General features: G+C 38.1%; 2 protein-coding genes and 1 pseudogene across 8 annotated transcripts; 1 reads left to right on the plus strand and 2 right to left on the minus strand.

The window, feature by feature from the left end:
- The first annotated feature begins 13545 nt into the window (after window positions 1–13545).
- LYPD6 (LY6/PLAUR domain containing 6) lies at window positions 13546–147744 on the plus strand. Its single transcript, XM_081261218.1, has 5 exons — window positions 13546–13655; window positions 119647–119834; window positions 126582–126680; window positions 144384–144514; window positions 146748–147744. The coding sequence occupies exons 2-5, from the start codon at window positions 119696–119698 to the stop codon at window positions 146913–146915; spliced, it is 537 nt and encodes a 178-aa protein (XP_081117344.1). The 5' UTR covers window positions 13546–13655; window positions 119647–119695; the 3' UTR covers window positions 146916–147744.
- On the minus strand, window positions 131271–228788 carry MMADHC (metabolism of cobalamin associated D). Of its 6 annotated transcripts, XR_014018007.1 has the most exons (14): window positions 228632–228788; window positions 228197–228253; window positions 224903–225047; window positions 222509–222726; window positions 219669–219774; window positions 218985–219115; window positions 214316–214402; window positions 162961–163025; window positions 162376–162516; window positions 153075–153186; window positions 146930–147054; window positions 141827–142050; window positions 132485–132643; window positions 131271–131410 (listed from the first exon to the last, which is right to left on the minus strand). XR_014018007.1 is itself a non-coding variant. In XM_081261213.1 (10 exons), the coding sequence occupies exons 2-10, from the start codon at window positions 228203–228205 to the stop codon at window positions 153087–153089; spliced, it is 1002 nt and encodes a 333-aa protein (XP_081117339.1). In that variant the 5' UTR covers window positions 228206–228253; window positions 228632–228788; the 3' UTR covers window positions 153034–153086. The 6 variants fall into 6 exon arrangements, 5 of the variants coding, with proteins under 5 accessions (XP_081117339.1, XP_081117343.1, XP_081117340.1 ...); XM_081261213.1 differs by lacking the exons at window positions 131271–131410; window positions 132485–132643; window positions 141827–142050; window positions 146930–147054 and having other exon boundaries at window positions 153034–153186; XM_081261214.1 differs by lacking the exons at window positions 131271–131410; window positions 132485–132643; window positions 141827–142050; window positions 146930–147054; window positions 228632–228788 and adding an exon at window positions 228464–228622.
- Window positions 228789–278866: 50078 nt separating this feature from the next.
- LOC308630724 (zinc finger protein 740-like) lies at window positions 278867–279446 on the minus strand (annotated as a pseudogene). The gene has a single exon. The product of its transcript is annotated as a zinc finger protein 740-like (transcript).
- Between the last annotated feature and the right edge of the window lie 8912 nt (window positions 279447–288358).

Raw genomic sequence — 288358 nt, forward strand, 5'->3', positions numbered from 1 at the left:
GCATTCTGAATTTTTAAGATATAAAGCTAAATGTGTAAATATCTTTAGAGAAATGAGAATCATTGTATTCATGCAACAAGAACAGACTGTTAGAAAATCAGAGGACTCCAAAGAGCTCTTGGGAATGAAAAATAGGTTGGCAGTAATTTTTTAAATCCTTGTAATGATTAGAAGATTGAGTGTCCGGGCTGGGGATGTGGCTCAAGCAGTAGCGCTCTCGCCGCGCATGCGTGCGGCCTGGGTTCGATCCTCAGCACCACATACCAACAAAGATGTTGTGTCCGCCAAGAACTAAAAAAAAAATAAATAAATATTAAAAATTCTCTCTCTCTCTCTCTCTCTCTCTCTCTCTCTCTCTCTCTCTCTCTCCTCTCTCACTCTCTCCTTAAAAAAAAAAAAGAAGATTGAGTGGAAGGAGTTTCCTGGAAATTAATATGAAGAGAGAAGTTCCAGCTTCTCTAGTGGACACAATCAAATCAATATGAGAGAAGCCATTGAGATTGGTGACTAAAGGAGGGTGCTGAAGGAAAAGAGGGATGAAAGAAGACAGGACAGAAAAGATAAGAAAATTAGTTTCAAAAGTTCAGTTGGCAAACCATAAAGGAAGAATGTAGATGATAGGAAAAATTTAAATCAACAACCAAATTAAAGAAAATGGATTTCCACACTGAGAACTTCCCCATTGCCATAAGACAGAGTTCAATGAATGGAAAACGATGAATAACAAAGCATCATTATGATGATGGTTTTAAAATATGTTCTTGATTCTTTGACAATTCCATCAAAAGGAGGAATCTCATAATTTCCCTTGACTGTGTAAGTTTTAGCAAAAATGATAATACATGACTCCTAAAGCTAGGTCACAAAACGTAATATGTCACAGATGTCTTCTACTTTGCGTGTTTTTCTCTGCTCACCTTGGTAGCCATCCATTATGCTGAGGAAGCTATAAGAGAGGAAGGAGGTGATTTCTTCTCTTACCCATTCTAAGGGTCATTTCTAACAAATCCTACAATAAAGGGAGGTCAACCAAGAAATAATCATAACAAATTTATCTTGTCACAGTTTTATGTGACATGACCCAAATACCTAGGGCAAGCTGTCTGTTTTATGCTTAGATTCAAATTAAGAATGAACAGCTCCTCCATCAATAAATGGGCAAAGGAACTGAACAAACACTTCGCAGAAGAAGAAACATAAATGGTCAACAAATATATGAAAAAAATGTTCAACATCTCTAGCAATTAGAGAAATGCAAATCAAAACTACACTATGATTTCATCTCATTCCAGTTAGAATGACAATCATCAAGAATACAAGCAACAGTAAATGCTGGCAAGAATGTGGGTAAAAGGGTACACTCATACATTGCTGGTGGGATTGCAAATTGGTACAACCACTCTGGAAAGCAGTATGGAGATTCCTAAGAAAACTTGGAATGGAACCTCCATTTGACCCAGTCATTTCACTCCTAGGTTTATATCCAAAGGATTTAAAATTGGCATACTACAGTGACACAGGCATATCAATATTTATAGCAGCTCAATTCACAATAGTTAAACTATGGAACCAACCTAGGTGCCCTTTAACAAATGAATGGATAAACAAAATGGGATATTACTCAGCCTTAAAGAAGAATGGCATTTGCTAGTAAATGGATGGAACTGGAGAATATTATGCTAAGCAAAATAAACCAATCCCAAAGAACCAAAGGTCAAATATTTTCTCTGATACACAGATGCTAATTCATAATAAAGTGGGGGCAGGAGAGGATAGAGGTATTTTGGACTAAACAGAGGGAAGTGAATGGAGGGGAGGGGGCATGGAATGATAGTAGAATGAATTGGACATTATTACCCTATTTGCATACATGATCATATGACCCGTGTAACTCTATATCATGTACAACCAGCCGAATGAGAGGTTATACTACATTTATGTATAATGTACCAAAATGCATTCTACTGTCATGTATACATAATTAGAACAAATAAAAAATATATTTAAAAAGAAAAGAATTGATAGCTATGGGGAACTGATTGAACAAAAAGGGTAGGCTGAGGGGGGGAAACACAGATTCTTCTTGGCTTTTCTATGTATTATTCCTTCCTCCTGGTAATGGAGTCAGAACCTTTCTGGAATGAGGGTCTTATTGTTATGGAGCCAGGGCCTTTCAAGAAACTGAAGTAGCCTGAAGACCCCCCCCCCATTCAAACCCTGAGTCTTTTGGTCAAGTCAGAAAGATTTCAGACATGTACTCAGAGTAACAGGAATGAGTTTATTGAAAAGATAGGAACGGGAGTGAGGATACTCTCAAGGGAGAGAGTGGGTCCTCTCAGAGAGGAGAGGGACAATGTGCCTCTCCTGCCCTCCAGTTTTATTGGGGATCCCAGAGAAATTTCTAGAGAGTCCTGTCCAGGTCCACATCTTAACTTTTGACTGACAGCAGGGTGACATCAGACTTTCAAGTCTCCCTTGTCTTGGCAATTCTAGGTTACCTTGGCCCATGCTGGTTCCAATTGGATTCTTAACCATATATTCTTATAGATTTTATGGTTAGAAGGAACTTTCCTTACCTTTCAGAGTTTCAGGATCTGGTCATAAAAGTCTCTGGGTTCCTCCCCTCCACATCATTTAGGCCTACATTTCTCCTGCAGTTAACAGGTAATTTCCTGAGGAATGTGACGTGACGAATCCTGTCCACTGAGGCCAGGGAGTGTTGCAGGTAAATTGCTTCTTGGAAAAGAAAGTATGTGGGGGTCAGCAGAGTGGGCCTATTTTACAGAATTTTTTTCTTTTTTTTTAATTAATTTTTTAAATTTATATATGACAGCAGAATATTATACATATAGAGCACAATTTTTCCTATCTCTGGTTGTATGCAAAGTATATTTGCACCAATTCATGTCTTCATACATGTACTTTGGATAATGATGTCCATCTCATTCCACCATCATTTCTAACCCCATGCCCCCTCCCTTCCCCTCCCACCCCTCTGCCCTATCTAGAGTTCGTCTATTCCTCCTATGCTCCCCCTCCCTACCCCACTATGAATCAGCCTCCTTATATCCGAGAAAACATCCGGCATTATTTTCTTAGCCTTATGTTCCTGCTATCCTCATCTGTCTATTCCCTAACATTTGACCTATTACGTGAGGTAGGACAGAGAATATCTTAATGGCCAGCCATTGCACAGAGAGGCAGGGGAAAGATATAGTAATTATTTTAGGCTTTATGGCTTGCTTTGGGGAAAAGAGATTCTAGTTTCTATGATCTGCTTTGGGAAGAGGAATTATGGATTCTAAGACTCAGTTTGGAGGAAAATGAGGGGTGAAAGACAGGAGGGCAGAAGGAGGGCAGAGAGATCTTCATTCTGAGGCTGACTCTGAGGCTTTCCTATGTCATTTAGAGCCACATAGTCACATGGAAAGAGCAGGTGAGGTGTTCTGGCTGTATTCCCCACTGAGGTGGCAGCAGACATCCAGCACCGTTGAGTGAATGGGAACAAGCAGGCCTTCAGAAGATTCCAGCCCCTAGCCCTCTTTCCAGATGCCCCAACTAATGCCAAGAGGAGCAATGTTAGCCTTGCTCTGGTATCAGATTATTTTTGCATAGATTCCAATGGAAAAAAGTGCAAAATTGGGGAAAAGAGACACCCTGAAAGGTTTCTACCTGTTCCAAAAAAATAGAATGAATAGGTCCTATAGAAAGCCCAGCAGTATCTGCTACTTTGTCCCTTTAGCCTTTGTACTTAATATTGGGTCCCTGTATGGAGACTTATTTGAAGAACTTTGAGGATAATGGTCAACTTGTAATTTTTCTAAGAACTGATGTTTAAATTTCTGAATTTTTCTAGGTCTTGTTTTTAAAAATCCATCTGCCATTTTAGTATTTTTTATATCTCCCCAGAAAGTGAACTATTATTTTTTTCTCCTTATATTGCTTTATTTCAAAACCACTGGGGATTTCCTTTGGTTTGTAAAAATATTTGCTTTGTACTTTGTGACTTAAGCAAACTGATGAAATAAGTACTTTGCCTGTTTCTATATTCTTCCCAAATTATGATTTTTAAAACATGTTCAACCACAGATTTCTTGGCTCCTATCTGCCTCTCAGATTAAGTAAAGTTTTGTCTAAACTTGAGTTTTAAGAATGTGCCCTTTCTGAGAGAAGCTGACTGCTCCTGAGGAAGCCTAGCGATTCTGTGGTGGGAAGAATAGATGGTGTCAAAATACCCCCTTTCTCATGGGATTGGAACGCATCTCCTTCCCCCAGAAGTATCACAAATATTATCTAAAACCTGTCAATAAGGGAAAAAACTGGACAACATATCATTGTAGTGCCATACAGGAGCAAAACCACAGGAGGGTTATCCCAGGAATTGTACTTGGTTTCATTTAGTATTATTGATTAAAGTCCCTATGTTAACCAGTAGATTCTCATCAGGTAGAGCTGGGAATAACTTATGTTCATTAGAAATGATAACTCTTAACTATATGGTTTATAATTTATGAATCAGTTTTGTACCCAGCACTCTTATCTTGGTATTTCTTCATTAAATTGTATATATACACACTCCCACTACTCTTGGGGTTATTTTTGTTTTATTTTTAAAATTTTAAATGTATTTTTATATTGTTTTCTTATGTGGTAATGAATTAAATAAGATCTTTGACACAATTTTATTTTAAATTTGCATAGGGGTCATAATTTTTAGCCCTTTGAGAATTATACTTTAGCAAGAACCTGCAATAATCAAGTCCAAGAAAGATCAATGAACTATCATTGGAAGGCCGAACCCACAAGTTTGCTGGGTACAGCAAGTATTTGATAAAATAAACATTTTCCTTCTAAGGGAACTTCAGGGGAAGAGTAGCTTTAAGAAGAGAGATGAAGAAGACATCCATAGAGGTTATCATTATCATTTTAAGAGCTCCGTCTTAAAGTACCTCCGTATGTGGACCAGGGATTGAATTTATGTTGACACCTCAAATTCCAATTGATTCACTCGGAGTCTGATCCCCTCTTCCCTCTTTTTCATATCTGTAACTCCCTTCTCCCCAGATGAAAAATCTAGCCAATAAGTTAGCATATGTTGTTTAATGTTTCCTGTCTCTCAGGATTGTGTCTTTTGTAGTCCGACGTTGTATCTGTCTTATACAGATATTGTCCAGTTTGTGGATGCTTCAATATAGAGGGTAAATTCAGTCTCAGCTACTCCATCTTAGCTGGAGGCAGAAATCTACTAATGCTATTTTGATGAATTATTTAATGTGTTGTTATGAGTATATTTTACATGAGCATATTATGTAATAAAGTAATTTTAATGTTTACTCCCTCAAGCATACCTTCTGAAACCTCTCAAATTCCCCTGTTAACACTTTTCTATTGCATATTTATTTGTTAGATTATTTGATTAATGATTTTTTTCTCTCACTGAACTGATATCTCAGTGAGAGATGGCATCGACTATGTTTTTGCTTTCCTCACCATTGTCTTTCCAGCTTGTAGTATGTACTATGTGTTCAATAGATAGTATATAAAAAATGAATTTGTGCTGTTGGCAAAACTCACTGCTATTCTGTTAACATAGAATTCCTGGGAACTTCAACACTTCCAGATTTGATTATTCTATGTACTTTCCCAGTATTAGTCCAGGGCTGTCCTACATTTGCCTGATCTACCAGTTAGGCGAAATGTTAGCAAAGAGGCACTTTTGTATTGGATTGGCCAGACTATGCCTTATGCCCTCTGACCAGAGAAAGGATTGACTGCTGGGATCCTGGAAGCTGGACCCTAGAGGCCTGTGATATTCATGGACTTCTCAAGATAGGGAAGCCAGACTCTGCAGAGAAGGCACCAAGAAGAGATGTATTGCTAGATAACTGTACAATCTTAAGAGAAATCAGGGTGTTTTTTTTTCTTTGACATAATCTCTCATTGAGAAAAATGGGAAGGAGCATGTAGTTATGATTAAACCCAGTGTGTGGTATAAGGTAAGGATTATTTAAGTCCTTAAAAGACCACCAGAGACACCAATGGATCAAGCAAAGCTAAATCTGTTAGGCCTACTGCAATATGAAAACCAGCATAGTCTCACCATCTCAAAATTGAAAAATTAAGGAAGGATACAGAGACTGAACATACAACAAACACTGGCCAGATCATAGGTGACCTAATATGACCCACAACTTCCTTAGCAAGCAGACTCTGAGGCCAAGCCACAATTTCTATAGCAATTGATCCAAAATATCCAGGACTTAGCCAATGGCTGCTAACTCCCCCATTTCCCCCACTTCTAACACAGAACCAAACAAAGAAAATCAAATAAGTTCCCCAACTCAATCACATAGACGTCTTCCTTCTAGTTAGTCCAGTCCTTTTAGTTAGTCTAGTTGGTTACTTTCACTCCCCATGCCAACAACTTCCAACCAGAACATATTTAAAGTCCCCCAGCCTCACTTAAAACAAAAACAAAATCAAAAACAAAACACTGTCCATCTTTACCACTCCCTGCCAGCCTTTTAGTTTCTGCCAAATGTCAATGATGGTGGCTGACATCCTTATCCTGAATTGAAAGCCGTGAATGAACAACCTCTTTTTGTCTGGGTTGTTTACATTTATTTCCATAAGTATTTATAATAAAGTTTTTAGGTCCAGGACAGGTGATTTCAGGCAGGTGTTACAAAGAAGGGGCTGTTTGGGCAGTTGATGACCTACTACTTTTAGATTGGAAGGCACTGCAAGACAAGAACCTTGAAGTCTCACTTGAGGAGTTACAAGCCTTAAATGCAAGGAGTTAATAGGTGCACAGTTTTATTTTCAAGAGCAGGTATTTCATGGAGCAAAAGAAACCCTAGTCTCTTGGTTTCAGTCTTATTTAACGTAAGAAGAGGAAAAAGTATGCCTAGTCCCAAAATTGATAATACAAGGACAGGGAATTATGTTGGTTTTAACTCATCAGATTGGAGTGGATATCAGTAAGATGGTTGGTAGGATAGGATTCTCCAAAGCTCATTCCCCACTCAGAAACATTAATTTAAATATACAGAATTACCTTTACAGAAACTAAGGGAACTAGGTGAGAGATTATAGCACCTAGATGTCACAAATCTTGGAACTGATAAGAAGAAAAAAGTTCATTTCTAATTTTATCTTGATTTTTTTTTCTTTTTTAAATCTAACCTAGACAACATGATCAGTCATTTGACTAATGCTCTCGTTATCACAAACAACTTTACTAACTACCATCTTTTTGTACTAACTCAAAGTGCTAAGCCTGAATTTATTGTATGATTTGTGATGAAATTCATTTTTTGTTTCTTGTCTCAACTATTGTTGTTGATGGTTATGAAGATCAGTCATTGAGGGGGGTGGTAGTCAAGTTAGGTTCAAAAGAAACAAGCCCATGATCACATGATTGGTTTACAGTGTTTATTATGGACACAGCAGACAACAGTGAGAATTTAAATTTTATACTTAAATTTAAATTTTATATGAGACACAAAAATTTGTATTTCTGTGGCACTTTGGACCTGTATAACCAACTATAGCCTGAGTAATCTTGCCTGGACACCCAACAGCTTCAATCTGCACTTGTCTAAAATTGAAATTACAATTACCCTGCTTCACCAAAGATTAATTAAACGATTATTCAGATTGGCCTCATGTTCCTTGTCAGCACAGTGTCCCAGGCAATCCTTTCCATGATTCAGAATCAACCCTATGTCTTAGTCTGTTTCTGGTGCTATAACAGAACACCTGAGACTGAGTAATTTACAAAACAGAAATTTCTTACTGTTCAAGAAACCAGGAAGTTTCAGATCAAGGGACTGACATTTGGTGAGGGCCTTCATGTTATGTCATCCCATGGCAAGAGGCAGAAGGGAAAGAGAGAGAGAGGGGTGGGGGGAGAGAGAGAGAGAGAGAGAGAACGAGGAAGGGAGCTAGACTCCCCCATTATAACAAACCATCTTCCAACAGAATGGCATTAATCTGTTCATGTGGGCAGTGTCCACACTGCCTCTTTACCTCTTAAAGATATTGATTCTTTGAATTTTGCTACACTAAGGATGACATTTTCAACGCAAGCTTTTGGGGACACATTCCAACCATAGCACCTCCTTTGCCATCTGACTGAGGAAATTTATTCTGATGGTGGAATTATCAGCATCAGCAGTGGGGACGAAGACAGAAATGATGAAATGATGGAAATCCAGGGTCTTGTAATGGACTTCCATCCCAACTTTCTTGGCCCTGAGTACAGAAATAAAATTATAGGGAAAATCCATCCAGCACTTGATTATTTTAGATACAGTGACAGAAACTGGGAAAAATAAAGACAGTAAGACTCTAGGACCTCCTGGGAGCCATTCTTTATGTCCTATTTAGTTTACATATTTCTGCCCATCTTCTTCAATTTTCTTCTCCTTAAGCCCCAATATTTTTATTGTCAGTGATCATTAGGAGACAAACTCATTTATTGGAAGAGTTACTATGACAAACTCATGGTATCTGTGTTTATGCAAAGCGTGCTCCCCATTAGAAACAAGGTATAAAACTGACATCTTAAGGCAACTGAGGGGTCTTTGCTGGCAGTCGGGGATACTGTTTTCTAGCAGAAAAACTGGTAGAGAAAATTGAGTTCTTATAATAAATTCCATAACAGCAGCTTGGCCGTAAATGATTTTTTAAAAGTCACTTGACTGTGCAAACTGGTTAGAGCAGAAATATTTTAATGATATTTCAAGAGCTTAATGTCAACCATCAGTGTCCAATAAATGAAAATTACTTTAAGTGATACATCTGGAAATATGATGTTTTTTGAGCCTAAATCTCTCAAGCTTTGCATAAAATCTGGATTTTTATTTTTACTCTGTGTATGTTATATAAACTTCTTGTATTTATTAGAGATAAAGAAGATAAATTAGATGCTACTTAGAATATTGAAAAATGAGTAAAATGTTAAGATATGTTAAATTTATTGTTTGATCATTGAGGGAGAGCAAGCAAGCAAATAATTTATTTAAAAGAAGAAATTTTACCTAAAGAAAGGATAATATTTTAATAAGCAGAAGGGGGAGAGGGAATACATTATGAGATGGAAGCAATGTTATTGGAATGAAAAATGTAATGTGCCAAAGTCACTACATTGAAGGGGAACACACTGATCTGAATATAAAATTTTGTTACATTCCTGCAAAATCCTAACTTTATCTTCATTCTTATCTGTTCATGCATTTAACTGATATTTATTGAGTATCCACTCTGTGTATCAGCCTCATAGGAGGAGCATTGGTGATATTTCAGTGAATATGACAAGCCTACACTGAGTGGAATTTTCATTAATTAACTTATGCATTCATATGCTAGGTAAAATGAGGTTTAGCCCTGTGTGCCAGAAAACTTGAAATAACAAGGTTTAACAATTGTCTCATGGAAATAGAGATCTTTCAGACCTGAAAGAGTGACTCGATTATCATGAAAAACTTCAAGTTCTTTGTCTTTTTGCTCTGCCATTCTTAATCTTTGTATATATTTAGGCTTTTGAATCTCTTTCTTTCACTTGTTATAATGTGTTGAGATGTAGACTGTTGTTTGGATCAACAGTGTACCCTTTTTATTATTGAGCAGTATTCCATTCTATGGATGCACTACACTTTGTTTATTCCCCAGCTAAGGAAGTTTCAGGTTGTTTCAAGACTTTGGTAAAATTGCTATAAGAATTTGTTTATAGCTTTCTGTGTGAACATAAGCTTTTCATTTAACTTGGGTAAATATCTAGGAGTGAGATTAATATATTATATGATTAGGTGTATATTGAACTTTATAAAAGCTACAAAACAATTTTTATCATGGCCATACCATTTTGTGTCCCTACCAGCAATGTACAAAAATTTTAGTTGCTATTTATCCTCAATAGCACTTGATATCACTGTTGTTTTATTATTATTTTTTCCTATAGTAACAATTATAAAAAAAAAGTAATTATAAAAAAAAGTAAAAATATATAGTAGTGTCTCATAGTAGTTTTAATTAGCGTTTCACTAATGACTAAAGATACTGAGCATCATCATTTTGTGTACTATTTATCATCTCTGTATCTTTTATGGAGAAGTGTCTGTTCAATTATTTTGCTGACTTAAAAATTTTTGTTGTTTTCTTATTGTCTTAACAATAAGAGAGTTATTTGAATATATTAGCTACAAGTTGTATGCCAGATATATGATTTACAAATATTTTCTCCCAGTCTGTGCCTGTCTTTTAATTTTCTTACCACTGTTATTTGCAGAGAAAATAGTTTAATTTTGACGAAGCCTAATTTTATTTATTTTTTCTTGCAGGTTGTGATTTTACTTTGTGTATTAAAATTATCAGTCCTGGAATTTTAAATGTTAAAAGTTGCTTTAAAAAAACAATAAATTCCTCCTACCAATAACAGATTATCTACACATAACACATTAGCTTTATCTCCTAAATGTGAAATCAAGTAGAAAGATATTAGATAATTTTTGCAGGAAGAACCAAAATAGAGTTAAGAACAATGAAACAAGTATGTAATGATGATAACTTTCACAACAGAGAAATAATTTTTTTTTGGATCTTGTTCAATAGAAACATGTAAACACATGAAACCCTAATGCTTTGTGGGGGTTTGAAATACTCATTCATTTATTCACCCATGTATTATTTACTATAATATTTTTACAGAGTGCCTACTATGAGCCTGGTACTATGTTCTATATGAGAATACATAGATGAATATCATGGGAGACAAAACTTTCAATAAATAAATCAAAAGATCATAACAATTCAGTAAGAATTATGATTGACATATGTTCAAAGTAAACTCTGCTTCTTTTTGTACATATAATGGTTCTATGACACTTATCTCAGTTTGAATTTTTTTTCTTTGATTTAATGTCTGTCTCAGGGTGCACTCCAGGAGAACAAATACAATGTATGTTTTCATCATTGTGCCTGGCACATAGAAGAAGCTGGATTAACAGTCATTGAATAGATATAGTGCCTGCTATTGAAGTACAGCCCTGAGGAACTGATAATTCCACCCCTGGCAGTTTTGAAGACTTCATTATAATGGTGACATTTGAAGTGAATCTTGAAGCTGAAGTAGGAACTTGCCATTGAGGGGAGGGGAGAGTTGAGGGGGAAGAGAAGACAACATTCCAGCACTGGGAGGTCTTAGACACAGACTGTGAAGGTCCACTTCCCTGGCAAAAGTTGCCTATGAGGATAGGGGCAGGATGAGGCCCACAGGGAAGGCTGAACTCAGACCAGGAAGTAAAGGCCTTCAGTTTCAACTTCATTATTTGGGGGACTGACAGATTTTAATGATGTGATCACATTAGCAATTCTCAAATAGAGATGGCAGTATGGAGAGAAGAATGTAGCTGTTGCTACAGCTCTGATAACACAGGATAAGGCAACAGAGATGTTGAGGGTTAGACCTGAAAGCTATTCCAGAAGATAGAATTAGTGATTAATAAGATATGAAGGGTGAAGTAGAAGGAAGACTTAACACCTTAGCTTTACTGATGATGCCTGAGGAATACTCTATGGTAGTTAACATTGTTTATGATATTACATGTTCTTTAGAAAATTCAACAAAATATAAAGAAGAAAACAGGATGCTATTTATTATCCCAACACACAGAGTAACCACTGTTGATATTTTATATGCACATCATTCTATCTTTTTAAAATACATTTTTGGAGAGAGAGAGTGAGGGAGAGAGAGGAGAGAGAGAGAGAGAGAGAGAGAGAGAGAGAGAGAGAGAGAAGAAAGAGTCTAAGGATTCCATTTCTACCCAGCACTATGGTCTTATGAACTGCCTTAATATGCTGAACTTCATTTTGAATTCAAATATTAAGTTTTAACTAAACTATGCACGAAATCATTCTTTTTAAAAAAAATCAAATGAAGTAGGTTCGTGGTGGAGAACTGAAGAAGGCAATTTCTTCCCTGGAAAGGAAGCTAAATGAGTGGCAGCCATGACACCCTGGACATGCCCTCATTAGTAACAGATACTAACCTGCAGAGGTTATCTACCCAGATACTGGGGGGGACACAGCCAGGGTCAGTTTGATTAATTCATATTTAATCTATTAAAAGTGCCGAGCCTTGTAGGAAGACAAACACTGGAGCATCTCCATCTTGTTTGTCCAAAGGTCTAAAGGAGTGCTAATTATTTTTGTTCACTTGAACCCTGAGCTTGTGTAAATTTGTGCGCATAAACTAATTGGGAGGAAGGTTAAGGAGCTGTTGATTCAAAATACCTTATCCTAACCCCTTCCAAATAAAAGGATGCTTGGGAGGGGGGGGGGAAATAAAGGATGTTTTGATGTTGAAATAGATTATAATAGATTGAAGAGGAGAGGCAGGGAGATTCAAAGAGGCCCGGAGAAGAGGGGTGGGGGTTGGGGGGAGACCTCTAAGACCCATGTAGCCATTGTGGCGGGCATAGCTAAGGTAGCCTAGCAAGGCAGTTTCCAGGCTAAGGGTTGTGGGGCGGCTAGTCCCGAGCTCCCCCGTGGAGTCCTTCCTTCAGATTTCCTGGGAGACCCTCCCTTGTCACCCCAGCTCCCCATCAGCTTCTGGCTTAGCTCAGATGGACGAAGACAGAGATGAATTCTGCTTGCACTTCAAGGCTCCCAACTGAAAACTCCAAGAGCATCAAACATGATTTACAAGGAAGAGAAAAATCAGTATCCTGAGAAGGGTGGGCTGGGTTGGGGGCGTTACTTGGGAAAAGGGTTTGGCAGAACGCAGGAGAATTATTCCCTGGGCGATTCCCACCAAAAACCATAATTACATTCCCATTTCCAAACAAACATCTGCCTCCCCATCCCTGTATCCACTGTCCCTCAGTCTGGGTCCTCAATTGTAAATGTCAAGCAGCTTCTGCACGCCCTGGCGTTTGGAACTCCACTTGCTCTTCAGTTCCAGCTCAAGTTCAGCGGGTGTCTCGAAGGGGAAGGGTAGAGCGTGAGATTTGGCTTGGTCCCTTCGGTTTTACCTGGCAGCTGCTGGGCAGGATGAGTTGGGCTGCTCAGGGAGAGGCACCGGGGAGCGGGTGTCGCGCACAGGAAGGAATCTGCAACCTGAGCAAACACTGCTTGCTCTGGACGCTCACTGTGAACAGGCTTCCCGGGCAGGTCCCAAATCCCCCACCTTTTCCGTTCACCCAGTCTGCCAGAGAGCGGCGCCGGGGCGCCCCACCTGCGCGGGGCGGACGTCTCCTGCTGGCGGGGAGTTTACAGACTTGGCGTTTAGTCTGACTCTCTCGGAGTTGGGTCGCGCGCGCCAGACCAATGAGCGCGCACCGCGGAGGGCTCGGCTCCTCCTGCGCGCACTGATTGGCTCCCACGACCCGAGAGGCCGGGCTGGCCGGCCGCAGCAGCGGGCGCCCGCGAGTGCGGGGCGCGAGTGGGAGTGGCGCGCGCGCCCCCCGTCGGCCCCCGCCCCCTGTCCCTCCCCGCCGCGATCTCTCCTCCCTCCCTCGCTCCCTCCCTGCGCTCCCGGGCTCCGGCCGCGCGCTGGCGGGGCTCCGCATTGCACACTCTGGGGGCGCCGCAGTGTTCGTGGGATGGGGCAGCTGGCTGCCGCTGGCGCCCGGAATCCGCGCGCAGCCCGGGTGAGTAGAGACGGGCTTCCCCGAGGAGCACAAAAGGAGACGCGTTTGGTGGTAGCGGGCCCCCAGCTGATGCCTGGCCTGGGCCAAGCCTGAGAGTGGGCTGAGTCGCTGGAACTACCTAGCGCTAGGACAGCCTTCACCCCCGCCCCAAGGCCAGCGGAGCTGTGGTGACGGCCTCTACACCCAGCTTTCATGCTTTCCTTCAGAGTGGGCAGAAAGCGCTGCGCGTGTGTCTAGAGGGGCGTGTGTGTGCCTGTGTTTTGTGCTGGAGCGCGGTGGGGTGGGATGGAAACGTCAGGAGCTGCCAAGTTCAAGGCTGGAGGAATCTTCTCCAGGAGTAATTCAGTACCTTCTCAGGGCCAAGCGTGCATTCACCAGGAACTCCAGAGAGTTCCCGGTCAGCTAGCGGAGTGGCAGCACCCCACATGTTGCTGCGGGGGTGGTGTTAGTGGGTTGGAGAGAAGCCGGCTGCTAGGAGGTGCACTGTGCTGGGCCACCTCCCAGTTGCTGTGAAAGGGTGCTAGGCCCTTGGACAACCCACTCCTAGGATCCTGGGCGGAGACTGTCCACCTAGAGTAGGGACTTCCTCTGGGCTTCACTTGGTGACCGTTTTTCTCTTTGGTAACAGCAGTTCGGTTGATTCATATTTGACCAAGCCATCAATTTCAACATAAAACTCTATTTTCCATCTAACTCATTCTGACCCCCCACTGCAGTCTCACCACTTCTGCCAGCAACCCCTCCAGACCCTTAACCCCCATGGAACCTACTATTTACTGTGTGATTCAAACTTGATATTTGGACATGATTGTGTCTTGCGTGGTCCCAGGTATCTTTAAGTGTCACAATCACTTGCCATCCTAATGTACTCCGGAGACTTGTTTTAATTTCGGAGCATTGGGGAGGTGGAAATAGATCTTTGATAGCGACTTGTTGGTGGAACAGCATTGACCTCCCAGAGCACATGACAAAAACAATGTTAAGCTTCTCCCTTCGGTAACCTACCCAAGGTGTGACCTCCAAAATTCAATTTTCTTTGTGGGAGGCAAGGGAGTTTAGATTCTCTAGGGGGAAGCTTATTTCTTGTTAAATTGACTTGCGGTGACATACACTCTGTTCTGCTCTGCTCTGGCCAGCCATTGCAGATGCCATGGTATTATTAGAGCAATTCCCTTAAAGCCATTACATTTTCTTTCCAGTGAAAGGAACTCCAAGTAGCTGTTTAAAATTTCACATCTGCACCTTATTTCTCTGGAAGACATGAATGGTTACTGTATATGTGCTCACGTGTACCAAGTTTGCAAAAGATATTTGTGCAATCGTCCATGAAATGGCTTAATGCACATTTATGTTAAACCCATTTAAATGTAAAACATCTATCTGTTTTCAATTTTAGTTTCCACCTCAACCAAAGCCACCAGAATGAAACAAGACTTAAAAGAGGCTTCCTTGTTGAAACAGAGGTTTACTGCACTCTAGTCTTGAGAGCAAACAGTAGGCTTTTTGAGCTCATAGATACGTAAAACATGCTGAAAATTGAACATTGGTTTCTTGGGTTAAAAATATCAGAAATGCTTCCAGACCAAAAAAGGTAGACACAGTTCATGGGGCTATTTTTTGAATTTGTCGATTGTCTTTGTAAGGTGAATGTTTATAGCAGAGAATGTATAAATTGGACTGATTCTAGGCAAGTAATGCCAAGTAAAACACCATACCATGTATTGTATTATACTGTACAGTTTACAATCACCCCAGTTTTACAGATGGAACAACTGAGGTTCTCAGAGGTTGAGTTTTCCAAGGTGAATGGCAGAGTTCAAATCCAAGTTGCCCCTAAATCCTTCCCTCCCTTCTTCCTTATTCCCTCTCCCCTTCCCTACTTTTCTTCCTTCATGCTGGGTGACATCTTTGATGTTTGCCTACTTCTAATTCTGCATCTCATTTTACTATTCAATCCACAGCTTCAGGGACCATAATGTACCACCATTGAAAGGCTCTGCTGTCTGCTAAATATCACTTAGCTCCCACCAAGGTGTGGGCTAATAAAGATTTAAAGAGAGAGCTAATAATGATTTTAAGGAACCACCCTTTTCATTTTATTATTTTTAGTAGTAAGTTGTTAAAGATACAAATCATCATAACTCTGAAGAAGGATGTCCTAGTGGTAGTGTTTCAAGAAAATCAAGTGACCAATAGCGGCAAGAATTTTCCAGAAATATGTAAATTTTCTACTTTGTAAGCAGAAATTCCTCATAAATTCTGTAGACAATTGACAATGAAGTCTTAAATGATTATTTCATTAGTGCTATTTTTATTTGAAAAAGAATTGACAAAACAGATGACTTAAACCTCTAAAGAAAAAGTCCTGAAATCCTTATTAACTAGTGTACAAATGTAGGAGAAGACATTGGTTAAAGATAAATCATATTTTCACTTGCATAGGTAGCAATAAGAAACTTAGAGATGTCTGCCTATCTGATTATTTATAAAAGCCCAGAAATTGCGAATCTTTTCTTGGAAAATTATTGCTCACATTATTTATTTGTGGCATTGCATAATATTTATTAAGATGAATGGTGTTAATTTTGTTTGCATTAATGTGGGTAGGTGTTGAATTTACTAGTAATATCTTGGTTAAATATTTGGGCTTTGGTTTCAAGTTATGGCTTAAAACATGCTATGGAACTTCAGAAAATGAACCTCTGTGTTTCAGTTTTTTATGTTTAGCACATGAATAATGCACCTACCTTATGCAATTGTTAATTTACTTATGCAACAAATATTTAGTGATTTCCTAGTTTGTACTGCTCTGTTCTATATGCCGGGGATACACGAGTTTACAAGTCTACCACTCGAGATCTGATGACATAATGCATGCTTAGCATGGGACATGACATCTTATAAGTGGACCATGATTTTTATTTGTTGATATCACACATTCATTCATGAAGTGTTCACTGAGTACATAACAGATATAACACAGATTGGAGCATATAGTGATGAATGATATACATTTCAATTTAATTTAGCTCAGTGTTCTAATGGATAGAGAGGACTCCAAAGAAAGACATCAAGTGTATAATCATTCCCTAAAAGGGAATTCAGTGCTGACACTTGGAGCAGGGAAGAGGGCTGGAAAGAAATACTTAAAAAGCCGAATTGCTCATTAGAAAGTGGGAATATATAAATTCTCTTATGGGAAACCACCTATGATAAGAAAAATGAAGGCCTTGTACTCAAGTTCTTTAAAACATTAAATAGGGGGAAAAATTCAGGAATGAAAAATATTTGAAGGGTTATGTTACTAAATTGAGTCCATAAAGGGTGATAGATCCTGTGCACACTAGACATGAAGTAGCCAAAGATGAATCTTTACAATATATTTCTAAAACAATAGTGAAAGACAAATACTGGGAAATCAGGATTGTGGAAGCAGTTGGCTTTCATCACACCTAACATACACTCAGAGATAAGACGTGATAAAATAGAGTATAAATGAATCCTTTGCTTCTATTTTTGCTGAGTAATATTCCTGTAGTAAGGCTTTCTCAAGCAGTACACACACTGGAGATAATATATCAAGAAGTGCTTAGGGTACTCCAGACCTAATCAGCACACTAGATACAAATAAATCACCAAGACTGTATGGCCTTTGTCCAAGTATGTTGAGGAAGCTTGGTGTGTGACAGTTTGGGGGGGCATTTATGGAACATTGGCTGGTGTCCCTATGGGGTGCCTGTCAACGAAAGGGTTTCAGGAAAGACCCTGGGACCATCGAACCAGATCCACATGATTGGGAGATTAGTATTCAGAGCAAATGAATAGTAACAAATAATGATTTATATTAGAGAAAGGAAGAATAATGTATTAGAGCTAATGGAGGAACATGCATTTGTTGTTAAGTGTTGTAGAACATGCAATTTTTTAATCTTTCAGGAAGCCTAATGAAGTAACTGAGTCCCAGTTCCCCCTGTATTCACAGTCTTTTGTTATGAATGGGAAGCTGGCCAAGGAACCAAAGTGTAGATCAATAGGTGCTTCTGAGTGGACAAATAGGCTCTTCCAGGAGGTAGTTTGGAGATCATCTTATTTAACACTTGTACAAATGTTTATAGATAATAGGTGTTATGGGGAGCTGCCTCAGAAACACTCTAAATCTGAATTCAAACAAAAGAGAGCTTTATTTACCTGGCCAGGGGCTGTCTCCCCCTGTAGAGACTGATGCTCTGTGGGAGAACAGCCCTTTCCTAGCCTGTGTCTTGACAACATCAACTCAGGGACTTTTCTCAGCATCATGCAAGCAAGCAAGTTACAGAGGCTAAAAAAAGCAGTTAGCTTAATTACGTCTAGGTCCGAACAAGTGTTAGACAGCCATATCCTGAGTTTCAGCTGAGCAGGGAAGATAATCTATTTGAAAGTCATGTAGACCCATATATGTACTCAGACCCGGGATGTAGCTCACTAGGACCACCACTATATCCTGAGTTGGGTACATTCTGTGGGATACAAAGTACAGAAAAACAATTTTTAAAAAGAAGACAGCTTTCGTTTCTCTTTCTCAGAAATGGGTCATGCAGTTCCCTCTTCACAGGAGCAGTAGCAGAAAAACTGGGATAGAGTCTAAAACAGTAAGATGGAGTCCCTACGGCCACACTCGTATAGCCACAGTGACTCTGTTCCTGCTGTCCTAGTACTAGGGACTTATTTGATGCTTGCAGTTATCTCATTTACTTATCATTTTACTACTGATCAAGCTATACAATTGTTCACAACTATATTTGATTTAACCTTGTCTATATCTATATTGACCTATCAGCCTATATTTATCTATAACTATATTGGCCTACTGACTTATCACCTTTCACTGTTCCATAGCCTATGTCTCACAGTTACATGATTTTATTACTATTACTTAGGATCATTCCTCACGAACTTATCTATGAACTTATGTCTTACTGTTGCTTATCCTTGTTATCTTACCTTATTCCTATAATCTATAACCTATGTATGACTTATTGATTATATCGACCCGTTCACACAACAATAGGCAGCTCTTATGGTAAGTAAAAACCAAGCTGCTAATGTTGAACTATGGGAATAACTTGAAAGACCACTTAAATGGAAAGAAAAATAATAGAAGATTAAAGTCAAAGTGGAAGATTGAAGATAAGTGGACTTGGAAAAAGCAATCCCCAAGCACACTTTCAGGAGATGGTTTAAAATTCTATTCCCATCAGTGGCTAACATAACTGGCTAGTATTTCAGTTCTTTAAAAAAAATTGTCAATGTTAAGAGTAGGATATACAACTCTGTATTTGTGTGATACATAAAAATATATAGTTAAGTCTATATAAATCCACTGTTTCTGTTCATCTGTCTATATGGAGAGAAATACATCAAGATACTAACAGTGAATATCTCTGGCTATTATGTATTGCAAGTGATTTTTGTTGTCTTTTTTTTTACTTCAGTATTATCCAGATTTTCTAATACATTGCATATGTATTGCTTTTATGATAAAAATGTTATGAAATATAGGTTTATTATTCTAACTCAAGATGTAGTGTGATCTTACCATAAAGAAAAGCTTATTTGATGATGATCATTTCTGTCTCCTGAAAATCTGTAGTTAAAATTTTTGCCTGTTATTTTCCCCCTTGAATTTTCTTTCTCTAGAAGGCAGTATATTGAAGTGTTTTTTTAAAGAAACATTTGGAATTATGGAAAAGTATGAACACCATTGCTTTTGTAGATAGTGAGAACTGGGAAATCTAAAGGTATTCCATTTTTTTTGCCATAACTGTTAGGCTGTGAAGAACAGAGTTAAGGAAGCATTGCTGATTCCCATCTAGAGCTGAGGCGTCTTGAGGACAAGGCACTGTCAATAGTACCTTGGTGCCTGTACCTTGGTGCCTAGTACAGAGAAGTCTATCAGTAAACACTGTTGAATTTTCTGAATTAAATGAAAGGAATGAAAACTCTCATAGATGCACAAATATTCGGAATAAGAAGAGTGCTTCTGGCTCATTGTACCCTCTGAGGTCCTAAGATTCAGTCATCTTAGTTTATCCTTGTTCCTGTAGGTCATCCTGAAATTCCTGTGTCATATAATCCTGGGCCATGAAAGTGGCTTATGGTGGTCATCTAGGATCTACCAGCTTATTCCCAACTTTTGTTCCAGTTCCCATCACTTGCATCCCTCTCTTATACTTCATTTTGTTTCTGTGTTTTGATGCTATTTTTTTCTTGACTCTGCATTTTACCTCTGAGTCTTTGGCTTTGGTTCATCTTTTTTCCCTCACTGTGGATGATCCCAGTTAGCTTTGGTGAACTGGAGTCTTTGCAAGGGATTATTTTATATCCAAAACTATTAAAAATTAATAATTAAACATTTCTACAATCTGAATATTGGTACCCTCCCATTCATATGTTAGAACTTAATGCCTAATGTGATAGTGTAGAGAGATGTGACCTTTGGGGCACAGCCCTCATGAGTGGAGTTAGTGCCCTTATAAAGGAGGTTGAAGGAAGCTTCATGTCCTCTCTGCCATTTGAGGATGAAGCAACAAGGCCCCATCTAAGAGGCAGAGAGTAAGAGCCCCCACCAGACACAAATCTGTTGGCACCGTGTTCTTGGACTTCCTGGCCTCCAAAACTGTAAGCAATAAATTTCTGTTGTTTGTGAATGACCCAGTCTAAAGTATTTTGTAGGGTAGCCTGAACAGATTAAGACAGATATTAACACTTGATCCCCACAAGGGATCTAGGATCCTTGTATATTTTTTAGTAACACCAAATTGATAAGGTATTGTGATCAAAATATTCAATTATTTACCTGGTCTTACTGGAAATTATCTTAGCAGAAGAACAAAATACTTATCTTGTTCTTATATAATATCTGGTGTATATGCTATATCATTAAACTCTTGTGTCATTTCTCCAGAAAGGCAGACATGGAGGAATCAGATAAGAGCACTCCAATGATCAAGTTAGTGTCAAGGTTGTGAGTGAGGACCTGGGGGAAGTAGTTGTTATCTGATGACAGAATGTAAAGACAAGAACTCTAGCTTGGAAACGCAAAGGCTGAAGGGACGGGATCCTACTACCTAGAAAGGATCTCCTTAAGTTCAATTAACCTGATTCTAAGACTACATTGGACCATCCCCAAAGGCTAACTAAACCAAAAGGTTATGGGGCAGTTGTTCTTCTTGGAGAGAGGCCTTGAATGGTTCACATAGCACAGTTCAGGAGTGAGGAATAGATCCACACTGGACAGAGGTGGGGGCATCTAGCTTAGAAGACTCATGCCAGCAGGTGCCAAAGTATCTTATAACAACTTCATAGGTAAAGCTTCCAGGGCTCACCCAAGGGAGTTGCCCAGTTTCGAGAATCATTCCTCAGAGAAGCACCAAACATGGTGTCCCATCAGGTAATTTTAGTTTTTCTCTTAGTCTGCCAATTAGGGGTCATAGTAGTAACTGGTTTCTAGGACATTTAATCTCCATCACGTTGACATTTTACCCTTTTCAGGTTGCTACAACAAAAGAGTTAGACAGATACCAGAAGTCAAATTCTAATGTACACAATTACAAATAGAGTGAATTTGGGCTGTTTATCATGGAAATTAAAAAAAACAACAATAACTAGAACTAGAATAAAATTATTGTTATTTGAAAACAAGGGATATTAGTTAGAAAGTGCTTAGCTCAGGGACTATGTAATTTCACCATCTTGTGTCCTGCAGTCCCACCTGCTCATCCTGGCTTTCTTTTGCTAAGAGGACGCAGAGTGAAATTTAAGAGCTTGAAAAAAGTTTAGTTGTATGTATGGATAATTACAGCGTGGTGGGTTGTTAGGAAAAATGGATATTGGGTGTAAAATCTTTATCTTTGATAGAACTTTTAGAAGCTATGGATGTAAGAATTCTTTTTTGGTACTGGGGAATGAACCCAGGGATGCTTAACCACTGAGCCACATCCCTGGCCCTTTTATCTTTTTATTTTGAGACAAGGTCTCACTAGTTTGCTTAGGGCCTTGCTAAATTGTTGAGACTGGCTTTGAACTTAAGAACCTCCTGCCTCAGCCTCCTGAGCTGCTGGGATTACAGATGTGCACCAGCATACCTGTCAAGAATTCTTATATCTAAGACTGTTCAACTATTTCTGCCCCCCTGCTTTGAAGTCATGATTGCTACTTATCAAAAGAAGTATCTTTAATTATTCCAAATTATTGAATAACAATGCAATTAATGTGTTTGAGTAGTGAGTTTGAGGTGAATATTTTAAAAAATATACTGGATATTTTAATGCCCTGAAAAAGCAAGAGAAATGAAGACTGCATTTTTCTCATTTCATTTTTTTGTCTTTTTCTGTAGCAAATAATATAATAAATTAGCAAGTGTGCACATTATTTAGATTTCCACCCTAGTCGTTTAGAAATACTTGTTCCTTTATGCCATTGAAGCAATTTAGGCAATATATATACTTATTTACACTTATAATCATAGCATTTATTTTCCTCCACTTTTAATTTGCATGGCTTTTCATCTATAGCATTCTACCTGCTTATGGGAGATTGTGTTAATTTTCCATGGCAGGTAGGCAGTAAAGGTGAGGGGGTCTAGGCTCTCCTCTGTTGTAATTCTGACTCTACCAATTGCAACCTGTGTGATCTTGGGCAAGTTATTCAGTTTCCTCCAGTTTAAGTGGTCGGCTGACCTTTAGCCAGTTGCTTACCCACTGGTTGGGCATCATTTGCCTCTACTATAAAATCAAGGGGCTGCACTAATTAAACTTTCAATCCCCAGATGAGTAGGAACCAACATATATTTTTTGACATTTAAAATTGCCATTACTGCTGATCTAATAAAATGGTTTTGATTAACTGAAAGTGTAGCATAATTTGGATATATAGACCAAACAAAGTTAAACATACAAGAATTCTTGGCTTCTAAGGAGCATAAGATCTGTACTGAATAATTTTAAAGATCTAGCATTTCCCTGGAATTTGTTCTTTTCTCATTATATTGAGACATTCACTGTTCTTTGACTTGATTATTCATGTGGAATTTACTTAATTTCTTAGAATTTTTCTATCTTGGAGAGAAAAAAAAATCTACTTTCAAGTGTTCTAAAAATGTTGCAACTTAAAAATACTGACTTTAATAGAAGTAATATTTTGCATTTATGTAGTAGCTTTCCAAAGAAGATCAAAGGAATGGTATTAGAAATACATGGGTTTTCTTTTATGTATAACTTCATAGAAAATTTTTCTTTTATCAAATTCTTTTAATTCAGATTCCCAGTCACCCAACTGAGTGAGTTCACAGAAACTTCTGCAGCAGTCCTGACTCTCTCACAATCAGCTGTGTCCTCAGTCAGTAGTGGCCTTCCATCCATTATTTCCCAAGTTACAAACCTTTTTGTCCTTCAAGGCATCATTCAATGCAATCTCCTCAAAGAAGACTTTTCTTTTCTCCCAATTTCCCCATCAGAGTAAATTTTACTCTTTTACTTATACATGCATTTTGTACTGACATATTCTTTTTATACATTCTTGCTTCTTATTTATATAATGACTTATTTCTCTGGGATGTTTGGCATGAGCTTGTTATTTTACACAGTGTGAACTCTCAATAAATACATTGCATAGCATGACAGTGTTCATAGAGAAAGGCTTTAAAGATCCAGGGGCAATCACAAAGGACTGGTTTAGATGGAAAGGGTAGGTTTTGTACTATGTGACCATTGACACCTAATTTTGGTCTCTGGATATCTTTGAAGAATAAATAAACACCACAAGTTGTGAAGGTCCTTCTTGGGACCTTCTCTGCTTTTGTGTCCTAGGAATTCCTCCTAGGTATGGAGGGTGGTATGAAGCAGATACTAAGTCCTGAGTGGCCAATGACATAGACATCTTCACAGGTAGAAATAAAAATCTGGAAGCCTCACATCTTTATACTAAGCAGGACAGTGCTTCTCTAAGTGATAGGCAATTTCTATTAAAAGTTCAAGGAAGAAAATAATCATTCCCCTTCCCATCATTTAGACTTAATTATTCCTGTGTCATTTCTTTACAACTTTCTTACTGCTGTACTTTCCCTAGGTCACATGATGGCTGCTGAGTTATGCATATAGAATGTATTAAGTGTGTTGGATCCTTATTTTAATAGAATAAAATAGAGGGAAATATATTAAACTTGCTATATATAGATAAAGATGCACATGGTCCTTCTATGCTATTGCAAAACTTTTCATGAACCATCTCCCATATGGCTTCCTATTCATAGACGGGAAAAATGCCCAAAGGGCTGGTACTTATAAACAGAGGACCAGACTAGGTTAGATTTGTTTAATCTCTAATGACCGATGTTCTTCCTGTTCATTGCCATGGGTTGGAATCCCATCCAACTGACTCAGAGTGTTGTTTCAGGGAGCACTAGGTGAGATGTGGTTAGATGGCTATCAACTCCACCGAGTTCTGAGGAATGATACAAGGTTCAACTCCTCCTATTGCCAGTGTTGTTATTTTATCATTATTGTTGTTGTTGTTGTTATGATTTTGGTATAAGTAAACCAGGCAAATGAAAACCAACATAGTATGACAGATTATAGCACAAAGGCTATTCAGAGGCTCAAATTTTAAGTGAAGTGCATTGCATTTAATAGGATGGAATGACATTTTAAAGAAATGTACTGTCTGTAATGGTACTTTCTTCTTAATTTGGGAGTGACATAGGAGAGACCCTAGCTAGAAGGGGCAGTTTTCAGCTAGGCCATGTAAATGAAAGGAATGTATCGTGCTAGAACATCTACAAGACATTGCAGGCAAGCATGCAAACTTATTTTCTCTAACTCCTGGGCAGTGCAGACATTTTCTTGTGGACTTGAGAACATGGAAAAATGGAAGGGGAAAGAGTGTGGAGAAGAAGGAGCACAGCCACGTCAATGTTTATAGTGACACAATTCACAATAGCTAAACTATGGAACCAACCTAGATTCCCTTCAGTGGATGAATGGATAAAAAAAAATGTGGCATATATACACAATGGAATTTTACTCAGCATTAAAAGAGAACAAAATCATGGCATTTGCAGGTAAACAGATAGCGTTGGAGAAGATAATGCTAAGTGAAGTTAGCCAATCCCCAAAAAGCAAATGCCGGATGGATGTTTTCTCTGATATAAGGAGGTTGACTCATATTGGGATAGGGAGGGGGAGCATGGGAGGAAGAGATGAATTCCAGATAGGGCAGAGGGGTGAGAGGGAATGGGAGGGGGCAGGGGATTAGCAAAGATGGTGGAATGTGATAAACATCATTATCCAAAGTACATATATGAAGACAAGAATTGGTGTCAATTGTATTTTATATACAACCAGAGAATGAAAAAATTGTGCTGTATATGTGTAATAAGAATTGTAATGCATTCCACTATCATTTATTTTTTTTAAAAATCAATAATAAAAAAAAAGCCTCACTGCAGATGAGTAGCAGAAAGGCACCATGTGTAAGGGGCAAGGAGCCAGTGGCCCTGCCTGGTGGCACTGATAAAAAAATAGAAAATAAAAAATAAATAAATAAATAAAAAGAAGGAGCTGAAGGACTTAGAATAGGGAAGGCATCATCTACTTTATAATCAATTTAAGAAAACTTCCTCCTCTTGACTGATTCCACTCCTATCAAGGGAATCCAGTTCCTGCTACTTCCACATTAAAGCCATTCTCCTGGCAAGTCATTGTCTCAACTCCAGTGGAGGAGATTAGTGTCAAGTCTTCCCGGAGGAAAGAGCATGCTCATTAATAAATGAATTCAAGCTGAATAATATACGGATTAAGTAAGCAAGAAAAAGTTGAGGGAATGTGAGTCCAAGCAAAAGCACTGAGACGGAGACACAGAGAAAACAACTTCTACCTGGTGAGATGTGGGGGGAAAGGAAAGATTCTGGTATTTTTGCTTATTTCTCACTTTTATCTAAACTCATATAACCCTATTTGCCAATTAGTTGTAGAATTTTTGGCTAAGCCAGTTAATTTCTTTGAACTTCATTTTTCTCATTTGCAAAATGACTGTACAAGTTCAGCACTGCCTGAGAGGATTTGAAGGAGAGATCCAGTTGCTGGTGCCAGGGAGGGGAAATGTACAATGGTAGGTATGGAGTTTCTGTTTGGGGTGGTAAAAATGTTCCAAAATTAGATTGTGGTACTTCTCTGTGAGTATACTAAAAACCATTGAATTGTATACTTTAAAAGTGTGATTTTTTATTGAGTGTGAATTATCTTTCAACAAATCTCATTTAAAACAAACAAACAAAAAGATAAGTATGCTTGGGAAGCAATGGGTTAAATAGTGTTTGCATTTTTTAAACTGCAGGACTTTCCAGAACTTTTAGTAAATTAATGTCCACTCCATATGTCTGAAAGAAATATAATTAGTGAATTCCAAACCTATCCTACACTGATGCTCATTATGAGGGCTCGACATAACACCCTGGACTTGCTGATGTCTGAGGTCCTTCTGCTTTTAATATTTTTTTAGATGTTGATGGACCTTTATTTTATTCATTTTTTTATATGTGGTGCTGAGAATCAAATCCAGTGCCTCACACATGCTAGGCAAGCACTCTACCACTGAGCCACAACCTCAGCCCCTTGGTCCTTCTGGTTTTAAAGTCCATGAATCTACAATTACAGAGTTTGTCCCTCTTTCTGTATTTTTTCCTAACTAGCTTCTTAGCCTCTTACTTAGAAGAGTTTGTGTTGTGTGTAAACCTTTTGATCAAAAATGTACTGTCGGAAAACCCCTACTTCTATTTTAAGAGAAATGTAGGATGACAGTGCAAAGCTTCAAACTATGTATTTCCTGTATACTTTTACATTTTAGACTAGATTAAGTCATGGGCAGTCAAAATACAAGTAATGAATTTCCCAAGTGCAGGTGTGCACACACATGTACACACATGCACATACACAAATATCCTAAACTAAAATACTGAAATATTTATATTAATAGAGGAGATAATATTCTAGAAAATAACAATTTATAAAAGATGCAAATTTTAATCTGACAGAGGCTTTTCTGAGGAAAGTAGTGCAATTAATCACAGAGCTGCAACCTAAAGATGAATACTGAATATATACAAATGTGTGTCACACCAATGCAAATCTTAGACATTTCATTTGACTTGTTCTAGATCCACCCATGCCTTGGTGAGCAGCAGGTGAAAGCTGGGGTGTTTTGCAGGTATGGATGGGAGAAGGGAGGCAGATATGGATGTCTAAGGCAGAGTGGGGCTAGTTCTAGATGGTGCCTCCATCAACTGAAATAGCTCGTCTTTCAGGAGTGTTGGGGCAGGTGACTGTGGGTGGTTCATCTGTAATCCACTGGGCAGAAGGATTCACACTGACTCTTTCATATTTTAGCATTACATTTTGTGAATTCTCTGGAATAAGAGTGATCTAAATCTCAACAGTTAATCTACAGGTAACCTAGAGCAGGTGTATTCTAATAGGTATGTAGGCTGTGAGGTTTCCTTTAAATGCTTTTAAAGGAATAATTTGTTAGATAATGTTAGCACACAAAAGCTAAAATCTGTTATTGATTTCCTTTTTATAATTAAGTTTACATGTTGCATTTTCTCAAATATTGGTTATCTATCCTCTTCCCTTATTTAAAATTTTTAAGGATCTTTGTTGCAATTTGAATATGAATCAGTCTTATCTTTGATGAGTGTTAATATTCCTGTTTGTTTTTTCTGACCTTATTTTTAAAAAAATAAAAATGGATCTTCCATATGGTCTAGTTATCCCACTTCTAGGTATATGTTCAAAGAAAATGAAACCAAAGCGAGACCTGCACACCCATGTGTAATGTAGCACTATTCACAATATCTAAGACATGGAATCAGCCTAGGTGTCTGTCAACAGATGAATGGATATAAATAATGTGTTATATAAACAAATGGAGTATTATTCAGTCATAAAGGAGAAGGAAATCCGGTCCTTTGCAACTGAATGGATGGAACATTGGGTTAAGTTACATAAGTCCCCTACAGACAGACAAATACCACATATTCTCTCATGTAGAAGCTAAAACAGCTGATCTGAAAGGAGAATAATGATGACTGGAGATTGGGAAGGGTGTGTGTGTGTAAGGAGTGGGTTGGAGAAAGGGAGATTGAATTGGATCACTGTATACTGTGTGCATGTATGGAAAAATCACACCAAATCCCATGTATAATTAATAAATGCTAATAAAAAACAAATTCTATAAAAACAAAGCTAAATTAATATACTATTTAAAGCAGTCAAAAAACTGGGAATTGGTTTTTATCCATTTAATTAAATATACTTTAAAATTCCAAGTTGCATTGTGAAATTTGATGAATAATTGATAACTATGTTTTTCTCAAGTGATAAAAGATGTTATAATATTGACTTGATTCTGAGACCTCATGGTTCCTTGGCTTCCTTGGGTTGTCTTGGAGAAGATTCCATGTTGCACTGTGTGCCAGTTTTTGAATTTATGCCTCCATTTTCAGAAGCCACTTTTTCTATTCCTTAAACATATAAATGATACTTTATTTGAACACCCATCACAGGCTCTGGAACAGGGGAGATGCTTGGTAGATATTTGATGAGCAGGCTCTTCCTATTCAATCAGTGTTTGATGAGTAAAAGAAGAAATTAGTTAATGAGCAGTGCTTTTTATAATTATCCTCACTTTCATGCCAATAATGTGACCATTACCTGACTACGTTAAAAGTAAAATTCTTGTTAACTCACAAGCTAATGCTAATTAGCATCTAATGTTTATTTTCTTATTTTTTTTACATTTTTTATTGGTTGTTCAAAACATTACAAAGCTCTTGACATATCATATTTCATACATTAGATTCAAGTGGGTTATGAACTCCCATTTTTACCCCAAATACAGATTGCAGAATCACATCGGTTACACATCCACATTTTTACATAATGCCATATTAGTGACTGTTGTATTCTGCTGCCTTTCCTATCCTCTACTATCCCCCCTCCCCTCCCCTCCCATCTTCTCTCTCTACCCCATCTACTGTAATTCATTTCTCTCCTTGTTTATTTTCCCATTCCCCTCACAACCTCTTATATGTAATTTTGTATAACAATGAGGGTTAAAGGAATTATACATGGAAACTTTGGTATAGATTTTACAACCTCATACAGATGCATGTGATCGATTTTTGAACAGCAGCAGCTCCATGAGCTTTGGAAGAGACCTGAGGCCTCTCACATGGGACTAAGATGCTCTTTATGGGAAGGAACATAAGTGCTGCACCATAAGTACATGGCCCTTTGCAAACCCACTTGGTAGGGTTTGTTTCCGCATGTTACAGCATTTGCACTCTGGAATGTTCAATCATTTCATGGATGAAAGATTTCCGTAAGGCCTTCTACATAACCTTCAAGCCATCTTATGTGGAAAAGAATTTAGTTTGTGTTTGGTTGTACTTAATCACTGATGTTTTATAGGCAACACTCAGGATGTGTAGAAAGATTGAGGTTTCCCCAGCCATTTGTCAAGCTTAGTGACCAGTAAGCCTCTGTTGTTGAAGACTAGTTGTTTAGGCGATGACAGGGTGTCTTAGTTAGTTTAGGCTGGTATATAACAAATCACCGTAGACAGGTGCCTCAAATAATGACATTTATTGCTCATAGTTCTGGAGGCTGGAGAGTCTGAGATGAAGGTGCTGGCACGTCTGGTGTCAGCAAGGGCCTCTTTTGGGTTGCAAAGGGTCATGTACTTATGGTATCCTCACATGGCAGAGAAAAAGAGAGAAGCAAGTTTTTTTTTTTTTTTTAGGTCTCTTCTTCTAAGGGCACTAATTCCATTCATGAGGACCCCACCCTCAGGCCCTAATTACTTACCTAAGGCCCCATCTCCAAATACTGTCACATTGGGATTTAGAGTTTGAATATATGAATGGTGGGGGGATGACATTCGGTCAATAGCACACCTTTCTCCTTTGGGATAGGGGAAAGGACATGTTCCTTGTCTCTCTGTTGCATTCCCCTGATTTCCCCAGTTTCCTTACCATTTAACTAAGTCGTCATTATCATCAATTCTTGGCAAAGTGGAGTTGATTTGTAAAATCACCTGCCTGTTTTAATAATCTAATGGCAAAAGAATTTAAATTTCTTGTTTTGGAACTTGACATTGAAATTCACCTCATTTGCTTTAATTTTATTTTAAAATTAACAATACTGAGATATTCCTTCCCATATTTCTTTTGAGCAGGTATTTGTGTTATTTTTCTGGCAGCATTTAAGAAACTGACTCATAGGTGATTTTGAGATTCTTCACACATGAACCCAGATTATAAGTTTGAGTAGCTTTAAAATTAAAAAAATCTACATCTTTTAATATTGCATCAACACAGTCTGTATTTAACCTTTCCATCAATGTAAATGACCACTGTTTTGTATTCTGCAATGCAAATAGCAATAATCAGGCAACAAGCACTTTTTTCTGGGCCTTACCCAGGGATACAAAGAGGATGTGTAGGACATGCTTTGCATCCATCAAGAAACATGGAATTGACTTCTCTCCTTTTATCTCTAAGTATTTGAGGGCCAACTTGTGCCAATCATCATTCCAGGTAGAAATAAAATAGTGAATGAAAGAAGCAAAAATCCATGGGGAGAAATCAGAGGACGGACTTACAAAATACCTTGTCTTCATAAAGAGGATGGGAAATGACAGAATGTCATCTAGAAGGGTAGAAAATAAACAAATTGAAAATATACACCATGTCAAATGGTGATAGGTGCTATGGAGACACTAAAATGATAAGCAGGAGAGGAAGTATTAGGGATGGGTAGGAGTCAGCTGGTACCTTTAAATAGGTGACGATGGAAAACTGCCCTGTGAAGGTGACACAGGATGAATACCTGAACCCAGTGAGGGAGAGAGTTCTGGGTATTTCTGTGGGAAGAAACTTCTGGGCAGATATGCAAAGGTGCTATGGTAGCATCATGCCAAGGAGACCACTGGCAGGAGCAGAGTAAACCAGAGGGAGAGCAGTGGAAGGTCTGTCCATCTGCAGTGCTTAAGAGCTTACTCAGCTTTTCTCTCTCTCTCTCTCTTTCTCTCTCTCTCTCTCTCTCTCTCTCTCTCTCTCTTTGAGTGAGTTCAGGGGCTTTGGAAGACTTAGCACTGAGGAATGCCCTGATTAAATGCATGATTTAAAAGATCACTAGCTAGTATGAAAATAAATATTAGGTGGGTAAGGTTGGAAGTAGGGAGGCTACTGTTGCAACAATTTAGATGATGTTGGCTTAAGTCTAGGTGGCTGCAATCAAGTTGGTGTAAAGGATATTCTTTGAATGTTTGGACAGTGTAGAGAAGATACAGTTTTCTGAAGTACAGGATGTAGGATGAATAAGACAATAGTGTCAACCATGATTCCAAGGTTTAGGGGTCTGATCACTCAAGGTGAAGCTGCTATTTATTTACTGAGATGCATTTACTAAAGAGGAGCAGATTTGGAGGAGGATCAGACAACCTTTGGATATCATAACTTTGGGGTGCCTGTTAGGTTTTCAGATGGAGATATGGATTAGGCAGTTGGGAACAATGAATATGAATTTAGGAGACAGAGCTGGGCTGAAGGTGCAGTTTTGGGAGCTCAGTTAATCTCTGTAAAAGCCATGCAATGGGTAAATCAATAAGAGTGAGGTCAGATATTTATGTCAGAAAGAGATGAGAACAATTGAATTGAATGGTCCCTCATTAGAGCGCAGAAGGAAGTAGGAATTTGTAGACTAGAAGAGATGAAGACCTTCATGGAAAATGGGGGACTAGAACTGGTCCTTGCAGATGGTTAGGATTTGGAGGGACAGACAGAAGGAGAAGACATTGTGGTGATGAGATACTAGAATGAAACACACTGCAGCCCTTTGGTAGTAAGGTAGGAAGGGAAAACATACCAATGTCATGGTAGACTTTTATCACGAGTGGAAGGGGTATGAAATGGAGTCTCTGCTGGGCCAACTTCCTAGGCTCCTGATATGCAAATAGTAAAGAAACTTGGATCCTATTAAAATCCTTAACATTTCCCGACACTTTGCTAACAGCCTTTCCTTCTTATTTTTGCAGCTGGTTCTGCCTTATATTTTGTAGAAACTTGAAACTGACATGTGGGGAATTTTAAGTACATGTGTTATCAAAACAGATGTTTCACAGGCTTTATAGACTATCAGGAGGTCATCTCATCTTTCAGAAAGCAGCCTGGAATTTGAATGTAGTTCCTCTCATAATTTCATGTTCTCCAAAGCAACTATGTGGAAAATTTTAAATTTATTAGCAACTTTCCCTTGTTAGATTTTAGAGAGATGGCAATTTTAGTAAACCTGAAAAAAAAAACTATATGGTATGTTACCTAGAGGTAGATTATTGAATAACTCTACTTTTCTGGTGACAAATATAAGGCACATAAATATTTTAACACTTTGCTTGAAATTTTGGAGTTAAATTTTTAAAAACAGAAAAAAAATTTCTACATTCTTTTTTTTGGATGCAGAGTGATAATTAAAGAAAAAAATTAGTGTCATAAAATAATACAAAGGATACTGACTTCAGAACAAATAGAGAAACTTTGCTTCTTGTTTTCTCTTTTTCCTCTACATTTTACTAAATCTACATGAGAACCAAGTCTTTTTCTGTGCTATGTAACAATTTCTCAGAAAGCAAAAGCTAAGGACTTTGGTGAACCTCCCTGGGGGGTAAGGGCAATTTAGGTGTTTCTTTGCTCACTTTCCTTAAGGAACTCAAACAAAACAAAGCAAAAATAAATAAATAAATAAATAAAGCAATGTGTAGGGTTATTGTTTGCAATGACCAGATATAAGATTCCACATCCCCATATTTCCTTAGGGTTTCAAGAAGGTACAGAGTAAACTCTAGCAGGATTTGACAGTTGATCTCCTATTAGTTGACTCTTATAGGTGCTGGTCAGAGAGCTACAATCAGTGAATGGTACAGGGATAGAGAAAGAACCTGTGGACCCTCTTGCACCATCCTGTAGAACTTTCTATTCTATTCTTTGGGACAGATATAGTCTATATATTGCAATGACCAATATAGTAAGCACTAGCCACCTTTGCTACTGAGTACTTGAAATGTAGCTATTGCAGTTGAGGAACTGGATTTAAAACTTCATTTTAATTTAAATTTAATTAATTAGAAACAGCACAACCTAAAATGACAGCTCACCTTTGATGGTCCTATGTACCAGATTAGCAGATACCCACACTGCCCCCGCTGCTTCCTCTCTGCTACCCTGAGCACCCATAAGCAGATCTTTCCTGTCAGGATGTGGTGCCCTTAGTTATTTCCAGTAACTAGATATCATATAGGGTTTGGTAAAATCCCTCATCAGCACCTGTTGAGTCCCATAGGTGTTACCTGGGTTGGAGAAATTGGTGTGTAGTTGGAATGTGGGGAGAAGGAATATAAAAAGGTAGCCTGATGTTAAAAGAGATGAGGTTATTGTTATGGTCTTAAAAACTCCTTTCTCACAGAGATATTAAAAACCAGTCTGTTTTTTTTTAATATACTGACTTAGAAAGGGAATAATTCTGGGGAGTAAATTTTAGAGGTAACATTGAGAGATACTCATTTTACTTGTTTCTTGACAAAGGACCTTATTTCGTTCCTTGAGGAGGATTGCCTGTTCACAAGGCACACTTATTATTTCAGTTGTTTATTGTTTTTTAAAACTTAAGGATGGGGGCTGGGGATGTGGCTCAAGTGGTAGCGCGCTCGCCTGGCATGCGTGCGGCCCGGGTTCGATCCTCAGCACCACATACAAAGATGTTGTGCCCGCCGAAAACTAAAAAATAAAGATTAAAAAATTCTCTCTCTCTCTCTCTCTCTCTCTCTCTCTCTCTCTGTCTCTCACTCTCTCTTTAAAAAAAAAAAACAACTTAAGGATGGATGACTGACAGCTGACCAGGTGCCTTCACAGAGATACAGAAGGTGTAGCCTTGCTGTGGGATGGGGATTGTTAAAGAGAGCGATAAATAGCACAGGATGTTAACATGACTAGATAGGGTCACTGTGAGCCAGTGAAGGGTTGGGCATGTGACCAGGACACACAGTGGACCCCATCTCAGAATGCCCAAATAGAACAATGAATGTACCAACAAAACTATATACTCCAGGGTCATGGTGGATGGAAGAAGATAGAGAAAGGAGGTCTCTGCCTCTTAATCAGGTATAGGTCTGAGGGGGCAGTCATGCCACTACTGTGATGAGCTGTCTACCTCCTGCATCCAGCCATCCCAATAGCATTCCTTGAGGAAGGTGTTTAAAAAGAAGTGTTGATTGATATTTCTGTGGTCATTCTGCCACTCTTACTCATCAAACTAAATGAAGCTTATGTGCCAGGGACCATGCTTCACTTGCCATCCCAATGAGGAGGAAAAAAGTGTGTACAATGAAGAAGAAAACCAACAGTAAGACACGCGACGAGATGGATCCCCAATGAACACAGCAGACAGTAAATGCCATATCTGGTAGTTGTCTTCAGATGCATAAAAGGCTTTCAAGTGGAATAGGTGGAAGACTTCTCTCCGGGGCTCCCAAAGACAAAACTGGAAGTATTTTTCTTTAATTAAAGAAGTTGTTTTTGATGACCTATTTATGCAGAATACTCTAGGGAGGGAGAATGATTTAGGAGAGGACAGAGTGTAGGATATGAAGATGTGACTCGCTGCATATTAGAGGAGGTTCCTTTCAGTTGATAGAAGGGAAAGCTTCAGAAAATAGGCTGCTGTGAGGAGGTATTCAAAGAGACTCTGCATACTGACTGAGAGAGAAGGGGACACATGCTTGGAGAGCAGGGGTCTTCCCAAATCTGCTTGCCACCTACTTTTGTGAATAAAATTTTATTAGGACACAGTCATGCTCATTTGTTTAAATATTGTACACTGCTGCTTTGGCCCCACGATGGTGCAGGTGAGTGTTTGTGATGGACATTGCATGAACCATAAAGCTCAAAATATTATTATCTAGTATTTCTAGAAAAAGTTTGTCAGGTCCTAAGGGAACTGGATACAGTGACATGTAAAGTCCTTTCTGATTCTCTGATTGTAAGGGATTCAGAAAGAAAATAAGACTAAAGCCTTGTGGGAAGTCTGGAGAAGGCTTCTTGTAGGAGATGGGACTTTTGGCTGGAGCTTGAAGGAAATACGTGCTAGTCTGGCCGAGGAGGCCATTCCACAGGAGACCACTTGGGCAATCCTAATTCTCAGGAGGATTGTCACTGTTCCTGGAATGCAGTTCACAGGCTCATCCCACACTCATTCGTTCATTCGGTGTGCCTCCAGCATATTGTTGGCTAATGTAGACATTAATCCAGAATGTTTCTTTGCCTGCTCTTGGTAAAGTAAGCCCCAATTCTGGCATGAGCTGTTGGCATTTCAATAATAACTTTGCTAGTGTGGAAATGCTCATTAAGTCCAACGTTTATAATTGAGTTTTATGGAGTTATTTTATTTTAAGTATAATCGTCTCACCTAGACACAACTTAGAATTTATTCACGTGTTCGCCTTAATTGTAGGATGTAAGAAATGATTGTTCCAAAATGGAAACCTCGCTGTACTTGGAGGAGACGTCACTTGCAGTGCTGAGGGTAGGAGACACATTACTATTCATGCCTTTTTAATTGATTAGCCTTTAAGGCTTCTGAAAGCCTTTAAAAGTTGTTTTGTCAACATTAGACCAGCTGCTGTGTAATTATGGTAGCTCTTCTTGCAGTTAAATTCTTTTAATAATGTGTTCAATCTGCCGATGCCAAAGTGCTTTGAACCTGTGATATATACTATGGAGAGCTTTTGTTTTTACTTACAGATGGTCGGTGCCATTTTCTGGGCAACTCCGTAGAATTTTCACAGAAACTTTCAAGATGAATTACTTCAAAATGAGAAGCAAATTAATTCGAACATCAGTTTACTCCTCCCCCCTGAAAAAATCGTTCATATGTGACTTGAATTTTGAACTTGGCTCATAACAACCTAAATATGTTCATTAAAAATTTTGTTTCCACCTTGAAACCTTTTTAAGGCTCTTGTCTCTGGCTCTTCTGCTTGTAAATTATAATTTTGCAGCACTCCACAGATGATGATGAAAGTGGAGGGGCTTGTGATGAAGATTGTTGCTTTATGAGGAGCCTCATAGGGGGGTTTGGCCTTCTGAGCTGAGGGCTTAAATTCCCCTTAGAAAACCACATTTGAATTTTGTGGAGTATTTTGCTGTATTTTAAGAGAGTTCTGTGCTGAAGTGTGATGTGAATGATGTAACTAGAGATGAGGGCTCTGTTAGAAAGATGCAAACAAAAGGTCCTGCCTGTCTCTTCTCCCAGATACACCTTTGCTTGCATCTTGCACAGAATTCTGTGGCAGAATTCTGGTGGACAAGGAGGGTAAGAGATGGCACGATGAGCAAAGTGGCTGTAGAGGTTGTCCCTGGTAGCTCAGGTCACTTTCGTAGGCCATTTTCTTAGCATTGTAAGAGAGAAAGGCAAAAGCATTTAAGACAGAGGCCCAGAGCATCAACATCTGGTGGAACAAGCCACGAGGCAGGGCTACAGCAGCTTTTTATGGAAGCTTTATCCACTTTGTGTTACAGAATGCACCTGTTATTGGAAAACCACAAGGTGAATCCCTCAGCTCCCTGGGCTCACCTTTTCTCGATACTTTGTGGTATAAGGGGTTTGGGAGTACAGTTGACCTTTTACTTTTTGAAAATGCCAATTAGCTTTAAGCTTGAATAGAAGTTCAAGAATATTAATGACCCAGAAAATCCTGAGAAGAAGCTAACCTTGACAGTATTGGATTATATAATGGCAGGGCTAGCTGAAAATTCTGTGGGCACTCATGATGGGCACATGTGCTTGCCTTGGCAGTTCTTGAGCCCTGAAAATTAGGGCACATAGGAGATTTGAGGAACCAAGGACTCAGAAGTCTAGGATACTTGGGGTGTTATGGCATAGCCACTGAACCACAGTTATCAAGAAAACTAGAATTTATTTAATTAAAACATACATAATTAACTTAATTTCTGTGTAACAAAACTTGTTTCTGTTAAATGGCTTAATCTTTTCAAAGTTATATTGAATGCTTCAGAGCATTTCTAATATGGCTGGCTCCTATTAGAATATTCTCATCTACAAAGATATGACCAAGGAAACTCTCATGATCACAGCAATCTCTCTCTAAACACTTAGACTTGTTAGTAACATCATCCATTGTTTGGTGACATTACCTTTCACTAAAGTAGATAGTTATACTGATATGATAGGAATTAAATCTGTCTTCAAGTGTTAATTCTAATTGCTTTCACAAGATCTGGTCTTCTGACTATTCTTGTCACATAAACATTAGTATTTTATATGCCTTATCAAAATATTTTATATAGATTTAGAAAATTATAAGCTTTTAAACTATCTCTGAGCTTGTTACTCTCAATAATCTCATTATCCCTAGACTACATTGACCCTCTGGTATTAAGATGAAAGTCTACATGTGTGCAGACATATGTATGTCATACATATGATTAATCAGTTCTGAAAGAACCCTACCACCAGCAAGACAAAGGGCTTGCATTTACTCAGATGGCCAAATATCACCAAGGTCACTCCTTCTCAAACCAGTTGTCCCTCTAAGTCTCTGATTACATTTGAAGGTACCAAGACATAAACTTTATTTTTCTTATCAAGTATTTAGATTCTTGTTTATAAGCATCAAACATCCAACTCAAATTAGCTTAGGAAAATTTATTTAAAGAATTATTTCATGCATGGGGTAGAATGTGTCTTTCTTGCCCTTACCTTACTCTCCATGGACTCTAAGGATTGATCTTTGCATTCTGGGTGATTAGCAAAGGGGAACTTTTTGAGATGAGAGACTGTGCCACCTCTGCCTTAGGTTATTAGCTGTAGAATAATTGAAGGGAGAGACTGATAAATAGGACTAAGGCTGAACAGCAGATACCAACATTAAATTACCCATCTCTTTTTTTGCCTCTCAGCTTGCTGGTTTTATTCTTGCTTAGTGAAGATCAGGTGCAAATGAGGTGGGACTGGTGGACTCCAATGCTCCTAGCCTGTCTACATCTCATAGTTTAGGCCACTACTAAGGACTGATTTGTGCTTTCTCCAGTCCCAGATTCAATAGTCCTGGGGGAGAGAGCTCATTGGTCCAGCTGGGCACAGATATCAACCTTGTTCAATCTGTGGCTGGTGGTAGGACCACATTGTATGAGCCTGTCTTTGATGGCCCCTTTTCTTATGTAGTACAGAAGAAGAACCATTGTGGGCTGGAGCAATATGAAACATGAGATGTTTTCCTTCCTTAAACGGGGGCATATCCCTTCTCTCTTCCCAAGCATGACTAGTCTCTTCCAGATTATCTTCTTTTTCCCCATTACCTCTACCTTGGGTGATATATATAACATTGTATATATATGTATATACATAAATATATGTATGTGTGTATATGTATATGTGTGTGTGTGTGTGTGTGTGTGTGTGTATATATATATATATATATATATATATATATATATATACACATTTCTCTCCTTGTTTGGAAAAAAGTTGGGGGCAAGACATATTGTAGATAGGAGGAGAATTCCTGACTTGGTGAATGAGAGCGGATCTCTGATCTTTCCCCCTTTTTGTAATGCAGAGGGAAGTGGTGGCTCAGAAGAAGGCAGATGAAAAGGTCAAATGGTAAAGCTCACCATCTGCTTTTGGCCCAGGAGATGATGCCCTTAACTAAAGGCTAAATGTTTTCTCAGGATGAATGGATCAGTCATGAGTCCAAAATTTCATGACTTGTGTAGGAGATATTTGATCATTTTTGTGTGTGTGACTTGTAATCGTTGGAGAAAATGCGCTTCTGATTATTCTGCTTCCTGATTTGTTTTCATTATCCAAATTCATTTGCATGTACTTTTAGACTGGGAAAGTTTTCCAAAACCCATTTAACATGCAACTCTTACAAATTTTTGTGGTATTCTATATGTGTTCACTTAAATAGGATTCATTCTCCTCACCTCTGAGTTAACGGTGCTAAGTTGCTTATATTCTGCTTCTGACAGCCCTTCAGTAGTAATGCACCCCTGAAGGAGTTGCAGTAGATTTCTAAACAAATTGTACTTTCAGCTCCTGCCTACTTTTCTCATCCTGATTGGCATTTAACCATTGAATTAGATTTTTTCCTATTAAAGAGAGCTTTATGATCTTGAACTTCAAGTGCTTGTGTCTGTGTCTGATGTGCTTACTTTATGATTGACGCTGAGTAAGCACTTTTCTTGCAGGAAAAGGTATTGCATGTTAGGATGGAAGGAGGATTTCGACATGCAGTTACCTGACATTCTTTTCCAGGTTTCCATTTAATAGACCGGGCATATCAGTAACAATCTCACCTGGCATATGTTAACATGCTTACTTTATTTTTCCCATCAGTAGGGATCATATTCCCTGGGAGCTGTTTCTCTAGGCTTGTTGACTGATATGGCCATAAATATATCCCTGAAGGCTAAAACTGTACCTATTTCAGCACAGATGGAATAAAATAAATGTCCTACTGTTGTAGTATTACAAATTGAAATCACACTACTGTATGAAATTTAAGGTAGCAATAATTCAATTTCTACTCTTTTTTTCTAATTTGAAGAATAAAACAAAAAAATTTAATCAATTTTTACTGACCGTATTTTCACATGGTTTATTTTTTGCCCTCTAAATCATGTAATGTGTTACATTTCAAAAACTATGCCACCTTTAGAAGTTCTTAACTTTAGTCCTTCATAGCAAATATATAAAATAGGGTTTCTGGACCTATAAATGGATTTTGATAATATCCTTGCATGAGAGAAACCATATATTATACTTCCTGTCTCCTCCTGCCATATTATAATATTCATTCATTCAACCAACAAACATCAATTATTCTGTCTGTGGAAATTTAAGACTTAGGAGATACACACATGTTACAAAGCAATAATATAGAGTTATAGGCATCATGACAAGGTACAGTGGGACATGGAACTGAGGCCTGGCCAATTTGGTTCAGGGATGGCTTTAACTACGTGGTAGTTGAAGTGGGCCATATTTACTGAATGCATGTGTGCAGAGAAGACAAGAGGGCAGAGGAAGGCTGTGGACCAAGACAAAAGGAGACCTAAGGCTGCATGGTTAGTGGGTCATTTGAATGAAATTAGGGCTCAGGCTGTCAGGACATGGGAGGCATAAAAGAGCTAAGACCAAACCTAATCAGAGAGGAATTGATGTATTGGGCTAGACTATGCATTTTATCCTAGATCTTTAGTATTTTCCTTTGTTGTGGTGGTTGTTTTGCCATTTTGTTATGTGTCCTCAAATTTCAGAGGGCCCTGAGTACTCCCATGATTGTTAACATGGGGAAGTATCAGAATCTTGTAGGGGGAGGAAAAGGCTATATTAACAATTTAAAATTCTCAAAGTGGTTAAGTCCCTACCTCTACTGCACTGAGAATTACTTCTTCTAGGCTGTAGAAGCCACTGAAGAGTTTTTTAAAAGTGGGAGCTGATATTATCTTTAATATCAGTGACCTCATTAGAGTACTATCCTGATTCATTATTCTTTAAGTGCAGTAATTTAAAAACTTTGTTACTTGCCTCCTCTATCTCTAGGCTCCCATGATCCTCATATAAATTTTTCAGTATTAAGTAAGAAAATCCATTTGTTACACTGTTGGTAAGAATGCATTTTAACCACTAATAGGAAAGAAGTATTTGAGGAAATAAAACAGAAAACAGAATAGAAAGTTGAAGCTATTATTTGTAGTTTCACATCTTCATTGCATGACTTAGATTTTTTTTTTCTGGGGCTGTTGTGGGCATTTCCAGGCCAAGTCAGAGAAGCAATTGTATGAAAATATGTCAGGTATAGTACCTGACACATAATATGAACATATGATTGTTGTTATCTGTATTAGTTAGTTTTTTATTACTATAACGAAATACCCCAAGACTGGATCCTTTATATAGAAAAGAGGCCTTTTTTAGCTCACAATTCTGGAGGGTCAAGGATATAGAGCTGCCATCAGCTCATCTCTGGTAAGGACCTCGTGGCAGATGCATCACATGGCAGGGGTATGTGCAAGAAGGAATTGAATGGTGAAATAGGAAGCCAGAACCCCATTGAGCTCTCATGAAAACTACATTAATCCATTCTAGATGCCCCCATTGACCTAATGACTTCCCACTAGGCCCTACTTCTTTTTTCTCTTTAACGTTTTTATGAGTGCATTGTAGTTTTACTTAATAGTGGGGTTCATTTTGACATAATCATACATACGTGGAATCTAATTTTCTTTATTTTGGTCCCATGTTTCTTCTTTCCCATTCTCCTCCCTCCCCCAACCCCTTTCCTAGTGGTCTACCATTTATTTATTTCTTTTTAAATTGGTGCTTTACACACACACACACACACACACACACACACACACGTATGGAATTCACCATAGTATATTCATATATATATATATATATATATATATATATATACACATAGCATAATTTTATCAATTTCATTCTGCAGTTCTTCCCTTTTCTTGTCTCTCCTCCCTCTCCTACAATTCCCTTCCTGTGCTCCACTGATTTCCCTCTATTTTCATTGGTTTCACCCTCGACCCCTTTTCCCTTATTTTATTCTAGCTCTGTATATGACAGAAAACATTTGACCCTTGACTTTCTGAGTTTGGCTTATTTTACTTTGCATGATGTTCGCCAGTTGTATCCATTTTACATCAAATGCCATAGTTTAATCTTCTTTCTGGTGCATGCATGTGTGTGTGTGCGTGTGTGTGTGTGTGTGTGTGTGTGTGTGTATGTATGAGTATGTGTAGTCTCACATTTTCTTTATCCATTAATTTGTTGACTGACAGGTACCTGGGTTAGTTCCATAACTTGACTATTGTGAATTGTACTACTATTAACATTGGTATGCCTGAATCACTATAGGTTGCTGATTTTTAGTTCTTTTGGATAAATACCAAGGAGTGGGATGGCTGAGTCATATAGTGGTTCCATTCCTAGTCTTTTGAGAAATCTCCATACTGCTTTCCAAAGTGGTTGTGCTAATTTACAGTCCCACCCAAAATTCATGAATGTACCTCTTCCCCTACATTCTCTAGGCTCCACATCTTAAGTTTCCACCCCTCCTTAACATCACCACACTGGGGACTATGCTTCCAATGCATGGGTTTTCAGGGGCACATGCTTATATCATATGCGAACATGGCAGTGCCCTGTCCTTCCCCTTTAAACTGTAGCTTTGTTATTGAAATCAGAACCCATCAGATTTTCTGCCAGTGGCTAATGTAAAAAAATAGTGAAAACCCCAAGAAAGTAATTATTCAGATGTTAGACCCATTTAATGTTAAAATGAGATGGGAATTTAATGGTTACCTAATGCCCCAGATCTCCCACTTCACGGATAGGGAGACAGGCCCTGAGAGGATAAGGGACTTGAAATCACAAACGTAATGTCAGAAAAGAACCAAACTCAGATCCTTTAACATTCTAGTCTTGCAGACATGTAGATGATGTTTTTGCAGTTTTTTTCTTTTTCCTATAGTTAGTACCAAAATTTCTAATAAGCACATTTGAAAATATGCCTCCATAAACTGTCTCCTCTGTCTGATTTTTGAATTAACTAGTGATATCAGCATCCACTGATTCCTGAGCAAGTCATTTCAATGTTGCTTTTGTTTCTCTCTTAAATTCAATTTACTCTTTGGTATTGTCGATTTTACTTTGAAAGTGTCTTTGCTTTTATTTTCATTCTTAATTTAATCTTTCCTCCTTTTTATTTTTTTAAAACAATTTTAATTGAAGTAGTTTTTAAATTGAGGCCTCCCATCTGCAATCCATTCTTAGCAGCACTACTGGAATTTTCTTTGTAGCACATAAATCTATATGATAGGTCCAAGAGCCTTCAATGGCTTTTAATTCTGTTAAACCCTCTCCTTTGCTTGGCCCTTCACAATATGTTCTTACTGTCCCTCTTTTACATTTTACTTATATATTTTATCTCCCCCCCCCTTTTTTAACCAGTCTTAATCCCAGCAGCCCATTCAACATTTCTATCTATCTTTTTCATGCGGTTTCCTGGGATGCCCTACATCATTAAGCACATATCAATGCCCAGGACTATGCATGTTGTGGGGAAGGAAGAGATAAGTTTGCATCTATCCTTCATGATTCTTAATTGGGATGGACCCCTGTAACAAAAGAGATTAATAAGTGAAAAGCAAACAGGTGTTTGTTAAAGAGTGTACCTCATATCTCCATGATGCTATGGTCTGGATCTGTAATGACCCCAAAAGCTTAAGTGTTGTTAGTGTGGTCCTCAATGCAGCAAGGTTCAGAGGTGGAACTTCAGGCAATGATTGGGTCATGAGAGCTTTGACTTCATTATTGGATTCATCCATCGATAGATGGAGGGACTAGTGGGAGGTGGGGCTTAATTGGAGGAAATAGGTCACTGGGGCTGTGCCCTGGGAGGATTCTTCTTCTTCCCAGCCCCTTCCTGCCCCCACACCAGGTTCTCTCTTTACTTCCTAGCTGCTAGAAGCTGAGCAGCTTTCCTCTGCCATACTCTTCCACCATGACATTCCGTCTCTGCTCAGGCTTAAAGTAATGGAGCCAGACACCCATGGACTGAATCCTCTGAAAGGCCACAGTAAATTCTTTCTCCTCTAAGATGTTCTTGTCGGGGATTTTGATTTAGTGATGAAAAGCTAACACACATGGTAAATAACCACAGAAATGAGCAAATCCTGTCAAATAATATCTGCAACTGAAGCACAAGAAGAAGGGCCTTCGGGGTGCCACATGTGGGGGTGGGGTGCCCGATACCCAGGGTAAGATTGGTTAGGCAGGTGTGTAAGTCAGCACCTTCTCCTTTCATAAGCTCTAGTGTTTTAGGGACATGTTTTTCTTCCTGGTTCCAGGAGGAATAAAAGATGGAACAGAGAATGGAAGCTGTTATTTATGGTTTCACATCTTTGATTTCTGCTCCTTGTGTCTTTTCTGAGATCCCTTTGAGAGACTTCTTTAATAGATGTAAATTTCTCTTACAAAAGGTAACTTCTGCTATTTTTGGAGCTTCTGTATCTGCAGTTTTTCAAAATAACCTTTATGCCCAAGAGGCAAGCTTTGGGATGAAGTACTCTGGTCTCCCCACTCCTGTTATTGGGTGGCGAATTCTGGCACGTTAGACATGCACCGCTGTCTTCCCGAGGATTCTCTTCCTTTCTTGGTCGAGATAAACAACCACCCTCTGTTACCCTCATAGCACTTGGTGTGTACTTCTCCTTAGCCTTCAGTGATGTAGTCTGATGTGCATTACAATTGCTTAGGTTTAAAACCTGACTGTCTTATTAAAAAAAAAAAATTCTCATTTGTAGAATTTGAATATTTTTTGAATTTTCAATTGACATAATAATGCTACATGTGGATGGGGTGCAGTGTGATTTTGACACATATACATGGTACAGTGAGTAAGCCAGGGTAATCAGCATATCTGTCACCTCAAGTGCTCATCATTTCACTTTGTTAACTCCTTGAGTTGCATCTGTTTGATTTTGGGGTCCTTGGAACCTATGATAAACTGAATAACAATCTCCCAAAGGTGTCCATGTCTCAATCCTGGAACCTCTAATTATGTTACTGACACAAAGGAGTTTCAGGGCTGGAGTTGTAGCTTAATGGTAGAGCACTTGCCTCTCAAGTGTGAGGCAGTGGGTTCCATCCTAGCATCACATAAAAACAAATAAAGGCATGGAGTCTATACACAACTAAAAAAAAAAATTTTTTTTTAAATAGAGTTTCATAGATGTGTTGAAGTTAAGGATCCTGAGATGAGGCCATTTTCCTGATTATCCTGATGGGCCCATTGTAGTCACTCAGGTGTTTATAAGAGAGCCAGGAGAGTCGCGGGCAGAGAATGTGACGTGAGGAGAGAAGCAGGGGAAGAAGGAGGTACTGAGCAGAGGTAGAGGTTGGCATGCTATGCTCCAAAGATGGCAGAAGGAGCCATGAGCCAAGAAGTACAGAGAGAAGCTAGAAAAAGCCAGGAAATGGCCTCTTCCTTGAGCCCCCAGAAGGAGCACAGCCTGCCGACTTCCCCACTTCAGACTTCCCATCTCCAGAATAATGGAAGGATAAATTTGTGTCATTTTAAGCCACTGAATTGTAGTAATTTTGCTACAGCAGGAGCAGGAAACTGATATAATGTAGGAGAAGAAAAACATCCTTTCTCCTGCCCATCTCTGGTTCGTCATGGCCGAGCCCTCGTCACAAAAGATGGATTAGTTAGAGAAAACGTACAAGCTTATTTGATAAATTTCACATGACATGGGGGGGGATCTTCTTAATGAAATAAAGACTCAAAGAAATGACTACGCTTGAGTATTTTCATGCTAAGCTTGATGAAGAGTGGATGGCCATGGAGAAATATGATTGGACAAAAGGTGTGATCCAATGGCAATCTACTGGGGAAACAAGGGTGGCCTGTAGGTCTGGATTCTTCTCCGTGTGTCCCTGTGTCTGCAGAGAGAAGGATGTTCCTTTCTTCTCAATACAGGAAGGCAGCTGTCACATGAGGTCTTATGGCTTACTTCAGGGGAAGGTTGGAAAATCCTTCCTGGGTCTTATGTCCTGCTTCAGAGAAGGATGAGGGATGGTCAGAGACACTGTTTTGCTTTCGTCATTTTCTCAGATTCCTTTGGTTTAAAACATTTGATGTGCTAAGGTGCCATATTTTGGAGTAGTATGTTCTGAGCCTCGCTAGTTGCTTCTAGCCCACACTGGACTCAGTATATTTGCATCTTATATGGAATACTCAGAGAATTGTCCTGATCATAGCTTACCTTAATTGAACCTCTTGCTTTGGGTCAGTCACTGTGGTCAGCACTTTATATGATCCTTGGAATCACGCCATGGCTAGGACTACTTGGCAGATGAGGAAACTGATGCACAGAGTGATTTAATAATTCACCTCAAATCACACCACCCAGGAGGCGATGGTGATGCCCTGGGACTTGGAAGCGAGCAGCCTGGCTCCCGGGTCTGTGCTAACAGCACTCCATCCTGACTCATTGTGGGTGCACATCACACATATAGAACTGGTGCGCGCCATCCCAGCGTGATAAGGCATGCAGAAAATGGCAAGAGCTGGATTTGAATATTGATGCTTTCCATAGTGAATTAGCTCTGTAAATGTGGGCAGTCAACTGGCCTAGAGCTCTGTGCCTGTCTTTGTTAAATCTTTCTTTTTTCTGCTTACTGAATGGGGTTAGAATGAGGATCCAATGATAAATCATATGTGAATATTTTTGAGAAATGTCAGGCACTATATGTGTGCTGTTTATTATTAGATACTAGTTGCTTGTATGTCTTCCACAGATTCTCCAGACTTGGCTGAATAGCTATGATGTCTGACTCAATTGGTGAGTAGAGGCTTAGTAGTACTTGATACATGCATTTAATAGACATGTTCTTTAGTCCTCTTGTTTATTATTCTTACACTTTGGATCATTGATACGAAAACCCAGAGAGTCTACAATTTAGCTTTTTGCATGGAACTTCATCTCTCTTCCTTTAAAATGAGCCCCTTTTCCTGCATCTTATAGCCCACAGGAGGTAGGACATATAGAAGACTTGCAATGACTTCAGCACATTTTCAGTGAACAATTAATCTCTTGTAAATGCTAGTTATTGATGGTGGAAAATCTTAGGTCAGTGATGAGTTGCAATCCCAGAGATTTCTGACTCAAGACAGCAGGGATTTTAAAAAGAAAACCTCAGTGAAGTCAATACTGTTGTCTTTCTGCCTGTCCTGCATCAGTCTGTAATGTCACTTGTTCCTTTAAGAAGCTTTGATGGCTAATTCTCTGGCCTTTGATTTTGAGACTAATTGAAGTCACCAGAATGATGGAGGGCTGAGGCCTGACCTGGCCTGACCCAAATCACTTGGTGAGTTCTCAACTTTTTGAAAATTAATGAGTCTTGGTTGAGATGACACCTGACTTTTTATAGCATCTTATTTTGATTTATCATTTCTTTTCTTTAGCTGCCAGAGATTCTGGCCCCTAACAGGGGTCCACAGAGCCCAAGGGTCTCATGTGTGTCCAGAGTGAGCCACACTATCCCAAATGGTGCGACATCCAGAAGTAAAACTGTCATAGGTATCCCTGTGTACCCTTTTTTGTTCCTCTCTCTGTTTCCTTGGGATGGGTTCATAGACATAGAATTCCTGAACAAAAAGCATGTACCTGGAAGTTTTAAACAGAATGAAACAAGAAAACACTTGGTTGATATTAATGGATGGTTTTCTCTAAAGCAGAACTAATTTTCACTCCCACCAGTATCATATCAGGATGCAGGTATTGCTGCAGCTCTGTCAATGCTCACGTGTTCTGTAAGCATTTGTGGAATTCCCACAGTCTTCCAGGTTCAGTCCATACATTTTTCAAAAGGTTTCAAAAACACCCCAGATACTTCTAAGTGTAGGCTTAAATTAATAGGAGAAAGAAAAAGATAACAAAGTTTTTTTTTCCTTTTTCTCAGTCCATCTCTATGATCTGAATATGTCTGGTGAGCCCCTTAAAATAGATGAGTCTTATTGGGTCATGCCTATTTTTTTCTTTATGGGACCTGTTATTCTTAATGAGCAGCCCCTTCACACACCATCTTGAAGACTGAAGACTTAGCCCCAGTAGTTCACAGTGGTGCCAACCCTGGGCTTGGTGCTGCCCAGTATCCTCCCAGTTCTGCAGGTGCTTTGGCCTTCCAGCTGGACAGCATTTTCTTATTGTCAAAGGCCTCAGTAATATTATCTTATTTAACTATTGCAATGACCTAATTCTCTTTTTATAAAGAATGGGAAAGAAATTCAAATAACAAGTAGCTTTTCTCTAGGGTTGCACAGCTAATAGTATGTGTTAAGAGCTGTCTCTAGTCTCTGCCTTCAAGTTCTGAGTTTCTAATGCTGTGTCATAACCTACCTTTGGGATCACTCTAGTACTTCTCTTATTTTAATGCACAAATGGATCCAGTTATTAGATTGTTATTAGGGTTATTTTTTTAGTGTCTATGGGGTTTCACTGCACCCTTCTGGTGCTCATTTTCTTCTCTATGTACTCATCCAGAATTCTAAACTTCTAGAAGGGTATTTCTCAACTTTTAAATTTTTTTTTTTGCCCTTCTCTACCAGAAGAAAGATTGAATTTACATTCTTCCTAATGTAATACTAAGAAATAAGATCTTTTGGGGAAGGATTGAGATTTAGAAGACCACAAACTATTGTATTGTGTAAGTATTTTTTCTTGGTCCTCTATATTAGTCAGTTTCTATTACTGTAACAAAATACCTGAGGTTTAGTGACTTTATTAAGAAAAAAGTTTGATTTAGCTCATAGTTCTAGTAACTCAAGAGCACAGCATTAGCATTGGCTCTGGTCTGCTCTGGTAAAATTCTCATGACAGATGACACCACAGTGGCAGGAATGTTGGCAAGAGGAAGAGATCACATCACCAGACAGTTTGCTTTTTGTTTTTTTTTTTCTATTACAACCCTCTCACAAAAGCTAAGGATCCCATGGTGACTACCTTAATTTCTTTTGAGGATAACAGTTACTTTACACTAGGCCCCTTCTCTTAAAGATCTCACTACTTCTCACATCATTACATTGAGGACCAAATCTGCAGCACATGAGCCCTTGGGATATGAACCCTGTTAAAACCATAACACCCCTAACAACAGCCAATTTTAAACTTCTTGGGGACTCAAACATGCTGTTAGTGGACACACCAATGTAGATGACCCTTATTCTGGCTATCAAGGTAGAAGAGAGATTTCTGATTAATAGAACTGGTGTGTGTATATATATATATATATATATAGAGAGAGAGAGAGAGAGAGAGAGAGACAGAGAGAGAGAGAGAGAGAGAGAGGGAGGGGGGGGAGATATGAAACTGGCATTATTCTTTAGCTGAATGCTGTTAGCTACAAACTACTTCCAAAGGAGCTATGTTTTAGTGTGAATTCCTAATTATTTAAATATGCATTCGGATAAGCCAGTCTCCCCAAAACCCAAATGTCGAATGCTGTCTCTGAAACGAGGATACTAACTCATAATGTGGGAGAGTTGGGAGGTGAAGTATAGAAGGTCACTGGATTAGACAAAGGAGAACAAAAGGAAGGGAGATTGGATGGGAATAGGAAAGACAATAGAATTAATTGGACATAACTTTCCTATGTTCATATATGAATACACGACCAGTGTAACTCCATATCATGTTCACTGTAAGAATGAGGTCAAATTGTAAAGGGTTGCACCCCATGTATGTATAATATGTAGAAATACACCCTACTGCCATGAGTATTTAAAAACAACAATTTTTTTTTTAAAAGAAAATAAATAAATATGCATTCTGCATGACTGAACCACATGGAATATCAAATTTGCCTTTATTCTACGAGATGATAACTTCGGATGATCCACTGCCTGCCTCTCTGTGAGCTTGTATGGGCTCATGTCTATTTGTGCTCCCAGCTCTGGACTGAACTTTTTGATTTATTAGTTTCAGATTTGTGGCAGTTACATATGTTTCCATGTATAATTTTAGAGAAATAAATGCTGGCATGCTCAGAGGCAGGAAGCCACTGCATTGGTAGATAAGGGCCATCCTATGCTGGACTTGACAGTCTGCCACCAACTCTGACATCCCCTGACCCTTGGCAAGGAAAGAATGTAAATGAGCGAGAATAAAGAGCCCCAGGTAGCTTCTGTTTGTTTTTACAAGGGAGCCAGATCTAAGTGATTTGAGAGAATGCCAGACTTTAAAAACTCAGAACCAAAGAGAAAGATGGCAGGGAGGGGCACAGGCACTGGGGGTGGTGCTGGGGAAGGACCGGCTGGCCTGGCGCAACACAGGGGTTTCACTCTTTTCTATGGAGAGAATTTTCAAGAATAACAGTAATTTCTGTATTGAAGTCAAGCAGGATTTTAAGTCATTTATCAGGACTCATATAGTGCTTATTTATAGAAAGTCAGAATAAAAGTAAATGAACCATGAATGCTAACATGCATCTAGCAAATTTAATAAGATTTAAAAGTTAAATAAACCAATGGAGACTGCAGATTTTCTCCAGGGGCCCTTATAAGTTTAACTTTGTTTCCTTTTTTCCTCTTTGTTTTATACAATGTGTTGTGTGGATTCTTTTAGCCTTAGCTTTTAGAATTCTAAAATGATTTAAAAGCTTGGCTCTTAACAGAATATTTGATTTTTAAACATTCAGTGAATGGTGGCTTTTTGTCTACCCTACTGAAGAAGGAAAGTTTCTAATTTTTTTTTTTTCCTCCCCAGGTACTAGACTTTCAATAGGAAGAAAGTAAATCCTATTAGTTATTGTTGCAAAACAAATTGCTACAAATAAAACAAATGTTTATTTTCTCATTTTCTGTGTCCTGTGGCTTAGATGGGTCCTCTGCTTCAGGATCTCTTAGAGCTATAATCAGTTTTTACCAGGGCTGGGATCTTTACAGAAGGTTTAACTGGGGAAAGATCTGCTTACAAGCTCTCATGATGCATGATCACTTGTTACACGGGCAGTATCTTGAGGTTTTGGGATTGAAGTTCCCAGTTCCTACCTCAGATCCTTGTTACGTGGGCTTCACCAGTCTGGCAATTTGCTTGGTCAAAACCAGCAGGAGATATGGTCTGAAGAATTTTCTATTGGTTAGAAAGTCACAGAGTCACCTTTGTAAGTGGACAGGAGGTTATAAGAAGTGTTAAGACCAGATTGGGAAGCACTTTAGAAATTTATGCCAAAGATATGTCTGACCCATGCTACCAAGCCTTTAGAATCTTAGATTCTCTGAGAGAAGAAACCTTGTTTTGTTTTGTTCTGAGTTAGAATAATTTCAGGTGGTGGCCAGCATTTTCTGCTAACCCAGATTCTGCAGTCCTGGGTCAGCATTGTGCAGGGGAAGACCACTCTGTAAATAAATGCATGCAGAGAACAACTTCTTCGAAGAATCTTATGCAAGAGAAAGAAAATACCCCAGAGCTCTTGCAAATCAATGGGAAAAAAAAAAAAAAAACAACAACAACCAAAACCAAAAAACACCGTCATCTTTCTCTTCTCATTTTCAAAGCTGTATCAGAAGAAAAGAAATACATTCTGATTCTGTAGATTTTCAGGGTTTTTTTTTCCTGTCATTAATTCCCTGCTGGGCACTTCAGTACAAGATATCCAAAAAGCCTTTTTTTTCTTTTTTTTTTTTTTTGAATAGCAGGCATTCTGAATACAAATACAGCCCTGACTGCATAACGACATTTCAGTCAATGACAGATGGCATACATGGCAGTGTGGTCCCATAAAGTGATATTGCCTAGTGACACTGTAACTGTCTTAGTTTGTGTAAATGCACACAATGATGTTCTCACAACAACAAATCACCTAATGATGCATTTCTCAGAATGCATCCGTGTCATTAAGTTGTGTTTGTATAAGAAAGACACCATCTCTTTTTTCAGGGAACTTATGGTCTTGTGGAAAAGATACAAGATAGAATTACCAAGTGTAGCAAAAGACCTGGGAAATAGTTTCACAGAAGATATTTGGGGTTGTGGTAGGATATGTTTGCAGCACTGTGGTAGAGCTCTTGCCTGCATGTAAAAGGCCCTGGGTTCAATCCCCAGCATTACCAAAACACACGCCTACACACAGAGACATACACACCAGCACACACACATGAACACAGAGGCTATAATTCAGAGCCCAGATTTCAGGTTGGTGAGTATTAGATGACATTCAAGGAGGGTTTCCTGGAAGAGGGGAGGCTGGGCTCAATTAGTGGGAGTTAGCATTGGAAGAAACAGAGCGACTTTGCAGGGAGTGGTGAGTCATCTGATGTGAAGGCTCAGAGGTGGGGAAAAGTTTGGGACCTCAGGAAACTGCAAGGTGTTGGTATGGATAGAGTTTAAGGGCCCTTTGGGGAAGTGGTAAAAGACGAGGCTAGCAAGATAGGGAGGAGAGAAATCATGATCAGGTGATTGTTATTTCAAGAAGTTTGAACTTTATATTGAAAGAAATAGGGATAATCCATCCAGACTTGTGTTTTAGAAGTAAAGGATTGAAGCGTTGGGAGATAAGAAGGCCAGAAAGCATGCAGAGGAAGGGGTGGGAAGTCTCAAACACGGCAAAGCCAGGTGGAGACTTGTTGAGATGCAGTGATTGCACTGCTGTGGAGGGGGACACAGAGGGAGGAGTGGGGCTCCACCCAAATTTTTGACGTAGGTGGCTGGATGGGTAGTGGGGTGATTATCAACATGCAAACCACTGGTGAACTCATAGCTTTGAGTTCAGTTTTGGAATCATTCCTTGTCAGGGCCTTGGAGGACATCTCAGTAAAGGTGAGCAGCATTCCAGGGTACACAGGCTGGGAGCCTGGAAGAGAGGTCTGGCCTGGTGACTTATGGTGTTGTCCACCCTCAGGTGGTGGTTAAAGTTGTGCACATGGTGGAGGTCGCCAAGGGAAAGTATGCAGACCCTGAAGAGAAAAAGAGTCTAGGAGAGGTTCTCATGATCCTTGTAATTACAGAAAGAGGGTATCATAGGAGATCAGGTGAAGGAATGATTGGGTCATCAAGGGTCCTGGGGTTGCAGGCCACGGAGGCCAAAACAACTTAGTGCAAGCTAAAAGATACTTTGAAAGATGTCCCAAACCAAGATACCCAGCATCTTGTAACTAGGAACCTGGAAGTCTCTAGAAGTCCTCAGACTTCTGCAGAGCTGCTTTGTCTATCTAAACTTCATCTTCCACTGCCACTGTGTGCAGTGACCAACTCTCAGGTCCTGAGCTTACACCTCCCCTATGGAAGAAGTCAGCAGTCTGACTGGCTGCTCCTCAACCCAATTTAAGTTTTCTGGGAGAGTTAGTCTAGTTTTTTTTTCATCTTGGGAAGGTGCCCCTGGGGCCATACTGTATCAAAATTGCTGAAAAGGAGCCACTCTGACGGGAGCCAGCACTTGGAGGAAGAGGGGTGTAGTGAGATCATGTCTACTGCGAGCTGCCAAAAAGACAGGAAGGCAGCTGGGGGTGGGGGATGCCAGAAAGCCAGACAGGGAGAGTTTCAAAGAGGAGGAAGTGGGCCACAATGTCAGATGCTACCGACCCCACAGAAGGGTCGACTTGTAAGAGGAGGAGGACTGTGAATCCATGACTTTGAATAGCTAAGTCTATGAGAACAAAGAGGGAAATTGTCTGTTGCTTCTACTTAGATGGGTAAGGCGTAACTATGCACTGTGTGTGTGTGTGTGTGTGCGTGTGTGTGTGTGTGTGTGTGTGTGTGTGTGTGTGTAGGAAGAGGGGGGAAAGCCATTAAACTGGAATTGTAGAAAATGTAGCAAAAAGACCGTAACTGATGGGTGAGATTCTTGAGGAAGTGGAGAGGTCTTTGGCAGATAGGAAGGTGGCCATTGCTGTCACTGAGACTGGAGGGAAACGGCATAGATGGTTCTAATTTGGGCATTGAGGGAAGAGGGTGGATTGCCGAGAAATGAAGTCCAGGTTCTGGTACCAGGAATTATCACTATTTACAAAACCCCAGATTCTTCTCTTGCTCTTTAAATATATTGAATAAGTGCTTAGAGGAGCAAGTTGAGTATCTTTTTAAACAAAAGTCGTGGAATTGGCAAGGAGACCGTCAGTTGGGTTTCAGTCATTTGGGTCTCCAGAGTCCTTGTCCAATGTAAATGTATTTTCAATGTGGTCTCATGTGTCCTTCCTAAATTTGTACGTTGGAGCTTGATGTGATAGTATTCTGGACCGGGGCCTTTAGGAGGTGATGAGGTTGAGAAAATCAGTGACCTTACAAAAGCAGTGCAACGGAGGCTTGCCCTTTTTGCCTTTGTCTCTTGCTCTTCCCTGCCTCCCGCCATGTGAGAATGCAGTGGAGTGCCATCTTGGAAGCAGAGAGCAGCCCTCACTAGTGGTGCCTTGATCTTGAACTTTCTAGGCCCTGAAATGTGAGCAATAAAATCCTGTTGTTTATAAATAACCAATGTGTGTGCGTAGGGAGAACTGTGGTATTGTGGGACAGCAGCACTAAGACCCTTTCTAAGTAAGCCCTGAGCATCCTGTGAGGAGCCAACATGAACATGGGAGTGCACCTGATGAAAATGTGGGTGGGGGCAGGCCTGGTGGCAATTAGAAGACTTGGTTTGTCTTTCTCCTGTCTCCTCACCATGGTTTTTACGGAGGCTGACTCTTGGTAACATAAGAACAGTGCAGGGCTGGTGACCTGTCTTAAATGGTCACTGGTAAAGAAGCATAGGTGAGGATGTCCAGCCTTAGGTAGACTTACCCTCTCACCCATCAGAGAATCTACCTTTCATCTTCAGCCAGGCTAACTGAGATTTACCAGGATGGGGTTCAAGGGAAATTCAGGTATAGTAAGGAAGAGAAAATAGACTTAAATTGCATTAAATATTCTTAAAAAAATCTTTCCAGGAAATCTCCTGGTTTAGTTCATCAAAAAGAGGTTGGAATGATATTAAGTTTACTGAAATTAAATTTTTATGCTCTGCTTTCCCCCATCTTCCTCACACTTCAAACTAAACAATAAACAGTTATTCTTCATTTTTATGTTTAGGAAGCAAAAACTATGATGTGTGGGAATTTCTTCATGGTAACATTCACCAGTGTTTTTGAGTGCCTTATATGTGTCAAGAATCATGCATTCAAAACCCATGCCTGGCACTTAGAAGGTGTCAGGAGGCACGGGTCAGCTGATCCAATTAGCCGATGTCTAACTGTGTTGCCACAGGGTGCCAAAGGCAAGACCTTCTTGTAGCAGAGGGCTCTGTGAGAGTAGTTTTGTCTGCTCTGCCAGAATTTGCTGTAGTGTTCAAAATACTAGTGGATCCTAATTTTAGGTTTAGAATTTCTCTTCTCAATCCCAAAGAGGAATGTTAGATCATCTAGGGTGCTGAAACAAGTTCCTGCCCCTCCACAGAGGCTTCAAGGATTCCACATCCTGGAGAGAAGTGTCCTTGGACTTCATGAGACAGAATAAGCTCTCAGAGGGGCTGAGCATTTCAAGGACTTGGCTTTTTTGTTGTTGTTGTTTATTGAAGTAGGCTCTTGTTCTAGGTAGGGGGACAAATTCCGGGGCTGTGCCTTGAAAATGGATTTGATCGCCTCCCCCCAAGGTAAAGTATCCATGTTGAGGCTTTAGCAGGCTTGAGTTGCCCACTACAGCCTGTCTTCGTTAATTCCAAATACGTTAATGCTTCTTTCCTGATAAGACATTAAACCTGATAAAGTCCCTTTTCTCTGTTGAGTCTGTGATCATATAGTTTGTTCATGCTGTCACATTTTTGTCACTTTGAAGTCTCTGTTTGAATCATTCTCTTTCACTAAATTTCCCTAGAAGATTAATTATCCAGATTGATTCAAAACCCATGAGTTGAAGTAATAGTTCCTGTGTCGTCTTAAACACTGAGGGGACAATTCATGGGGACAGCTTAATCGGGAGTGCTTTGTGTACTTCATTCTCACTTGTTAATTAACACACTCTCTTGGGAATTGAGACACTAGAATTGGACTCCTGACTGCAGGTGACTCTAGGATATCCTTAATTATTAGAAACTGGTCTAATAATTAACTTGTGGGAACATTTGAAGGATTTGGTTTAGTTAAGAATATTATCCGTCTCTATGAGCCAATGAGTGTGGTGTTAAGAACAGATAAGATTAATTCATTGTAATGAACCACAGAAGTAGTTTCCTCTGAAGAAGGTAGAGAAGGGGCAATGGAATGAACTTTCTGGAATGCTGGAGATGTAGATGGATCACTCTGGGTGGGTATTATACTGGGGGGCAGGGGGAGGTCTCTTCATCCATTTTGTGCTTCTATAACAGAATATTATAGCCTGGTCAATATAGAAGGAACAGAAACTTATTGGTTCATAGTTCTGGAGCCTGGGAAATTCAAGGTCAAGGGATTGGCATCTGGTGAGAGCCTCTTCTTGTGTCCTCTCATGGTGGATGGGCAAAGAGAGTAGGAGGGAGAGACAAAGGGGGCTTGACTTTTCCTTTTATAAGGAACCCACTCAGGTGACAGTGAACCTTCTCCCACAATAACTACATTAATCCATTGACGAGGGCTGCACTGTCATGGCCAAATCATCTCTTAAAGGTCTCAACTTTTAATGCTGTTATGATGGCAGTTAAATTTCAACATGAATTTGGGTGGGGTCAAATGTGCAAACTATAGCAAGGAACATACAAATGTAAAATGGAGTCTTACATTAAAGAAAAACAGCAACATCACAATCTAGGAGTTTATACCATCGTTTTCAAAGATTATGGGCTTTGTTATGGATCCTCGGTGTAAAGCTTTGGAGAGTTTTAAGGTCACGGATGAAGGTTATTGTCATTAGGATGGAATTTTATTTTCAGCATAGTGATAATTACAAAATATTATATTGTAATAGACTAATAGGAAAAATAATGTTTTAAAATTTTTATTATTATTATTATTTTTAATGTAAGGAAATATGCTCGGATGACCAGGAGAGAAAGTAGTTTAGGGAAATATCTCATTCCCATGGTTTGCCATTTACATGGTCTTGGCAGTAAGTCAGGGTTTCAAGGGAGACGGGATGTCCAGTTTGGTCCAGGTGAACTCTAAGAGACTTGGGGGAGTGTCGGTGACCTATCAGACCTCATGTTTTACTCTGGGTTAGAATCACAGGGATTTTGCACATCTTCCTTAGATTGGGGGTGGGAGTCTTGACTGGATTTATGTTGGAAGTGGTCAAATCAGGAATTACCTTGGTTTCTTGAGGATTTTTCATCAGCCTGAAAAGAACCTTTCAAGTAAGTGCCATTGTATGTGCCCACATGGATGGCCCTGTGACTTTTGACATACAGATGGTATCAAACCACATTGATCCGGGTCTCGGGGAGGCTAAGTCCTAGAGCTGTTAGAGGTAGATGTGGGGAGAAACAGGAGCATGAGATTTCTTTTCCTCCAAAGATTAGTTGATGATAATAACGGTACCTACTGTTTATTGATTAATTGTGCAGAAGATGTGGTTCTGCTCTCTGTGTTGGCGTGATAAAAATAAAGCTCAGAAAATTCATGTGTTCTTTGACCCTGGGATTCCCAATGGCTTAAAACAAAATTTAGAAAGTATCTTTTTGAAAATAGAATGAGGAAAATTCTTGGAGTTCTTCTGCCATGTTGTATACTCTGGTTTCCAGGCTGTTGGCTCTGTGCTTTCTTGTGGGCCATGGCTATAATTGATCCCAAGACATTTGGAATTCCCTTCCAAGAGGTATGAAGGGACTGTGTTGCGATTGTTATGGCTGTCTGTCTGTTGTTATTGTTGTTATTATTATTGATATCACTGTAGAGAGACAAGGAACCCAGTTTGAGAAGAGAAGTGGAAGGGGGCCCTCCAACAAGAGAGTATGGCTGGATTGAAGGGAAACTTAGGGCCTGAGATACAGGGAGAGTTACATAGGATGTGACTAATAAGAACAGTGTCATAAATACACAAAGCACTCAGAATTGGAAGTCTAGTTCCCAAAAAAAGCGCTACCATTGCAAAATTCCAAGAGCAGCATTTTTTTTCTTAGTACTTCAGCCAAGTGTTATTTTAGCCTGAGAGGAGGCAGCTGAACTAGAGATAGTGAACACACCTAAACAAACGGGCCAACTGCAAAAATACAAAAGGGCTGCATGCTGGCATGGAAACTGCTCAGAGCTGAAACAACAGAAGCTGAAGCTGAGCAGAGTCAGCCTGGGGTGTGTGGTTTGCCCCGGGGTCTGTTTTGGAGGACTTGGGAAAACAGCCGACAATACATGACAATACATTCTCCACATTTGCAATCTAAAACCGGCACAAAAGAAACAACTCTAATGTGGCAATATTGAATCACACAGCACATTCTATCTCTATGCCCTGTATTTCTTCCAAATACTATTAAAATAAATAGACAGCGGTCCCTCACTCTACCCGGGCCCAGCCCTTTTTGCACCATGGCCTACTGAGTTCTTCTCAGCAGGTGAGGCTTTTCTGGTCTGGAAAAACCACACTGTTGGGTGTTCTAGAGGAGGGATTCAAGATCAAAGGTGTGAGTCAGATAATCTTAAACCCTCACCTGTAAGATGCTACTAATAATAACTCCTTTGTACTGTTGTTATAAGAATTAAATGCAATTAATTGTATTAATGTAATGTAAAATGCATTATTATTATTAGATGTTATACCTGTGTAAACAGTCTAATAATATATTACTGGATGCTCACGATGTCCTACCCACTGCTGGCTTTATAAGCAGCATCTCATTTGGGATAAGCAACTTAATCCAAGATCACCCAGCATATAATCAGTGGAACTGAGATTTGAGATCCTTAGAACTGACAGTAGGGTTCATGTGTAACCATTGCTCCTGGCTCTTATTTTAGAATTTGATATTTGGCAGTAGCAGTACTGACTAAATTCATTTAATTAAATACAGAGCAGTCTAAGCATGTGTGCGCTCTCTTGGTTTCATACAACTGTCCACAGTGCCATCCCCAAACACTGTGCCTTCCCGTCTCCGTTTTTCTCCCTGGTTCTAGGAGACAGCATTAAATCAGACTTTCCTGAACATGGTTATGCATATATGAGCATCTCACTACAGGATTCCACTGTCTTGACAGAGTTTTAGACCACTGCTGCTGAGAAAATTGATGACTGCTGGTTTAGAACTTCGTCTAACAAGAAAGATGAAGAGTCCATTCTACTTTGAATTAGGCAAGCGTTTTTTTCTGTGGTGAAATAGATTCTCTGCTCCTTCTCTTTCCTTACCTTTTTTTCCCCTTGCCCTTTTGTCCTTTTTTTTTTTTTTTTTTTTTTAAGCAAATGTGCTGAATACTGTGCTTTCTCAGGCCCTTTGGCAGGTTTTGGTGCAAGGAGACTATTCAGGAACCTGCCTGCTATGCTTAATGACTTGAGAAAAATCACAATTGCTGAGTGAATTGTGAAGTTGAAGTGGGCACCATGCACAAGAGATGCTTATCAGGCCTGAAGTGGCACTGTAGGACACAAGAGTACTTCTCCCAGAAGTGGGCTCTAATCTGGAAGGCACAGGCCCAGGAAAAATTAGAGTAGAAAAGCAGAGCAAAGAAGCTGTGCTAGGGCTCTTGGATCCCTCCAATCTGCATACTGTCATTGCTTTTTACTGGCTTTGCTTTGATTCTTGTTCTTGAGCCCCTTTGGCCTCATTTATTTATCATATACACACACATTAAAGGTGTCCCATGTACCAGGCATGGGATGGAATCATGAGACAAACACAGTTCACATCCACATTTTTGTTGCTTCTTTTTCCTATGCATCCCCTAAAGGTGGAAATGCCCAGTTTCCAGCCTTAGAAATGACTCTCCTAGCTCTCATTCATATTAAGGATCAAGGAAGCATATACGATCAAATTTTTAACAGTAGAGCTTGTCCCACCATTTCACTTTGAGTCTCTTGTTTTTAAGTGGTTAATTCAGCAGCGCTATTTTATCTTATTCTAATATTCCTTAATTTATTAATAAATGCATTTGGAATGCCTGTTATCAGCAAGGCCTGATGTAATCCACATTCTTGATGAGAGATTATTTTCATTTGCATGGATCTTTTCAGTGAGAGTTTGCAGAAGTTGAAAGGGGAGTCTGTGCTCAGCAACTCTCCTGGTAGTGAATGAACCAACTGCCTTGTATATGCTCCTCCTGTGATACAGGTCCTCTGCTCACCCACCTATAGTTGTCACACAAGACCACCTTTGACTAGCCCTGCAGGGTCTGCATCCTTCAAGCCTTTTCTTCCTCAATTTCCAGGTACTTTCACCCACCTTTGCATTGTTTGTTTGTCTTGTCATGTCTTACTGCCCCATCCCAGGAATTGTCTGTCCATAATTCTGTTTTCTCTACAGTGTTTAGACAAGTGTCTTGACCAGAATATAGATACACAACAGGTACTGGTTATGTGATTAACTGATATTTGACTGGGAGTGATTCTGTTTGAGGATGCCAAGAATTAGCAAGCATTTAATGATCATCTGGGCTATTTAAAGATGCTCATTCTCTGAATGGACTAAAACCATTCTCTAAGGGATTCTTAGGTGCTTTATAAACCAAAGTTTGTGTTGGCCCAAGCAGACAGGAGGGCATTACGTCTGGCATATAAGGTCTCCCTCAACTCCAGAGCAGAAGAAATGTCATTCAGAATACGGCTAGTTTTTTATTCATAAGAGCAGATATAAATTGAGGGCATGGAGGATTCAGACCAGAGAGAATGGGAAGGTGGATGAAGCTGAGATGTTCACAGCACACAAAGACTCTACATCAGCCCCTGCCTCCTTAGGACTTTCGTTTTAAAATTGATATTTGAAAAAAAAATCCCCCTGGATTAGCTTGCTTTAAATTCAACCTAAATCAGCAGCAGGAGAATTTATTTTCATGATCATAATTGAACTTATTTGTTCTTTCCATCTGTGACTGTTTCATGAGAGGCCTTGGGCTGGAAGGAACCTTGCTCTGGGGTCAGCTCTGTTCCATGTCACCTGTGCTCTTTCAGATGTGCTGTAGCCTCTTGGGATTTGTTATTTCTTTTAGAAAAGCTGCCTTTTTACCTATCTCAAGGTAAGGCAATTGATAAACAAAGTCCTTAATAGCTAGTAGCTGTGATTATGATTTATTTATTTGTTCCACAAATATTTATCCAGTATGACCTACTAAGTGCCAGGTGTTGTTCTAAGCACTAGTTATAGAACAGTGAACAAACGGACTCTGCCCTTGAGAGGCTCACAACTGCCTGGTGGTGTGCGTGGGGTGCATAGGACCCCAGTAAGCAAAATAAACTGGTAAGTGATATTGGATTTGAGAGAGTGAGAAGTGCTGTGGAGAACTCCATAGACCTAGAGCAGGCGAGGCGGAGACTCACACTTTGACATCAGGAGTTCAGAGGAGGCTTCACTGAGAGGGTGACTCTGAGTGAACACATGATGGAGGTGAGGATGCAAACCCCCACAGATCTCTGGGGAGAGAGCATTCCTGGCAGAGGAAAGAGCAAGTAAGTGCAAATGCCCCCAGAAAGGAGCTTAGTGGCACATTTCAGAAATAGCAAGCAGTGGAGTCATCCTGTGAGGGTAAGAGATGTGGTCAGAAAGGTAATGGGGCCTTGATGAGGTAGTGTCTTGCAGGCCTTTGTAGTACCTCTTGATTTTACTCTGAGAAAGAGAGACTCAGGAGGGTTCTACGTGAAGGGAGGACATGTCATGATATGTTTTTTAAGAAGAATTACTCTACTTGAAATGCTGAGAAGAGATTGTAGAAAGGCAAAGGATGGGAATGGGAGCCCAGGTGGGAGACTGTTGCAATGTTCCACATAAGAATTGCTGCTGGCAGAAAAGTGGTGGAAAGTGCTCAGATTCTGGATGTAGTTTTAAAATTTGCAGATGGAGAAGGTGTGTGTATGAGACAGAGTGGAATAAAGAATACTCCCAATGTTTTGGTCTGAACAACTGGAGGGATGGAGTTGCTGTTAACTCAGGAAGGATACCCTGCGAATATGACAGACACTTAGAGATGGATCAGTCCTTTCATGTTGGGCATTTTACATTTCCATGTGCATCAGATCTCCAGGAAGAAATGTTGAGTAGCAGTTGGATACAGAAATATGCAACTTAATGAAGAGATCTGGGAGGAAAATATACAATGTACTTGAGAGTCATGAGCATATAGATAGTATTTAAAGACAATAGCCTAGATGATATCACCCAGGTATGAGTGAGAAAGAAGGTATAATAGTCAGTTTTCCATGCTAAAACAAAATACACGAGGCTGGTAATTTATACAAAAAAAAAAAAAAGAGGTTTATTTAGCTCACAGTTTTGGAGACTGAAAGTCCAAATAGCATGAAGCTAGTTTTGTTGCACACCTCCTTGACTGTATCACATCATGGGGGATGGCATTATGGCAGAAGCACATTAAGAAAGAGGTATCACATGGCCAGGCAGGAAGCCCAAGATTGTGGGGGGACAGTCTTGCTCTTTGATAACAACTCACTCTGGCGAAAACTATTTCAGGGTCCCACAAGAACTATCTTAGTCTCTTCTGAGGGCAGTGTCTCCAGGGCCTCCACTAGGCTCCACTTCATAAAAATACCTCCACTTCTCACATCTCCCAATGCACTCAAACCACATTCAAACCATAGCAGAAGGTATAAAAGAAGTTCAATAACTCATCTTTTTGGGTCCTCAATATTATAGTCTGGGATAGAAGGAGGAAATAACAAAAGAAAAAAACCCAGCAAATCTTAAAAAAGGACAGTCAGTATAAAGAGGTATCCCAGAAGCCAAGTAAGAAAAACATAGTAAGAAGTAAGATGTGATTGGTTGTATCAGATGCTGTGAATGGATCAAGTGAGATAACAAGGGAGAACTGGCCTTGACTCAGCATCCTGGAGAACATTAGTGGTCTAGATAAGCACTGTTTGGGTGCAGTGGTAGGACAAGTGTTTTTTTGAAGGGAGTTTAAATTGTAATGAAAGGAAAGGAACTGAAGATATGAAAAAAATTTTGAAAAGGTTTTCTGCAAAAGGAAGAAAAAACAGAATGGTACATGTAGGGGAATTTTAGCAAGAAGCCTGATTTATTGTTGTTGCTTTTTTTGTTTGTTTGTTTGTAGGATTAGGGATTGAATTCAGGGCCTCCTGCATGCCAGACAAATGCTCTACCTCCGAACCACATCCCCAGCCCTAGTTTTTGCTTTTTATATGGGCAAAACAACAGTATTTTGGTCTGCTGCTGGTAGTGATCTAGTAAAGAATTAATGATGTTAAGAGGAGAATTGCTAGAGTGCTCTGTTACACAGGTGAGAAGGAATGGGACCTGATTTTAGGAAATGGAGTTTCATCCTCCGTAGCAGAAAGGAGGTTGCGTGTGTGGGCTAGGTTCTGGCAGCTAAGCAGAGATGTGGTGGTGAGAGGGAATGGAAGTTCTTTTCTATTTCTTCATATTTCTCAGTGAAATCAGAGCTGACTTGAGAGAGTGGTGTTTGAATAGAGTAGTAGTTTGGGGGAAAAAGAAAAGAAAGATGTAGCATCCCTATTCAGAAATAGGAGTGTGAATGGACTACTGTCTGACTCTGCAGACATTCCTATTCCTAAGGGTGGGCTTGTATTAACATTTGTCAATGCTTTTCCCTTTACCAAGTGCCTTCTCTTGTGTTGATAGCCCCAATAGCTCTATGAGGTCACAGAGAGAGTAGGACATTCTAAAAGCACATTGCTTGAAATCCCAGGGTTGGTCTCAAAACCTGTTCTTCGGAGTTGCAGTATCAAAGTCTTTCCTTCTATTAATAATCTCTTTCTAAATGACTCCTAATTACTGATGATTTTCAGGTATGACAGTACTCACAGATTTCTATTTCCCTTCTGTGTTTTATTGCTCTGAATAGTCCTAGAGAGAAAAGATCAGATTAAGTATTCTTTTTTCATAACTATTAAGTGTTCAGTTTCATCATTTTTAGTTATAGGGCAGTATATAGCAAATTTAATGGTGAGAAAATCCTTGCAGAGCTTAAAAATGAAACCTGCTTAATAGGAAAAACATAGCCTTATTAATGGAACTTCTGGTTGCTTTCCAGACCATAAATACATTTTTAGAAACACTTTAGTTAACATGAGAAGTTATAATTTTCTTAAGTGCAAAGTATTATTATAAATAGGAATGAGGTATATGGAATTTTTCTTCTTACTTTGCAGTACATCTCATACTATGCTAATTGTGAATATGCATAAAATATGGGGTTAAAATATCTCTCATTTTCCCTTAGGTATGATTAGAATTTCTGAGGTAGGATTGATTATTTCCCTATTGTATTAGAAGTGGTTTAATCAATTTCAGCTGCTACATCTCCTCCTCAAAATGCTAATTCTTAAAATGAACTCTTTGACAAATTCTACCCTCAGAATATTTGCTCATTTTTATTCACCCTCTTTGAGACCTGATTTTGTGTCTTAAATCATGCTGTGAAGCTCGAATTGACAGCAGTCAGCATCCAGTTTGGTATTACTGTCTATACAGTAAATCACTGGAGTTTCTAAATCTTTCAACAGCTTGATTCAAATCTTGTGTAAGATTTAGTTAGATTTAGTGCTGCAACAACCGAGCACAGATTTCACTCATGCATGAAAAACTATAGGCATTGCAATAACTTTAGAATGTCTATAAAAGGAGTGAATATTCAAATTGATAGCTAGCCTATTCTGATTATGTTAGCTCATTAATTTAACAGAAATTTATGAAGATATTGTGGACAGCCCTCCTCTAGAATTCTTTAAGATAGACTAGGTTTTCTTATAGTGTTATTACATAGGATGTAAGGGAAGAGATTTGAACTAGGATCTTTGATGATCCTTTTAATAGTCTACAAGAAGAATGGTAAGAATAACAACTTTGAATGTTACTATCTGGCTTTTAAGAAAATATTCCAATAAGGTATTTTTATGGTAAAATATATATAACATAAAACTTACCATTTTAACCATTTTAAAGTATGTATTTCAGCGGCATTAATTAAGTTCATGATGTTGTTAGCTATCACCTCTATTTTCAAAACCAGTCACTATCCCAAGCCCAACAAGTGCTTTTTAAATGATATGAAAATATTAAAAGTTTACTGTACCAGTTGACTCAACTTGACTAATGCATTGGGTTTTAATAGGTCAGTAAATGGGTTTCAGGTCACAAGTGATCCAAAATAAGGGTTCAATTTGCAATATTCTCATTTCTTACTAGGCTGACCTCAACCACATCTTTTGACTCATTGATTATTATTAAAATCTGTTTTCTCAGGTAAGGTGATTGCTTTCACGAGCCTTCTTGTAATCCATTTATCAAAGTACCACAAAATTAAACTGGACATTTGTTAGTTTCAGATCAAAGAGAGTTGATGATCATGTGTGTTGCCACATGTACGGTCCAAAGATTAAAGTCGGCTCAGTTGAAAGAGACTCCAAATAACAGTGACTAAAGGAAACAGCACATGAACTAGAATGAGAGGAACTTTCTCTTACCAAGTCATTATGGGTCAAAGCCTTCCATGAACTATGTAAGAACCATAGAGAGGAACCAGTTTGGTAAAGTCCAATGAACTGAGTATACTTCCAGTAAATGAATAGCTTTTCAGTTTAAAGAATTGGCACATTTGCTTTTAGATAACCATGGTGATGATTCCTAGTAACTGATGATATATCAGTAAATAATACAATGGAGTTTCCCCAGATGTGAGGTGCAAATGATGAACTACACCTCTTTTTCTTCTATAAAATTCATATTCATCCCTAAGGATCTAGATTAGATGTAGTTTCTTTTATGAATCCTTCCCCAACTCCCATAGATGGTCATTGAATGTTCCTTTATGGTCAAATAATACTTTACAAAAATTCCAGATTATAGTAATTGTCACATTAAATTCTCCTTTTTTCCTACACTTATAAGCCTTTCAAAGGGTAAGGGCTATGTCTTATTGCTGCTTGTATTTCCAGTGTAGTTCCTAACACATGAAAGCCCATTTAATATTTGAATGAATGAATGAATGGACAAATGAATGAATTCATACATCTAAGCACTCACACTGGAGTTTCCATTTTTCAACAGTGTCTCAATTATAAGATGTTCATATCTTATTTACTAAGGCAATCAGCAAAGGCCCATGGAGTCTGAGTTTATGTGTTGAGGTAGCAGACGCTTCCATTTGTGACATTATCTGAAGGCAAAGTATTCTGATCATGAACTCCTAGGCATTTGCCAGTGACCTAATGAAACTCAAGGTGGCACTCCCAATAGAAATTCCTGGATGTCTGTGTTTGTTTGTCTTAGGAATTGAGGACACACTACTAGGGGACATGTCTCCTCCAAATCCTCTGTATTAGACTGTGGAATGTCCTCCACCTGCTTTGTTCCTTTGCAGAGATCCCCTGTTGTCTAGACATGGGCATTGTCTAGGGAAACATCCCACTTGAGTTGGTTTTTGTCCACTGGTGCTGGTCTTGGCACTGTAGCTGGCACCACAGAGGAGATAGCACAGAGATCAGCTTGTCTCAAGGTGTCACTATGGATCTCTGGACTAGCCAATATGGGATCTCCATCGCTCCTCACCAGGCTGTGTTCATGTGAAAACATAATATCCTTCTACTTTCAGGAGGTTTCATGAGACCCATTCTTTCATTTTCTCTCTTTTGATTTCACCTTCACCCTGAAGGAAAAATCCATGAAGTTCTAGGTGGTGGAGTTCAAATGATTAAGGATGGAGCATTCAGAAGTGCCTGATTTGATTACTGTGCACAAACCCAGCCTATCTCACAGACCTTCTTCTCCTAGTCCCTCCATGTAGCATGCAGTATACAGAAAAGCATTCAAAAGGCATATTATTTCCACTAGGCCCTAAGAGGACAAACACAGCATGGGCATACTAAATTTATCTGAATTTAACACTATTAGTCAGAAACAAGTCATGGTATGCTGAAGAAATCAGCAATTTGGAAAAGTAGCAACCAACTCCTAATATTAATCTTGTCTGCATAAGGCTACCTTGGTGACTTTTTTGTTAAGAATTCAGGGATTTAACTGGTCTCCTAAGGCAGGCAGTTGGGAAGATTTACTTTCTTGAACTGAAATGACCAGTGAATTCACTGAAAGCAATTAGACTGGTTTTGTACAGATCCTGAAATTTTCCTTTCCCATGATTAGCAGAGAAATCAAGACTTGCTTGTTTGTGCCCTTTTGAGAACAGAACCTCTGTTCTGTTGACTTTTCTCTGGCTCTGGGGAAACACACACACACACACACACACACACACACACACACACACACACTTGTCTGCTTGTTTTGAAGAATGGGGTGGGGCTGGGGCATCCTTTCCAGGAGTTGACAGTTAAGAAGTGCTTGGATCTATAAGGTGGCCACTATTCTTCATAGGTGCATCTTGGCAAAAGATCAGCAATTCTGCCCTCCCCCCCCCAACAAACCTATAGATACCAATATAATTGCCTATATTTTCCAAAATGAATATGTGTTTAAATTTAAGTCATATACTTTAACTTTTTGAACCATCTGTAAAAAAAATGAATAGTAGGAGGACAAGATACCCCTTCTTTCAGAAGGAAGACTGACCTGAACTTAGTTATAAGGAAAGGAGAATCTGGAGAAGTAATGGTAGGATATAAGTTTTCGCCTTCTATAGCACTTCAACTGAGAGTATTTCTGTTTCCGCTACACACAGCTGCCTGAGCATTTTCCTGTCTTTGTGAGATGATTTTCAAAGTTCTCATCCACTGCATGCTTTAAATTTTAATACTGTTATCGACACGGAAGGTCCTGGTTTTTTGCTTCTTACTGATCTTGTCCTCTTGCCTTCTGCTGCTGGAAACTTACTGAAAGAAGCCTGATTGCAATGCACAGCTTTCAGCAGTGGGGGGAAATGGGTCCTGGATTATCAGGCTCAGAAATGTGGACCTGTTACCTGCTTCCCAGATGGAGATGTGAGAGCACTGCTTATAGACACATCCCAGCTGCTGGAAGCAGCAGTGAGCAAGGGTGATATTGGCAGTGAAGAACTACGCCCTCTTCTTTAGCAAAGAGCGACGACTTAGAAAATAGACATATTAGAACAAACATGAAGGTTAATGGGATTTTTGAAAAGGGAGAGAATTGATATAAGGTATATTGTAGTCAACACTGAATAGGAGGCTCTGAAGACCCCAAAGAATGCCCTCTTTCTAGGTGTCAGCCTGTAGCCAAGCAGCAAATGGCTGCATGCAATCCTCATATATACTATTTGTTGAGTATAAACAATAAAATAAATTGAGAACATGGGAAGATGGGTTTCATCAAGACTTGGAGTGTCCTCCAATCACCTTTGCAGGGAGTGCATAAGTCAGGGCTCACCCTCCAGCCTTTCTGCTTCCTAGTAATGAAAACATAATGTTCTACCCTCATCCCATCCTCACGGCAGGACTGCATTTCACCTGGAAAGGCCAGGGGCTGTGGTTCTGTGTATGAGACCAGGTGCAGGCTCTCCACCAACATGGTGGTATGCTTTTCCAAAACCCCTTCCTTAGACTGAGGTTCTCAATTTTGTATTAATTCTTGGTTCCCATATAAACATCTGAATAAAATATTTCAAGTGAATAGCATAAGGGTGGAGGGGATATTGGGATTGCATATGGATAGTTGGATGGTGAAGATAATTCCAGTTTTTTGAATTTAGTCCTCTTGATGCTTCTGTGTCAGGCCAGATCATTTTGAATAACAGAGGTCCTTGGCTGGGTTCCAGGTAGAAGGAAGCAAGCTGGCATTTAATTCCATTCCCTTTCTCACCCTGCCCTTTATTAAAGTAGCATGGACTAGTATGAGGTAGTTTCACTGATTCATTCTTTTATTTATGTAGTAAATATGCACATAAGGTTTACTGCATTGGCACTGGCTTAGGTGCTGGAGATGTGAAGGCAAATAGGACAGTTTGCCAGTTGCCTGACTGGTCAGGTGGTGAGCAGTGGGTGAACAATTTTGAGGGAGTGAAGGGGCTCTGAGAGAGGTGTTAATGAAGCCAAGAAGTGAGCAGACTCAGTGGGAAAGAACTGGGGAAGAGTTCTAAATGGGGGATCATTTGCACTGAGACTGAAGAATGAATGTCCACTAGGCAGACAATGCACTTGAGACACTCCTAGCAAGGGGAACAACAGGTCATACAATAGTGAGTATGTGAGAAATTGTACAGGGAGCTAGAACTGTGAATGGTGAAATAAAGTGAGAAAAATGGCAAGATGTGCTTTACCAAGACTTGGAGCATCTTCCCAATGGCCTTTGCAAGTAATGCCCCAAACCAAGGTTCAGTAGGCAGTCACTTTAGACCCATGGAAGGTTTATGAATTACCTTGATGGTACACTAAGCAGTTTGGATTCCTTCTAAATAGTTGATAGGAAGCATTGAATGACTTGAACTTGAGAATCACATATGCCCCTATTTTCATTTTGGAAAGTATATTGTGATTCTGTTGTAAATGACTGACTCTATCTTAGATCATCTAATGTCAAAAGAGGACTTTTTTCCCCCCTCACATAAATGGAAACATTTAGAGGTGTTCTGGCTCAGGTAGAGTAGAATCTAGGGTTAAAATGGTGTCATCAGAATTTGATTTCCATGTGTCTGTCTAGGCCTTTCTTTCCACAAGTCTCTAAGTCTTTCTTCCCCTCTGATTCTCCCTCAGCACCTATTTTCTGTGAATTGGCCTAATTCTTAGGTGTGCTTCCTCAGTGATAAAGATGGCCACTGACTTCCTCAGTTATTTCCTATACGGTAACAATAGAAGGAAAGAGGATCTTGCTCACCATCTCCAGGACAGAAATGCTAGGGGAATTCTCTGGCTGGCTTTGGTTGACCACATGCTCATTCCTGAACCAATTTTTGTATCTAAGGAGCTGGAGGTTCCATCTAGGTCTGGGCCAGACGCCACCCACTTGGCACAGTGTTCTAACAGCTGCAAAGAAAGGCACTGGGAAAACTCAAAAATTGTGGTTAACATATTCCACTGCAGTGGGTGGGATTGAGGGGAGGGAGGAGTAAAAGTGAAATATTCTCTTTCTTCTAAAATTTCTAAATAATGTCTTACCTTTCATTTAAATAGTTACATATGTTTAGCTACCTTTCCTTTGCTATTTTTTTGTTGTTGTCTAAAGCTAATCTTCAAGGACAGAGAGCGTTAAGTGAATTTCTACAGAAATAGAAGATAATGTAGATTGATACTTGCAGTGTACCACAGATACACAAGGGCACAGCATTCTGAACCATTCACTTGAATTAAAAAACATACTGTTTTTGTATGAAGACAGATGGATATGTTATGGAATAGAATTCAATTAACACATTTTAAAAGCAAACACACAAACAGAAGGCGTCAAGGAAACTTCCGCATCAAGGAAACTTCTGCTTTTACTTTGGGCTGACTCTCTGGCCCTCTTGGGTAGGCGTTTACCCTCCTCTGCATTTGTGGATAGTTAGGAGAAGAAGAGGAAGACAACCTGGGAGCACTGGAATCCATCATTAAGCAAAGCCTCACAGTGATGTCTTTATGCAGAAATTTGTGCCAGGAGGAGATTATCTAGGAATTAGTTAATGCTGTGAAACTTTCACACCTCAATAGTGAGGCTGGGGGTGGGTAGGTGGAGAGTGCTGGGAGCCTGGAGGGGGGTCATATAATTCTGTTTAAGTGCTTGGATTCTTTTTACAAGATGATCAGCTACTTTACAAACCTGTTCTTTACATACCCTAAGCTTCACTGGAGTTGAATACCTTTCCTCAGCTTTCTGTTGGTATTTTATGAGCTGGTCAAGTAAGCCTGATTTTAGTTACATTCAAGTTAATGGTACTGTGATTTACATTACAAGAAAGATTAGAAATTCTCAACATTCTGGTCAAATTCACCTTTTTTAATGCTGGGCACATTATCTCATTCCTTCCCTGGGAGGATAAGGAAAGTTCTTGCCCAACCGTATGAGTTAGTTAGTACTGTACTGCACACTTTGTTGAATTTTACAGTGGGCATTTTCAGATAAAGTTATAATGCAGGATTTACAGATCAATTATGTCATGGTTTTAGGGGAAGGGAGGGTGACTAGGAGGTTAAAAAAAAAAAAGAGAAGAAAAACCTAAACCTTTTAAAGACTTATGAAATTGAAGTCCCTTTGTGACTTTTGAGGAAGCACTTTTCTTAATTTCCACTTGGATAACAATCTCCCTAACCTTTTCTTGGGAAGCTCATTCATGGCAGAAATACCTTCCTGAATTTTCCTGAGAAGGTCAGGCCAGTCATACAGGGTGAGGAGGTTTGGAGGGTACCCTGTTTCATCCAGTTGATGTGATAATGCTTCTCCAAGTTTACTGAAATCAAAACACCTGAAGAAACTAAATTTGTTGTGACATAAAAATGCAATAGTTGTAGCTAGGCCTGGAACTGGCTTTAGGGAGAATGGCCTACTTAAGCATTTAGAGGATGAGTACTAAATTAGAAAAATATGAAGATGATAAACAGAAGCCAAAATGACCCCATTCCTTAATGAAGGGCCTGAGGGAACAACTGTGATTGTCTGCTTCTTGGCTTACAGACTGAAACCACAGACATTTTCATGATAATGGCTATATTTGAATAGAAGCAAAGGTCACCTGGATTAAGAGTTTTGACCTGTCACTGAAATGGCACTTAGGTTTGGTCTCTTTATCTTATTTTTGTTCTGCAAGGTCCTTTGTGCAGCTTGGCCAGCCCTTGAGTGGAGGTGGATGGCTTCATGTTTCTAATGGGTACTGCCCAGACAAGCAGCCCAAGACCTCTCTGTCTTGGAGCTGCAGTACAGGGGATTCCCTCAGATGTGACTATAATGATTTTGCATCCAATTACCTGCCAGCAGACATTCTTTCCAGGTATTTCACTCACAATTTGGATCCTGAGTGATTTCAAAGTGTGTCTATTGACCTTGAAAGAATCCTTAGCCAGTGTTGAAACTCTTTGGCTTTCTAGTGGTTGATCCTTCAGCCCTGCCTTTCAGTTTGGCTCTCTTGCCTCTTATCCTCCATATTTTACCTCTTCTCTGCTTTGAATGATCTCTCATCCATTTGTTGGAAAAGGAGTAGTGGGTTGCTCTTGTTCCCCAGGAGAGACCTGCAACACATGCCGCAGCTGGGACACTGAGGGCTTGCAGGTTCTCCTGCTTTGGGGAGTTCAGGAGCCCTGGCTTGCACTGTTTCCCTACCTCCCACTTTTCCAGGGCTCCCTGTGATTTCATTTCACTGCAGGTTTGCATGTGGGTGATTCTAACTTTGGTTAGGGGTGCTACTTATAGATAGTTGACTTTCTGACTTTCTGAAAAATACCATGGGACCATGCCACTTGGTATTGCTGCAGCAGGGCCCACTCCTTCAGTCATACAGGCTGTGTCCCTATTGCTTGTCCCAAGACATCCCAGCTTACATTTTATCTTTTTGTAATTGTTATGTATGCTTTGTTTTTTAATTGGTTCTTATAGATATATATGACAGTAGAGGATATTTTGACATATTATACATACATGGAGCATAACTTCTAATTGGGATCCCATTTTTCCTCGCTTACCTTTGAAACCTAAGGATATGAAGTTTTAGGCTAGCGAAATCTATTTTCTTAATATTACAATCTATTAAGTCACAGAATAGTGTAGACAGTTAATTGAATGGAAATGTTGCTAGATATAATTTATGGATGATGAACAGGTTAAAACATGCTCAGTGGGTATGACTGGTCTCATGTGTAGATTTTTCTTTGAAGAACGTAAATAATGAAAAAACCTTATTGAGCTCCTACTCTACAATGGATAATGTTCTAAGTGCTTTTTATGTATCTCCTCTAACATTCCTGACAAACCTGGATGGTGAGAATTAGTATCCCATTTACAGAGGAAGGAACAGAAACACTTGCCAGAGGCAGAATCACTGTCATTAGAGAGGTACATCTGACTTCAAAGCCAAAGCTATGCTACGCAGCTGTGGATTCTCAGAGAAGAATCTTGGAGGTTATAATTATTAACCTACCATCATCAGGAGAAAACACAGCATTCTCTTGAATGCAGATCATCTTTGTTCATGGAATGATGGAGTCTTGCTCTTTGCCAGGTGCCGAGATGGAGCCTGGAGTTGCAAAGGTAGGACTTGGTGCTTACCCAGAGCATCTCACAGTTGAATGAGGGAACCACTGGTTCAATAGCACTGTCTGTCCTGGTGTAGAAAGTTCATAAAACCACACTTGAGCTTTGTCTCATTCCAATCCGTCACCATTTTTTTCCCTGCTTATGGAGAAAACTTCTTGTCCCAAAGTAACTCACTTTAGAGGATGGCATAGACCATTATAGACTTTTTTTTTTTTTTTTTAATGTTAGCAGGGCTTAATTTGGTTATTTGGTTCCGGGAGCTGTGTGCTTTTTGTATCCAGGTCAGATTCCACAAAAGGAGATAAATAGCATAATTATATTTCATACTTTCATGGCTCCTTACAACCTATAAAATGCTTTCCATGTACATTATTTGGAAGATAGTCGATCCCTATATTATAGCAGTGACTCTGAAGCCACTCAAGAGTGTGTGGCTGGCCGAGTGAAGCTTTCTGAAAGCAGAGAGGTGTGTTGAATAGAAGAAACTGTGTTTATATGTATCCCAAGTAGAGAACAAGCAAGGTGCCCTCAGCTGACCATGTTTGGCTGACCATGACCAAGAAGTGAAGTAACCGGAAGCTGGGGAAGGCAGATGTCTTGATCAGCTCAGGCTGCCATGACAGAATGCAGCAGAGTGGTCAGCTTGAATAACAGACATTTTCTCATAGTTCTAGAGGCAGTAGCAAGGTGCCAGTCAATTTGGATCCTGCTCTGTTTGCAGATGTCTATCCTCTTGCTGTATCCTCATGTGGTCGGGGAAGGTGGTGGGGAGGAAGATCATTCTCTGATGTCTCTTCTACAAAGACACTAATCCAATTCTGAGGGTCCTACCTTCCTGAGGGCATCTAAACCTAATGCCTCCTCTTGTCATGCTGGGGGTTAGGGCTTCAACATTGTGAAGAAATAATTGAGTCTACACTAGCAGGTGTGATGATGAGGATATTGATGTTAGAAGGAGATCTCATGCTAGAGCGGTTGAGTATGGACATATGAACGTGGTGATGAGAGGCACAGTTATTGTGGTTGTAGAAAACCCTCTCTGGGTGGTCGTGTGAACTGTGAGTAAGAGGATGGTGGAATTTGTGAGTGCTTGGCATACCTTCGATTTTCTCTCAGCTCTATGGCAATTCATGTACGCTCCCCGAGGCAAAGAAGTGGCAATCACCTTATATTGGATGTTATTGCCATTCCCATAAGCAGGATGCTCCAGTATGGAGGTGTCATGTTATTTTATGTCATTTATTTATTTTTGAGGCTATTGGAAGGTACCAGTTATCTATTCTTTTGAAATTCCTTTGTTCAAATTTTGATTCCCCTGGGAAAGTTACTTGTTGGTTGAGAGGACATTGCTTTCTGTGTGACCCCACTGGAAAATAATAGTGCTCATACCTTGGCTCAGGTGCCTGCTGAAAAGTGCACAATGGGGGTCTTGTGTTGTTTCAAAATGCCCACCTGAATGTGGAGAGTCCCACCGAAGCCCTTCTTTACTTCTGAAGACAAAATTATTCAGTGGCAACTATAAAAGCCTGTTTTCGTGGTAATTATAATCAGACATCTGAATACATTTAGGCATCTATAGCTTTTCAGTTTCCCACATAAATAGATGCCATCAGAAGTATTTTGAGGGCTGATTTAGCTTGTAGAGCTTCCATTTAAAACCCATTCTTGTGTTTCCAGCATTTTCAGCAGCAAGGCTCAGGAAGTCAGTCTGGTCGAAAATGACGATGGGTGAGCGTGTTCATTCAGAGCTCTTTACTGTGTGAAGATTACAGTGTTATTTTCATCTCACAACTACAGAAGCATACATTTTGAAAATAAATAGCCTCAGTGTTGCTCTTTATAGGTATTAGAAGGGACTAAATAGCCAATTTATCAAGTCTTAAGGCCCACTGAGTTCGTGGACAGAAGGAATGGAGGGAGAGTGGATGGGTAGAGAAGCCATGTGGTCCTGCCCGCTGCAGACGGTGGCAGGCTGCAGGCGTGGCTGAGCTCAAGAGCTGCCTTTTTGGACATGACATTACTTGAACTTCAAAGGGTATTATGCACAACTCTGAGGAAGATTAAGAGATCTGGGTTGCTCTGTACTGTGAGAGAAGATGAGATTAGCTTTCCCCAGCTAAGCAAGTATGGATACATTTTAAAAAAGCATTTTAACCAGTTCTGCTGGAATCTATTACAGCTGTTAGCTCCTGAGGTTTAACACATTGACGAGTAAGGGTATGGGTGTAACATGTTCTCTCCTTTCTGGTGGACTTTGAAAACCCTGGTTCCAAGTTAGACTGGCAGGGCTGCTCCAGACCTGATGGAGGGAGGGAGGGAAACGCTACACAAAGCTGGCTTGCAAATTGGATGGCTTGACAGTGTAAAATAGAAATGCTTCCACTGTCAGGTTTCTAGCACTGAACACCTTCTGTTTGCAAAGTGGGAAGCAAATGTTTTCTCTCCAGCTTCTAACTCACAGCGATGTCATCTTCTCTCACTGTCCAGTTTGTGGAGGAAATCAGCCAACATTCTTGTTTTCTATGGATGGAGGTGACTTCAGAGCCTTTGGTTTCTTTTTAAAATTATTTATGCATTTATTTTTAAAATACACGACAATAGTGGAATGCATTACACTCCTTATTACACATATACAGCACAATTTTTCGTAACTCTGCATATAAAGTATGTTCACACCAAATTATGCCATTATACATGTACTCTTTTTTTGCATTACAATTCTTAATACACATATATACCACAATTTTTCATATCTCTGTTTACATATAAGGTATACTGACACCCAACTCAAATCTTTATACATGTATCTTGTATGATGATGACCATCACATTCCACCAACCTTGCCAATCCCCTTCTCCCTCCCTTTCCCTCCCACCCCTCCTCCCCATCTAGAAATAATATTCCTCCCATGCTCTTCCTTCCTACCCCATTTTGAGTCACCCCCCTTCTATCAGAGAAAATACTTGGCATTTTTTTTGGGGGGGGGATTGGCTAACTTCACTTGGCATTATCTTCTCTAACGCCATTCATTTCCCTGCAAATGCCATGATTTTGTTCTTTTTTAGTGCTGAGTAAAATTCCATTGTGTATAAATGCCACATTTTTTAATCCATTCATCCACTGAAGGACATCTAGGTTGAGAGCCCTTGGTTTCTTTATTTTTTTTTTTTTTTAGAGAGGGAGAGAGAGAGAATTTTTTTTATTATTTATTTTTTAATTATTGGCGGACACAACATCTTTGTTTGTATGTGGTGCTGAGGATCGAACCTGGGCCGCATGCATGCCAGGCGAGCGCGCTACCGCTTGAGCCACATCCCCAGCCCCAAGCCCTTGGTTTCTTATGCTCAGTTTTAGTAAATTGACACTAGTTGTCAACAGATGACCACTAAAATTCTGTAGAGATTAGTAACATAGCAGTCATTTGTCTGTGTCAGGCACCTGTGTTATGGGTTTTCATTCTCTGTTTTAATTAAACCTCACACAAAACAATAGGAAGGACCCTTCCCTTAACATATATTCTAAATATATTTTAAAACTAATTTTTATATTTCATAATTTTGAATACTCTCTTGGTAATAAAATTTGTTTTTTTGATTATGTAAAATAAAATGATCTGATTTCCATTTGTCTGTGATGATTTTGAATAACATTTGAAGGACATCCTTTTCTATATTTTTTCTCAGGTGTATGTTATATAAAGAATTGTTTTACTACTTAGTCATATTGTACATTTTTATATTTGTCATAGATATCTTTTAAAAATCACATTGTTGCTGGGCACAATGGTGAACACCTGTCATCTCATCAGCTAGGAGGCTGAGGCAGGAGGATCCCAAGTTTGAGGACAGCTTTGGAAACTTAGTGAGATCCTAAGCAATTTAGTGAGATCCTGTCTCAAAGTAAAAAAGGGCTTGGATGTAGCTCAATGGTAAAGTGCCTCTGGGTTCTATCTCCAATACCTAAAACAAAACAAAACAGATTATTTCTTCCCTTGACATCTTTCCCCACTCCCTATCACCACTAACCAGTATTGAACAACCTAGTTTAAATACTCTATACTTCTCCCATGTTTAGGTGACCATCTACACATGTGTATATTTGTTTTGTATAAAAAGGCACCATTCAAAACAGTCTTGGCAGTGTGCTTAGGATCCATGATCGACTGAATGGGGGACAAGACATCCTAAAGATAGTGGGATTATTCCTTGTGCATTACTTTTCTTATTCAGCACTACCTTATGGACTTCCCTTCTTGGGATGGTATAGGGCCAATTTACTCTAGTGGCCTTAAAACAGGTTGTGAGTAGAACAGCTCTATTTTGTTTTTCTATGTATAGTCAGCAGTACGTGAGCCATAGTGGATCACAATACTCACTTTGTCATATTGAAGCTCTGTATTTGTGTTAGTTCTAGAAACTGTAACAAAATACTATAGACTAAGTAACTTATAAACAGCGGCAGCTAATTTTTTATAGTTCTGAAAGCTGCAAAATCCAAAGTCAAGGTGGTAGCAGCTTGAGTGTCTGGTAAGGGCCCACCTCCTGAGATATAGTGCCTGCTAGCCATGCCTTCACGTGAAGAAGGTCTGAGGGTGTCTCTGAGGTTTCTTTTATGAGTCATAACTCTGTTCATGAGAGTGGAGCCCTTACGTACTAACTGCTTTCCAAAAGCTCATTTTCTAATATCAGCATATTGAGGATTGGTCTCCAACATATGAATATTTTTTTTTGGGGGGGGGGATGACAACATTCAGACCATAGTGCTTCTATTGGCACTGGAATTTATTTCTGGGATCATCAATCTGTTCTGTTATTTATTACCATGCCATATTTTGATTCTAATGAATTTAAATCTGGAATTCTTCTTTTTCTTAATGTAAAGAAAATTTTGTAAAAAAAATTCTTGCGATTTTTTTTTTGGCATTTAAATTTACCTAAAAATATGTTATCCTCACTTTTTAAAGTGTTCTAATTAAATACACATCAATTTTGACTTTTTCTAATTAAATATACATGAATTTTGAATTTATATACTTGTCTCTTTTTATTTTATTTTTAATGTTATTATAATGGTATTATTTTTTCCAATGTTTGTTATAGAGAAAAGCTCTTAACTTTTCCAGTCACTCGATCAAATTCATTCATAGACTCTAGTATTTATTTTAAAACAAGCTGGGATTTTTGGCAGTATAAACATATCATTAGAAAGTATGGAAAAGGTTGTCTTCTCAGTTACTTTATTTATGTTGACTACTTCTTTTCCTGTTGAATTGTGATAATAGCAATTATCCCATCTTATTCCTGACGTTTGTATGGAGAGATGCTTTGCAATTGATCTTCTGTGGTTAGGTATTTTCACATTTCAAGAGGTTGATTTTTTTCATAATTTAACTTTTATTAAGATGGCTGTTACCTTTCACCAAATGCTTTCTAGAACCTATTGATACAACCAACTGCTTTTATTTTTTTGCCTTCATGAATGATGCTCATTCATTTGCTGACGTGGAAACTCCATGTGTTTTTTGACAATGCTCATTTAATATACTTTGGGGTTTTATTTGGAAGGGTTTTATTTAGAATTTTTGCAAATATTTGTAAGTAAGATAGCTTGGTAGTTTTTCTGTATTGTAATACTTTTATCAGTTTTGATTTTAGAGTTAAACCATTTTCATAGAATGGACTTAGGGGTTTTCCCCTATGATTCTATGGTATTGCATAATTAAAATAATATATTTCTATTGTTTATAAGTTATATGCAACTCATGAAACTATCTATTTCTGTCTTCTTTTTTAATGGCCGAAACTTACTCATTTTCCCCATCACTCCTATACTAATCAGTCTGTTCAGTTTCCCACTTGTTGAGTCATTTATGCTAATATGTATCTGTACAAATTCATACTAAGGATTTCAGAGTAATTTTGCTTCTCTCCCCCCCTCCCCTCCTGCTTTCAGCCCTGATTTCATGCAACACCTACATTTTCTTTGACTGACGGTACACCCTGGCAGTTTATCTCTTTCTTTAGGAATCTTTAACATTTAATTCACATGTTCTCAGTCACAGTATCATTATCCATTTAGATTTCATAATATATTTGGAAGGTTCACTTCTCATGACTGTCTTTGTTCTCCTTTCCCCTCTTTCTCTTTGACTCTCTTGAGTTGGAGGAGTGGCAGGAGGGGAGACGACGGGGAGAGGGAATCAGTGGTTGCTTCCTTTGTAGACAAACTGTCATAATAAATGAAGTGCTAAGAATAGAACCTGACACTGAAAAAAAAATGTTATCTAAGTAGTAACTCAGTTATATTACTGGAGATGTTAAGTTACCTTCAATATTTCCTTTTACTCTGAGAATTGAATGATATCTTGGATGGGGGCAGGAATCTGGGAATGCAGTTCCTTTCTCTCAGCCGTGTGCAAACGAAGTGGATGCTAGTCTGATTTCTCTTCCATTGTAGGTAACTTATCGTTTTTATAAACTAGCAGTATTCCAGATTTTTCATTAAAATCAGAACTAAGATGATTGCTGTTAACACTTATTAACAGACTTTTGGAGGTTTTATAAAATATAAGAAAAGAAAATTAAAAAGTCAGTATTGAAAAAGTAGAAAAAATTTTGTCTTTGTGCTGATCCAAAGACTCCACTAAGAAAGAAAGAAAAAAGTAACTTGAATTAAAGAGGGAATATAGTAAGATGATAAACATATAAAGACAATAGCTTTTCTTTTTTTTTTTTTTTTTTACCAAGTGCCATAACTACTACCCATTTTGGGGGGGTGGATGGGGTTGGCTATCTTACCCAGGCTGGCCTCAAATTTGCAATCCTCCCGCCTCATCCTCCCATGTAGCTGGGATCACAGGTATATGCTGCCACCACACCCAGATTTATATTCCATCTTAGCCTGCTTCTAGGAGAGCTATTTTGTTTTCATTCTTGCAAAGTAGAGACATTTTCTTCTCTTATTTCTTTAGTCATTGTCTCTTTCATCTACTTTCTTATTCTCTATAATTTCCATGTTTCTTTTATTTGTACAACAATAACATAGCCATTGTCTTTTCTTGGGAAAATTTGCCCTTTTATTATGAAGTTTAATATTTACTTGTTTAATCTTGGAAGGTCACTCTTATGCAGTATGATGGGGCACAGAGGATGGCTCTGTGTGTCTTGTTTTCTTTTCTTTTCTTCTTTCTTTCTTTTCTTTTCTTTTTTTCCCCCTGTGGCTGCCTTAAAAGTGCTCCAGGTGGATATTCAGGGGGTGCTGCTCTCCTTTTGTCAGAAGTCACCTTTGCTGCTGAGGAGGCTTAGGTCAGAAGAGCTTTCCCAGGAACCTTGATGGAAGACAGATAGCAGGCTTTGTCCACCTCAGCCCCAGCCTGCTCTAGTGGAGTTGTTCCAATGGCTTGTCCTGATTCTGAGGGTGAAGAAGGTAGTGAGTGGGCCACACCAACAGGAGGGACTCAGGTACCAGAGAGTAACAGGCAGAAGACAAGTGGTGCTAGTTAAACTGAATGGAGAGAGAACATGATAATGAGAGAGAGGGGGGAGGGGAGGGAGGAGTATAGAGTAAACATATTGCAATCAAAAAGCTTTTCTGGAATTTAAACAAAGAACTTAAAAAAAAAACCTTTTAGTATATGAAAACAACACCCCCAAAATTGCTAACTGTGACTGCTTCCAGAGAGGGACAGTGGTGTGGCTGGGGGACCAGGGTGAGAAGATGACTCCATACATATAGTTGTAGATGGACACAATACCTCTATTTTATTTATTTATTTTTATGTGGTGCTGAGGATTGAACCCAGTGCCTCATACATGCAGGCAGTGCTGTAGGACTGAGTCACAATCCCAGCCCTAATGACTTCCTTTTGACTGACATTTGCACTGTCAAAGTGGCTATCCCATATGTATGCAGTTATGAGTTTGAGTGGAGAGTTGAATAGGGCATTTAAAAATCAAGAAGTGGCAATTTTGATGGATGGAAATTTTCTCTTTATGAAGTATTCCTTTATTTTTCTTATCATCTAATGAAACCAAAATAATGTTAGTAGTAACTGTGATTTTGTCATAAGATAAAAAAGAACAAATAAAAATAAAAAGCATTTTCATGTAATATTATAGTGTTGCATACATCTGGGATACTGTTGAAGATCTGTCACTGCTTGTAATTATCATTGTTCTGAGAACCACTCCTAGAGCCTGATACTTAATGTTATAACAAAGAAACATAGGTGTTATTATGTTACAGTTTGTGTATTATAATATATCAACACTGATATTTAAACATAATTGATTTTCCTGGTAATTCTATGAACTATGAATTTTACTTTATGCACTTAAAAAATGCTGTATTGGGAAAGGGTCCATAGCTTTCTTCAAACTGTCAAAGGGATCCATGCCCCGCAAATGGTCAAACACCTATGGGATGTAGGGAGTGTGAGGTGAACTGCCAGCCCAGAAGATCAAGTGAGAAAAACATTTCAAAATACAAGCAAGGCGGACACCTCTAATTCCAGTGGCTCTGGAGGCTGAGGCAGGAGGATCACAGTTCAAAGCCAGCCTCAACAAAAGTGAGGCACTAAACAACTCAGTGAGGCCCTGTCTCTAAATAAAGTACAAAATGGGGCTGGGGATATAGCTCAATAGTTAAGTGTCCCTGAGTTCAATTCCCAGTACCAAAAATAAAATACAGAGGAAAAAAAATATATGTATATGATATATGTATATCATATATATAAACAACTAAAAACAGAACAAAAATTGTACAATGCTAATTATAAATCATAAACTATAAATACAAAATTATGAATATTTATGTATTATAATAAATATAAATAAATAATTCATTAGAGGGTTGTTAAGAGATGTGAAGGACAGTCCAAAATTTCCAAATGGAAAGATTAGACTTCTTCATACTGAAAGTGTAATGAACAGCTGGAGATATTATTTGGCTTTTGCCTTTTATTTTATTTTTTTTCTTTATTTGTGCATTCTTTAGAGAAAAAACACTACATGGGCAAAGCTTTGCTGGATCACTGTTTGTCTTCAAGTTTAGTCTACAGGTGCAGGGACACACAGTCTAGGCACCTTGGACTCCAGGCAAGCCCTTACGATACAGGTGGAGAGGCCAGTGGGTCTGTCATGGGGGAAGCTGGCTGGGCAGGTGTCCTGCAAGTGTCCAGGCCCTCCAGGCACAGCCTAGCTGAAGACTCCCTGTGGTGGAGGTGTGGGAAGTCCCAGCATAAGGCCTGCTGTGTCCTTGGTGCTGCGTGGGGGACAGGGGCGATGGCAGACTGGTAACAGCAGTAGCATGTCCTCTGAGCACTTCTTGCTCCTGCCTCCACCCTCGCCTGGCTCTTCACATTCTTACTGGGGATAAGAAAGAAATGGATTTGAAAACCCGAGTGATTGATAGGTCTGACTCTCGGATGCCTGTTTATGTAGCAAACAGAGAGAGCAACATCAGTGTTTGAGACTCGTGATTAAATCATAAAATATAAATATAAAATTATAGTTTATGATTTAATCACAAGAGGAGGGGGTCGGGGTGTGTGTGTGTGCACCCGTGACCATGCACAGGCACACACGTTGGTGTGTACATTGCTCAGTTTCTTTCAGGAGGATAAGAGAGGAGCAAATGTGTAAACAAATCTTTAAGTTCTGGGATTATGTATTCATGTGAGCTTTTTTTTGGGAGAAAACTACAAATGGTACTATTGTAATCGTGTTATTTTTTTTTTTTAGTAATGGTGTTATTCTGTTAGTAATTGTGTTATATTTATGATTGAATATATTCAAACTCTCTGGTAACGGAATTGTCTATGGTGTTCGCTACTTGATTTTGGTAGCATTTTACAAAAGGGTCAGGGCAGGTTTTCATGTTTTGGAAAGAGTGAAGAATGCAGATAGTTTGCTTTTGGATGTTAGTGTTTGCGCTAAAATCTGGGACCTTCACAGCACATGAAAATAAAATAAGTGATAATTCTGAAATCGCACTGGATGTTCATGAGATGGGTCTCTGTTTACATCCTCACTCTAGGGACTTAACACTAATAAGGAAAGTGGGTCCCAGGTAGATGTGAGAGCTCTGAGAAACCAGTCTCATTCCATCTTTACATACTCTATGCTCCTCAAAATGACAGCCACACATTTTGGCTTCTTGTCTGTGTTGTAGACCATAGGAAGAGTATAAAGGCTAAGAAGGGAATACCTAGGCCAAATCTGATGATTTCTTAGCAGCCCAATCAGTAAGTAGCTCCCACCAATCTCATTGGGTAGGAGACTGTCAGAATTGCCTCTTAGGGCAATTCTGGGAAGTATATGTTAGGTCTGGCAGGTTGCCACCTTAAGTTAAATGGTTCTGCTTGTAGTGAAGGAGGGTTGGTTGGATTGGGGATAGGCAACCAGTGATGCCTGGCACAGGATCTCCACCATGCCCCTGTTGTTCCAGCTGACTTTGGCTCACCTGTAAGGCATTTGTCTAGTCGTGTCTTCCACAAAGCCCCTGGGAGCCCCAGGAGGAGATGATTTCCAGTTCTTGAGAATCAATGATGTTCTTTAGCTATTCATCCAATATCCCATCTAACTTACTTGTGTCATATGGAAATCTCTGCTTAGTATAAGTGCTACTACATTACATTGGTAAACGTCTTAGAGTAGGGTCTATGTAAAGTATTCTGAGCTCCTAACACATGCTTGGCCCATAGTAGATGCTTAGTTAAAGTTTGTTAAACTGAATTGAAACCCAGTTAAACTTACTAAAACACAAAGATCTGAGAGCACTTTTAGTTTAAAATTTTAACCTTTTTCTTGAGTTATAACCTATACATTGACAAGTGCCTCTGTTGGATATAATTTTAGATATTTTTAATCTTCTGAAAAATGCTGTTGTTGGCACCAGCACATGTGAATATTTGTGTGAGTGCGCATGTGTATATGTGTACTTGCTTTCTGTGATTTGTATCTGGGTGCATTCGTTAAATGTATTAGTTATTTTCTGTGGCACAAAGTGCTTTTGACAACCATGAATTAAGTAGGAATTAAACATGGTGGTCTCAGACACAGTGTTCTAGTGCTGCGACTAAGGTGCAGCTTAACACCCAGGGGTGTTGGATGATAAATGAGATTGTTTACTTGAAAAGTAACTCTTTCTTCTCCAGAGAAGGGCCCTATATTAATTCCTGGTGCAGTAAATTCTCCATTCCCCAAGTCAACAGATAAGGGGGGGGGAGTGCAGATTGTCTAAAGGTCATTGATTCTTGATGTTGGAATTGAATTATACTGTATTTTGGATGTTGGCAGGAAACCAGGTTTTGGTGTGGGTAAAGCAAGGCCATTGTTTAAGGCAAGTCAGTATTTCATGAATTTGCATTATCAGGTCCCATCTACACCCTATCAGGGCAGATGATGTGTAATACATTTGTGTTAAGAAGGGCCAAGTCTTTGCAAAACATTTGTATATCTATGGCCATCCTCAAGTTTTATCTTTATTTTCAGATTAGGTCATAAGAAAGGTGTGTATTTGGCCTCATTAGCTTTAGAAATGCTTTTACTGGGGCTGGGGATGTGGCTCAAGCGGTAGCGCGCTCGCCTCGCATGCATGCGGCCTGGGTTCGATCCTCAGCACCACATACCAACAAAGATGTTGTGTCTGCCGAGAACTAAAACAAATAAATATTAAAAAATTCTCTCTCTCTCTCTCTCTCTCTCCTCTCTCACTCTCTCTTTAAAAAAAAAAAAAAAAGAAATGCTTTTACTGGTTTATGTTTATATGAGGCACATCTTCAGGTCTTCAGCAGAACCACTGATGAATAGAGGGGAATGATTGTTCTGAAGGCCTTGCGGCTCACAGTGTGGTCCCGTCACAGTGTGGTAGCGTCAGCATTACCAGGAAACTGTAAGAAATGCAAAGTCTCTGGGGATCCAAGATGGTGGGCCAGAGGGAGGCAGCATCCTGTGTCGCTCCGTGACCTGGGACTCAAGTAGTGAGAATACTGCTTCTCTGCGAGTGATATTCTTGCTCCCATGCAAGAATCATGACCACCATGCCCATACAGGGCTCCAGGCCTTAGCGGTCAGAGTAGGTCTCCCAACTATTTGCCCACACAGGACTATCGAGTGCCCAAGCAAGACCATCCATGGCAGCAGCACCTGCACAGAACTTTCAGCCACCCATCCGACAGAAATCACAGACACTGCCCCCCATGCAGGACACCCGACAGCTTCATATGAACAGGAACTCTGGCCGCCACTTCCAGGTGGACCCCTGGTCACCTCCACCTTGGAACTCTGAAGTAGCAGAGATAGTTCCCTATGCACAGTAGCCTGCCTGCATTCACACACACTCTGAACTCTTCATCCAACACCATCACCCAGCTCCCCGACCCGACCCAACACCCCACTACTGAAAGCAACCACCACCCTCTTGGGTCACCTTCCTCATCATCCTTAGTGGGGGCAACTCCCAGTTTGGAACTCCAGCTGGTCAGGTACCCAGTTTCTAACTGCACCCTCTCCCCAGCAGCCGTTAACCCAGCATAGTGAGTGCTCAACACAAAACAGCTCTCAGGGGGCAAGTGCAGTGTGCCAAAAGCCCCATGCTCAAGAGCCCTGGAGAGAAATGTCCCTCATTAGGAAGTAGTAAGGGAGAGGGTGAGTGTGACACAGTTTAGAGACAAACACAGAGACCAGAAACTGGGAGGTCTTCAGGCAAGATAAGGAGAAAGACCAGGTGCTCACATCACATGAGTGGGCCCAGAAAGAGATCCTTGAGATGTAGTCTTCCTTCAGGGATCAGCGGGTCCCACACCCCACTTCTGGGTGCCCACCAACCAGGACCAACCCTCCCACCCTGGTAACCTTCACCATCCTGAGGGCAGAGATTCCAGCTAACAACAGATGACCCGGTCCACCTATTGGATGAGAAGGGAAGCAGGAAAGATGCTCATCTCCAACCAAAACAATTTCTTCAAGGTTTTTTTTTCTCTTCTCCCTTTCTATTCTCCTGCCCTCACACCCGCAACATATGTGAAAATAAGTACTTTTCATGAATTAGGATCTTGAGGACTGGGATGTCTGAATAGTGCAGTACAGTTGTGTTGTATATTCTTTTTTCCCACCAATTTTTACTATTTTAACATTTTTTATTTTTCTTAATATCTAGGGGTGTTTGTTTTATGTACTCGACTGTCTTCCCACTTACTTGTCTACAAAAAATTACTTCCTCTCTCTTCCCTGCTTCTAATCTTCCTCTTTGGATTTCTCTTTCACACTTCCTAAGATATAATAACTCTGTATCCTCACCTCCAAACTCTTCAGCATATCATCCTACTCCTCACCCTTGGTTCTTTGTCCACCACAGAAACTGTAAACCCTTTTACAAACCTACAGAATATATTGTACATCATAATTAAATTCACCATTTCTGTACATTGTGACCAAACTGTAAATGTCTTAATAGCAAATATTTGTTTTTAGGTGGTATATTGTTTATATTGGGATGTGTTTATATTGCTCTTCACCTCAAAGGAGAGGTATTGGAACCATACAGGGGCACTATAAGCCTATAGAGTAAAAATGGCAATGCCTAGGATCCACAGTGCTAGAAGGGAAGACACACAAGCAATATGAAAAGACAAGGGAAGAAAGTGCCTCAAAACAAATCAAGATACCACATTATTAGAATCCAAGGCCAGCACAGCAGAAGAAATTACAGAGAAGAAGTTCAGGATGTACATAATTAAAATGTTCTGTGAATTACGGGATGATATAAGAGAGCAAATACAGGCAGCAAAAGATCATTTTAACAAAGAGCTACATAAACAAATATAGGAAGCTAAAGATTACATCAGTGGGGAGATAGAGATTCTTAAAATAAATAAATAAATAAATAATACAAAAACCAGAAATCCTTGAAATGAAAGAAACAATAAACCAAATTTAGTTCAATTGAAAGCATCACCAAAAGATGAGACCACTTAGAAAACAGGACCTCAGAAAATGAAGAAAAAATATATAATTCTGAAAAGAATGTAGACCACACAGTGAAAATTGTAAAAAACCATGAACAGAACATTCAATAAATATGGGATAGCATAAAAAGACCAAATTTAAGAGTTATTGGGATAGAGGAAGGCATAGAGTTCCAAACCAAAGGTCAATGAAATGATTTCAAAAAATTTTCCAAACATGAAGAATAAATTGGAAAACCACATTCAAGAAGCTTGCAGGACACCAAATGTACAAAATCACAACAGATTCACACCAAGGCACATTATAATGAAAATGCCTAACATATAAAATAGGGACAGAATATTAAAAGCCAAAAGAGAAAGAAATCAGATTATATATCAGGGGAACCCAATTAGATTATGTGCAGATTTTTCAACCCAGACCCTGAAAGTTAGAATATCCTGGAACAACACCTCTGAAAGAAAATGGATGCCAACCAAGAATCTTATATCCATCAAATTAACCTATAGATTTGATGATGAAATTAAAACCTTCCATGATAAACAAAAGTTAAAAGAATATATAACTGGAAAGCCTGCACTATAGAATATCCTCAGCAAAATATTCCCTGAAGAGGAATTGAAAAACAACAATGAAAATTAGCAAACAGAGGTATTAAACTAAAGGAAAAACCAATCAAAGGAGAAACCAAGTCAAGTTAAATACCCAAAATAAACAAAAATACCTGGGAATACAAACCATGTCTCAATAGTAACCCTTAATGTTAATGGCCTAAATTCACCAATCATAAGACATAGACTGGCTGATTGGATTTAAAAAAAAAAGACCCAACAATATGCTGCCTCCAAGAGACTCATCTCATAGGAAAAGACATCCACAGACTGAAGGTGAAGGGTTGGGAAAAATCATACCACTTATATGGGCTGCCGAAGCAAGCAGGGGTTTCCATATTCATATCAAATAAATTAGACTTCAAGCCAAAGTTAATCAAAAGGGATAAAGAAGGATATTTCATACTGCTTAAGGGAATCATTCATCAATAAGACATAAGAATAATAAATTTATATCCCCAAACAATGGAGCATCTACGTTCATCAAACAAACTCTTCTCAAGTTCCAGAGTCAAGTAGAACACCAAACAATAATTCTGGGTGAATTTAAAAAACCTCTTTCACCACTGGATAGATCTCGCAAACAAAAGCTGAACAATATAGATTGTACTCAATAGTACAATCAATAAGTTAGACTTAACTGAAATATATAAAATGTTTCATCCTTCAACAAGTGAATACACTTTCTCCTCAACAACGTGGATCCTTCTTTAAAATAGACCATATATTATGCCACAAGAAAGTCTTGGCAAATATAAAAAAATAGAGATATTACCCTGCATTCTATCATATCGTAATGGAATGAAATTAGAGACCAATGATAATATAAAAAAATAAAAACTACTTCAATATCTGGAGACTAAATAATACGCTATTGAATGAACAATGGGTTGCAAAAGACATCAAGGAGGAGATTAAAAAATTCTTAGAGGTGAATGAGAACAAATACAATATATTGAAATCTCTGGGACACTATGAAGGCAGTACTTAGAGGAAAGTTCATTGCATGGAGTTCATTCCTTAAAAGAAGAAAAAGTCAGCAAATAAATGACTTAACATAACACCTCAAAGTCCTAGGAAAAGAAGAACAAATCAACACCAAAATCGAGGGAAATAATTAAAATCAGAGCTGAAATCAATGAAATTGAAACAAAAGAAACAACTGAAGAAATTGACAAAACAAAAAGTTTATTTTTTGAAAAAATAAATAAAATTGACAAACCCTTAGCCATGCTAATGAAGAGAAGGAGAGAGAAAACCCAAATCACTAACATACATGATAAAAAAGGAAATATCATAACAGACAGTACAGAAATATAGAAGATAATTAGAAATTATTTTGAAAACTTGTACTCCAATAAAATAAAAAATATTGAAGACATTGACAAATTTCTAGAGTCATATGATTTGCCCAAATTGAATCAGGATGATATACACAAGTTAAACACATCAATTTCAAGTGATAAAATAAAAGATGTCATAAGAAGCCTACCAACCAAGAAAAGCCTAGGATTGGATGGATATATATGTAAGTTCTACAAGACCTTTAAAGAAGAACTGATACTAATACTCTTTAACTTATTTCAAGAAATAGAAAAAGAGGGAGCACTTCCAAACTCACTCTATAAGGCCAATATCACCCTGATTCCAAAACCAGACAAAGACACATCAAAGAAAGAAAACTTCAGATCAATATCTCTAATGAACATAGATGCAAAAATTCTCAATAAAATTCTGGCAAATCAAATACAAAAACATATCAAAAAGATAGTGTACCATGATCAAGTGGGATTCATCCCAGGAATGCAAGATTAGTTCAACATATGGAAATCAATAAATGTAATTCATCATATCAATAGACTTAAAGATAAGAACCATATGATCATCTCAATAGATGCAGAAAAAGCATTTGACAAAATGCACCCCTTCATGTTCAAAACACTAGAAAAACCAGGTATAATAGGAACATATCTCAACATTATAAAAGATATTCATACTAAGTCCCAGGCCAACATCATTCTAAATGGAGAAAAATTGAAAGCATTCTCTCTAAAAACTGGTACAAGATAGGGATGCCCTCCTTCACCACTTCTGTTTAACAGTTTAGAAACACTGGCAAGAGCAATTAGAGAGATGAAAGAAATCAAAGGGATACAGATAGGAAAAAAAGAACTCAAATCAGCATTATTTGCCAATGATATGATTTTATACCTAGAAGACCCAAAAAATTCCACCAGAAAACTTCTAGAACTAGCAAGTGAATTCAGCAAAGAAGCAGGATACAAAATCAACACCCATAAATCAAAGGCATTTCTGTATATCAATGACAAATCCTCAGAAAGGGAAATAAGGAAAACTACCCCATTTACAATAGCCTCAAAAAAAATAAAATACTTGGGAAACAACCTAACAAAAAAGGTGAAAGACCTCTACAGTTAAAACTACAGAATGCTAAAGAAATAAATCCTTAGAAGATGGAAAGGTCTACCATTCTCTTGGATAGGCAGAATTAATATTGTCAAAATGACCATACTACTGAAAGCACTATACAAATTCAATGCAATTCCAATCAAAATCCCAGTGATGTTCCTCACAGAAATAGAAAAAACAGTCATGAAATTCATCTGTAAAAATAAGAGACACAGAATAACTAAAGCAATCCTTAGCAAGAAGAGTGAAACAGGTGGAATCACTATACTAGATTTTAAACTATACTAGAGAACAAAAATAACAAAAACAGCATGGTATTGGCACCAAAACAGACTGGTAGACCAATAGTACAGAATACAGGACACAGAGACTAACCCATGTATTTAAAATTATATTAAATAAAGGCACCAAAAACATACACTGGATAAAAGATAGCTTCTTCAACAAATGGTGCTGGGAAAAGTGGAAATCTATATGCAACAAAATGAAATTAAACCCCTCTCTCTCACCATGAACAAAACTCAACTCAAAGTGGATTAAGGACCTAGGAATTAAACCAGAGACTCTGCATCTAATAGAAGAAAAAGTAGGCCCAAATTTCCATCATAATCAAATTAGGCCCCTACTTTCTTAATAAGATTCCTATAGCATAAGAATTAATAAATGGGATCGATTCAAACTAAAAAGCTTCTTCTTATCAAAAGAAACAATCAGTGAGGTGAATAGAGAGCCTGCATCTTGGGAGCAAATTTTTACCACTTGCACATCAGATAGAGCACTAATCTCTAGTGTATATAAAGAACTCAAAAAGCTGAACAACAACAACAAAATAACCCAATCAATAAATGGGCCATGGAACTGAACAGAGACTGCTCGGAAGGTGCTACATAAACAAATATATGAAAAAATATTCAACATCTCTAGCATTTAGAGAAATGCAAATCAAAACTACTCTAAGATATCATCTCACTCCAGTTGGAATGGCAGCTATTATGAAGACAAACAACAATAAGTGTTGTCGAGGATGTGAGGAAAAAGGCAGACTCATACATTGCTGGTGGGACTGCAAATTGGTGCAGCCAATAAGGAAAGCAGCATGGAGATTCCTTGGAAAACTGGGATGGAACCACCTTTTGGCCCAGCTATCCCATTCCTTAGTCTATACCCAAAGGACTTAAAAACAGCATACTACAGGGACACAGCCACATCAATGTTTATTGCAATACAATTCACAATAGCTAAACTGTGGAACCAACCTAGATGCCCTTCAGTAGATGAATGGATAAAGAAAATGTGGTATATGCACACAATGGAATATTACTCAGCAATAAAAGAGAATGAAATCATGGCAATCGCAGGTAAATGGATGGAGATAGAGAAGATAATGCTAAGTGAAGTTAGCCAATCCCCAAAAGACAAATGCTGAATGTTTTCTCTGATATAAGGAGGCTGATTCATAATGGGGTTGGGATGGGGAGCGTGGGAGGATTAGAGGAACTCTAGATAGGACAAAGGGGTAGGAGGGAAGGGAGGGGGCATGGGGGTAGAAAAAGTTGGTAGAATGAGATGGACCTCATCACCCTAAGTACATGTATGTATACTTTGTGTACAACCAGAGATATGAAAATTGTGCTCTATATGTATAATATGAATTGTAATGCATTCTGCTGTCATAATAACAAATTAGAATAAAAAATATTAAAAATAAAAAAGAAATGTAAAGTCTCAGGCCCCACCGCAGATCAACTGAATCATAGACTCTGAGAGTGAGCCCAGGCAATCTGTGTCTTAAGGTCTATTATGCAGGGTCAAATCCGAGAACCAGTGGCAGGGTTTATGGCTGTAAAGTGAAGGTTTTCTCAAAGTGTCTTGCATAAGGGCTCTTAGACTTCAGCACCTAGTATAAATGTCTACTCTGATAAGCAAGCATGAAATCTTTTTCCACGTAACAAGAATGACATCACCCATTATGTTTCCATTTCTGCCTTTTCCTTCAGGAAACTTGGAGCTGTGCTTATTGCTCAATCACAGTCAATACATTTGCCTTGGTTTTTTATTTCCCCTTTCTTTCCATGAATTTTATTTGCTTGTTTTATTTAACAGCCTTACTATGAATCTTTTATTATAGGCTTTCTCAAATCCATTTTGCTAGTAAGTGGATTGGCAGTGTAGGGTGGGATATAATTTGAAATAAATTGACTCACTCAGGAAGTGATTGACAGTAGAAGTGTTTGACTAAGAAATGTGCTAGATAGTAGGAGAAAGTAGCCTGGAATTAAACATATCCTGCAGAAAACACTACACTTGCCCTTGAGTACTTGTACATTATAAGAAGATGCAAATAGCATGGAAAGATTTGAAATGTACTCATAAACTCAACCTCCTCTTTCCAGTTACCTCAGTACTGGGCACATCTGTATGCTCTGATTTAGCACAATATTATACAGGAAAATAAATGAACAGAATAAATCAGCCTAAATTTTCTCATGAGCGGGGAAAAAAAAAAGAAAACTGGTGTGTGTGTGTGGGGCGGGGGTGCAATGCAGGGATGGTGGGGGGAGAAAAGGAATTAGGAAAAGAATTTCATCTTTCTACTGTTATTGATTTATCACACCAGTTTTTATGGCTCTAATTCTTTCAGTTGCTCATCTCCCACCTCATTTCTCTGAGATTTGCACTTTCCATTTGTTCTTGAAATCAGTTAACAGTTAATCTATTCCCTGGCATTAGCACTTCCCTTGGGGATTTACCAATTGATTGGCCTTTTAATCCAGTTGTTAAAATTCTCCCAGTACTCCCTGACACAAAGCAGTTTCAATTTGTGTGTTTTAAAGTGTTAGCCAGGGTCATTAGGAAGGTGAAGTTCACATCTACTTTGTGGAACCAGGACGGTACCTGGCCATGGATTTGCTGTGTGACTGCTGGTTTGGGAGAGATTTGGAACATTGCCAAGTCCGCTCTCATTTCGGGTCCCATCTACCTGCTGCATTCCACAGCTTGCTGAGAACACACTGTGCAACCTCTGCCGGTTCCTGCAGAAGTGCATAAGTTAGGATGGGGCCAAGAAATGGCCAGTTGCATCTTTACAACATATACGTGGGTCTTCTGCAATACCACACTCTATGGCCAAGTCTCCCTAGAACCTAATTGCTGTTGTATTTGTGCATCTTTATAAATTTATATCAGTAAAAATATGTATAAGTAAGTAATGGAATTTTGATAAGGCAGATGTTCAGTTAGGAAAATTGCAATGTACTTTTGGTTTTCTTCCCTCAAGTTAATTTGTGTTTTATGCCACTATTCAGAAAAAGAAATTTCAAACTATGGGAATAATCTACAATTTTGAAGTGATTTATTGAAGCATTTGCTGAAACATTTATTAAAAGTTTATTAATATTTTAAAAATTCTCATTATTCACATTTCTTGCATTCTTATTTACTTTCTATAATTTTGTGATGATAACAATACTCATCCATTAAAATCCTTCTTTGGAAATAGCCCAATTATAGTTTAAAAGTATTTTTAATAATAGTAGTTTTTGTTTATTTGTGTTATATTTTTGTTTGTTTTAAAGATGTTACTATTTTTTTTTTGAGAAATCAATGTTTGCCTTTGGTAGAGAATAAATGTATTAATGAAACCTTACTCCTCACATCATGCAATCATACTTTTTACATTTCTGTCTTTCTTATTAAATTCTGATTTCTGTGGAGATTAAGGGCTGATTCTTATTCAAATATGAACTTCCATAATATGGCACAGGGCTTGGGCCATGTTGGATTCTCAGAAAATATTTGTTGAATAAGACAGTGAATTTGTTGCCTCCTTGGTGGGGCTAATGCAGTCTGCAGGAGCACGGGGTTATGAAATACCCAATGAACTGAAAGGACAAAATCAGAACTGTGATGACTTGACATGCACAGCCCAGCCTGTTGGAGTGCATGCCACAGGGGTCCCCATGAGGCTATGGAAGCCCATCAGTGTGGTGGACCCCAGCAAGTAGGCATGAGCCAAACAGTGAGTGTACTTTGCTTGCCTTCCTGTTGGGTTTCCTTTTCATTTTGAATTGGTTTATAGCACTTAAAACACAACAATCCCATAATGAAAAAATCTAAACACAATAATCTCACAATTAAAAAAGAAATCTAAATTTCTGAGGTTTGTTAAAAACTCAACAGACCCACCTACCTAGCCCTCCTGGCAGTGTTCATGCCACAGAGCACGGCACCACTGCTGAGTAGTGACTGCCACCTGTATCTGGACGCACATTCTAGATTGGATCTCATCGCTGTCTTGTGGACATCGACCTTGTGGGATGCAAGCTGGGTGGGACAAATGTATAGAAGCCCATAGTTTTGTGTAAGATGTGGAGGAATCTATACTCTGTAGCCAAGCAGATCCCTTGAACTAGCCGTGTGAAAACAGAAATAGAGGAAAACAGGGCCAGTCCAGACCTCGGTCCCAGGAGAGAAAGCAGATGGGGGATGAACCTTCTCGACACAGGTGCTTACAGCACAGGAGTGTGGTATCTGCAAGTGAACCGTCAGCAGTGGGGTGCTAGGAGGAAATGGGGAGAGGCAGATGAGATGGAGGTGCAGCAGATACAGATGGAATAGCTGCATATTTGACCTATTAGGGGAAACATTTTGGAGGGATAAGAGCTGGAGCTGGGGGAGCAAGGGGAGCTGTCAGACTGTAGTGTAGGCCTTGGCGGTGTGAAGGAGGGAAGGAAGGGAGAGAGAAGGGAGATGGCTGGGTAGAAAGGTCTACCCTGAAAATTCAAAGACACAGCTAACCTTAAACCAAAGTTGCCTGTCAAAAGAGCCCGGTGTCATCCCCAAATAAACCTGCTTTAGTATCCCTGCCATACTCAGTCATTGTCTTGGAGCAGTCTTCTGGTAGTGTGGCATCAGTGTGAATGTAGTGATGGATTTTAGAGCTCAGTAGCTAGGCCCATGGGCTAATCATGCTCCCCGCAGTTGGAATTCTGAAAAGCTTATTCAGGCTGCTGCAACTTATCCCTTGTGCCTCAGGGGCACTTGATCACTGAGGCACATCCCCAGTTTTATTTTGTATTTTATTTAGAGACAGGGTCTCACTGAGTTGCTTAGCACCTTGCTTTTGCTAAGGCTGGCTTTGAACTTGTGATCCTCCTGCCTCAGCCTCCAGAGCCGCTGGGATAACAGGCGTGCATCACCACTCTCGGCACCTTCATAAGTCTTGATGACCTTTCCAGTAGTGTGACCCAAATACTTTTCCCCAGGGGCGTAAACCTTGTGGCCATGCCCTTCTCAGGCTAGAATTTGGTGTATATCTGTTGGCAGTTGTAGTGGAGGCGCCTGAGTTAATTGCCCAGGATTCTTATGTCTTCCCATCTTTGTCTCCAGTGTGTAAAAGCATTCCCAACTTATCATACTAATTGGGTCAGTAATTCCTGCAATATTTCATTCTGTTGTTCCCTGGGCATAAAGAGTCCATGGTACCCTGGTGGCAGCTATAGTTTGAAGCTCAATAAGACCCTTGCAGTGAACTTTGGCAGGAGTAGAGCCCCTGGGGACCAGGCCTTTCCACTTTACAGAACCCAAAGTTTTATATACAGAAAGTACACAATCCCCTGGTGGGCCATCAGAAGTGACAGGAGAATCCATTCTTGCTTATATGCTTTGGACTTGGGGCTCACATATTCTTCCTGGGTGGGACACAGCATCATAGGAGGATTCGGATATTGTGCACACATAGCTTCCTGAAGGGTAGCACCTCATTCTTTCAGAAGATTGCTCCTGAACAAGAGTTTTGGCTGACATTTAGAAGGCTGTTCTAGCATTCGGTGAGGCCATCTGCTTCTGGGTGGCACAGTTTTTGATACAACACTGGATCCCACAGTGTTGGGCCTAATCCTGCTCCTCTTTTTAGTGAAGTGGGTCCTAGGCAGATGCTTGGTATGGTGAACAGGATTCCATGATTATGATTCAGGCATTCCAGAAAGCCCCAGATGGTGCTGGCTGAGGCCCTACTGCATATGAATGCCTTGCCATGTCACTGAGCCCTGCTAAAGTCAGAATGCTTGCTCATGTGATAGCAAGTAACATGCCCAGGCTTAATAACATGTCAAGCCATTGTTACCACATGAACATTCTCTCTTTTGCAGGACTCAGTAATATGCCAAGAGCTGCTTTTCAAATGGGGATTCTTCTCTACTGCAATTGGCACGACCTTGCTCCAGAATCCTAGGAGCCTACTTTGGGATTCTCCCATTGCACTGTAGTAGTAATGGTAATGGTAAAGAATTTAAGCTATTTCCTGTGGGCAGTAGGAACCATTGGAGATTTCTAACTGTAGAGCTACATTATTAGATCTCTATTTTCAAAAACTATAATACAGAAAAATTCTAAAGAAAAGAAACTGTAGGTAGTGAGGACAGTTGAGAATCAATTGCAATAGTCCAAGCAAAAATTAAGGATGGGAACTGAAGTTCTGGCCACATGATGAAAAATAAAGGACTGATTTAAAAAGTATTTAGAAGGTAAGATCAGTAGAACAGGAGCACTTATATGTTAGCTGGGAGAAGCTGTCCAGTTCTGGGACTTGGGGATCTGCTGGGTTTGGAAAGGAACTTACTTGTTATGTTTTTGCAGTTGCATTTTATAGTAAAGAGTTCCCAAGGATCATACCACTAAAAGAAATTTGAAATGTGCTGAGTCAAAAATATTAATAAGCTATATTTAATCAACTGGATCTTGAACTGAGCCCTAATATTAATTTATATTGAATCAATTTTTCTTCCAAAATTACTGAGCTAGGATAAACCAGAAATATATTGAACCACAATATCAAATATTGTTCTCATCTATAAACCTAGAAACTAGAGCAGAACCCAATACCTAATAGACATAGTAAATATTTATTTAATGAATGAAATCTCCCGACTAAACCTACAATTAATCTTGAGTTTGTGATGTATTTTGGCCATGAGCATCGAGTTACCACTGGGAGATGTCGAACCTGCGGAGTAATAAACATTGGAGGAGAAGTTCCTTCTTTACAAGCCTTAGGGTAAGTGGAGACTGGCTGGCTGTATTCAGTTTACAGGCAACTTGGGTGTTTCTTGAGGTCCTCTTCCTTACCTCTTGATTACAAGCAGGAAGAAACAAAATACTCTCATCACTCTGTGACACAATTCCAAGGAAGGGAAACCCTCAGCATTCTTACTTGTCTAGCCAGTACAAAGCAAGATCCTATTGTTACTCCCCATTCTGCCATTTTAGGAGTTTTTTTTCCCCTAAGAAAACAATGGGGAATAGACTCCATGGTGTAGTAACAAGGATGCTTCTCGCCACATTATCTACAACACAAAAAGTTGGAGCCATCTGAAATGGATGATAACCTGGTTTGGAATAAGGAGGCATGGACTTTAGAACTAGCTGCATCTTGTAGTCAAGACAAACTGGATTAGACAGAGGACAGCTTCCCACATGTAAACAGAATTGCATCTCTCAAGGCTCACACCCTGTCTCACATCCCTGTGCACCATCTTCCCCTTGACTTCAGTGACCTGGGAAGGGACTGAAAGATCATGAAAGGCCTGGGTAGGGGCAGGGAGCCAGGTGTCCTCCTCCAAGAGGCAGCTCTTTTATTCACCCTGGTTTCTAAATGACCTAAGACTTGACGGCATAGTGTATAAATCTGATTACTTCAATTCAGGTTTCCACTCCATCCGCCACACCACCTGCATGTCAACTGACCTGCCCTTCCTCTTCCTTGGTTTGCTCATCTGTAAAACTCGAGATTAAAAATAATAAACTTTCTCCTAGGAAATTGATAGAATCAAATGTAAAATGTTTAGAATGATTCTTTTTATATAATAACATTTTCAGTCATCAACTAAAGCTAAAGGTGAGGCTAGAGTGGGTCTCGGTGGTGGCGGTCCTTAAACTCTGACACCTAGCTCCTTCCTTTTCAGATCTTTTGACCCAGCAGCACTGATCAAGCCTGGAGCATTTCCCATAGAAGTAGTCCTGTCATATTTTCTGATTTAATTAACACGACATGTTGGTATTCCCCTGGGTAATGACCAATCTACTTCACTCTAGTCCTAATTGATTCTGAAGTCACAACTCTTAAGTGGCTTCCTTATTCATTTATCATTTATTCAGGACTGCACTATGCGATACTGTAGCCACTGGCCACATGTGACTGTTCAACTTAAATTACAATTAAGTACAATTAAATTTAGTTCTTCAGTCACGCATTTCAGTTGCTCTTCAGCCATGTGTGCTGATGTGGAGACTGCTGACATAGAATGTGTGTGTCTCTGCAGGAAGTCCTATTGGGCAGTGCTGACTTAGACCCTGGATTCTGCTGCCCTTGTGGACACAACTCAATGGAACACTTATCATCCATCCCTACTATGCACCTGCAGAGACAGACTGGCTGGAAACTTCTGGGCCCTGTAAGCATAAAAGCAGGCATTTTAGCAACCAGTCATCTCATATCAAATCCCAGTCTTTCAAAACCTTTGATCCAGGTCCTTTTGCCTCTTGTAAAGGACAATTCTCTACCACATGCATTCAGGAGCAGGAGAAAAACTTAGCAGCATACAGTGTAAGTGCATAAACTGTGTGATGCTGGTATGAGAACCAATTTATCCTGACTTTACAGAGAGAAATCAAGATGAATGTATCATTACCTTTCCTTTGTATTCCTGACTATATTACTTGTATTTTGTTCTCTTTGCCTTACTCTTAGTCTTTTTCCCTTCTGTGAATAACATCAGAGCAAGTGACTCGAAAGAAAGACAAGATGGAAAATTTGCCACCATTAAAGAGGGGCATTAGGGGAGTCACAATCAAGGCTTAGGTTTCTCACCGTGGAGTCAGTGTGGGGTCCATGTGAGTGGAAGGCATCTTGGTGTCCCTGCACATGAGGGGACTGAACTCCAGGGAAGTTGAGTTCCTCAAGTAACTGTGGCTGTTTATAGCAGAGCTTGAGTTCAGGCTCAAGTCTGCAGTCTGCAAAGGCGGTCTCTTTCCCACACTCTCAAAGCACTGGCCTGCATCCTTTCTCAAAAATTCACCTATCCCTCTGAGAAATGGCTTTGAGTGTGCATTGCCCCCAAAGAGGCCTCTAGGCATTTTCTCTTTTGTTGTCATAAAAATAAGTGTGTTAGGTGGGAAAGGTGGAGTGTACTTCACCCTGGAGCATTTCAAGAGCAATATGGGACCAGGGCTTCATCCAGAGGGTGAGAACCACTTTAGGGAACTGATTATCAAAGAAGAGAGGAGAATCCTGACACATATAGGGCCTGAGCTTGTAGAAAGCAGGAAGGCTGTGGTGGTAGTTTTGCAGATAAGGGCCTGCCTACTCCTCTCCCCAGTGACTGGAGAGAGTCAGAGGAAGGAGAGATGGAGGAAACTCAGAGGCATAAATGACTCTGTGTTGGACTGCTCAGTAGTCCCTTAATGGAGCAGAAAGGGGTTGCATTTTGGGTTCTTTCTTTCCACCAACAACTTGAAAAAATGTTATAAAGTTTCCTAAGCTTTGCTGCAAATTTAGAATCACCTGGAAGTGTTTTAAAATCCTGGTACCAGGGTCAACCCCATACCAATAAAATTGTGAAGGGTGAAAGCAAACATCAGTGTTTTAGAGATCCCCAGTCGAGTCCAACAGTCCAACATGCAGCAAGTTTGGAAACCTCTCTGTTTTATTTTTGGATACCCTTCTCTTCCTTGTCTCCCCCTCTCTCTTCCTCATCCTTTGCCCTGGCTCTCCCCCTAGGCAGCTTTCACACACTTAACTCTTGTTCCCCACTTTCTTTCTAGGAAGTGCCAGCAAAGCCCCCTTTCTGCCCAGCTCTAACAAGAACAATAGGAAATCAGGTCAAGGTGAAGTTCAATGGTCCCCTCCTTCCAGTAGGAGGCAGTGCCCAGGTCTCTGTGTTCTTCTGGTACCTACTGACTGCCGTGAACTCTTACCTGGGTCTGGCCCTTCCTGTACGTCCCCATCCCTGAGACATATTCCTTCTAGATCAAAGTTTCCCAAAGCCATGACACTCACTCTCAGCCAAGTGAGTCCTCTGGCATTTGCCAGTTCTGTAGGATGTTTGAAAATGTGTGTTTTTATTTCTTGGTGTTTCCTCATCTGTAAAGTGGGATGATAATTACCCTACTGATCAGAATGTAGTGGAGATTGAAGACTGACCTCCTTTTGTACTTACTGGGTTGAGCCAAATGAAATTACCATATGTATAAGTCAAAAACAATGAAATAGTGGCTATTTCATGTCATCAATTCTATAGTAAGTACTCAATAAATGTTAGTGTCATTGCTGCAATTTTCCTCTTTATTTAATTAATGTATAAGATTTTAATGTAATATATTTATATTTGGCAATTCTTATTGAATTTGAAAACTATATATCAGCTTTATGCATAAGGACTCTTCTGGCATCTTTCTGTGCATATGTAAGTACTTTCTTAATTGGTATTAATCGTTAATGCTGAGGATGGGAGAGTTTCTGTCTGCAAGATTTTATTTTTCCCCCTTTTAGGGAGAAAACATTTTTTCAAATGTGAGAAATTCTCCCTAGATCCTCCCTAAACTTCCTCACTTAATACACCCACTGTGTTTTTATCCTAAGCCCAGGATGCAGATCATAGCTTGGGATCAGCTAGAAAACCTGACAGAAATACATCTCCAGCTTTTGATTTCTCTTCATAGATCTTGGTATTTTGTGGCACTTTTTAAAAGACCTTTATGGACTGGGAAGCAAGAGGTTCCCAGGCAGTGTCTTGACCCACGTGAATAACCAGATGTTTTGCTAGACCACCTCCAGCCAACTTGGAGAATTATATTACCTCTCAAGTATGTGGTAGGCATTTTCCCCGGTGATTTATATGGCTGTCTCCATTAATCCTCATAAGAGCAGTATGAGCTAGTAATGATTTCCCCATTTTGAAGATGAGCATATCAAGGCACAGAGAGGTTAAGAAAGCTAGTATCAAGGTCAAGATTGTAGCCTGGCATGTTAACTGTAGAGCCCATACTCTCAGACCTGCACCATACCACTGTCCATGCACTGTCCCTTGTGTCCTCACAATAATGCCAGGAGGTGAGTCATGGGGTCTGTATGCTCTGGAGCCCTGTGGGGCTCCTCATTGTTCCTGGTCAGTCCTGTTCTGGCTGTGGGGTGTGACTGCATTATTGCCCTTAGAGGGCTTCCTGGTCTTCCTGGGCTCTGCATGGCAAAGGTGATAAGATGAAGCTGTTTCTCTGAGCTTTCTCAGAATAGCTGGAAAACATGTTATCTAAATCTAAGCTCTCTCTCTTGACCTTGCTTGACCCAGGGCCCCTCACTCTTCTCCTCTGGGTGGTTCTGGTGATTTGCCCACAGCTGTGCTGGAGGAGGTTGGGGAGGAAGGTGCTTGCTTTCTCCAGCTCCAATTCCACACCCTACCTTAGGTAGTATGCCATCTTTCTCTCTTTTTTTTTCTTTCTATGAAAGTAGAGTGGCAACTTGTGTTTTTGTTTACTAACCTAACTCTTCTCAGAGAAAAGCAAGTATATTATTACTAATCATAAAAATTGCTCTTGCATTATTCTGGCCAGGGTTGACTGACTGATCCAGGTTTTTAGAGTACAGCCCTCCTCAAGGAAAAGACTAGAAAACTGCAATCAAATAATTAGGAGCAGGGCTTGTGCAGTCAGGTACTCTGAGGGTTATGCTTCACTAACAGTGATACATGCACCTCTGGCAAATGCACTTTTGAGTTTTCCCCTATTGTTTGTATATTTAATATTTATTCATTTATTTTAAAATTTCATGTGCTTATAGTGTACAATCCCAGGTATATATACATTGTGAAGTTATTTGATCAAGCTAAGGACCATATTTATTACCTCACATAATTATCATTTGGGGGGTTGAGAATATTTAAACTCTGTTATCAGAGCATTATATTAAATATTGTCCTTAATGGTAGATGGACACAATACCTCAATGTTTTTTATTTAATAATTTTTTGTGGTGCTGAGGATTGAACCCAGTGCCTCACACATGCTAGGTGAGTGCTCTACCACTTAGCCACAACCTCAGCCCTATCTGAGCAGTTTTTAAGTATACAATATAGTAGTGTTAACCAGAGTTACCATGCTAAACAACAGATCTGCAGAACATACTCTTCCTTTCTGATTTTACTTTGTACCCCTTGACCAGCATCTCTCCATCCACCCCTTCCTCATCTGCCAAGAGCTCAGCATCTACCATTCTCCTCTCTGCTGTAGAGTTCAGATGTTTTAGATTCCACATAGAACGAGACCATGTGGTATTGGCGTTTCTGTGCCTGGCTTATTTCTCTTCCCACAAGGTCCTCCAGGTTCACCCATGTTGTCACAACCGAATTTTAACATCTCATTTCCAGCGTGGGCTTATTCAATCACTGAAAGGAACCTAGAAGCTTATCGGGATCTACAGGATGTAAGGGATCCTAGGTTGTTTTGAGAGTGGAGAGGAATGGCAGCACAGATAACCAACTGTCTCCAAGGGGAAACCAGGTAAAGGGTATGTCACAAGCAGCTAAAGGAGCAGCTGGATGGTCCCACCAGTTCCCAGCCTCTCTCCCTCCTCTCTTCAGCATCATGGGCAGCTGCATCTCTGTGGGATGTGGAGGTCAGGGAATCACGTTGACCCAAACCTTCCACAGAAGGAGTGATCTTCAACAACCTTCCAGGGGTAATCCTTCTTCGTTACTTACAGAGGATGCATTCTGAGACTCCCTGCAGGTCCCTGAAACCGTGATAGTACCGAAGCCTATAATCTAATGCTTTTTTCCATCTTCAGTAAGCATTTATCACCCACTGTGGCCACAGCATTTATAGTTTGAGGTGCAACAGCAAAATGAGCACTGATTTCCTTGCCTTCTTCACAATTTCACTGATTGAAGATTTGTTTTTACTGTAGATCTTAGCAACCTCAGCATGTCATTTTTTTCTTTCCCTATTAAGTTGAGAACTTTTCACTTAAAGAAAGTACTTTATAACTTCTCTTTGGTTTATCTGAATTACCAGCATCACTATCTGGCACTTTGGGTCTATCATTAAGTAAAATAAGGGTTACTTGAACATAAACACTGTGATACCTGGAGAATCAATCTGATAACTGAGCTGGCTACTGTGATGGTCAATCTTGGTTGTCAATTTGAACTGGATTGAAAGACTCCTAGAAGGTTGGTAAAGCATGTTTCCAGGTATGTCTGTGAGGGTGTTTCCAGAGATGACTGGCATGTCAGTCAGCAGGCTAAATGGGGAAGGTCCAACTTGGATGTGATCAGCATTATCCAATGGGCTAGGGGCCCAGATGGAACAAAAAGTGGCAAGTGGGAGAGTAGGAAACTCACAGGCACAGGAAGCTCAACTCTTCTTGAGCACTTGTTTGTTTAGGTGGGTAACATATACAGTGTGGATATACTGGACAAAAGGATGGTTCATGTTCCACATGGGAAGGAGCAGGGTGGTACCAGAGATTTTATCACACTACTGAGAACAATGTGAAATTGAAAATTGTGAATTGTTTCCAGAATTTTCCATTTAATATTTTTGGACTGTTGTTAACTATAGAAAACCAAAAGTGTAGGAAGTAAAACTGTGGACAAGGAGGTGCTAATATATTATGATTTTAAAAGAAAACAGGTATGAACCTGAATACATTTCTACTTGGTGATGATATTACTCTAGGTGGGGAGAACTTTGATAGATGGGATGTAGATTTGGGGTAGTTTTTGTTGTTATTGTTGTTTGTTTGTTTGTTTGTTTTATCATCCTTTATATCACAAACTGAGAGTACTGCCTACCTCTTTATTGAACTTAAGCAAGGCTTAGAACTGAGAATATTTCCTCTGTGGCATAGCAGGCCAGGGTAGAAAATATCCTAGATGGGGTGGTTGGGACACAAGGCCACATTTGAGACTCTATTGGTTTGCCAACATTTTGGCTGGGGACAGATACCATAAGTACTCTGTGCCTCAATTTATTCATGCATAAAATGGCATGATTTGAATTGATACTGAGTTTCCCAATGATCTATTTTTCCCAAGAAAAGTAAACTAGTTAATTGATTTTTTTTAAAAAAAACAAAGTTCTTTGGGAAGGGTGTATACCCACCCAAGTAAGTGAAAAGTGCTGGGTTAAGCAAAACCACAGAGGTTGCTTCACTGCAGTACTTTTCAGAGTTTTGAATGTGCTGGTGTGCATTGTTATTCACCAAAAGATGACTCTGAATACTCAGCATTTCCCATGGATGCCTCTGAATAAGCTTGATTTGGGAAACATAGACCACAACCATTTGCTGATCCGGGCCAGCCCTAAGAGTCTATTACTTGAAGACACAAGAAGATTAGCCACTTATTTTTGCCTGCTCTCTATAGGGACATGGAGATGCTTCACTGTACTCTGGATTGATCTATCCTTTTGTTAGACTGTGCTATGATCTACCAAAGATTCCTGGGAAAAGTCATAAAACCAGTTTTTCTTTCTTTCTTTTTTTTTGGGGGGGTGGTGGGGGTACTAGGGATTGAACTCAGGGGCACTCAACCACTGAGTCACATCCCAATTCTATATTTGTATTTTATTTAGAGAAGAGTCTCACTGAGTTGCATAGCACCTTGTTTTTGCTGAGGCTGGCTTTGAACTCATGATTCTCCTGCCTTAGCCTCCCGAGTCACTGGGATTACAGCCATGTACCACTGTGCCGGGCTAACGTCAGTTTTTCTGTGAGAAAAAGATCACACAGCTACCGCTTCAGTGTCTGCTTAGTTCCTAAAGACTTTTCTTAATTGTTGCCTTGGATTCTCGGAATTCAAGTTAAAATAACTCAGTTCCCTGAGGCTAGACACCAAGAATCTTTAAGATGTCACCCTTTCAAGATAACTTCTTATATTCCCCTCAATAACCCCCTAATTCTTCCTTTGTCTGAATCCCTGTAGCAAGCATACATATGTGTGTCAGTGATATAAAATACAAAAATATCTCTATTTTAGAAAACAATTATTACATTGTGATTATTTCTATTTACAATTAGTTTATTTAGCACACCTGCTATCACATGCCTCCTGTGTACTAGGTGCTGAGAACCTAAACATAAATTAATGATGTCTATAAAATTCATGCCTTTAAGGAGCTCATAATCTAGTTGGAGAAACAGTCACCTTAATAATCTAGTGCAAGTTACTAATAATAGTAATTAATGAAAATTGCATATGCTATATTAATTTATATCACATAGGATAAATATTAAAAGTCCCATTTTGAGATGTATGCAAGATCACAGTCCTAACAAGTGGCAGAGCTAGGACTTGAACTCAAATCTATCAAAATATAAAGCTATAAAATAAGACCTCTCAATACCACAGATAGGATACAGCAGGAACAGAGAAAGTGGGTTGTAATTGATCTTGTGGGAAGGTAGAAGATGGGGGGCAAGGCTTTCAAAAGGATGTGGCTTGCAAATTGAGCGTTAAGTAGAGTGGAAGTTCACCAAGGGGAACATCAGCAGCCAACGCATGGAGTGAGAAGCATGTGGTGCCTTAGAAACCCAAGCCTTGTGGTTCTATCATTTGAGCATGTCATGTTAAGGGAGGAGAGGCTGGGGGCAGGTCACGGGAAGCCTTGAAGATTCCCTCTTTCCTCAGCTCTGACGCCTCTCATTGCCATTGGAGCACGTACCTTCCCCTCCTCCCCAAGGTCCATACTCAAAGACAATATTGGAGTCTTAGGATTTTCCTGAAGCCAGAATTGGGTTTCAGTTATCAATCTGGTAAGCACCAATGGATCATTTTGAATCAGAAGCAATCTACAACTAGCACTCGTCCCCTACGTTGTGTGCCATCCCTGTCTCATTTCTTCCTTTCCTTCTTCTTCTAGACATGCTGCCCTGGTTGAATGTGAAAAGACTATGCATGTCTTGTTGGGTTTCATTTTCTGTTTTCTTCAATCCCAGAGGGCCCATATAGGGTTCATGAGGTTGTGTTACCTGGTTTCTCTTCCTGGTAACTTATAGTTTACCCATCCTCACAACCAACCTCAAACATGTCCACTCTTGACTAAATAGCTCAAACTCATCTCTTCCCTGTATACTCGCAAGTCAACATTTCCTTCTGTGTGCTCAGCACCCTTCGTGGGGACTTTTAAGAACAACATTAATGATTTTCCCTATAGCACTTAAGAATTTGTGTATTAAGCTGGAAATATTAACAATAACAGGTAACAGATAACATTACCTATGCCTGCCTCATGGAGAATGATGGATGGATGGATGGATGGATGGATGAATGAATGAATGAATGAATTGAAATTACCAAATGAGGAAGACAACAGAAGAATCAGAATAGGAATATCACTTGGCTCTTTCAGTACTGGCAAGCAAGGGGCAGAGTCAGTTTAGATGCTTCATTCTCTTATTCATAAGAGGCTACTCAGTTTTCCCCCGCTGCTTCTATAAAGTGAATTGGTCTAGATGCAAAACCAAAATTTTTCTATTATCAAGTATAACCCTCTTATTAATAACTCCTATAGCCTTTTCTGCCTGAGTGAATACTATGTAAAATCTTATTGTATTCTATTTTGCTACAATAATAGGCTCCTTAATAATGATTATTTATGAAGACTTGTAAATGAAGATAGTGTGTTATCAAGGTAGAATGCTCACCTCAGTGATAGAGCTGGGATTCATTGGGTGCATTCCATTGTCTTCAAACTCAGGATGAAGAAATCCTTCCTAACTCTAAATAATTGTGAAAAATAGTTAAGCATGCCTGAAAAGTCAAGTTATAATTTAGAGTGTTTTAGCCAATCCTAATCCTAGCTCCCTTTCTGAAACGCTGTTGGTCTTTGAGCCCTTAGGAGACATATTTTCTATAGCTCAAGGAATCGGAGATTTGGAGGACAAGTACATGGACAGATTTGCTATGAAAACATATTCTTTATCAAAGGAGAAACAATTTTTAAAATTTAGAAATTAGCTCCCAAGGAACTCAGTAATTTGAAAATAAGGTTTGGCCACAGAGTTTTTCTGTAAGCTCTTGTTTTGATCTTGGCTGTTTGATTAAAAAAAACAAATCCTACAAGAAGAGAGCACAGACTGACTCTGTTACCTTGTAAGCTGGAAATGTTAACAGTAACATATAATAGATATTATCTATGCCTGCCTCATGGAGGGTGATGAGTGGGTGTGTGAATGAAAAAGCATAGAAGCAAAAAGGAACATGGAACCATGGGCAACAACCCTGCTCCATGCAAGACAGGACCAAAGACTCAGCATGAGTTGCTGCTTCTCCATCCTAGGTGACAGTTGAGACCAGGTTATGTGATTTTAGTGTTTGAAGGTGAGGCATGATCTGCATGTTCTCTATCCCCTCTTTGATAGCTAGCTGAAAGTACAAATGATTTGGCTTTTGAGATGAGGAGAAGAAACAGGCTGAAGAGAAAGAGACATAATTTGTAAGCTGGAGTGAGAAGGAAAAGAATTCTGGGCTCCTCTTATGCGCTGGAGCCATGGGGCTTGGGAGTATGAGCTCTCTCCATTGCAGATAGCCCCCAAAGAAGCTGGATGTTCACTGTGAACTGAACTACAACACAAAGTGATGGGAAGAATATTTCATTAAGAGGTTAAAGAAAGTAGGGGTTGCTTATTTACATATAGCTTTTGGACAACACGGTAAGGATATCAGGAGGGGCAGGAGCACTGAACACCAGTGAGCATAGCAGGAACAGCAGTGTGGGTGATGTGTAGGAATAAACAGGCCTCAAGCCTTGAACAGAACCCAGGAGCCAGCTCCCTGAAACCAAAACAGAGTAGCCCAGAACACTATGCAGTGGTCCCTGCCAATAAAACTTGGTTGCAATTGTGTAGACTATCTCCATAGACTGATAGCAGGCAGTGTCTGCTTTGTAATTATTACTAACATTTTTTTTCGTGTTTCTAAAGTTTTGGAAACACTTAAAATCAGTGGAAGAAAGATGAATGCCACACTCAAAATAAAGAGAAGATTCCCTCTGTATAATGCTATGGTAACCATTCTTTGATCAAGAGACAGAAGGCATATGGCCTCATAATCAAAATGCTGGATTTAGAACTGGGTTATTTTGAACATAAGAGCAAATCTGGTTTTGATTTAAATCTACTTATAAGTCTCATATTGTTTCTGTGTATATTTTATACTTCTACATTTTGGGAAGGTCTCTAGAATAAAAATTCCTAGAAAAAAGTAAAATGAAAATATGGCATTCTTAAACAGAGAAGTTAAATAAAAGATGCCAAAACAAGGATTTCTTCAAACTGTCACCCTTATCCTGAGTAAATGAAAACTGGCAGGCTATAGCAAACAAGGTTGATTCCCGCGTGGGGTGCTCCTTGGCTCCATTCTCTTCCTGTTATTTGAACTTGAAAAATGCCTTTACTTTGGTTCTCAAGAACCTTCGAGTTGAAGAGACCAACGAGCAGAAGCTCCTGGAGTAAATACAGCATCCTTTGAAATGTGAATGTATTGCTGGGCATCCTTGTCCAGACATTGTTTATCCTTGGGGAATTGAAGCTTTTTTTGATGCAATTGACTGTTCAATCAGATTGGGACAAGACAGAAAGGCAGCTTTTCCCTCTAAGTCTAGCCTTGCCGATGGGTTCCAGAAAAAGAAATGAACATATTTTTAAAGCATTGCTTTTTATGAAAGTAAATCTTCAATTGAGACGAGAAATGTCTGAACATCTGTCTCCCTGCAGATGTGAAAATAAAGCATTAAGTATTTAAGAAATCCAAAAGGAGTTCTCTCTGGTCAGTTCACCATTACTGACATTGTGAAAGCCAACTCTAACTTTTTAGCTGATAAGTCTGAAGGACTTATGTAGGGAAATTTAAGCCGGTGGCTGGACCTTTTTGAAAATCTTTCAAATTGGTCGAAACTCCTATGTGCAAAAGATAGTACTAACTTGGACTAGTTTGGGCAAAAGCAGTATTTGTTGTATGAATACTGAGGCTACTATAATAATTAGGGGAAGACTTAAAAATTAACCACAATGCAAGGATTGAACATAGTTGGGGCTCTTCTATATCTCAGGCAGTAAACTTCTTTTTCTTATTCTTTTATACATGGGAAAGGAATATGGCATACACATATACCTAAGCTTCCTATTTTGATTCTTGCACCAGAGAGGGCTTATTGTCTTTGTTTGATTGCAGTTGGAAAAATATCCAGGAAAAACTCTGATTTCCCTGGTTGTATCAGATATCCAACCCTGGACCAAACAATAGTGATCAGTCACAGAGCTCCCCTATAGCAATGTGTGATGGGGATCAGGGGAGGACCTGATCCCATTTCCATAAGAAAGGGAGAGTGGAGGACAGAACTGATTCCAAACACACACTATAACTGGATTTTCATTATTCAACCTTGTGTTTTGATTTGAAAAGTTGTAATGGAGTGATATTCCATTTTTAAGAGAAGAAAATCATGTTGCTAGGTAACATTCCCATCTTCTGGCATTTGCAGAAACATTCATTTGAGCTACCTTTAACTTTATTTTGCACTTTCAGGCTAATGAGTTATTTCAAATACTATATTGTTTATAGCAGTGGACATCTGTGTGATTTTCCTGTTCCATTATCCAGGCTGCTTTCTTCAAATGACAGCACCTGGATTTTCCTTTGGAAACCAGTACCTCCCCACTCTCAAACTATGTAATTCCAATGAAGTTGACAATAAACCCTTGTCCAGTAACAGAAGTCACTTGGCCAATTGGAATGTCAAATGATCTTGGCCAGTGATAGATCCAAGATCCCCATCTGAGAAACAGCTGAGAAAGAGACTCCTTTGAATGCTTCTGGTGCTGCTGGTAGCCATAGTTTGGGAGAACCCGAGGTAGAATAAGGGCAAAGGGGGGGGGGCAAAGTGAAGTTGAGGTATGAATTCTGCAAACAGGGTTAAAAGTCTGGCTGTGTCTGGATAGTTAAGGAGACATTATAAATTGTCTCTTCTTTTTCTCCCAGTCCCAGCTTTGGTTACAGCCTGTTTGATCTAGATTTCCGAACTTTATAACCAATGTGCCCTGAAAAATGCAATTATCTTTATGAGCTGAATTAAAGTTCCTATTTTGCTTTTTGGCTGTATTTCCTTATGTTCCAGGATTGCTGCTTAACAAATCACTTCAAAACTTAGTGGCTGGAGGCAGTAACTAGCATTTTATTATTGCTCATGTTTTTGTGAGTCAGGAATGTGGAAAGGGCTTGTGTAGCCTATTCTGAGAGTCTCTGTTTAGTTGCAATCAGGCTGGGGTTAGAATTGGAATAGTAGGGTGGAGAGAAGACAGGAGAAGCTAGGGTCTGGCTGGGTATCTCCCTGTCTTTAGGTAACCTCTGTTGCTCTGTGTGGACTACTTGAGCTTCCTTATATCATGGCAGCCTCAAGGTTCTGAGACTGATTATATAGCATCTAGGGCTTCAGCATGAGTGATTGCTCCAGAGCACTCAGTTTAAGTTTCATCATCTTCTATGACCTGACCTTCGAGGTTACATAGTGTAATTTCTACAACACTTTGGTCAACTGATTAATAAAGTTTGTGCAGACTTGAGGAGAGGATGTAGTCTCCATTTCTCAATGGAAGTATGTCAAATAATTTTTTAGATGTTTTTAAACTATCACATATTCTGAGCAATTCTCAAATTGTAAGAGGTGTACCAGTGGTCAGATTTAAGTAGATTTAACTTTGTGAAGACATGACTTTAGTTTATACTTTGAGGAGTTGAATTAACTCTTTGGGTCATTAGATCACCACCAATTTATCTATACATAGTCAAAATTAAATCAAGATTTGCCATGATCTCTTAAACCTTAGAATTCCACTATGCTTTCATATTAGCCATTTCAAATTTCAATTTGAATAGCATTAGAACATATTTATATTTTCATTATCTTCAAATACTTCATAATTGTTTTTACATTGACTGAGCACAGAGGTTTTGTTTTATAGTACAATGTTCTTAAGTCATTGAGGCTTTCATAAGTGCTTAATTTTCTTCTGGTGACCAGTTTAAGGAGTGGAAGTGTTTACTTTAAGGACTCTACATGGGTGTTAATTACCTTTTTGTCACTGTGTCAGAATAATCTGAGAAAATCAATTTAAAGGAGCAAAGATTTATTTTAGCTCATTATTTCAGAGGTTTCAGAGGTCTGAGTTCATGGTCCTCTGGCTCCACAGTTATGGGCCTGATTTGAGGCAGAGCATCATGATTGAGAGGGTGTGGCAAAGCAGAACTGTTCACCTCATGGCAGCCAGGAAACAGAAAGAGAGTGCAAGAGAGGAAGGGATCAGGGACAACGTATACCATTCAGAGCCATGCCCATAGTGACCTACTTCTTCTATCTGGGCCCCACCTGCTACAGCCAGTCAACCCCATCATAATCCAATCACAACCCAAAAGCCCCGCCTCTGAACATTGTTGCAATGGAGACCAAGCCTTCAACACATGAGTCTTTGGGGGGGGGCATTTCATATCTAAACTATAACAATATAAAATAGTGTATAGATTATAAAACTTGACCTAGGTTACAGTTCTATCACTTTACCTCTAGAGCTAGTGTAGAAATTCTTCTTTATATTATCCACTACCATTCCCAGAGTAAAAATTCAGAATGCAGCTCTTCTCAACTTTCTCTCCAGTGAAGAAGTCCAATAGATCTCAAAATAATTTTTTTTCTATTTCTGAATGTAGCAAATAATCCATTGGAATAAAATCAGCAGTTGAGTAACTCATGCAAAGGTAATTTAGAGCACAAATTAAATCTGTCAGAGTGGTATTAGATTTGCAAAAAGCTCATAAATAACAAATGAAAGGTCACAGAGCTGTGAAAATGAGAGTGTACTTCTTCATAAAGAGAGCTGTGTTCAGGGATGGGATCCACAGTGCATATTCAAACAGCAGCATCATAAAATGGAAACACAGCATATTTTCTAAATGTCTAGAACAGTCCAAAGGCACAGTGGACTGCAGGTAAAAAAAAATCACTGAAATCCAAGAAAAGACCCTTTGTGTCATCAGCACATGTCCAGCATCATATTTGTGAAGCTTGAGGATTAAAGCTCCATCTGCTCCCAAGAATCTGTAGAGAAGGCTGCATCCCCCTCAGCAGAGCCCATATTTCAGTCACTGTTAGACTAATTGTGAATGCATGCTATTCACCTTTGATTTTTCAGTTCCTGGAAAATATTAATAGAGTGAATGGTGCTTTGTGATTGACTGTCAGAATGTAAGCTTTGGTGATACTAATAAACGGTCCTGCCCATCCTATTTCTCTCATGGAAAAAAAAAAGATGGAAAATATAGCCTTGGCCACTACAAAGTAGATAAGTTATTTTACTGTGCACTGTATGCAGGTGTTTATTTTTAGTGCTATGTTGAACTTGACTTTTGCAAGGGAGCAAAACTTATATTTATAAAAAGCAATGTGTAGACTTCCTCAATATTAAATCTTCTGTGTGTCAAAGGACATCATTGGAAATGTGAAAAGACAACAGAGAATGGGAGAAAATATTTGCGAATCATATATTTTATCTGAATGTGCTAGAGTCCAGAATATAGAAAGAATTCAACAATAAAAAGACAATGACCCAATTAACAGATGGGCAAAGAATTAAGCACATATTACTCCAATGAAGTGGGCACACAAGCATATGAAAGGCTGTTCGACCTCATTAGTCACGTGAACAATGCATATCAAACTATAGTGAGGTACACTTCACATTCTATAGATGGGCTATAATTTTTTTTTTTAAAGAAAGTGTTGGTGGGGATATTGGAACACTTGTACTTTGCTGATGGAAAGCTGCAGTGGAACCCTGTCTAGCAGTTCCTCAAAAGTTAACCACACAGGAAATAAACAATTACCCTCCTGGGTGTATACCCAAGAAAACAGAAACATATGGTCACTCCCCCAAAAGGGTACAGGAATGTTAATAATAGCACTATTCACAATAGCCAAGAAGTAGAAACTACTCCAATGTCCATCATCTGATAATTAAGCAAATATATAGTATATTCATGCAATATTATACTGATTAATTTCAATATGGATGAACCTTGAAAACATGCTAAGCTAAAGAAACCAGACCAAAAAAGTCCATGTATTGTATGAATCCAGTAGTGGTCATTAGGGCATGGGAGAGGAAGGATTAGGAGTGACTGTTAATGGGTACAGGATTCCTTTATAGGGTGATAGAAAAGTTCTAGACTAGATAATGCTGATGGTTGTGCAATAATAGGAATATAGCAAATATCACTTATTATAAAATGGTGACTTTTATATTATGTGAATTTTACCTCAGTAAAAAAAATAACAGTTTGTGCATAAAAAGTAAAATTCTGTCAAATTTATTTTTTAATTTTTTAAAAAATATTTATTTTTTAGTTGTAGTTGGACACAGTATCTTTATTTTATTTTTGTGTGGTGCTGAGGATCGAAACCAGGGCCTCACACGTGCTAGGTGAGCTCTCTACCGCTAAACCACAATCCCAGCCCTCAACTTTATTTTTTAAAATTCCTCTATATAAAAAAATGCATGTTCATTAAAAATTTTTGAGCATGCAAATTTATATTAAAAGTTTCTAAAACTATACATCATTTTGATATCTATCCTTTGAGCCCTTTTACTAATCATATCTAAGCCCAGAAAAGACCTAGTTTTCCTTCTTTCCAAAGAAGGAAAGATTTTTATGGGTAAACTTTTGGGAGAATTGAGATTCAACTACTTTAAGAATTTAGAAATTCCCCCCATTAAATGCATAATATTCATGGTTAAAAAAATTAAGGCCTCCAAATTTGGAAACCCATGCTAACCTAATCAGGGATAAAGAATTCAGCTTGTAGCTGGATCCTAGTATAGTTTGGAAATGTGTTCCCAAAGGCTCCTAGGTTAAAGGGCTGGTTGCCAGCCTGTGGTGCTATTGGGAGATGGTGGAACCATTAGAAGGTAGGACCTAGTCGAAGGAGTAGGACATTGGGTGTTATGTGCCCCTGAAGGAGAATTGAGGACCTGGCCTCTCCTCTTTTTCCTTGCTTCCTGGGCACCATGAGGTAAGAAACTTCACTTCACCATGTGCCTCCTGCCATAGGCTCTGCCTCACTATAGGCCCCAAAGCATAAGATCCAGCCAACCATAGACTCAAATCTCTGGAAGTTGTGAGCCAAAACAAACTTTTCTTCCTTAGGGTCGTTTATTTCAGATATTTTGTTATAATAATGGCAAGCTGACTAACACTCATCTCTTGTAATGAATGAAATAGTTGGTTTAACTTTACCCATGATAATCCATCATCAGGAGGGCTGTGTGTGCATGTACACACAGGATGTGTACCTTGAAAGGGATATAAGGTGAGAGCTCCTGACCTTCATCAATACCTTTTATATAAGTAGAATCTAGTTAAAGTACATGTGAAAGGATGGGGGTGTAACCTGCCTTGTAGTCTAGCCTACAGCAATATAAGGGGGTGTGTGTGGTGTGGTGTCTAAGGGCAGCACCCTCCCATTCGTCTCATTGATGAGGGCTGATGGGAAGTCACCTGGTTCTACAATGAGCTTCAGGCACATTAAATGTTGGTTGGCAGGCAGGAGGGACCTCCCTCTCCATCCCCCACTCCTCCACCCCCTCACCTCCCCACCCCCGCTGCTGGATTGGTCCTTGCCTTGGTGACTCTGGGGCAGAGGTCAAGGTGGAAGAGACATATAGATCCTGACTCATCATACTTAGTAGTTTAGAGGAATTTTTACATTTTTTCAACCTAAGGAAAGTGAATTGTACATTGAACAAAATTGATTTTACCATGTTTACTTGGAAGCTACACTGATTTTAGACAAAACAATAGTAAACATATTAGGAACTACCACCTGTCATTAACTGTGGGTCAGACACTGTTCTGAGGGCTTTACATATATTATCTCATTTAATCTTCAAAATAAACTTTTGAGGTAGGTAGTATCCTTATTTTGCAGATAAAGAACCTGAGGAACAGAGTGATTAAGTAACTTGGTTCAAGGCTGCATAGTAAGTAGGTATTGGTTCTTGGTTTCAAACCCAGTCAGTCTAACGTTTAATCTCTGCATGTTAGTCACACATATTCAATACAGGCTGTAAAATGAAGATCTGAGGTTGGGTGGTCATGCTATAGTGGTTGCAATAGAGTTAAATGCAGATGACATTCAGATGCATAATGTTTGATGCAAGTACTATGCAGAGAGACCTTTAAATCATTAACTGGAAGGAATATTGTGGGTGAGAAATGCTTTAATAAGAACATGTCACTTGCAGAGCTTGATATATGTGAAGCACTGATGTTGACTTTGAGTTACACATTAGAGAAAAGAACTTAGGTTGGCAACTGGTTGATATTTAATGTGAAATTATATCAAAATAAAACCAGACAGCTTTCCTCACCATCCAGCACATGAAAGAAATCAATGTCAAAGTTTTGATCAGTGTGTGTTTAGCTACAGATGCTGAAGGAACTAGCTTCAGATCTCCAATTAGGGACCTTTTGTGATCTTGAGCAAGTCATTCCCTTATCTGAGCTCAGCTTTCTCATCTGTAAGACAGGAATGATAACCCACAGTGTGTATGTGTATCACACACACATATACACTGCTAGACATAAAACCTGTACTTAATACCTGGTGGCAATGGTGGAGAATTTGCAGTCTGTTCTGAGAAGTTACTGAGCTTGCTAAATGGGGAGTGAGAATTTGTGAGTCCCACAGTGGCATTCAGTGCTTGTGAAGAGCAAGGTAGGTCTGTGTATGCAGAAACCAAATCAGAGTTTGATCCATCCTGTAGATGATATTGAGGCTCCAAATGGACTTTTGTATAGATCGAATGCATAAACAAGCAAATGGAATTAACTGTGTGTAGATATTTATGTTTTCACATAGTAATATGTCTACTGCTCCAATGGCAGTTGAGCTTTAAATTATTATTATCATTTTTTTTGCTATAGTCAGTATCATTAGTTAGTGAAAGTTGTAGATTGATCCATATGAAGCTGTGAATAAGTAACCAGATACTTTTATGAGTGACTCAAAATCCAGAAAGAAAATTTTAAAGAACTCTATAAAAATGCAAATGTAGTTTTATTTTCTATTCATAAATATACTGTGGTACAAAATGTGATTTTATAATGGTGTATTCATTTCCTGGAGCTGATGTAATAAATTACTAAAAAATTTAGTGGCTTAAAACAGCACAAATTGATTACCTTTCAGTTCTGGAAGTTAGATGTCTAAACTCAATCTTGTTGGACTAGTTAAGGTATGGGCAAGGCTGGTTTCTTCGGGGGTTCTGAAGGGGCTCCCCTTCCTCTCTGTTTCTAGACTCTGCAGCATTCCTTGGCTTGTGGCCCCTCCCTCATATCATTCCAACCTTATGCTTGTACCTCTTCCTGCTGACTCTGACCCTCTTGCCCGACTCACGGCACTTCTGTAATGATACTGAGCCCACCTAGACACCAGCCTGATCTGCCCATCTCAGGATCCTAACTTATTCACATCTATATCTTCCCTTTTCCCCTCCCAGTGTGCTGGGGATTTCGATCTCTATGTCCCAGAGGGTGTATCATTCAGTCAACCACAATGATCACCTTCCTATTCTGTTTATTTTCAAAACTCAGATAATTCCCTACTAAAATTCTTCTACCTACATTTTTAGTGCAGAAGAGACTAGAAAAATTTCAAGTGGATGTGCATTTTTGAAGTATTCTGGGGAGAAGCAAGTCTTAGCAGGTAGGCAGAGAATACCAAAAGAAACTTCTAGGAGGAGCTGAACCTCAGTTGTATGACTGAACTCTTTAGCTCCACTATTTTTGAGATAAGTATTCAACACCTTCAAACTCAGGCTGTTTGTCCCACCACAGGTGAGGCGCTATCGAGTACCATGCTGTCTCTCAGTTCTGCACTTAAATATTTATAAACACTGATTAGATGATAGATAAGTGATGTGATGGGGAGGGGAGGCATATCAGACAATTTCAATACAATATTTTTTTATGAAGTGAAAATGGAAAATTCTTCAAAAGATTAGAGTGAAATAGTAAATTAAAAGTTAAAGTGATACCATATCATTATTCAAGTTCTTCCCCTTCCCCCCAAGTAATTGGAACAAAAATTTCACCATACTTAATCCTCATCCATTTAACTTTAAATTCTACCAGGAGCTTACATTACTATTTAATTTACCTTGCTATAAAGATAAACTTCCATCTTCTTGATATTGCGGATTTTAAAATGTTACCTCATGATATTTTCCACACCTAACAGATCATATTTTGGATCATAAATAGATATAGGATATATATGACTTCAAATGAAGTATTATTCTGCAGGATGGATCTGGATCTTATTTTTCTTTTTAGCAGATTTGATGATGTTTTTATCCTTCATCTCTTATGGAAAAACACAGGATGAGCTGGCAGAGGCAATAAGCAGAGGGCAGGAGACCATCCTTGGGATGTTAGAAGAGTCTGAGGCAAAGACTCCACATTTTACAGGGAAAGTAAAGATAGTCATCGCAAGCTCTAGCCTGTGGGTGCTGATGGCCCCACCACCTGGGCAGCAGACTACACCTCTTGTGATACCTCAGTTCATTTACACCACTGTAAAATTATTAACAATCTCTCTGGGACATACCGTGTCACAGAAAATGTTTGGAAAAAAAAAATCCTGTGCTGTGGAATGAAATGTGGTCACCCCAAATTTATATGTTGAAGCCCTAATCTCTAGCAGCTCTGAATATGACTATTATTGGAGAAAGGTCCATTACAAACATGAATAAAATTCAATGACATCATAAAAGTGGGGCCTTAATTCAGTACGGACTGGTATCTTTTAAAGAAGAGGAAGAGACATCTAGAAAAAGGCCATGAGAGGACAGAGCTAGAAGGTGGCCATCTCCAAGCCAAGGAGAAAGTCATATTTATCAAGTGACCAAGAGCCAATGAATGCAAGTTTTCTGAGAGAATCAAATCATAACTGGAAGATGGTAGAGTGAGCATGGGATTGGTCAGGCTGGCATTGTTCTGCGGTGATGGGGTAATAAGGGCTTGTTGTGGTTTGGTTGTGAAGTATCCCCCAAAATCTCATGTGTGAGACAATGTAGGAAGGCTCAGGGGTAAAATGGTTGGGTTATGAGAGCCTTAACCCAATCAGTGAGTTAACCCCCTGGTAGGGATGAGCTGAGTGGTAACTGACGGCTAGTAGGGTGTAGTTGGAGGAGGTGGGTCATTGGGGGTGTAACTTTGGGATATATATTTTATATTTGATGAGTTTCTCTCTGCTTCTTGATCATCACATGAGTCACTTCCCTCCACCACATTCTTTTCTCATGATATTTGCCTCACCTAGGTTCCTGAGGAATGGACCTGGCTGTCTATGGACAGAGACCTCTGAAACCATGAGCCTCCAAATTAACTTTTCGTCTTCTAAAATTGTTCTGAATAGGTCTTTTAGTCACAGTAGGGAAAAAAGCTGACTAAAGCAGGACTCTGCTATATTTTCTAATGACTTACCAGTATTTTAAAAAAAAATAATGAACACACTAATGCATCTGGAGACAATTTTAGTGTATTGTGCATTGTTTGGTTTTAGTTAATTTTTATTTTACAATTTTAATCAAGTTGTTATAATACAATTCATTTTATATTTCCCTGTTCTGTAACTTTGTAAAATTTCTTGCAGGATATAGAGTTGGGGTCATTTATGGGCTCCTTGAAGTTCTCCATTTTCCAAACTTATTGTCACACTTTTTATCATTCTGTTTTGATTAATATTGCTTTGTAGTACCTTTTGATATCACATTAGGTCACATGGATTTTCTGTGCTGAGTGTCTGTTTCATAATATTTTTAGTCACTATTTGTTTTTACAAAGTAATTTAAAAGTTTATGACTATTTAAAAAATCTTATTAAACATTTGTATTAAATTTGTAAACAGAATGTCTACATTATGGTTTTTAAACCAGGTGGAAATAAAATGAATATCGAAACCTTGACCCTTGCATGAGAAAGAGAGATGACAGTCCTTGGACAATAGTAGAACATGAGGGGCAAGCTGTGTGGGAAGCTAAGAAGGTAGCAGGCAAATAGCAAACAGGTGCAAATTAGGACATAGCTCTGCAATTGGAGTAAGCTGGATGGTTTGACCCTATTACAAATTTTTACTGCCCTCAATTTGAGTGAAAATCATAAAATCAGAATAAAGGACAAGCAGTAGATGATTACTTAGTGTTAAACAATAACTTGATCTTATGTCATCCGTTTTGTTTATATACCTTGAGTCAGTTTTAGGAAGCACACAATGTGGCCTAGAGTTAAAAACTCAGGCTTGAAATCCATATTGCCTGGATTTCATGCAACTCCTCTACTTATTTGCTGGATTTCAGTTGACTTAAAATGGGATAATCATAGATAATGAGAATGCCTTCCTTATAGGGCTATTAGGAAAATCAATTGATATTTGTAAAGGACTTCAGTGGTATCTGACTAACAAACATTAGTTATATTGAGAAGATTTGTGTTCTTGAGACACCTTTTGGCTTGGCAGAAGTCAGCTTACATTTCTTTTCTTTTCTGAATCTGAAAGTGTACCCTGTACAGTTCTGCATGGCCATGACCCAGGAAGGCTGCACCCTCCTGCCTGGTCCACAACGTTATCAAGGAAATGCTTCTGAGCTTTTGTACCTGACTTATTTATTGTTGCTCTCTGGCAGCCATCCCTTGGCCTCCTGGCAAAAATAGCTGGATTTCATTAAAATTCGTTCTCTCTTGATACCATCTCTGCTGGATATTAGAAGGGATTGCTACCAGTGGAGCTTTAGCAACCTGATTAAGAATAGATTTGGACTGGAATGTTTCAAGTGCTCTACAATTACCATTTAGAACGTTTCTCCCCATAGCTCCTCACTTTCCTGTGCACTGGGCTCCCAGTCCCTCCCCAGCCTGTCTCAGCCAGGTGGGAGCCCAGCCAAGGCTCCTGTGGCATTCTCCAGCTGGACACTGAGATGCGTCTTTCTTCATATTTCAGGTGCAAGTTCTCTCCCATCGTCTGGAGTCCCCACTCTGGGGCCCTCTGTATGAGTGACACGTGGCCTGCCATGGAACCTGGCCCTGCTCTGGCCTGGCTCCTGCTCCTGAGCCTGCTGGCTGATTGTCTGAAAGCTGCTCAGTCCCGAGACTTCACAGTGAAAGACATTATCTACCTCCACCCTTCAAGTAAGACTGTTTGTTCTCTTTGCTGCAGAAATGTCACTATTTCAAATAAGAAGTGGCCAGAAAAGTGGCCAGGGGAAGGCAGCCTTTAATGCAAGGGAAACAATCCAGTGATTTAATTGAGAGGTGCATTTAGTTAACAAAAGATGCTTTATGTTTTACCCCCACCTTCTCACAGGATGTTTGGTTTTTAAGTCAAATTACTAGACTTGTTTCCTCTGTTCCCTGCACAATCACTCAGATTCTAAATGCCCTTCCCTTTTACTATACCAGTCCTCAATCAGTTATCAAAGTGAACCGCTGTGTCCCAGGAGTCAGATTGTTTGTAAAAGATCAGTCCTCTCTAGGTAAGATAATAGCAGGTCTTCCTTTCTGGGCATCTAATTCTCAGTTTCAGCACCAGTGACTCCAACTTCCTATTCCCTCTGCCTTTTTGTTTTCCTGTGTTTAAGGATTCTCTGAAGAGTGCATAAAAGTGTAGCTGCCCAGATCCCTGCCCTGATTTGCATATATCTGGTATTGTACTTGTGGATTCATGCTTTCAGCAAAAATTTCAGATCCTCCTGTTGCAGGTATCCTGAGGATCTTACTTTGGGAAGCACAACAGTTCTACTTTCTCCTTTGGTCTCCATCTCTGTATTTATCTTGTCTCCTTTGGTCCTCTTCTGAATTCCCCATGTGATTGTGAGAACTGGCTATATTGTGTGGTTTTTTTTTTTTTGTGGGGGGGGGGCTTTACCTTTGGCCTCAAGGTACACTGTTCTTTTAAAATTTTCTGCTCAACAAATATTGTTCCCATATCCACTGTGTGGTGGAGCATTGTGATGGGCATGAAAGGTACACAGGCAAACAAGACATCGCCCTTACTTTTGAAGACTGTACAGACCCAAAGCAGAGGCAGCCACCTGGACTCCTTCTACCCCACGGGGCTAGAATGTTCCATGTCTGCATGTTTTGGGTTAGCTAAGAGGTGGTAGGTGGAATGCACAGAGGCTTGGAGGTACTGGACCTTGGATCTGTCAGCTGCTTCCTTAGCTCCTGACTTGGAACAAATCCCCTAACTTTGTGAAGATTAAATGGCATAATGCATATGAAGAACTTAGCACAGAATAAAAGCTGTAGTAGATGCTCAGTCAATGTTGGAAAACGTTTAAGTGTTTATCTCTTCATTTCTAAAACACTACATACCCTGTATGGATCAGAAATAGTATCTGTACCACACTAGGCCCATACATAATAGGCAATTGAATGATGGTTGTTTATGTTGTTATCATTGCCTTAGACAACCAACGAAGGGTGCTGAGAATTCACCACTCTTATTTTGTATAGCTTCAAATATACTTTAGCTAGGCAGCAAGAGATTTCTTCAGACTTTACTCTATACTCTCAGCAGGACAGTCTGGTGCCTACTGCTTAATTGCGTGAAAAACTTTTCTGGCTGCTTATTTTGGTGGGACTTTTACTTCATTTTAATAATAGCCATGAAAAGAAGATATATTGATACTTGCTCTGTTTCTAGAATTAGTTTTATTCTTTTCTTCAAGCAGCTGTACTTTTTAATTTAATTACACATTTTGAGGCAGAAACCCAGACGTCAGTCTCTTTTGGTTGACTACCAGGGTTTGCGGCTCCTATGAAGTTCTCTGTCAGCTCTAGTGACAAACTCAATAGTAAGTGGGATGCAGAACTGGCTTCTAGCCTCTTCTGAGCCTGTGATTGTAAATGAAGGATAAAAGGGAAAATCAAAGTGAATGGGTTTAAGCAAATAAGAACAAAGCAAACATACCATTTCCACTTTAACAGGTTGTGGGCCAATGCCCAGAACAACTGCACCCCTATTTGGAAAGTCGAGTTCAGAATGCTTTTTGAAGGATGAGCTCTGCCAGGGCACAGGGGGGAATCACTTCTGCTCTTTAGAAGTTAATGGAAAAGTTCTGCTATCTGACCTATGTTAATTAAAGCTATGACCTGATTAGAAGGAACTTACTACATATAATGAATTGATGGTGTTTTCTGATATGATTTTGAATTATGGAAGAAAAAAGTGACTCCTACCCTAGATTATAAGTAGATGGTTTACCAGCAAGTCTGGATGTGAGTTTTTTTATATAAGAGAGTCTCCATAAGGGGTCACTGGCAACAGAATCCTTATTGGATTGAAGTTACCATGAATAGCTTCCACTCTGTTGGAACTTTATTCTGCCCACTTCAAATCAGAGTTAACTTGACATTTCTCCAAATTATTTCAGGAGTTTGTGGTGTGCATTTGTTTTCAGTTTTGATTTTTTTAAACAGCTATGGTCCCCTGCCCTTGAGCCCTAGATCGAGTTTATATGGAGTGATCTCTCTGCCAATAAGCAGGTTTCTGTTGTAATTTAGGCCATAAAAAATATATGAGGGAAGTGTGAGATTAGTGTGATTTTGCATAATTTATATAATCGCCTCGCTTTGTGGATGGAGGCACCAAGAGCTTTCTGTAGGTCACTGAGTGAGCCAGATTCCACTTGTTAGGTAGAAAAGCTAGGCACCTGCCACAGGAGAAATGCAGTGATGCAGGAGGTGTGGGAAGACACAGAAACTCAGAGGCCTGGGTCAGCCATCCTGATGATACCTGCATGAGGCTGGAACCCAGGCAGAGAAAATTCAGCCTCCCCTAGCTAATTTCCTTTGCTTTCTGTGTTCCCTAATCTTTGAAGTTTCTAAGCCTTTAAAAGAAAGAAATTTTATATAAGGCTCTCAATGTTGAGGCACTGTCCTCAATAACATTCTGTTCTATACTTTCTACGTCCTTTTCTTCGCTTTTTATATGAATAATGATGCTTTCTTCTCCATCTATGATTAAAACACCAACATTTAATTAAAAACTTTCAAAACAAGAGTTAATATTAAGAGCAATGGAGATATTTGGTTGTCACACCCCACATGGTAGCAGAATGTAGTGTACTAAATGACTGCAACCTGTTCTTGGCCTCCATTTATTCTCATAGAATAGAGACCTTTTCTAAAAATATCCAGCTTTCCTCTGGATGCATGTTTTGAACCTTTCCTTAGTCTTGTGAGTCGAAGAATGGTATTCCTGAAGGCGGTTTGTTTATGCCCAGGTCGGGAGCCAACCAAATTTATTCACAATCCTGTGCTACCCAGGTAAGAGCGAGGAGACTTTCTAGATCGGTACCAGGAAATGCATTTCTATCACAAATCTGTTCCTATCAAAATCATACTGACAATATTTTGTTGACAAGTGGACTGGAGAAGGAAGATGCATTTATTAGATTTCTAGAACTTTAAAAGTGATATCCAGTTTCTAAAGACAATGGAAATTAATTTGGCGAGAATAGAAGTCTGGATGCATTTCACATCAGCATACATTTCAAAACATCTGTTCTCACCACACTTTGGGTAACTGAAAGCCTTTGTCCAGGCAAAAGTTCCAAGAGATGGAAACAAAGACTAAATCTTTTCCGATGCCTTACAAATGAATTATGGTAGGTTGAACTAGGACTGACCATGAGAGTTAATGGACAGATTATTTTACAGGAAGTAACTGGGCACTTTGGTGTTTCTTTTTTTCTTTACAATCACCTTTTCTTGAGGGACCAAGGACTTATGCCCTGAAATACAGAGTACTAAGCTTATTAACTCTGTGATCAAGAGCCAAATTAGATTCATTCACAGCTGGGGCCACAACAATCCGAAACTCTGCTTGCTCTGTAATGCTTTGAAGTAACAGAGAAGAAAATAGCACATCTCTTAGGAACCTCTTTCTATCCTTTAAAAGAAAAGAAAATCTCTTTATCAGATGCAGTATCAATTAGCAAGTTAGTGGAGTTAGTTACTTATCTGTGGATCTTATTTTGGGCTAAATATTTCCAGAGGGAAAAATTCATCCATTTTATTGGGATTGTACCATAATTAGCCACTTAAAGCTGAGTATGTTTACAGAGATTTGTCACAAATCAGCAGTTATTCACCGAACGGTATTACCTTCCAAGATGTCAATAAAAGTTTCCATGAGCAAATATTATGCTGCAGTTATGGAGAATGGACACAGACAGAAGTTGTAGATTTTAAAATAAAACTAGCCCAAAAAGAGCTCATTTGGTTAATTGCCAGTGATAGATGCTGATAAAGTCATTCAGGGCAAAGCTTCATTTTGCTGCTGATGTACTTTAGCTTGTACTCCTGTTTAAATTTCTGTATCCTCTGGGTCAGTTTCAGAGTTGAGACTGACTTATGTAAGAAATGACAAGATTTAATTTGTCACTACTCTTGTATCTTTTTGAAAAGTCTTTTAAGGAATCCAAATTTGGAAACACTACCACTTATTAGTGTTTGGTTCTCAATAACTTTGTTCTCGGAGCAGTTGGATCATCAATCTTCATTCAAACTTCTTAATTTTTCTCTTTGATGGGAAAGTTTCCAGGAATAACTAATCCAACATTTCAGCCAAAAAATTTTTGGCTGCAGTGACATACAGATAAAACTGGATGCTCTAGAAAATTAATCATGAAACTGATGTGGTACGGCTAGCTTTGAGTCACAAACCTCAGAGAATATGATGATTTTTTTTTTTTTGAGAAATACTGTTTTCTGTCAAACCCTTTCAATGATTTTTTTTGGTGTGAAATCCTACTTTGATCATTCTGCTTCAGATTTTATAAGCTGTATTTTAAAGTTTTATTTTTCAAAGTTATATGTAGATTCATTCTTTAAGTTAATAGTGAAACTATTTTTTAGAGTGTCCAATCAAGAGGATTTCCCAAAATATTATATACGGTTTTTCTCATAATGGTTTTTTATTAAAAAAAGATAATCAAAATTCTTATAAGATTATTGAATGGCTTGGGAATTTGAAATATAATTTGTTTGAAATTCTTTAGGCATGTGCTTACCAAAACAGAATCTGAATTCAAATGTAACTCATTTTGCTAGGTGGGTAGAACATGGATATATAAAAAACATGTGTGTGTAGTTTCACAAAATACTTTCTTGTGCTTTGTCATAATTATGGGCTGCAAGAGCATTTTCCTCCTGGTGAAACTGCCTCACAGGAGTGAGGTGGGAGACGGCTGCCTCCAACCTGCTTTCCCTCACCTTGTGAGATGATCCATACCCCTGCTGTCATTCTGGTTTTGAATTGAGTCACTAACTACTTGGAGGAACATAAAACTCGAATGTGCCATAGAAAGGTCCAGTTACTTGTCTTTTTAGACTAAGTTTATGACTTTTGACCATGTTAGGATATTGGATATTGTCACAGTCAGCTCTGTGAAATATTGCAGGCGAGAACATGGATGGGCAGCTATTCTAGGCAAGGTGAAAATCAAAGTTATATCTAGCCCATAATTCTGGCCTTAAGCTGCTGCCTCCTCCTTCATTTATTTTTGATAACATACTTAATTGGTTCCATGTGGGCAAAGCAATTTACCCTGAGATGATTATTTCCGCCAGTGGGATACGCAGGCTCAGCCATCTGCGAGGGAGAACAGTTGGCTCCTGCAGATGAAGTGTTTGAGTGTCTGCAGCTTTCAAATAGGCCAGGTAATTTTACACATTAAAAAGAAATGCACAAGTTTTGTTTATGAAAGGCAGGACTTTAAATAGCAAAGCAAGCAAATGATTACAATTAAGAAGTAATTGAAAGCACATTGAGGAAAAGGACAGATATTCCTTGTTGATCCTCATCCTTTTGCTGATGAAAGCACTGGTGTGCTGGGCATTCTCCAGAGTATGACTTTCCATGTGAGACCTCCCACCTGAGCTAAAAGGTGGGGCAAAGAACATAGATACTTGGAGGATAATCTCTTGAGAACACAGGGACAGGTCAGAATTGATGGGAGGGGCTTGTTGGAATTGAATATGTCGTATCTCTTTCCGAATATAGCACATGCTACCATCCCCAAACCTGGTACTAACTTACCTATACTTCATTTTCAAAACTTTATCTATTTTAAAATGTCACATGAATGAAACCAAATGTAACCTTTTGGGTTGTTTTTTTCGCCCCCATTAAGAAAGATTCTCTGGAAATTTATCCAAATTGTTAGCCATATTAATAGTTCATTTCTTTTATGCTGTCTAGTATTCCATAGTATGAATGTACCACATTTTTGTTTAACTGAAAGACATGGGGATTGTTTCCAGTTTGGGGTTATTGCAGATTGAATATCTTATATTTGAAATGCTTGAGACCAGAAAGTGTTCAGATTTGGGATTTTTTTTAATATTTGCATATATAATGAGTTACCTTAGGGATGGGACCCATGTCTAATCATAAAATTTATATGTTTTATACATACCTTATATATTATACATTATATATATACATACACATATCTTATGTATATGACCTACAGATTATTTTATACAATAATTTTGGTGCTCCTACAATTTGATTATGACCTGTCACATGTGGCCAGGTGTGGAATTTGGGGAGTATCATGAGAGTGCTCAAAATCTTCATATTTTGGAGCATGTTAGATTTCAGATTCTTAGATTAAGAATGTGGAACCTGTACAAATGCTGTCGACATTTATTTACATATTTTTTTGTGTGTGGACATAAATGTATTTCTCAGGAATATATTTTTAGCAGTGAAATTGTTGGGTCATATTTTAGTTAAATGTTTGGTTTTTTAAGACACTGCCAATATGTCTAGAGAAACTTTTTTTTAAAAAAATGAATATGTCTAACTTCACCGGATTCTGTGCTCAGTCTAAAAATCAATCTTTTCTTTTGATTTTTTTGTAGCCACACCATATCCTGGTGGATTTAAATGTTTCACCTGTGAAAAGGCAGCAGACAATTATGAATGCAACCGATGGGCTCCAGACATCTACTGTCCTCGAGGTAAACTGTCAATAGACAGATTGGGGTCCCCGAAGCTGTTCATGAGTGAGTAGCCTTATAGACCTGGTGCATGCTTGCAATCTCAATGGTTCCTCTAGTCTTAGGTTTAGTATATCTTTTAAGCTGCACCAATAACTTTTCCTCAAAGACTCTCAGAAATATAAAGGGATCCATAATATTGCCCCCTTTCTCGTGAAGCATCTGTGGAGCTCCAGAGGACTTAAAAAGAGACTTCCCCAGACAGGTCAGCCAAATGAAGAATAGGAAGATAACTGCCAGTTTGTCTGACCCTCTTTGAAGCATTAGTCATTGCATAGTAATTTCTTTCATGTAAAGTAGGCATTGATGTTCATATAAAGATTCCATTTATTACATATCTTACAAGAGACTCGACTTCTTTACTGAGACTGCATGAAAGCTAGAATTCTAAATGTCATCATTGCCAAAAATAAAAAATCCTGAGCTCTTTTAAATATTAAACTTAATGTTTAAATGGTGTCCATTTGAAGATTGAAATTTTAACCCAAATCCCCATTTCATAATGAAGGCAAGTCATAGTCAGATCTCTTTTATCCTGTCAAGTAAACAAGATTTTTCTTTGTGGCTCTGGAATCATTTTTGGTTGGCTGCTATATTTTGCAGGAGAGTGGATTCGTTTAGTGTGAGGAGGATGATGAGGGAGAGGTATTTTATTGGCAAATGTTTGAGTGAGTAGTTAATCCAATTCAGTTATTAAAGTGACTGGACACACCAAATGCATTATTTTTCAACATAATGCAGGAGCTCTCATGCTCAATTCAATGAATGGCCCTCTCTGCTTCTCAAGGTAGAGTGGAAACTGCAAGACCCCAGAAAATGCCATTAAAAGACAGATGTCAGCTACCTGAGCCAGTGCTGTTGAACCCAGGAGCCTCTACCTAGGCTGTACAGTAGAAATACCTGTATGACCTTACAGATATCCCTAAAGCCTGTGACCTGCCTAGAGCAATGGCTCCAACTTCAGTGCAATCACTCATGGAGAGCATATTAAAACACAGACTTCTGCTATCACCCGCTCACCCTCTCCACCTGAATATTTGCTTCATTGCTTCATTACGTCTGAGATGGCTTCAAATTTTGCATGTCTAAAGAACCCCTCCTCCCCCAATGATGCAGATGCTTCTGGTCTGAAGACCACTTCTTAAGAACCACAACTTTATACAAATTAAATTAGCATCTCTGAGATTAGAGTCCTGCACTAGTACTTTCAAATATCCCAGGTGATTTTAATGAGCAGTCAAGGGCAAGAACCACTGGGGCCTCATCTACCTGCTGATCAGGAAATGTGTTGTGATTTCTAGATTCTTCTGTTTATTGTTAGGTAGAGATGTCAGTGGGGTCCCAAAAGATTACAGGGAAGAGAAAAAAAATGGAGACACTAAAGACTGCCTTAATCACAAATTAGATGTCCAGTCACCTGGGTAACCAATGGTAAGTCCTCTCCCTAGTGTCTTCTGCTGCCACTGCTCATTTCTCCATGAGCCAGTATTTTCTGACTTTAACCTTGCAGGATAAACAACTGGGCAAGGTACTAATGGACCTAATTGAACCACTGCTTCTCGAACGTGGCTGTACATTGAAACCACCTAGTAAAGCTTTGAAAACACTGATGTCTGGGTCCATTCCCAGAATTCCTAATTAACTGGCACATGGGGTATGGCTGGGAATAAGGATTTTCAGAAGTTCCCTAGGTTACTAATACGCAGCAAAATTTGACAATTGTAAACAGCGACTCTGGACAAAAACAGGATGATTTGCTGTGTATCCAGTAACTTCTGGGTTGGTTCCTGCTGGGACAAAGCTAGCCAATTGTCTTCTGAAACCGTGGCTACTGGTCAGAGATAGTACACAGGAAGTGTATCTTATTCTGTGCTGCTCTAACATAATATCTCAGACACAGTAATTTATAAACAACAGACATTTATTTCTCATAGTTTTGGGTGCTGAGAGTCTAAGATGGAGGTGTCATGTTAGCAGGTCCAGTGTCTAGTGAGGGCCTCGTTCCCATGCCTGCAAGATAGCATCTTGTTGCTTCCTCTGGAGGCGAAGAGTGTTGTGTCCTCATATATCAAAAGGCAGAAGGGGTGGAAGGGAACACACCGAATCCCTGGAACCTCTTGTAAGGATCCCAATCTCCCCATGAGGGATCTATTCTCATGACTTAACCACCTCTTAAAGACTTCACCTTTCAATATCATCACATTGACAATTAAGTTTCAACATGAATTGTGGGGGACACATATAGGCCACGGCAAAGTGTGGCTGTGCTTTTCTTAGGATTGACTCAGCTCTGAGGTACCTTAGCAGATGTTATGCAGAGGAAAAGGAAGGTATGTGTGCTGATCTTCTCTGCAGACTTGATTATATACAAGTACATCCCTGTCTCAGAGAAAAACAAACAAACAAAAAGAGCAGGTGACCGGAATCACTGTGGGAGTGCTTCTCAGGGAAAGAGAAAGCTCCATCTGGATGTTTTCTTCTAAGATTAGAATCTATCCTTTCAAAGGACAGATACCTAAAAGTACCACAGAGTGATCTTTATACAATTTATCCTTTTCTCTTTTCTCCCCTACACATTTTTATCTTTTTTTTTTAAATTTTAATATTTATTTTTTAGTTCTCGGCGGACACAACATCATTGTTGGTATGTGGTGCTGAGGATCGAACCCGGGCCGCACGCATGCCAGGCGAGCGCGCTACCGCTTGAGCCACATCCCCAGCCCTCTTTTTTTTTTTTTTTTTTTGTCTTTAAATTTATAGGGATAAATGGAAAGTCTTGCACTGAGGTTCATGGCAGAAAATGACCAGCCAAGCCCCTGGGGCGATTAAGCAGTGAGAGATTGGAATCTGGTTTCTTCTTTCCAGGAGCAGGCAGTTTAGCCTGGGAGATAAGATCTGAATATATCAAATGTCAAAAACAGCAGGGCAAAATTAAGTGCCAAATGAAACATGGCATTGAGTGCCGTGGGAGTTTAAGGGAAGAGGAGCATCTGGGGGCTGAGTTTGCCAGTGAAAGCATCATGTGCTGGGAACCCTGCAACAGGCCGTTCGGCACCTGGGAAATGGGTTCAGAACCCTGGAGAAGGCAAGTCTTCCTGGAAGTCCTTCAGAACCATGGAGACAGGATTTTCCAAGTGTGCTCCGTGGATGAGGAGAGACCTCATCTGGGAGTAGCAACCAGTTAGTATGAAAGAATAATAGGAGCAAAATAGTGGAGCCAGGTTGTTTGTGTGGAGCCTTGAGCATCAGGTAAAGGAGTGGGCACTCAAGCTCTAACCTGGGAAAAGGTGTAACCCTAACCCTAACCCTCATCTTGTTGCACAGTCAGCCTCCAGCTTGATCAGCCTTCTTCCCATGGGTCTGCTGCTGTTTAATCCATGTTTTCTCCATATTTTTTAATCAAGTAAAAACAGCACAATTTTATTATTAGATTAAAATGTAAAACGTCTTTACTAACCAACCCTGTGGTTGTTTTCTGGCTTATCATGCCTGGAGCAGGTATAAGAATATCAACAGTAGAGCTCAGAAGCTGCCATGGAAAGGCGTTCTGGCTTTCTGAGACATTTCTGGGGTTTTGTTGGTTGTTTTGTGACATATTTAACTAGGTTTTAATTATTGGAGGTGAAAAAACCCATTTTACATATGCATTTAATTTTATCTATATGGAATTAGCACCCACACCTAATTGTTTGGGAAACGACTTTATTCTGAGAATTTTTGAAAACTTAATTCAGTTAGTGGTTGAACATGGAGACCCAGTGTGTCGTAATGGCTCATGCTTCTGGAGTTGATAGGTTTGTTGTGAATCATCATTGGGTCCAACATGCTTGGAGAAAGTCTAGCCCTGACTAGAGTCACTCCTCCAGCTGTGGTGGAGTCAGCCAGCCACACTTGTAGCTGACACAGGTTCCCTGTCACTCTTACTTTGGGAATGTGCATTGTGTATGTATTTCCTCCTCCATTCCATTGCTTTTACTTCTGTGCTTCCAGATTCCTGGTACCATACTCACTCCCTAGCAATGAGAATTGAAGATGTCCTCCATAAATGGCTCCTATTGCCATACGTGTAATTTCAGGAACTGCACCTGACAAATCTGTTCAACTTTCTTGGTTTTGTGAACCAGAATGAGAAAAGATCTTAAAACCGTGTTATAAGGGACCAATTGAAGGAACTGATGTGGTGAAATAAAAGCTGAGTGTCACGTACTCGGATCCATGTCATTTCGCCTATGACTTTTCTCTGTGCTGCAAGATTAAAAGTTCCTTGAGAGAGGAACTGTATAAATGTTTAGTAAGTGTCTGTGGAATTAAATGTCAAGTCAAAAACATTACAGTTTTTAAAAAAGACCTGCTCTGCAGCGGACACCTAAGCCAAGGATAGTATGTTCCTTCTTAATTAGGAAGTACAGTTGCCTCCCTCTAAGGCATGATCTGCATGTGAATTTATTGCTGATAGGAAATCAGAAGAAAATTTTTGAGATAGTGGACACATATTCTTTTGACTCCAACCTCTGTGCTGCTCACTGGTTTTCTCTGAAAATGAATGAACGAAGATGTTCCTTGATACCTCTTTCTGGACCAGTTGTCTCATGGTTCCTGGTACAAGCAGGAAATAGAAATGGGATTCCCAGCTCAACTGAAGGTTACAAATGTCCAGGGAAAGACTTCTTCATTGACAGACAGAGGCATGGCTGAAATAGATAACCTTTTATTTTAACACATAACTGAAGGGTGGGTTTTTTTCTTTCTTCTACTCAATTTTACACTTAGAATCTGGCCCTTCAGGGTTTCTATTCTTTTTACCTAGGTGTTTCTAAATCCCGTCAAGACCCAACACAATTTCTTACTGATTATCTTTAATATGGCCTCTTCTCCGAGATAGTGAAATCAATACCTCATTCAGGGCTGGCCCATGGAATGTGTCTCTCTGGAGAGTGCATTTGTGCATCTATAAATATGTTGGTTATATTTTATCCACCACTTCTGACTGCTAAGTAATGAGATGTTTTCAAGATTCTCTTTTATTATTATTAATTGCTAAATAGAAGTCTTAGACTTCCTCCTTTTTAAAGAAAAACTTTTAATTAAATGTTAGAATACATACTGGAAAGGGAACGGATCATAGTGCATAACTTGTGAATTTTTACAAGGTTAGCATTCAGGGTCTACCACCCATGTAAAGCAGTAGACCCCAGAGTCTCTTAGTCATTATGCCCCACTCCATAAAGGGAACATTACTGTGAGTACTGCCTTTGAGCTTCCTATTAGTGGAGCTGTAGGGAATGTATATTCTCCTTGCTTTCACACATTGTAAGTATGAAATTTATCCATGTTTTATAAGCAATGAAGTCATTGTTTCTCAAAGATGTATAGTCGATCATTATATGAATATACCAAAATTCATCTATTCTACTGTTGATGGACTTTTGCATTGTGTCCAATATTTCAAAACCATGAACATTCTTACACATGTCCTTTGGTACACATATGCATGGATTTCTGCCCAGTCTATCCCAGACACATTATTGCCAGGCATGGGGCAGGTGAGTGTTGTCTTTATCAAAGATCACCTAATAGTTTTTTAAAACTGCCTGTACCAATTACACTCTCACTAGCCATGAACACAAGTGCCAGTTGCTACACAACCTTGCCAACACTTAGTATTGACAGAGACAATAGAAGCCAGCAGTTAATGACATTTTTTTAAAGTGCTAAAAGTGAATAACTGCCAACCTTGAATTTTAGCCCAAGCCTGTCAATCTCACCTCTCTCTTGGCTTTGCTGCCAGCTCTGAACTCATGTTTGTGCATCCCAGGCCCCTGGAGAACAACAAAGGCTCTGCCCTACTTCTCTGCCCCTTGGCAGGGCTTTCTGCTTGGCTTCTCAGCCTCTCCAACCTGTGCAGTTTTTGCATCAGCAAATGCCTGGAGGGGAAAACAGGTACAGAATGTCAGGGTGAACTTAAAAAAACCACTTTTCTTTCCTCTGTTACCTTGCTCTTCAAATCCTACCCATCCTGGTAGAGCTCCTGCATTTTCATACAGATTTTTGTTATTTTAGTTTTATCCTGCTACTTTAACTTTATTGTGTTTCTCGGTAAGATGATATAAGCTGGCATCTCAGCCTATTTCTCAAACTTATTTAATTAGAATTTTTCCAGCAACTTTGAAGCCCAAGTTGCCACCATTCTATTTTCAGAAAGTTTTATTTTTTTTCTCCACACTGAGAGCATCTAACCTGCTTCATTCACAGTGTTTCTATTCAGATATTTTCTGTTCTTTCTTTATTTTATTTTATTTTATTTTCAGTGCTGGGATTGAACTCAGGGCCTCACACATCAGGCAAGTGCTCAACCCTGAGCCACATCCCTGGCCCTGTCCAGATATTTTCTGTTACCACAGTAGCCTCCGATGGAATCATCCCCTGGATGCTTTTGTCCTCTTTTGTTTTCCCATTGTCACTGTCGAGTCCGGCCTAGCCCCTCTACCTTATCCTACCTTTCCAACTGCATCTTTTTTTTTTTTTTTGAGAGAGAGAGAGAGAGAGAGAGAGAGAGAGAGAGAGAGAATTTTTAATATTTATTTTTTAGTTCTCGGCGGACACAACATCTTTGTTGGTATGTGGTGCTGAGGATCGAACCCAGGCTGCATGCATGACAGGCGAGCGCGCTACCGCTTGAGCCACATCCCCAGCCCCCAACTGCATCTTTGAACCTTCACCTGGTAACAAGCACATTGCTTCCTGAATTTCAGCAATTTTTTTTTTTTAAAAGAAAGTTTCCTCAAGTGAGTGTGTCACCTATCCTTAAGAAGTGTGGATGATGTTTTTGCAAAGATGGGGAGGTGTCTGTCTGTCTGGCAGTTTCTGCAAAAGGTACTGACCGCAGGAAAAGGACCTCGATCATGACTCAGTTTGATTGATGAGCAATTATTTAGATTAAATTTCCACCTGGAGGAATTTCTTACGTGAGACAAGAGAAGGAAACACATCTTTTTCAGGGATCTGTGGAGAGTCATTGATACAAGCAGGAAAACCAAGAGAATAATCTGGTGCCTGGGTGCCAGAGGCTGTGTAATAATTCCTAATTAGGGCAAGCTTTAAATAATTCAGCCTCTCTGTGCTCAGTTTGCAGTTCTTCCTCTTCATAACGCTATTTTCTTTCATCTTGAGTTCTTTCTTCTTTCACTTTCAATTTCACTGAACTTTGAATTAAGGTATAGCATACACATGGAATATTGAACAGTGTCGTGGTTTTATTTTTCACATATTGAACTCACCATGAAAGAAGCACCCAGATGATGAAATCACTATTTCCAGGAGCTCAAAAGTTCCCTTCCTTCCTTCCTTCCTTCCTTCCTTCCTTCCTTCCTTCCCTCCCTCCCTCCCTCCCTCCCTCCCTCTACCAAATGTCTCTGTTGTGGACTGAGTTGTGTCGTGCCCCTAAATTTATATACTGTGGTCCTGATCCCTAGTACCTTAGGATATGACTGTGTTTGGAGATAGGGTCTATGAAGTGGTAATTAAAATTAGATGAAGTCACTGGGCAGATCCTTAATCCTATACAACTGGTATCCTCATAAGAAGAGATTAGAACACAGACACACAGGCATGATGATGTGAAGACACAGGGAGAAGATAGCCATCTGCAAGCCAGTACCTTGACTTCAAACTTCTCCAAAACTGTGAGAAAACTTTTGTCAAAGTCAATTACTCTGTGGTAGTTTTCTTATGTCAGCCCTAGAAAACAAATATAGCTCCTGGAAGCCATATGCAGTAGTGTAGGACTGTAATCCTGGAGATTTGGGAGGCTGAGGCAGGAGGATCAAAAGTTTGAGGCCTGCCTCAGCTTTTTAGCAAGACCCTCTGTCAGAATAAAAAATTAAAAGAACTAGGGATGTAGCTCAGTGGTAAAGCAACTCTAGATTCAATCTGACAATAAACTAGTATTGAGTTCTTTTCAGAAATAGAATACCTTTTTGTATCTAACTTCTTTCACTCAAAATTCATTTTGTTAGCTAGCTGTCATTATTATATGAATATGTACCATAATTTATTCTACCACTAATGGCATTTTTATAGTTTCTAGTTTTCATTTGTATAGGTAGTTCTTCTATAAACAGCCTAGGGGCAGAATTTCTGGTTCGTATAATATGAATGTTTATTCTTTTGTGATCCAAGCAAATAATTTTCCAAAGTATTTCTACTACAAGAAAATTATATTTCCAGTAAAAGTATATTATTTGGGCTAGAGCTATTGCTCAGTGGCAGAGCACTTGCCTACCATGTGTGAGGCACTGGGTTCTATCCTAAGCACCATGTAAAAATAAACAAATAAAATAAAGGCATTCTGTCCATCTACAACTACAAAAAAAAATTAAGTATATTATTTTATTTTCAAATTGGATGAGACCATTCAAAATACAGATATAGAAGAGATGATAAGGTACCATAGAGCTAAATGATTTTAATTTGGTTCAACTTTGATTAGAAGAGCTAGGCTGGCTGTTTCCTTAGTGCCATTCTATCTGTGTTCATTGTGAGTGGAGAGTGCAGACTCAATAAGAATGGACCTTCTTCTCAAGGTTATGATTATAATATAGAGGTGTTGATCTCCACCAGGAATGATTCCCCTGACTCTGGGAGAAATCAGTTGATATTTGAAGACATTTGGTGATATTGGCATCCAGTTAGAGGAAGTTATGGATTTTTCTAAATACCCCAGGATGCACAGAACCTTCCCCCATGTGGAACTGTCTAGCCTAAAGTGTCAGAGGACTGATGACTTCCACTTCTGGAAATATGAAGCAGATGTACGTTCCCATTCCTTCTGCCAACTACAACGAAAATTCTGATCATTGTAGATAAACAAACATGAAAACCCATAAACCCAAAACAGCAAAAGACTCTGAAAGGTGGAAAGAGAGAAAATGACAGACTAGCTATTGACTTCAGGACCCAAAGAACAACACAATGGTGAGGGCAGCAGGTGTCCTTTCTGCCTCATGAATTCTAGACCTGGAGCTGAAGAAGTCAACACCCTGAGAATGTCACATGCATCAACAAAACGAGCCCTAACAGAAATGTGCTCTCTCTAGCCAAAGGACAAGAAAAATATCACCTAAAAAGACAGAAAACTTAGATAGTGACTACTCTATTCTAGCCAAACACCCACAGGAAAAAAAAATTGTAGCCCCACCCACACTAGCAAAGGCTGATAAATGAAGAGCCTTGACTTCTATCCACAACAGGACATGTCAGCTGAGCTGAGGCACCCTGACCTCCCTGCTGGGATGGTATGAGAGAACAATTAAGGGGAATCTCATCCCCCTCTGGGAAGTCATGAGGTCTCCTCAGTGTCAGTGGAGACTACATGGGCTGATCTCCAAGTCTACCAGCATGAATTCTAGACCCGGAGCTGAGATACCTCTACATCTCCCTGGGGTTGAGTCAGAAGAGACTTAGTGGAGAGACAGGAAATAACCACCACCATTTGTAATAAGGCCACCCTCTCTCAGAGCATTAATAGAAGCCAGTTTGAAGCATTAATGAGGCATTCCTGCCACTCTCAAGAAGAGAAGAGTCAAAAGATCCAGAGTATCATAATGCCAATATGTTCCTATTTCAATAAAAATAAAAAAAAACCTTGTGTCACAAGAAATATTTCAAATTGAATGAAAAATGACAATAGTATATTAGTCTACTTTCTATTATAGCAAATACCTAAGGTAATTAACTTGAAAACAAGAACACTCTATTTTGGCTTTCAGTTTTTGAAGGTTCAGTTCATGGCCAGCTGGCCCCACTGTTTTGGGGTCTGTGGCAAGGCAGTTCATCATGGGTAGAGCACATGGGAGAAGCAATCTGCTCACCTTATGATGGTTAAGAAGCAAAAAGAGAGAGAGGGAGAGAACAGCATTCCTCAATCCCCTTAAAGGCCATGCCCCCAGTGATCTAACTTCCTATGCTGGCCCCACCTCTTTTTTTTTAATTAGTTGTTCATGACAGTACAATGATCTTGACATATCATACATTTGAATCAAATGGGGTATAATCTCTCATTTTTCCAAGTGTACAGGTTGCAGAATCACATTGGTCATGCAGTCACGTATATATATACAGCAATACTAGTGTCTATTTTATTCTGCTGCCCTTCCTATCCCCCTTTCCCCTCCCCTCCCGTTCCATCACTTCTCTCTACCCAATCTAATGTGACACATTTCTTTTTTTCCCCCTCACTTCATCATACATGTATTCTGTATCATGATGAGGGTCTCCTTTCATCTCCCATGCAATTCTCCTTCTCCCTCCCATCCCCTCCCACCTCTCTTCCCTATTTAGTGGTAATCTTCTTCTCATGCTCTTCCTCCCTACCCCATTTTGAGTCACCCCCCCTTAAATCAGAGAAGACATTTGGCATTTGTTTTTTAGGGATTGGCTAACTTCACTTAGCATCATCTATTCTAATGCCATCCATTTCCCTGCAAATTGGCCCCACCTCTTAAAGATTCCTCCACCTCCAAATAGTGCCATCAATTGGAAAACATGTCTTTTAACACATGGGCCTCTAGAAAATACTTAAGATGCTTGCAAACTAGCAAATTCTTACTAAACTGAGATAAACAGAGATGCTACAATTGTCTGAAAAGGATTTTAAAACAGCCACAATAAAAATGCTTCAATGAGTAATTACTTAGTTGAAACCAATGAAAGATCTCATCAAAGAAAGAGAAAACTTGAAGAAGAATCAAATGAACTTTGAGAACTGTAAAATACCGTATCTGAAATTTAAAAAATTCCGCAATGAGTAGACCCAGCGGCAGAATGGAAGAAACAGAGGAAAGAATCAGTCAACTGAAGGACATAAGAATAGAAATTACTCAATATGAAAGGTGGAAAGAGAGAAAATGACAGACTAGCTATTGACTTCAGGACCCAAAGAACAACACAATGGTGAGGGCAGCAGGTGTCGTTTCTGCCTCATGAATTCTAGACCTGGAGCTGAAGAAGTCAACACCCTGAGAATGTCACAAGCATCAACAATTGGCCTGGTCATGGTGGTACATGCCAGTAATCCCAGCAATTCCGGAGGCTAAGGTGGGAGGATCACAAGTTCAAGGTCAGCCTCAGCAACTTAGCAAGTTCAAGGTCAGCCTCAGCAACTTAGCAAGACTCTGTGTCACAATAAAAAATAAAAAGAACTGGGGATATATGTAGCTCAGTGGTAATGTGTGCTTGGGTTTAATTTCCAGTACCAGAAACAACAATGAGAGAGAGAGAGAGAGAGAGAGAGAGAGAGAGAGAGAGAGAGAGAATAGATTTGAAAAATAAAAAATAAAAAAAGAACAAAGCCCAAAGGATCTGTGGGACTATAACAAAAGATATGCCAGAAGATGCCACAGTCCGAACAGCCCAGAAATTTGCAACCTGTGTCTCAGCCTTTTCTAGCTTTGTGCTTGGGTTGCTTGTCTGAGGACACATCCATACACCATGTTTTACACCATCATTGGGAACAATTCCGCTTACATAATATTAGATTTTTGAGGGAGGCTTCCAACAATGTGCTAGAATATCATGCTTTCAGATGGCTGTGTTAAAGTTAATCTATACAATCTTCATGATGACCATTTTTGTTGTTTTGTGGGGAAATCAAGTCAATGCCTGCAGACTTTGAGCATAAGCATTCATTACTTAAAAGGAAATTAAAATTGTGTACAATACATTTTTCAGAGTCATACTGACCTTGGCCTTTTCCATAACCAAGAACTGAGTCCTGAATACCACGTACCCTCTTTAATTGCATAGCAATATGCTGCCTCTTGGTGAAACTGATATAAAGCTAAGTAACTATGAGAACGGCCAAAATAAAAATAGGGCAATACCAAAGGCTAGTAAAGATAAGAACAAATGAGATCACGCGTATGTCACTGGTGGGAATATAAAATGGTACTGGCGCTCTGAAAAATAGTTTGGGGATTCTATAACAATTAAACACACAACTACCATCCAACCCAGCAATTACACTTCTGAATGTGGACCCCAGAGAAGTGAGAACTTACGTTGTCATGGAAATTTTACATGTTTGTACCAGCTTTATTAATACTACCCCCAACTAAAACAACCTAAATGTTCTTTCAGTGGTTGATTGGTTGAATCAACTTTGGTACACCCATATCACAGACTACTACTCATTAATAAAAATTACCAAATTGTTGATAAACATGATTACCCAGGTGAATTTTCAGTAATGTATACTGAGTGAAAATTCTCAATCCCCAAATGTTGTATACTGTACACTACCATTTATACACTCTCAAATGGATACAATTATAGAAATGAAATTGATGGTCTCCAAGGGTGAGAAGGTGTGAGGGGAGTGGAGAGAGGATGTGACTATAAAAGATCTACAGGAGGGACAGAAATGTTCTTATCTCAACTGTAATGATGTCATCATCCTGATTGTGATAGTAATGTACCATAGTTTTATAATGTATGACCTTGTGGGGAAACTGGGCAAAAGGCACATGGGATGTCTCCTTTATTTCTTACGGATGTGAATCTATAATTGTCTTAAAATATTTAATTTTTTAAAATTAACCATTTTAAAAATGAAAGTCAATCTTGCCAAGTTTGAGAAATCCTAATCTATAAGGAAAGCCAGATTCATCCAAATTAGGAAGTTAAGGGATAGGGTGCTTGCCCAGGCTAGCATGCTCAATGTCCTGGGTGCCATCCCCAGCACTGGGAAAAAAATAAAAAGAAAGGCAACATGGAAGCAAAAAATTAACATCGACCTATTTGAGAGGAAAATCAGGGAAGGTTTCACAGAATTTGTCACATTTGTATTGAGTCTTACAGAACATCAGGTTTCCAAAAATGGAAGGTAGAAAAATGGATTTTAGAACAAGCTGAAGATGCATAAAATGTCTTCCCGTGAAGAACAGAGTTGTGCTCCATCGTCTTAAGGAGGCAACGATGAGCTCCTTTGGGGTGTTGATCAAGGAGAACCTGGAGTCGTAAGTGCTGAGTTTCAACTGTGAAGCTCTGAATGGCAGATCTCACTGATGGCACTGTGGGGAGCACAGCTACTCTGCTACGCTGGTTCCAGCCTCAGGAGCAGGGAGAGGCAGCAGCCTTCAGACCTGCTACTTGGGTAAACCAAATACACCTAGCACTGCAGCAGCCAGCACTCCTTGGCAATCGGTGGCATTAATATAGAAATAGGTTAGGAAAAGTGCTGGAAGAGGAGACTGGAGATGTAGAAAATAAAAACGACAACACCTCTGATTAGGGAAAGAAATGTAAGCTGATTCCAAAGTTTCTAGTCTTCACTTCCTGCAGAAATGAAGGTGCCCCTCTCAGGAGGTCCCTTCCTGAGATAGGGCCACATGAAGATAAACAGATTTGAGGAGGGACATGAGGTTTGGTTAGAGACATGTGACTTGTGTGGTGATGCTGGCTGTTTCCAGGAGATAGTTGGAAATTTTCATTCTGTAGCTCAGGAGAAAGAAGCAGACTGAGAGTTGGCATCAGAAGATTGATGAGGTCATTTGAGTGAAATTTGTTTCAAGGATAGAACTTGGAAGAGTATCAACTTTCAGGTTTCTAAAAGTGATGGAAGAGAAGAGACCAGAGATGCAGAAAATAAAAATGACAACACCTCTAAAGTCTGGATGGGGAATCCCACAGAGGAGATGATACATCATAGAGTCCAGAGCTACAAAAAAAAATCCTACAGGGGCAGATGTGAGAAAGGAGCATCACCTATGGCACCTACTCTACTAAAGGCCATTATATTAATATATTTATGTAATTATTATAATATTATTATTTTATATGATTATATTTTATATATTAGTATTTTATACATTATATATAATAATGTATAATGTAAATATATAATATTATATATGTTATATTATTTTATATAATATATTTATATATTATATCATAATATATTTAATTATATAAAATTAATATATATTAGATAATATTAATATATGACATGTTATTTGTTTTATATTATATTATTATATAATAGATATTATGTTTATTACATAAACCTAATATTTATATTAATGTCATTTATTATAATATTATATTATAGGTCATTGTCTGACAGTCCATGGCAGATGTGAGGGACTGGGCAGGGAGTGTGTGGGCAGATGGCACTAGCCTTTTATTTTTTCCACTATAATCTGTAATATTATTATTTAAGTTATTTTCTTCCCATTCATTTTCTTGTACCGAGGGAATTGTCCTGTAGCATCACTTTAAACATTATATAACTTTATTTTTAAAAAAACTAACAGAGCCCCAGAGAATAATTGAGATAATTGAGTGATAAGAAAGTCTTTTATCTGAGAGGTAAACATGTGTAATGTCTCGTTTTAATTTAAATCATCATATTTATAGTATTCTTTTATTGGAAATGGAATATTGGTGAGTAAATAAAAGTTTTCATTTTAGCTTTGAATTAGTTTTAGATTTCAGAGCTACATTAGGGAGTGTGTGTGTGTGTGTGTGTGTGTGTGTGTGTGTGAGAGAGAGAGAGAGAGAGAGAGAGAGAAAAGGAAAGAGAGAGAGAATTTTATGAAAATTATATTTTGAGCTAATTGTTGATTAAGCTCTCTTTTCCATTTCTGATTTTACTGAGAGTCAAAGAGTTTATTTCACAACTTCTGGAAGTATCAGTCAGTAGCAGAGTTTGAGGTTTTAGAGGCTAAAACTAACCTGGTAGAAATTCAAATCCATCTTTTATCTTTTAGATAAAAGTCTTTGAAATCCTTTTAGTGTGAAGTTATCAGCAGGCTTGATTCTCATATAACCTCATTACTAACCCGAAGATTATTCAAAATGCATAGAGGGCAATGCTCTGTGGCTGAAACTTGTTTTTTTATCACTACTATGCTCCAGTGATAAGCCCCATGTGGTCCACCTGGTTTTGCTTGGGAAATTCTGTCTGCTTTCTCCAAAATACCTTTGGAATCCACAGACCTCAGAGTGTGTGGGAGACTCTCATAAAATACACACCAAAGAAACCAGTTCAATTTTTTTGAGCATTTCCCAAACTGCAGAACCCTTTTCCACATTAATATTTCATAACTCACCTAGGAATGTTGTAAGATGAGAAATGGAATAGATAATTTGAGGGATCAATGCTTTAGAATTGAGGTCTCAATTGCTGGACATGAAGGCAGTGCTCTCCGTGTACCTTTGTTTTATCAACTGGACTTGGTGAAGTATAAGAAAACCCAGCATCTTCACTGATCTATCTTCTCCCTCTAGAAAGGCAGGATTTGGCTTATTAGGTACAAGGGTTTTCCATATATTCCTGAAAAAAAATTTTCTTATCAGTTGTTGCTACTACTTTCATTCAATGAAATGAGCGCTTCATTAATAAATAAGGGGGTTTGTTGTGGACAGGGAAGTATAAACAGAATTGATCTATCAAGTTCACCAGTTGTTATTTTAAGGCTTACTTAAAGCAAGATAATTCATTACTTGGGGGACAAACCTAATTTCCCAAACTGAAACCACGTAGTGATTTACTTATTCCATAAGTGTATGATCTTATCTGCTCAGATTTACATTTGGAGCTATAAAACCTCTGGCAGCTGCTCCTAGTTGTCTGCATGAAGAGGAGACAGGAGATAAGAACATTCCAGTTTTTATTGCTTTCCAGAACATTTGAACTTGGGGCGGGGATGGGAAGGTGCACCTATTGTAGCCATAAATGTCCACTGAGTCTGATACCTGAGAAGTAAACCCGGGCTCTTTGGAAGGTGTGGTAAGTATCTGAAGCCACTGTCCTCCATTTACTAAACTCTGCCTGAGGCTTAAAAGAAAATCAGAAGAGAGCTGCTGCCTGCTCTCTGTCCAAAAAAAATAAGCATCCCAACTTGAAACTAATGTAGGGCTTTGGAAAAATCATTGCCAAGTGTAAAGCTTTCAATTCTTCATTCTCAGGGTGACCTTATTCACCCTGCTCCCAAACTGCTCCATAGAATTCTGAGCAAGCTTGAGACAGCCTCAGCCTGATTCCAAGACAGACAAACAAACAAACCAAAATTCCAACATCTAAGCCAGGGTGCAGTGTGGGGACAGCATCTGGGGGAGGATGTTGACCCTATCAATAAGAAGCCATTTGGGATTCCTGTTAGGTGGGATGTTTGAGAAGACTTTCAAAACCCTCAATTTTCACTGGGCATTGTGACCCACACTTGTAATTCCTGCCACCCTGGAGACTGAGGTAGGAGGACTGCAAGTTTAAGACCAGCCTTAGCAATTTAGCAAGGCCTCTACACAACACAGTGAGACCCAGTCTCAAAACAAAGGGGGGGGGGTCCAGAGATTGGGGGTGCCTGGGGATGCAGCTTAGTGGTAAAGTGCCCCTGAGTTCAATCTCTGCTACCAAAAATAAAATAAAATAAAAACAGTTTTCTTGACTCAATGCAGTCTACATTAGTTCATTCTGGGGAGCTAAAATTCTTAAGCTTTCTTCTTTGAACATTAGCGCTTTGGTTAAAAGCTGCCAAAATCATGACAGAATCTGGTAGGGAAAATTTTTATTGCCTAATAAATAATATCATAGAAGATCATAATTCCATATTAGCTACTAAATATCCAAAATGTATAAAGCATGCAAACTTGGGTCTAAGATATGGATGAAAAACAGCTCAGTGACATTTCTTAAGAATTATTCATTTTCTTTTTTAATGTGAAAGTAGAACGGGAACATTCTCCTAAATCCCAGGCTTAGAGAGCTGAACGCTGCCTGGAGGCTCTGAAGAATTACGTTGACAAAGCCATTTTTCTTTAGTTTTTAAATTACCAATAAAATAATTCTCTAAAAAGAATTTTGAAATAAACCTCGAGCTTTCAGACTCATGAGTCTAGAGGAACTTCTATGAGCTCCCATCATGGTCATCATCTTCTGTCCCAAAAAGACACTGGAATCATGCTGGGAGAAATTAAGCTTCTTGGATCGCCTGAGTTGTTGGGTTAATCTTTCTTTCTAATACATCCTAGATCCAGCTATGCTCTGTGGCAAGACATTCTCTTGAAGAGAGTCATTTTCTCAAAATAAAATGTGTCTCTTTCTAATAGTTCTGCCCTTACATGGGAATACCTCTCTCTCTCTCTCTCTCTCTCTCTCTCTCTCTCTCTCTCTCTCTACACACACACACACACACACACACACACACACACACTAGCTTCTGCTGTGGTCTTTCATCCCCTGCAAGACCATTGTACCTGCTTAACTTCTTTTCTTTTAGTCCTATATACTTTGAAACTTTTAACCCTTTATCTTTCTGAAAATTGCCGACCTTGTCTCCTAAATCAACCCACAAACCATTCATCTCCTAAAGATAAGGACAATGGCAAAATTTTTAGAAAGGCAAAGAGGGATCCCTTGAGGTCTCCATTTATGGGGCTCACCATGGATAGAGAGACCTGCGTTCTCTGGAAGGCTGTGTCCTACCATGGCGAGATGGATCTCTCTGGGGAGATCTTTGGGAGTGGACATATACTAGGGGTGGTATATATCCTATGTACTGTTAGACCTTTTCAGTAGCAGGAGTGTTCTCCCTCCTGTGGGGTTCCTTTTTAGGTAGACTGGGCTCACATTTCCCATCTCAATTAAAGCATATTTTCTGTTAACAGAGACCAGATACTGCTACACTCAGCACACGATGGAAGTCACAGGAAACAGCATCTCTGTCACCAAACGCTGCGTCCCACTGGAAGAGTGCTTGTCCACTGGCTGCAGAGACTCGGAGCATGAAGGCCACAAGGTTTGGCAACACAACTCGTGATGGCATGGCATAGTCAAGTGTCCCCCTACCTCGGAGGGCTATCTCCCTTCCCCACTTGTAGGCTGCCCTGTCTTAGAGCACTGTGAAAAGAATCCATCCTTTTCTGTCTGCTCTAAAAGAGTATGAATGAACACCAGGGTACAGGAGGACAGGTATAAATTGTGCAAGCCCACACCAGAAGGATGTGGAGGATGATCTTAAGTCCTTGATTCACTCAGGAGAGTCATAAAGCTACTGGAAGGGAGAGAAGTGAGGACCACTTGTGCCACCTTAGCAAACATTGTTACATCCCAGATGGAACAACAATCCATCCACCCGAGGGGGCCCCAGGCAATTTAGCTTTGATAACTTTCTGCAAAGTGAGGGATGCTAGTTTGTGGAAGTCTCCACTGGCTCCTGAGTCATTTGATAGGTGACAAGAGAACCACCTTCCTGTGGATCTGTTCCTCTTAAACTTTGTCAGTGCCTATATACAGAAGTGCTTCTGTGTAAAATGAAGTTCAGGGGCCAGCCATGAAGGAGGATATAAAGAATCAGAGAGAGGCAGTCTGACTCGTGGTCAGAATGAGCGATGCCCCAGCCTCTCCTGCTGGCTGTGGGTGTGCTCTTAACAAATCAGGCCTTGTCCTTTGTGACATCTCCTACTTCTGTCAGGTTGCTTTCCTGGGTATTTAGGCAGTTTTCTTCCTCATACCCTGAAACAGTACTGTCAGTGACAGATGCCTAATTTTCAAGTGACTTCTCAAATACACTAAGAATTAAATTCTTATTAAGAACGAAAGCCTACTTGTTCCTGGTTTGAAATATGAAACATAAAACCAGGGTCATAACCTGACCCCTCCTGTCAGCAGGGCCAGGCTCAAGGGTTGCTGTGGTGTCTGTACCAAGGAGAACATGGAGGATCAGAGAATTTATGTCCTATGTTCAGGTCACACAGCCAGCAAGCAACAGAAACAGGATTCAAACTCATTTCTGACATCTCCCTTCTCAACATTATACTCTCTTCCCCAGGTCAATTATGACCAGAGACTCAAATCTCAGCAGGATGATGGTGTAGGATATTAACCATCCTATGAATATGAATCATCTGGGATCTCATTAAAATGCAGATTCTAATTCTCTAAGTCTGACGCAAGGTTTTGAGATTCTGTATTTCTAACGAGCTCCCAGCTGACGTTGAAGCTGCTGGTCCGTACTTTGTGTAGCGATGGCCTAAAATAATTGCTGTCAGTAACCCTTTGGGTTTATTTCTTTCATATAATTCAAGAGTAAAGCAGTATAAAGCAGCAGTAATTGCATAAATGAAAACCCTTCAAACGTTAACTCACCCACGAGAATGGAGATAATTATGCAGATAGCGATAATGAAAGTAAATATTCAAGTTTAAATTACGGGGGCTGCTGCCACTTCATTTTCACTGTGAAAACTTGGCAGAGGAAGATGTACCCTCCTGACAGCTGCCTCAAGTAGTCAAAAAGAGCATCTTTGAAATGGAAGAGCAGTTTTCAAAATCCCATTTCACAGGTGGAAGAGCTGGAGCCCAAAGGTCATGAAACTTCTTGAGGAACCACATGGCTGAATGTCAAAAACAGAACCCCAGTGCCTTGGAGTTAAGGCTGGGGGGTTTCATCCTGACCATGTTGCTTCTAGCTGGAATATTATCCCACCCTCCCTAAATGTTGGTTGGCATTTCCTTTGTGGAATAGAGCATTTTCTTTTTTATTTATTTATTTATTTATTTATTTACTTATTTATCTATTTATTGGTTGTTCACAACATTACAAAGCTCTTGACATATCATATTTCATACATTAGATTGAAGTGGGTTATGAACTCCCAATTTTACCCCAAATGCAGATTGCAGAATCACGTCGGTTACACATCCACAATTTTACATAATGCCCTATTAGTAATTGTTGTATTCTGCTACCTTTCCTATCCCCTACTATCCCCCCTCTCCTCCCCTCCCATCTTCTCTCTCTACCCCATCTACTGTAATTCATTTCTCTCCTTGTTTATTTTCCCATTCCCCTCACAACCTCTTATATGTAATTTTGTATAGCAATGAGGGTCTCCCTTCATTTCCATGCAATGGAATAGAGCATTTTCATTTGAGTTTTGCCCTAGGGAGACAGTTCCTATAAAGACACCTGTCTCCTGCTGGGACCTGCTGGCTTCTCACCACCCACCTTTTCCTCTCCCCTTCTTTCAGGTCTGCACCTCCTGCTGTGAAGGAAATATCTGTAACTTGCCACTCCCCCGAAATGAAACTGATGCCACGTTTGCCACAACATCACCTATAAATCAGACAAATGGGCACCCGCACTGCATGTCGGTGATAGTGTCCTGCCTGTGGGTGTGGTTAGGACTCACATTATAGCAGCTCAACGGTACCATGTTTACTAGGGATCCGTGGGATCTCACTGTCCATAGTCATGCATGAATCATTGGCCTGACAATAGTCACCAGTGTGAGACTGCACCAATCACAGATGTCATCGTGGCCAGGCATCCCACTTCCTACGAGAAACAAGCATTGCTTCAGTATTGCCATTTGGCGTCTAACCAAGACCCCCCTCCCATCAAAGCCAGCTTGCCCCCCGTATGGACCCTGAATTCCATACCACAAACCTTTGTTTTGACTCCAAGAAATAGCTCTGCATTTATTGTAACCTAGATTATTGATTTGGAATACATGCATGAGCTGGAGGAGGACCTGGAATCCTCTGAGATGTCAGGAGTATGTTATGTGGACATGTATACACATTTGTTTTTCAGGAGAAAGGCAATGGACCACTGCTTTAATTACAATCATGAATCCAGTTACAGCTTTAGAATTTTAAAACTTTGAATCCAAAATGATTGGACTATTTCCTTTGAGATTCTGACTGAGTTCCTGAAAGAGCAGCAAGCAATTTGCTTAATTTAATTTTCCCAGCCTTTTTCTCTCAGTCATATTCCCTCAGCTGCATGGGAGGATAAAAAGGAAGATGTAAAATCTGGTGTATTTGTAAGGGTGGCTAGAAAAGAATTTCCCCAAACTTAGTGGAACTGATACCCAGCGAGCCCTTCATGGAACTGGGGAGACTGGCCTTGGCTTTGGGCCTAGTTATGCTCCAGGAGATCCTGGATTCTACTTGGGCCAGTGGTGTCCACAGAGTCCCAAAGCCGGATGGAGTCGTTTTCTTTAGGTGTTGGTTTCTATTCTTGCGTAGCTAATCTAGACAGAGAGGATTGAGAATGAAAGGAAGATGTGTGGGTGTTAGTCGTAATTCATTTTGAGGGCCCAGTGACTCAGCCAGCTGCTTTCTCTATCTACAGTTCTTACTACCAAAGAACCTTCTCCTTCCAAATTCCCAGAGACTCAGGGAGAAGGTTCTCCATTAAATTGTCTCTATATTAACAGTATAATAAACTAGAATGAGAAAAAGGTAGATTTTGAGATTAGTAAAGAGACTCCATGGGAAGTTTTTTTTTCGTTTCTTCTAGATCTTACTTTTGAGGTAGAGGATAAAATTTTTGCCATCTTTCCTACATTTTCGGCACCCAAAGTTGTATTTCTTTGTTCTCCCTTGTAAATCCTTTAAACAATATTTATTTTTGTATGGCATAACTGGAAACTAAAATATATTCTAAAAAAATTCTTTATTCTGAACAAAATGATCAAATTAGAATTACTTATTTTTCAACCATGGTAGAGCTTGTAATATATGTTTGTTGAAAGTTATCTATAATACTTCCACTGGTATTGAGAAAAGTTAATATGTCGTGAGCAGGAGTAATGTGTTTGTCTCAAGGTTCTTGCTCATGGTTTCCTTAGTGGTGTTGTTCCAAAACTGTGCTGGTAGAGACCGTCACTGGTCTGAACTTTTCTGCAGGGTTATGGGACATGTTTGCATGGAACTTGGAGGAGCCATGACAGTGTTGTGAGGATCTATCTGTCCAGCATAGGAAACTCTCTGGCTCATAAAATGAGACCCCCTCAGGGACCCAATATGAACTGACAGCAGTAACCTTGATACACAATAATCTAAATTGTATTACATAGCCTTAATTCAGAGTTTGGTAGGCTTATCAACTTGTTGCTTATAATTGGGGCTGGGATAGTAGAGGGAAAGTAAGCAAGACACTCATTAAGCAACTCCTGTGTGCCAGGAACTATGCTAAGCACTTTACGTAATTTAGGTCATATAATCCCAGTGAAAGCTCAGTGAGGAATATTACTGGTATTTAGACTTTAGAAATGAAGGTACTGAGGCACACACACAAAAAAAAAACCCTCAATAACATGAAGCCTTTTCTTTAGATTTAGATTATATGTGATGAAGCAGGATTTAAGAGGAAAGGAAAGTGGAATTATTCTCCTAGGAAAACTTCCAGGCTTGACTTCATAGAAATTTGTCCATCTTATCATGTGGAATTTATTTTGTGCAGGATGCCTTTGCATGTGTCCCCAGGTGATTTTTTGTTTTTCCTCTAGAAAGTAAGGGTATGGCTTCCTCATTTGTCTCTCTTGCTGAAAGAGGAGATGGTTGATCTTGCATCTAAAGATGCTTTAACCTGGGTTCTCTCCCCAGTACCACAAATAAGTGAATAAAGAAATATGCTATAAGACAATGAAAATTTAATGTTGTACATATCTACATTTTTGTGCATGGTCAAACTCCACTCACATTTTCCAAGTACTGCATGTGATTTGAACAAGAGATAAGAAAGTGACCACATCAGAGCTTCCCTGGCTGGTGTAGAGGGATCCGGTCTACAGTGGTACAGATTCCTCCACCCCCCGGGGAGTTATTGCAGACTGAACAGATGTGCTGCATGCACCCCCTACACCTGTTAAAATGATTTTTGTTTAATTCTCTTGAAAGAAAGCAGTTTGTTCACCATCCCCAGCCTCAAGGAACCAAGGAAGGGCCATTCATGTTGAAGGTCCAGGACTGGTCAGCCATCTGACTTTTCTACCACAGTAAATTTTCCATTAAATCCTCACCATTGGTGATGGCTTGGAGTGCAAAGAGCCATGGTGTGTATATTACCGTATGTGCCACATATTTATTTTTAGATTCTCTTCATTCATGTCAATATGAGATTAATGCCTAGATGTTGTAAATATTGTACATTTTGTAAATCAATGAATAAAGATTTTAAGTGTTATCTCAACAGACTCCTTTCTGCAAATGTGCATATCAATCAAAGATTAATGCACCCAGGTTATGTACAATGCTCTGGGCTTAGCACCACAGGGAACTTCCCTCCAGAAGCTCCCTTTCCGGTTGTACAGATAAGACATACATGCATGAAAAGATACAAGGCAATTCACCCATACCAAATGATTCATACTGACTTTAAGTGTTATAAAAAATCAAAGAAAGATTATCAAACTTCAATCACATCTACACTTCCCCTTGAACATTTCTTTGTTACTTCGGGAAATATAAAGGTGTTATGTATGTGTATTGTATAAATAGATCATCCAATAACCTTTATTTATTTTTGTTTTACTTATATTTATTTATTCTTTTGTAGTGCTGGGGATCAAATACAGGGCCACATGCATGCTAGAAGTGCTCTACCCTTGAGCTATATCCCCAACAAATTTTAAATATTATTCTATTCTTAGGGTGAATTATTTTAATGATAAACAATAGAAAATATCGACTCTTGATGATTTCTCCTGCAACAAGAAACATATTCATTTTTATCTATACAATGCATTTATTTTATTTCTCTTATTAAAACAATAGATTGAAAGCAAACTTGAAAAGCTTCAGCTTGTTTGTGACTCCAGGTTATTATTTAATGTTCTATATTTTAAATTTCTAGGAAAAATATGCCTTTTCCCCAAAGTTAGAGGTTTTCTATTATGTTTTTTATCGGTGATGTAATTGCTGTTTTTTAAAATGTTGCAATTACATAAAGATAGTTCTAGCATTGACCTCCATGAGCAGCTCTGTGTATGTAACATAAATGGCACTGCAGGTGGACAATGTTTTTAGAAAATATGATTTTGAAAACACAAACTTACATGTTTAAAAAGATCTTTCACTTTATAAATGCATTCCTAACATTTGTAAGACTTTATTTACAAAATTTAGGTCATATCAGTATGTGAAGTCAGAGGTGAGGCTTTGTCTACATTATAGTTTAATTTAACTGAAATGCTTAAAGAAGACTCACAAATGTTCTTAATAAATTTTCCTTAACTTACAGGAGTGAAATATTTGAAAATGCTTTGAGCATGTGTTATTAATCCTTACTGTAACTGGGAGAATTTGACCTTAGAGAGTCAGACATTTTTCCATGATTGCACAGAAACTTGGGGCAACACTGAGCCATAAATATGAAGCATTATGGCTTCAGTTTGGAGTCCTCTCCTCTGAGATCTACTGTGAAACACATCTATGAATTTTTTAAATATAAAAGTTTCTGACCTATTTTGGTGCTATAAAACCAATGCAGATTTCCAACATGCCACTCAAAGTAGGCTTTATTCTCATCACTCTCATAGCTGACTTTTAAAACCACGGCTTCTCCCATTAGCAAATTGCTATTATCTTAGTATTACCTTTTGCAAAATTGAACTTCATTGCAGTTGCTGGAAGATGGGTAGAAAATTCTATGTATGGTATTTTACACTAAGTAGAAACTTAAAATCCAGAGGCTGAGAAATGACTCCTCAAGGATTCTCTTTTCTTTTCTCCTAATAGCAAGCATGATTGTTTTACATGATTTTATTTTCAAAGCACTTTCATATACATTTCTTCAGTTGATCAACATGACCTCATTTCAGTTTGGACAGCTAAAGCATTGAAGTGGTTAAGGAGGCCCCACTGTTGGTTTACACTACAAAAACTTTGATTCCTGATCCACAGCTTTGTTCCAGGATGATATGCATGATGGCCTCACCCTTTTTTGGCATTTTACGAAAAAGCAATTTCTCAGGTCACAAAACATCTTGTCCACTTTTTAATTTTATACAGGAGAGAAAAGAACCCCAGAGAACTCTGATCTTTTGTCTCAGAGAGTACCACATTACTGTGTTAAAGAAAGGATAGAACTCATCAAAATGTCTTTTATTTGATACTCAAAGCAATTATGACCTGGGTAATGGGAAACAGCCTAAAGGTATTCTCTTTCTTTACTTATCCTGCAGCAATCAGAAGTACAGGAGGACTATCATGGTGGGGAAGGACAGAGAAAAATCACTAGAAAGGGCAAACTTTTGCCAAAAATGTAAGCTATGGAAAAAGATTGTTCATTCTAACTGGAGAAGAAAATATTCTTCAAAATAATCACCATCAAAATCATGTCCAAAAAAAGCAGAATAGTTTGTTGAACTTAGAGAGTGTTATTCATAAACAGTTTTCTCAAGGGGCTATTGCACATCCAGAATCAAACCTGGAGTTTATGCATCCACAGAAGTCCCCCTGTGGAGGTCATAGGGAGCATGTTGTCAAAGCAGGGAAAGTGTGTCTGAAAATGAACAAAAGACCACCAGAATGCAGTCATGTTGCAAAAGGAAAGCTAAAAATAAGTCACACCCTCAATAAGTTCATTCATCTTTGAGAAGATTTCACAATCAAGACACCATGTGACCCTTACTCTATCTACAGAGGAGCATGACTGTTGTGTCCCACAGAGTCTGCACCAGAGTCTGAACACACCATCTGTCTTCGCCCTGGGGTTCACTGGGTGATAGTTGTTGGTCCAACCACACAGCTGCCTCTGGCTTTGCTCCCACCCTAGCCTCTCCCAACAGTAGAATAGGACTATGAGCAACTTGGAACCCCCATCACAAAGTGGCTGAGAAGACAAGTGAGATCATGCTTGAGTCACATCACATTGAGGTGTTTGGGGTGAGGTGCTGGGCAGACCTCAGCAGTGAGAGAGGACATATTTGGACTCATTCATGATTCAGCCTGGCTTGACTGGCACATATCAACTCTGGGCTTATCCCTACTTTTAAATACTAATAGAATTGGGCCCACCCCTGACTTGAATATGTTTAGCTAATGACCCTGTGTGTTTTGCATAGAATTGAAATACCAACCAAGTGTAGTAGGTAGAGATACACTCTTCTTGATGTGTGACAGCCCAAGACCAATGTGAATTGTGCAATCAGACCTCCCATGAACTCTCTTCTAAGACAGAAGCTCTGAAAAGTCTGTTTGGAGTACAATATTTGGGACATGAGCATTGATGGTGTGTTTAGATTACACTACAGTTGAAGATGTTGAGAAGAGCCAGAATAGATACTGGCTTCATTTTAGAGGTGATAGAAGACTCAGGAAATGTGGCATTTAATCTAAGACCCCAAAAATGAAAAGAGTTAACTTGTAGGACAGACATTAAAAGGTCCTGGACATTGGATTTTAGGAAAGCTAAGAGGTCAATCAATCTTAGGAGAAGATGGTAATTAACTGTGGATGAATATAACTGGAAAATGAAGAAGTCTGTGTTACTAAACTTTTCATGCCTGTAAAAATGACACCTGACAAGAACAACTCAGAGGAGGACAATTTTATTTTGAGGCTTACAGTTTCATAGGTTCAGTCCATGGATGACCAACTCTGTTGCTCTGGGTCCAAGGTGAGGCAGAACAGTGTAGAAGAAGAATATGGTGGAGGAAATCTACTCAGCTCATGGCATCTGGGAAGCAGAGGAGAGAGAGAGAGAGAGAGAGAGAGAGAGAGAGAGAGAGAGAGAGAGAGAGAGAGAGAGAGAGAGAAAGAATATTAACCCTCCAGGGCATGGCCCTAGTGACCTGCTTCCTTCAGCCATGACCCACCTGCCATAAGCCACTACCTAGTAGCCCATTCAAATTACTAATCCATTGAATGAATGAATGCACTGATGAGGTTACAGCTCTCATAATCTAATCATTTCACCTCTGACATTCCTGTATTACATAACACATAAGCCTGTCAGGGGACACCTCATATCCAAACCATAACACAGTCCAAACTTTATTTCTTCTAGACTGATCTTTAATAAAGCCGCATCTGTGTTTACTATTGTCATCCCTGATGGTTGTTTTGCGTGTCATGTCTGTTAGCTATTGGCTGCCCATTAAAATCACCAGCAGTAGAGAGAACTTTAAATTGCCTGATGTTTTAAAGCTCCCTAGACCAAATTGATTAGTTCCCCAGACCAAATCGATCACCTTCATGTTACAGGAAGTGGGACAGTGAGGGTCTCTCTGTGTGTTCACTTCAATAACATCAGGGTATGAAGTGGCCTTCTGGGAATCTAATTGGTACTAGGATCCCTAGATCCTCTCTTGAATGGCCCCAAATTGTCAGAAGACAGGGAACTCGCCCTCTGGTCCACTGAGGTGAATATTTCACTTAGTTTAGGAAAGGCTTCTTTTGAAAGCATTTCCTGGATCCTTACTTTCACTTTAAGATTTGTCAGATGCCTGGTACCCAGAGATCATTATTCTTGGTACCTGAACAAAGGGAATGATAGAGTTGACAGAACAGAGCAACCTTTGGAAGGTCTCAGAGAGCAACTTGCATGAAATATTGTAGATTATAGTAGATAACAACCATCTTCCAATTTGGAGAGCAAGGTGAAGCGCATCAAGAGAGACAATGACAGGGCTGAGGACGGGCTGCTCCTGATGGAGGGCAGTCAGCAGGGCCTCTGCAAGGAGGAAAAGCATGGCAGGATGGACCCTGGGAGTTTCCAGAAGTGAATTGTGTAAGGATATAAAGTCAGAATTACCAAGGTTAGCACCAAGGTCACACCAAGAAAGGCAAGAGCCTGTTCAATCCCACATGTGGGTAAGGGGTAGGTCTCAGATGAGGTGGCAGAAGGATCATCTGATGCTGCTATGTACAGGAGGCTGGAGGGGAAGGAAGCAAATGTCCCTCTTCTAATTCTGCACCTTCACTCTGAAACTTGAGCTTTGATATGCTGATAATAAACCCCAATGTACTCAGGACCCCTGGCATACTACAACAGTGAATCCCAAAGCCAGCTACCCAACAGAAGCACCTGAGCTTTCAAAAAATAATAAGGACCAGACCCCACATCTAGCAATTCTAAATGAATTCTTCTGGGATGCCTTAAGCCATTGAACAGTTTTAAAGCTCCCCACTCCCAGTGATTCTATTGGACAGCTATTAACCAACAGACCTGAAGATCTAAATAACTATCAGGGATGAACAATCACGATTACAAAAGTAGCCTTAGTGAAGAAGAGTCTAGAAAAATTAACCACGACTGTTTCATGTCCATTCAACTTTCAAGTTATATTCATGTTCACCAGGAACGAATGGTGCCTGAACACAGAAGGCACATCATAAGATTTTGTTGAGTAAATACATGAAATGATGGAAAAGATTAAAGCACCATCTCCAAGCATCACAGCTCGTTAGTGACCGAACAAGAGTTAAAACCAAGATTGCCTTTCTGCTAGTTCTGGCCTCCATCTGACACATTTTCACATATTAAATTTGCACCAAAACATTTATAATGTCAAATGCTGCAAAACTAGCATCTCTTGCTGGTTGCAGCATGAATTGTTAGAGCTCTTTTGCAAAGCAATTAGGCTGAATGTGTTGAGGGCTATGAGAATGGACATATCCTGACCCAATAATCCTATTTCTATTAATGGTCTGAAATACAGAAACACTGCTATGAAGAAATTTGTTCCTTGCAGCATTATTTGTAATTCAAAAAAAAAAATCAGGACAATTTAAATGTGCAGGAGTAGAGGAATAGCTAAGTCAATAACTGCACTTCCCCTCAGTGTAGTATCATCAAAAAGGAATGCCCTGAAGATGTTTTCAATGTCAAATGAAAATAGGAGCAGCACTAATGTCATATGTTCAATGTGTCATACCACCTAGGAAGCAAACATGTATATTTGGAGAAAATAAACCAAAATGCTTTCATTGTTTATGTAATGATGATAACTTTTTATTTTCCCTTTTTAAAGAATATTTTCCAATTTTTATGCAATGTGGTTATATTACTTTTGTAATGAAAAGCATAAATATAATAAACAGTTAAGACTATACATGTTAAGTTAATGGTTGTGATTACTTTGCAGGCTGCTCCTCTGTGTAGTTGTTAACCTAGGATAGCCCTTCAACACCTAGAGCCTGGTTCTCAGTGCTGGCTGCTCACAGCAGTCCCCAGGAAGCTTTCAAAACCTGGACCCCTGCCCCAGAGATTCAGATTATGCAGATCTTGGATGAGAAATCTGAATATTATGTTTTTAAAAGATTCCTTTTAATAAAACTATTTATTTTAAAATAATTTCAAACTTAGAAACAGATCTAAGAAGTTCCATTAATTTTTTAATTTTGCCACATTTGAGTTATCATTTGCCTTCTCTTTCATCATACAATAATTGTTACTTATCTTCTGAGCCATTTTTTAAAAGCTTTCAAACATCATGCCCTTTATCCCTCACTACCATTTGGAGATGACATAAGCCAAAGGTTCATATGCTGGAGACTGTCCCCAGGGTGGCCGTGTTTGAGATGGTGGAATCTTCAAGAAGGCAGTCCCAGTGGAAGGTGAGTAGGTCATTAAGGGAGTGCAGCCCTTGGAAGGGATTAATGTAGCTCTGGTGGGACCCCATGGGCTCCTGAGAAAGCAGGTGGTTATAAAAAGAGCAAGCCTGTCCCTTGTACTTTGTGGCTTCCTGTGTTACCTTGTGACCTCTTCTGCTTGTTCTCCCCCATAGTGAAGCCATCCATTACGAAGCCTTCCCCGGAGGCCAAACAGACATGGCCACCCAGTCTTGGACTTTCAGCCTCTGAAAGTTTGAGCTAAATGAACCTCCTTTCTTTATACACTACCCATCCTCATATACTATAATGTTATTATAAAAGAAAACAAACTAAATCACCCCTTAGGAAATCTTAGCATTTCCTAAGAACAAAGACATTCACTAACATAACCAGAATGAAGTTATCAAAATCAAAAAATTTAACATTGAGACAATAATTGACAATCCATGTTCGGACTCTAAAATAAGCATTTGACAAAGAAAGTAGTTCTTGTGGGGAAATAGTCTGCCTTCTAATTGCTACTCTGCCTATAAAAGCCAAGAGCTACACTAGGGCAGGAACCAGCCCTTACCCCAGAAGCAAGCCCTTTCCTTCTTTATCTGTTTTTTCAGCCTCCCTCCAATTCTGTGAGCTTCCCTTTGTTCTTATAACCAGGGCCCCTTTATTCCAGTGAAGTCCTCGTGTTAGCTGGGGTTGATTTCTGTTGCTTGCCACCTAAGACCCTGCTGGTTTGGAGTAGTAGAGCTGAAATTGCTCCAATACTTGGCTCCTTTCTGGGTTTCCTTAGGCCTGTATGAACTGTCCTAGGACATTGCCCCCTCTCCTTTATAGGACATAAGATGGTCCATAATACAGAAACTGGTAGAAGACCAGTGTCATTCCTGTCCACAGGAAATCACATCAGGCCAGGGATCCAGGGACTCAATGGGAACCTTGGATCTCCCATACAAGAGTTCTTAAGAAAAGCCCTGGCAGACTGGGGCTGTAAGTGAGCAGAGAGCATGTGGAAAGCCTGCCTCTCCCAGCCCTGATGGCAGCCACAGCCAGGAACCTACAGCCACAGAATTTTAAAGTTTATTGCTTCTGACTGGATGGGAGCCAAGCAGAGGTTTGTTAAGCCTGAGCCTGTTGCGATCACTTCCTCATGGCTGAGTGAAACAAAAAGTGGTATCTATGGACCCAGGGGATACACCAGCCCCTGGGCAGGATGTCAGAGCTGCTTTTGTCCAGCATTCTGCATTCAGGCATTCAGGTGCAGGGCTCTATGATAAGAGAGCTTTGACCAGAGATCCTCTGTCTCGGCATGTCTGCTCAGCTCCAGGAGCTGTGAGCTGTATATTTCTCTGGAGGATGTTAGGTGTTGAATAAAGCATTCTTTTCCTTTCTGCTTCCCACTCTCCACCCTATGTTGGTCAAATATGTGGGCATGTTGTGCCAAGAAGGATGGGGGATCCAAGGTTCCCATTGAGCATTAGCGGGTTCCTCCCTCCCCTCTCTACTTCAGGACCTCTTCCTTCTCTCAAGCTTGTATACCAGGTCAAGAATGGCTCCAAATATTCATTAATAGGAGGAAGATTTAGACTCAAACTCTGGCCATGAAAAGAATGTAATTGTGGGGGAAAATATTTGCTACTTTCAGTTGGTCAAAAACATAGATTTTAAGTGTTCCCAACCACAAGAAATTTATAAGCATATGAGGTGATATATTAATTACCTTGATTTAGCCACTCAACAATGTACATATATATCAAAATATCAGTGCTGAAAATCTGGAAATAAACAGTGCATGTTGCAATGAAAAGGTGAAATGAAATGAGCATCAGTTTTGATTAACAGGCTTAGATTTTGTCATAGCTTGGTCACCAAAAAGCTAAGTGACCTCAGTCAAATTTCTTCACATTGTTTTGATGCTCAAAGGGGACCATGGGAAATCTCTTAGGGCTGAACCTTGCATACACTGAGGTGATGAAAAATGTGCATTGGTCTCTCTCCTAATCAGCCTCTTGAACAAGGAACATCATTTTTTAACCTCCTGCATCTGGCCCATAGTGACTGCTGAGGAAATTTTCATTGACTTGAATTGTATAAATTTATAGTAGTGTCATCTGATTTAGGTTTGAAATTCATAAGACTATTCACTATTCCCATCAGACTAGATGGAGACCCAACCTGACCTTTTTAGTGTGGCCTAATTGTCCCTAACCTGTAATTTATTGCAAAATAAGTGATCTCGTGGCAGCATTGGTAGATTGCAGCTTGAGGATAGAGCTGGGATATATTTAATAACACATAAGAAATGTCATTATGCCAGAGTTTATGTCCAATGGGAAATCCATTTTCAGATCACAAACAAGCAGAAATCTCAAATAACTTTTGTAGGTACAGAGAGAAGAAAGCCTGGATCCCGTGGAGAGACCACAAATGGAAGTGAAAAAATCAGATACAGATGCAGATCTCCAATAGGTTCAGAGCTACTGCATAGCACACGCCCAGGATGTGGTTGACAGAGCAAAGCTTTCCTTAGAAATCAATGGGCCAAAGTTGTCAGGTTGATCTTAAAGCAGAGGGATAGGCAGTGACCAATAATGGGAGCTTGGATTAAGAAATGGTCCTGGTAGGAAAAGAACAAAGTGGGTTATAATGAGCAAATGAGAAATTTAGGTGAAAAAATTATAAAAAAAGTACTACATTGGGATCATTATTTCTCTATATTCTCAAAGGATGTGTGTAGCAGCTCTACCCATATCCAGATTGGAACTCAACAATACAGCAAAATCCCGTTAGCTTCTCAGCCTTGCTCTGGTTTTGCATGAAGACATCCTATCCTGAGACATCGGATTTTGCATATGGAGTGCCTGGTGTCAGATTTGCAGGAAGAGTTCATAACGAGTCTCCCACTGACCCATCAGCACAAATCCAAAGGTATCAAGGTACAAGTGATCAAAGCTAAAAGCCAAGGAAGGAGGAAATGTTTGCACCTTAAGCTGGAGAAGAGAAAGACATTCCTTAAACTCCTGAGGAGAAATCACTTTTTAAAATTTTGTAATGAAATGATGCATTGGTAGACTGAAGTAAAACAACTGTTTTTACTCAGAACAAAATTGAGTAATTCATTGGAAAAAGCATTCAACTGAGTGATGAGGACAATTTTCTTATTATTTTAATATACTTGTTGAGGTTAAATGTGTGCAGTTCAAGCAAACATTGGAGTCGACAGAGCATAGCTCTCAGGTGTTTGGAGGACAGTGACATTGAATGCTACATAAATACTCATTGTGGTGTTGCATTCCTGCTGCATGCTACTGCTTTTACCTGTGGGTCATCAATGAATTGGAACTATTCTAATAAGCTGTCGGTACAAATGGATGTGAAAATGTCATGTCCTATGTCGTAAAAACTGTTCTGTTCGTCTGATGCTGACTGAGGCAGCGACCTCAGATTCTGGCAGAGCCCAGCAGCTCATCCTGTATTAGCAGCATGGCAAGTGTTAAGGGGTGTGGCTTCCATGTTTGTACATAATCTTTTCAAAGTACTTTAAGATAGTATTGTTGACCTTGGCAGAAAGGTGAGCTCATAGGTGGGCATGGTGGCACACCTATAATCTCAGTGATTTGGGACACTGAGACTGGAGGATCACAAATTCAAGACCAGCATCAGCAATTTAGCGAGGCCCTAAACAACTTAGTGAAACCCGGTATCAAACAAAGGAGGGGAGGGGCTGGGGATGTGATTCAGTGATAAAGTACCCGAGTTCAATCCTCAGTACCAAAACAAAACAAATGAACAACAACAACAACAACAACAACAACAAAAACCCCGCAAAACTCATTAACATTAGCCCTGCCTGAAAGGTGGGAATATAAAAACACAAAAATGTAAGTGAGGGAAAAGTACCAGAAAATTCTGTAGGCAACAACCTATGGTCTTAATGAAATCACCTAATTCCACTAGACCTTGGGGGCATCATTTGATAAAGGAACAGAGATTCAATCAGTGATTTGAAAAGTGGTTTTCTTGTTGCCCTGCATACTAATATTTTGCAGAGTAATTCAATGAACACATTTCTTTGTATACAAAAATATAACTGAAATGTTGCACAAAAATTTATGAACCAGGCTGGGGTTGTGGCTCAGTGGTAACGCACTTGCCTAGCATGCATGAGGCACTGGGTTTGATTTTCAGCACCTCATACAAATAAATAAAATAAAGGTCCATCAACAACTAAAAAAATATTTTTTAAAAAATGTATGAAGCGTCACAATATACATTATTTTATAACGTGTTAATATTGTCTATATTCAATTCTATTCCAGTTTTTTTTCCAGTGTTAGGAATTGAACCCAAGGCCTTCTGCACGGTAGGCAGGTACTCTGCCACTGAGTTATATCTCCAGCCCTCCAGTTCACAATAAAAAAAAAAAAAATATTTATTTTGATACACTACATTAGTTTCATGACCAGCTATGGGTTACAAATTTAGTTTGAAATTGACGAATTTTGATCACTAATCACCCTTCCAGTGTTCATTTCCTATTATATTCCTAAAGACAGGAAATTGGGACTCAATGCCTGGTCTAGATAATAATCCCCCTCATTGCTAGGGTGTTGTGATAGGGTAAGGATTTCATATACACTCTTCTACTAATTCAATCTGGTGTGGCCCTGAGATCTTTCTACAAGTCATTTCATCAACCAGTGGTTTGAAATTTTTTGATTTGTTGATTAATTTACTCTACAAATCTTTTATTTTGGAAGGCAAACCTGGGTTTGAATCAAAGCTTCACTAGCTAAATGCCCTCCCTAATCTCCAAATTCTTGCTTATATAATGGGGATAAATGAGCTTGTGGAGAGGACGGGCCATAAGCTACATGAGCCTGCAGCACAGTGCTGGCTTGGGGTGGGCACCTAATAAATGGCACTTTCTGGACAGCTTGCTGGGCACTGTGTTGGCCCCAGTGTAATAAGGAGAACAGCCTGGAGGTCATCCATAAGTGACTGCAATGGTTCTCGTGCTCACACTCCTGCTTCTTTTTGTTTTGTTTTGTTAACTGCTTTTTAAATTTAGCAATACATCACCCACATTTTTCTGTCAGCAAGTAGAGTTGTAGGAGCTAATTTTTAATGGTTGGTTAGGATTACATTTTATGGTTGTACCATAATTTATTTCACCATTTCCTCTCCTTTTTTTTTTTTTTTACAAAAGGCATTTCTAGTTTTATATTTTGAAAAAAAATTACATAGAGGTAATGTATGAACATTGAAATATGAAGTAATTAAGTAGAAAACTTGCAATCAGAAAGGTAAAACCTCCTTTTCTATTCTCACCTCTTCCCATTCTGCAGCAATAACTACTCTTGAGTATGCTTTTATGTATGTTCTATTGTGAATATACTTTTATAATTATGTGAATGAGTTCATATATACATATAGAAAGCAAGTTCTTCAGTATGCCTTTTAAAATTAAAAGGGGACATCTTTATTGTTAGCACAAGTGGATCTACTTCATTCTCTAAGCAGCTCTATGAATTTTATTTCATGGATAGACCATAATTTATTCAAACCATCTCCTACTGATCCAAATTCAGCACACTCTAAAAGTTGTTCTAGATTTTGCTATCATAAACAATTATGCAGTGATGCCTGTGCACCCTGTGGAGCTTATGCTAGAATAACTAATAAAAGTGGAATGGTTTTATGCATTTAAAAAGTTTTGTTCTATGTTGCCAAGTGACTCTCTAGTGTGCCAATTTAGGCTAATACCAACATCATATGAGTCAATATCCATACACCCTCCCCAAAAGTTACTATTCCATCAATATTTTATATTTGATCTCTTATTTTCTCATTTGGAAATATTAACAAGAATACTGACATCAACTCAGAGGAGGAAAGTATTGATAAGGGAGGTTGCCCTCCTTGTCCTTTCTGGAATTATTTGGGCAAAGAGCTCCTCAAAGGAAAAGTCATTATACCTTCCAGAAGAGATCTGACATTGGCCATTGTCTCTACCTGCAGAACACAAGTTTTTCTGAAGTCTTTAAGTATCCACTGTGTGTCAGATCATGAATCAAAAGACAAACAACAAGCCTGGATACTGTTAGCTCTCTCCAACATGGGCTAAGACGCCTCTGGTATGACTGATGTCACCTTCTTCCCGTTATTCTACCAACTGAAAGGTAGTTATAATAACACCACCTTTTGTTATATAAGACTTGCTGATGAAGAAAGGACTCTGGGAGCCCAGTAGAATTCAACATGAACAGATGTTGAAATTATGTTGAGTAGCTTTGGGATTGTCCTCTTAACTTACTTGCCATCTTCAGGCAGAAGAAAATCCTCCTTCACCATAACTCTTACTCCTGGTTCTTTGCAAATCTGCATAATGTCTTCTGGATATATATATATATATATCTTTGGGTCAATTGATATTAGGTTTAAACATAACAAAGTGCTGTATAAGGAAAAATACCTATTGTCAAAGCCAAAGTATCAATAATGATAATAATGAAGAACTGGTAAACTGGCTTAAGACAACTATAGTAGATTCAAATGACCAGTTGATACATACAGAAGCAAGACATCCCTACTATTGAAAAGCTTCAATGAATTTAGAAATAATTAAACCAAATATCCTCAATTCATTTTATGAATGAGGACATGAAAGCAGAGAGGTTGTGTAACTCATCCCAAGTCACACAGTATGTTGGTGGCACCTATATAACCTACAATAATACCAAATGAGAAATACATGCATACAGATGTTTAGTGCTGAAAGAATACTATTTTAATATATAGAATGTTCCCATGCATGCTGAATAAATTGAAGTATGGGATCCATACAAGATCCAGTGGATTCTATATTTCCAGTTATTTTTTAATAGACTATTGTTATTACCTTTCTGGTGTGATTTCTGTTCCTCTAGAACAACATTCCTGCCCAGCACCACGGTCTGTAAAACTCTAGATTAATAAATAAATAAATAAATAAATAAATAAATAAATAAATAAATAAATAAAAAGAAAAAATCCCCTGTAACTGTAAAGATCTCATCTTGGTCCTGTTAAAATAGAATGGGCACAGGCAGGTTCTGGGCTACACCCACATTCAAGGATTATTTGACCAAAAGTTTTTTTATCTTTTCAGAGAAGCTGCTGTTGTCACTAATAGCAAAATCAATAGGAAAAAATAACTTTAATTTGGAAAATTCTAGTACTTCCAACTGTGATACAGAAAAGATAGTTAGCAAGCTCAGGAGACATCAGTGAGAAATTTGTGAAGTTTCCCTTTGGAAATTGGGTGGGACACTGGAGCTTGTCCTGAACTCAAAAAATTCTGGCTCTTTTGAGAAGCAGGGCAGAGGCTGCTTGTCAGCTTGTGTGGCAGAAGCAGAATATTCATCACACCTGGCCTTGCGGTAAGAAAGACCCCCCTAGGGCAAAGTTCCTGGTGCACCTGCTATAAGGAGCACCTGCTGGAGGCCATAGAGAAGTGATGGAGCAGCACTCTGGTGCCTACTTTGTGACATATTTAAAATTTATTATTATTTTAAAATTCATTATCATCTGCAAGTTGGCTCCATGAATCTTCTTCTGGAATTAAGGCTTAAAGCAGAACTGATCTCTGGAATATCCATTCTTTTGGAAAAGACTATGGGGAATCAGATCACTGATGGAAAACCGCAAAGCTATCTAAGCTTTCCACCAGGAATTGTGCAGGTTCACATTCTTTCGCATTTCATTGGCCAAAGGAAGTCATGTGGTGGGCAGGGTAATGCAATACACGCCTCCGCCGTCAGGGGGCTCTGCAAACCACCTGGCGAGGACAAACCCAGTGGGAAGGGCTGTGAACGTTCAGGAACAATTACACAACCTACCTCTGGGACTTCGACCCATCTGAATGAACCCAGAAACAGTGTTCTTCAAAAATCATCAGGCTCATGCCTTCTGGACTGTGCTAACTGGTTGCTCTCAGGTCAAGGGCACCAATGTTAGGTTATGATTTTAAAACTAAATATGGATTAAGGTCAAGTTTAACAGGGGTGTGGTTTTTACTCTGTGCAACCCACATCATCCCACATCCTTTCCTCAGTACTACTGTAGGTAGGTTTGATGTGGTTCCTGTGTTTTCCAAAACTAGACAACCAGAAAATGCCCATAGGCTATTTTCCTAAAAGGCTAATACTTTGTCTTTTTTAATATGGAAAAATTGTTGAAAAGGGTATTTTGAATTGCGGCTGTAAAAGAAAAATCCAACTTTGAACAATTGCTAAGTCAATTTTCCTTTCTTGTGTGTTTAGATAAAACAGGAGGAAAGGCCAGCTGGTGGATTGGCAGTTTTAAAAAAAATGAATTCTACTTTTTTTTTGGTAGTGGTTGTTCATGAAAATCAGTTTCAGATGATAATGAATCTGAAATACAAGTTCTCCAGCAAAAGGTTTTCAAGGGATTGTTTTGACTGTTTCTGGATAGCACCCTCAGGCCCTCTACCAGCAAAGATTCTTCCCACAGTACCTTGTTTGAGCCAGGAATCTACTCAGCAAAAATGCAAGATACAGAAACTTGGGGCTAGGAACTTTGCCAGGGGGACTTACAAGAATGAGTTCTGCAAGCCCCTCCCCTCAAAAGGTAGTAGTCACAGAGGGGAGACACAAGTAAACAGGAAATTATACAAGAGTGACAGAACTTTTTAATTACAAAGGAGGGAAGTGTAACTCGCTCTTACAAAATGGGGAAGATGTTCTAGAGAGTATAACCTGTAAACTGAGAAGAGAAGAATGAAGTGACATCATCCAAGGGAAAGGAATCCTGGAAATTTTTTTGTGGGGCTCAATTGTAGATCCTCAGAAGGAGGCAAAAGGGGCAGGGCCTGTGATTCCCTCATTGAAGCCTGCAACACTCAGCTTTCTATGATAGAGCCTCTCACCTTTCCAGTTTTTGTGTTTTTTTTTTCAAAATATTTATAAACTTATAATTTATTTATTTTTGTTTTGCTAAAATATTTTAAATACCGAAAAGAACAAAATACGCATGTACCTACAACTCAGGATTAACAAACATTATTGTTATGTCATTTTATTTAATCTTTTAGAAATACACGACTACCAATAAATTTGGAGTTTTCTAATAACTTTTTCCTGGTCACATTTCTCTTCATTCTTCTCTCCTTGGAGTTAACTGCTATTATGAATTTTGTAACTAGTTCTTATTTTTATGTTTATCAAAATGTACTAATAAATAACATTGTTTTATGTATGCAAATTTTATGTACATAATCCCCTGTACATAATATTTTGTAAAGTGAATGTTTTTCAGTATTATTCATCATATGAATACTCCAATATTAATTTGGCTGTATCGCTGCTATCAACATATGGATTTTTTTTTTTTAAAGAGAGAGTGAGAGAGGAGAGAGAGAGAGAATTTTTTTTTAATATTTATTTTTTAGTTCTCGGCGGACACAACATCTTTGTTGGTATGTGGTGCTGAGGGTCGAACCCGGGCCGCACGCATACCAGGCGAGCGCGCTACCGCTTGAGCCACATCCCCAGCCCTCAACATATGGATTATTGTCCACTTTTTGTTCTCACCAGAAAGAGTGTAGTAAAAGTCTTGGTATGGAGTTATTTATCTACTTACTTATGTTTTCATGTTTGGTTAGGGCATTACCTGAAAATGTGATGGCTGCTCATCGAGAAATCATATTTTAAGTTTCACTCAACATTACTATCTCATAATAAATTATTTGTTCCCATTTATTTTTTTCCTTGAAGTCTTGGTGAAGATGTTTCTTTTCTCTTGATCTTCACTGTTTGCTGTCCTGTGTTAATTCATTTTAATTTGCAATTCTCCCATGAGTGAAGGTCTATGAGATGTAGCCTTTTTTTATTATTGTAAATGATACTTCTCTTTTTTTAAAAAAAGCTTTAGTTGTTCTTTTTAAATATACATGACAATAGAGTGTATTTTGACATATCGTACATACATGGAGTATAACTTACTCTAATCAGAATCCCATTCTTGTGGATGAATGTGATGTGGAACTACACTGGTTGTGTATTCATATCTGAGCATAGGAAAGTTGGATGTAGTCTTTCTCTAATACCTGGATATATCCCTCCTCATTCCCTCTTCCCTTGGTGATGTTGATTCCTTTCTCTTATCTTCAGATCCAGTGATCCTTTCCTCTCATATACCCTCAATGGATAACTTCACTTCTTATTTTGTGGAAAAAATATTAAAAAATCAGAATAAAATGACATGATAAACCACCTTTGGACCTATCAGTGTTGCCTGTCTTCTCTCTAGTTATGGAGAAAGGTTCTTGCTCCAATTTAAGGACAGTTCTTCCTCTTGTAACACAAATCCTACCTCTCTTCATCTCCCGAAGCCTATTGTCCCTCCACTTTCCTTCCTGTGTCTTTCATTAGGGCAGCACACTTTTTCTGGTAAACAGCCAGATAATAAGAGCCTGATGATATCAGTCTCTATGTCGAGGAGGGGGAGGGGGAGGGGGAGCGGGAGGGGGGAAAGAAAGAAAGAAAGAAAGAAAGATTAAAGAAGAAAAAATCTTTTTAAGTGAGCAGAAGTGTGGATTTGGTTTGCAGTAATAGTTTGTCAGTCCTTGTCCTATATCATCAGTCATTTCTCCAGCTTTACTAGCTTTTCCCCCATCCATATTTAAGTATGCTGTAATGCCACCCATCTTAATAAACACTACTTCAACTAGGAAGTCAGTCATGATTTCTCATCCGAGCTCAAATGAAGTGGGAATCTATGTGGCAAGATGGAAAGTGCATGTAATAGGAGTAAGGAGAACTGGGTTTATCTACTTCGGTTGTAAAAAGAAAATGTATATATATTTAGACCTGGGACCTCTCTAGCTAGTGCCTCAGTTTCTCTACTTCCCTTTAAAATAAAATTTCCTAAAAGGGTGGTCTGTACTTGCCATATCCATTTCTCCTCTCCCTTTCTCCTTTGAACCTATTTCAGTCAGTTTTGGGTCCTCTCGAATGAAGCTATTATTTTCAAGGTTAGCAGCCTCCATCATGCCAACTCCAAAGGCTAATTCCTCTGAGTGCCCTTTGAAACCCCTTCTTAACCTATCTCCTCCTTCTGGGTTCCTCACATACCTCATGGCTGTTATGGTTTCTCTCCTTGACTAAATGCTTGGACATCCAGACCCTGGCTCTCTTCTGTCTTCTCTTCTAGATCTACCCTTTGTTCCCCAGATGATTCCATCCAGTCAGATGGCTTTAAATTTCAGCTTTATACTGATGACTCCCAAATTCATATCTTCTGTCCAAATCTCTCTCTTGAGCAACACACATACACACACACCTTAAATTGGATGCCTAAAGGATAGCTCAGATTACTCACATCTAAAACAAAATCTGGATGTCTACCTTCCAAACTGTTTTCCCAAGATTGCCTTCAGATCATATCTTGAGTATGACTACATCTAAACAGCAACATTTAAAAAAAAATTATACATGAAGGTAAGTTTCTTGAAAGAAAATTGTTTACCCAAAGTAGCATCTGACATGTAAGTAGCCCCTTAGTAGATACTGGCTGAATGAATGGATGATTGTGTACTTGAAAGTATAAAGGATTTTAAACACAGCTCCAAGACCACTTCTTTGTAGCTCATGTGCTTCTATCATGGGGCTCTGGGGGACTGTGCCAAGGGCTCTGATGTGTGACGCCTGTGGCATAGATGCAGTGTTACCACCCCAGTGGAGGACGTTGCTGAGGCTTTTCCTGGCACCATGCATTCCCACCCTGCCCTTCAACACCATTGGTCAACAATGGCTCTGTCCCTCTCACTACCTTTGTAGTTCAGAGACAGCTCCCCAGTCTGTGTCATCTGCCAGGCCAGTGACAACCAGTATGGATGGGGACGACCTGCCAAATTAGCTGTCTCCTTAGAAGTGAAGAATGAGAAGGTCACAGAATAGGCTTCTAGATCGAATTCACTATTCTTGTAGTTCATGGAAATTCCTCCTGATTTGGGGCAATACCTTGATTATCAGTACTTGTCTTGTCTGGTGTTACAAACTGACATTTCTTTCTAAATTTCCTGGAGTTTTAGCAGAAAGTCAAGAGAGAAAGCATCAGTATCTTCAAACTACATTCTCCCTAATGTTGCCCCAGCCAACCGATGAAAGAATTTGCCTCTGGCCCCAACCCCTCATATCCAGAAATGAGAATCCAAGGTAATGAATCATTAGGCACAGTTTATAATTTTTATTGAAGGTTCTGCTTTTTTCATTTCCCAAATGCTACTTTCAGAAGTGTGAGGGTCTTACTAAAAGGCAGTTGATTCTGTAGTTCACTTTCTTAGACTCTGGGTTTGAACTGAACATACTTACATGGTGAGAATGGGAAAAGCAGGCGGCAGCTCTTGGGACCGAGGAGGGGTTTCTGCCTGTGTATCCCTCTTCACCCCCTACCCTCTACTGTGACTGTGGCAGCTTGCCCCTGTAAATATATATTACAAGCAGAGACATGGCCTCTTTCAGGGCTCCGTGCTGCAGCTGGGGGACCTAGCCGAGGGAGAGGCAGCTTATTCAAGGGGAACAACGAGTTCTCCTACTGTACTGGGTCTCAAATGTAGACACAGGATCTGTCAAAGGAGCTTCTCTGTTCTCCATATTGACAGCTCCTTCTCGCTCCATGACGTGCGTGCTGCAGAAACATGACCTGGAACTAATGTGTTCTGACAGAAACAAGCTGGAAGATTTTAGGCTCTTTTCCTTTTTCTCTCTTCCTGATGGTGCAGAATTGTTGAAGGGGGAGGGAGGCATGTGGCTGTCAGAAGAGGGCCTGAGTCCCATGGTCACAGCTAGCCTCAAAGCTGGGCTCCAAGGCCCACTGAATCCACATGTGGTTCCTTGGATTCTTGAAAGGTGACGCTGTTTCCTGCATGTGGAATTTTACTATATAAAATAAAACAATGTTGGAATATCTGCAAAATGGGGACTAAGAAGAATGGAGGAAATAAAAATCAAACTGAAGCTTTGCAGACCACAGGTAAATGTGATAACCAAGATAACAAGAAAGCAATACAGAAAAAGGACGCAATGAACTGCTTATTCAGTCCAATGTATGCAATCAGTTTTAATCTTGGAAGATAATCTATTATGATCAAGCCTGATTGCCTATATTAATAAAATTGAACTCTCTCTGGGTAACTTTAAATTTTCTTTTCAGGAATTTTTTTTTAATTCTACCTAGGTGATCAAAGCATTATGTTAATCAATCCATTCAGCAAATATTTAAAAGCATTTTCTATGTGTTAAGTCCTGTGGCTACAACAGTATGGAGGAGAAGGAAGAGTCTGTGGGGCTTATCTTTATTAGAGGTTGACTATATAAACGAGAACACAACATCTGACAAATGAATGGAGAAAATAAAAGAGAGACTTCAAAAGAGGATGTGAAGGAGAGATTCAGAGAATGAGAAGTGGTCCTATGAGGATGGGGAAGGGCCTCTGGGTAGAAGAGGCCCTGCAAAGGAAAAGGGCAAGATGTGTTCAAGGAACTGAAAGAAAGCAAGGTGGCAGAAGCCAGAAAGGGCGAGAGGGGGAAGGGGGGCTGGGATTGTTCAGAGGCAGAACAGGCAGAGTTGGTGAGGGTGTTGGGATTTTATTCTAAGTGAGTTAGAATGTCAGTAAAGAGTTTTATGTAGAGAAGGATGTAACACACACACACACACACACACACACACACACACACACACACCTTTATATATAAAAAAGCAACGATTTCAAACTGCAAGTAGTTTTCCTCCTAGAACCATATGATAATAAGCTGCAGTATAAAGCCCTGCATTAGTTACAATTTGTGCTGTAATTGCCCCCAAATTTAGTAGCACAAGACAACATTTGTTATCTCAGGATTTTTTTGTGAGTCAAAAGCCAGGATATACAAAGAAATCAAAAATCTTAACACCAAAACAAACCAAATAACATAATCAAAAAATGGGCAAAGGAACCGAACAGATACTTCTCAAAAGAAGAAATACAGGGCTGGGGTTGTAGTTCAGTAGTAGAGTGCTTGTCTAGCATGTGTGAGGCACTAGTTCAATTCTCAGCACCACATATAAATAAAAAAAAGATCCATTGACAACTAAAAAAAATTTAAAAAAAGAAGAAATATGAACAGTCAACAATATATGAAAAAAATGGTCAACATCTCTAGCAATATAAAACTACACTGAGATTTATTTTCACGCCAACCAGAATGGGAATTATCAAGAATACAAGTAACAAAAAATGCTGTCGAGGATGTGGGGGGAAAGGTAAACTCATACATTGCTGGGGCATTGCAAAACAGTGGCAACCACTCTGGAAAGCAGTATGGAGATTCCTCTAAAAACTAGAAATGGAACCACCATTTGACCCAGTTATCCCACTCCTTTGTATATATCCAAAGGATTTAAAATCAGCATACATAGTGACACAGCCACATCAATGTTTATAACAGCACAATTCACAATAGCTAAGCTATGGAACCAACATACATATCCATCAATAGATGAATGCATAAATAAATTGTGGTACATACATACAATGGAATATTACTCAGTCATAAAGAAAAATGACTTTATGACATTTGCCAGAAAATGAATGGATCTGGAGACAATCATGCTAAGTGAAATAAGCCAATCCCAAAATACCAAAGGTCAAATACCTTTCCTGATATGTGGATTCTAATCCATGATAAGATGAGGGGAGGAGGAAAATATAAATTCAGTGGATTACACAAAGGGGAATGAAGGGAAGGGAGGGGGATAGGAATAGGAAAGACAGTGAAATGAATCTGATATAACTTTCCTATGTACATATATGATTATATCACAGTGAATCTCATCATCATGTACACCCACAAGACTAGTATCCTATTTAGAATAAGATATATTTCATGCTTATATATCAAAGAGACTCCACTGTCATGTATAACTAAAAATAATTACTTAAAAATAGCTGGGTCTTTTGACTTAGACTCTCACAAGGCGGCAAACCTGGTGTTGGCTAGGGCTGTGGTCCCACCGAGTGCTGGACTTCTAAACTCACTCAAGTGGGGTATGCAGGACTAAGTTAAAGACTACTAACCCACAGCCTTTAGTTCTTTGCTAAGGACTCTGTTGCCACAGGAATACAGCTGGTGGCTGCCCTCAGCCCTTGCCTTGTTCTCTCCATAGGGCAGCTCACAACATGGCAGCTGAAGTGCACAGAGAGGGCCAAGAAGGAAGCCACCATCTTTCCTAAGCAATATTCTATCACTTGCTGCATTCTGCTAATTAGAAGTGAGCCACTAGGTGTAGCTCACCCTCAGTGGGAGGGCAGGGGTTATATGAATATCAACAAGTAGGGATGACACTGAGCATCTTAAAGGCCCCCTGCCATATGACTCATCATCCCAGATACTTCCCAGCAAGGAAGTATCTGGGATAAAATAAAATAGAAATAAAATCTGGGATAAAATAAAATAGAATAAAATCACAAAGTATCTGGGATAAAAATAAAAGTATCTAGGATAAAATAAAATAGAATAAAATCACAAATAAAAGTATTTGGATAAAATAAAATAGAATAAAATCACAAAGATTAGAAATTAAATCATTACCTTACTATTAAATAACCCTCAGACCCTATTTAAGTTTTGCCAACTGTCATAAAACACATCTCACTTTATAGGAAGAGGATACAGTTCAGACTTTTGTCTTTAGTTTACTTTCCTCCAATCACCTATAGTTTCTCAGCTCACCTTCACATTTTGAAGATTGTAGGCAGTTACTTTGTAGACAATCTCTCCATTTGGATTTTTCTGATGTTACTTGATGATTTTTTTAGAAATATCATAGAAATGATACATTATATCATATCAAGTTATAATTGCAACCCATGAATTGCTGATGATTTTAATTTTGATTCCCTGATTCAGGGAATATCAGCCATGTTTCTCCACTATAAAATTACTCTCCCCACCCCCACTGTAATTAATAAGTATTTTGTAGAGAGACACTTTAAAACTATGCAAATATTCCATTCCCCAGACAATGTTTATTCATTTATTGATTTATGTCTGTGTGGACTGGTAAATTTTAATGCATAATTTAATGCATATTATCATCACTATGTATTTTGGGGTGAAAATAATTCCAGATTTAAACAGTGGGAAACCCTTCAAACTGATTTCTGAGTGTGTGTGTGTGTGTGTGTGTGTGTGTGTGTGTGTGTGTAATGTTCCCATTATTTTCTGAGCATTTTCTTACTTTCTGACATAAAACATGTTCCAGGATCATCTGGTGCTTCTACACCCTAGTCTTGGGATTCCTTTTCCCTATGGAGTCCAGAAGCCTTTTAGTGGTGAATGGTATTTAATACCCCAGATGTGTGCTTATTGCCATTGAGAGTATTGGGGCTGGGGATGTGGCTTAAGCGGTAGCGCGCTCGCCTGGCATGCGTGCGGCCCGGGTTCGATCCTCAGCACCACATACAAACAAAGATGCTGTGCCCGCCGATAACTAAAAAAATAAAATAAAATATTAAAATTCTCTCTCTCTCTCTCTCTTAAAAAAAAAAAACAGAGAGTATCACTGTTCCAATACTTTCTCAGTGGACAGAGCAAGATGATATGTATGTCTATGAGTATATATTTATTCATATTTACCTCTATATCTACTTTTATGTCTATCAGTACATATTGGAAACTATGACTTCACACTGCTATCTCCAATTCCAATGCAACACCACAAGTCCAGTTTGCATATTTTCCATATTTCTACACCTAGCCTTCTCCCTCAATGAGAAAACTGATTTCCATTGCCTTTATTTATTTATTCTTGGTAATGGGGATTGAACCAAGGGGCGTTTAACCACTGAGATACATTCCCAGCCTTTTTTATACTTTGTGTTGAGACAGTGTCTTGTTAAGTTGTTTAGGGCCTCACTAAGTTGCTGAGGATGGCTTTAAAGTCACCATCCTCCTGCCTCAGCCTCCCAAGCCACTGGAATTACAGGCATCCACCACCACACTGGGCATATTTACTTATGTGATCTGAGTCCTGGCATATAATCAGAAGTCACTGGATATCTCGACAATATTAAATCCAGTGGGATGGCCTGGAAGAAAGCTGACTGCAGTGGACCCAATAGTTAAAGAGATATAAGGGAATGCAATGGAGAGTGAGACACTTTCTTTTGACAGGTCTGCTCAGAATGATGGAGGAGACCATGTTATAGTTGAAGGAGCAACTGGTGTCAAAAATGAGGAATTTAAAAATGGATGTTATTGGGATCAATATGCTGAGGGCAGTAATCTCAGAAGAAGAGTCTGACAAGGAAGAGTGAGAGGGAAGGAACCTAAACTAATTTTTGAGGGTCCTGGCAACTCTGGTCACAGAGGAGTTGAACATTGACTTTTAATGTCACTGACCTCAAAGGTAATGAGAAAGGAAAAATATTCTGGATGAACAGATAACATTTGACAAATCCTAATATATTTTTTTATTTTCTATCACCTTTTTATTGGAAAGCTCAATCACAAATATTATTGCCCCAGGAAAGAAATGGAGGATACAAAGCCTGAAGAATAGAAGAGAAGAAAGTGGCACAAAGGGAGTTCTTGTCAGTCAGGCAAGGGAAGGAGGAAGACAAGAGAGACCGGGAGGAGAGGAAGTTTAAAAGAAAGAAATAGCCAGGAGAATACTCTTGAGGTCTAACCTGAGAGTTTGTTATGTTGGATTGTTCCAGATAGATTTGTAAGAAACACAATCTAAATGGCTGGCGCTTACTTTCTTGGGGGATAGCCTGGGGTGGCAGAAATTCTCTCAAATCATCCTGACATTTGATTTGGCTTTACATCCAGCAAAGCACCAGAATAGGAGAAAATCAAAGCTTAAAGAGAAGCTCTAGAGCATCCTCAGGGATTTTTTTCACTAGCATCAACCCACTCCCATAGGTGGGAAGAGCATCTGGTTCCCTAGGGACTGCTGGGGAGATCAGAGGTGCGGACTAAGCCTGAGAAGAGGGCAAGGAATCTGTAATGTGGCCTGAGTCCAGAGCACCCTCTGTGGACAGTGCAGGACAGGTAGGAGCCAACTAGAATGAGTCATTTCCTAGCAGGACTCTGAAGGGTCAAAGTACAGCAAGTGGGTCAGCAGTCTTTCTCTGACTGCTGTAAACACCCAGGAGCTTGCCCTGTGTCCAGATGCCACCCAAGGAAACGGGGAAGACACCAGGGAGTGGAAAACATATGGAAAGATCGAGTGCATACTCTGCAGAGAATATTTAGTCACCAGCTTCTTTCAAGTTGAAGAAAGCTAAATTACTTTAAAATTTTGTTGTTGTTGTTGTTTTAGGTGTAGATGGACACAATGCCTTTGTTTATTTATTTATATGTAGTCCTAAGTCTTTTACCCAATACCTCACATGTGCTAGGTACTGAGCTGCCACCCCAGTCCCACAAGTTACTTTTATTAAGCTTGTTTTCATTTTCTCCATTGAAATGGGACCACCAGAGAAAGATGAAGGCAATTACCAGAAAAAGAAAAAAGGAATGACCATTTTCCCAAACTTGGGCTGCAGTATAAATTTTGACAGCAGCAGGGCAGGTCTGTTGGTGTGAACAGGTTCACCAAATGGCTTCCATTTTGCCCATGAAATGAGGATTGAGCTCCAATTCAGAGGGAGGGTTAAGAAGAGTAATTTGAATCAAGATGAAGAGGTATAAAGTTATCATCTCGAAGGATTTCAAAATGCATATCAGTATCTCAAACTCTCAGAGAAGCCCTATTTTGTGAAAAAGACATCTATTGGAAATTAAATATAAGCTGGAGCTGATTCACGTTTGATGGATACCAAAGTTTTCAGAAATTGAAGGCCCTCTTTAAGTAAAAGAATAAAATTATTTCACGTAAAATTCAGAACAGAGACTTGGAAGGGATCAGTGGAAATCAGGATGCCTAAACTTTTAGCTTCATTAGCACCATAGCAAACCATAGCCTCACACCTACTAATACCTCCCAGAACAGGTTCATTGGATACCAGATTGGGATGTGCCATTATGACTTCTCCTAACTTGCCTCCCTTCTCTCATCCCTCACCTCAAACACCAATCCATCATCCCATGGCTGCTCCTCATTTTCTTTGAATATCAGTCATATCCCCACATTTCAGCTCTCTCCCTGACTGCCTCTTTAGACAGGGGTCTTCCAAACTTGTTAGATAATGACCTATAATGAGAAATGCATTTTATATTGTAATTCCTTATCTGTGCATAGTATTGAAAAAATGTTTCAAAATAAATATTAATTTTCCATGTGCAAAATACTCTAATATTTTCTAGCTGATGTATTCTGTATATGAGAATAATTTTATTTGGGTCACACTAACATGACTCTTACAACCAAAAGGTTGAGAAGCACTCTCTGGTCAGTGGGGTACCTCTAATGCAATTTTTTTACATTGCCATTTTTGCTCTGGGACTCCCTTACTCTGGATTGCTCTTAAACTCTGCTGCTACAATTCTGAAAATCTTTTTTTATCCCTTCAGTTTCAATTACAACTCTACCTTTTAGATAAAGCCGTCTATTGAATCCTCTCTGCTCTTCTGTATTTTGTACTCATATCTCTATGAAAAATATTATTCCGGTTTTGGTTCTAGTTAATTATTTAAAATTCAGTCCTTTTTACTTCATTTTAAAGTCTTAAAGGCAGGATCAGGTCTGATTGTGACAAGGTCATTTCTATGATTCCTCCAGCACCCAGAACCTAGCATGTGGCAAATTTGTTAGGAAGGAGAAAAATAATGGCTCCTGGGGTTTTTGTGCCCAGTTCAATGAAACAATACATTTAAATAAGAAAGATCTACCTAATGTTTATTATACCTTGTTTTGTAAGTGAAGTAATTGACTTCAGGTCACAAAAATAGTAACTGGTTGTTATGGTTTATATATTAATTTCCCCCAAAGCTCATATATGAGACAATGCAAGAATTTTCACAAGTGAAATGATTAGATTATGATAGTTGTAACCTAAGCAGTGGATTAATCCACAGATATGGATTAACTGGGTGGTAAGTGTAAGAAAGTAGGGGGTGGCAGAAGGAGGTAGGTCACTGGGGGCATGACTTTGGTGTTTATATTTAATCCTGGTGAGAAGAGCTCTCAGCTTCCTGGTGACTGTGTTCTGAGATGCTTTCCTCCATCACACCCTTCTGCCATGCTATTCTCTCTCACCTTGGGCCTAGAGATATGGAGTCAACCATCTATGGACTTAGACTTCTGAAACCATGAGCCCCAAACAAACTTTTCCTCCCTTAAATTGTTCTTGTTAGCTTTTTTTTTTTTTTTTTTTTTTTTTTTTTGTCATAGAAACAAAAAACTCACTAAAACCTTGGGATAGCCAGGAGACAAGATAAGCCCCATAGTCGTAGCCACCATGTTATTCTCAGTGAAGTGCTTAACCCACAGGAAGCACTCAGTTTCTGTTTACCATTATTATCACTTAACCAAAGGGTGTTGGATCAAAGCTGAATGAATGTATTTGGCAGAAACTGTAGATTATCTGTAATAGCCTTTGGGTCCAAGGATAATTCCATTCATCATTCTGCTATTAGTTTTCTATTTAATCTGCTGTTTTATTTTTCTGTGTGAGTGGCAGTGACTACATGATTAAAAATCACCAGATCAGGAAAATGAATTTACTGTCTTTGGTAGTCTTAACGACCACATTAGATTAACTGCAAGACTGATTCAACTGTGCACAAATTAGATATTAAGATAGATGAAAAGAATCCAATTTGACCAAAAATGATTTCGAGACTGTATAGATCAAACTAATTTTCTTCCTTTGTGCAATTCAGTTCAGTGTAACCCTTCAAATGTGTGATGCAAGGCATTACAGGGGATTGCAAGAAAAATCAGCAACAGCCTTTGTTGCTAAGGAGTTTATAATCAAATGTGAGTACCTTATGAGTTGGAGGTAGAGGGAACATGATGTCTGTACAAATTTCCCTAATAAAAGGCAAGAAGAATAAGGTTTATTTCATGAAGTTTCAATGAGTTAAGAAATAGAGGAATGAGCTATTTTCCCAGTGAGGGAATTGTGGAGAGGAGAGGTATTAAAAGACAAGGTGGAGGCTGAGGTTGTGACTGAGTGGTAGAGCACTCGCCTAGCACATGCGGAGCCCTGGGTTTGATCCTCAGCACCACATAAAAATAAATAAAATAAAAGCATTGGTGTCCAACTACAACTCAAAATAAATATTCCAAAAAAAGACAAGGTGGGCAAATGTAATTCTCATTCTCAAAATGAAGATGAGGTGTCCTCCTCAGTAAAAATCAGTGGGGATTTCATAGACTCTAAGTAAGATTCTAGGATTAATTATTAATAAGGTGGTGGGGAGAGCTTATATATGAAAGTAATCCAGTGATCACTAAACACTGAGGAATTTTGTAATGGTATGAATTTTTTATTCCCTCAAAGCTCATGTTGAAACTAAATCCCCAATTCAACAGTCTTAGGAGTCATAGTCTTTGGGAAGGCCATGTTTGAGACCTGTGGGATCCATCCCCAAGAATGAGATTAGGAGATGCCCTTATTAAAGGGCTCATGGAGGGAATTTCCTCTTTTTGCCCTTCCACCTTCTGCCATGTAAGGACACAATGCCCCTTCTCTCCAGAGGACTGAGTGCTCAAGGTACTGACATTTTAATCTCGGACCTTCCTGTCACCAGAATTGTGAAAAAGCAAACAAACATTTTTTTCTAATAAATTAATTACCCAGGCTGTGGCACTCTGTTGTAGGAGCACAAAATGGTCTAAGATAAAGTCATACCAAATTAATCTTTTTTTTGGAGGTGGTCATGGTGGCGCAATATATATAAAGCAGCCAAATTTCAGGATAGCCTTGGGGACAAAACAGAAAAAAAATGAGGCACATTAAAATTGATGAATTGAACAATTGCATTCAAAGGATGCTGATTAATAGATGGATGGTACCCTGAAGGACACTCCTTAGTATCCTCTCATAGTCCTCTAACTTTTATACTGCTTGATTCATATTTAATCAGAAACTTGAATACAGATGTAGAAGACATGTTCATTAATCCTCAGTTGAACTGGAGCTGGAAGAAGAGCAAACAAACATGGGCAAAATCAAAATCTAAAAGAATCTTTGCTATGTTGAAATGATGGCTCCAATCTCCCAAGATAAAGCTCAAGCATCCTAATATTGGTCAAGTCAGCAGTGCCTGCACAAGATGATGGAGATGTGACTCAGGAACAGTAAAACAAAACAAAACAAAACAAAAAAACCTTTAAGTTTTAATTAGTTGACTGTGATAAGAGTATTACAGGATCAGTAAAATTATCACCACCTCTACTACCACCATAACTATCACCACCACCACTACTATTACCACTGAAAGGAAAGTGACCACAACACTCGGAGTGACCAAGAGATCTTTATTGCAACAGTGCAACAGAGGAGAAAAGAGAGAAAGAGAAGCTGGGGTGGGGGCGGCAGGGGAAGGCTTTTATATCCCTTCTGCTGTGCTGCCTAAATCTAACAGAGTCTCTGAGTTTTCAAGCTGCCTTGTTGGCACAAGGGGGGTTGAGTGTTCAGCCCTGAGTGGGGGCTTGGATGTTTGGGCTTGAAGCAAACAGGTGATAAAGAACCAGACAGAAGGTTTGAGTGGCCAGGTCATCCTGCAGCTAACTTTTGTTTGTCAGGCCCTGCAGACAACTTATTCAGCCTGTCCTGCACATAACAACCACCACCACTACCACCACCATGCCACACCATCAACACTACCCTCATTACCACCACTACCATTACTTCTGCCACCACAGCACACCACTACATCACCACCAAGGCCATCTCAGCTCTTAATCTATGTCCATGGAAAGACTACCTCTGGAAGGAGGAAGCCGTTCCACCAATCACATGACATTGAGATTGGTGGGTACTGTTGTGTGTGCCACATGCACAACCTTAAGAAGGCTCACAGGGAGAGTAATGACACAGGTGAAGAAACCCCAATCTGTGTTATACTGAGGAAATTTAAAGGCCCTGGAGTTTGTTATCCTAGACTAGAGAAGTCTTAGAAGAAATATGATAAAAGTTTCCAAATTATCCAAGGGTTATCATAGGAAAAGAACAATTTAATTTCTTTTATGGAACTTCAAAAAGCAGGACTGTGAAAGTAACATTAACAAGGGCTGGGGATGTGGCTCAAGCGGTAGCGTGCTCACCTGGTTCGATCCTCAGCACCACATACCAACAAAGATGTTGTGTCCGCCGAGAACTAAGAAATAAATATTAAAAATTCTCTCTCTCTCTCTCTCTCTCTCTCTCTCTCTCTCTCTCTCTCTCTCCCCCTCCCCCCTCTCACTCTCTCTTTAAAAAAAAAAGTAACATTAACAAGAAAATATGGACTTTAGATTATTAAAGAATTTTCTCAAAGCTAGAATTGTTTGAAAATGGAAAGAGTGGATCCTGCTAGAGTGTGTTTCCTATCACCTATCGGGGTTTGGAGTAGGAGTCCAAGGGTTGAGGAGTTTGAATTTGACATTTCTAATTCCTAGAGGGACATCATTAAGCATGGTGGGGACCTGGGGAATTAGGGGAAAGGCTAGTGAGAGAATGCTCTAGTTAGATGGCAGAATCCAATGAGGGAAGTTCCTCTAGTTGTGGATGGGAGGCAACGGGACAATAACCTAGAGGTGACTGTAAGTAACTTGCTGACTCTGGTTCAGGACTTAGTGATGGAGTACAACATGAGAGGAGTGGAGAGAGTGATACTGAAGAGGTTCTCTACAGTTAGGAAGGATAAAGATAAAAGTAAATATTAGTGATAGATATTTATGCAGAAAAGTCTGATAGCCCAGGAGGTTGTTGGTGATAGAATAAAAATAAAAAAAAATAAATACACAGGAAGCAACTAGAGGGATGATGGGAGGCTGTGAATGGGGGTGAAGTTTGAATTGAAAAGTCCAAGAGTCCTGGAGCAGATGATCAGAACACTTGGGACTAGAAGAGCAACCATAGACAATGAGGGTGGAGAAAGCAGGGATTGGAAGGCCAGTCTGGGCATCATGCAGGCAACGAAGAGAAAAAATGATGAGAAGCAGAATTGGAATAATGCTTTGCTGGCCCTCTTCCCTGCTCTCCCTGTCTCACCCTCAGTTTCCACACATAGGACCCCATTTGGCCAGCATGCAGGGTGACCTGAACTCTTGTCCCATGTAAGTACTTGAACGGAAACCCAAGAGACCTAACTTCATAGGTCTCCCTCCTTCTCATACAGGGTTCATATTTGCTTTTCTAATCTCTCATTTGGGGAACCCAATCTAGAACAAATCCTGTGAGTGGTTGGTATTCTGGAAATCACTTAGAAAAGATGTCAGACTCTGGAGCAAAGAGGAGATAGAGGAAGTGCTCCCTCCCTTCACAGGAGTGGCCAAGGGAAAGCACATGGTTTAAGAGTCATTGAACCTTTGTATTACAAATTAAGAATGGACTTATTGTTTTTATGCTCTAGGGCTTATTACACAGTGACTTTAATCAGTATCATTTGATTGAAAGAAGACAGGCTCAATGTGTGAACTGGCCATTCCTGACAGTTGATTTCCCAGAGCACCTCAGTAATTCCCTTTGCCATTCTAACAGACATGGACCTCACCATCCAATGCCAAACTTAAGGCAAATGTCTATTTCTAAAGCAAAGGTTTTGAAACAAGGACTCATAAGTAAGCAGGATTTTTTTTAATTCCCTCTTCAAATCATGAGAAATTTTGTCTGAGTAATGGCTGCATCTAGTAGCAAGTAGAGGATATTTGAAAGGAGATCTCCCTTAGAAGGATTTCTAAGCAATTTAACATGTATGTGATATTCAAAAACTCCTCGTGCGGTGTGTGACTTTGCAAAATAGCGGAAGGCCTTGCTAGAAGCCATCTACAGATGGCATTTAAAGAAAAGTTGAATTTTCTTCTCACATTGCATTTGGACTTCAATCTTTTTTTTTTTTTTTCAGCCATAGCGTAAAATTTTCCTTCTCTGCTAAATAGCTATATTTTGCTTGTCATGGAGTCTGAAGTGAGATTACCCTGCGTACGACTGTGTGAGGTGGTTGTCTTAGACTTCCATGCATTTTCTTTAAAATACTATTTTTTACAGATTATTTCATTCATTCCTCTGGCCACAAATAGTCAAGCTTAAAAGTACAGAAAGACTCTGTGAAAATCTGGAGTGATTTTATTTGTCTTTAAAAGCAGTTTATATAAATACTCCATTCTATGGCCTGGGTAGGCAGGAATCACCATAAACCACTTGGCTCTTAGGGGAAAAAAAAAGAAATTTTTTTTTCCTAAGGTCATTTTGCCTCTGGCAGAGCAAGAACAATACAAAAGATTACTTCCTCTCTCTCTTTCACCCAAGTTCTGTTCAGTGAAAGAGAAACTTTTTTTTTTCCCCTGTGGCTGAGACTATGAACACAGACATGCACTATAAAAGCGCCACCCATCATTTTATACTCAGTGGCTGGCCCTGGACCTGGCACACAGTAGGCTTTCAGCAATATTTATTTATGTGGAAGGAGTCCTATATTAGATCAGGTTCTACCCTGGGGAGCTTTTCCAACTAATCAAAAAACAATTTATTCACGAAATTATTTTCATTATTCGATTTGTATGAAAACGAGACTTCCCATGAGACTTAGATAAACATGTCCTCTTTCTTATTCAGGGTCAGAAAGTTCTGACTTAGAATAAACCCAATAAATATTATCCCATGGAAAGTAGCTTGGTTGCCCATTACTTTGAATCATCTTGTGACAGTGAGGGAAGCCTCAGCCACACACACAGAAAGGGCCTAATAAGATGGATAGCAGAGGAGCAGAAAATCTGATTAGACAGACGACCGAAAATAACCACGTAGGCTGAACACAGAGCTGCTGTTCTCAGCTGATTGCTGCTGGAAGCCTTTCCCCAGAAGCTTTTTCTTCCCCCCTGAAGCTCTATCCAGTTTTTTCTACTCCATCTCACTCCCAGACTTTTTTTTTCCCCCCCGCTCAATATCCTGGTCTCAAATTTCTAACACAGTGGGTCCATGATAATTGTGATTTTGTTACAAGATGTAAATGCAATCCCAGCTGTGTGGCAGGGCTTAAAAAAAGACATCTGTGCAAATATGTTTGGATTTGTAATCTCATCCCCCCTCCCGCCTACAACCTTTGATAGGATTAAGTGAAAGACTAGGGCCCAGGTAAATTTGCACTGACTAAGACCAGTCTGAGCCCCTGGTGGGTTAATCAGACCATTGTAATCAGATTCCCATGCATGAGAGGTGTGTTCTTTGGAGAACAGGAGAGGGCGAGCATTCTCTCTGTGCAGAGTGGGTAGCAGTAACCATAGGCGAACTTCATGTCTTTCATCACTGGGTCATTTTCTGAAATGAACCATGGGCCAAGTGACCCAGCAAAGCTGGGAAACAAGCTGACCCATGGGTTAGACCAGGGCCAGGGAAGGGGAAGTATTTAGCTTTCTAGTAAGTGCAGAAAGCCTTAAGCGGAGACACAGCTGTTGGCTAGTCTTCACCCAGTGGTGGTGACCCTACCAACAGGGTCCTGCCTGCACACGGTCCTACACCTCAGCTCATGCATCAAGTGAGGATGAGAGCAGATGCCATGATCCAGATGTATCAAGGCCCCAAAGGTCTATTGATGGCACTATCTAATTAAATGTTAGCCTGGAGGGGTTAGGTCCTGAGTCACCTGGGCAACTGTCTCTGCTCTCAGATTGTACAGTTGCCCTGACTGCAGGGCATGTGATCTAGCTGTCCATCCAGTCCTGGCTGGCAGTGCTGGCTGGACAGTGTGCTGTCTCCACCAGCAGGATGCTGCACTCCAGGGAAGAAAGATTGAGAACTCTTGCAATTGCCACTTGTGTTCTGACTTAACTCACTAGACATTTTTCTGCGACTTTAGCCTCTATTGAAATCTCGTTTGCAGAGACTACTCAGCTTTGTGAGACCAAAAGCTCACATAATTTTAAGGGTCCTTTTTAAGAAAAAAACATAACAAATTGGGGACAGGAGTTTCTAATAAAGTTAAACACACACCTACTCTGTCACCTAGAAATTTTACTTCTAGGTCTATACACAAGAGAAGTTTAGCAGATGTTCACAAAAAGACTACAAAAGCATTCATAGCAGCTTTAATCATAATTTCCTCCAAACTGCCGGAATTTTAGTTATTTGAGATCGTGGACTATAATTTTGCACTTTACAGAGTGATTCTGACTCAAATCCTCTGTTCTGTCAGAAAAATTTCCCCTGCTGTTGTAGGAAAAATGACCATCTGCCAATTTTACATAGTACTTACTTTTTTTTTTTTTGGAACCAATTGCATTGTATAAACTCTTGATTCACCAAGACTAACAGAAAAAGACAAGAAACTACTGAGCATATTTACCTGCTGTTTCTTCCAACCCCTAAATCTGTAGACAGATGACTGCATAAACAAAAGCAATTTGATTTATACAGTGGAATACCACTCAGCAGTGAAAAAGAGTGAACTACCAGTGCATGTAATAACAGGCATGACTTACATATATATTATGTTAAGCAAAAGAAAACACAACAATTTCAAAAAAAGGGGAAAAATTAATCTCTGGTTCTATTAGGTTGAATAAATTATCAAAAAATAAATCTAGTACTCTGGTGGGAACGCAAACTGGATTAGGCATTTTGGAAAATAGTCAATATTAAATACACATTCAGTACACAACCCAGCAATCCTATTTGTTATTTTATTTCACCTGTTACCCAAGTGAAATAAAACCTATTTTCACATAAAAAAAAATTATACAGGACTCTATTTTTCACTTGCACCCCCCTCCCCCGCACCTTATTATGAATTAGCATCTGCATATCAGAGAAAACATTTGGCTTTGCTTTTTGGGGATTGGCTTATTTCACTTAGTGTGATATTCTCCAGCTCCATCCAGGTACTGGCAAGTGCCATAATTTCACTTTCTTTAGAGCTGAGTAATATTCCATCGAATATATATGCCACATTTTCTTTTTCTATTCATCTGTTGAAGGGCACGTAGGTCTGTTCCATGGTTTAGCTATTGTGAATTGAGCTGCTATAAACATTGACATGGTAGCACCACTGTGGTATGCTGACTTTAAATCCTTTGGGTATAAACCGGGGAGTGGGGAGTGGGATAGCTGGGTCAAAGGGTGCTTCCATTCCAAGTTTTCTGAGGAATCTCCATACTTCTCGCCATATCGATCACACCAATTTGCAGTCTCACTTAGAGTGGAGAGAATGGAGGGGAGGGGATATGGGAATAGGAAGGATAGTAGAATGAAACAGACATTATTACCTTGTATATGTATATGACTGCATGACCAGTGTGATTCTACAACATGTACAATCATAAAAATGACAAATTACACCTCATTTATGTATGATATAGCAAGGTGCATAAATGCATTCTACTGTCATATATAACTAATAAAAACAAATAAAAAAATTTTTTAAAATGCAATGTAACTTGGGAAAAGTGCTCCACACTGTGCCTTTCTACAAAATTGTCCCTCAATGTCACTGTCAGAAAGAGGATAATGAGATAAGCAATTGGTGTGTTTGGCAAGGATGTTCTTTTAGAAGAACAAAGCCTTTAAAGTAGATCCAGACAAGGAAACAGGTGTTTGTCCTAGGCTGAGCCTGCTTGCTTGGAGATGCTGAGGGGTGGCCGTGATTGGTGACCATTCATCTGGATAGACATCTATGATAATGGTGGGGTAGGGCCACTTAGGAATTGGTCTCTTGCCCATCTTCATCACATGACCCAGTCCCAGGAATAATCAAGATGGAGTTTCTTTGGTCTGAAGGGATGAGGGTGGTGATTAATTAATGTTCAGAAAGATCGAAAGATTCCCAACTATTTGAGGCTGTAACTTCTGTCTGGAGTAGAGGGCTGAGTGGGCAAGGAAGCAGGAGGTGGACAGACAAGACAGACAGGGGCCACCTGGAGCCACCTTCAGTCCACTAAGCTTTTGTGCTATGGGTAAAGTGTTACCATTTCTTACAAACAGAAGAGACCAATGAGCCCCGCCCAGGAGCAACACCCCAGTGCTGGAGGATCACAGCCAGAGGAAGTCTGCCTGGCATCCTGGAAGAGCCAGGGTGGGATGTGAGAATAAAGGAGTCACCCAGGCCTAATGTGCATGGCTCTGGTGACATCCTTTGAAATCTGGTTTCCGTTCTGCGATTTCCTCTTTGATCTCTCAGTTGAAAAGTCTGGTCCCTATGAAACACAAATCCTTTGTTCTGGGATATCTTGCAATTTATCCAGGTTCTCTTCTGGGCAACTCGTTTTAGGACAAAGATGTCAGACATGTCTATCTACAGGCTGATTTCTGGCCTTCCTAGCAGGAGCAATGCTGTGTCATTTGGATATCAGCATTACATGGATGCCATATTATAGGGACAAAATGTATTTTTTCTCTCCCTCCTCTAGGGCTTATTTTTGTTTGTTCTCTGCCTTTCCCTCTGCACACCTGTGTCTCTTTCCCTCCTTCCCTGGTGCCCTCCCTCTCTCCATTGCTCTCCCACCCAACCCATTTTTCAGTCTACAAGATACAGCAACACATTTATTACCCCAGGGTAACTCCACAGACAATCAAGAAAATGCATTTCAGCATGATGAAGCGTCACACACAATGAACGTATAGCAAAATAAATTACTCTATAAACGAAGAAAAACATTTTGCTAATGCAGAGTCCAGGAGTATCTGAAGGTAATAATTTATTCAATTAACAATTGTTTTGGAAAAAAACAAACAAGCACAAACACAAATCCACAAGTCAGCGCCTGCTATTATAAAGGTTTCAGACTTGTGAAGGACAAAAAGCAATGACTTTTTTTAGGATGGAGGGCAGACTGCCATCATTGACAGCATGCGCATCCTTTATGTCAGGTAGCACTCGGTGACCCCAGGCTTGGGTTGATGCCCTCTGGATTCTTATTATCTAGGTGCATAACTTTGTCTTTCAGGTAGCTCGTTGTTTGGGGGACTGTTATTTTACTTGCATGCACCTTGAACTTGGTTGCAAACTTCTTGAGAAAGAAGGACCTTAGTTAATTGACTCCTGCAACCCAGCAACCTGTCCCAACATGTTGGACAATAAACTCAGGACTGATGGATGAAGGAATGAATGAACAATTGATGCTGATTCCAAGATCTTGATTGATCCCTGTAAGATCTACAAACCAGGGGAAGACTTCACTCCTTCTTGTGAAAGCACAAAGATCTGAGAGGTGTGGGCCTGGTAAGGTGGTATGCAAGATCAACTACCATCATGGATTGTCTTCAGATAGCCCCTGAGACAGCCTCACATAGGGCAGCTCTCAGCAGCAACCTTTTCCCATGAGTGCAGGCACCATTATGGCAGCATGAGGCCACCTGCAAGTTTTCCTTGTATCCCTCCTCACTGGGGCCTTCTCTGATCACCTATTTACAATTCTACATGCCCCACTCCTTAATTCTCTTACTCTGTCTCTATTTTCTCCTCCTCCTCCTCCTTTTTTCTGGTACTGAGGATTGAACCCAGGGGCACTTAGCCCCTTAGTCACATCCCAGGCCCTGGTGTTTTTTTATTCTTTATGTTGAGAAAGGTTCTTGTTAAGTTGCTTAAGACCTTGTTAAGTTGCTGAGGATGGCTTTGAACTTATGATTCTCCTGCCTCAGCCTCCTAATTTGCTGGTATTATAGGCATGTGCCACCATGCCCAACTGTCTCTACTTTCTTCTAGTTGTTATTTCTTTCTAAGGTATTATGTAATTTATTTATTCATTCTGTATATTACTTATTATGGTGTGTTCTTCTAGAATATAAGCTTCCCCATGCTCTTGGCAGACAGTAGGCACTCAATATACGTGTGCTGAATGAATGCATTCTACCTTGTAGAAGTAACCAGGAGACATAAACTGCAGCCTGAAACAATGTGTTATTGTTGTTTATCTGTGTCCTCTGGAAAAGTTTTATTCAGGTACTTCAGCATGTGGAAAGATGAGAGAGAAATCAAGTGGGCAAAGGTTAGAGAATCTTTCCTTCATACATCACCTTTCTTTCTTATATATTGAAGTTTTGTAAAATATCCTTTTTCATAAAAGAATTCTACTATCTATTTATTTATTTCAGTACTGGGAATTGAACCTGTGACCTTGTGCATGGTAGGCAAGTGCTCAGTCACTGAGCTACATCCCCAGCCCATGGAATTCTGCTTTTAATAAAATTTGTTTAAACTCCCTGAAGTAGAGCAAAATATACATCTTTCTGTATTTGAATAAAAGTGTGCCTTGGAGGATCTTTGTTGTGTTACTAAACTCTGAATGTCATTAAAAAAAGTAAAATTAGCTCTTATCTATGGCTTATCAATGTTCTCAATAAGCTTTTTTTTACTCCCACCAGGTGGATCCATAGTCCAGCAACAATACAATAGTATCACATGGGAGTTTGCTGCAAGTGCAGAATCTCAGGCCTACCCCAGGCCTACCCTAGGCCTCTCTGGGTCAGAATCTGCATTTTAACCAGATGTCAAATCAATTCTAGGCCACATCTGAGGCCTAGAACTTGGATGCAGTGATTTCTTGTTTTTGTTTTTTTTTTTTTCCTAGAGTGCTGCATACTTGATAGGAACCTCGACTTCCTCTGTGCTCCTGTCTTAGGTAGAGTTCACAATGCACAGGACTGTTGGCAAAGTTGGGGAGACAGAGCAGCAAGGAAAGGGGAAGCAGCATGTGTGGATACCCCACACTGGAGATAATTAGACTTGAACAACTGACTGCATGCCCAGGATGGGATTATTTGGCTGAAGAACAGAGTGAGAGCACAAATAATTGAAATGTGCTATATTCCCTGAACTTCATTTCAGCCAATACTTTCAACTTCTTCCTGTAATAAATCTTCTTCCATTGCTGCTAGCAAGAGGGAAAATGAACAGAATTAAGTTCCAGCTCCTTTCTCTGCTCCCTTGCCAAGTGAACACACTAACAAGGGATGACATATCTTGAAAATAGGCAGCAAAGAAGAGAAGAAAAAGAGAAAAAGAAGTGGAGGGATTCTACGACCCTCAAATGTTGCTACCAACTATGGCCTCTCCAAGGGTTCTCTAATGGGCCATTGATTGACAAGAACACACCCTCAGAAAGTCAAACTTTGCTAATTACACTCGGAAAAAAAGAAGTTTAGTAAGGCAGCCTAGCTTTTACCCATAGTATATCTTTAAGTTATAAGCAATGAAACAGAAAAATAACTTTAATATTTCTTGAGCAATTGCAAGAGATCCTAGAAATACTCTCAGCTCCATTTTATCTTCCCTGCAACTTAGGGTTGAGGTTCTTGATGAATGATTTGTCATCTTCCTATATGACTTTGATCATATCCTTTAGCAGCACTGTAGGAGGACACGTATGCCTTTTAGCTCTGAAACTACCCATTAAGAAATGAATAAAAATCAACAACATTATCCACACCATTAGTTTATGTAATAAAAAGTGATTAAATACAGCTAGCTTTCAAATGCATGTAAAATAGATCTAGCTGAAAATATAAATTTTCATAATGTTTATGTTCTGCTTGGATGGAATTACCTTAAATAACAGAAAATCACCATACTACCTCACTGATAACCATCAACGCTGAAGTCACTATTGGATTATGACAATTTTGCAAAAAATGGTTGGATGCTGCGACAACTTACATTGTTATACTTCAACCCCTCAACTCTATCTTTAGCAAAGAGGAACTGGAGCATGAACTTTTAGGCTGCCAGAGGTAGAAATGGGGTATGTGAAAGAGGGAGAGATGGGTTATTATTTAAGAAATACATACATTTTTTATGCTACCAAATGAATTGGTGAGCCACATGTGAGTGTTTACCTTCTCTGTTTTTAGAAACTGCTAGAAATTATAGGAATTCCCAGGTCATTTCTACATTCCTGGCCTTCTATGGGTGGAGATTGTAGGAACGGAGGAGCCAGGGACTGTGGGTTTGTACATTTCATCTTTGGAACACCCTGCATGTGGTTGATTCAGAGCTTCATCCTGAAGCTTCTTGGAAGGCAACCAAGTTTCAGTTCCCCAGCCATCACCAGAGGATGCTTTTAACACTCACGAACCACGTTCAGCCAAAAAATCATCCGTGTTCACACATCCTCCTGAAAAGTTTGTGTCCATATTTAAGTTTTGTAATTGAGTCTATTTGTGGTAATGCCATGCAGTTATACCGAATTTTCACAACTGACATTTTCAGTCTTTACCCTTATTAATCTCCCAGCATCATCTAAGCCACACATCCCTGCTGCTTGCTCCTTTTCTTTTACACTAGTTGCTTGGTTTCCATGACACCAGATTGTTCTGATGTTCTTTTATTGGTCTGACCAACTCTTCCTCTCTCTTTCAGGGCTCACTTTCCTCAACATGACAGTTCCATTTTGGTGTTCTACATGTTCATTGTGATCATTAATCTTGTAGTCTGACATGTGTCTTGTTTACTTCTCACTCTGTTCTCTCTCCCTAATCAACCTCATTCATTCCACGATTCCAGTGATCAACTGAATGATGACAACTTCTACATCATCACCTTCAGCTCAGGGCTCTCTGCCGGGCAGCAGTCTTTATGTACAACTCTGTTCTCAATAGCTCTGCTTGGATCTTATAGTCACCATCTCCCACCCCTTCCCCAATAATGGATTCATTTTCTATCCCAAAGGTCCCAGTATCCATGTAAAAATAAGGCAGAAAATGAGACATCCCTTGACCCATGCCTCTCCTCCACCATCCATATTCGATCCTCACCAAGTTACTGGGTAATCTTTGAAATCCTTCTCAGATCTCTTCAACTACACCATCACCATCCTACTCCAAGTTAATATCTCGTATCAGGATTGGTTTTGGTGAAACCCCTCCAAATCGGCCTCCATACTATAGCTAGAGTGATCATTTAAAAATGTAAATCTAATTATGACTCTCCCTGTTTAATAGCTTCCTATTGTTCTTCTGGTATGAACCAAACATCCTTAACCCTTCCTTCAGTGTTTATGGTGAACTCATCTGTGGGGACTCATCCTGGTTCATCTCTTCCTGACCTACCTCTGGGCACTGCCATGCTAGCTTTAGATTTCGGATCTTTACATTTTCCAGGGCCTTCTTCAAATAGCTTTCTTTCTGGTTTTCTGTTCTTTCCTTTGATGCTTTCTTTTAACATTTCTCCAGGTTTCATCTTGAACTTGCCCTCTTCTCTTTTCACTTTCTCACTGAGTTTTCTCCACACTCATGGTTCTAGTCCTTTCTGATAGACAACACTCAAGTCTTCCTCTCTTAACGCTTCAGGTGAACATTTCCAGTAACAGATATTTCTACCTAAATGTTTCATAAATGTCTTCCTTTTAGTATGCCTCAAACTCACCTTCCTCCTAAATCTGTTCCTCCTTGTTGTTACTAAATCCTGGTAATACTCCATGTAGTCTCAATGTCATTTGCTTTTTAAAAATAATCTTCATTGAGATATAATTTATATACCATAAAATGTACTCTTTTCTAGTATATAATTCAGAGGGTTTTGGTATATTCAGAGTTGTGTAACTAGCACCACTATCTAATTTTACATTTTCATCACCCTCAAAGGAAACCATGGGCCCATTAGCAGTTATTCACTGTCTTCTCTCCCCCAATCCTCTGGAAGTCATTAATCTACTTTCTGTCTCTTTGGATTTGCCTATTATAGACACAAAATAGAGTTATATAATACGCCACTTTTGGTGTCTGACTTCTTGCACTTGGCAAGAATTTCATCCCTGTAGCATGAATTAGTGCTTCATTCATTTTTAGAACTGGTTGCATGGGTACAGTACATTTTTAAATATCCAATAATCAGTTGATGGACAGTTGTACTGTTTCCTCTTTGAGGTATTTGGGAATGATCCTGCTATAAGTATTTGTATGCTGGTTTTTGTGAGGGCATGCATTTTGAATTCTCTCTTGAGTACCCCTAAGGGTGGAATTTCTGGGTCTTATGATAACTCTGTCTTTAAGATTTTGAGAATCTGCTTGTTATAATTTAGATATGAGGAGTCCCCCAAAAGCCACATGTGAAACAATGCAAGAATTTTCAGAGGTGAAATGATTAGATTATGAGAGGTATAATCTGCTCAGTGGATTCATTAACTGATGTGGATTAATTGGGAAGTAACTGCAGGCTGGTAGGTTATGGCTGGAGGAAGTAGGTCACTGGGGGTGTGTCTTTGGGTTTATATTTTGTCCTCGGTGAGTGAAGCTCTCTCTCTCTCTACCTCCTGGATGACACATCTTGAGCTGTGTTTCTCTGCCACACCCTTCTGCCATGATGTCCTGCACCTCCTTGGGCCTAGAGCTATGGAGTTAGCCAATCACAGACTGAACCTCTGAAGCATGAGCCCCAAATAAATTTTCTCCTCAATTGTTCTTGTTAGGTATTTTGGTCATGTTGATGCAAAGCTGACTAAAATACTGCCAAACAACTTTCTGTTTCACAAATGATGGAAATGGATACTCCATTTCATACTCCTACTTCTATGAGGGTTTCAATTTCTACACATGTTCACTGATCAAGTCTCTCACTGTTGAAACTGTGGTCATGCCTGGATGTAGAAACAAAGAAGGGATGGCTGATTTGCTGCCCTACCTCATTTATTCTCTGCAATGGCTCTTGAGTCTGCCTCCTGTCTCCACCTCTACTCTTCCCACCTTAGATCATGTCTTCACTACTTTCCTCTGGGAAACTGAAAGTCTCCAAAACTTCTCTTTCTTCTTTCAGTTTCTGTTTCTTTTAACTCTGCCTACATCAAATTAAAAAAGAGTCAAATCATAGCTTTAATTTTTTCATTCAAATGGTTAAATATCCCTCATTGACTTCCCAGTGCCTACTGAATTAAGCCAAACTCCCTGGACCGGCCTTAGTGACCCTCCATAGTATGGTTATTTCTAAAATTTTGGTTAACTTCAACTATTCTAATATAATGGTTGACCTATTTACAAAACTTTTTTGAATAATCACAATCACATCCCCAGGTAAAATCAGATGAGCTTTACAAATCTTTTGCTAGTACTTCCATAAGCACATCCACCTGTATTAGAGCTTAAGTCTTGGAACAATGTGCAAGTTCTAGAATGATGCGCATGGTAGGTGTTCAGTAAATATCTGGTGCATTAATGACCAATGTATGAATGCGTATTTTCTTTTTCACCTCTTTCCTGTATGTTCATTGAACTCATTCAATATCACTGTCAGTCAGTAAAGCTCCTGAGGGACAGGGCTCTGTGTCTCCAGCATTTTTGAATGCTCATTAGTTCCTGGTGTGTACTAAGTGTTCAATAAATACATGTTGAATGAATGGAATGGATGAATTGATCAAAAACAAGCCACATCAGTTCTTTGGGAATGCCCTGAACTTCCCTTCCACCTTGCTTTTAAGAACAGTTTCCTCTACCTGGAATGCCATCTCTCTCTCTTTAAAATGACCCATTTTAAATAAGATTTGCTCTATGTGCCTTTCTTCTCCTAATCCAGTCAGAAACAATCTCACTAATGACTCTGTAGCACTTAATTAGTACCTGTCTCATGGCAAATCCTATCCTGCCTTCCCTCACGGTTGCCTTCCAGCTCCTCTTATCCAATACCACTGAATCAGGAAACGGTGTATTAATGATGTTTTGAACCTATAAGATAAAGCTGAACTCCTGTTTTTGCCTTCTTGCTTATGTCAGTATATGGCACCATAAAGCCACAATCTGGGGATACTATTTAATTCCTCTACTTTCCTGACCCACACTTCCAGTCTACTAACAAATTCTACTGCTGGTGAAGTCCAGGGTAGAGTGGAAGCTGTTCACCTTCCGTTATCACCTTGTCTACCATCCTGGTCCAAGCTGCCATCACCTCCCACTTCCACTACTGAAATATTCTTGCAACTGGTCTCTTTACTTTTATTCTTTACCCCTATGGGATTAAATTAGTATGTTCATATTATTACATTTATATTAATTTTATGCATTTAAAATTGTACAGCATGTTTCTGGCTTCCTATTGCACTTAAATTCAAACTCCTTTGAGTATATGGTCCCTCTCCTCTTTAGGTTCTCATCTCCTCTGATTCTCCCCCTTTTCACCATCTGGTAGTGACCTTGGCCTGGAGTACCAAGAGGGAATTGTATTTTACTTCTTATTCTGCTCCTAAAACCCGAGTAACTTCGGACAAGTCTCTTCACCTCTGGAGTTCAATCACTTTTCCCTAAGATGAAGGGAATAGACTAAATCATCATAAAGTTCACTTTAAGTATCTTCTAAGTCCCTGAAGTCACTTGTCTCTATAGCCAGGCTGGCTTATTTGTGGGAATAATTTTTAAAACTTCCAGACAATTAAAAAAAAAACATGTTGCTGATGCTATTTGATGCTATTTATTATGCTCAAACAGATACATCTTCTGAGACCAGGAAGATGAAAGTGGCTGCTTCATAAAGTGTACAAATGGCTGAATTATTCTAGTTTCTTTTTAATAAATGAAGATTTCACAGTCCCTAAAGTGATTGCTGCTAGTTCATACATGTCATGCTGATTTATTTTCTTCACGTTACTTTACTAGAAAAAGTTTTCAGTTTTGTTTCTTTCATCTTTTTTTGTTGAGTGGGAGGTATGTTCATTTCCTATTGCTAATGTAACAAATTATGGCACACCTGGTGGCTTGAAACAACCCAATTTATTATCTCTCGGGTTAGAGGTCAGAAATCCAACATGGACTGATCCTGAGGAGTTGGCCGGTCTATTCCTTATGGGGACTTTGGAATCCAACCCTTCTCTGTCTTTTCCATTTTCTGAAGACTGACTGCATTCCCAGTGCAGGGTCCTTTCCAGGTTCAGGGCCAAAAATAGGAGGGTGAGTCCTTTTTGCCCTGCATCATCTGGCATAACTCTTCTTGTCCCTTTCCATATATAAGGCCCCTAAGGCCTTAATGGGCCCACCTGGATGATCTCCTCTGTTTAAGCCAGTTGGTTGTTAAGCCTAATTCTGTTTTTTTTTCTTTCTTTTTTTTTTTTGTACCAGGGATTGAACCCAGGGGTGCTTAAGCACTGAGTCACAACCCCAGCCCTTTTTTATATTATTTTTTATTTAGAGACAGGGTTTCACTGAATTGCTGAGGCTGGCTTTGGAATCTCAATCCTCCTGCCTCAGTGTTTTAGTCAGCTTTTTCACTGCTGCATCTTAAAGACCCGACCAGAACAATTGTAAAGGAGGAAAAGTATATCTGAGGGTTCAGGGTTTCAGAGGTCTTAGTCCATAGAAGGCTGACTCCACACTTCTGGGCTCAAGGTGAGGCTAAACATCATGGCAGAAGAGTGTGACAGAGGGAAGCAGCTCACATGATGATCAGGAAGATGATCAGGAAAGAGAGAGAGAGAGAGAGAGAGAGAGAGAGAGAGAGAGAGAGAGAGAGAGACTGAGAGACTGACTCAACTCTCCAGATACAAAATATATACCCCATAGCCACACTCCCAATGAACCCCTTCTCCAGCCATACCCCACCCACCTCCAGTTGCCTACCAGTTAATCCCATCAGGGATCAATCCACTGATTCGGTTAAGGCTATAACCCAATCATTTCTCCTCTGAAACTTCTTACATTGCCTCACACATAAGCTTTGGGGGGACACCACATCTAATTCATAACATTCAGCCTCCCTATCTGCTGGGATTGCAGATGTGCACCACTGCACCCAGTCCCTAATTCCTTTTGCAATCATAAATCCCTCTTCCCATGTAACATAAGATGTTCACAATTTCTGGGCTGAGGTATGGGTGCTTTGGTCTACTACAGAAGAAGGAAAAAATTCTATTAGCCTCTCTTGCAGTTCCTGTATTTTTCTTATGCCCCTGCCTTCCTCCAAGTGTAAAGTAGATGATTTTTTCCCCTTTTGGCTGAAATAAATGACAAAAATGACTAAGTTCAGCATTCTTTTAGAAATGTACAAACTCAAGATCAGTGATATAACACAATTTCCCCCCCACCCCGCCCCACCCAAAGACCTGGGAAGTATCCAGGACTGAAACTATGTGTTCTTTCAATCCAGTGTTCTTACAAAACATTACTCAAAAGATGTCTGTGAATAGGTACTGACTCAGTATAATTCTATTTTTATGTTTGTCACTCAAATCTTGTTTTCATGAATGTTGTCCACTATTTCAAGTAATGTTCATTTATTCATGCAAATAGATTTCAAAACTTATTTTTTGTTGATGAATGACTGACTCCAACAATCAAAACAAACCTGAAAAATTTCCTAGGTCTTGAACATGCTCAGAGATATTCAGCCTTAAAATAGGTCTTTGTCAGCACCTGTTATATACATCCCATTGGGCTCATTAAGATGATGTGAATAACTATAAAGTGTTATATCTTTGATAATTCAGGACTCATGACTTTTGGAGAGCAGAGAAGCCAAAGATGCTTTAAAGATCTACATACTAAGGCAAGAAAGAGTGGATTGATTGCTAAATTAAATGAAGCAGTCAAATGTTGGTAATGAAGTTCAGGCAGAAGAGATCAATATGGACTGTTTAATGGTAATAGTTTATGAACTAGGTCTTTCTTGTTAGAAATAACACAGGCAAGAAATGTAGAAAGGGAGAACAGGATAATCCAAGAGATAATATGATAGTATGAGGAGAGGCTTGCGGATGAAACCTAACATTGGTGAATACAGTAAGACTGCCCAGCCTTCATGTAGGGGACCTGTGGATGACAAAGTTGAAGGGAGAGAACAGGACAGTTAGGAGAGAGTTCTGAGTGCTGCAGATTGAATTTGTGAACACCAGATTCCAGGAATACTTGTTTTGCCATTTTGAATCATTTCCATTTTTTTTCAACAAAACAAAATATCTTACTTTCATTGGGAAATTTCAGAAACACTCAGTTTGGCAGAATTATATATACACATAAACACAAAAAAATGCATTATTAAAAGAATACCTAAAGTGAAACTATATACTGCATAGATTTTTTCCTAAGTGCCTGTAGAATTGAGAAACAAGGAGTGGGAATAACAGATACTGCATATTTTCCTGCCTACTCAGTTCATGGAATCAATACTTGTGGAACCCTGTTTTGCATCAAGTGCTGTCCTCATAGAAGGGTAGTTGTCAGGTCTAGGAAAATTATCTGGAGGAAGTGATGATTTGTGAAAAATCACCTGGATGAGGTAGGAACATTCCAAGAAAGAAGAGCAGATGTGCCATGGAAAATCTTTGAGGTAAGAGTAATTAAATCGGGAACACCAGCACGCAGGGTGGCCTGAAGGCTGTTAGGAGACGAAACTGAAAAGGTGAGCAGGAGGTAGGTGCCGAGGGGCCTCTAATGTTGCATTAATTACTTTGGACGTCCTAAACATTGACTAAACAGGTTCTGTGGAGCTCTGGAAGGCTCCCTGCTAAGACGGGACCATGCAGGACTATGTAACAGGAGAGGCTTTCAGCACTCCCACTGTTCAATCAAAGCTTAATGTAAGAATGTGTTTCACTTGTTTATGCTTCTACTTAGTATATGAACCAAAGCTTTCAAAGCTGTAGGGATCAGCAGCCAATGGAGGCTAAAGGAAGCTATGCAAAAATTAGAAGATGAAATCAGGTGCATTTCAGGAAAATGGCTCTGAATCCTGAGTAGACTATTAGTAGTCAGCCTGAAGTGGCTGTGCTTCCTTCCAGGTATGTTGTCTGTGACTGGTTATTGTCTGCTGATGCCCCAACCTCCAGTACCTTCTGAGTCTGGGAAAAGAATTTTTCAAAACTGTCTTTCTTAGGCATTAGCATTTTTCCACGAGAAGAGCTTGGTGATATTGAGGAGGCTGAAATGAAGCAAAAACCATTATACTCAGAAGGTCATGGAGCGTCCCAGGGGTTTCCCTCACAGCACTTTCCGGAGAGTCCTGCAGCAGCTCTCACTTCACCACCCTCCCCCATTACATCTCCGAAGTCCCTGTAATCTCCAGGTTTTCCACTTCAAACTGAAGTGGGTGCAGTTTCTCCCATCCTCACCCACCCCTTCCAGACAGAAGTCTACTTCCCAGATCTCCCTGTGATGGGATAGGCTGGAGTTCCAGTGAGAGTGCTCTAGTACTTGTAGCATCCCTCACCCCATAGCCCCCAGAGTGTGAGGCAGGAATCAAATAATGCACTGGATGAGGAAGCTCATTTTAGAACATCTATGTCTATTTATGTTTTAATCTCTCCATTTAAAATGCTTTAATTTTATGAACATTTTATGATACACATATAAAATAGTGAGAGAGTAATCATACACAGCTTATAAATATATCAGAGTGCATGCATGAAGGTATTCAATTTTTTTCACTCATAGAGGTGCAAAGTTTTAAAAGTTCAAATGTTGGTGGAGAAATGGTTTCAGGAGGGGGGACGACACTGAAGGTGGAGAGCCACCAGCAGACTATTTTACAAGTGGCCCAGGAGAGAATTTATGGGGATCTGAAGTAAGGCAGTTGCCAGGGTAGTCCTGATTTAAGTGGTATTTAGGATGTAAAATAAATAGGGAGCAGCACTGACAGATCACCTCCAAGGAGTGAAAGAGAGGGCACTTCAAAGATGATTGCTGGGTTTGCAGTTCAGGTGCTCCATTCGCAGGGCAAAGGCCACTAGGTGCTTTATACCCTCTTCTAGCTTGACAATTTAGAAAGACAATCATTCACCAAAAACCAAGTAGAATTCATCTTGGTAATGTGAGGGATGATATAATAGTCAGAAAACTTTTTGCCAAATTTATCTTATAAAAGCAATAAGAGAGGATATGCTATGGTAGAGCTAGCTAATGGTCCATCAAAATCTTGTGTTGCTGGTGGCACTATATGGAGTTGTTGCTATGAAATGATGCCCAAATGAGACCATGTGACTAATTCTTGCCAAAGAAACGTGCGTGGGTGGTGGTGATGTGTGCTACCTGTAGGCCCAAGCCTTTTAAGAGGCTGCAGTGCTTCCTTCAGCTTGTCTTTACCCCTCCATCAGTGGGATGTAGACCCCAGCAAGATCCTGGGATCTGGTGCAGCCACAGACAGGAGGAGTCTGCATCCCTGAATCACCTTAGGTGATAGAGCTACCCGGGTTAGTGTTTGGTGACTGGGAACACCATGTATTTGCCAGCTTTATTTGTCAGTTCCTTTAGACTACAAATATTACAAGGACGACCATATTAGAAACCCCAAAAGCATGCAATAAAGTAGACATTGCTGATATACGCTTTCAGAAACACAGACTACGTACAGGTTTTCTAAATGTAGGGGTCCATGTGTAGAATAAATTTGTTTGGGAGAAAACTGCATCTTTATTTTCACTAGCATTCAGCTGAAATTTAGTATTTATTTCCATTAAGAACATAGACAACAAGTTCAGGGTTATTAATGGTTCCTCTGAATTGTCACCAATGGAAAACACAGATTTCTTGCTATCACATTTAGATGTTACAGATATCTCAGAAGACCATTTATCTTCATCATTAATTCAAAACTATAGTAGCTATTAGACTGCTGCTTATCTTTTGGTTTAATGCATTAATAAAAACACATGTCACAAATTTTAAAAATATTTTGATAAATGTATTTCAAAAAATTAAAATAATCACATATATTTTATGCATTTAAACACCTTATTCTGAAAAGAGGTACTCCACATTAAAGAATGTTTAACAGCAAAAGGAATACCTAATTTAAAATAACAGGGATGCTGCCTTCAAATTTTATATTTCTAGTTTGGTACTAAGATGGGCAAAATTATAGCAGTTAAAAAAACTGCTGATATACTTGGTATTATAAAAATAATAAATAATTTGTAATAAGTAATATGGTAGAATAAAACAAACCTCTGGATATTTGCACATTTAAACTTATGCACATGAATGTCTATAATCTTTTTAATTGAGGGCAAACACTGCCATTTATTCCTACTAAAACTTCTTTTAGTATGTTTCTTTCTAATTCATTTATATGATTACTATACAAATGTTAAAATTCAGGTTAAGCCATTTACAATACTCTGATCTTCATCAAATCCTATATAACCCATGTTGATTTCCACATTATTCATGAGTCATTCTGAGAATTGGAAAATTGTTTTATTATTTACTTATTTTGAGTGTGCTGGGCCCAGTTTTTATTCATATGCCAGGCAAGTGCTCCACCACTGAGCTTCACCTCCAGCCTAGAATTTTAATTTTATCCAAATTCTAGTAATCAGTCTAAAAATAGTGTTCTTTCTGTAAAATCAAGCTTCAAAGCCTTCTTGAACTTTTAGATTCCTAAAGCAGCAGAACACACTCTGAGCCACCTACCACATAAACACTTTACTAAGAAGTCTTATTACTTATGCCTTCCAGGAACCTAAAAAATAATTTATCAAAATCAGTTTAAATCATGTTTAAATAATATCCCTATAATCAGCAGTGTCTTCCTCCAATAAAATATCCAAAAGCTGTTTCCTCAAGTGAGAAGCTTGATCAATGGTTTTCATGAGGCACTATGATCTGAAAGACAAGGGCTTTAAGATCAAAAAAGACTTGAGTTTGTATTCCTAGTTCATCACTTAAAAGCCTTGTGACCCTAAGTAATTTCCTTACTTTCTAAGTTTTGATTTCCTCCTCAGGAGCTGGAGATACTATAACTTACCCCATACTGTTTTTGTGAATATTAAATTAGATATTTATGTAAATTTGAACAGATAATGTGTGTGCAAAAAAATTGTTAATTTTGAATCTCCTACTGATTTATAAATAGAGTCATCATAGTAAACATGAACAACAATTGGACCTTTATAAAGACCCAGGAAAATCTCCATAGAGGGAACCATTTTGCACTAGGTAGGACTTTTTAAAACTTGGCTATACAAACACATAGCATCTGTCACTGTAAAGACTGGCACTTTTAAAAGTTCTATTTCTCTCATAGTTATATATGTACATTTCTAAAGTTCTGAGGTAGAATTCTGTTCAATCCAGTGTTTGTCTGCTGAGTTTTAATATACTTACCACCTTACCAAAGGGAAACCATTTAAAATGCCAATCAAAACTTTCCAACAATTATCTCTTGATATAGTGGCTGATTAAATCTAAAGCAGTGAGTTCGTGATTACCTAACTCAACACACTATGTATGTATAAACACCTAATAGGAGTTTGCCTTGTATTTGTTTTGGATGTGATGAATTGTTTGTGCTGGTATTATATTTTCCTTCTCCAAGGTTGTGGTTAATTAAATATTAAAGTGTTCTGTTAAACACATCTCTTGAAGATATTTGTATTAAATAATTTTAGGGAAATGCATTTTTTTGGTAATTTTTGCCTGTATAGAGGTTCACAAAATTTGTAAACATTCAGAGAGGAGATAATAAATCCAAGATTTACTGACTTCTTCGATAGAAATAGTGAGAAGTGACATGCATGTGTCATCCCTCCTAAATCTTAAAACTTCCCATGAGGAGTGTCATTAGAGGCAGAAAATAACATGCTCACAGTCAGAAAACTTAAAAATGTCAGAGTTGAGATCTAAACCCAGTCATTTTTCCAAAGCTCATTCTCTTAATGACAATGCTATTCAGCTCTTTAATTTACTGTGGTGTGTATGGATATCTGAACTCATCATAATATTTCTTTGGCATGTTGCAATATTGAAAATTTTAGAATCCTAAAACACTTGCTAAAGGTTGGAACTTTAACAAGCCTCCTGATTTCCTAAACCAAATGGAAATCAATACAGCCCACAAGCAAATTATTGGAATACATAAGAAAGCGAAAGATAAGCAGAATTCAACAACTATGAGAGGTTTGGTGACAAAGTGTCTCAACATTCTTTTCAAGGAGTCTGAAAATCTTTTATAATTTTGATTGCTGCTCCCATATACTTCCTGAGTCGTGTAAAATCAATGGGTTAAATTTGAATCTCAGATTCAGTAATGAAGTGTTGTGAATATTAAGTTATTAAGTTATAACTTAAAATATTAAGTTAACCGAGAGAGGTTTATGAGGCATTCAATTCTAGATCCTGATCTTGACAATTCTCTGAATTCTAGATTCCTGTCCCTAACTACCTGGAACATATTCCCATATTCCTCTTCAATTTCAATACATCTGAACTGAAGAAGGCTGTTCCTTACAAACTGGCATCAGGAGAGGCATTACGTTAGACTGTGGGCTCAATTGCTCCTGTTCTAATCCTGGCTCTGCCTCTCATTATCTGTGTGACGTTACCATCTCACCTAACTTCTTCTGCTTGTTTTCCCACTTGTGAAAATGACAGTCTGTTGTTTGGATTGCTGGAAGTGGGTAGGATATGTCCTTGTTGGGCAGAAAAGATAAAGGGAATGGGAGACATCTCTCTGAAATCTCTTTCATAGGAGAATTAAAGCCATCACTTCCCCAAATGCCCTCCCTCTGAATACCTACTGCCTTGGGGGTTAAGTTCTAAAGTATTAATTTTAGAGAGACACCATATTCAAACCATATCATATAGTGTAAGCAAGCAATGACTGAAATAAATAGCAAAGGGCTTGCTTTTACCTATGTTGGTAAATAGAGTGCACTGTGAACAACAGAATGCTTGAAATAGTTCCCCAAGATCAAATTAATAGTCCCATAATCTCAATTGTTTATTTTGGCATAATGTGATAGTTGCATTCCTGAGAATCTTGCAGGAGCCACAAAAATAAAAAAAAAATAAAAAAAATAGGAGTTTCAGATCTATAACATTACTGTTTCAGAAGGAAATTCAACAACAAAGGTGCTTTCTTAAAACCATAAATGTGTATAACTATAAAAATCTAAATATTACTGAGCACATCAAATATTTTATCACATCAAAGGTATTGGCCTTTCTTTCTCTATTAGTCATTATACCATCATCAGACAGAACTTCTTGCCATTTCCATTGTCACTGATGCGCTGAATGAAGTAGAGCTGCGGTATTACTGGGAGTTTCCCCTTTCAGAGTGGGGAAGGTTCCTAATTAAGATTGCATTAAAAATAGTGATCATGTAATGCAAATGGGTAATATTATAAAAGCCTTCACTGTACTTGAAAATTCTTTTTTTAGTAGAAAATAAAATATTAATTTCAAAGCCTAACTGAATTATCAGAAATTGCTAATTAAAAGAGAAGTAGTTCACAAAGACCCAGGAACCTGGATTCTAAGGCAACCTTGGACAGACCACTTAAAGTCTCTCCAGGGCATTAACTCATGCTCTTGAATTTTTTCATCTAAAAACTAAAGGGGAGGACTAAAAAGCAGCTATAGTTTAATACCTTTTTCTTTCTTGCCTACAAAGCTACAAACTGTTTGTATAAGTTCTGTTGCTTATTTAACTTGTCCTTAAAGTTCAATTAATGTGTATATTACTCTGAGGCTTATTTTCCAATCAGAACAATAATAAAATAATTATAAATTTTGGATTTTCTTTTATGATTCAGAAGCCACTTTGAATTTTGCCATGTCCTGTTCTAAGTGCTGCACAGTAACATGAAAAAATTTAACTGGTTCAGTTAACAAAATTTTTTTTTGTAGTTGTAGATGGACAGAATGCCTTTATTTCATTCATTTATTTTTATGTGGTGCTAAGGATCAAATCCAGTGCCTCACACAAGCTAGGCAAGTGCTCTGCCACTGAGCTACAACCCTAGACCTTAACTGGTTCATTTTTTGATGCATTTTTCTATAGTTCACATATTACATGTTTTTAATTCTTCTGTGAAGCCACAATACATTACAAACACTTCTAAAGCTCAACAGCTAACCCTTATTGACTGTTTGCTTTCATATTTCAGAGACATGGTTTCTTCTTTTATGGGACAGTAAGCACTAAATAATTGCTTGACAATAGAAACAAAATGAAACCATATTAGACTAAACACAGTGCTTTCTGGCTAAGATTTCTGCCTTCTTTGCTGGTGAAGAAAAATTTGACCTCACCGTATGTTTTCTGCTGCCACTTGCCTTACATTATTAGTAGCTAGGAGTCTTTCTCTCAAGATACTAGATTGCACTGTGACATTCTTTCCCAGGATGTTGTGATTTAAAAAATGGAAAAAAATGATGTGTAACTGTTAGACAGTCTAGTTACTGCAAATTCATTTTATATTTGAAACATAATATAGTTTCACAGCCCAAATAGTGGCATCTAATAATAATGATTAATAGCATGAGGAGAAAACAAAGAAGTCATTAGCAATGTATAAGGATTTCTCTTTTTAAATAGAATAATTCAAATTTTAGACATGCAGAATAGATAAGATAGGTTATTCTTTACAAAATCAGAAGGCTCCAAGTCTTTGCAAAACTAGAAGTCCCAAATTTGAGGAATTTCTAGGTAATTAGATGGTGACACCTACTGGTCAAAAGTATCATTGCAAATTATGTTTTTAAATATCAATGAGCATTAAAAAAGTTAGAAAAAGTCCTCAGTTCAAAATTAGACGTTCTTACTGCAGACTTAGTACAACCACTCTGGAATGCGGTTTGGAGATTCCTCAAAAAACCAGGGATGGAACCACCATTTGACCCAGCTCTCCTACTCCTTGGTATTTTCCCCAAAGATGTAAAAATCGTCATACTACAGCAACACAGCCACATCAATGTTCATAGTAGTACAATCAATTCACAATAGCTAAATTATGGAATCAACCCAGATGCCTTAGAATGAATTAAGAAATTGTGGTATATACATTCAATGCAGTGCTACTCAGCCATTAAAAAGAATAAATTATGGCATTTGCCAGTAAAGGTGTGAAAATGGAGAATATCATGCTATGTGAAATTACTCGAACTCAAAAACTCAAAGGTTGAATGTTTTCTCTCATATACAGAAGCTAGAATAAAATAAAAAGGAGGGAAGAATAAGATTACATAAGAATCTGATCACATATAAATTAATAGATCAGCAAAAGGAAGTCTAGTAGAGGAAGAAGAAAGTGAGGAGGATAGGAAGGAAAAGAGAAATCATGAACTGAAACTGATATCCATGCATGAACCCAACCACTTTGTATAACCATAAAACTCTAATAAAAAATTAGAAGTTCTTTTCCATTTGAAATATTCATATTTTATAAACTTTAATATAATAATTAAATCATGTAAAATGATTCACATATATAGCTATTTTGCAGTTAGAAGTTTTGTTCACAAGCAGTATGTGCATGTATGTATGTATGTATATGTGTGTGTGTGTGTGTGTGTGTGTGTGTATATATTCATATGTATACTCATTAAAAGGACACTCATTATTAGAATTAGATTATTTTCCACTATGAAATGGAGGAATGTAGCGGGAAGTCCAACAGCTAAAGGTAATCCTGAACTTGCCACAGCTCCTTCTGTTAGTTAATTGGTTTATAACCAACCAAAACTTACAACTCTGAATATCTTTTATCTAAATGATGGAAAAGGAAATGGGATTGATACTTACATGTAATTTATGGAGTTAATCATTTTTTCAGTTATCCTTCATAATACAATGTGAGAAAATTAACTATCTAATTAGGCTTTTACAAATCTTTAAGTTGCCTGTGAAAATAAAACTTTAAAAACAAAAAATAGAATTAATTTCAGAAGTGGATCAATAGTTTTGAGAGTAATAAATAATACTTGCTGCTTCTTCACTTTTCAGCCTCACCTCTAATTTTCTGGGGGGGACTTGGTGTGTTCATTGTCACACACACATACACACAAAAGTTTTTTTTCAATAGGCTAAAATTATTTTTACCACTTGGAGACATTATTGTTTTGAATCAATGTGGAGTTTGGTTTATCTATATAAAACTATGCTGTGGGTTCGATCTAAATTTGATTCTAAGGGAACTATAAATAGAGAGCAATTTCAAAGCCAAGTGCTCATCTATTTGAGATTAATTCCCTCTTCCAGGTCACTAATTCATGCTCCAGGGTCTCAGGAGAATTAATTTATTTCCCATGAGTGACCACTTGACTCTGAGAAGGTATTTTAACTCACCCGGGCTTAATATAGGACAAATCTTATTACTATAACTTAGTTACACTACAATAAACATACTTTCCCTTTCTCTTTCCAAGCTTGTTTACTGTGCCAGAACTATGTCTTCCCTTTGACCCTAATAGTCACTTAATTCAGTTCGGATGGCAACAAACCTTAAAATTGACAATTAAGATTGTGTGACATTGGAGATGGAGTTTGTAAAATAAAATTAAACAAGGGTAAATGAAGCCACATGGTATGTAAGCAAACGAGAAATGAATTTCATGTCCTTGTGTAATCTAATAGAAATATGGAAAATTAAAGTCTTCAAAAGTATTGTCAATTTTAATATTGAAGATCTAAGTCACATTTTAAAAACAAACATGAGAGATATAATAGTGATAAATGAACAGTGATAATGAACAATCAAAGGGAAAAATTGAAATTATAAACAGCTGATAAGCCATGGAGGTATTGTTTAATCCTGAATGTGTTGATTTTCTAGAGTATTCAAAGTGTGTACCCTTTATAAGTTCAGTAGGTACTGGTCTTTAATTTTTTTTTTTTTTTAGTTTGGTCCTGTAAGTTTCTTACCATTAAAAACAACTACTGAACTTACAAGATGGAAAGATCTACCTTGCTCTTGGAGAGGCAGAATTAATATTATTAAAATGACCATACTACCATACAGATTTAGTACAATTCTGATCAAAATCCCAATGGCATTCCTCATAGAAATAGAAAAAAAACAATCATGAAATTCATCTTAAAAAATAAGAGATGCAGAATAACTAAAGCAATTCTTAGCAGGAAGAGTGAAGCAGGTGACATCACTATACAAGACCTTAAACTACACTACAGAGCAATAGTAACAAAAACAGCATGGTATTGGCACCAAAACAGACTGGTAGACCAATAGTTCATAATAGGGGTCACAGAGACTACCTCACAAAATTACAATTAACTTATATTAGACAAAGGTGCCAAAAACATGCATTGGAGAAAAGATAGCCTCTTCAACAAATGGTTGTGGGAAAATTGGAAATCCTTATGCAGTAAAATGAAATTAAGCCCCTATCTCTCACCATGCACAAAACTCAACTCAAAATGGATCAAGGTCCTAGGAATAAAACCAGAGACCCTGTGTCTAACAGAAGAAAAAGTAGGCCCTAATCTCCATCATGTGGGGTTAGGCCCCAACTTCCTTAATAAGACTCCTTTGGCATAATAATTAAAATCAAGAATCAATAAATGGGATGAACTCAAACCAAAAAGTTTCTTCTCAGCCAAAGAAACAATCTGTGAGGTGAATAGAGAGCCTACATCTTGGCATCTTGGGAGCAAATCTTTACCCCTCACACATCAGATACAGCACTAATCTCTAGGGTATACAAAAAACTCAAAAAGCTAAGCGCGCGCGCACACACACACACACACAAAAGCAATAAACAAACAAAAACAAATAAAAAAACAACCAATAAATGAGCCAAGGATCTGAACAGACACTTCTCAGAAGATGATATACAATCAATCAACAAATATATTAAAAAATGTTCATCATCGCTAGCAATTAGAGAAATGCAAATCAAAACTACTCTAAGATTTTATCTCACTCCAGTCAGAATGGCAGCTATTGTGAAGACAAACAACAATAAGTGTTGGTGAGAATGTGGGGAAAATGATAACACTCATACATTGCTGGTAGGGCTGCAAATTGGTGCTGCCAATATGGAAAGCAGTATGGAGATTCCTTGGAAAATTGGGAATGAAACCACCATTCGACCCAGTTATCCCTCTCCTTGGTCTATACCCAAAGGACTTAAAAAACAGCATATTACAGGGACATAGCCACATCAATGTTTATAGCAGCACAATTTACAATAGCTAAACTATGGAACCAATCTAGATGCCCTTCAATAGATGAATGGATAAAAAAAATGTGGTGTATATACACAATGGAATATTACTCAGCAGAAAATAGAATAAAATCATGGCATCTGCAGGTAGATGGATGGAATTAGAGAAGATAATGCTAAATGAAGTTAGCCAATCCCCCAAAACCAAATGGCAAATGTTTTCTCTGATAGAAGTAGGCTAATTCATAGTGGGGTATGGAGGAATAGATGAACTCTAGATAGGGCAAAGGGGTTGGAGGGAAAGAGAGGGGGTATGGGGTTATTAATGATGGTGGAATATGATGGACATTATTATCTAAAGTACATGTATGAAGACACGAACTGGTGTGAACATACTTTGTATACAAGCAGAGATACAAAAAACTGTGCTCTATATGTATAATAAGAATTGTAATGCATTCTGCTGTCATATGTAAGTAAATAATAATAATAATAATAATGATAATAATAATAATAGTAAAGAAATATATCCTCAAGACACATTGGTGAAGCCAAGAAATGTCACAAACACAGATAGTACAATGTGGCATTGTTTACACTAGCAAAGACTGGAAGAAGCACAGAGCCCTATTAATAGGGAATTCATTGGTATTTGCAAAAAAATAATAAAAATACTACTTATGTGCAAAAAAACCACAACTACTTTTTGACAGCAAATGTCATTCACATAGGGTCAACAGATTTAGCAAATAAAATAGAGTAAGATGATTTTGTATTTCAGGTAAAACTAATTTTTTTAGTGTTAGTATGTACCACATAATATTTGGGAGACAGGCAGCATATTTCATTAAATATACTGTTCCAATTGTGCTGATGAAACAATGCTATGATTATAAAACATGTTGAACTAATCTGAAACTAGAGATCTCCTTACACCAGGTTGTTGAATCTCAGTGGGTACCAAGGCGAAGCCCCAGTGGATCCCGGTAAATCTGAATTAACTGTTTTGAAGCATCATTAAGTCACTCAGTGTGCATTTCACATCTATCACTGATCATCTATGTGACAGGAATCGTGCTCAAGAACTCTACCAACAAAACTGCACGTTTTGGCAGGCACTTCCTCAAGATATCTGTGACAGGGATAGCTTTTTATTACTAAAAACCTAAAAATTCAATTTGTAGCAAAATGGCATAAAAATACAGTTGCAACATAGGCAATGAGTATAAAGTAGTTTTAAAAAAATTGCTCCTGGTTTTGTATTATTAAATTAGCATCCATTTAAGTGACAATTTAATGACACAAGATCTTCATACTAGAATATATAATTTGTAACTTAAATATAATCTATATAACACAAAATTGAAGCAATTAGAGCCTCAAGTTTTATAGAGAACAAGATCAAAGCAGATTATAGCATTGCAACCTTGTCTGCTTGGCCTATTTTTGTTCCAAGAAGGAAAAGTTAGTACTACTTTCCAGCCAGTAAGTATGTTAATTATCTTTCTGTTGAGGTGAAAAATATCTGAAATAATCAACTTAAAAGGAAGTAGTTTATTTTGACTCAGTTTCAGAGGTTTCGATCTGCCATCAGTTGTCTCCATTGCTTTGGACATATGGTGGTACGGTGGTAGGAGGGGGCAGCAGAGAAAACCTGTCTACCTATGGAAGGAACCAAGAAGCAAAGAAACCAGGGGCTGGGATTCCAGTACCCACTTCAAGGACACACCCCCAATGACCTGATTTCCTTCCACTACATCACCTTCTAAAGGTTATACCCCTTTCAAATAGGTTGGTGATCAAGCCTTTAACCACAGGCCTTTGGGAGACATTCCAGAACTAAATCTTTCCCCTCCCAAGGGTAAGTGCCATCCTAAACTTCTAGCAGAACTTTCATTTTTGTGATTGACATTAATGAGATTGTATAGTATGAACTCTTGTGTTGGCTTCTTTTACACATTATTGTATATTAAATAGCTTCTTCCATTTTGTTGTAGTCATAAAGCATTTATTTTCAGTATTATGTAGCATTCCACTATGTGAACATGCCACAATTGATATGTTCATTCTAATTTCAATGGGCATTTGAGTAGTTTCCTACTTCAGCTATTAACATTGTGCTGGTATAGATGTTTATAGGAACACATGCCTTTGGGTGGAACCTCTATACCCATTTCTCCTAGGTCTCTGTCTCGGTGGAATTGCTAAGCCCTATGATATATTAAGGTTTAGAACTACCAGTTTTCCAGTGTTTTTACTATTCTATTCTCCCCAAAACAGCAAATGTTCCATATCTCTGCCAACACTTGTTATCTTCTTCATTTCACCCACTGTAGGGGGAAACATGCAGTGGTATGGTATGATATGATATTGTGTGGATGCACATAGTTGCAACCTGATTTAAGTAGAGAACCATATAAACCCAATGTGTGTGTGTGTGTGTGTGTGTGTGCATCTGCAGTGTATATTTTTTACCCAATGAATATACCCCATGTATATTCTTTCCCTGTATGTATATTCAATGACCCAATATTCATTGGCCATTTGGGTTATTTTTTATTTTTTGCCAATGTTTATATATAAAGCTTTTTTTTCCTAATTGTTTTAGTCAGCTTTTGTGTCAATGTGTTAAATATATGCAATAAAAACAACTTAGAACTAAGTTTACTTGGGGCTCATGACTCAGAGGTCTCAGTTCATAGACTACCAATTCCACTGTTCTGGGCCCAAGGTAAGGTAGCACATCATGACAGATGACAATGGAGGAAAGCTTCTTAATACATGGTCAGGCAGAAGGGGGCACAGGAAGAACAACATCCCCGCCCTCCCCCCGGTTTCAGGGCACATCCCAAGTGACCCACTTCCTCCAGCCTTATCCCACATGCCAACAGTTACATCCAGTGGATCCAAACTAGGAGGAACCAATCAGGTCACCACTCTCATAATCTAATCATCTTACCTGTGAATACTCTTGCATTAATAGGAGCTTTTGGGGGACATCTCATCCAAACTGTAACACCAATTTTATGATTTCTTGATATATCTTGAATGAGTTTTTGTTGGATATTTTATATTGCTGGGTTGATGGATGTGTTTATATATCCAATTGTTAGCTGCCTTCACCTTCATGAGTCTTTGATGTATTAAAAGCTTAATTTTACTGTAATTCATCAAAACCTTCCCCTCATTTGGTTATTAGAAAAGTTTTGTCTACTCCAAGGTCACTAAGTTTTGTTTTTACCTAATTGCTTTAAACTTTTCACATCTACATTAAGCCATCCATTTGGAAGTAATTTTTGTGTATGGTGCAAGGTAAGAGTAAAAATATTCTTTTCTTGTATGTATATTCAATGACCCAGGAGGATATTTTAAAAAGATCACCCTTTTCTCACTGCACTGCAGCGTCACCTTTGTTATCAGTCAAGCAATCATTTATGTGCTTTCTACAGCAGTAACACGTTTTTAAGTGATTATAGTAATTTTCAGTATAAATGGAAGTCAAACACTCAAAGCCTTTATCTAAGTCCACTAGATAATGAAGTAACAGTCTACATATATCCCATTGACAAAAAGAATGGAGGGCAGACAAAAATGTATGTAAAGTTTAAAATACCCAGGTTAGTAATCAGAGGATGAGAATAAAAGTTACTGCTTCATGTTCAGTGCTGTGCTTCAGTAGGGAATTGGGATTCCTAATTTCTAGGTATGGGAGACAAAATTTAAGAAAAACCCAAATCAAAACCCCAAACAATTGTATACTAGTATACAACAAAGTACTATTCAATATAAGGGAGGACTGATGAGGGTGCAGTAGCAGAAAAGGGTTCATGAAGTTGGACTCAAACAAATCCTTTCTTTAATTGATTTGGGTCTGAATAAAGAATTATCTGACTCAGAATGTACATAGTGCATAAGTGGACAAACCCTGCTTTGGAATAAGAAACCAGTCATGAGAAGAGAGAACAGAACTGGAACTACAAGCAGAATTTTGTTCAAATATAAGTGATGGAAATCAAGAAAGACATTTTTAAATATGAAGCCAGAGAACTTCTGTTTGAAGTATAACATCCTATAATTGAATTTTTTTTTGTGTGTGTGTGGTGCTGGGGATTGAACCCATGGTCTTGTGCATGCGAAGCAAGCACTCTACCAACTGAGCTATATCCCCAGTCCTATAACTGAATTTTTAAATAAATGTTTCAGTAAATTTTCAAAGAAATTCAGAGCAAACAGGGTTCAATGAAATAAATTTCTAAGTGAAAGATATAGAGCAGCCAGTATTAGTTAACCCTGAAGTTTTTTCAGATTATATTTTGCCTCTTTGATATTTTTAATTGGATACTTACTAGATTCTTGATAACCATGAAAAACAAATATAGAAAGGAAATATATGTAAACAATGGAATTACAGCCCAGTTCTGGTGTAGGGTTTCAACACTAGATGTGACCTTTGTACATTGTTTTCCAATTTTGTTCTCTAAAATCTAAGTGATGTGGATCAGATTATCTGAAAGACCCCTTTTCAACATTTAACTATCATACCAAAATTCCCAAGTTCCTATAAAAATAAATTTTACAATCCTCCAATTTTTTTCATTGACAGGTTTAATATCGATTTCAATGTCTAAATCTTATTTTAAAAGGTAGAGAATTAATGTTTATGTGGAAAATTTACAAATTCTTTGTTATACAGTCCTGATCAAATTATCATAAAAAAACTGATACTTGAGGTGTTTTTCTTACAGAGTACATAATAATCAAGCACTTTCTATAATTACCACTAGCAAGAGTTCTACTTCCTGAATCCTGCCATAACACTACAAGGAAAAAAAAATTACTGGCAGTTACTGCTTACCATGCTATTTGTTTCTGGAAATCTTGTTAGAAAGTCAAGATAATAAAGGGAGTCTCAGCACCATGTAGTCTCTTCCCCATACAATACAGTACATAGCTATGGCCACCTAGGAGTAAGTATCATTTCAACCAGTAGATGGCACTTTAGAATGGTTAAAACAAGTTTCAACCCATGGCACAAAGAATGTGCAATGTAGCAGATGTCTGAATAAAAGAAGCCAGACACAAAAGGAAACATGGGTTCAGATATAAAAATCAATTTATGCAATAGAGGTTATCTTTGGGAGAAGTAAAATGCCTGGAAGGCAGCAGGATAATCCTCTGGAGCACTTGATGTTTGGTGTTTTTAACTGGGTGCTAGTTAAAGATGAAAGCTTATCATATACATGTGTATATGCATGTATACATGTATATATACATACACACTTTAATAAATTGTTTTCAAAATGTTATGGAAACCACCACATTTTTCCCATAATGAATACAAACTTTGTAACTTTTACTGTTTCAATTGCGGGCAATAATTATTATATCAAGCTACAAGTTAACTAAGCAAAGAGTTTTAAATCAAAGTTGGTGATCTTCATGTACTCCTTTTAAAAACAAAAATTTAATTACAAAAACAAAAGACAAAGAAAAATATAAAGTTTCTTTCAATTATTTCAGTTGATAGAAATTGTTTTTTTTCCCCCTGAGATTTGTCTATTTCTATTGGCAAAGCCTTACAAATTAAAGATGATTCCTTTAAAGTTTATAGTGCTGTAAAAACAAGTTCTGTCACAAAGGCACTAAAGTAACGAGGCTGAAGAAATGTGATTCAGCAGCAGAGGCATAGTTTTATCTGAAAATAAAATGTATTTATCTGGCCCAACTCAGGAGTTAAGAATTTTTTTTTTAAAGTGTGTATAAGAATGAGATTCATATGCTTTTTTTTTATACATCAAGATGTATTATCTTTATTCTTTTTTCCTCCCCATGTTATTTCAAAGTAATACTTAGATTAGTTTGAGAATGCTTAACAAATAAAGAAAAAAAGAAAATTAGAAAAGTCTACAATGGATGTAGAATTCTCATTTGTATTATTAAAAACAACTTTGAAAATTAATACTGTAGCTACTTTAAAATCTTTTAAGAACTAAGTTTTAAAATACTGCAATAAAAGAACACATGCCATAATAACCAAATATATGATTTTTTGAAAAAAATAATTAAAACGAAGGCTTTTTCAATAAAGGGGAGAACTAATAATAAGAGACCAATCATACCCTGATTATGTGTTAACTCCCACATTTGTACAATGTGGAAGTGCTCCACATATATTCAATGACAATATGAATAATTAACATTTGTGATTTTAAAATCCCAAATCACTTGCCAGTGTTGTAAATCCATAAACGTTGAAATAAATACCTGGAAATAAGTATATTTCCAAAATTGTAGTCTTTGACACTTTATATTGTTCAATCAATTACAAACAAATAAAGCAGCAAATAAAATGACATTATTGCTAGTTTCCACTTAGTTTCTTCATAATATGGCTATCTGGTGTTGCATTAGTGAAGATACTTCCTACAACCACATGGGTACCCCAGAGACTATGACGGATGACTTTACAGCAGCCAAGATCATCAACAGTAAATCCTAAATATCGGTAACGTTCATCTGTTTCAAAAAGAGTGCTGTTTGTATATGGTCCAAAAAACTAGAGGAAATAAAAAATGAAATCATATTTTCATTAGGAAGAAATAAATTATAGTAATAATTTTTTTATGAAAATATGAACACATTCATTTTAATACCCCACATATTTACAAAATCAAATAAAAAATAAAAAGGTCATATGCGATACCTAAACTGTCCTAACACCTGCTTCTCTAATACCTGTGTATTCTGAAAATATGAAGTGAATGTTCTTAGCAAATTTCATGTTACTTAGAATCAGATACAAACTTTGAAGATAAAATAAACTTTATGAGAATCAGCTGATTCACTTTCATCATTGTCAAGATAAGAAAATTAAAGCCTAGATCAAACTTTTCTATTTCTAGTCTATATTACATCTTTGACTTTGAGAAACAGCACTACATATCCTAAGATTAAAAAACTGATTTTATCACCACTTGTAAATGAAAGAAATATTCAGAATTTAAAATGAGACCACAATTTTGGGTCAGTATTGTCTTCAAAGCATAACTCTAAATACCAATTTCCAAAAAGTTACTTCTCTGGATCGTTAAAAATATGTTCTTTGCTTCTAAAAATAATAATTTCTTCCTTAAAGAAATCAGACAATATTAATTTCTAATTTTCAGTTTATAAACAGTAAATATACTAATATAAACCAAATTTTATGCTAATAAAGGTAAAAATTAATAACTGTCTTCATTTTTAATAATTTTGTAATAAAAATCATCTTACTTCACATGATATGACATCCAAAATGTATTTAATTACTCACTGCCAAACCAGATGATGGGTCGATAAAGTCAGCCCAATAGCCTTCAGCTCGAAGAGCATAGCAGATTTCCTTAGCACCATTAATGAACTGCATAGAGAAACATACAAAGAATGCTTTCAATATAGTCTTCACCAAAGATCATTTTATTTTTTAACAACTTCTTAAAGGAGTATCTTCTGCTTTGGATAAAGGGCTCAATAAGAATAAAATGATAATTAAATTATAAAGTCATAATATTTTCACCATTTCAAAAGATCAATGGTCAATACAATAGTTTTATTTCTTTTGAAGCTTAAATTCTGTATTTTTTTCTTCTACCTTATTTCCTACGTTTTGAAATACGACTAATCAGTCTGCACTATTAATTCCTAAATTTGTGGTAAATTATGAAGTTGCCATCTTGTATCAATAAGGAGATTAGAAATAGGAATGAAAAGGAAAATAAAATATAATGAAAAAATCTAAACCATTCATTAGTTTGAGTAAGTTATTTTAAAACATTACTTGTTTGTGTGTTCTTCAACACATACCTCCATCTAAAAAGTTCTGAAATATTTCTGAAAAGGTACAGAAAAGTAACTGAACTTGATATACGGGGAAGAAGGGTAACTGGGATACTTTCTCTTCATTATACACCCTGTGTATTTTTTGTATATTAACTGTATATATTCTGTATATTAAACTTTTGTATCAAAATTTTGGCCTTATCATCCTAATTTCTATAATGTCTATATTAACTTTATAAAAAATGTAAGCAGTGAAAATATTATAATGAATATTTAGTCTAGATTACATGTTGAAGAAAAATCATAAATGTTCAAAAGCAATGGCATAATTCCACTTTTAACTACAACAGAGTAACAAGTACCAAATAGTGCTAAAAACTACACAAAGCAACGATTTTTAGACCCTGAATAATAGATAAAATTGTAGTTGTTGAAAGGAGGAAAACAAATTAAGTAATTTCCAAAACTGCTCTAACCTTCTGTCTAGGGACTTTTTTTTTTTGGCCAAAAGAAGGGAAAAAGAAATGGAGACCAAGCAATGCAATGGTGTCACTCAGCTAAGTAGGTGCAAAGTAAGAGTTCTGGACTATTGAAACACCTGAAATTTTTAAGGGAGAATAGTAGAGATGATGGGATACACAAAGAAGGTTCCTGAGCAGCCTACAAAGCAATTCATCCCAGTTCCTTAGCAAAGGGCTGAGCTATGTAAAGAGAAGGCAAGATTCTTTGAGGCATGGCAGAGGCTGTTAGTTGTAGGGTTCAGAACTGATGTGATAGCTAGGGTCATGCATGAATATGAATTCACATAAGAAATCTGGATTTCTTGATCACCAAGAATGAAGAGACCCCACTGTGCACCTCTAATCTTTAGCTAAAATACTCAAAAGTCTAAGACTTAGGAATGTAGGCATATCCTAAATTAGACACTAGCAAGCTAAAGTCCCATAGCCAAATCCTACCTGATACCTGTTTTGATTAAAAGTTCTATGGGAACACAGCCACATGTATTCATTTATATATTGTTGTTTAAGGCTGCTTAAACATTAAGGCAGAACTGAGTAGTTGAGATTCAGTGACTGACAATGCCTACAAAACAGAAGACTCCCCATATGAGGATTTACTTTCTATTGTTTCAGTTACCTGCAGTCAAGCACCTTCCAAAAACATTCAATGAAAGAATTCTAGAAACAAGTTTTAAATTGCCTGACATTCTTAGAAGTGTAGTAAAATTTCCATCATGTCTGGGATGTGAATCATCCTTTTTGGTCCAGCATAGACACTGTGTATACTACCTGCGTGTTATTAACTGAATACCTGTCTTGATATCACAAGGTATCAAGTGATTGTATACAAGTAACTGTTACTTTACTTAAACATGTCCCCAAAGTGCAAGAATAGTGATGCTTAGAATTAGAATATGTCAAAGAGAAACTTTTTTAAAAAAAAGTTGCTTTGGTACTACACCAGATCAGACCAAACCAGAATGGAGTTATTCAGGCCAGGGGCCACGTGTTACTAAACTAACTTTAAGACAGGCTAGTTTTCCAAAAAAAAAAAAAAAAAAAAAAAAAGTCAGGAGCTACACAACCACCAATCTTAAGAGACCTCATTTATACAAGCCAGCATAAGATAGTCCCCTGTCTTAACCCTACGGGGAAAATAACTATGAAAGGACCAAGCTGCTGCTTCTCTTATTCCTAGATTGTGCTTTATTCAGTCCTTTTCTGTTGACAGAGCCAACCTTCTCTGCTCAGGTCATTGGAAGCCTTGTTCTATTTTATAGAATAAGAAAGCCAATTAGATCTTTAAACTGTTAAATTTGGTCGAGGCTGTCTCCATGCCTTAAATTCCAATTAACGTCCTAAAACCAATTTGGTACAAAAATAAACTGAACTACCAAGTTAGAAGTTTACTTGGTAACAAACAGCTGAGTATCAGCCAATCAGAGGTTGCCAATCATGTTAAATAAGATTCAGAGCTGTCATAAGCTGTATTTGGATCTCACTTCTATTTTCTGTCTCTAAATACACCCTGCTTGCATGGCTTTTCTGAACTTCTAATTCAGAGGGCTGCACTATTCCTACATCTTCTTTGCTTAAGTTAACTGTTAAATTTATGTCAAAAGTTTTTCTTTTTTAGAAAACTAAGTTAGTTGTAATTTTGTTTTTTGACAACCCCAAAATTTGTTGCCCTCTGCTATAGAGGTATATCACCAATACCTACTTGTAAAATAATGACAAACATATATTCTCTAGATTATTTTCCATACTTAAATTTACTGATACAGTCCATTAACCTTCAAAATTCTTAAAAATAAAATCATTAGAATACATTTCAATTTAATGAATGTGCCATGACTAAAAACTACAAAGGTTGAGTAAAACAATGCAATCAAATATTTACAAGGATTAAAAAGAGAATTCCACATTATCAAAAGAATCAGTTTTTCTCTTAACATTTCTGTTCATCAACAGCAAACAGTGACATCTTCTAGAAAAAATAAGAACAAGTTTAAACCATAAAATATCTACTTGGAGAGTAAGCAAGGTGTGGTTCCAAAATAGTCACTAACATATATCAAACAAAATTATCTGTTTCTTTCGTAGAAAACGAGATGGTTTTCAGTCATAAATTATAAATTTCAAGATGAAGCAGGTTCCATTTCAAAGCCCTGCAATTTATTATAGAAAACCAATTTAGAACTATACTGGAGTCAGTATCAAATTAGGTTTACAACTTTTAACTGTTCCAAAATTGGGCCTACTAATGCAATGCACTTGTAAGAGATCTCTAACAGCTCAGTAACAGCGACGATAAGTATATATTTATGAAGCATTATCTTAATATGTAAACAAATATTATTGCTAGTTATTGCCTTTTAAACTCCATCTAAATTCACATCTTCTTAAAATCAGAGGCATTGCCTTGTGCCTCTCCTATAACCTCCTTTGTTAATTAATACATGATTAGTATATTCAAAATTGTTAAAAGAGTAAATGTAATTTATTAGAAGGTTCCATGTGGGACATTTAAGTATACAGTTATTATCATAAAATACTGTTGAATATGTAAATGGTAATATATTATTACAAATGAAAAGAGCCATACATCCAACCCTAAAGAAAAAATAATTCCTGACATCAAGCATGGGAGTTGGTAAAGATTTTTCAACTCATTAGCTAATGTGAGCAAGTGAGTTATTCTTAACCTGTCATACAAGCAGAGGAATATTCTTATCTATCTTGTAGAAGAAATGATAAAATTCAATATCAAACTCTTAAGACAAATAATTGCACAGTTTTAAATTACTAGACTTGAAGTTACAATTCATCACCTCCTGGACTGATAAAAAAAAAAAAAATGCTAAGGTCCAGGTTAAGTTAGAGTGACAGCATATAAACTAGGACAATGGTTTTGGTGTGCAAATTGACATTGTTTACCAAAATTTAAAATGTAAATGCCTCTTAATTCAGGAATTATCTATTTAGAAATTTATGGATATTAGATTCATTAAAATATATGTAATAGATTTTCACTGGTGTGTTGCTGGTAATAGCAAAAGTTTGATTTTCATCTAAATCACATAGGAAATTTTAGAATAATTAAAAAAAAACCTTATGGTTTACTTATATAATGAAATACTATAAAGATTCTACAAAAAATGAGCTATATCTATATATAATGGTATGGGAAGTTATTAGGTTAAAAGCTAAGGTGAAAAAAAATGTTGTATTTGTATACAGTATTTATTGTGCTATTTTACAGTTTATTGCTACTATTCTTGGAGATTGTTGGGGTAATTTTCACTATTTACTTGACATGCCTTACAGTGGAGAATGGGAGCAGATGGAAGGAAGGGGCAAAAAGAAAAAGAGTATGAAGAGTTTCAAAAAAGTTGTTTTGTACTACCTTTTCCAAATTTCCTAAAACAGATTTAAATTTTAGAAAAATTAAGGAAAGTATTGAACAGAATCTAAGTTTTTAAAAAATACTAATGACAAAAAAAAAAAAAAACTTGCAGCTTTTTAGTTCTTAGAAAAAGATGTTTAGTATTGAAATGTTTCAGAGAATGAACAAAGACTGGAAAAGACATTTTAATACACCATTTTAATGGTATTTAAGTTGGACCATGAAATTAAATTGTTAGTAATTAAGAAAATTACCTTTTCTAAGAGCATTTCTCTTTCAAGTTCTACCTCTTCACTCCAAACAGTCATATCATTCTTAGTTTTCTGCGTTACAGTCAGAATCATTAGTTTGCTATTAGCTACTTCTGGAAATAGTGACTCAAAATCTACAAATAAGAATAAAAATCCAAGAAGAAAATAATTTGCTTTAAAAAAAGATGTAGTTCATAAATATAACACTTCCTTAGAAAAATTATGCTTAAGTTAAATTATTTTTACTAAGTTATTACAAATATACTTTATTTTTGAAAAGAATAAAGTGAACTTATCTTAGTTCACTTCTATTTTTGTTGGACAAATTGAAACATTACTGGCGACAATTCTGGAGGGTAAGTAGAATTACATGCTATTGCTGTTAATAAAAATTTTCAAATAAATTTGTTATTTAGATTTGTCTCCATTATATATTAGTTCATGAAATTACAGATCTAATAATCATGCAGGAGTATAAATGACAAGTTTTAGGTAAAAAGCATGAGATCTGATTTTGGAGTACATTTGAAAGCCTTTATCTTAGACATGCAATCATTTCCAGCCAGACATACTAATATTAAGACACAGAGTATTACAGTTCCTTTGGAGTACATTACTCAATGCATTACAAAATCAGTAATATTACCTTAAACGTGTTAGTGTTTCAATATATGAGGTGTGACATACCTCTTTGAAGCAATTCTGGACATGTCTGGATTGCACACTCCACTCTGGCACTTTCAAAATAAGTTTCTGCACTATTAATTTCTTGTTCAACTGGTCCATCATTACCCTATGGGGACCCAAGGATTATAAGTAAAATCTGAAGTTCAAATACAATAATATATCTGTTAAGAACTCATCTGGTTAGAAAATTTTAAAAAATAATTTTTATTAGCAGGTATTTTTGGGGGGTGGGATGATAATACAGATAGAACCTAGGGGTGGGCCTTCTACCACCTAGGGTAAGACAGGTTCTTGCTAAGCTGCCCAGCCTGACCTAAGTTATCCTCTTGCCTCAACCTTTCCTATAGTTGGGATGACAGGCTGGGCTACCACACTTAACTGGTAATAATTTCTTATATACTCAAAAAACTTTTCTCCAAGATGAATCGATGATCTGAACCTTTGAAATTCTGAATAAAATACAACAAAAATACGCTGCTGATATTCTAGGATATGATATGAAGAGAATTTGGATGAAAAACTAAAATGCCATGCTTATACCTTAAAATGTTATGTCTTCTGGTATTTTGTGATTATATCTAATTATATATTATTTTGTTCAATAATCTACAAAATTGGGATAAGAACACTAACTTAAAAGTAACATGATTAAATAATACAACCCCTCCCACAGGTAGGGCTTAGAGGTCTTTATTAAACTGAATATGTCTAGCACTTTAACAGGAGCAGGCACTATAAAGGTTATTTAAAAAAAATAAAATAAATCCAGTCTTCTTTGACATATCAAACCTAGTAAGAGGAAGAAAAAATGAAATAAATGCAATTTCATATGAAAAGTGACACAGGATTAGAAAGATTAAAGATTAGGAAGAAAGTCTTCTGGGGCAAAGAGAAGGAAAAAACTTGCTTTGCTAGGAGACATCAGATAAAGATTGAAATTGTCATTTTTGAGGTACATATTAACTACTGTGTGTTTAGTAAGTAAGGAACAGGTAGAGCATAGGTTAGAAAATTAGAAGGAAAAACAGTCCAGCAGAGATAATTATATATAACAGTAAACAATGGTGAAAGACAATGATATGTTTAAAAAAAAAAAAAAGAGGAAGTATATTATGCTTGGAGCGAAAAGAGGAAGTAGTGGGAAATAAGATGGGAAAGAAATCAAAATTGTAAAAGGTCTTTTACGCTACATTAAGAAATTTTGACTTTTGTCTATATGCAACAAGTAGTAGTAATATCAAATATAAAAAAGTAGTATTAATGTGGAGAATGTATGGTAATAAGGAACAGGTAAAAGATCAGTTAACAATCAACATTCATTGATCCCTTAGTGGATTTTTGTGCTTTAAGTACATTTTCAAATTTAATTCTCACTGCAACCTTGTGGACTGAAGATTATTATTGTGCCTCCCTTTTTTTTTTACACATAAAGAACTAAAGGCTCAGAAAGATTAAGTAACTTTCTCAGTGTCAAAACCCAGATTTATCTAATCTGGATTCTTAGAGGCAAGACAGGCTCTGAGCAGAAAAGATGTGATTTTTGACACTGTGGAGATATGACTGAGAAGGGGAGTCAAGTTTGGTGCTATGATTTTTATCTTGATACAAAGGAAATATGGTTATACTATTAATAGTACTGGTTGCAGGAACAGGTTATAAGAGAAAAAAGGACTTCTTCATTTCTTAATGTAGCTTGAATGACCTTTTACAATTTTGATATCTTACCTTTTCCTTCTTATTTCCCACTACTTCCTCTTTCTCTGTATGTCAACCAGGATATACTTTCATTTAAAATAAAATATGCCTTTCTCATTCACCATGCACAATCTGGGATGTTTGGTAGATAAATGAAAATGTAGAGCCAGAAATGTGAGAAATAGAAATCGTGAGTTAGGGATTATAAAAACCTAGCCTGTGGAGAAAGCCAAGGGATTATGTGAACAAGGAATAATTTAAATGAGAATGAAGCAACTATGTAGGAAAAATCACCTAATTTGTAGGCAGAGGAGGAAAGAAGAACCAAGAAGACTGAGAAGGAATTATCTGAGATACAAGGGTAAGGGAGGTCAACTGTGTCCCAATGTCAGGTCATCTGATATATAACTTATAATAACATATGACAGGGAAGGCTGTTCCTGATAATACAGATTTGGTCAAGCACTCTGCCTGAAATGATGCAGAAATGTGAAAAAAGATAAAGTGTTAGGGGCTTGACCAAAATTCTGAACTGCATGTTACTTTTCCTTGAATGAGCAATGATGCAATGTCAGTTTAAAGTATTTCAACAAAACTAAAAACAACAACAAACTCAAAAACCCTCAGAAATGATTTAAAAACAAAACACACACACACACACACAAAAAAAACATAGAATGCTTTCTTTTTAACATACTGTAAACAATTTCAGAGACCTCAAAATTTTCTTCAGCTTTTAAGAGTGGCTAGTGAAGTATTAAGTTGGTTAGAATTAAGTGCATAGTCAGATTATAATTGCCATTTTTAAAAAGTGAAAAACAGGTAACCTAAATTTTCAATGATAAAGACATAATTAAATCATCTATATTGGAAATAGTTATTAAAAAGCATATTTTTGAAGACTTAATTACCTACAACAGATTGTAACCTAAAATTATATAAAAAAATTAAACTGCAAACACTGTATAGCTTGGACAATGTCAAGTTTTTTTTTTCTTCTTTTTTTAAAGGACTGTTTATGTTGTTATTATATATACTAGGATCAAGTTTTTTAAAAAAACTTTTCAATGTAAAAGTGACATGCTCAGATTAAGAAAAAGTATTGCATTAATAATTAGAAAAACATAATGATATTAGCAATTTACCTGAAATTCATTCACATACTGTGCCATCACAAATTCATGTCTTTCAGTTGATAAAGGTTCTGCCAGTACATCAGGCAAAGTTTTATGAACCTGGTTTTTCTTATGTGATGCAGTCCCATTGAGGTGACAATCAAAACCTATGTTCCCAGGAAGCTGGAATCTCTGATCCTGAGGTCCAAATGGTCCCATAGTTTCATCAGGCCACACTGTTCTAGAGCCTGAAGAGGAGAAACAAAACACATAATTTCCTTCTTGGTAGTCAAGAACATTTGCAGACTGGAAGAATGTTCTTACTATTGTATTTTTTTGCCTACAAATAGATATCTGAAATCTGCTTTCTTGTATGAACATAAATTAGTTTCATGTGGTTTATACTAATTAAAGTAACTAGCTGATGGCTCACAGGCAACTCCATTATTAGGGGAAAAATTCAACAAAGTACTCTAATTAATACATGAGATGTTTGATAGTCATTAAAAAGAATATAAGTAAACTTTCATGTACCAACACAGAATGATGTCCAGGACATATTTCTTTAAAAGAGCTAAGTCAAAGAATAGCATTAATTTTAGAAAAACAAAAATCAAACAGGATAAAATAAACAGTATTTATTTGACTTCCTTATATTCATATTTTTAAACAATGAGAAAAAGACCTAAAAGGAAGGGCACCAAACTTAAAAATGGTCTTCCTTAGGAAGGGGCATTCAGCTGCCATTACTAAGTGGCACAAAACACTAATGGACTGGGGCAAAAAAAATTGAGCATTATATGACACAATTCTGTTTATCAGCTACCTGAATTAATACAAACTACAAATACTGCAATAACAGGTACTTGTATGGTTTCTAATTACTTGTAAGTAATAAGGCTGTAGACAGCCACTAGTAATTGACTGGTTAGTTCCTAAGATAAAGTTTTGAATGTGATTGGTTTTAAAGAACAATCAGGTCTACCAGTGTCAAATTCTCTTTAGAAAAAACAAAATGTTCCATATTAATAGGATTTGAGCATATTTTAATGTTTACTGATCACTTAGGATTTCTCTTCTGAGAAAGGCCTGTTTTGATTATCTTGTTTGATTTTTGTTTTTCTACTGGGTAGTATTTTTTTCTACTAATCTAGGGGAAAAAAAAATATATATATATATATATATATATTTATATATATATATATATATTTATTTATTTATTTTCAGGATACTAGCCCCTTATATAATCTGAATGGCAAATATTTCATTTGTAATACATACACAGTTAAGTTTTCCGGTAATATAAACTGGGTAATAGTCAAAGATGAAGTTATAAAGGAAAAGCAATGCAGGATGGAAGGCTTTGAAGACCCAAATGAACTTAAATTACATTGCACTCATGTGTTTCAAGAAAAGAAGAATTCCATGAATAATACTTTCAGCACACAATAGGTTAAGTGTGCATTATAAACTTTCAAGATATAAATATGGCATGTATATGGCATTTTTCTCAAATGTACTTAATAACAACACTTTTTTCAAAAAAACTTGAACTCTTACAGTCTGGGAACTCTAGCTGAGAGTAATAAGAGTTAATCATGGCTTATCATGAGAGCAACATGATTAAAATATTTTAGTGGTGTGCAAAATAGAAGAAGCAGACTTTGTAGACAGCATAAATTACTGATTGAATATATACTTTAGAAGAAGTCAGCTATATTAAAAGAATCCGACTGGTGTGAGAGGATATCTCAGTGTAGTTTTGATTTGTATTTCCCTAACTGCTAATGATGCTGAACATTTTTTCACATATCTGGTGGTCATTTGTATTTCTTCTTTTGTCAAGTATCTGGTTTAATTCATTTGCCCATTTATTTATTGAAATATTTAATTTTCTGGTGTTACTTTTTTTGAGTTCTTTATATATTAAACATATTAATCCTTTATCAGAAGAGTAGCTAGTAAAGATTTTCTCCCATTCTGTAGGTTCTCGCTTCACATTTCTAATTTGTTTCCTTTGCTGAATACGCACCAAACTTTTTCCTTTCTAGAAACATGCTATACCATAATCTCTCTCAATGCCGGACAGTGAGACAGTTTCTAGTTAAGCCCATATGATCACTGCAAATATCTCATACCCTACAACACTCTGTATTCTAAAAGGTATATTAAATGCATTTTTGACCTCTCATGTCTTCAATTTTTGAAGGGTTAACTGGGATTTAATTGCACCATAAGATAAGGAGCATCTATATTCATTCTTTAATATTTTATCTTTCTGGATAATAAATATTTAGCCAGAGCTCTGACTTATTTTAAATGGAATAAACACAGCTTCCTAAATCAGAAAAAGAAATATCAGAGGAAATGCAACTCAAATATTTTGAAATGATTATAAGTGAAGCAAAAATAACATCTACTTACATATATCTGGAGGGGCAGTGGCCACATGAGATTCATCTGAACCTGAAGATCCTGCAGTTGAAAAGGCTTTTGGACTGACAACTCTTTTAACTAAAGAGCAAAATCCCGGGAGATAGGAAACCAGTCTGGCTCTGTTACAGAGCACCTAAGAATGGCAGGAAAAATAAGACTATTTATTCTAGATATAAATGTTATAATTTCTGCCAAATTTTCATACTGCAATACATCTTTTAAAACCAAAATTTATTCCACTTCTGTTGAAACCTACTATGAAACAAGCATTAAAATACATATATAATTTAAAAAATAAAATACTGTCAGTTGTCAGAATCAAAGCTGTCATTTATGTTGAACTCTAATAAATGAAAACAGAAAACCCTGGTTGGGGAGGGGAGGGCATCTTCATGCATGTATGCCTGATAACAGAAACCATCACAAAAGATTGCCCAAACCACAATCAACACAAGGCTACCACAGCTTATATATAAAAAAACTTTATAAGATTGTCTACTCAACAACTGCCCATTCAAACTTGGACTTAGTACCTCTGTTACTGATCCTTGTGACCAAGGATAATTATTTGAAAATAACTATGGAACCTTCCTCATTTTACTTTTAAAAACCCTTGTCTTTCTGTGAATTCCCACTGTCTGTCAAGGTATGTGTGTTTTGGATTTCAATCACTTTCTTACTCCCAAATAAACTATTTTTCTTTGGAAAGCCTTTCTATATCCTATTCATTTTAGGTTGACAATACAAATATTAAGACAAAAAAAAAAAACAAGTAATAATTCAAAGAAAAGTATATGTCTTTTCCAATAAAGGCCAGAATTCAATTGTGTCATGAAAGAAAGGAAACTCATAAAAGATAATACTTCATTTAAAGACAACACTACAAAGGTAGCAAAAGTAAGATTCTTATATCCTTAAGATACAGAAATTTCCAAACCTCCCCTTGGACCAAAATCTGTTTCCTTTCTAACAGTATTATTATTTTACTACCATAAATTGTGGTAATTGTCAGGCACAGTGGCACACACCTGTAATCCCAATGGCTTGGGAGGCTGAGGTAGAAGGACTGCAAGTTCAAAGCTAGCAACTTAGCAAGGCCCCATCTCAAAATAAAAAATGAAAAAGAGCTGAGGATGTGGCTCACTGGTTAAGTGCCCCTGGATTCAATCCTAGGTACCAAAATATATAAATAAGTAAATAAATAAATAGTGGTAATTATTGCCCAAGCCAGTCTCTTTTGATTGGATGGCAATGTCCAATTTCCTTCATTTTAGCACAAATCTTTGTGGTACATTTTCTGATCTTATATTTATTTCCTAGACATTGAAATCAGATATAATGGGTGAATATATAAATATCTTCTATGCATACACTTTTAGCAAAATATTTGAGTCAGAATAAATTAATGCAAGAGTTGGCAAATTATTCACAAGTACAGCCTATTGCTTTGGTAAACAAAGTTTTATTTTAATACATACATACCCATTCACTTACTTATTATGTCTAACTGCTTTTGCACCATAATGGCAGAGTGAAGTAGCTGTAACCAAGAGTATACGGCCCACAAAACTTAAAATATATATGATTTGGCCCTTTAATAATAAAAAACTCATAACTAAAAATTCTTCGTTTAATGGAAATCAATTAGCATACATATTAAGAGTCATAACGTCCATGCTTCAGAATCTAGACAAACTTGAAATATGCCTTTCTGATATAAAGAAACAGCCTTCTGGTAGCTATAGTAATTTGTTGCTAACTAATGTCATTGGGCTACGTGAATTCAGGACTGCTGTATTTTCTGTTTTTATGAAAAGCAGGTATGTACTTCTTCAACAAGTATTCTACCATATATGAAATTTTAATAAAAGTCTGTAATTTTTTAGATAAAAAGCATAACATCACAAAAGGTATATTTTAAAGAGTTATAAATTCAGTTTGCTAGACTCTGAAGCATTGATATGACTCTCAATTGCAATGTTAACTAAACTGTCAAAGACATGCATATTTCATTACTAACATCCATTCAGAGTTTATAATGCATATAAATACAAAAATTTTAAGCAATTTAAATACTAACATTTTTTAGTATAAATTTCATTCTAAAAAATAACCGTAAAAGCATCTTCTAAACTATTTGCCCTACTGAACTAATTTATATTCATGCAGCCAAAATAAAGGTCAGATATTAATATTATACTTAAATTAATTTCCCTCTTTTCAAAGTACCATATACACCTTTTACAATGTTCCTTTCTGTACAGATTATGGGTAGGCAAAAATTCATGATAAAATTAAGCCCAAATTGTTAGACTACTCTTGTGATTTGACTGTGTAGCCACACATTTGCACTTACTAATTGCAAGAATAATATCTCTGCTGTTGCCCATTCATCTTTCTAACATTCAGGTCTGATTAAGTCACCACAGTTTATAGAATATGGCTTCATTCAGGGTTCCCTATTATTTGGTCCCAACCTCAGAATTCAACCTTACCTTCTAGTGATAAGCAGGTGGAAATGATTTAAGTTTTGAAAGGAGCAATGAGTAGTGTTCTTTGAACAACTTCTGTTCTTCCCACCCATATCTTAATTATCAGATTTCATTCAGTTTTCAAATCTCAAATGCTTTTCACAGTAGTCTCCAAACCCTACTTTTCCTTCTGCACAAAACTCTGAATGTGCATTGTACCTTTTCAAAGTTTTAAAAAAAGATTATGTGCTACTTTTATTGTAGCTGTTTTCATATGTCTTATGTCCATATTATATGAATTCTCTAAGGTAAAGTAAGGTGTGTATAATTTTTTCTTTCTTTTTTTGCACAGTCTAGGCAAGCACTCCCTCACTGAAATACACTCTCATCCTTGGATGTGTATAATTAATCACAGGGTACTTAAGAGTCAATGCTGATGTGAATGAATACCTTTTGATTTCATTTTGTAGAATCTGGAAGGCCACTTCCTATATTGCAACGGCTACAACCCTTCAGTTTTGCTAACCAGAAATAAAAAGGGGCTTTATATAGATTCTAAATACTTACTGGAATAATGTCTTTAAAATATTGGGTTTTAAAACTTTCTGTCTAGAAAAATAAAGTTGGAGAGATAAGTACATGCATATTAAAAGAATATTTGTGTTCAAACTACCTTAAAAGGATTACAACATAATTTCATAGCCCTTGCTTCTCCTGACATTTTTGATACACTAACATCATGACGTCAACGCCCTCATAATGAAATCCGTCTGATTCCTAACAAGTTCAACTGACTTTTAAGACTACTCACATTGGCCATTTCCAGTGGAGAAGAAAGACACAAAATCTTCTCCTTCGCAAAGTATTCCTGGGAAAGGACAAAACAAAACAGGCTAGTGACAGACAGAACTCTGAGGGACCGCTCCGGGACGTCCACTATTGCGTGCTGAGTCCCTCCCCCTCGGCAGGATGACCTCCGAGCTGCCCCTCACCCCCGAGGCCAGACTCCCCCCGCCGACCCCAGGAGGTCGCGGCTCCCAGCATCCCCGGGCACACGTGTGCCGGGGGGAAAACCCACCCGACCCGAGGGGGTGGGACGGCCGGCCTTCAGAGCGCCGGGGTCCACGCTGATGTTTTAACACAGATCAGGGCTGTTTGGCAACAGCTCCGAAAGGAGGCTCGGGCTGCGCAGAAGAGGAAGGGGCGGTGATAGGACGACAGGGGATCTCCGTAATCAGGGCAATACCGAGAACTCTGGGCCAAAGATTGGCGAGTTTGGAGGGGCTAAGGCGGGCGGAAACCATCCGTACCAATCACCACCCGCCTCCAGCTGTCCCAGATTCTGACTCTTCGCACCGTCAAAATGGCTGCGGCGAAGGCGATGGGGGTAGCGGCTACTTTGGTCACGACCAGGCCAACGAAGTTGCTTCCGAGTGCATCGATGTAAAGGATCGTCGAACCGATGATGCACACGCGTGTCACGTAGGCCTACCAGAGCCGAACTTCGATTGGCTGAGCCTGGGCTGACAATAAGGGTGGACCAAAGCGAGGAGGTGTCAGCTGGGAGTTAGCAAGGAGGGCTCCAGGCAGTGTTGGGCGGGAGTTTTCCCTTCGTTCATTGATTTTTGTTTTATTTGATAGATTCCTCCCACTCTGAGCTTTTCTTACTGACTCCAGAATATACAGTCTTCTGTTCTTTGTATGATTATGTATTTTTTCACGAATATTTTTCTTTTGAGCACAGGGCACTCTTATGTCCTCACTTCTACTACAGTGCCACTTTCACTACAGGCTCGGTAAATACGTATCCAATGATTTATTTATAAATAGCATATCCTAATTAATTTAAAAATTAATGCATTTTTAAAAATTGAAATAAAGCACAAATTTTATTCATATTTCTTAATTTTTGACTTATTGTCTGTTTCTGTATCAGAATTCTGAGTACCACATCACATTTAGTCACCGTGTCTCCTCAGACTCTTCCAGGCAGTGACAGTTTCACAGAGTTGGTTTGCTTTTGTAACCTTGATAGTTTTGAGGCATACTAACAAAGCACTTTTTTTTTAATATAATACATGATAATAGAATCCATTTTGACATACTTGTACAAGCATGGAAAATATCTTGTTCTAATTCTTAATCCAGCACCTCTCCCTTTCCTTTCTACTCCCCACCCCCTGCTCCTTTCCCTTGATTGATCTTTCTTCCATTTACCCATAGTTATTTTTTAAAATTAATTTCTTATGGGTGTACCCGATTGTGAGATTCACTGTGGTATATGTACATAGGAAAGTTATATCCACTGTCTTTCCTTTTCTCATCCTCCCTCCCTTCCCTTCATTCTCCATAAGACATTTTGTTGAATATCCCACAGTTGGAGTTTGCCTGATGTTTTTTCTTATGTATTGATTGGAGTTATAGGACTTGGGGGATAAAGAGGTAAAGTACCCTCCTTAACACATCACATCAAGAGTACACATGATTTATCACTATTGATGCTAACCTTTATCACCTTGCTAAGGTAGTGTTTGCCAGATTTTTCAACTGTGAAGTTATTCTTTTCCTTTGGAAGGATGTCACTATGTGCAGCTCAAATTGTAGGAGTGAGAAGTTGTGCTTCATCTCTTTAATAGTAAACTATCTTCATAAATTATTTGCAGTTTTTCTGCATGGGAGATCTTCTGTTCTGCCCAATTTGTTTGTGTATTCAGCCATTCATATTAGAATGTAGTTGTGGATGTTTTACATTTGGGGTTGTGATCCAGTAGTATTTTGTTGTTTTTCCTGTTTTGATCATTGGAATTTCTTTTAGTTGACACCTCTGCCTTTTTGACATACCCTTGTTTTCCATGAACACTTCCTTAGTTTCTGGCACTACAAGAAGCTCCAGGATCATCTAGTATGTTCCCCTGATCTAATCCTAGAATCATCCACTTTCCCAAGGAGCCATGGGCCCTTTAATGGAAAATGACATTAGAAATCAAGAGTTGGACATTTTGAATATTGCTGCTTCTAGGCCTTTTCAGTTGCAGAGCAAGGAGATATATGTATGTAAATTAACCTGAGTAAATGCAGGTATCTATAAATAATTTATATATGTATCCATCTGTTTCTTTGTCAGCTAAATAAGAGTTCATGCTGATGTCTCCAGCTTTAATCCAGCACCACATGGATCATGCTGGTCTCCTCCCTCTGCTCATCTGTAACCTTGCACTCTAGTGTGAGAAACTTGGCTCTCATTGTCTGTCATCTATTTAATTAACTGTTCAATTCCTGTTTACATGTGTAGTGGGTTCAGAACTGTTAACTCTCCATGTACACGTATAGTGGGTTCAGAATTGTTACCAGGTATGCCTATGGGAAACAGATTTAACGGCTAGAGTCCAATACTTATGTATAGTTCTTTTGCCTTTTGTCTTAACAGACTCCACTCATTTCCATATTTATTCAAGTTAGCAATCCCACCTTTTTCAATGAAATTATTTTATACGTTTTTTAATATAAAGTCTTTTGCTTTATATTAGTCTGCATTCTATCCTGGGATTCTTTGAGCTCCTATGATTTCTTTAAAAATCTTCATCTATTAAAGTTCTCTTTGTGCTGTAAAATTCTAGGAGTTTTGACAAATGCATATATCGTGTTGTGTGTATATGTACATAACATTATTCATATGTAAATGACATATTTTCGTGTATACTTCATTCCATATACTTATGGAATGGTTTTTCCACCCTGAAAAAAAAAAAAAAGTCCATTGTGCTTCATGTACTAAACGCTCTTACCTCTTCAAATGCCTAACAACCACTGATCTGTTTACCATCTCTATGGTTTCAACTTTTCCAGAATGTCATAGAAATGGCATTATATAATAAGTATCATTTTCAGACTGATTTCTTTCATTTAGCCTTCTCTTCTTGTGTATGTGATTTGATAGCTCATTCCTGTATTTTTTAACCTCTGAATAGTATTTTAATGTACAAACTGAATACTTTGCTTTCTTCCAATTTTTGATGATTACGAGTAAAGCTGCTTTAAAGGATTTGTGTGCAGGGTTTTTCTGTGGACATGTTCCTAAATCAGTTGGGTAATACCTGGGAAAACAATCATTGGCAATTATATTTTTATAAGATATTTGAAAAGAGTTCTATTAGGTAATTTGAGCATTTTCCCCACAATCATGAGTATAATTAATTTAACAAGTACTCTTCTCTTTTGGAAACACGGAGCAAACTTTTTCTACTTTTGTCCAATTACTACAATTAGTGTCCCAATTAATGGTCTTCACAAATTGCATGCCATCTGACACCCTGCAGCTGTTCAGATCAATGAATACTCAATCCAAGACTAAGCAAAATGTCTTAAAATATCTTAGCTAAGGATATCCATGGAAGGAGATTCCATGACTTCCCTGGGAAACATCATCTGACATCTCAAAACCACTGACTACTAGGAAATTGTTTTTGCCCCAGACTCCTCAAGCTGAATATTTATTTTCTTTTTGCTGTCCATAGTACAAGATAGCTGGTCAGTATTGGGGTGGAAAATAAAAATTCCTCATTTTGAATTGTCTTTTTAAATTGTTGCTTTTTATTTTTTTGAACTTTATTTTATTTTATTTTTATGTGGTGCTGAGCATCGAACCTAGTGCCTCATATGTGTCAGGCAAGTACTCCGCCAGTGAGCCACAACCCCAGCCACAATTGTTGCCTTTTAATATTGGAAATTTGTGTCTCTAAAATTGGGCTAATGGCTGAATTCATCAGATTCAAGATGAGATTTGATGTTGAAGGAGAATTGCATATTTCTCAGAGAAAATGCCAGATGTAAGCAAGAAAAATAAGAAAGAGGTGAGAGCTCTCTTTATTTGGGGCTTCTGGTCTCCAGTTACAATCTGGATGTCAAGTCCCTCAGGGATGGAGAGTGCAGAAAAGCTCCAAAGAAGTTGGCGATTTGGGATCTTTACCCTATAAGTATTAATGACATGAAATTAAATTCTAAAGTAGACATTCTAGACTTGAGGAGAGAATTCTGGATTATCTTTTTAATATGAATACCTCTACCACCTCCACTGATGCTATTCTAGAAGGGCAGTACCATAGATATGTAGGTACAAAGTGACACAAAACAGGCTGGGGAGGAGTCGTAAATCTGGTATTTTTAGTGGAGTCATATGGGCAAATTACTTAGACCCTTCATGCTTTAATTTTCTCATTTATGAACAGCATATATCAGAGTTTTTGTGAAATGAGTTTTGTAACAATGCTTATATAACAACAAAGCAACACACACACACACACACACACACAGCAGTAGAATACAGCATAGAAGGCTTTAGAGAAGGGACCACTGAGCTCAATGTTGCAGTTATTTACAACTCATGATTTTGTGCTTCATAATTCCTTTTCCTATTTGTCGTTACATAATAAGATTTCTGGTTGAATGATGTTTGTAAGCTTTTTGAGACCAGGAACCACATATTATTCATCTTTGCTGTGATAGAAAATCATCTGTCACAGAGAAGTAAGAGAAAAAAAGAGGCAGTGATCAACAATACAGCAGGGGGATCACTGTCAGGAATAACTTCACAGTAGAGGTAATATTTGTGCTTTGACAACGAATAGGTGTTTGCCTAAGTGTCAAGGAGAGACGTAGAATTGAGGACATTTCAGGCAACAGAGGCAGCAGGAATAGAAGTACAGAATCCAAAACACTATGGATGTCTGGGAAATGCAAAACTAGTTTGAGAAATTGAATTGAAAGGTAGATTTGGGGAAATCATTATCAGCTTTCAATGCCATTGTAAGGTACATGTAATACTGGAAGCAGTGAGAAGCAGTGGGCAGATTTAAGCAGAGTCATGAAATTATCATATTTGTGTCTTGGGAAGATCATTTGGCTGCAGTACAGAGCACAGATTTGGGAAGGTGTGGGACTGAATTGGACCAGTGGGGCAGGAGAAATTGTGGTCTCCATGAGGAAGAACACAAGAGTCCCAACTAAGGACTGGGGGAAAGGTGGGAAATCAACACAGCATAGCCATCCATTTGGTTATAAAAGAGGAAAAGGGGACAAGTTGAAGATGCTTCCTAAATTTTTGGCATGAGACACTCAATGCATGGTGTTGTTCGTTTGTGTTCTATTCGGTTTTATATTAACTGTGTATTGACCAGGGCCTTGCATATGCTAGGCAACCTATCCTATCTACTGCTGAGCTACATCCTAAGGTAGCTGGGATTACAGGTGTGCATCATTATGCCTGACTGAGTTGTTTTTACTGAGACTGAAAATCAGTAATATTAATATTTGTGGAATATAAGCTTTGTGGCAGGCACTTGGATGGGTATTTTTCTCTAGCTACTTTATTTCTCCAAATAATGCAGAAAATGGAGATAATATTATTCTCCTGCTATAAATAAAAACATCAAAGCCCAAAGAGGTTAAGTATCTTACTCAAGTTTCCACGGTTACATTTAAATCTAGGTCTGTTTGGTTTTAAGTTAATGTTCCCTTTCTCATAGGATATTGCCTCCAAGGAGAAGAATAGTTTTAAGCGGAAAGATAATGAGATTGGTGTGGGATATTTTTAAAAATTTACTTATTTATTCTAATTTTATTATACATAGCAGCAGAATGCATTGTAATTCATAGTACACATATACAGCACAATTTTTCATGTGGGATATTTTAAGATGACTGAAGGACATTCATATGGAATTGTCCAATTAGTTGTTTGAAAGTCTAACTATTGCTAAGGAAAGTGGATTATGTAGGAGATAGAGATTCCAGGCTCATTGACATGTTAAGGCACAGGAACCCCTTGAGTTGGAGAACTAGGCTTTCGGGAATAGGCTTTGGGAAGTTAGAAGAAAGTTTATGAAATTCCAAAAAATGTATGTACATTTTCGAATAATTTATAAGAAGATCCATTTCCCCACCCTAGGGAGAAGGTGCATAGTTTCTTTAGATTCTTAAAGGAGTCCATGTCTATGAAAAGATCAAGGGCCACTTGTGAAGCATCTGAAAGGAAGATGGCAAAAATTAGAACTCTAGGAAATATCAAAGGGTTAGAAGAAGAAAAAACTAGTGACAGAGGTAGAAAATTTTCATCTGAAAGTAGAATAATATCATCATAGAACAGACCACTAGACATCAGAAAGTAATTGCACAATGTTATTAGATGGAACAGGAGGAAGTTCATCTAATAACGAAAGAGTCCATCATATTTGATTGACAGGGCAGTGGTGACTTTGCTGAAGGAGTTTTGATGGAGCAGTGGGGGATGGATTTTATTTACTGTGGTTTTCAAAGGATGTTGCATAAACCTCTTGAGATAGAGATTTTTTTTTCTCCTTTTTTCACTGTTCCTGGACCTTCACTCTATTTCTGCCACAGAGAAGTGATCAATAAATATGTTTTGAAAGCTGAACGTATGAAGAAGTGGTGGCCAGAATCATTAATAACTGCTGTTCTTTGTGGTTTTATTTCCAGGCTCCATACTTGCCTATCATTTATCTTCCCAACAACTCTGCCAGGTAAGTAGTAGTTTCTACACTTCATAAATAAAGAAACTGGGCGATATCCAGATGCAAAATAAACTACCTGGTACCATAGAGTTACATGCAGTGATAGATGTGAGATTATGATATTCAAACTTGTATTTGTGTGGCTCCCAACTCTCTGTTTGTACCATGAAATGAAACAGAGAGAGGCGAGTAGCTGTCTCTCAACTGTTATTCCAATTTTCCTTATCTACTTGTTCTCCTGCTTTCACTCCCTTTTGGTTTGGTCTTCATATTCACAGGCAAAACAGAGCCTTCCTAGAATTATAAAGGTTGATCAAAGTCCCAGATTATGAGATTATTCAGAAGCTAATATGTAATCCTTAGGGTTTTCTTTCTCATCTCAGCCTCACAGCTGCCTGCATTAATGCCTTCTAATGCCTTCTGATAAACACATGGCCTCCTTTTTATTCTAGATAGCACTGATTCTCAACAATAAAGAATGCATACTTAAGCAAATTAAGGAATACATACTCAACACTGAGTACTCAACCTGGAAAGACGATTGTATATCTCAGCCTGCTATTTCTATAAAGACAATAGTATTATAAAACCATGAGACAAGAGGGAATATTTTCTGCTCAACTAAGCATATCTAAAGTGTAGTAGAAATTTGGAGACAGTTTTCTGTGTTATTTTTATAAAGGTTTCATAGAGCTATTATTTGTTTGAAGTAAAATAACATGTAAAGGAAGAGTAATAAGTAAAAGGGTGTGGGCAAAAGAAAAGTATGTGGTTAATTTTGTTCTTTGACTCCGTCACAGAACTCAACTGTTGAGAATACATCTTTGAAGTTGTCTGCATGAATGCTCTGGTAGCTCTTTAGTATTTTATCCATTATGACAGGCAGACACTCTGGCAATTTACAGAAAACCTAGGTTGTCCTGGAAACCTCTTGTATTTTGTAGCCATTCATTGCTGGATGTCAACACGTGTACATTACAGAGAAAAGGTAGAGTGAATGTTATGCCTCCAGGACACAAGGGAAGTGGAGCCCTGGATTCAAATTTTTTTTTTTTTTAGTTTGAATGTGACTCATACAGGCTAAAACGAGGCTTTAATTGAGATATTAGATATTGACTATTACCTACCTGCTTTTCTTTATATCTTTTTTCCTTATAATAGGAACAATAATATAATCTATTTTATGGATACTTTGAGAATTATATAGATAATCCATGTAATAAAATGGCTCTCAGCAAGCTGGTTGTCATAACTGAACTCCTTTCTTATGAGGAGCTTTTATATATATATATACTCATAGCATTCATGGGATGCTACTGCCCTGGGCCTTTCTGTTTGGTCCCAGAACATGGATTGGACTAGAGAGGAACAAGCATAGGTTTAGGTAGGACTCCCATCAGGGGCATAACAGACTGTTCCCAGCTACTTCTTAAGGATATCCTTTAGGACTATAAGTATATGAACAGAGTAGAAAACAGGAGGAGAGTTACAGAAAATCTCTTTAACCACTGAGCAAGAACCATCGATCAGTCACATTTTTGTAAACTCAGAGATTCAGCCTGTAATGATCTAGCTACATTAAAAAAAATGGACAAACTTAAGTTTAAAACAGCAATCTAAAGGTGCCTATAAATTTACCCAGGAGCTTGATAGAAATGCAGAATCTCTGAGCCTATCCCCAAATTACTGTTTCAGAATCTGTATTTTAACAAGACCCCAAGGGCCTCCTATACACAGTGAAGTTTGAGAAGTGCTGTTACAGACTCTTAGATGAGATTGACCAGGAGGTTGGAAAGGGGTTGGCACCAGTGGGGCTGGTGAAATATACATCACCCCCATACATATGTAGAATCAGAATCTGTGATAGTGAAGGCTTAGGAACGTGCATCCTGTCTACAGCCATATCACCTTGGACATGCCTGATCTTGTCTGATCTTGGAAGCTAATCAGGGTCAGATATGGTCAGTATTTGGATAGGAGGAATCTGCAGCTTAATTGCTCAGGGAATTTTTACGAACACTAAAACTTGAGGACCAAAGGTAAGAGATAAAAAATGTGCACGGGAAGTGCAATATGCTCTATGAACACCAGCTGTCACTACTCTACAACTTAAAAACAACCCTCAGAGCTAATAGGGAGGAGAATTATTAAAAGAACATTTTCTAAATTTAAAGTGGAAAGATCTAGGGAAAATGAATTCTGATTAAACAGATTTGGATTATCAGGAGCTTTCATTAAAGATCTCTAGGATACATAAATGGGTTATAAAAAGTAATGGTTAGAGACTTAGAAATTGAGGGTATATGTGAATAAGCTTATTTCACAATAGTAATGTTTCACTACTTGGAAGAATAAAGTGAATAGTTTTGTGGCTTAACCCCAAACTGGACTCTAAAGAGTTTGAAAGTATATAAGGCGTATCAGAGAATATCTTCATTTTGCTGGCTTTAGGTCTTTGTGTTAGTTTTATTCTGTTTGCCAGAGATTTAATGTTCATCTGTAGCTCAGACATTGAACATTTTTTGTAGTGTTCACGTGAACTTTTTCTTTATTTGTAGACACTGCACATACTGGGAAACTTGGATCCAAGTTCTGGCTTTCCCATGTAGCTCCATGTGGATCATAGTGATAACTCCTTAATTTCTCTGAGCTTTAAAATGTACATAGAAATATCCACCTAAAGGTTGTCATGTGGAGGATCCAGATAGTAAAATAAATCTGAAATGACGGATCAAATATGAAGCATCAATTAAATGCAAAGTATTTGAATGTTTACAACATTGGGACCTTTCTTCAATATTTGATCTTTGGAACCTCACCAAGTACCATTATAATCCATAAAAATGACTCCAGCTAGGTCTTTTGTTCCACTCCAAATCAGATTGCCTGATAAAAGACAGGACAACCAATTACATTTCAGTTTCAGATAAGTGATGAATAATTTTAAAGTATAAATATATTCCAAACATTGCAACCTGGCAAATGTAACCAGGTTAAATCCAAGACCAACTGAGAACGCAGTTCATGTTCATGCTTCTATATATCAACCTCATCTAGTTTCTCACATCTTCTATTTTGCCTGATATGAAGATGTCTGACTTAAATATGAGAATATAGGCCTAAAAATATCTTTGGAAAAATATTGCCATCTGAAAGCTTACCTCTTCAAAAAAAATTCACCCTTTCTAACTAGAAACAGCGCAAACTTATCTTTAAAGATTGCTTAGAAGGAAATAGGGACTCTGAACTTACTGCCCTTGGGGATTTTTTTGTTGTTGTCTGTTATTACATTATGTTGACTTTTTTCTACGCATTTATATTTCTTTCTGTCTCACAGGTTGCGGGAATAAGAGGTAAAAAGTGAAGCTCCTCAACGAAACAACTCTAAAGCTACACTAATGTTGGTGTTATGAAAAATTTTAGTACATTTCTGGCATAGTCTTTTAAATTATATTTCATGTGGCAAATAATACTATTAAAAAATATAGACTCTACATGGAGAGAGTCTACACTCAAGTAATTGAGAAGATAGGGAGAAGGAAAGGTGGAGGTTTGACATATGCTAAGTGGAGAGAGTCATCCTGGGGAGCAGCTTGCAGTATCAAAGTACTCGAGGACAATGGACTAAATGGGAGTATAAGGACAATAAAATAAATCTGTAATTACGCTTTCATGGGCATGCCCTGAAGCAGGGTAAAAGATCACACGAAGAATTCTGATGTAGGCTGCAGTGAATGGGCAAGTCTAACTGTGGGGCCTTGGAAAAAAGACTGAAGAAAAATGTTACCTTCGGGCTTACCTGGCTCTGAACGCTAGGTGTCGATAGAGGTATGTAGAACTTGTGGTTGTGCAAATTAGTAGAAGACTAGTGAGATGAGGTTTTGTTTCCTGCTGTTAATAGGAGTCCTTCAATTTATGGTAGAATGTTCTTTCAGCTGTGATCTTATGAATCCTCAATAGAGACAGCAACTATTTCAGATTCATATCTTGGGATTTTTCTTCTTCATTTTTTTTTTCTCTTTCATTCTGGGACTGATTATTTCACATTTCTGCAAAGGAATTAATTAGTCTCATCAGACACCCAAACTTAATACCTATGTCCAAATTTAGATCCAGAGAGGGAGAAATTGTTTAATTGGCAGTTGGGGCCATTAGAAAGAACTAGGAGAGTACAGGGACACTGCACAGAAGTGATATGAACCAAGTATGAGGATAAGGATATATTTATTCCTGGGCTATGTGCATGCTTGTCACTAAGAACATTTGCTAATCAACTGACAAATTGCAGTGGGAATATCCCCTGGAACACCGAAGGCCCAGGTGCCTGTCATTTGAGCAGGGCAGATATTTTACCAGTCCACAGAAGTATCAATGATTATATACTACTCTTTGGTAGAAAATTACTATCTTCTGTATGATTTGATAATATTCCTTGGGAACAGTAATACATGTTTATTAACTGCTTAAAGAATCTTTTAACTTTTTTTCAAAATTTATTTTTTTAAAAAATCAAGTTCTTGGAGCAGTTATAGGTTTTCTCTCTTTTAATTTTCTATTCATATTTTTGAGTTCTAAGGAAATTATATGCATATCAAATAATCTTCAAAACCTTTTTTCCTATTGTTTTGGGCATCATCTGCACTCCCTCTTATATTTCTGCCCTTTCTTTTGCATAAGTAAAGCAGAATGATTTAGTTAGAATTTGCAGGTGAAAATTATCAAGTCTATATGCTCAACAGTAATCATGGATACAAATTAATTCTCATGCTGCAATTTGTATCCTTTTTTTTTTAACCTTTACTTGTTTGGCTTCATCTTCAGCTGTCTTCTATCATTACCAACCCTTAGCTAAACTGACTGTACTCATTCCAACTTGAGCTTTTCTTACTTTATCACCAGCTGGTACATCCTTTTCTCCTCCTTTACTCACAAAAATGTGACTGTTTCAAAATTCAGCTCCATTTATTCTCTACAAAGCTATCTCTGGGTAATTCATACAAATCTCCTGCTGTCTGGAAGTTGTTTACAATTATTTCTTGGTATCCTTGGAGGAGTGGTTCCAGGACTTCTGTGGATATCATGGACAGGAACATTCAAGTCCTTTATATAAAATGGTGTGTAGTATTTTCATATAAACCTTTATACATCCTCCTGCACACTTTAACTCATTCCTAGATTACTTATACTGTCTAGTACAATGCAAATACTATGTAAATTTTTTTTCTACTATAATGCTCATGAAATAATGATGAGAAAAAGGTGGTGGTATTTCCATCCACAGTTGAATTCAAAGATGTGGAACCCATGTGTAAGGAGAGCCAAATGCAATATTCATTTTATTTCATTATTATAACAGTCTCAATTGCTTCATAGTTGACTTGCATATATATGCAAACATGCACAACTAACTAGATTATATACAATCTTTTTGAGGGAAGGAACTGTACTCCAGTGACAACTAGAAATTTGTTTTGTAGTGTATATACATTCTCATCTCTGTGATTCCAGAGCCTACCATCTAGTAGGTGTTCTATAAATGTTTGTTGAGTCAACTGAGGAACAGATTTAGACTACTTTTCTGAAGGCCTAGATTGTTGATGATGTTGATTGTGACAACTAAACTAGTGTGAAAAGCCTGACAATCATCAGCATGAACCTTGCAAGAGCTAGCGCAAACCTTGTCCTTCCCTGACATTTTTCCTAGAAGAGTACAATGCTTATTTTCTCCTCCAAGTCCTGATTTCTCTTCCTGATACTGAATTACTAAAGCATCTTATCATATCTACATTGTTCAAGTATCTTGGAATTATATCTAATGAATGGGGTTAATAATAGTGGTTACATAATTGGAGTTGTGATGATAAAATGACTTAATGTACATAAAACACTTAGAACTTTTCTGGGCATATAATAAATGATCAGTTAGTGTTTATTATTAGTAGTACTGGTATGATGATAACATTGCTCATTGTTTCTTTTGAGTAGAGCCTTTCTCACCAACTGTATTCTCAACCTTTCAGGGGCAGGGACATTCTTTTTAACATTGATAGAATCTGTAATGATGTACATTTTCATCCCCAGTATATGTAATTTGTGTTTTCTCTCCCCACCCCTAATCATTCCAAATAGGAATTTATTACTTTCATGATTCTCCTTGTAGTATTGATTTTTGGTTTCATTGATTTCTTACATTTTTTTTTCTTATTGATATCTGCTCTCTATTATTTCCTTCTTCTACTTGCTTTGGGTTTAAAATTTCTATTCTTTTTGTAATCTTTTAAGGTAGAAACTTAGATAATTTATTTGAGAACTTTCTTTTTTCCTAATGTAAGAATTTGCTATAATTTCTACTTGAAATTCTTCTTTGGCTGCATCCCCTACTTTGGGAGGGGGGTACCAGGAATTGAACCCAGGGACATTTAACCACTGAACCACATCCACAGGTTTTATTTTTATTTGTGTATTTCTTTATTTTTTATTTTGAGGCAGGATCTCCCTAAGTTGGCTAGAGCTTTACTAAGTTTCTGAGGCTGTCCTTGAACTTGAGATCCTCCCCCCTCAGCCACCCAAGTTGCTGGGATTATAGTGTGTGCCATCATGCCCAGACTCCCCTATGTTTTTGATATGTTAACTTTTCATTTTCAAATAATGTTATTTTCAATTTTCTCTTCTCATTTCTTCTTTATTCAAGAATTATATAGAAGTGTGTTAATTTTTTCAAATATTTGGAGATTTTTCTAGATCTCTCAATTTTTAGTTTAATACTTTTGTTGACAGAGAATATACTTTATATAATCTTCTAAACTTATTAGGACTTATGGTACTGAATATGATGAATGTTCAGTATGTTCTTAAAAAGTTTATGTTGGGCAGAGTTCCTTAAATGTCATTTAGGTCAAATTAGTTCATAGTGTTGTTCCAGTCTTCTGTATCCTTCAGAGGTGCTGACTCCTTATTGCATTATTGAGAGAAGAGAATCAATCTTTAACCACAGTAGTCCCCTATTATACAGAGGGGATATGCTCGAAAAACCATAGTAAATGCCTATGTATCAAACTGCAGATAGTATCAAATTCCACATATAACTCTTTTCTTTTCAGTTAAAGGAGGCACATTAAGACTTTTCTTTGACATATCCACATTGCCAGAATCACTACTCTTGGGGGTCATTATCAAGTAAAAATAAGGCTTACTTGAATACAAGTACATTATGGTCAATCTTATAACCAAGATGGCCATTAAGTGCCAATAGGTGGGTGGCATATACAGTGTGAATACACTGGATGAAGTGGGACAGTGTGTGATTTCATTATGTCTCTCAGAGTGGCACACAATTGAAAATTCATGATTGTTTATTTCTGAAATTTTCCATTTAATATTTTTAGAACATGGCTGACTATGTGTAACTAAAACTGCAGAGAACAAAACTGTGGATAAAGGGGAAACTGCTATATAATGGAATATTTGTTTATGTCTCTCTTCAGTTCTCTCAGTTTTATATCCTCTATTCTGAATTTATTTTAGTAGGCATTATATTAGTTTGCTCAGGCTGCCATAACAAATTAATATAGACTGGGTAGCTTAAATAACATAAATGTATTTCCTTAGAGGTCTGGAGGATGGCAAGCCCAGGATCACAGTGCCACATTCACTGACGGTCAGTTTCTGGTGAAGGCTCTTTTCCTCTTTTGTCTCCTCAATGTGCCCTCACATGGCACAGAGAGACAGATGTTGTATCTCTTCCTTTTTTATGAGGTTACCAGTTCTACTTGAACAGAGTTCAATCCTTATGACCTTATTTAACCTTAATTACTTTCTTAAACTCCCTATCTAATACAGTCACACACACAGGGGACAGATTTTCAACATGAGTTTTTGTGGTGACATAATTTGGTTTATAGCAAGTACAGAAATAGAATTATTGTCTTTTTGATGAATTAAATGCTTTATCACAATGAAACATCCCTCATAATTTATGATAACATTATTTGTTTTGTTATCCTTTCCCTAATATTTTTTTTAATTTTTATTGTTGGTTGTTCAAAACATTACATAGTTCTTGATATATCATATTTCACACTTTGATTCAAGTGGGTTATGAACTCCCATTTTTACCCCGTATACAGATTGCAGAATCACATCGAGCCACTCAAATTTTCTCTTGGTAAATATTAGTGTGGTTATCTATCTTTCCATCCTTTACTTTTATTTCTTGTAGTAACTTTTCCTTTGACCCAATGTTGCAATCTCTGTATTTTAATTAGAATCTTTAGATTACTTAATGTCATACAGATAGTTGGATTTAAATCTACCAATGTGCTGTTTGTTTTCTATTTGCCTCACCTCTTCTTTGTTACTTTTTCCTGTTTCCCTTCTTTTACTTGGGAATAATAGACTACCTTTATAATTGCATTTAATTTATATAGTTGGTTAATACTTCCTTGTTTTTCTTTCATTGACTTCTTTTGAGTTGACAACACACATCTTTAACTTAACCCAATTGGCCTTCAAATAATATTATATATCTTCATATATAGTATAAGAACTTTACATTGTAAAGATTTAATTGCTTTTATCTTTGGTGCTATTACTTCTATTATAAACCCCACACTACATTTTTCTAATTTTGCTTCCAACAGTCATATGTATTTTTAAAAATAAGAAAATTACTTAAAAAATCTTTTTAATATTCTCTTGTATGTTTATTGGTGTGGTATTCCTCAGTCTCTTCCATCCGGTGTCATCTCAGCTCTACCCAAGGAACTTCCTTTACGCTATTGGAGGGCAGTTCTTTTGGCAATTAATTCTCTTCATTTGCTCATTCAAAGATGTACATTCATTCTTCACTTTTTGTTATGGTTTGAGTATGAGGTATCCCTCAAAAGCTCACATGTGAGATAATGTCAAGTCAGAGAAGAAATGATTGGGCTATATCCTTCACCTAATCAGTGAATTAATCTCTGGTGGGATTAACTGAGTGGTAACTGGAGGCAGGTGGGGTGTGGCTGGAGGAAGTGGTTCATTGGGGGCGTGGCTATGGGGTATATATTTTGTATCTGGCACGTGCAGTCTTTCTCTCTGTTTCTTGATCATCCACTGAACTGGTTCCTCTTTCTGAACTCTTCTACCATGGTATCTTGCCTCACCTTGAGCTCAAGGAATGGAGCCAGCCACTTATGGACTGAGACCTTTGAAACCATGAGCCCTTTATAACCTTTCCTCCTCTCAGTTGTTCTGGTAGGGTCTTTTAGTCATAACAGTGAAAAAGCTGACTAGAACACTTTTGAAAGCTGTTTCCTCAAAAAATTCTAAAGAGTTGTAGGTAGACCTTTTTATTTTCCTTTCAATATATTTGACTTACATAGTTTATAAGGAGTTGTTGTCAGTTTTCCTTTAAATAGCTCTGTATGTAGTGTACCACAGTGAATCTTATTTTCCTGGATAATTTTAAGATTTTATCATCAGTTTTCTGCAATATGAAATGTAGTATCTTGGAATACAGTGTCCTCCTGAGGCTTCTAACTTGATACACTATGTATTTGTTTGCTGTTGTTTTCATTCTGACCTATTCCTAGCCCTCTATAAGCTCCAGGGATTTTTCTTTTTTTTTTTTTTTTACCTTTTTTTTAATTGTTGGTCGTTCAAAACATTACATAGTTCTTAATATATCATATTGCACAGTTTGATCAGATTTTTCCAACTATTCCTTTCTTGAGGTTCTTTCCTTAGCTTGGGCCATTTCCTCTCCCATGTGCACAGCTCAGCACTCAGCCAGTAGTCTCATGAGGATCCCATGGCAGAACTCTGGAGTTCTTTGTGTAGCTCCTTCCTCTGTGATTCTGTGCCCTACAAATTTTACCTTTCTGTGCTTCCCTGAATTCTAGGCTTTTCAACTCAGAAAGACTGACTATGGGTTGTTGCCTGGAAACGGCCTCCAGGAAGTAAGCAGGTGCATATTTATTTAGCGTTTGTCACCCGTTTTCTTTTTCTCAGAGATTACAGTTTTGCAATCTCTTAATGTTTATAAACCACCATTTACTATATTTTGTCTGATCTTCTAGTTGTTTATAATGTCAGGTAATGTAACAATGCTCAATCCATCCTTCCTTCACTCCAGTTGGACTTAAAACAGGAATATATATGGAAATGGAGATTGATGTGCTGTTAGGTGACTCCTAATTCCTGACATCTTCTAAAAAGCAAATGAGCAACCCAGAGTTTATGATAAAAAATACTAGCCAATAAATTAACAAGATTTGAGCACATATGAATATTCTAGTAATTCCCAGATAATGATAAAAGCATCAAAAAGATCTGCTGAATTAGAAAGCTATTTGAACTGTGCTCAGTTGTGATGGAATAATACCATGAAATGCAGAGTTCTTTTCTTCTCCAGTCTATGAAAAGTCTTAGCAGTTTACAAAGTATTGCTGTCATTATTTTATATGCAGTCATTGAAATTCAGAGAAGTATTATATTTCTCCCTGGCAGAAGGTTGGCAGGAAAGGCCAAAGTACATCTTATGCCAACTGCCTTAATGGTTTGTATAGTGGTAGCAGTAAATGAAAGAAGTGGTACAGGTAAATGAAAGGTAACTTTAATCTTCTGACTTCAAATTAGAAGATTATATGTTTCAATTCCTAATAGACAAATATATATTACTGCCTTTCAAATCATTTTTGTTTAGAAATTTTTTTTCCTAGAATTTTGCTTTCATTCTGACACAGATCTCCAGAGATTCATTGATGAATTTAGTATCAAAATCCGTATTAAAGAGTGCAGCATTTTTTTTATAAACACACTGATACCATTCAGAAATGGTATAAATGTAAACACACATGAATATATGCATTTAACTTAAAACTCTGTAATGGATAATAATCTTAATGTCTGTTATTTTTCAAGATGTCTTGAATTTTCAAATAAAATTATTGTGCTCTTAAATTTTTTTTTGAGGCTATGAAATGTACATTCACTGCTTTTTCAGAGTTTGCTGTGGGTTTCCAGTGTTATATGGAAAAAAATATTGGAAAGATTTTTCTCTTGTGTGGCAGTTTCAAGTATCTTTTATCAATCTTCTAAATCTTCAGTTAATATATCTTAGTGTTAAACAAGTTTAAAAAATGTTCTACAGAAAAATATCTCAGGATTAATAGAAAAAAAATTTATATTGGCCAATTGTAAATTTTAACCATGGTTCTTAATAATTTTCTCTTTAACATGAATTTTTAAATACCAATTATAATGAATCTGCTTCTCTAAATCAAATAAATGGTTAAAGCCAAATGATCCAATTACAGGTTTATTTTAAAAATGAATGAATAGGGAAAGCCTTTAGCTCCTTAAGTTGCTATTGTTCCTTTTACAGAATTTCAGGAAAGTAATCAATCTTGCTTTGATTAGGCGGTACCTTGTCTTCTCTTTCTATCAGATTTCATGAGACTTAATTTACTAGGGAAAAATTAGAAAGCTATGGGTGCAGTGAGAGATAACAGCTCAGGATTTTCAAGGGATTTGAGGATGGAGAAGCAGAAATGACTTAGCTGGCTACTGCACTCTAAATTCCATTGTGTAGACTGTGCTTCCACACCTTAACATGAGCAGGTACTGATGGTTAAGCATTGGCTTCTGATCCTGCCCACTGGTAAAGGTGATGATATTCTAGTTTGTGTCATAAAAACAAAAACTCACAAGCAGAAAGAACAGTGAGATTTTCAATGGACTTTGTATTGATTTCTCTCTCTCATTACTTTAATGCCTATCAGAAATGCAGTCAGATGACGTAATGTGAAACAATAGATGTGTCATTGAAGCAAACCACATGACCAAGTCCTGTGGATTTGGGGGACAGCTCTGCATAAATTACATAAATTATTTGTTCTTTTTAATTTATTGTAAGCTTACATTTTCTTATGTACTATTACTCTCATTAGGGAGAATACTATAAGCTGAATTACAAAAGGTTGTTGATGTTTTAATGTATTCTTTCAAAAAGATTTTTTTTTCAGATGAAACTATTTCTGATGAAAGTTTTACATAAAATTAAGGTCAAATATTTTCATATTTCCTGACTATCAATATATAATCCACTTCAAATAAGTGGTTAACTAATTGATTTACCACAAAATATTTTATTTAATACCTATTATATCCTCAGCAATTTTCTGTAGACTATAGAAGTACAGAGAAGTATGAGTATTTACAAAGTCAATGAAGAGAGTCACTTAAGTGGAAAATATTGTTAGCATTGTGTTTTGCCTTACCGCTGTGAAGGAAGAGAATTTAACTTTTTAAAGTTTCTTTCCTTAATCATACCTAAATCTAGTTCTGGTATCAGCCATTTATCAGGATGGCAATATAGTAATTTGATTAGTCTGGTAATCAGAGTTAATATTTTTATGACTATGTAATTACTTATGGAAGAACTAGGTACTGTACCATGGTCTTTTTTTTTTTTTTTCCTTGAGCAATGTCTTATTCTGTGTGAAGCTAATAGGCATTTAGTTTTATTGTTGTTTTTACCTTAAGTTTTCTATGATTTCCATCACACTTCCATAGACCAAATTCTCCCTTAATTGTGAAAATTTCTTCTCAAAAGAAGAATTTGGGGCACATTAAGCAGTTTTTCATCTTCATCTTGAAGAAATTTCTCCTGACACCTTTGATTTACTCCAATCTTTGACCAGTTGTTCTCTGGTCCTAATGCACAGTCCTGAGATCTTTTCAAGAGTCCTTTGTTCTGTATGTCATATCCTTATTTCCTGAATTCTAGATCTTTCTCCTTCTTAATTTACTGTCCTGTGTTGGAGCACATTCTCTATTAGCTTCTTAAAATGTTTGTGTCGGAAGTAAACATTTTGATATTTAGGTACCTCTGAAAATGTTCTATTCTTCTTTCATGTATGAGCATGATCTTTACTGCATGTAGAATTCTAGATTGAAAACAGTTTTTCCTAAAAATTTTGAAAGCATGCTTCCATTGTTTTCTGATTTCATTATTGGGATCAGCAAGACTCTGCCGTAGTGATTCTTGAAACTTTGTTGGAGATTTCCTTTTCCCTCCCCTCTGAACTCTTACTGGACTGTCGGGTCCTTTCCTCCCTGTGTTGTACTTTCACAGTGATAGCATCGGGTGGGCCTGATTTCATTCATTTTGATTCACAGTCCCCAGACACTTTCAATCTAGAAAGTCGTGTCCTTCAACCTGGAATTTTTTTGGGGGGGGATTCTTTTTTTTTTTTGATGTCACTCTTCTTTCCATTTTCTCTTTGTTCTCTCTGAACTCCTATTATTAAAATGTTGAAACTTATTTTGTTCTAATTTTACTATTTTCTTTCCTGTTTTGCAGACATTTGCCTGTGTGTCCTTTTACGCTGCTTTCTGTATGCTGAACAAACCAACTTTTCTTCATTAGCTTTGCTTAAGGATTCTACATAAATATCTTTATACACAACACACAAACAGAAATACAAATAATAAATGTGAAATATCAACAAACATACGAAATATTTCTCTTTGGATATTCAAAGAAATATAAATTAGTTTAAAATATTATTTCTTATCCTGATGATTAAGATTTAAGTGAATCATAAAGCTAAGCTCTGGTAAGGGTAGAGGAAAATCAATATATTCACATACACAGCTGATATAAGACTTCAAGGGAGGGTAATTTTGTGATGGGCATTTGTTTTAATTAGTTATACATGGAAGTAGAATACATTAATGCACTTTGATATATCATACATAGATGGGATATAATTTCTCATTTTTCTGAGTGTACATGTTGTAGAATCATATTGGTCATGCAATCACATATATACATAAATTTTGAGTTCTCTTCAGAGAAAGATAGCAGGGTGGGGTTGGGGGGAAAGCTCTAGTTAGTTATTTCTTCCTGTGCTGCATCTCCCAGCAGCATCCTCTATATGCTGAACCAGAGGGCAAAAGAGCTTGGAAGAGTCATGCCCTAAGATGGAGAACAGAGCCGGGCACAGGCATGGGAGAGCACAGACTGGCAGGAGTCAGGCACACTGAATACATTCTGTGAAATCAAGATCATGAGTATTAGTTTATTATGCCACCTACCTCTGACATGTTCCTATATACATGTACTTTCTCCCTACTGTTTTCAGTGCATTGTGTTTACCTGTGTTTGCCTATGCATATCTGAGATTGTTGAGTGCATGTCCTAGTCATGAGAAAAGCAAGTGTGCACATTTTAAGACCATGTGCAAAATGACAGTGAACCCTCCTGTTTTGCATTGGCACTTAACGTTTACATAATACCCAAACATCTGGTTGTTCCCATTAGTCCAGGCATGAGGTTCATCCGGTTGATTGCTTGGCATTTTTACAGAAAACAGCTGGCTGCTTCAATGGACCTTTGATTATGGCTGAATTGACTGGATGTTTGGTATCATATACAATGATTATTTGACTGCCTGAAGATGAAACATAGCCTATGACAGAGAAGGCCAATAACAAATCTATGAAATGAAACTTTTATTTGGAATTTCACTGGAAAAGATAATTATTTCTTTCCAAGATGGACTATCAGAAGCATTTAGACCTGGATAACTTTACTTCTGGCTTCCTTCCTTCCTGCTTCAGCTGTCTGTAATCAGGTGTCCCCCAAATCCTCAAGCTGCCCATGGCCACTTACTCTGAAGGCACCTGGCTCCTGAGTCATCTCTCTCAATATTTTAGCTTTTATATAGCTCTCCTCTTTTGCCTCTCTAAGAAAATCACATTTGTCCTGTCATTCAGAGATCTGCTCTCTTCTGCAGATTCAGCTGATCTCTGAATCTAATTCTTATGAAGATGTTAGTGGATGATATCATTAATACTTTTCACTTTTCCATATGTGGATGTGTTCTCAACTGAGAATTTAATTTAGGCATACTTGGCAAATTTTTATTTGGTGCTTTCCAAAAGCGTGTTTCTTAAATACCGAGGAATGTCCTGTGAGGAGGAGCCAGGTTAGATGAATTTTTGGCAGAGAGCTTTGGGCCATGGTTTTAGCCACCTAGAGCTGTCTCCCAGTCCTACTGAATTTCTGTGGAAAGCAGGAGAATGTTAACTAAAGTTTTATGGCATGTATGTATGAGGTAGTGGCAGTGGGGTGAGGACTGTAAATTCTGGAAAATAAGCAAAAATGATTGAGAATCTCTCTAAAGCAGAATGCAAGTGAGATTTTTTTTTTTTTTTTTGCTGCATCCAAGTTTCTTGTATTATCTAATTTGTGGAGGACTCTAATACCAACTGAGGTATTTGAAGAATGATGGCTGAATCCAGAAAAAGCCATGGCAGAAGCCAGAAGGAATGGAATTTGCTAGAAGTGGGTCTGAGATGCCACTGGAAGACCCAGCATTATTGGAAAGGAGTTTATGAGGTGTGGGGAGTGCAGAGGGGATGGTTGAAGGATTGAGGACCTGTCAGTACAAGTGGATGTGTAAGCCAGGAGCATTTAAATTATTTATTTAAATAGATTTTCATTTTAATGCCCATGTGTTAAGGTCTGAGAAAATTCAGATCTGGCTATAAACATATTTGCCTTTTATCAGAGCCTTTGGGTGATTTATATCCAAAAGTAGATTGATAGGGGCAGTTTCAGATCACCCTAATAGTAAACTGGTGAAAGAAAAATATTTTAAGGCAACCCTTTAAATATTCTTCAAATATTACTTCATAAATTTGCTTCTTAACCTCTTGATTTTATTTTTGAACCATGAGGACTTAAAATCTTACTAAATGACTACAGGCAGAGGCTTGGATTCTTCTGGGGAAGAGAAGGGCATGAAATCTGAATATATCTTTGAAATCTAAGTAGATCTTTATTAGCTCTCACTGGCAATAACTGCAATGGAAATTGTTTTAGTTTATATAAATAAATAAACCTTCTGTTAAATAATGAGTTTATTGATTGCTATTTCTGTATGTATAATTAACTCACTTAACAAAAATTTGCTCTGTGCCTATTTATCCTTCGTATTATGGGGGTCAGGCTAAACTTTGGTGAATTCAGCAGGTTTAAATCTAATGTTGGTAAATCAGGCTTATGTTGCTTTATCGTTGAGCTGAGATACCCACTGAAAAATATGAGACCAGACCATCATATTTATAAACCAAGAAAAGATAAGTTCTCCCTAAGAAGGATTACACTTTATATTGTCAGAAAGTACTTCCCTGTTCCCAAGATGTGGATAAATGAGTGCATCTGTGTGTGTGTGTGTGTGTGTGTGTGTGTGTGTGTGTGTAGTATTGCTTGTTTCTATATTCACCAGCTATAGCTGAAGAAAGATTTCAGAAATGCAAACATCAAGTATATAGGTTTCATCTGTAGAAAAGAATTCCAGCTTTTATTTAAATCACCAAATTGCAGTCAGCTGCTGGGAGAAAAATAAATGCCAAGATCCTGTTTACAAGGCACCTAGAGTTCACTCATCAGATGGTTTTGCTTAAGATGTAGTTTCTCTTCATGCTGATATTTCTGTAAGACATTTTTGTGTGTGTGAATCAGTGATTAATCAACACTCCCAAGTATTCCCCTTCTTGTGCTTTCATAGTACTTTTATAGTGACACTTTTGATTTTTGACAATTTTTACTTAAAACTTACTCCTTTACAACTTTCTACAATTTGTAGAATGGCATTGTATAATAGGCAAATTATGGTGTGTGTGTGTTGAGGGGGGGGGGTTCCACTTCTAATTCAGAGGTTTTTCTGTTCATCTCCAACTTCTGCTGGCAAAGAGCTGATATTAAAACTTTGCCCTCTGTTATGGTTCAGATGTGAGGTTTCCCCCAAAAGCTCATGTATGAGACAATACAAGAAGATTTAGAAGTGAAGTGATTGAGTTATGAGAGTCTTAACCCAATCAGTGAATTAATCCCTTAGTAGGTATTAGCTGGGTGGTAACTGCAGCCAGATGGGGTGTGGCTGGAGAAGGTGGGTCACTTGGGGCATGCCTTTGGAGTACATATTTTGTCCCTGCTGAGTGAAATCAATCCCCCTGCCTCTCCTAGTGCTATATCTGCTTTTCTCAGCTACACAATTCAGCCATAATGTCTGCCTCACATCAGGCCTAATAAATGGATTCTCTTGACTAAGACCTGTGAAACTGAGCTCCCAAGTAAAATTTTCCTCTTTTAAAATTGTTCTTGTCAGGTCTTTTGGTCACAGTGATGAAAAGGCAGACTAAAACACTGACCAAGCTATTAAGTATTTAGGTTTATAATGGCCTTGTTTTTTCTATCTTGTCTACACTGGCATGGAGGGACATTGTATTAGAATGTTTATTCCTTTTAGCTATCTTGACATGCCTAGAATTACTAGATGATAAATCATCTCATGCCAAGATAATATTCTGCCCTATGGGAAGTATGCTATATAGGACAAGGTGGGCCTCACCATACCAAAGGTGAAGGATTCAGGCTATCTGTTCACCTCAGGTCACAACTTTTCCATGTCTGTGTGTGGGGAGTATGCAGAAAAGCTGGTCTTCCTAAGCTACACTGCATCTGTGATGCTTCCACTGCTGAAAGCACTAATTGAAAATATTTTTGACTGTTCCCTCAATGGCAGTTTTTTATTCCTCCCTAGGTTTGGATTTAAACTCATTATCCTCATTGTCTAAAACTAAGAGCCCCTGGTACCTGTTGCCATAAAAGGAACTAATAAACCCATCTGTGCATACTCACTGCATTAAAAATATATTTTCTACAAAAGCAAAACTACTCAAAATATTTAAATCCATTGGTATTTTCAATGTTGAAAAAAAATCCCTTTATGCAACTATAATTGCACATTGCTGTATATTTATTGCTTTTAGTCATCTTCTCTAAAGCTGATATGGATCATTCAGGATCAAAGATGAAGTATCTGCCTCCTCTACAGCTGAGAAAAAATGTCATTGAATGAAATGGAAAGCAAGCCCCAATTCATCATCCTTCTTGGCTCCTTTCCTTTGGTAGAGGGGTCTAGGACAAAGGAAGGACAAACCTCATGCCCTCATGGAGTATTCCCATAACTTCTTTTACTCGAGTTACTGAACATTAACTGACATAAATCTATTTGTTCATTAAGGAAAAGTGTATTTATTTTAAAAGCCCATTTGTTTTTTTCCTTGTGTTTTTCTTTATGAAGATAGTGAGAGAGAAAATTCCATCTTCTTTTTTTAGTTTGAGTATTTCAAAGAATACTGTGTAAAACATCATTACGCGGTTGCTTGTGACTTTGCACAGAACTGAGTGATGTTTATTCTTGAGGATGTATTATGCAAATATTTAGTTACAATTTTCACATACTTGTCTCTTTTGGCTCCCATCTCTTGACTGCATGTGTATTTTTTTAGACTTGAATTAGGTAACAAAATGTCAACTCATTTTTGCTACAAGTGTTTCCTAGTATTTTTAATAAGTGATTTTGTTTATATAATGCTTTTAAAACCTTTATTATCTTCTTTGGGTCTCAGCTCCATATATAGTAAATGTTCAACAGGGACCCTTGCCTCCCAGTTGAGAGGCAATGTTTATGTTTGTTGAAATGTTTAGCGTGAAAGGCCCTAAACATTTCTTTTAGGGGGGGCCCTTGGGGAACCATTTAGTGAACATGCACCATCACATTCAAATCTCTGCTCAGTCACTAGAAGTGTCACTGGCTTTTACATCGCACTCATAAAAAGTCATGCTCCATCATGAAGTTTCAGTTTAGAGCATTCTCTACTTCCAATCCTATGATTTTGAATTATTTCAGGCAGGTAGGAGATTTTTTTTTGAATAATTAAATTAGTATACACTTGAAAGAGGAGAAGTGGCCAAGGACACAGTCTGAGTCACCATGGAGACAAGTGAATACTGTATCATTATCTCCATGATTTTTTCCCTTACTTCTATAAAAAAAAAGGTAGAGATTCTGATAAATAAGATCTCACAAGGAAGGGAGGACAATTATCCTCTTTCCCTCCTGCCTCACCTTTCCACTCTATAAAAGTTTTGCAGACTTAAACTAAACTTGTTGGCTGGAAGCCTAAAAGGATCCCTCATCATATGGCAGGCTGTCGTAACATTTTTATGATAGCTAGTGTTTCTTTTGGTCTGAAAACCAGGTGTGTGAAATGTAGGTCAGGGATTGAAAATTAATGCCTACTTGTCATGTGAGAAGAAATAATTGGCATGAAGTATCGTAAAGAATGCCTGCCAGCCTAACAGTGCTGGGTCATTTTTTGGCCATTGGTTTTGGCTCCTAGAAAAATAATGGGCAGGTTCATATTTCTTGGAATATGTCTTTATCAACTCTGTCATCTTATGGTGTCTTGGACTCCCAAGAGACAGTCAGCCTGGAAGTCTTTGCTTATGCCAGTTCTATGCTGAGTACATGACCCATGTACCCCATGACAAATTAATACAGATGGAATAATGAGTCTCTCTCATCCCTGAGACTAGACCTGCTGGGGAAAACATCTGCATCCTTTGAAAGATTTAAGATTGGTATAACAGGTTTGAACTAGAGATAATCATTTTGAATAAAGGCTTTTATTTTACTCTTACAGCCATGACTGGTGTATTCATAGGTTATGGGAACACTTAGTTTCCAATGGGTGCATTCTAACCATTGATTTTTGAATGTGGCACATATTTTCCATTTAAAGAATATTGTAAGTGGTGTTTCGGTAGTTCTAAAAATCTAAGGGGACTAAAAATATATGCATATCTTCAATGAGGAGCAGTAGAAAAATACAGTTTCAATTTAATGAATTAGGTGAATACAGTAACAATACAATTGAAAAAGTAATAGTTTGTGCTTTTCTCAAAGATGGATTCTTCCAGTTTTCTTAAGGGCAGGTGAATGGGTAGAAGAATGGATGCCCCCAGATATTTCAAATGGCTTTGAAACCATTCAAGATCTTTAAGAGTTGGAGGCCAGTCTTTTTTTTCCCTTTTTTATACAACCATTATAGTAAAGAACTGGACTCATTAGAAAAAGCACCTAAAACAAGTTTATTGTGTTCTTATTATCCTTTTAACACATTGTGTTGAGTTGTTTATCCTCTGACTCTTGGATGAAATTTTAGGCAGATCTCAGAACTTTTGAAAATTACCTTTTACTGTCAATTAGTAGTCATCCAGTCACTGTGAAACTTTAAAGAGTCCAGTATGATATTTTAAACCTGTTGTCTCTTTAAATTTTTTCTTGTTACTTATCTAGGGCCTGCCCAAGTATTGGAAAGCTGATGAGAGAGAAGTTTGGGGGGACATATATCAGTGTGTATAATTGCCTGTTTCCAAATGCATGTGCATGAGTGTGTATGTATGTATGTGAATGTTCATGTAAATGTGTGTATGTGTGAAGTGGCATCTCCTCTTCCAGTTCCCAGCTGGGTTGGCTGCTGGTTCTTTTAGCCTGGAGTGGGGTGAGGGAGGATACTTAAAGAGGTGAATGTAATTTAGATTTGACATCATAGATGTTCAGAAATGATTTTACCATGGAGGTGCTTTGGGGTGATTCCTCTCCTAGGACCCTCAACTTTGACTATAATTCCGGTAAGAGAGGAGGTGCCTCCTTTAGCTGGTTGTTCTGGCATTGTTCTTGGTTCCTAGATTTCACTCTTGGGTTGCTTTGTCATTCAAAGCAATTCTTTCAAGAGACCTCTAAGGTTGTCCTCTACTGTGTAACACACATCTTGGTCTATCTAAAACCTTACTCCTGCCTTTGACTCTGAATTGCTCCACCAGACTAGTCTAGCCACTGTCTTATACCAGCCCTTAAATTCTCTTAAACTCTGGGAGATACTTGCCAAACTCTCCAGGTATTACCTTGAAGTCCCTCTCATTTGACTTAAGGCAAAGATGTAGTCTTTCTCCCTGGAAGGAGCCATACCTCCAATAACTTTCTCAATAGGATTCTTCTTCTTCAATTCTTCCAACTAGAGAGTTCTTGTTGGTTAGAGATCAGTAGTGCTGGCAGAAGTGGTTTTTCAATCTTAGCAATTCTGCACAGGGCTCTTCACTGTTATATAATGCCTAGGCCTTTGGGACCTTGGCCAAAGCTGAAATAGAAAGAATCCCATTGTTATTCTGTTGAATGCCCAATTTTACTTCAGTGCATAAAATCTTCTGTCCTTTGCTGTATGCTGTATGTGTATTAATAATAGTACCCTAATCAGCTGCAATTCAGTTTTTTATGCTCACAAGTAGCAATATGAGAATAATGGAAGAAAGAAAGAACGATTGGTTTAAAAAAGATACTCTTCTCTGAGATAAATCTGACAGTGATATGTGATGGGGAAATGCAAATGGCAAGGAAATGCTGAAAACACAATCCAGCGTGATCTTAAAAATGATAGTGGGGAAGGTAAATTTTCACTGTTAGATAGAAATGAGAATGGCCTAGGGTTTGCTAAGGGTGGTATCTGAAAGGGAGGGAAGGAGCAGAAATTGCATGCAACTAGGTATGGTGCTTCCCAATCATTCTCTTACCAATCTGGAAAATATCATCATTCAAGGGGAAAATTATTCTTTGAATTAATTGCTTGATTCTTTCTCCTTATTCTAATGTAATCCCACACTGTATTCTTTAGCACTAACCAATCATGTATCCAGGCTACCTCCAGTGCTACCCAGGTGAGTGATTAATTCAACTGTATTTATGAAGTAACTGTTAAGAGCAGGCACCATGTTTGGTGTGTTGAGGAAATACTAGTTATGGCAGATAATGCTCCCAGGAGGATTTCAGTTGAGACATGATCATATGAAGCATCACATAATCTATAGACCTTCAAGCATTAGCTTGTTGAATGTCCTCTCATTTTTTTAATAGATAAGAAAACTGAGACCCAAGGTGTCTAAATGGCTTTGGAGTCACCTGGTTGGGTAACAGCAGAATTGGAACTGAATTCTCAGAATTCTGTATACTCACTGTTGCTTCTACTATAGTACCTCATTTCTCTAAAAACACACCTTGAGACAATGTTACAGAGCTATGGGAACTAGTTCTCACCGATCTTAAGGAAGATTCTGAGCAACTTCCTAACTCTAAATTTTGAAATTGGCCATAGTAGGAGAATCATACCCCAGAAATCAACAAGAACTGCAGATCAGGAATCTCCTTCCCTTTTAGGGAGAGCCAGTTATTAAACATTTTCCGGTATACTGCTGCTTATAAACAATAAGTGTGGTATGTTCAGAGACCCTTTCATGTAGCATTTGAATAAATTTTATAGAGAAATGGGATTTAAACAGGCAAAGAGCAAAGATGCTATTTGAAAGTGGACTTAGAGGGTGAAACATGTTCTGGGATAGGAAATACAGTAGTTTGGTTAGGTGGGTGAAATATAGTGTAAGAGTTTCATATCACATACCTGCAGTGGCCAGGCTGAATAAGTTAAGGTATAAATTTGTGTGTCATTATTAACAGGAGGGCATAATAGAACCTGTGGCAGAGTAAGGCTTTCATAAAGGTATTTTTTAAAAAAATACTTGCTATATTCTAAGCACAGTGAATTTCCCATAAAGAACTAATAATGATCCTAGAAAGCAGTTAGAATGAAACAGGCCCTGAGATGGGGGTATCATTTTCCTTCTTAAAATATCACTAATTTCCTTGATATACTGAAAGTGAAACTTATCACCCTAATTTATTTCCTTCTTACCTTGGGAATGTCTGTAAATTAGTTTGTGTGTGCGTGTATGTGTGTGCATGCACACATGTACCTACATGTTAGTATGGGTTAGAGTTGTGTTTATGGCATTTTTTTTATGGTGCTGGAGACTGAATCCAGGGTCTTGTGCAAGCTAAGCAAGTTCTTTACCACAGCCCTCTGGTACCATTCTTGGTATGGTCATCTTATTTCAAGCTAATGAGATCCCTAAAGAAATAAAGATTTGGTTATATTTCCGAGGAGGTTCATTCATTTCTGGAAAGGAGTCTTGAACAAAAATTTACTATGAAAATGGAAATGTTTAATATGTTTGAGAGAAGGCTCTAGAAACATATTATTTAATTTCTTTTTCCTTTCAGAAATATCTTCAAATTAATTTCCAAATGGCCTTTTAATTGTTACATTTTTACATTAATTTGTAAAAATAATTCCACATTGATCAATAGCCATTTAAAAGAAAATAAGATTTGTCCCCTTCTAATATATCTTTATTCCAATGTATTAAATCCATAGAAGTTTATAAAAATGAGAAAAATCAGTCAAATAAATAATTATGATGCCCAGTGAAATCTTGGTCTGTGTAAAGCAAATCCTATGATTTTTACCTGGAAAAATCCTAAATTTAAAAAATGACCCTAGGTATAATTATGCCCAAAATAAATCCAATAAAAATTGTTTGATAGCTCTCTGAAAATATTTCCCAAGCCTCTGTGTTTTGCTGTGACAAAACCTGAGAAAATCACCTTAAAAAAGAGGAAAGATTTGTGGGTCACAGTTTCGGAGGTTTTAGCCTGTGGTCCTCTGGCTCCATTGCTGTGGCCTGTGGTGAGGCAAACAATGTAAGGTGGGGTGGAGGATAAGAGACAGAAAGTGAGAAGAGAAAGGGGCTGGGGATAAAATAAACCCCAGCATTCAGCTGGGGGACCAATCCTTTAGCACAGTGTCTTTGGGGAGCATTTGTTATCTTAACCATAACAGCCCTTTAATGATAATGACATTTGCCAAAATTGAGAAAGACCCCAGTGATGGTCTTTGACTGAGTTTCTTCTGGGATGAGCTGATCAGGACTGGGGAAAAGAAGAAGTGGAGACAGATTTTGACACTCAGATGCTGAACAATAAGTGATAAGCTAGTCATGATAATCTAGTCTACAATTTTGACCTCCTTCGAATAGATGTACTAATTGGCACACCATATAAGAGGGCTTTTCAGCTCCTGGCCTGTTTGTCTCTGCACATCTGCCAGCAATATAAGAGTAGATGCTTCATGTTTATCTACCAAAAAAGTCAGAACAGGAGAGGTGGGGTGTTGCAGCGTCTCACAATTTTAGGTGCACTTTAGCTTTGACTGTGGATCTCTCAGCCCACAGTTACAGGTTTCTCTCTGGATCTGCTCTTCAGAGAAGGTCAGCACCCACCATACCAGGAAATTGCAGAAAATGCTATCCCAGTGAGCTTGGCAATGTTCTAAACTCCCTCAGGGAGAAGGATCAGGCCTGAGCTCCAAAATGGACTCCTCCTCCCTACCAGACTTGGAAAGTGGCTGGGATAGCAATACACAAGGGTGTGCTCAGAGAAATACTGAATGCTCCATAATGTTTAGTCAAAGACCCATGGTGTACCCATTGTACCTTAGGAGAAGGTCCTGTAGCATTCTGTGTTTCAAGATGAGATGTACTGGGCTAAGATATTTACCACACACTTCCAAGTCAAAGTTCCAGCTTTGTTCTGAGCTATCAAAATAAGTACTTTTATCCATGGGATTTATCCTGTCTCAAGTCATAATGGGTTTTCAGTTCCTGGTCTCTTGGCTTGATTTAGCCTTTGGTGTCCCACAGCACACACCATCAGTATCACCTTCTTCCCATTCTTCTACTCATTCAGTGGGCTCCCACTGACTTCCGTCTCTTAGTATTTGCATCTCAGTGTGTGAATCATTTCTTCCCAGAGCCACAGAAAACAGCAGTGCCCACGATCCAGGGCCAGGATGTCAGAAATGGTATGGAATTAATAACTCCTGGGAGGAGCCCTCAGCTATGATCTCAGGAGTTGGGGCATAAATATTCCAGCTCCCCTACTTCATGGATACAATAAAGGTGTATATTTTGCAGTGACTTTCAGGGTATTCTCAGTGAGACTAAGCTTAAGTAATATGTAGTGATAGTTGGATTGATAAGCCACCCTTCCTTACCATTATTCCCAGCATTTCAAAAAAGAAAAAAGAAAAAAAAAAGTTATTTGCAGTCAAATAATTAAATCTCGGTGTCCTCCTTGGTGAACACAAGTTAAAGCATACCTCTAAATATATTAATATTAGGGGGCTCTACCTATACTCTTAACCTAACTTTTAAAAAAACCTCTTGCCAAACCATTCTGATTCTATTTCTCCTAAAGGACCGGTCCTGGGTAAGAGACAAAAAAGGAAATTATATACATATACCAAGAATTTATACTCATGATAAATATTCCATGATTTTGAATCATAATACCAGGCACTAAGATTGTTGGTCTACGAAATCAAAAGAACTTAGAGAAACAAGGGTGGGGAAGGTAGCAAAGGGTACTAATTCCTTTTTTAGAAGTGATTAATAGCTAATCATTTATTGGATAATTATGTGCTACTGATGATGCTAATGTTATATGTATATATAATATTACTTAAATTTATCTCCATAATAAACTGATGAGATATGTATAACTATTCCATTTTTCTGATGATGAATATGAGTAGGGTTAAGTAATTTGCCCCAAATCAGTCAGTTAATAAAGGGGAAAAATTCAAATTTAAACAAATCTTATTCTCTTTAAAGTTTGTTCTCTTAATTGGTCCACTAGCTTCCTTTGAAGTTTTTTTTTTTTTTTAATATAATCAATTCTGCTGAGCAATACAGAAATGTAATTCATCAAATAATAATTCTACAATTGTACAATTGTAGTTTTTCTTTTATAAAGTTTGAGTTGGGTGAAATTATATGATAAATTTGTATTAATCCTTATGATTTTTGAATTCCAAAAATACTACTTATAATCATACCCTTTTAGTATTATTTGTTTTATTTGTTAAGAAAATATAGAAAAATAGGTCAAAGTTTTAAAGTTTTGTTTCTGGTGAGAAATTTAGCTGTTAGTCTAAGAAGGTAATAGATCATTATCTTTAAATAACATTGCAACTTGGCTCAGATTTGATGATCCTGGGAAAGCTGAAAGTTAGTGCTCCTTTTTTGAGATTATGGCTTCAAGTAATTTGCAGAAAACTGTCATTCTGATAGACCTGAAGAAAAAAGGAAGAGAAAACAAATTGGATTGTTCTGTCAGGCTTCTCCAGAGTTTCCAAATCTTAATTTAGTGTGAACTTGGAGGTGAGGTGAGATAGTAAGAGGGAAATGGAAAAGAGAAGGAATTGACCAGGAACAATGAATAAATTGCTTAGAGAGATCTTCCATCAGAATTCAAGGGTCTCTAACTCCCACTATGTTCTCTTACTTTACTCTACTTGATACTTTTAAATTTGGAAAGAATATAGATGTATATTTTAGATTGGCGATCTCTTGTCTTCAAATGTCAACAATCTGGTTAGCTATCCTAATTTGTTAAAATATTTTCTCTCCAGTCAAGATGAGGTATTATCAATTAGAATAAGTATTTGCCTTTTCAATGTGACTACATGGTATGTGTGTTAAATAGGGTTGTCTTCAGGTATAGACATCAGAAAACCTAAGTTAAAATTCCCCAGGATGGGAATTTACTTTTTCTATATAAGATGAAGTCTGAAGGTGGGTGGATTCTAGTGTTAAGTGGTTCAGGTATGTTAAAACAGTGTCTGATTCTTATTTATTCTCCTTCTTAGTTACAAATAGCAATAGTAGGTTTATCAAGTTTATGGTCAAGGAAGAAAGGTGGGGTGGGGGGATATGGCCTTTTTAAATGTTTCATTAGCCAGAAGTGGATCATGTGGACAATCCAGCCGACATGGAGATCAGGAAAGCAAGGATTTAGTTTTCTTATCTGTATGGTGGAAAGTGAAAGGAGTGGAAGTTTAGAACAATTAAACAACCAACCAAGAATTCTTCCAGTAGGATCAATAAATGTTAGGCATAAGAAAACATCTTGGCGGAACCTACTCAAAAAGACTTAATAATCATCATGGCTGTCCACAGCTTAGATGGCCTCTCCAGTAGGTAATGCATTCCCTATCACTGCATATATATTTAAATGTTAGGTGAACAGACATTTGGCCAATATCCTTTGGAGAAGATTTAAGAATTAGGTAGATAAAGGGATGAATTTTTCATCTTTAAGATTTGTCTTCAAATCTTTAGTGTCCAATGCTACTCTAAGCATTACAATTTCATGCAATTTGAATATTGTTTCCTCTATATGGCTCACTTTTCTGTCATGTCCAATAGCACAGATCTACTTTACTTGTACCTTAACATTAATTTCCAACAGTGAGCTATCTAGCCTCTGTAAAGAAAATACCTTTATTCTCATCTTAGAAAATCCCTTTTCTTCATCCCAGAAATGTTGACAGAATTGATATTCGAAGATTTTTTTTTTAAAGGGGCACTGTTTTTTATTTATTTCAATGTTTGAAGAATTTTATTTCCTAGATCACTATTTTGAAATAGTCATTGCAGAGATTTGTTTCAATTTCTATCAAAAACCTAATCCTTTGACCAGGTGCAGTGGCACATGCCTATAATCCCAGTGGTTTGGGAGCTGAGGCAGGAGGATCTTGAGTTCAAAGCCAGCCTCAGCAAAAGTGAGGCACTAAGCAGCTCAGTGAGATCCCATCTCTAAATAAAAAACAAAATAGGGGTAGGGATGTGGCTCAGTGGTCAAGTGCCCCTGAGTCCCTACCAAAAAATAACAACAACAACAACAACAACAACAACAACAAAACAACCTAACCCTTTAATGAAGATACACTTCTGAAAATAAAGCAATTTTCTTATAATTGTGAATAGAAAACAAATCTTTGGTTTTTAAAGTATCAGGAGATATTTTGCAAAAAGAAAAGCTAAATAGCCAAAACAATTAAAAAGCTCTTGATAAGCAATGGAAAAGTCTAATCCTCATCAAGTTTAATGGAGTAACTATGGTACTTTAGGTAGAGATGATACAATCATCTCTGCTTAGAGTTCTAATTTCAATAATCCTATATACATACATGATTCTTACTATCTGGAGAATGTAAAGCTATAAAGGTTATGTCCAACAAGGATTATTGTGATGGAAGAGAGGCTGAAGATCATCTCTTTTACCTCCCATATTTATAATAAGATAAGAAACCTGAGGCCAAGTCAGGAAACAGGTGATCCATCAACTTGTATTTACATATTCCTAATCCATTTATTTTAGGGAAGAACATACTGTAGATTTTAACTTTTATTGCCTAATAAACCAAGTATGTAGAGGGTTTCAGAGATGTAAATTTTTTTAAAAAATTCCCAATCAAATCCCCAAAGACAACTTGGAATTGTAGAATATTTTACTATCTTAATTTCTTTATACCATGTATTGGAGAACTCAGCTAATAAGCTAATTGATTCACACAATTCCTTCCAATTCTATCCAAAAGGATCAAAAATAAATGAGAAAGCTACACAAGATTCCATTGGATAAATAGGGCCATAACACTGAATAATGAACCACCATTTTTTGGAAGAAAGAAGACAGCTAATATTTAATTCCAAGAGAAAATGCCTAATTAGTTATCCAGTAGACTCTCCAAAACTCTTCAGAGGGGAAGATGATGCTTATATTTTTAAAAATTTGTATGAAGTTTGTATAAAAAAATAGTACATTCTAGACTTATGACTGATTGCAATATCTAGCCTGTCATTTTCAAGTATAAATGTTTAGTGTTACATTATCCAATTGGTGCAATAGACACAGCTTTTATCACAAATCATGGAAAATAACAGAAACCCACCAAAGACAAAGAAGGCAATTTAAGCAAGAGAAAGTTTTAAATGTAAGAAAGACTGAGAAAAATTATAGATTAGATTATGCTTCTCTAAACTGCATTAGGTGGTTCATGCTGAAGCTTTGTCTAACACTATTGTCGATTATATGCCATTTGGAACAAGGCAGATCCATAACAGACAAAATAAGGAAGCTGAATTAGGTGGCAGAATCAGTTATTAAGATAATTCACCTCTAATAGAGTTCTCTGGCCCTGTTACCACAGAGAAAGATTAGAACTGGCTCCAGTACACCAAATAGACTTTACAGGTGAACATGAAAATTTGTTTGCAACTTTTTTTTTTAAGCAGAGCCTTTTGCCTAGGTCCAAAACATGTTGCCTATTATTAACTGCTGGCTTAATGTAATTTTGTGAAATGTAACATGTCGGGAGAAAGTGGGTATTTGGAAGCCAGTACTATTCTGTTTATTTTACCCTCTAGGTATATACATAAACTGTGATTCTATGACTTTAGTTATGGTTCCAATATCTATATCTGTTTTATTCTAAGCAGCTGTTATATTATAAATTCTGTATGTCATGCTTAGATTTTAGGTCTTTCTTTCCTCTTTAAAACAACTTAAAGTTCCTTACGATTTGGTCAGCGTACATACTATTTCATTTGATGTTTTATAGCCAATGTGGGAATTTAAAAAAAAATATTACCAACTAGTTCAAAGAGCTAAATTGAGTCCAGGATTATGGCAAAGTTTGACCCCAAAGTTTAATTTGTAATTTCAGTATGTATCTTATGCAGTTTGGGGAGCATCAAATGAAATCTACAATTTTCAGAAGCCTTATTACAGTTTAATGCACATTAACTAAAATGTATATAATTTTAGTGTTCATGATGAATGAGTTATTCCCTTATTACACTTTTGAAGTTAGTAAACCTATTAAACTTTAATATAGAACTATTTAGGTTACACTTGTGTTCAACTGATAGGAAAGTATTTGTATTTTGATCTGATACATTCTCAGGTATTTTCTTCCTGTATGCTTGGAGTGACCTTTGCTTGTCTGATAGCCTTGTTATTTCACTATTGTGGATATACTGGGATCGAAACAATTTACATACAAGAACAACTGATTGAAGTAAAGGGAGAAGGTATTTCTTTGTGTAGATTCCACAATAGCTGTGCAGAAAGGTATATGGTCAAAGTCAAGTGGTTCCATTACAGCCCTGTTTTTAATGCAGTATCAACATGAGGTGATTGTAGCTTTTTAAAGTATGAATTCCATGAAAGATTATACTTTCTAGGTGAAATAAAGTATTTACAATAGACTGTGGCTTCAGATGCTGTATGCTGCTTCTTAGACCTTTAAGAAACTTTCTTATTTAACATTAGAGAAATTTGAGGGCAGGTTTTTTTTTTCTTTCAAGTTTTAAACTGCTTAATTATCTTTGCAGTCTGGGAATAGTCATACCATTTCACATGCTTTCTGAGAGAAATTAAGTTTCCTTGGCCTCTGAAGATGTTTCTCGTGTAATCAAACAACAGTTTTCTACATTCTGATTCTATTTTTTAAACTGTGTTTCTTTGAAGCTCAAGTAGCTGTGGTAGCCTCATCAAAAACAGTCTTCAATCCCTTCTGAATTAAAGCTGAACATTCCACATGCTCCTATCTCTTCTGCAAATTTTTCGTCTTTGTCCCTCCAATATAGGTTTTTCTTTTATATCATTCAGTCTTGCAAAAGTTTTGGGGTCATCTTGGAGATCAGGATTCCCATTGCATGTTCCTTAAGTTTTGGTACCCATTCTTCTTTGAGTCTGAGTTTGCCACAGAGAAATTTATGAGGAAGACATCAGTCATTGAATAAGAGATAAAGACCTCAGATAGCCACAGTCTTCCTGTTTCTTCATGCCACAGAGTTTCAGGAGATATGGCTCATTCCCCATGTTGACACTGACTGTGTAATGGTAGTAGGTGGGCAGATAGGCTTTTGGGACGATGTTGTGCTCTTACCCATGACCCAGTTGCCGACCACCATGAACTTGAACATCAGCATGCCAAAGTGAGTGCCTTGCTGCAGCCTTCCACCCACCAGACTGCATGGTTTCCCCCACCCCACAACTTAGCCAGGCTTACCAGCTCAGGGAGGTTTAGTCTCACGGTGTGTACCACAGCTGCCCTGAACTGCCCCACGCAGCCACTTCCCTCTCCCAAGTGGAGAAGGCAGTGGGTCTGGGTGCTGCGGCAACTGCTTCCATTGGCCCCTTCCATTGTCACCCACCCAGCACCGAGTCTGGCCTCCCAGTAGGATCCACTGGATTATAAGACTTCATAGTCTATGGGAAGATGGATTCTTTGGCAAGGGCAGCAGAGGGGAAAGATGGGGCTAGGAAACATTACCCCACCCCACCCCACCTGGATTGGTTGTACCAATTTGCAGTCCCACCAGCAAAGCATGAGTGTGCCTTTTTCCACACATCCTCCCATCAACACTTATTGTTGTTTGTATTCTTAATATCTGCCATTCTGGCTGGAGTGAGATGACATCTTAGAGTAGTTTTGATTTGCATTCTCTAATTGCTAGAGATGTTGAACATTTTTTTTTTTCATTTTTTTTAGTTGTAGTTGAACACAATACCATTAATTAATTAATTAATTATATGTGGTATTGGGGATCGAACCAAGTGCCTCACACATCCTCGGTGAGCGCTCTACCGCTATGCAACAATTCTAGACCCGAACATTTTTTCATATATTTGTTGATAGATTGTATATCATCTTCTGAGAAGTGTCTGTTCAATTCCTTAGCCCATTTATTGATTGGGTTATTTGTTTTTTTGGTTAAGTTTTTTTGAGTTTTCTATATATATCCTAGAGATGAGTGCTCTATCTGATGTGTGTGGGGTAAACATTTTCTCCAATTCTGTAGGCTCTCTTGACCTCATTGTTTCTTTTGCTGAGAAGCAGCTTTTTAGTTTGAATCCATTTCATTTATTGATATTTTAAAATTTTATTTCTTGCGCTATAGGAACCTTGTCAAAGAAGTTGGGACCTAATCTGACACGATGAAGATTTGGGTCTACTTTTTCTTCTATTAGGCACAGGGTCTCTGGTCCAATTTGCAGGTTCTTCATCCACTTTGAGTGGAGTTTTGTGCATGATGAAGAGATAGGGGCTTAATTTCACTTTGCTACATATGGATTTCCAATTTTCCCAGCACCATTTGTTGAAGAGGCTAGCTTTTCTCAAATATGTTTTTGGTGCCTTTATCTAGTATGAGTTAACTCAATTTATGTGGGTTTGTCTCTGTGTCCTCTGTTCTGTACCATTGGTCTACCAGTCTATTTTGGTGCCAATACCATGCCATTTTTTGTTCTATTGCTTTGTAGTATGGTTTAAGGTCTGGTATAATGATGCCTCCTGCTTCACTCTTCTTGCTATGGATTGCTTTAACTATTCTGGGTCTTTTATTTTCCAAGGTGAATTTTATGATTGCTTTTTCTATTTCTTTGAGGACTGTCTTGGGATTTTTGATTGAAATTGCATTAAATCTGTATAGTGCTTTTGGTAGTATGGCCATTTTGACAATGTTAATTCTGCCTATCTAAGAACAAGGGAGATCTTTCCATCTTCTAAGATCTTCTTGAGTTTCTTTAGTGTTCTGTAGTTTTTGTTGTAGAGGTCTTTCACTTTTCTTGTTGAGACCTAAGTATTTTATTTTATTTTTTGAGGCTATTATAAATGGGGTAGTTTTCCTAGTTTCCCTTTCACAGGATTTGTTACTGATGTACAGAAATGCCTTTGATTTATGGGTGTCGATTTTATATCCTGCTATGTTGCTGAACTCATTTATTATTTCTAGAAGTTTTCTGGTGGAATATTTTGGATCCTTTAGGTAGAGAATCATGTCATAAGCAAATAGGGATAGTTTGAGTTCTTCTTTTCCTATCCATATTCCTTTAAGTTCTTTTGTCTGTCTAATTGCTCTGGCCAGTGTTAAGAACTATGTTACATAGAAGTGGTTGTGGCTCAGTGATAGAGCACTTGCCTAGCATGTGTGAGGGCCTTCGATCCTCAGCACCACATATAGACAAATAAAAGTATGTGTCCATCTACAACTAAAAAAAAAAAAATGGGAGTGGTGAAAGAGGGCATCCTGTCTTGTTCCAGTTTTTGAGGGGAATTCTTTCAATTTTTCTCCATTTATAATGATGTTCACTGGGGCTTAACATAGATAGCTTTTACAATGTTGAGGTATGTTCCTATTTTCCCTAGTTTTTCTATTGTTTTGAACATGAAAGGGTGTTGTATTTTGTTGAATGCTTTTTCTGCATCTGTTGAGATGATCATATGATTTTTAAGTCTTTGATGTGATGAATTACATTTATTGATTTCCAACTTTGTATCCCTGGGATGAACCCCACTTGAATGTGGTGCCCTATCTTTTTAATATGTTTTTGTATTCGATTTGCCAGAATTTTATTGAAAATTTTTGTGTCTATGTTTATTAGAGAGATTGGTCTGAAGTTTTCTTTCTTTGATGTGTCTTTGGAATCAGGGTGATATTGGCTTCATAGAATGAGTTTGGAAGTCTCCCTCTTTTTCTATTTCCTGAAATAAATTGAATGTATTGGTATTAGTTCTCCTTTAAAGGTCTTGTATAGAACTCTGCTGTGTATCCATTTGGTCCTGGGCTTTTGTTAGTTGGTAGGCTTCTGATGGCATCTTCTGTTTCACCACTTGAAATTGAGGTGTTTAAATTGTGTATATATATTCCTGATTCAATTTGGGAAAATCACATCACTCTAGAAATTTGTCAATGCCTTCAATATTTTCTATTTTATTGGAGTACAAGTTTTCAAAATAATTTCTAATTATCTTCTGTATTTCTGTAGTGTCTGTTGTGATATTTCCTTTTTCATCACGTATGCTAGTAATTTGAGTTTTTTCCTCTCCTTCTCTTCATTAGCATGGCTAAGGGTTTGTCAATTTTATTTATTTTTTCAAAGAACCAACTTTTAGTTTTGTCAATTTTTTCAATTGTTTATTTTGTTTCAATTTCATTGATTTAAGCTCTGATTTTAATTATACTTCTACTTTGGGTGTTGATTTGTTCTTCTTTTTCTAGGGCTTTGACATGTAACATTAGGTCATTTATTTATTGACTTCTCTTCTTTTAAGGAATGAACTCCATGCAATGAATTTTCCTCTAAGTACTGCCTTCATAGTGTCCCAGGGATTTCAATACATTGTATCCATTCTCATTCACTTCTAAGAGTTTTCTAATCTCCTCCTTGATGTCTTTTGCAACCCATTGTTCATTCAGTAGCATATTATTTAGTCTCCAGGTGTTAGAGTAGCTTTTATTTTTATTTTATCATTGATTTCGAATTTCATTCCATTATGATCTGATAGAATTCAGAGTAGTATCTCTATTTTTTATGTTTGCTAAGAGTTGCTTCACTTGTTGAAGGTTGAAATATTCTATATATGTCAGTTAAGTCTAAATTAGTGATTGTACTATTGAGTTCTATAGTTTCTTTGTTCAGCTTTTGTTTGGGAGATCTATCCAGGGTGAAGGAGGTGTGTTAAAGTCACCCAGAATTATTGTGCTGTGGTCTTGAACTTGAGAAGAGTTTGTTTGATGACTGTAGATGCTCCATTGTTTGGCATGTATAAATTTATGATTGTTATGTCTTGTTGATATGGTTCCCTTAAGTTGTATGAAATATCCTTCCTTATCCTTTTTGATTAACTTTGGCTTGAATTCTATTTTATTTGATATGAGGATGGAAACACCTCCTTATTTCCGCAGTCCATGTGAGAGTGTTATGATTTTTCCCAACCTTTCACCTTCAGTCTGTGGATGTCTTTTCTTATGAGGTGAGTCTCATGGAGGCAGCATATTGTTGGGTCTTTTTTTGAAACCCAATCTGCCAGTCTATGTATTTTGATTGGTGAGTTTAGGCCATTGATATTCAGGATTATTGTTGAGACATGATTTGTATTCCCAGCCATTTTTGTTATTTAACTTGACTTGGTTTCTCCTTTGATTAGTTTTTCCTTTAGTATAATACCTCCCTTTGCTTATTTTTATTGTTGTTTTCCAATTCCTCTTCATGGAATATTTTGCTGAGGATGTTCTGTAGGGCAGGCTTTCAAGTTGTAAATTCTTTTAACTTTTGTTTATCATGGAAGGTTTTTATTTCATCATCCTATCTAAAGTTTAATTTTGCTGGATATAAGATTCTTGGTTGGTATCCATTTTGTTTCAGAGCTTGATATATGTTGTTCCAGGGATCTTCTAGCTTTCAGGGTCTGGGGTGAAAAATATGCACATAATCTAATTGGTTTTCCCCCATATGTATTCTGATTCCTTTCTCTCATGTCTTTTAATATTCTGTTTTTATTCTGTATGCTAACCATTTTCATTATAATGTGCTTTGGTGTAGATCTGTTTTGATTTTGTACATTTGGTGTCCTTTTAGCCATTTGATTTTCCAATTCATTCTTGATGTTTGGAAATTTTTCTGACATTATTTGATTGAATAGATTATTCATTCCTTTGGTTTGGAACTCTGTGCCTTCCTCTATCCCAATAAATCTGAAATTTGGTCTTTTTATGCTATCTCATAATTCTTGAATGTTCTGTTCATGGTTTCTTACCATCTTCAGTATTTATTTTATTTTCAAGAGTATATATTTTATCTTTGTTGTCTTAGGTCCTATCTATTAAGTGATCTAATCTGTTGGTCATGCTTTCTATTGAGTTTTTAATTTGGTTTATTTTTTCCTTCATTTCAAGGATTTCTTTTCTTTTTTTTCCAGAACCTCTATATCCTTTTAAGTAATCTTTTGCTTCCTGTATATGCTTATTATCTCTTTATTGAAATGGTCTTTTGCTGCCTGTATTTGCTCTCTTATGTTATCCTTTAATTCATAGACCATTTTAATTATGTATATCCTCAACTCCTTCTCTATAATTTCTTCTGCTGTGCTGGCCATGGATTCTAATAATGTGGTATCTTTGTTTGGGGCACTTTCTTCCCTTGTTTTTTCATGTTGTTCATGCATCTTAACTTCTATCATTGTGGATCCAGGTGTTAATGTTTTTACCCTATAGACTTATAGTGTCCTGCTGGGTTCCAATACCTCCTCTTTCAGGGGGAGATCAACATTAACAGATCCAAATACAACCATATATAGCCTTAAACCAAGTAGCTCTTATAATGACATTTATGGTTTTGTCACAATATACGAAATGGTGAGTTCAATTATTATTTACAATATAAACAGTAGGTTTGCAAGGGGTCTGTGATTTCTGATGGTGGGCAATGAGAGAACTGAGGGTGGGGTAGAGGGTGAGGAGATAGGATGTGAGGATATAGGGCTATTAGAGCTTAGGAAGAATGAAAGAGGAATCTAAAGAAGTTGACTCATAGCAGGAGAAAAGAGTAATCTGGGGGAGATACATAAATAGGAAGACAATTTGGAGAATTCAAAAAACAAACATAAAAATTAAGAAAAATAAAAAATGTAAAAATAGAAAAAAGAATACAATACAGCTGAAATATTACTATTAAGACATCCCAGTTCTCAGTAGCCTAATTCATGAAAAGTACTTGGTTTCACAAATGTTGGGGATTTGAGGGTGGGAGAATGGAGAGAGAGAGTAAAGATAAAAAAAAAGAAGAAGAAAAAAAATCTCAAAGAAAAATACAAGGATTTTGTTGTTGTTGTTGGGGTTCTGTATCTTTCCTGCTTCCCTTCTCATCCAATAGGTGGGGTTGTCTGATGGTTGCTGGTATCTCCACCCTCAGGATGGTGAAGGTTTTAGGGTGGGAGTGGTGGTCTTAGAAGTAGAACTCCTGGAAGTGAAAGAGGAATCTAAAGCAGTTGGCTAGTAGCTAGAGAAAAGAGGGATAGTGATTTTGGGGAGACAAGTAAGTGGGAGGACAATAGAAAGTATAACAAATAAGAAACATAAGAACTAAGTATAGCACTTGCCGGTCTCCAATAGGAGATTGCACCTCAAGGATCTCTTTCAGGGCCCACTCGTGTGATATGAGTACCTGGTCTTTTCTCCTTATATCACCTGTAGACCTCACAATCCCTGGTCTCTAATTTAGCCTCTAAACTCTATTTCCCTCACCTCCCTCCCTCTCTACTTCCCCATCAGGAACCTCTCTCTCTGGAGGTCTTGTGGGCTGCACTCTGGGGGCTGCACACCTGTCACAAGAGCTGTTTTGTATTGAGCAGTTCAGGACCAGGCTTTGTGAGCTCCTTACCACGTAGCTGCAAGCACTGTGCTGGGTTAGTGGCTGCGGGAGAGGGGAAGAAGGGGAGTTGGGGACCATAGGTACCTTGATATTGCTTCTAGGCCCCAGCCAGTGTCCCAAGCTAGGAGTTGCCCCAACTAAAGATGATGACAAAGGTGTCCCAAGATGGAGGTGATTGCTTTCAGAGATGGGGTGTTGGGTTAGCTTGTGTCAGGTGGTGGCATTGGGCAGTGTGATCCACAGAGATGCAGCTCTGTAGAGTGCAGTGTTGTGGCTAGGGGCTATCTCCAGACCCTGTCCAGGGTCCCCAGGTACAGGCTACTGTATTAGGGGACTATAGCAATGGTTGCAGCATCCCAAGATTGAGGTGACCAGGGGAGCCTCACGTTGGTAGGTGGGGGTCCACACAGGAGTGGTGGTTGGAGGTCCTGCGTGAGGGGGTGGGGTGGGGGAATGGTTGGGGGATGTGTCAGGAGTCAGGAGTCCTGTGTGGGAGCAGTGGTTGGGATTCCTGTGCAGGTGGGCAGCCAGGGGTCTTGTGCAGGCCCTGATCTGGGGGTCCTTCAGAGGTCCTGTGTGGGTGAGTGGCTGGGTGTCTTGTGCTGATGCTGAGGCCTGGGGACCTGTGCAGCACTGTGGCCCAGATTCCTGTGTAGGAGGAGCTGTCTGGAGTCCTCTAATAATTCGAAGAGAAACAATATTCACAGTACTTGAATTCCAGGTCCCAGAGTGACACAGAATGCAGCCTCCCTCTAGCCCACCATCTTGAATCTCCTGGGTTTTTAATTTGATATAGTTTATTTCTTTGAAGCTTCTTGAAAGCTCTTACATGTTGTCCTTAAGGTACACAATAAAAATGACAATTTCCTTGGCAATCTCAGAGTTCTTTTTTATTTTTGTGTCCTCTTACAGTATAAACTTACTTTAGAATCTCTTGGATTTAAGTGTATGTTCATGAAAGATTTGGAGAAAAAGTCACGAGTAGTCGGTTGAAATTTTGAATTGGGTAATATTGTAAGTTTTGAATTTTTATTGCATAGAGACTAAATAAAAATATTACCTTTTTCTACTTTGTATGGAATAAGGCTGAATTCTGCTTTGTGAAAAGCTGAACCAAAGATGTTAGGGGAAAATTGAAACTCACAGTCTACTCAGCACTGAATTATATTTACCAATCTCTGTATAAGTGTTTTAAATATATCTTATGAATCTCTAGATGAAAAAATTTTTATTATGATGATTGTTCTTTTTACAGACAGCATCAGGAGAGACCAATTAAATGAGAGTGTGGAGAATAAAAACATAAGCCTTAGGGGAAAACGAAAAGTTCTCAACATTGATTTCTCACCAAAATTCAAATGGAGTGAAAATTGAGATACTTTCTTCCACTCCTCTCAAGGATGATTAAAGCAGTTGATAACACTCAAGGCTGGTGAGGGTATGAGAAAACAGGACCTCTCATTTATTTCTAGTGGGACTATAAATTGGTTTATGTGATTTGGAGGGTAATTTTTATAGTACCTCTCAAAAGCACTAAGAAATATAATAATCTTTGACTAAGAAATTTCACCTCTATACTTAAAATCCTTCTGCAAGTTGGAAAATATAAGCCAAATAACAGATAGTAGTATTGTTTGTGATAGTGAAAAACTGTATATACCCAATAGTCATTGATAAGGTAGTGGTTGAGAAAATGGTGGTGCATTTTTAGAGTGGCAAAAAATGTGTATTAAAAAATGATTAACTACTGAAAGGGAAAAATGTGTATGTCATATTGAAAAAAAACCTTTAAAATATTATGTACAGCTCAAACTCATTTTGATTTTTGAAAAAGTATATGATTATATCCGCCTTATGAGTTGAACAAGGCCCATCTATCTAGTAAAGGCTCTATTAAGAATATTTCTTATGTTAAATCTCTTAAAGGCCATTTATATGGTTCCAACAATAGCAAATTAACAGAATTTAGTAAAAAGGGACCTGGAAGTTAATGTGCTTGTAGTTCTGGTTCTTTCATAGGCAATTTACTATTTTGGCCAAGTCAACTAAATTCAGTGCTTTGGTTTTTCTGTCCAATGAATGGGAAGCTTGAAGATGAACTGAAATAGAATAAAACAAAGTGTTTCTGTACATAAAGGTTGAGCAGTTTGTAGTTGCCTTTTCATTTCCTTCTTTGTGAGTTGTTTTTAAAATATGAATATCTTTAAGTTATTCAAAGCATACTATCTTTGTCTTATTAAACACACGGAATGATTTCTTATTAGAATCTTATCTTGGACAAAAATAATTTTCTCCTTTCCTTGAGTATCCTGTCACAGTTTTGAAGTGTACTTTCTTAGTTAAGGGTGGCTATGTAGAACAATTTTCCTAAATTAACTATTGTCTTTTGAGTTTTTATCAGCTCACTCTCTCACACACACACTTTCTTTTTGCAAACTTTATTTCTTTTATACAAGTGGGCTAATTGTAGCCTTATATTTCCATTATATTCAATGATATTTAATAATGGCCTTGTATTGTATTCTAGATCAGAGCATTGCTCTTTTCTTATAATTAAGTGTCTTGTTACAACTCCTGCTTTTCAATTTAATGGATGAACTTTGTGGTACAGAGAGTGTGGTTGTTGAATTTTTGTTTACACTAGGATTTTTCATTATTTCTTTTAGGTTTCTTAAGATAATTTTCCTTTCTTTTTGGCCACAAATATAAAAGTTATCTGCTTTTAAAAATGTCTCTGGTTAATTGGTCACCATACATGTATTCCTTACTTTACATACATGGTGAAAGCTGAGTTTGAGAATAAATCACAGGCACTAGGACAGATCTGTTCTAATTTCTCATTCTGGTTTATGATGTTCTTTAGAAGAAGTGCTATGACAATTACCTAACACATACATTAAGGAGTGCATCATTATGTATCACTCACAGAGGAGGTAACTCCTAAGCAAGAACATTTCTGGTTCAGCACTTGATATCACTTAACATGACAAACTCCTTTGTGCAGATGTTGAAAGGGCTTCCAAAGCATTTAGAAGGTCAATGTCAGTTCCAGTTAAACACAATTAATGGTCATTTTAATTAATTAATTTTACTTAATTTATTCTTTATATTCTTATCAACTCTAGAAATAAGACAAGTTTTAAACAAACTCATAAGAAAGAAATAAAATTAAATTATCAAGACTAATTAGTCATGAAGAATGAAAATTTCCAATGACTCTTGAGTATCTAGATCAAAAAATATCAGTATGAATATAATTCAAAATACATGCATGATTATACATTTTCCAGTCACTGTATGATAATTAAAATGAAAGTCTTGGCATTATTTTAAGAATACATTTTATTTTACTCAATATAATTGAAACACCATTTCAGTATGTGATCCATTTAAAATATCATAGAGATATTTTATATTCTTTTTAAAATACTAAATCTTTGAAATCCAGTATGTATTTTATACTTATAGCACATCTCAGTTTGGACAAGTCATATTTTATCTGCTCAAAGCTGTATGTTTCCAGAGGCTACTTTATTGAACAGTGCATGTCTAGATTTTTAAATTGAAGTTAGAGTACTAGTTCATTTCTCATTTATCTTGATGAGAGACATAGAATGGCTAGCATGTTATTATAATTAGAATAATTACTAAGTGTTTAAAAATGACAACCAACTCTAAAGACATATAGCAAACCACCACTTAATCTTAATAAAGGAAATGTAATGGATACATTGCTGATTCAATGCCAAAGCATAAGAAAAATACAAGCTGCTAGTGCCTTCAATTATGCAACAAATACAACTGTAACCCACAAATCCAAAGGGAAAAGTAAAACTAATGAGCTTTGGTTGGAATAAGACCAATGGCGGAACCAGTTTGACCACACAAGTATTTCCTGCAGTCTCTTGGGGAGATGGATTTAAGGGCCACACTCTGGTACTGAGGGCAGAGAGCCAAAGGGCAAAACCAATATCTTCCAAATGTCAGCTTTTATATGTTGCCCATCTGTTAGTCTCTCTCTCTTTTTTTTAGAAAGCCCCATTATTTTTATTTGAATATCCCCAAGAAGGAACATATACTGCACTTTAATGGTAAAAAGACATAAGTATATAACATCTTATAAAAACTACCATTTAAAAGTGATCTTGTTAATTTGATAGTCCCCACCTCCAAAGCAAAATAAGTATATTAAAAAAAAGGTGGAGAGGAAGAAGGATAGGAGGGGGATTGTTGAAGATAAAAGCCCCAGGGCCACAGTAGAGGCAAAGAGCATCTGGGAAGAGACCTGAAAGCTGTGGTGGGACTCCACTCTTTTAACCCTCCAATGTCAAGCTGTGGGGCACAATCAGTAGCTAAGTGATGAACAGAGGCTGCTGGGGGTGGATGGAAAAGATGAGAAGGGCAGGGCTGATGTGGCTTGATGCAGGAACTCACCCAGGAACTGCCACTACTCTTTCCTAGGTCCTCCAACTCCATATCCTGGTCTCTGAAAGCCTGCTCTATCTCTATTTCCCCTCTCTCCAAACACACCTAAGGCATCTTTCCAGTGTTTGGCCCCAACCCTGCAAAAGAGGGGTGGGGTATTGGGCCCAGGAACCTTGTCATTGGTCCCCATTCTATGGATTCCCAGAGGTAGAAGTGGGGCTTCTGGGCCTGTGGGTGTTCACTCCTTTCATTCCTTTGCTCATCTCTTCACACATCCATTGTCCCACATCAGCATGTGAACTGGACTAATCACCATTCCCCAGCCTCAGCAGGAATGGTTCTGGTATGGCTATCTGCACTGCTCAGAATTTCCCTCAATTACACCCACCCAGGCAGGTGGCCAGATCTGAGGGGTGTGTATGTGTGTGGGGGCACATTCTGACCTAGCACACACATTCGAACATAAAGAAGCACAGGTCACATGTGTGATTCTCTCCACATCTCAAAAAGATCAGCTCTAAGTGTCAGGGAGAGAGCTCCCAATTTCAAAAGGACAGCTTTCTCAAGGTATCTACCTTCCCAGACTTAAATAACAGAAAAATCCCAGCCTCAGCCGAGCCTGTAATAGGTAGGGGGCTGACCCTTTCCTTTCAGGGACCACGGAGAGGATCGAAGGATCAAGATTTGGGTTCTGGAGAACATCAAATGGGAGTGTCAGCTTAAAGCTAGGGCAACACATGGTGGGAAATGACTCCCCCCAAAGATCTCAGATGCTGTCCTCGAAAAGCTAAAGGGTGCCAGGTCTCCTTTTTTCCCTGAAATACCCCTACTTCAGGGATATGGAAGACCCCTGTCCCCAGCCTTCTCGGAATAGGTAATAGCCAGGCGATTGCTGCCATTGTTTATTTTCTACATTTTCTGAGCAATGAAACTATACTTCCCGAAAGTTCATCCCAGATCCCCATTGTCAGCTTGGAGCTCAAGTTCACCTGGTTTCCATGATTACATCTGACAGTGCCCTACCCCAAAGGTCATTGCAGGCCACATGGGGTCAACCAAATCCCAGAACCTTCCATAAGGTTCCTTCTGTTTGCATAAGGAGAATTTTGTTTGTTTTTATTTCATCTTAGAAAATTCACATCCAAAAGCCCTAACTTGGGTTAGAAACATCCAAACCACCATCCTGTTGAATCAGTCTGAAAAATCTCCTCTGGAACAGAGGAGGCTGAACAGAGCCTTTTTGCTCCCTAAATAAAAGTTCCTCAGCTCCTAGTTGGGCCCCAAGCAGTAGGCTATTTTATGCACATCCTCCCTTAAGTTGTGGATGACAAAAGGGTTTGGCTCAACAATATGCCATCTCCTCCAAGCACACAAATGTGAGCACTCACATACCACACACTCATCTGATCACTTTTTTGAAGGAGGAGAGTGGTGGAGCAGAAAGGATCAAGAAGGTATGGTTAAGAATGAAACCTAAATTAGGTTTCTTCCTGCAGTCCTTCCTCTGCAGCATCCCTCTCTACCCATCTTTGTTGGGTAGGAATGGCCATCAAGAAGAGAGTCAAATTCTTGTTCTTTGGAAAGAACACAAGGCCAGGACCCTATCTCCTCTACCTGAATACAGGACTTGGGTAGCGAGAACTGCTCCTCCTGCTCCACAGTCATGTCAGGGCCCCAATTCCTCTGTTTCCTTAACCACTGTTAGCAAATTTTGGACTAGCCTTGGGTTGTTCCTTAGAGGACACAAGGGGAGAACCCACTTTAACATCCATGACTCCTGCTCAACACCTCTGTCTGGCTTTAGGAGTCAATGACAGTGAGGTAGCCATAAACCATATACAAGACCAGTTGCCCAGAAAGAAGGAAAGGGCCTCATGGACCACTCTCACCCAGGTTTCCTCCAGAAGGCACTTGAGCTGATCCCATCACATATGGTGCAACATGGGCCATTACAACACCCATGGGCACATTCTTGCTCTTGAGGTAAGCAGTACTATCTTCTCTTCCTCGACCCAGCCCTTGTCTGCTCCTCCCATTGTCTTTACTTTTGTCCCTAGAGTGTATAAAAAAGCCAGAGTAAGCTCAGCTGCCATCCCTGATCCTATTCTCCTTCAAAGAGGAGGTGAGGTGCAGAACTGTGGAACACTGAGGATCCTCTGTAACTAAAAACTCAATCTTTGGGTGGGGCTGGACTAGCCACAGTACCTGCTTTTGGACTAGGACTTTAAGCCTCCAGATTACCTGTGTCCGTAGTTTACCTGCTGAAATTGCTTTTGGAGAAACAAAAACAAGCACTCAACAAACAAATCCCCCTCAATCTTTTCCATTTTAGCTGCCAGCTGCAGTCTAAGGTTGTGGGAGCCACACTTCAGTCTTGGTCCTGTACCTTGAGTCCTCACTTATGACTTCAGTCAAGGGTCCAGGGACTAGCTCCCCTACTCAGGAATGCAGTAGGAACTTCCCCAAAATACTCATAGTCTCAGATTACTTATAGAGCTGAGGCTCTGAAGCCAAATGTCCCCGTGCATTCTTCTTGTCTCCTGGATCCACTCCTCCAGGAGGGGGAGGAGGGGGACAGGTTCAGATGGGGTGGTGGTGGGACCATCAGACCAGAGGGTATGCACTCTTCTGTAGATTCTTCTGATCACTCCCACCACCCAGGATCCCTTGCGCCTAAAGAGAAAACTGCCCATTAGAAGTCTTCTACTGGCACCCTTAGCATATCCGTTTGTGTCTGAGTAATGCATCTGTCCGAGAAAAACACTGAGGACACCGTTCATACTGGTAAGGTTTTTTGCCACTGTGTACACACTTGTGGTGTTCCAGGTGGTACTTCTGAATGGATCACATATCACATAATATCACACTCAAATGGTTTCTCACCAGTGTGAATAAGGATGTGCCTCTTGAGGTGGTAACTGCTCCTAAATGCTCCAAAGCAATGTTCACCAATAAAATTTTGGGGAATCTTTACTTGAAAATAACCATCTTGTTCCACTACCACCACCTTTTTATCTGTTTTGAGTGAGAAGCTTCAGCCAAGCTGTCTTCATCTTTCCAGTTCTGGGACTTATCACTGTCTTTTCGGTGGCCTTGATTCGAGCACCTCAGCACATCAGGGCTACCTGCCTGCTCACCATTCTCGGCCTGCTTGCTTGCAGTCTGGCTCAGCATCATCTTCTTGCTGGCTGCAGTGGGAACCAAACTCAACGCCTGCTAAGCCTTCACAAGTCAGGAGATGTTCCTGAGCCATGCTGACTTTTCATTCATGCAACCCAAAAGTTCAGGCGTTCCTTGATCCAGCTTTCCTGAAGACGCTGCCTTTTGGGGAACTGTCACTAAATCACAGTAATGGCTTCTTCATGTCCTTTCAGTCCTGCTTCCATATTGAACTGCCTATGTCTGCCAAATGAAGCTTGGTGAACTGATAGGCAGACTGGCTGGTGGGATGTACAGTAGGGCTGTTGTATGATACTGTAGTTAATGGTAGGAATATTTTGCATTTATGCAGCATTCAATTATTCAGAGGACATCTTAATTTATTCTTCCATAACTTTTGAAAGCAGGTTTTTCTAATTATGGCTTACTAAGCAAACTAAAGCTAAAAATTTTCCTTTTAACAAATGATTATTGAGTAATCAATAAGAAAGAAATTATGTTGGGTTTAAGAGATAAGGGTAAATGTTACTTCAGAATCTAGAAATATAAGATATCACCTATCTTAGTCCTGACCATAACTATTTGAATCATTTGGTTTCAGACTAATGAATTCAAGTCTGTTTGAGGTAAATGCCCAAATCTTGCTGTTCAGCCATATCTATCGATTTATCCTGGACTTCTCCAGTTTGTGCATTGCTTTTATTTACCTTGAATGTGTGATGGACATTTTTACCCTTATGACTCTTTATAAATGTATCATTTTTACTGCTTCTAAAAACTTCTGAAATTTGTCATATAATTACTTAATGTAGCAGCAAATTTATTCTATCTCATGTTGTAGAATGGCCAATAATTCAACATTATCATATTTATCTTCTCACATTATGCTTAACTATTGCTAAGCCTTGGTAGTTTTTCCAAAATACAGTGTGAACTAGAAAATAAGCAATTAGAAAAGTAGATCTGTTTCTAGTATTTCTGATTTATTCTCAAACTTACCTTGCAATATGTATGTAGTAAAATTATGTATGTTGTTACCACCTATTTATACATCAGAAATATTTTTGGCCAATGAAGAAAAGAACATTTTCTTAAACTAAAAGAAATAATGAGAGATGAAAAAGCCTAATGTAAAAAAAAATTATATGCTTGGGTTATCTATCTGTTTTATACCAGATTTACTACAGCAAGTTCAACCAAATAATACAATATTAGTAGTGCCTGATATTTTTCTCCCAGTACCTTCTTTTTAATTTTATAAGAATTTAGCTTCTTTTCAATAAAATTATTTAACCTCATAATGTATATGAAATACCTCCTTTTCTACAGAAAGCCTGGATTTTTTTCCCTGACTGTTGGGTATAAGACCCATCTTATGAATGCTGACTGGAGTTTATGGAACATGTCATTTCTGTTCAGCTTTTCCTGCTTTTCAAAGTTATTCAGGACTATCAGGAATCTCTACACCAATTCTGGTCCTAAGGAGAGCTTATTACCAAAGAAGTTTGCCTTTGAAATGAAATAAATCAATGGAGAGATGCTCTAAGAATTTAACACAAATTGGAGAAGGTCATTCTTTTTTTGCTTTTGTTTTTAAAATAAGAGAGATTTCACAAAGTTGTGACTGAAAAGAAATGGTCCACTGGAGAAGGGAGGATGGTTTTATCCCTGATGAGAATGGTGATCAGCTTAAGATGATGGAGATGTTTCTTGATAAAAAATTCAAAGCAATAGAAGAAGAAAAGGACAAATGATGTCAGAGGTTATATATCATTATATATCAGACTCCCATACTCTATTTTATGTAAAAAGAAAAAAAAAGTTGCTATAGTCAATAACAAGATTGAAGAATAATAGTTTTGAAGACAATGGAGAAAATATGGAGGCTCTCTTTCATAATATTGACAGTAATTTTGAACTCTGGCTTCATATTACAGTCACTGGTACCTTCAAAATAACCTTCAGGGCCTCACCTCAGACTCATTGAAGCTCTGAGACCTGGGACTGAGATACAATATTATTTAAAGCTTCAGTAGTTTCTAATGTGCCATGGAGTTGAGAATTTGTGAACATGGCATTACAATGGCGGGTAGTTCCCTACTCCAGACTAGTTAAATTAATTGTGTGGGGACAGGATTAGTAATTTTTAAAACTATTTTAAAAATTATTTTTAATTCTAATTTGTTATATATGACAGCATAATACATTACAATTCATATTATACACATAGAGCACAATTTTTCATATCTTTGATTGGACACAAAGTAGAGTTACACCATTCGTGTCTTCATGCATGTACTTAGGGTAATGATGTCCATCTCATTCCACCATCTTTCCTACCTCCATGCTCCCTCCCTTTCCCTTCACCCTTTGCCCTATCAAGAGTTTGTCTAATCTTCTCATGCTCCCCTGCAACCCCATTATGAATTACCCTCCTTATATCAGAGAAAACATTTGGTAATTGGGGTTTTGGGATTGGCTAACTTCACTTATCATTATATTCTCCAACTCTGTCCATTTACCTGCAAATGCCATGATTTCATTATCTTTTTTTTTTGCATTTTTAATTTTTTTTTTTAATTTTTTATTGATTATTTAAAGCATTACATAGCTCATGATATATCATCTTTCATACATTAGACTCAAATTGTGTTTTGAACTCCCATTTTCACCCCAAATATAGATTGCAGAATCACATCTGTTACATATTCACATTTTTACATAATGCCATATTAGTGTCTGTTGTATTCTGCTACCTTTCCTAACCCCTACTATCACCCCTCCCCTCCCCTCCCCTCCCATCTTCCCTCTCTATCTCCCCTGCTGTTGTTCAATTCTCTCCCTTTTTTTTCCCCTCCCCCTTGCCCCTCATAGCCTCTTGTAATTTTATGTATCCTTGAAGGTCTCCTACCATTTCCATATGCTTTCCCTTCTCTCTCCGTTTCTCTCCCCCCATTCGTCTTTGTTATCTGTAGTCTTTTCCACATGCTCTTCCTTCCTGTTCTGTTCTTAGTTGTTCTCTTTATATCAAAGCAGACATTTGGCATTTGTTTTTTAGGGCTTGGCTAGCTTCACTTAGCATAATCTGCTCTAATGCCATCCATTTCCCTGCAAATTCTATGATTTTGTCATTTCTTAGTGCTGCATAATATTCCATTGTGTATAGATGCCACATTTTCTTTATCCATTCATCTATTGAAGGGCATCTAGGTTGGTTCCACAGTCTAGCTATTGTGAATTGTGCCGCTATAATCATTGATGCAGCCGTATCCCTATAGCGCGCTCTTTTAAGATCCTCAGGGAATAGTCCGAGAAGTGCAATAGCTGGGTCAAATGGTGGTTCCATTCCCAGCTTTCCCAGGAATCTCCATACTGCTTTCCAAATTGGCCTCACCATTTTGCAGCCCCACCAGCAGTGTACAAGTGTACCTTTTTCCCCACATCCCCGCCAACACTTGTTGTTGTTTGACTTCATAATGGCTGCCAATCTTACTGGAGTGAGATGGTATCTTAGGGTGGTTTTGATTTGCATTTCTCTGATTGCTAGAGATGGTGAGCATTTTTTCATGAACTTGTTGATTGATTGTATGTCCTCCTCTGAGAAGTGTCTGTTGAGGTCCTTGGCCCATTTGTTAATTGGGTTATTTGTTATCTTATTATTTAATTTTTTGAGTTCTTTGTACATTCTGGATATTAGGGCTCTATCAGAGGTGTGGGGGGTAAAGATTTGTTCCCAGGATGTAGGCTCTCTATTTACCTCTTTTATTGTTTCTCTTGCTGAGAAAAAACTTTTTAGTTTAAGTAAGTCCCATTTGTTTATTCTGGTTGTTAACTCTTGGGCTATGGGTGTCCTATTAAGGAATTTGGAGCCCGACCCCACAATTTGTAGATCGTAGCCAACTTTTTCTTCTATCAGACGCAGTGTCTCTGATTTGATATCTAGCTCCCTGATCCATTTTGAGTTAATTTTTGTGGATGGCGAGAGAAAGGGATTCAATTTCATTTTGTTGCATATGGATTTCCAATTTTCCCAGCACCATTTGTTGAAGATGCTATCCTTCCTCCATTGCATGCTTTTAGCCCCTTTATCAAATATAAGATAGTTGTAACTTTGTGGATTAGTCTCTGTGTCTTCTATTCTGTACCATTGGTCCACCCGCCTGTTTTGGTACCAGTACCATGCTGTTTTTGTTACTATTGCTTTGTAGTACAGTTTGACCTCTGGTATCGCTATACCTCCAGATTCACACTTCCTGCTTAGAATTGCTTTTGCTATTCTGGGTCTTTTGTTTTTCCATATGAATTTCATGATTGCTTTGTCTATTTCTACAAGAAATGCCGTTGGTATTTTGATTGGCATCGCATTAAACCTATAGAGAACTTTGGGTAATATCGCCATTTTGATGATGTTAGTTCTGCCTATCCATGAACAGGGTACATTTTTCCATCTTCTGAGATCTTCTTCTATCTCTCTCTTTAGGGTTCTGTAGTTTTCATTGTATAAATCTTTCACCTCTTTTGTTAGGTTGATACCCAAGTATCTTATTTTCTTTGAGGATATTGTGAATGGAGTGGTTGTCCTCATTTCCATTTCAGAAGTTTTGTTGCTGATATACAGAAATGCCTTTGATTTATGTGTGTTGATTTTATATCCTGCCACTTTGCTGAATTCATTTATTAGTTCTAGTAGTTTTTTTTTGTAGACCCTTTTGGGTCTTCTAGGTATAGAATCATGTCATCCGCAAATAGTGATAATTTAAGTTCTTCTTTTCCTATTTTTATGCCTTTAATTTCTTTCATCTGTCTAATTGCTCTGGCCAGTGTTTCGAGAACTATATTGAATAGAAGTGGTGATAGAGGGCATCCCTGTCTTGTTCCAGATTTTAGAGGGAATGTCTTCTATTTTTCTCCATTCAGAATGATGCTAGCCTGAGGCTTAGCATAGATAGCTTTTACAATGTCGAGGTATGTTCCTGTTATCCCTAGTTTTTCTAGTGTTTTGAACATAAAGGGATGCTGTACTTTGTCAAATGCTTTTTCTGCATCTATCGAGATGATCATATGGTTCTTATCTTTAAGTCTATTGATGTGGTGAATAACATTTATTGATTTCCGTATATTGAACCATCCTTGCATCCCAGGGATGAATCCTACTTGATCATGGTGCACAATTTTTTTGATGTGCCTTTGTATCTGATTCGCCAGAATCTTATTGAGGACTTTTGCATCTAGGTTCATCAGAGATATTGGTCTGTAGTTTTCTTTCTTTGAGGTGTCTTTGTCTGGTTTCAGAATCAGGGTGATGTTGGCCTCATAGAATGAATTTGGCAGAGCTCCCTCTTTTTCTATTTCCTGAAATAACTTGAAAAGTATTGGTATTAATTCTTCTTTAAAGGTTTTGTAAAACTCCGCTGTATACCCATCCGGTCCTGGGCTTTTCTTGGTTGGAAGTCTTTTGATTGCTTCTTCTATTTCATCTATTGATATTGGTCTGTTTAAGTTGTGAGTATCCTCCTGACTCAGTCTGGGAAAATCATATGACTTAAGGAATTTATCGATGTTTTCACTATCTTCTATTTTATTGGAATATAGGTTTTCAAAATAACTTCTAATTATCTTCTGTATTTCTGAAGCATCTGTTGTAATATTGCCTTTTTCATCCCGTATGTTAGTAATTTGAGTTCTCTCTCTTCTTCTCTTCATTAGTATGGCTAGGGGTCTGTCGATCTTATTTATTTTTTCAAAGAACCAACTTTTTGTTTTGTTAATTTTTTCTTTTTTTTTTTTTTACAAGTGTTTATATGGTCTTTTATTTTCTTATAAGATATTAATTTTTAAATTTTCATACTATTGGGATTTTCATACTCTTGTTTCCAGAATTTAAATCTTTTCTTTCCACATTTTTTATTGGTACATTATTGTTGTATATAATTATGACATTTATTGTATTATATTGTACATGCACACAATATAATAATATAATTTGTTCAATATCACTCCCTGGTACTACAATTGGTGAGAGACTACTTTATAATAGTTATGGATTAAAGATGGAAAATGTTCTCTTTGAAACATTGTGGTCAGAGTTTGGCAGACAATGTCTACACACTGGGCCATCTGGTATAGAGATTTTCTTGGAAATACAGGTCAGCTTTATTGTGGTATTTTCACAAAATAAATTTGTCTTGCACCATGAGCACCCCTATCTGAGATCAAGTATATTTAGGTACTGAGCCAATGAAAAAAAACATTTTTATAGGCTATTTCTACCAAACTCTTATTTTTTTATAAAGGATTTTCAAACAGGTTTAAAGAATTGTATAGAGAACAACAGTGAGACTATGCAATCAGTTTGTGCTGTACTCATTCATGACATGATGTTTCATCTCTGTGTCCATTCATAAATCCATCATATATTTTGATACTTTTCAAAATAAGTTCCACACATCAGTGCCATCAGTGCCCTTTCTCCTATATCCTATGCATCAACTAACTTGTTAATTTTTTCAATAGTTTCTTTTGTTTCAATTTCATTGATTTCTGCTCTGATTTTAATTAATTCTTGCCTTCTGCTACATTTGCTGTTGTTTTGCTCTTCCTTTTCTAGGGCTTTGAGATGAAGTGTGAGCTCATTTATTTGTTGGTTTTTTCTTTTTTTGAGGAATGACCTCCAGGCGATGAATTTCCCTCTTAAAACTGCTTTCATTGTGTCCCATAGATTCCGATATGTTGTGTCTGTATTTTCATTTATCTCTAAGAAGTTTTTGATTTCCTCCTTTATGTCTTCTGTAACCCATTGATCATTCAGTAACGTATTGTTCATTGTCCATGTGATGTAGGATTTTGCCTTCCTTCTTTTATCATTGATTTCCAGTTTCATTCCATTATGATCTGATAAAGTGCATGGTATTATCTCTACCCCTTTATATTTACTGAGGGTTGCCCTATGGCATAATATATGATCTATTTTTGAGAAGGATCCATGTGCTGCTGAGAAAAAAGTATATCCATTTGATGATGGTTGATATATTCTATATATGTCAGTTAAGTCTAGGTTATTGATTGTGATATTGAGGTCAATAGTTTCTTTATTCAACTTTTGTTTGGAGGATCTGTCCAATGGTGAGAGAGGTGTGTTGAAGTCACCCATGGTTATTATGTTGTGGTCTATTTGATTCTTGAACTTGAGGAGAGTTTTTTTTATGAACGTCGCAGCGCCATTATTTGGTCCATAAATATTGATAATTGTTATGTCTTGTTGGTGAATGGTTCCTTTTAACAGTATATAATGTCCTTCCTTATCCCTTTTGATTAACTTAGTCTTGAAGTCGATTTTATTCGATATGAGAATGGCCACCCCTGCTTGCTTACGAGGACCGTGTGCATGGTATATTTTTTCCCAACCTTTTACCTTGAGCCTGTGTTTGTCTTTTCCAATCAGATGTGTCTCCCGGAGGGAGCATATTGTTGGATTTGTTTTTTTTTTAATCCATGTTACCAGCCTATGTTGCTTTATTGGAGAGTTTAAGCCATTAACGTTTAGAGTTACTATTGATATATGGTTTGTACTTCCTGCCATGTTTGATTATTTACCTCTTTTTTTTTTCCTCTAATTTAGTTTGTTTCTCCATGATTAGCTTTCCCCCCGTCCTCTGTCTTTACCAAGGCACTTCCCGCTGATGGTTTTGGTTATTGTTTTTCATTTCTTCCTCGTGTAGAGTTTTGCTCAAGACGCTTTGCAATGCTGGTTTCTGGCTACAAATTCTTTTAGCTTTTGTTTATCATGAAAGATTTTTATTTCGTTGTCGTATCTGAAGCTTAATTTTGCTGGATACAGAATTCTTGGTTGGCATCCATTGTCCTCAGTGTTTGAAATATGTTGTTCCAGGATCTTCTCGCTTTCAGCGTCTGTGATGAAAAATCCGTTGTTAACCTTATTGGTTTACCCATAAATGTAATCTGCCTCTTTTCTCTTGTAGCTTTTAATATTTTCTCTTTGTTCTATATATTGCATATCTTCATAACAATGTGTCTTGGTGTTGGTCTACTGTGATTTTGTGTGCTCAGTGTCCTGTATGCATCTACAATTTGTATATCTGTTTCCTTTTTTATTTCTGGAAAGTTTTCTGTAATTATTTCATTCAGCAGGTTACTCATTCCCTTGGTTTGAATCTCTGTGCCTTCCTCTATCCCGATGACTCATAAGTTTGGTTTTTTTAAGTTATCCCAAATCTCTTGGATGTTTTTCTCGTGATTTTTTACCAGCCTATCTGAGTTGGCTAGACTCTTTTCAAGATGATATATTTTGTCTTCATTATCTGACGTTCTGGCTTCTACTTGCTCCACTCTGTTAGTGATACTCTCGATTGAGTTTTTAATTTGGTTTATCGTTTCCTCATTTCTAGAATTATTGTTTGATTTTTTTTTATAATCTCTATCTCCTGATAAAGATGCTTAACTTCTTCTTTTATCTGTTTATGTAATTCATTTTCAATGTGATCTTTAAGGTTCCTTTCCATCTGTCTAAGGTGTTCCTTGAGTTCTTTATATGGCCATTTTTCTGATGACTCCAGGTCTTCCTGAATATTTAGGCTGTCCTTCATTGTTTGTACTCCTTTTCTTCCTTGCTTTTTATGCTCATGATACTTCTTGTTCTGTTTGACTGCTGAGTTACTGTTTACTCTTATAAATTTATTTGATGCTTGGGAGGAGAGGTATTAGAAGGGAAGGGAAGAAGTCACTAAAGAGAGTGAGTTTAGGCAGGTAGAATTCAAGAATGGGGGAATAAGAAAATTGAAAAGAAATGAAAAGACAAAAGAAAAAAAGTGAAAAGAAAGAAAGAAAAAACGAAAAAATAAAAATTTAAAACCAAAAAAAAAATTATAATGATGGAAAAAATGGAAATTAAAGTTTAAAAAATAATAGTAATAATAATAGAATAAAAAGAATTTAAAAAAATTGAAACCATTAATAAGAAAGTTGAAGAGCAACAACAACATCAACAAC

Source organism: Spermophilus citellus (genome assembly GCF_964194105.1).
Source record: "Spermophilus citellus genome assembly, chromosome: 11".
Lineage (NCBI taxonomy): Eukaryota > Metazoa > Chordata > Mammalia > Rodentia > Sciuridae > Spermophilus > Spermophilus citellus.

What these genes read in the sequence shown, in the direction of transcription:
- LYPD6 (XM_081261218.1), top strand. Translation starts at nt 119,696, where the DNA reads ATGAGTGACACGTGGCCTGCCATGGAACCTGGCCCTGCTCTGGCCTGG. An exon ending in AGACATCTACTGTCCTCGAG is followed by an intron (nt 126,681 to 144,383) that starts GTAAACTGTCAA and finishes TTCTGTTAACAG; the next exon opens with AGACCAGATACTGCTACACT. An exon ending in CGGAGCATGAAGGCCACAAG is followed by an intron (nt 144,515 to 146,747) that starts GTTTGGCAACAC and finishes CCCTTCTTTCAG; the next exon opens with GTCTGCACCTCCTGCTGTGA.
- MMADHC (XM_081261213.1), bottom strand. An exon ending in CACTGCCCCTCCAGATATAT is followed by an intron (nt 222,727 to 224,902) that starts GTAAGTAGATGT and finishes TCTCCTCTTCAG; the next exon opens with GCTCTAGAACAGTGTGGCCT. An exon ending in AGTATGTGAATGAATTTCAG is followed by an intron (nt 219,775 to 222,508) that starts GTAAATTGCTAA and finishes GGGTCCCCATAG; the next exon opens with GGTAATGATGGACCAGTTGA.